At 38.8% G+C, this 217,385-nt stretch overlaps 1 protein-coding gene and 4 pseudogenes across 9 annotated transcripts; 2 read left to right on the top strand and 3 right to left on the bottom strand.

Annotated features, from left to right (window-relative positions):
- Window positions 1-4,800: 4,800 nt before the first annotated feature.
- On the bottom strand, window positions 4,801-202,754 carry FGD4 (FYVE, RhoGEF and PH domain containing 4). 5 transcript variants are annotated; one of them, XM_082851084.1, is made up of 18 exons: window positions 202,284-202,360; window positions 118,591-118,890; window positions 69,253-69,405; window positions 61,156-61,339; window positions 55,827-56,334; window positions 40,166-40,255; window positions 37,820-37,965; window positions 37,206-37,362; window positions 27,892-28,030; window positions 25,628-25,686; window positions 25,168-25,314; window positions 19,245-19,417; window positions 15,970-16,000; window positions 15,659-15,751; window positions 15,196-15,321; window positions 10,574-10,714; window positions 7,704-7,844; window positions 4,801-5,579 (listed from the first exon to the last, which is right to left on the bottom strand). In XM_082851084.1, the coding sequence occupies exons 4-18, from the start codon at window positions 61,245-61,247 to the stop codon at window positions 5,322-5,324; spliced, it is 2,301 nt and encodes a 766-aa protein (XP_082707210.1). In that variant the 5' UTR covers window positions 61,248-61,339; window positions 69,253-69,405; window positions 118,591-118,890; window positions 202,284-202,360; the 3' UTR covers window positions 4,801-5,321. The 5 variants fall into 5 exon arrangements, with proteins under 5 accessions (XP_082707210.1, XP_082707209.1, XP_082707206.1 ...); XM_082851083.1 differs by lacking the exon at window positions 202,284-202,360 and adding an exon at window positions 132,024-132,860; XM_082851080.1 differs by lacking the exon at window positions 118,591-118,890 and having other exon boundaries at window positions 202,284-202,754.
- Window positions 114,977-116,150, top strand: LOC309969343 (14-3-3 protein zeta/delta-like; annotated as a pseudogene). The gene has a single exon. The product of its transcript is annotated as a 14-3-3 protein zeta/delta-like (transcript).
- Window positions 124,102-125,442, bottom strand: LOC309969344 (small nuclear ribonucleoprotein E-like; annotated as a pseudogene). Its single transcript has one exon. The product of its transcript is annotated as a small nuclear ribonucleoprotein E-like (transcript).
- On the top strand, window positions 143,861-144,225 carry LOC309969346 (small ribosomal subunit protein eS12-like; annotated as a pseudogene). Its single transcript has one exon. The product of its transcript is annotated as a small ribosomal subunit protein eS12-like (transcript).
- Window positions 202,755-214,423: 11,669 nt separating the features above from the next.
- LOC309968324 (uroporphyrinogen-III synthase-like) lies at window positions 214,424-215,137 on the bottom strand (annotated as a pseudogene). Its single transcript has one exon. The product of its transcript is annotated as a uroporphyrinogen-III synthase-like (transcript).
- Window positions 215,138-217,385: the final 2,248 nt, after the last annotated feature.

Here is a 217,385-nt window from a genome sequence, read left to right as displayed (position 1 = left end):
GAATTCATTTAAAGATGTATTTATTTACAAGATACAAGTGTTTAATATTTAATAGGAATTAAAGTGCTTAATTTTACAATGTTTCCAATTCTCTGCCTTTATGACCAAATATACATATGTTACACAATATATACACTATCTGCAAGTATTTTACATTCATATAGCTAGAAGAGAAAAATTACTTTTTGTGTATACTTTCTCACATTTGAGTTAATTCTAACATTTTGCTAATATACATTTCAAATTGATCAGTCAACAATTCAAAAACCCAGATAACACATATTCAAGAATATCAGTCAATTGTCACTCATAAAATGAAATGCTAGTTTGGTACAACAAACAAGAACCTCCAAAGTTTTATATACAGACATGATTGCTAATGAAGGGAGACACCCCTCCCCAAGCGATACATTTCAACATCCATATAATGTGTAATATATAATGTAATTCTGTTATCATAATGGTCCCCATAGACTATTATGTCTCTTCCCAAACCCATATATATATATATATATATATATATATATATATATATATATATATATATATCACTCTATGTATTTGGTATTTACTTATTCAAATATGCTACAATATTTCTTGATTTAATTTCTCACTAAATCTACCTAATCACACTAATTCAATCTATAATGAATTTTAGGAAGGGGTAAACATCATGTAACTCTCAGGGACCCCCCAATGAGTTAAAAACTATCTTGTAGAAGCCATGTGCTATTTCATCTCAAAAGACAGAAAAGACACTATTTTCTGCCAAATGTTCAGTCCATAAAGTAGAATACAGACCATGATTGACTTTAGAGGGATTTTTTATGTCAGTAAACAGTGCAGAAGATAGTCCAATAGAATTCTTTTTTTTAGGTCTAAAGAAAAAGTAATGACAATATACTAGTGGTATAATTTAGAGGGCAAGGTGAAAGGCCCAGGTGTAATGGATCCCATCAGTGTGCAATTACATAGATTTACATCTTGTAGTTTATATCCCTCTGCAGTTTAAGTGTTTTTCATTTATCTTAGCATATATTGCTCTGATTTGGAGTCCAAGGGACTCTTTCTGTCCACCTCTCTGTCTGTTCTTGCTTGTTTCAGTTCCTAATCTTATTCCTCTCTACCACATCAGTAAAGAAAGCAAAGTTACCCTTTCATGACAACATGATTACAGGGCATACATAAGAATGAATTATACTAAAAATCCATGTATATAATTTATGTTAAAATATTTAAGTTAAAAAGAATACTTTCTATAAAAATTTCATTCCTATGGAAAAACAGAATTGGAAATCAACATTGCTTTTACATATATACATGTATGCATAAAGTCAGAGAAAGGGTTTTAAAAGTATATCTAGTGGTCTTTTATATATCATACTCCTATTTTCTAAATCTGGAGACTCTATAGTAGATAGTAATATGAAAATAAAAAGCAATTTGATTTTACTAAAATTGGATGAGAATGAAAAAGTAACATGATCCACTACAGATGTCCAGTATAGTCCTAAGAATAAGAACAGGTTAGCCACAGATTTTATATTAATGTATTCTTGAAGAATACAAAAGTTAAGAATGAAGACATTATGACATTCTTGCCTTTTGAATTAATTTTAGCTTATAAATACCATGTGATTAATCTTAGATCTGCTAACAGGAACATTATGTGATGTAGAAAGATTTAATGTATTTTCTACTGTGCATTATAGCAAGGATACCTGGAAAAAAAAAAAAAAAAAAAGAAAAAAAGACCTTTGTTCCCTAGAAGTTTATTTGCTCCTGTTGGTGTCTTTTCCTCAGGATATATCCAGCTCAGGAAAATCATTATTACATATGCTCAGAATGAGAACTTAAGGCTTTGAGTATAACCAGAAATGAGATCTAAAATTTAAAGGGGAATTTAGATCTGTTTCCTGTTTCCACAAAGAAGACAATAAAAAGTGTGGTAATTTAAAAAAACTGTTGTTGTTGTTGTTTTAATTTGGGTAGCTTACCCAGTGAGTGTAAGTACACCGAGCTATATTAAACTTCATGGAAAATGAAATGTGTAGTGCAGATGTGCTTTAACTGTTTTTAACCACCCATACATACCCTTTGCAAAAAAAAAAAAAGGCTTTAAAAAACTTTAAAGTAAAATAAAAAGGATTTTGATGGTTACTTGAATCCAAGGAATAATGTTGTCCCTCCCCCACCCCACCCCCCGCCACACATACGTTCTTTTCCCTGTACTGAGCAATTTGAATCACAGTATCACTCCTAGGAGTTAATTTTCTATACCCTTGTGGCTAGGAACATTCACATTAAAAGTTCAGTGTAAAACCTACCCTGTAGAGTTTTATTGCTTGCATACATGATGGCATTATAGATGCCATTATTACAAAAGTGGCTGGTGGCATTTTTCATTATTGGGTCCCACTTAAAACCTGGAGATAAGTCTGCACTACATTTCATTGGTAGACTTTCAATAAAGCAAAATTTATGTTGAGAAAACTGGAATGTAAAAAATAGCAGTTTTATCAAAGAAGTATTTTGTTAAGTTTAGAGAAAGGGCACTTTAAAAAAAAGATGATTTAGAGAAAATAAAGAATAAGACCAGAATGGAATGTTGGTTTTAATAGTAAAACAACCAATTATTTTTCTAGGTTCAATTTGTCATGACTGCTCAGGTGTCTCAGAAAGCAAAAGACAGATTATTCTTGTAACCAGACAATCACATTTTGAGGTCTTTTGGTTGAGTGTTTCTAAATGGCTAAGAGTATTCCTTTGCCTTTCTCCAAGTAAAAGCATTTGTGATTCTTTAATAAGAAACAGGTAAGGCTGCTTCATTGCTTCTCTTTGTGCTTGGCAAAAGAACATGTGGAATGTGAAGATGGTGACTGGACAAGCAGAAATTCTCTTCTAATACTAATATTTCTATTTTTTAAAACAAATTAAAGATAATGTTAAGAGCATGATAATAAATATTCTCTTAACATGAGTATTCTTTAAATAATCTAAATTAAATAACATTTGATATTTATTGAGCCAAAGTTTGAATGTGTTCATGTTACTTCCATTCCAGAAGAACTTATTTGTAGGGAAAGTGTAATCTTCTTGTTGTTCAAAATAGTTTTCAAAAATAATCTGGCTCGTAAATCTTCTAATTGGCTTTTACATTTCCATTTTTCTATCCACATTTACAGAAGTCACCTTCTCCTGTTAATCATTCTACATTTTTATTGCTTCTCTTTTCTTGAGATTAAGAAAACCAAAGCATCACCTAGAGCCATAGTTCAACCTCAATAACCACCCCCGAACACAAACACACACACGGTTGGCAACTAGAAAAGAGAATCAATGTAAAAAATTAAAAATTTGTCCTTAATTTAATAGGGCCTAAGAAGCTACCTTTATCTTTTTTTGGCTCTAAGTATTTGGTTTAATGTTGATGGATCATGGCTGGTGTTCCTTTTACAGAAGAAGGCAACCTAATCATGCCCACTATAATTAGTTTATCTGCTCCTTAGGGGTGTGGGGGGAAGAAAAGAGATACTTCAAATATTTCTTAAAAAAAAAACAGGGCCTGAATAGATGTGTGGCAATCTCAAATTCTGAGTGAAGCTAATCTACATTTAAGGTGTAATCCTCAAAGGCCGAGGATAGTGGGGCCATTCTTGTCGATTTCTAGCAGACAGATGCATTAAAAAGTGACAATATTTGGAAAATGACAGAGTAAATGAGAAAAACAAAAAAAGAGAGAGAGATCTAATTCTGAGGAAAGGATGAACTTAAATAGCCAACTTAATGTGAGATTTTAATCACAATTACAATATAATAAAAAGCAGCCTTTGTGACAAGGAATCACATTTTGTCTATTAAAATTCCCCAGAGGATAAAAGGGAAAAGAATGCTCAAACTGTCGTCAATCATCTTGTACCCCCCAGAAAAACCTGCCATTAAAATATTGCTTTTTTATATTGTATTTTTCCCCACTCTTCTTTAATGAGGTGGTTTAAAGAGTTGAGGATAAACTTTCTTAATTACCTATCCATCCCCCTCAATCATAGGTTATCCCATGTGAATTTTGTTTCATATCTGACAAACGAATAGGCCCACACAGTTATCTTAAGTGTTAATTATATATAGTCCTCATTTAACCACAATTAACAGTCTTATGGGAAAGAAAAACATAACAATAAATGTAGTTTCCATATGTCCCAGTTCTGTGTAAGGTCAGGTATCTTGTACATGCTGATATTAACTGCTGCAACAATTAGAGGATTGTAAAAGGTAAAATAACCTGTATGACTTGACCATCCCAGTGACCAAAATGCACTTATCTCAGAATAATCAAGACTGAAGCATTTATTAAACGCTCATCTTATATTTAAGTAGGTATTATTAGCACCTTCAAAGAGAGGCACTGTTTTAAATAGGCACAGAACAAAGAAAAATAGTACTTTAAAAATACTGTTGGAATTCACTAATATATCCCATGCCACATAAATTACAGCTTTTTATTATAAAAATATCAAGACCCTTAGATGTCAATCAGTTAAACATAAATCACCAAAAACATTTCTTAAGTTTAGAACACTGGTCAATTCCAAGATAAAACATGCTGTGTATTTAAAAAATAAATTAGAGACAAATATGAACCTAAAGTTGAAGAGAAAAGCATGTATAATGTGTGTGTATATATATATATATATATTTGTATTTAATACTATATATACATAATTGCTATATACTTAAGATATTTTATTCTTAGAAGTATTTCTACAAAAACAAGTATCTTAATAAGTTGAAAGTTTGAATACCAACAATTTGTTTTTTCTTTTGTTTTAAAAGAATGTACATCATTTATGCAGCTTGAGCTTTATAAACTAAATTAAATAAGTTAATAGCCTAAACTGTCCCTGTATTTTTTATTTTTAACGTGGATCTATTTTGGCAACATGGAGGTATATCTTTCAAACTGTTGTAAATCCTACATGTGTAAGTGAAGACATTAAAGGATTTCTTAAATGAAAGTGGCCTTTTCTAACCTGAAGTGATAGAATTGATACCAGTTTTTTCCAAGACAAAAGTACATATTCAAGGAATAGCTCATTAAAAAATGCTCTATTTTTCACATTATTTCAAACTTTATGGGTAGAATGGCTCTACACATTAATTTCAGTAAGAGTACATAAACTTAGGAAAATAGTCCCCCCAAAGATGCATTTATGAGCCTGTATTTTTCAACATAAAGTGCTAAGAGATGAAAAAGGAGAGCTGAGAATGTTTTGAGCTGTAAATCTTGAGACCCCCCTCCATACTGCAGTAGGCCCTGGAACTCAGCATTCTGATTTTCTCTTAGGTTCAGGATGATCGTCCAAAGTGGCTGGATGCTTACTAGGGCCATCTGGCGTCTCACCTGTGACAGCTAAAAGGATGATTTTCAGCCACTTCTGTTTTAGTTCTTCACTGTCTGCAGCAAAGCTGTGCACAGACTTGGACTGAGTCAGTTTGAAACTGTGTGGCAGGTCTGCACTCCTCAGCATATCATCCACAATGTAGCCCAGGAGTGGAATAGTGGCCTGGGCTCTGACATCCTAAGAAAAAAGCATGGTACATAAAGAAAAAACATGGTGAGATGTGATCCGGCGCCCACTAAACCCCCTTTCTTACAACCATTCCAGACTCGCACTGTGAACTCTCCATGGAGAGAGATGGGGATCCAGTGCTTTTAGCACAGTGCTTGTGTATGAGGCCACCCGTAACGTCACCTGAGTGAATTGATGAATGAGTGCTGACACCTAAATCAGCTAGAGTTCATTGACCCCACACCTCTTTCCCTGTGAGGGAGCCCATTCAGTTCTTCATTCAGTGTAAAAGGGAAGAATAGTCATCTTACTGTACAAAACCAGCAAATGTTAATGATGATTTCATTATCAAATGCAGTTCTATTTGGTGTTTCATTCATTCATGCATCAATTTACTTATGGACAGGAAAAGAATGTAGGAAAAACAATGAAACAGAATAAAAAACCAAACAACCCAATCAAAAAATGGGCAGAAGACCTAAACAGACATTTCTTCAAGAAGACATACAGATGGCCAAAAGGCACATGAAAAGATGCTCAACATCGCTAATTATTAAAGAAATGCAAATCAAAATTACAATGAGGTATCACCTCACACTGGTCAGAATGGCCATCATCAAAAAGTCTACAAATAATAAATGCTGGAAAGAGTATGGAGAAATAGGAACCCACCTACACTGTTGGTAGGAATGTAAATTGGTGCAGCCACTATGGAAAACAGTACGGAGAACAGCTCTAAAAATAGAGCTACCATATGATCCAGCAATCCCACTCCTGGGCATGTATCCAGAGAAAACCACAATTCAAAAAGATACATGCACCTCAATGTTCACTGCAGCACTATTTACAGTAGCCAAGACATGGAAGCAACCTAAATGTCCATCAACAGATGAATGGATAAAGAAGATGTGGTATATATACATACAATTGAATATTACTCAGTCATAAAAAAGAATGAAATAATGCCATTTGCAGCAACATGGATGGACCTAGAGATTATCATACTAAGTGAAGTAAGCCATATAAAGACATATATCATAAAATAAATAAATTTTAAAAAAGACATATATCATACAATATCGCTTATGATATATATGGAATCTAAAAGAAAAATAAAAGACACAGATGTACTTATTTCCAAAACAGAAAGAGACTCACAGACAGAAAACAAACTTTGGTTACCAAAGGGGAAAAGGGGGTGGGAGGAGGGATAAATTAGGAGGCTGGGATCAACATATATACACTACTATGTATAAAATAGATAACCAACAAGGATCTGTATAACACAGGGAACTATACTCGATATTATGTAATAACCTATAAGGGAAAAGAATCTAAAAAAGAAATATATATATATATATCTGAATAGCTGTGCTGTATACCTGAAACTTACCCAATATTGTAAATCAACTATATTTCAATCAAAAATACACACACACACACACACACACACACACACACACATATCTCAGCGTTTTTAGTCTATTTCTAAAATAAAGTTTTACTAGCACTTAATGTAGATCTAGGCTAAAACACAAGAGGTACATGAAAATTTTTATATGTTTCCAGGTGAGTGCACAATTGATTTAAGTGTTGTTGGTTTTTTAAGCACAACACAATCCATAGTGCCTGGTGCATGTCCGCTGTTCCCATATATTTATCTCAGATCCATTCACATAAGGTCTCAAAAAATTGTTATTGGATAATGTTAATCCAAGGTTGATTTAAATTCACCTTCTCACATTCCTTTCTTTTTCAAGTATCCTTCCATGCAGGAAAAAAAAAAAGGCTTACTAATATTTCCCATCATTAAAAATGCTCCTTCTTCTTGCCTCTCCCTCTGATTCAACCTCTTCTCCCCATGCCCTTTCCTAATTCAACTCACATTTTCTCAAACCCACTAAATAGGAATGAGAGAAGGGGGCAAATGATTCACAGGCTGAAGAAATTATTGGCTATAGAAGGAATCAGTCTAAATAAACTTGAATTTTAGTTACTTATTATTTTTCAATTTTAATGAAAAATAGTGAAACTGTGTGAATTCTCTTGTTCTATAGAGAAGTAATGGAAGGATTTTAAGTTCAGTGTCTACTGGCCTCCCTCCGTCCCTTCAGAAAGATGAAGTTTAGATACCTGGGGGGCACCATACATGTACAGCACAAGAGGGTCTTGTTTGGGGATCACACACCAAGCTTTCTGCCAAGGTTTTGACTTTTCCATATATTGAAGAAAACTGCACACCACACTGTTTCCAGATACTTCTGCAGATTCGATCTAGAAAATACGATGGAAAGAAACAGTGAGAGAGAGTGAATGAACACAAAATGAACCAGATAGAGAGGTAATTCAACTTAAGGTAACATTCATAAATTACAATGTGTTTATATAAAATGTCTCCTGGGATTGTCTAGAGAAGGTTCATCGCAATTATTATTTAAACATTCATCTAGATCCATGATGAATTAAGTCAATTTTAACTGTATTACCAGACCTGTAATTTAAATAAAATTAAACATTTATTGACTGCTTACTATGAAGGCACTTTTCTTAGCTCACTACTTATATCATTTAATCCTCAGACCAACATCAAAAAGTTATTACTTGCATTATTATGAGGTTTAGAGATGAAATAGCTTTCCTAAGATTTAGGAATTGGTGTGCTCAGATTTGAGTCTGGACCCAGAGTCTGAACTCTTAGCCACAATGCTATACCAACGTCACTATGTAAGAATGCAATAGCAAAAAGGCAAATACTTACCAGCAACCTTTGTTCTATACCTGAGATAATTTTAAAGTTTTTTAAATTGCAATAACTCTTTGTGGAGCCATGTACGGTTTTCTGCTTTGTCTCCAAATACGTAAATCACTGGCTAAAAAGGGAACAAAACCCTTTGACTAAATGATGGTTTCTATTACACATATCATGGAAAGCAACTGGTTTGCATCCATTTTCTATCTCTCAAATCCAGTGTCTTCCACTGAACAGTGCTGGTTTGCAAACTGCTTTGCTACCAGTTCGAGATAAGCACAGAAAGCAAGAGTAAGAATTTAGAAACTTTTATAGCAATCTGACTTGTGATGATATCCAAGCACATAATTGTGTATTTTACAAAAATACTGAGCTGTGATGGTTTAGAAAGTAAAACTGGCCCTTCATCACAGATAGTTTAAGAAGCATTGACTGGCAAACAATGGACTGCTAGCCCACCACCTGTTTTTATATGGCCTGTGAGCTAAGCAGAGTTTTTACAGATGACCATTTAAAATCAATCTGATGATCTAGAATACGAAAACTTTGGACTCCAACTAAGTGAAATGTTATCTCCCCTCCCCCAAAGGAATTCCATACTTCTTATTACCATATTACAAAAATTATACTAAATTATTACTTTTAATTTTGTCAATAAAAATTTGACAAAATTTGTTTTCTCTCGTTTTAGAAGTAATATTCTCAGTTTTGCCTTTCAGCCTGCAAAGACTAAAATAGTTTCTCTCTGCCCTTTTACAGAAAAAATTTGTTGATCCTTGGTCTAGAGGACATAACAAACTAGTTGTCATGAGTAAGTTTCAAATATATATGTATGTGTGTGTGCATATGCACACATCCACACTTATCTTCTACTTATGGACTTCACACTATAAATACATTTGATTAAATGTGTTAACCTAATAAGTAATTGATTAATTTTCCTCTAAGTACAGGTTTTTCTAGAAAACTACCTAGAGATTTTTATTTCATAGATACAGCCTGAAATGCACTTCTTAAAACAAGTTATTTGACTCATTATTCTATGCCAGTCTCATCCATTGCTGCTGTTCAGTCTTTCGAGACTGTGTTTCTGGAAGCTACTGAAGCATGTCTTTCCACCCTCCCTGCCAGAGAAAGTCCACTCTGGTCTGCCATACAAGCAACATCTATATCCTAGAAGAATGCAGAGTTATAGTTTGTGGGCCTGTACTTTAACCTCAAGTGGACCTTGAAGTTTATGATCCTTCTTCAGTTAACAGAAATGACTTTTTGTATGTTTATACAGTGTAGGGTTCAATAAACACTCATTGATTCTTAAATAAATTGTAGAAATTCTTAATAAACCAAGTATGTCTATAATTTTAGATACATAAGAGTTTTTTTTTGATACATAAGAGTTTTGATCATGAGTCTATTCTTCACATAATTCCAGGCTATCTTGAACTTTCTGTCAAAAAGCCCTTATTATGTAGTTTATTACTTATGTTGTTAATATCTTTGGGTGTAAAACTTATTTCAGATACTAGTCGCATTATAGTTCCTAGGTTTGGAAGGTTTGAATTTATCTAAAACATGAATCAAACTTACTTGTGAGACATTTCAGTAATATTTCAACATAGTTCTCAGATTACTGTCACTGGCCATTAAATGATTCTTTTAATGCAATAAGTTGGAAGAGTTTTTCAGGTAATAAGACTTTAATCTAAATTTTAATAATATCATACAGTATTTTCAAAGCCAATATGATGAAACTGAGAGAAAAGCTTTCCTCTTAAAAAAAAATATATAGTAGTAAGTTGGGCATTAGAAGAGATGTCAATTAATACTCTAATATTTGACCACAGCTACCTTCACAAAATCAATACACAATCAGCCCTCCATATGTGTGGATGTAGAACCTAAGGATATGGAGAGCTGGCTGTATCACGCCACTGTATATAAGAGACTTGAGCATCCGCGGATTTTGGTATCTGTAGGGGTCCTGGAACCAATCCCCCGCAGATGCCAAGGAAGGACTGGATTTACTCTCAAATGCACATTGGTTAACATGGCACTGTCCCTCATCTTTCTGTACAACTGAGCATGACCGCAAGAGTCAGCAACAGAACAAAAATATAAATCTTGCTGATCATAGTCCAAATTATTAAATACTAAGAGAAATAACAAAATATATTATTTGTATTCTTCAGAGTTAAAAAAAATTCTGTTTCTAGTATAAAAATCTGAAAGATATCCAATATTTAATATTTCATACCTCTAAAATTCCTTTTCTTTTCTTTTCTTCACTGTCTGTGAATCCACTTATTATCTGATAACAGTCTTTACAAACTTTGCTCAATTTACCACCATCATACTCAAGTTGAGCTTTATAATCAGAACACTTCCAACACACCACCTTAAATTAAGAAAAAATAAAGAAGAGTGAATAATCATATTTTAAAAATAACAAGGTTTAAGCAATAATCAGTTATAGGTAATAATAAATGAGAAAAAGTTAAATGTAAAGGGCAAATTTTTATCAGACTAACAATATCCCCATGAACATTTGGAGTATTTGTCATGTATTATAATGCTGTTTGTGATGGGCTCTGCTTGCTCATCCTTCTCTTCCTGGCCCTAAAGGTAGGAGCTCTTCAAAGGCTTGGTCCAGACCATTACACTTCATACCTCTGGACGTTTTATATCTTCCTCAAGTGAATTCATGGTCTACCTTGCTCCCAGCTTTCTCCTTATCACACTTCGTCCCTCCCAACCTGTTCCCCTCTCAGAGTACTCTCTATCACTGGAAATAGCACAGCCTCCTAACCAGTTATGGCAAGTCAGAAACCTAGGAGTCATCCCGATACCTCTCTCTACCTCACCCCATAGATTCACCATGTTATAAAGTCCTGCTGATTTTATCTCCTAGATATTTTTTCAATCTGTCCATTTTTCTACATCTTCCTTGCAATTACCTGAGTCCAAGCTATCAATGTCCTGGTTTGGACCATTATAGCCTCACGACTGGTCCTTGTAGCATTCCTACTGGACTCCAGGCCACTACTCTAAGATCTCCTCCAAGCTATTTTCCAAATGGCATCAGATGCTTCCTTAAAAATGTTAATCTGATGTATTTCTCTTCTATTTAAATTTCTTTAAAGTCTTCCCTTTGCTCTTGGATAATGAACAAATTCTTAACCATGGCCTATAAAGTCCTGCATGATTTACCTCTTACTCTATCTTCAGTGACACTGGCTTCTTACAGCTCCTAGAGTGCTCTGCTCCCTCCCTCTCTCATCTCTGCTTCAGTGAGTTAACTCTTGCTCATCCTTCAGATACTGACTCAAATTTCACTTCCTCAAGGAAGACTCCTCCAACTTCCAGAGTACAGCCCATCTCTTATCACTGTGCTATTAAAGTTCCATGTGCTTTTATTTTTTTTTTTAGAAGATGTTGGGGGTAGGAGTTTATTAATTTTTATTTATTTATTTTTGCTGTGTTGGGTCTTCGTTTCTGTGCGAGGGCTTTCTCTAGTTGTGGCAAGCAGGGGCCACTCTTCATCGCGGTGCGTGGGCCTCTCACCATCGCGGTCTCTCTTGATGCAGAGCACAGGCTCCAGACGCACAGCTCAGTAGTTGTGGCTCATGGGCCTAGTTGCTCCGCGGCATGTGGGATCCTCCCAGACCAGGGCTCGAACCTGTGTTCCCCCGCATTAGCAGGCAGATTCTCAACCACTGTGCCACCAGGGAAGCCCTCCATGTGCTTTCTGCATGCACTGATCACAATTTGTAATCATATACTTGTGTGATTTTTCGATTAATGTTTGTCACCCTAACTAGGCTGTAAGCTCTATAAGAAATTGTCCTTGTGTATTTTGCTATTTATAGTACCTGTTTAAAAAATAACCTTGCAGTTTAAAAAATTATCTTCTTGGGGACTTCCCTGGTGGTCCAGTGGTTAAGAATCTGCCTTCCAGTGCAGGGGACGTGGGTTCAATCTCTGGTGGGGGAACTACGATTCCACGTGCTGTGGGGTAACTAAGCCTGCGCGCTGCAATTACTGAGCCTGCGCACTCTAGAACCCATGTGCCACAACTAGAGAGCCCATGCACCGCAACTACTGAACCTGCATGCTCTGGAGCCCACATGCCACAACTAGAGAGAAGCCTGCGTCCTGCGATGAAACATCACACATGCCACAACAAGGATCCCGCATGGTGCAACTAAGACCTGACGCAGCCAAATAAATAAATAAATAAAATTATCTTCTTGCTTCTAGAAGAATATTTTCCCTCATTTATAGTGGACAAACTATATTTAAGAAATTAAATATTAGTAAAACTTTCGGTTTAGATTCACATCATGTAAAATTCATAATAAAAAATTGTTCATTGTTTTCTCATACTTCCAATGAAATTACACTAGGATTTAAAATTAGACATGTCTGTATCTGCAAATTCATATCAACTAATATTTATTTTCAAAGTATGTCACAGTACATTCATATTTTTGTTTGTTTACTGAAAGCAAGTATGTCAATATCTGAAATCATTTCAAGCAAACTCAATGAGAGATTTAAAAAAGTCTTACACTGAGGGGGGAAAAAAAAGATGTTTGCTATCAATTTGATTTTGATTATAAAACTGTCTCACTGAGTCAAAACTTAGGTAAAAAGGAAGAATAAATCTGCAATGTAATTGAGAATAATCTGAATGTACTATCAATAAAAACTGTTGCAGAAAAGCATACTAATAATACATTCAGTCATGACACTACAATGCCTACCCTTCTCTATGCTTATGTGTTGCTTTTTAGAAGAAAGTATTAATCTTCAACTTGGTTTACAAGGCCCTCCAAAACCTGCTGCTACTTCTCTCCAACTTCAGGTCATGCTTTGTTCCTTCTCACTCTTTCCATATGAAACAATTCAATCCCTGAAAACCTGTCAACTGCCTTAGCTGGCTTGAGTTGCTGAATCTTGTTAGAGATATTTCATTCCATTAAATGGACTAGTGTGTCCTTTTAAATTTATAACCATAAACCTCTAATAGGCATCTTTGTTTCTTTGGTAGGCTCATTTTTTCCTGCCCAGAGACAACTATTACATACTTAGCTCTCTTTCTCAAATCTCCCCCCTCCCTCTTACTTCCTCCTTCACTTTCAGATGATAACTCTTCCTCATACTTCAATGAATATGTAGATACTATCAGACCTAAATTCCCTCATTTCCCACCACCAAATCAAAAACACACCCACATTTCCACTCATCTTTCCCTTTATCCTTTCCGTTATAATGGAGGGAAGTCTCCCTCTCCCCATCAAAAGTCTGAACTTCTACTTAAGCTATAGGTTCCATCTCATATTTTCTCAAAGTCATTGACTCCTTTGGTTATTATTTATCTTTCTATTTCTTAGGTTGCTCATTATGCTCCAGCTACATGACCTTTTGGCAGTCTCAAGAATAGATCAGGGCTTCCCTGGTGGCGCAGTGGTGGAGAATCTGCCTGCCAATGCAGGGGATATGGGTTTGAGCCCTAGTCCCGCAAGATCCCACATGTTGCACAACAACTAAGCCCGTGTGCCACAACTACTGAGCCTGTGCTCTAGAGCCCGTGGGCCACAACTACTGAGTCCATGTGCCACAACTACTGAAGCCCGCATGCCTAGAGCCCATGCGCTGCAACAAGAGAAGCCACTGCAGAGAGAAGCCCATGCACCACAACGAAGAGTAGCCCCCACTCACTGCAAATAAATAGAAAGCCTGTGTTCAGCAACGAAGACCCTATGCAGCCAAAAATAAATAAATAAAGTTATTTTTAAAAATAAAAAAATTGGGCTTCCCAGGTGGCTCAGTGGTTGAGAGTCCGCCTGCTGATGCAGGGGACATGGGTTCATGCCCAGGTCCAAGGAAGATCCCATATGCCGTGGAGTGGCTGGGCTCATGAGCCATGGCCGCTGAGCCTGCGCATCCAGAGCCTGTGCTCTGCAACGGGAGAGGCCACAACAGTGAGAGGCCCGCGTACCACAAAAAGAAAGGAAGGAAGGAAGGAAGGAAGGAAGGGAGGGAGGGAGGGAGGGAAGGAGGAAAGGAAAGAAAGAAAGGAAAGGAAGGAAGGAAGGAAGGAAGGAAGGAAGGAAAGAAAGAAAGAAAGAAAGAAAGAAAGAAAGAAAGAAAAATTTAAAAATTAAAAAGAATAGATGAAGCTCTATCCTACCTCAGGGCTTTTGACATACAACTCTCACTGCCTGAATGCTCTTCCTGCCTTCTTTCTTTTTTTTTTTTTTTTTTTTGCGGTACGCGGGCTTCTCACTGCTGTGGCCTCTCCCGTTGCGGAGCACAGGCTCCGGATGCGCAGGCTCAGTGGCCATGGCTCACGGGCCCAGCCGATCCGCGGCATGCGGGATCCTCCCGGACCGGGGCACGAACCCGTGTCCCCTGCATCGGCAGGCGGACTCCCAACCACTGCGCCACCAGGGAAGCCCCTGCCTTCTTTCTTATGGTTAGCTCTTTCTCACCTTTTAGGCATCAGCTTAAATATCAAACGCCTCAGATAGGTCTTCATTTTTCTAACTAAAATTGGTTCCAAATCCTCTTCCATTACCGTTATTCCCCATTTTAACTTCTTGATTTCTTATTGCATTTATAGTCATTTGAAATGCTTGTCTGTTAATTTGGTCTGTTTTCTCCATTAGAATGTGAGCTCTGTGAAGCTGGCTACGATTTTGCTTACCAGTTTTTCTCCAGGACCCAGCACAGTGCTTTGCATAAAGTTATCACCAACAAAAGTTTATCAACTAAGTGATTTATTGAATGATTTCTTTGTGTTTTTCCAAGTTAATGATTTTACAACACTTATATAGTGACTAACAACCTTAATGACCAAGAAAGCTCACATACATGTCCACATGCTCGACAATGATGCCTTCTCCTCGTCAGGGCATTAAAAGGCTCCTTGCATTTCATACACATTGTAACTTCATTATCTCGGATCCATCTTGGGGCTCTTTTTCCTAGCTCAGCAGTCTAAAAAGGAAAGAGATTCAATTTTAATGGCAAAACTGTCATTTCCATCCATCCATCCGTTCATTCATTTATTTATTTTAAAAAGAATTTTAACAACATTGCTCATACCATGTTCTGAAACTCAAGATCCAGAAAAAGAGAGAGGAAAAAAAAAAAGTTCAAAGACATTTAAGCAGCATGAAAAGGCACTCTATTGTATTCATCTAAGAAGAAATGAGATCCTGTCCAAATAGCCAGTTTTGGCAATGCAAAGGGAAAAGACTGGGTAACAAAATAACTAGATAGATCTTCTGCAACTGCAAAGAGAAAAGAACTTAAAGAATTTAATTCAACTTACAGAAACCTCTGAGTGAATGTCATTATCCTTGGCAATTGCATTTCTGAAGGTTTCATGCCTCTGATGGAAAGCATCAATAGTCTCTTGAAGTGCCTAAAATATACATGAAATTCAAAGCAGATATTAAAGTATCAGATGCAAATTAATAAAAACACTTTATTAAACAAATATTTAGGATGGAAATCACCTTAAAAATTAAATGACCTTATTCTGATGACTATAATATGTGCATAATACAACAATATGTGCACATCTGGGTACACATACAGAGGTTACCACAAAACAAAAATGAAAATAGAAATCAGGTTTACCTTGATCCATTCTTCTTTGTCTTGCTCAGAACTAAAACAAACAACAACGAAAAATTAAAGTGAATAAAGAGAACATTAATGAGTTATACCTGGTGCATACAACTGTATTTATGTTAGTCCAACTTTCTGGAAAATTCAGGGATGTCCAAGAAGCAGTTATAATAAAAATTAAACAGAATCTCTGGCAATTGAACAAATGAATTCATAAACATAGTTTTATACCATCCACTTACTTTAGTACACATAACTTTTGATGGAGAGAGTTAAGTTTGGCTTCTATTAGTTTAACCACCATCATCTAGTTGTATATATCAGGTATCTGTAGATCTAGCATTATACTAGATACAGGCCTAGTCTTCCAATTCACCTTTATGAAAACACATGAGGCTTTGAAAGGCTGCTAGTCACAACCCATCTTAGAAAAGACTGCAATTATCCTTGAGACTATAAATTATCTGTGTAAAGCCTTAGGGAGCTATGTAACATTTCCTTTGGTAAACAATTTAATTCTATTTTGCTAGGCTTCAGGCAATACCATACCTAATTCATTATAGATAAAACACAATGAAGATTTAAATGCCTGTAGGAAGGAGGTTTCACAGATTAATGAACCCCAGTATTTAATAATTTTCTGTTGGGAAAAAATTTCCCTTTTAGTAGACTTTGTACTCAGTAAGATCTCCAAACTGAGGGATTGTGAAGAGTGGGCTCTATTTGTTTGTATGTATTTGGTAGGCATGGGCTAAGTCTGAGTCCCTGTCCCAGCCTGAATGTCACATGCCACAGTCCCACAGGTATCACATATGTATAAGTCTGTGATCATACCATCCATGTGACACCATCCATCTTTCCCACAAAAACTGAGTATCATGATGTGCCAGGAATACTGCTGGAATCCGTGCATGTCAAATGTAAGATTCTGCTTATATTTCACCTGGGGATCCTGAACCAAGAACCTTGGTGGGGGCAGGGGCTTTAATCTTGCCCCTCAAAAAAGGTTTCTCCCTAATGCTATGCCCCGCCCCCACAAAATCAGCTCTATTGCTCTGGAAGCATAGTTATTTGCTAGCTGCTTTTAGCCTTTTAAATGCAAAGTAACTTGACAAGTCTTTAATGCCTTTTGTTTTACTTTCTCAATCATGGCAGATTTTTAAATTTACTTCTTTAATTTACTCATCACTATATTTTTATATCCATTTAGCAATAGAAAACCATTGAATAAAAACTACATAAAATAATTTTGTTTCAAAAGTTTATATTCTTTTGAATATGGAAGGGGAGGCAGAGTGTGAGAGGTCAGTCTTCAGGCTGACTTATTTAATAAGAAAAGTAGAACATTTTTTTCTGTGTTGGCTTCAGAAGTGAATTCTCTTTAAATATCACCAAATATATACCCAATTTGGGGTTCCAAGTAATCCTTCAGACTTTCTGAGAATTTCAGTGTTTGTCTACATTCTTGAGAGAGTCATTATAGACCAGAAGATAAGTAATCACACTTCATTCAGATCTTCAATTCATCATATAATCATAAATACAACTAAAGCAATGGGATTAGGGGAATAAGAAATTTAAGGAAAAATGAATGTGTTTTCAGTACTAATTGGAATGTATCCAATAGTGCATACTGGAACTCTACAAAATGATAACTGCCTGTACTTAAGAAAAATTTTCATGAATCAGCCCCATCCTGAAGCGAAAACAGCCCAACCTGCTAATGGAGGGGGGCTGGAGTCCGTCTCAACTCAGGCAACCCAAGAATCCTTGATAATCTCTCTTCTGCTGTTCAGACACATCTCTTGGGTTTGCAGATTTGGAACTATGCTGATATTCAGAGCCAGCAGAACCTTCATTCATCGGTAATGAAGACTTCTATGATGATCAGAACAATTGATGAGTCTTCTCTGTGGCCAGGGCCAATCATTCAGGGAGTCAACCACTGAGTGAGGACTTAGGTCAGGGGCTTCCAAGTACAGTAACATAAATTGTTCTCTTGGGTTTGATGGCTGGGGTCCAAATCCCGCCATGATAAAGTAGGAAAACCATAACATCCAAGCCAAGTCCTCCATCATTTGAACTCATGCTTGAAATGCTGCCTCCTAATCCTCAGGGCAGCCTCCTGGCAGCTCCCTAAGTAATGCAGCTTCATTATATATTTTCTGTGGGAAATCAAAGAACTGGCTAGGTATTTCTTCAAACTTTCCTAACCTGCCACATGTTCCATATCTATAATCACCAATTCCCTGGCTCCCTGGGTACAGATTCCTATTAAAATAATTTATTCTCTTTTGAAAATGTGAAGTTTAAGCTCGTACATAGTTACTAAACACAAATATCCAGGATGAGTTCACCTAAGCAGCCAGAACCACATGCTATTGGTGCAAAGGAATAGAAAGGAACAGAAGGGCTCTCTGATTCTCCATGGATTCTAGGGTACGAAAACCATCAGAGCTGGGATCAGTAGTTAACCTCTGATCTGTGAACTTTTGGTGTATCTCAATTTTCACCATGCTAGGTTTTTTTTTTTTAATAGGATAAATGGATGACAGTTTCCTAAAGCAGATATTTTAAAACCTGACAGCACTCTGTCTTCTAGAGGTTCACGCATGAGGTAGCTGTGATCTACTACAGTGGTTCTCATGTTTTGTTTCGTTTTTTTTCTTTCCAAACAGGGTTATACTAGGGGGATGGATGCTAGGCCTCCAGCTCTTTCTCTCCCACTCAATAAACATAAAAGAAGAGCCACCCCTTCCAGAAGTCCTGGTTGCTAGAGGCTACTAGAGCCCCAAATGGCCCCCTTCATGTATCCTCAACTGTGGCAGGAGAATCATCTTTTCCAAAATGCCTCCCAAATGATTGATTTCCAAAATCATTCTCTCCATCAAAGTGCCATTAGGTCCTATAAATGCAGAGTCTCTGAAGGACAGATAGTTAAAGCTTCAACATTTATCATGAAATAATAAACATCAATAAACATTTGTGGACCAAAAGGAAGGATGGCGGAAAAAAGGTTAGAGAACTTTTTCCTAGAAGACTCAAAACTTTGGCTTGAATGCAACAATTTGGTCACTTTAATTTACTGAATGCTTACTGTCTGAAAAACCACTATCCTAGGCACTACAGAGGAACCAAAAGGGAAGACATAATTCTTGACTTTCAAGAGCTTACCTCTTTCCATTTATGTCCAACCAGACATGGAATAGATCCTCAGAATTATTTTGTCCTACGATTTATTCCGATTCTTTTGTAAAGTTGTGAGAGAGGAATGGTTCTCTTACCTGGCTTGCAGTTCCAGTGTTCTCTCTTTCCCAGATACCTGGAAAGTGTGTGGATATTCCTCATTGTGAGTCTCTACAATTTTCATTCCATCAATGCCAACCCTGGTTCGAACTGTGAATTTAGAGCCCACCAAGCTGAATCTTGGCACGCAGTACAGCAACATGTTGTTGAACTGCAAGAAGGCAGAACACATGTCAAAAAAAAGGAAAACAAAGAAAACAGAGGAAAGTGACCAATATTGAAAGTAGCCCTAGACAAAAATTCCAGGGAATACCATAATTTCTATGTGAGAAAAATTACTTAAATACCAGAGAGCTTTTATGCTTGTATCAAAATTGCCATATTTTAAAATTTGTAACATATATTTCCCCCCGTGTTGGTTCATAAATATTTTATTAATATTTAAGTAAACCAATCATCATTTTGTATTAGTAAGGAAATTAGTTAAGGAAATTCAGCTCAGCAACAATTTATTAAGGACCTCTATATACAAGAAACTGAAGTTCTCAACCATGTAAGTTGAAGACAATAAAATTTCTAACTGTTGTGTTAGGCAACAAGTCTACAACAGCTGTTAGAGGAAAAGATTAATATTTAGCAATTATTTTTACCAATGTGTTTAATGTTGTTTAAAAAAGTGGGCAAATTTTTTGCAGTATGCGGGCCTCTCACTGTTGTGCCCTCTCCCGTTGCAGAGCACAGGCTCCGGATGCGCAGGCTCAGCGGCCATGGCTCACAGGCTTAGCCGCTCCGTGGCATGTGGGATCTTCCCAGACCGGGGCACGAACCAATGTCCCCTGCATCGGCAGGCGGACTCTCAACCACTGCACCACCAGGGAAGCCCCTGCCCCACATCTTGCTTAAGAATTCTTCATGTACGAATTAACAGAAAAGTCATTTATTTTAGCAAAAAGCCTTTATTTAAAATGAAGCAACTTATTTTGAAACTGAATCAAATTAGTGCCTCATTTCTAGTCAACCATGAACAGCTCCTGGTCTTCCCTGGTGGTGCAGTGGTTAAGAATCCGCCTGCCAATGCAGGGGACACAGGTTCAAGCCCTGGTCCAGGAAGATCCCACATGCCGCAGAGCAACTGGGCACGTGCGCCACAACTACTGAGCCTGAGCTCTAGAGCCTCTCTAGTGAAGCCTGCATGGCTAGAGCCCACGCTCGCAACAAGAGAAGCTACCGCAGTGAGAAGCCCGTACACCACAACGAAGAGCAGCCCCTGCTCAACGCAACTAGAGATAGCCCGTGCGCAGTAACAAAGGCCCAACGCAGCCCAAAATAAATAAATAAAAAATAAATAAATTTATAACAAAACAAAACAATGAACAGCTCCTGCTAATCAGTACCAAGCAATGATTTGGGGAAGGCAGTTAATTAACTTTTAAATATATTAAAACATGCAAAAGGATGAAACTCTAAATATGGGGGTTAATTTGTAGGCAGATTCCTAAAGAAGGTCCATATTTATCTTTCTACTTCATATTTATTGTTTCTAACACTGTTTCTAGGCTTAAATATATTTTTGTAAGACAAAAGCAACTGGGAACTTAAAACACTTATGTAACCTCTCATGTCTCAGGATCATTATCTGTAAAAGTCACAGGTTGTTGAGAGGATTAAATGAGGAATAATGTCCTGTTTTGTCAGGTCCTCTTTTTAGCTCCAACCATGAAAGAAATGTTGATGGATATTTAAAACATTTCAACATGTTTATGTGACAACGTCCACTGTACTCATTCTGAAAGCAAATTTTTTACCAGTTTGTTCCTCATACATTATTTTGCAACTTCCTATAACCAACATCATAAATTTCATTTCCACACTGGATAATGTAGAAATAAAAGGGCACTAAATACATTTTTTTTTTTTTTCGGTATGCGGGCCTCTCACTGTTGTGGCCTCTCCCGTTGCGGAGCACAGGCTCCGGACGCGCAGGCTCAGCGGCCATGGCTCACGGGCCTAACCGCTCCGCGGCATGTGGGATCTTCCTGGACCGGGGCACGAACCCACATCCCCTGCATAGGCAGGCGGACTCTCAACCACTGCGCCACCAGGGAAGCCCAATACATTTTTATCATACATATCTGAGCACCACATTCCACATTTACATTTCTAGAAGGGAACATAATGCTTCATCATTAATTGTCCACTGTATTCTAAGTATGGCAATCACAGCCTCATTGTAGTACACAGAATTTAAAGATCTGAAAATACTCTTAAAGGTTCTCATCACCATCCCAGCTTGATTAAGGCAACAGCTTGCTAACTGTTCATGTTAGTATTTCTTTCTCTCTTCTATAAGGCCTTCTCAGGAGGGGATTTGGCCATGTCTGAATGGTACTGCAGGAGTTGCAAAGTACCACCAAAATGGACAGGACTAGCCAATAAATACCCTTTTTCTTCTACTTAGAGGTGAAGGTGATAATGCTTACAAAGAAGATGCCATATACGTAAAGGAATTAAGTAGCTAGTCCTGTTCCCTCGGTGAACCTGGCTCCTGTGGGCAAAAGCCACCATCACCTTCTCTGGGTTTTGCTGGTGCTAAAAGAGGGAGTTATAACAACTGTAGCACCAAGTAGACTGACTTTCCCTTTTAGTGAAAGAAACTCCTTTTATTCCATGCCCGCTGCTCAGAAGTAGTTATTGACAAAGCAGTCTCTGGCTGGCGAGCTCTAGAAGTGCTAGGCTGTGCCGAAACCTAGAAGAAAGTCTCAACTTTATTAAAAGTGTAGGGAGGTTCCTGTTTCTTGATCTCCAGGGTTCCTCGACTAGTTAAGTCTCTTTAAAATATATTATTTGATTGAAATAATTCAATTTCATGTCTCACAAGTGACAGTTCATTAAAGTTTTGTTTTAGAAGGTAAAAATACATTGTTGGAGAAAATTTCCAGTGCCCGGCCTGTATTCAAAGTTTAAATAAGTCAAGAGAAAAAAATATATATAACTCTGTCAAAAGGTATAAGGAAATAAGGACTAGAACTCCAAAGAGCCAAGAATAAAACCTCCTATCATTCTATGGGATAATTCAGTGATTTTTTTTTTTTCAGTGATTTTTTTTTTTTAACTTTCAGATGTCAGGTGTGGTTATTTACTTACTCAACAGAGTACCCTACATAACATAAAAAGCATGATGTGGAGGCAAGTAAATATACAAACACATGATGATCATTTGAAAGCTGAAATCAAATTCTAAATATAACTTGGTTTTTCAGATTTACACGTGTAATATCCCCAGAATAGGAAATAGAAAACTATTTTCCTTCTAAAGAGAAAGGAGAAAAAATAAAAGGTACTTCTGAAGTTTCTACATATAAGAAAAAAAAGATGCTCCATGGGAATAAATGTGTGCTGGGGAGAGGAGAGATTCTGTGACAAGTACAGTACTAGAGGGAAAGGACTGAAGGAATGAACACTACAAGAACTGCTTCTAAGATGGTCTTCAAAAGATGAATAAGGCTTTCCTAAAGTTTCTGCTGTATGACTCCATTCTCCTGGAAGGCAATGACACGATATGTTTGATAGCTTATAATAACTGGAACAAGATGGGTACTTTTCTCTAAGTCACTACTGTTGTATTCCCCCAAGGCTCTTTGCCATCTGTCCTCCAAATAGCTGTTTAATTTGGCTCTGAATTAAGGTATTCAATCCAAAACTATTTCCAGAATAATTCTCAAATGTGAAAATTAAACCAAGGCCATTGGTTAGACACAGAGCTGAAAGTTTAACTACAGAAACTGTGACACTGATGTTGAAGAGGGGAAAGGAAAATTACCTAAGCACCTACAGGTAAAGACAAAGGGAAGACACTGACTCCCAGGCATTTTGCCCAGAACAGTATATTAAGCATGTCTTTTTAATCTGGATTTTTGATGCTTTGACATCTTGGGGCCTTGCTGACATTGGAGGACTGCCCCCTCTCAGGACTACTCAATTCTTTGAAGACAGTGAGTGACTCACCTGCAAGCATGACTTCCATATGGAAACCAACAGATCCAGAACTCACACCCCAAGCACCTCCTCTATTGAGCGCTTACACTCCGAACCAGTATTCCCCTTCCGTAAGAACCCTAAGGCTAGGTACCAGTCAACAGTCCCTGTGTGCCAGAGCCTGATGAAATTATTTAAACTAGCAAATTCTAAGCTGGTTTTCTCTGCCTTGCCTATTCCTTCTTGCAGAAACCACAGTACAGGCTCTTGCCCACATGTGCTGCTAGCTTTCTCTGCCTTCTGACCAACTCTGGTGCTTTCTCATGTAGCTCCTTCCATGGTGTGGCATGCCCCCTCCTTTTGGAATCTGCGAGTATAACTATCTTTTCAATGGCAATCATCTCCTGATGTGTTGGCCTCACCATATTTGAATAACAAAACCTACATTTCAAAATAAACAGCCCTCTGGACCCTAACATGACATCACATGTCCCTGATTTACATTTAGGTCTCTGTAAAGCTTCTGAAAGGTGAAGTTCTTCTGTTGAGCTCCAATGAAGATTTTTTTATAGTTAATTTGTAAAATATCTATAAATTTTTAAAGTTATTGAGATATAATTCATATACCCTTTTAAAATGTATAATTCATGGTTTTCTATATAGTTGTAGATTGTGCAGCCATCACGACTATCTAATTTTAGAACATTTCCTGACTCTAAATGGAAATCCTGTATCCATTTCCTCCTCCCCACCAGCCCTAGGCTACCACTACTTACTTCTTGCCTCTATGCATTTGCCTATTCTAGACATTTCATATAAATGGAATCATATCACACAGTGTGGTTTTTTGTGAATGGCTTCTTTCACTTTACACAATGTTTTCAAAGTTCATCCACGTAGCATGTATCAGTATTTTATTCCTTTTTACTGCCGTATAATATTCCAGTGCATGGTTATACCACATTTTGTTTATCCATTCATCAATTGATGGACATTTAGTTTGTTTCCACTTTTTGGCTATAATGAATACTTTTGCTATGAACATTCATGTATAAATTTTGTGTGGACATGTTTTCAATTTTCTTGAGTTATACAAACTTGAAGTAGAAACACTTTCAAGAAAGATACTGAATATCCTTCTGCATGACAATTAGTTCCTGTAAATCTTCCTTTCAAAGGAAGCTGTAACCAGACAACAGAAACCTCTAAGCCCCCAACAACTCATACTAAGGCTAGTGAGGTGACTGCCTTGCAGCAGAAAAGTCAGATGTGAATAACATCCTGAGAATGTGTCATGTGCCAGTTACCGGGCAGCCTCTTTACCAATGTGTCTGTTTCTTTGCCTATAATAACAATCATAGTAATAGCTAACATTTACTGAGCTATTACTCAATGTTAGCTCATTGTTAGCTATTATGATTATTATCATATCATTAGATATAGAAAGGAACTGGAATTAACAGAGACTAAAATATAATGGCCTGGACGCCCCAGGGAGAGCTCCTATATTTTCAATAAGTTCTAGACTAACTGTCATTTCCCAGAAGTTAAGGAAGGGATGGAGATTGATTGCAGTGAAAAGGAACTATGTAGCAAACTCATGTACTTTTACATAGATATTTGAGGCACAAGTTTTACAACTTTGTCTATATATTTCTTCAACTAGAAGAATTAAAAATAGTGGTCCCCACATATACACTGATGGCTACTATCATCATGGAAATGTTAAATCATCTTCACTACGAGTTACTGAAGTAAATTATACACGGTAAGTACACAGAAAAATTATAGAAAAATACTTGTCCTTGAAAGAACAAGTTTCAGTTACTAAGGACATTCCCTGATGTGGAATCCTGACAGTACTGACTAAACCAGGTTAGATATAATTGTTCTGGTGAGAGCAAGCAAGCATCCTACTTTTCCAAGATGCATATAACAATGTTTATGGGTTATTCTTATGTGACTTGCTCATACTACAAAACTCACTAAGAAAAGGTAGCGTTCTTGTGCCGATGTGTTCCGAGCAGCTAGTTTGAGGATCTGTCCTTCTTTTATTAGTTCATTTGAAGGATTTACAATGTCTTCTTCTTCTCCCAACATTTCATAAATCTCTAAGAGTTTCTTTAGGTTCTCCTAGGAAATTAAAACAAAACACAGCAAGATCATATATAAGGAGGTTTCACCTTAGTTCCTTTAATCAATGACCTTAGCTAAAATATACATAATTCAGAAGGGATTGGAACTAAGCATAAATTTTGGTATAAAGTATGTCAGTTATGATCAAATTAAAACCTGGGAGAAGAGGGATAACACTAAACATTTTATAAACAATCTTTTTTGTTCACTTGTATCAACTCATTTGGGTCCAAACCTGTAGATAATATCAGACTATATTATTGGCAATTATCTAACTAGAATATTCCCATTTCCTCTGGAAACCACTTACCATTTTTCTTATTGCACTATTAGAATGACTTGCTGCTGTAGATATAATTTCAAGTGATTCTAAATGGAAAAAAAGAAAAGTAAATACATTTTGTCCTTACTATGTTACTAGATAGCTGAATAATATACGGTACAATAAGAAGAAATCTGAGGCCGAAGATACACGATAAAAGCAGGGGGCAATCTGCATTTATGAGCTGGATACTTTCAAAAGTTCATTTGTAAGCAGGTTATTTGGAACTTGAAGGGTATCTCCTCATTAAAAGTCATATACAGTGAGTAGGCTCTCAGGTACCTTTAATCGATAAGGGACCTTCAAAATAACAAACACCCTGACACTAGCTTGGTACAAGGAACTTTGTCAGGGGCTTTCATATATATTAGGTCAATTCATTCTTATGCAACCTTGAATGGAAAGTATATTAGCTTCATTTGGCAGATGAAAGAAGTAGAGAGTGATGTGACTTGGCTAAGGTCACAAATTATGATACTGAAGGGCTACATTAGAACCGAAGTCTTCTGACTCAAATTTCTACAACATTTCAGCAGTAGTAAGTATTTCACTAGTTTTATGAGCAAATTAACCACCAAGCACAATCATTTTTCCCTGCGAAAACACACTCACATTTCTAGTCTAGGTGAAAGGGAATTTTCTGATGCCAGTGTTGATGGAGGGTTTTGTTGCTAGGGCAGGTGGTAGCGAGAGATGGGATGGGAACTCTGATATGGGCAAGGTAGGAGCTTCGGGACTACTGGTGAAGAGATGTGGAAGCTAAGGCTTCCTGCTGGATTAACCTGAGGGAATGTTCTCAATTCTACATCACGTCCTGCTCTCTTCCTTTCTTTCCTATCTTATGAATACTGGTTGGGTTAATTCTGTTACCACAACAACCTCATTATTCTGAACCAACTTTTCTGTCTTCTTCGTTCTACTGCTGAACAAAATGCACTTTTGTTGCTTTCCCCTCTACTTTTAGGTCTCTAAAAGTACTTCTGTGATTTCCTTACAATTTTAGTGTAAGTAGTAATGGGAAACCAAAAAGAGTAATAAAATACCCTATTACGTTGCTGACTCTCTGATTTTTGACACAGCTACCTTAGCAGGAGTCAAAGTCTTTTGAGTATAGAAGAAGCAGAATTGTTATTTATATTTTAGAGAACTATCCTGATTTTGACAATTCTTTGCATTCCACATAGGATCCAAGGTAGAGGGAGACAAATTAAGATGGGCTGGGGCCACCACCCAAGAGACTAGTTTGAGAAGTAGCAATGGTGATCCAACCTCCAATCCTACCACTACTAAAACCAAGCACTCAGGCCAGGTGAGTGGAAAGTGGAGATGAAGTGGAAAGTGGAAGAAGACAAGTTAGGATAATTCTAAACTTCAGAGGAAGAAAGGGGAGATGAGAAGTTCCTGTGGTCACCAACTCACTTGGATGGTGGGAGAAACATCACAGATAGCCTATGTTCAGAAAAAGACCCAGTCTCTAAGACCAAACATTGTGTTTTGTGTTCATCTCTCAACAAGGTTCACTTATAACAGCAGACAAAAAATTATTAGAGAAAGTAGCAATGCTTTAAGATTGTACACCAGTATTGTTTGTACATGTTGATTACTAATCTAAGTTAAATCTTCTCTTCACAGTTAACTGATTTTTTTTTAAAGTACACAAGAAAACAAAATTCTTATTGAAACTCTTAAGCCCTAAAAAGTCTTCCATTATGATCTAATGTAGCACAGGAGTAGAGCAGGAATAAAGTTTTCTCAGGGAAGATGTTAACTGACACTAAACAGCACCATTGCCTCTTCTGTCTTAGAGTAGAGAAAGGTAGAGAGATATCACTTTGCTTAGGCTATTTTTACATAGTAAATATCATCTTAGTTTTCTTGGTATGTATCAACCTACCTAATTAACCAGCAGCACTAGTAATTCTGAATGGTTGTATTCTTCCTGTGAGAAGGTAATTGTGTATTGCTATTCCAGATGTCTCTAAGACTACAGTTTTATATTTCAGTGTTAATGATTAACGTGAAACCAGCATGAGAAATGTGATTTGCATTGCTCCAAGCCTATGATTTGGGCTCAAAAGTGTTTGCCTAATTGAGGTACTGATGACAATTTCCAGTGAGGTTATTTTCTGGCACCAATATTTTACTAAAGTGGCTATGAGACCTATCTCACTTTGAAATCACAAGCCTACTTGGCCACTAAATTATCCCAAAATGGAAAGCAGGGGTGGGGCCGGGGTGGGGGGAGTATTTACTTTTAGCATCATTCCAGTCCGGAGAACCAGGGGGCAATTTCCTTAGGTAGTCCTTAAGGAGCATCTCATACCGGGGAATCCGCTGAACAGGTTCTAGCATGTGATGCTGCAAAGTCAAGCTCCCACAGATCTTCTGTTTCTGTAATGAGAAAGGTTTTTAAAAAAAGATTTAAAAATTAGGTTAGCCAGTCTAAAAAAGTTCAACGTAACATAGAATTTTCATTAAGGGCAGCATTTCACTACAAAGTGTGGTCTGTGCATCACCTGCATTAGATATACCTGGGATGCTATTAAAAATGGAAATTCTGAACCCCATCGCAATCTATGAAACCATAATTTTGAGACCACAGCCTGGGCATATGCATAAAAACGCCTCCAATTCTTCCATTAAAGTTTGAGGACCACCAATCTAGTGTTAAGAACAGAAAGAAAAATCAAGCAGAATTTAAGCAAGAAATTTCCAGATTGATGGCATCCACTTCAATTAGTCACTACAAGGGTTTGTCAGGTCACATTATTAAATCATACTCCAGAGATTTTCAAAAGAAGCATCTATTTAATGAGGTTCACTAAGTAACACTGCATTAAATGACTCTGGACTCAGCAGAAACTATTTCATAATAAGGCTACCATAAATGTCATTTCCTTTTAACTTAAAAGACTCCACATGTAGAAAAGTGACAAGATGAGAAAATTTTAATTTTTCATTAGGTCATGACATTCTTTTCCATTAGAAACCAAACTCTAAACAGATCTCCTTTGCTTAGGGCAAAACTGAGTCTATAGAACATGCTTTCAGTAAGCTGTCAACATGGAAGGAGAGAAAAAAGATTACTTGAAAAATAAGGTGTGTTCCTGTTCATATTAAACAAAGAAGAAACCCTCTTACTATATTTATTGATGACCATGATCAGGGCACTCCAGGGTAAAAAATGTTGTATTAAGACATGATGTTTGCATTCAAAGCAAACAAGAAACTAAAAGCTTCATAGAGAATGGAATATTTACACATAAACTCAGGTGAAGTCAGGCTTTGGGCAGGGAAATGAGGAATACCAGGGGGTAAGTGCAGGAAGAGGGACCTTGGAGAACAGGCCCAAGACAGTGGGGTATGAAGCATGTTTAGTGAAAGGGGGCAGTTGAGTTCTGCTCGGAAATAAGATATTTATAGGGAAATAGGGGATAAGGAAGAAAATGTAATCTGGGGCAATAATGTCAAGCTGGGTTTAGATTTACTTCATGTAATGCAGGTTTTCATGCAGGGGAGTGATATCATTAGATATGACAGCTATTAAGATTAACCTACAGCAATGTGGCTTTAGGCAGATGTCGGGAAACTAATTTGGAAGTTATTGTAGACCAGGAGAAAAGTAAAAAGAGCCTGAAATTAGCATGGAAGCTGAGGGTTAATGGCTTTCCTTAATGAAGTGTAAGATATTAATATTATAAGTTTAGTTATTGCATTTGATTTTCTCCAGCAAGCCTATGGTATATATATACACACATGCATATATATTTGTGTGTGTGTGTGTGTATATATATATATATATATATATATATATATCTCCAGGAAAATATTACTGATCCCCAAATTTTTACATGAAGAAACTGGCTCAGAAAAGTTAGGGGAGTTTTCTAAGGTCAAGTGGCTCTAAGTGGCAGACTAGAATCCTAAACTAGATTAGTTGATTCTCAATCTACCATTCCTTTCACAACTCCATCCTTTCTTCATAACATGGAGAAGACAGACGTTGCTGAGATAGTTTTAAAATTTGATGAAACAACGATAATGACCACCATCGTGTAGTGAGCACTTACTATGCAAAAAGCTCCATGCTAAGTCCCTTGAAAATACTATCTAACAGGCAAATGAACACATACAGAGAATGAGGAAAAGTGACAAATCAAAGATAAAGCCAAGTGGTCAAATTCTGGTGAATAAAAGAATATTGGTGCTATGTGATAAATCCAATCACATAACCACAAGCTACTCTATGCAAGGCACAAAAGGTCAAGTGGAAAAAATGATTGTAAGCTAAAGACAGGAATGGAACATGTTGACTTTGTATTGACAACAAGATGTTCATACAGAATTGTGTAGCCAGCACTCAGCATTTTGTAACTGGAGTTCAGGGGTAGAGGAATACACTAGAAATAATGACCCTATAAGCATCTGCATGACATGATGGTTAAAGGCTTGGGAAACTATGACAACATTGAGAGTGTGGAGAGAAAGAAGACTATGAAGGACAAAAACCTTGTATTCTGCCCACATTTCAATATTAACAAAAGGGATTAGTGAAAGAACCAAAGAAGGAGCCAGTGTTCAGAAAGGTAGATGAGTGCTTAATCATGAGAGAAAAGAGATGTTCAATAAAAGGAGTGAAGGGGAAGAGCAGGACTTTTGGCTATGGCTGAGTGAGGAGACTGGCAAAATCCTCCCTTTAAAAAGCGACTTTATAATGAGAACCTACTATAGCACTGGGAACTGTACTCAATGCTCTTTGGTGACCTAAACGGGAAGGAAATCCAAAAAAGAGGGGATATATGTATACCTATAGCTGATTCACTTTGCTGCACAGTAGAAACTAACACAATGGTGTAAAGCAACTATATTCCAATAAAAATTAAAAAAAAAAAAAGCAGCTTTAAAGCTGGATAAAATTGATTTTAACAACAACAGCAATCATTTCAGCACTTTGGAAATTGACCAAAGGCACAAAACAATCTGAAAAGTGTTTCTTTTAAAAACTGCTGAACTTTGGGTAAGAACAGCAAGAAGCTGTGGTATTCTGGCCTGGGGCTGCCCCTCTTCCTCTCCCAGCTCAGTCAATGTGAAGATTCTGCAAGGGTGGGGCAGGCTGTGAGGACTGGCAGTTTCTCTGCTGAAGTTGAAGAGGGCTCATTTGATTTACAGCGGTGAACCATATGCCCAGCAACACTGTCAGTGGAAGTGATGTTCTCTGAGGTGGGCAGGTGGGGAAGACCAATGACTTTAATAGCCTGAAGCTGTGTTGTGGTCAGACAATCATTTCCTTGGCTGAGGCTGTGTGAATAACCAGCAGAGACAGAAGAGAGCCCAAGCCAGCAACCTCCTGGCCACTCTGAGGTTGTGGAGATGCAGACAGAAGATACAGATAGGAGATGGGAAAGGACCACAAGGACTTTGGAAATGGCCCGATCTTTAAATAAGTGCGTGCCCCTCCACACACAATTATAGGGCCATCAGCAGAGGAGAGAAGCTAACTGGATCTAGGTAGTTAAGCACCTGTGTTTAACAACTGTTTGATCTTTAACCTACACAGAGGGGCAACCCCTATAAAGCCAAGATCACATACAAACACAAGAACATTCAACAAAAAACTGAATAGAGACATTAGTGGCTGCATACCAGAGGAGAGATAAAGTTCATAGATTTAGTCTAAGCAAGTTAATAAACAAACAAAAAAACAAAAGTAACTGCAGCCACTCTCAGTAGGGAAAATACAAATCTAGAGTTCCCACAAAATAGGTTATCTAAAATGTCCAGGGCTTCCCTGGTGGTGCAGTGGTTAAGAATCTGCCTGCCAATGCAGGGGACACGGGTTTGAGCCCCGGTCCGGGAAGATCCCACATGCCGTGGAGCAACTAAGCCCATGTAACACAACTACTGAAGCCCGCGCGCCTAGAGCCCGTGCTCTGCAACAAGAGAAGGCAGCACAATGAGAAGCCCACGCACCTCAACGAAGAGTAGCTCCCGCTTGCCACAACTAGAGAAAGCCCATGCGCAGCAACAGACTCAACGCAGCCAAAAATTAAAAAATAAATAAACAAACAAATAAATAATAATGTCCAACATTCAGCAAAAACAAAAAGAGATATTCAAATAAACAGTGAAGTATTAACCTACACTGAAGAAAAAAGGCAGTCAAATAAAATTGTCTCTGAGTGAACTTAGATATTGGATATAGCAAAGATTTCAACATAGCTATTATATGTATGTTCAAAGAAATAAAGGTAATCATATTTGAAGAACATGAAAAGTATAACAACAATACATGCATACATAGCAATTTTCAAGGAGGACTCAGACAGTATAAAAAAGAACCAAATGAAAATTCTGGAGTTGAAAAGTACAATAACTGAAATGAAAAATTCACCCCAGAGACTCAATAGAAGAAACAAGATGGCAGAAGAATCAATGAACTTGAAGGAATATTAATTGAAATTATACAGTGTAAAGAACAAAGAGAAAAAAGGAAGAAAATTGAACAGGTCTCAGAAACTCGCATAATGGGACTTCCTTGGTGGAGCAGTGGTTAAGAATCCGCCTGCCAATGCAGGGGACACGGGTTCAAGCCCTGGTCCGGGAAGACCCCACATGCCGTGGAGCAACTAAGCCCGAGTGCCACAACTACTGAGCCCACGCACTGAAGCCTGCTACTGAAGCCTGCGTGCCTAGAGTCCATGCTCCGCAACAAGAGAAGCCACCACAATGAGAAGCCGGCGCACCTCACCGAAGAGTAGCCCCCGCTCGCCACAACTGGAGAAAGCCTGTGCACAGCAACGAAGACCCAGCGCAGCCAAAAATTAATTAATTAATTAATTAATTCAAAAAAGAAACGTGGGTAATGAAAATATGAAATTCAAAGAAACAATGGCTGAAAACTTCTCAGACTGATTTAAAAAAATCTACACAACCAAGAAGCTCAATCTACTCCAAGCAGAATAAATACAAAAGATCCACATCATTTTCAAACTGCTAAAAGCCAAAAACAAAGAGAAAACTTTGAAAGCAGCAAGAGAAAAGTTATTCATTACATACAGGGGACTGTCAATACAATTAAGGGCTAACTCTCATCTGACACAAGGGAGGACAGAAAACAGTGAAATGACATTCAAATTGCTGAAAGAAAAAAGCTATCAGCCAAGAATTCTGTGTCTAGCAATGCTATCATTCAATAGTGAAGAAAAAAATATTTTCCAAATAAACAAAGCCCAAGAAAATTCATTGCTATTCACTCTGCCTCACAAGAAACACATCATTTTCATGCTGAAAGGAACTTATTCCAGAAATGGTAAATATATGGGTTAAAAACATATTTGTAGGGCTTCCCTGGTGGCACAGTCATTGAGAGTCCGCCTGCCGATGCAGGGGACACGGGTTCATGCCCCGGTCTGGGAAGATCCCACATGCTGCGGAGCGGCTGGGCCCGTGAGCCATGGCCGCTGAGCCTGCGCGTCCGGGGGAGGCCACAACAGTGAGAGGCCCGCGCATAGCAAAACACCCCCCCAAAAAAATATTTGTAGACATTTTTCTTCTTTCAAATTGAAGAATAGTTGATTTACAATGTTGTGTTAGTTTCTGGTGTACAGCAAAGTGATTCAGTTACACATATATATTCTCTGTCCATATTCTTTTCTATTATGGTTTATCACAGGATATTGAATATATTTCCTGGTGCTATACAGTAGGACCTTGTTGCTTATCTATTTTACATATAGTAGTTTGTATCTGCTAATCCCAAACTCCTAATTTATCCCTCCTGCACCCCCCTTTCCTCTTTGGTAACCATAAGCTTGTTTTCTATGTCTTTGAGTCTGTTTCTGCTTCATAAATAAGTTCATTTGAGTCATATTTTAGATTCCACATATAAGTGATGTCATATGGTATTTGTCTTTCTCTTTCTGACTTACTTCACTTAGTATGATAATCTCTAGGTCCATCCATGTTGCTACAAATGACATTATTTCATTCACTTTTATGGCTGAGTAGTATTCCACTGTGTATATATACTACATCCTCTTTATCCATTCAACTGTCGATGGAGATTTAAGTTGCTTCCGTGTCTTGGCTATTGTAAATAGTGCTGCTCTGAACATTGGGGTGCATGTATCTTTTCGAATTAGAGTTTTCTCTGGATATATGTCCAGGAGTGGGATTGCTGGATCATATGGTTACTCTAAGTTTTTAAAGGAACCTCCATACTATTCTCCATAGTGGCTGCACCAATTTACATTCCCACCAACAGTGTTGGAGGGTTCCCTTTTTTCCACATCCTCTCCAGCATTTATTTGTAGACTTTTAAATGATGGCCATTCTGACTGGTGTGAGATGATACCTCACTGTAATTTTGACGTGCATTTCTCTAATAATTAGTGATGCTGATCATCTTTTTATGTGCCTTTTGGCCATCTGTATGTCTTCTTTGGAGAAATGTCTATTTAGGTCATCTGCCCATTTCTTGACTGTGTTGTTTGTTTTTTTGTTATGAGTTGTATGAGCCATTTGTATATTTTGGAAATTAAGCCCTTGTTGGTTGTACCACTTGCAAATATTTTCTCCTAGTCCATAGGCTGTCTCTTTGTTTTGCTTACAGTTTCCTTTGCTGTGCAAAAGCTTATAAGTTTGACTAGGTTCCATTTGTTTATTTTTGCTTTTATTTTTATTGCCTCAGGAGACTGACCTAGGAAAACATTGGTACAATTTCTGTCAGACAATGTTTTGCTATATTCTCTTCTAGGAGTTTTATGGTGTCATGTCTTATATTTAAGTCTTTAAGCCATTTTGAATTTATTTTTGTGTATGGTGGGAGGGTATGTTCTAACTTCATTGATTTACATGCAGCCGTTCAGGTTTCCCAACACCAATTACTGAAGAGACTGTTTTTTCTCCATTGTATATTTTTGTCTCCTTTGTCGAAGATTAACTGACCATAGGTGTGTGGGTTTATTTCTGGGCTCTCTATTCTGTTCCACTGATCCACATGTCTGTTTTTATACCAATATCACAGGGTTTTGATTACTGTGGCTTTATAGTATTGTCTGAAGTCTCGGAGGGTTATGCCCCCAGCTTTGTTCTTTTTCCTCAGGATTGCTTTGGCAATTCTGGGTCTTTTATGGTTCCATATAAATTTTAGGATTATTTGTTTTAGCTCTGTAAAAAATGTCATGGGTGTTTTGATAGGGATTGTATTAAACCTGTAGATTACTTCCGGTAGTATGGCTGTTTTAACAATATTAATTCTTCCAATCCAAGAGCATGGGATAGTTTTCCATTTCTTTGAATCATCTTCAATTTCCTTTATCAATGTTTTATAATTCTCAGAATATAAGTCTTTTACCTCCTTTGTCAGGTTTTATTCCTAAGTATTTTTTTGTTTTTGGCTGCAATTTTAAAAGGAATTATTTTTTTACTTTCCCTTCTTGATATTTCATTGTTAGTGTAAAGAAATGCAACAGATTTATGTATGTTAATCTTGTATCCTGCTATGTTGCTGAATTCATTTATCAGTTTCTAGTAGTTTCTGTGTGGAGTCTTTAAGGGTTTTCTATATACAGTATCATGTCATCTGCATATAATGACAATTGTACCACTTCTCTTCCAATTTGGATACCTTTTATTTCTTTTTTCTTGTCTGATTGCTGTGGCTAGGACTTCCAAATACTATGTTGAATAGAAGTGGTGAGAATGGGCATCAGTGTCTTGCTCCAGATTTCAGTGGGAAGGCTTTCAAGCTATTCACCATTGAGTATTATGCTGGCTGTGGGTATTTCATAAATAGTTTTTATTATGTTGAGATATGTTCCTTCAATACCCATTTTGGTAAAAGTTTTTATCATGAATGGATGTTGCATTTTATCAAATGCTTTTTCTGCATCTATTGAGATGATCATGTGGTTTTTGTCTTTTCTTTTGTTGATGTTGTCAGCATCACATTGATCTGCGTATAGATATTTTTTAATATTCTCTTAACTTCTTTAAAAGACATAAAATTGTACAAAACAGTAATCATATCACTATATTAATGAGTTTAAAAAACATAAAAATATTTATGTAACACAGGGGCTTCCCTGGTGGCGCAGTGGTTGGGAGTCTGCCTGCCAATGCAGGGGACACAGGTTCGAGCCCTGGTGCAGGAAGATCCCACATGCCATGGAGCAGCTGGGCCTGGTGCCACAACTGCTGAGCCGGCACTCTAGAGCCCACGAGCCACAACTACTGAAGCCTGTGCTCCTGGAGTCCATGCTCTGCAACAGTAGAAGTCACCACAATGAGAAGCCCACGCACCTCAACGAAGAGTTGCCCCCACTCACTGCAACTAGAGAAAGCCTGCGCACAGCAACGAAGACCCAATGCAGCCAAAAATAAATTTGTAAAAAATAAATATATATATATTTATGTAACACAAAAGAAGTCAAGGAGCAAAAGAATCCCCACCCAGGGGCTTCCCTGGTGGCGCAGTGGTTGAGAATCTGCCTGCTAATGCAGGGGACACTGGTTCGAGCCCTGGTCCGGGAAGATCCCACATGCCACGGAGCAACTAGGCCCGTGAGCCACAACTACTGAGCCTGTGCATCTGGAGCCTGTGCTCCGCAACAAGAGAGGCCACGATAGTGAGAGGCCCGCGCACCGCGATGAAGAGTGGTCCCTGCTTGCCACAACTAGAGAAAGCCCTCGCACAGAAACGAAGACCCAACACAGCAAAAATAAATTAATAAACTCCTACCCCCAACATCTTAAAAAAAAAGAATCCCCACCCAAATAACCTTATGTGATCTAAAGAATTCCTTTTCAATATTTAAACTTCAGCAAAGAAGAAATGATTAAAAGTTTTGACTAGAGAATCAAACAGAAATTACTATGATATTATTAAAATGTATTATCCAGGTTTGATGAAATTTTAAAAGTCAGGACACATATATAAAATGACCAAAAAAACACCCCAAAATGAAATAAAACAGAATACAGTTGATCCTTGAACATGGGTTTGAACTGCACAGGTCAACTTATATGCACATTTTGTTTTCAGTAAACGCGTACTACGGTACTAATCCATGGTTGGTTGAATCCATCAGGCATAACCACAGATATAGAGGGCTGACAGTAAAGTTATACTGGGATTTTCAAACACATGGGGGATCAGCACCCATAACCCTTACGTTGTTCAAGGATCAACTGTAATTATGTTTCTAAAATGTCAGGGTTTATAGCAATCATTCTTTATATTCATTTATAGTCATTCCAACATCTCAACCTCTGAAAGCAAGCAAGAGAGACACAGAGCTGAATGGGAACTTAGTTTGTAAATTAATGTGGACCCTGATAAAGCCAGACTTTCCTTGCCTCAAAAGCAAACGGAGAATTCACTGTTCAGTATATTGCACGTGCTCAATAAATATTTTAACTTTGCAGAGATGATTTCTGCATAATTCAGACCAGAATGGAATTTGACCAGGTGTCTCAAATCTCTCAATCTAAATTTTAGATCTAGAAGACCTTATGATTTGTACAGAAAAAGTAATTATAGCCTTGAACAAAAGAGTCCTATTACCTGAATTTCTTCAATTATTGATTTGAACTGGGGAATACGCTCTGTCATGTTTTTAACCAATTCCATTGCGTTATCAAATCCCTTCACATATTCTCCATACATCTTAAGGAATGGGGCCAATTTCTGAAGGATGTCACCAATTCTAGGGGTAGTTTCCCTGTATAAAACATAGAAACAAATTGTTAAGATTTCTTATAGAATGAATGAATTAACAGGACTCCAAATGAAGTAATCACTTTCTACACGTACCCTGCGCTTTGTCAGATCCACTTTGCTGTGAGATTGAGAGAAAGCGAAAAAGCACCTTTTTACAGGGAGTTTAGGAATAACACAGTAAAGAGAGATGCTTTACTCTTGGAAATCTTGAAGCTCCAAATTACCCTTAATATCTTGTCTCCACTAATCAAACTATAGCTTGGAAAGGAGAGATGAAACCTTTTTCAACTAAAGACAAAAATGTACCACAAGGTCTTTCAGTGATCTTTAACATAAAAATTTTGCATAAATGTTTGTTTACAGCTCTGTGTAGCATTATTATTTCAAGTTAACAGCTGAATAACACAGCTTCTAGTATGACTGCCTTAGATATATTATTTGCTATCTATGCCTCTTACCATTCTTGCATTCTTTTCTCCAGCTCTGGCAATAGGAATTTACTATGGAAGGCATTTATTGATGAAATATTAGAAAAGATTTTATTCACCATCTCTGCTGGAAACGAGCCTCGATTTGCTTCTTCCAGTAGTTTGCAATAAAATACCTGAATAAGAGAATTAATGCAAACATTACTTCAAAGTTATTGGTTAACCATCTAGCACTGTGCTAAGGCACATAGTGGGCTCTTAGTAACTTTTTGTTGAATAAATGGAAAAGTTCGTGATTCAAGAAATCAATCATTTTTGAAATGTAGGAGTGAGTATATGCTTTAAGAAGAACCAGGAATTAGAATTAGGAAGCTTTGACTCTAACCTAGGCTATGCCTCTATCTGTGGGATGTTAATCTTTTCTGTTCCAGAGAATTTCCAGTTGAGGGTAACAGGATTTACCCTTCCTATCCATAGGTAGAGTTAAAAGATGGAAAACTATACAGATGCATAATAACTGTGGTATTTTCCACTCCTCTTTATATTTTGAGTGACTTCTATGGCACATATTACATATTGCCCTTTATTATAATTTGTTGGCAGGTATCTCATTTTCCCTATTAAAACTGTACACTCCTTGGGGAGGTAGAACATTGTGATTTACTTCTCACAGTAGAAAAGGTGCTTAAAAAATACATGGTCAATGCATGAACAAAAGAGTATTTCAGTTCTCACATGTTTTCCTGCTTTAGTAAATAATAATGCATGGTAACTTAAAACTCAGAAATGAGGATAAAAAGATCTTCTCTTATACATAATAACAGGTATCTTAAAGACAGTAAAAAAAATTTTGCGGTCTTAGCTCTACTCTAGTAGGGCTACTATACCTCTTAATTGCCATTCTGTTAAATGTAGGCAGAAGGAGGTCTGTTCTTTCATAATGTCCAGATGGTTGTTTATTTTCTAAATTCACCTCCATTGCATTTTCTTGAGAGGCAAAAAGAATACCAAATTATGTCCTTAGAGACTCCAATAGGATATTTTAGTAATTATGATTAAATTCTAAAAGGTCAGCAACAGTAGCTGACAAGATAATATGGATGGAAAAAAAAAGAAAGAAAAAAAAAGTGCAACTTGGTAAGTGGAAAAAACACATTTCTACTATGGGAATACCTAAAAGTTTCAGGTCTGTAATCACCATGAGGAGAAACATTGTTTCAAAGGCACAAACCAACATGAATTGATTGACTTATGGCGAAATTATTTGGAAAGTGAGTATTTGAGTCACAAACACATTATCTCAGAGAACACAAGTCTTAATCCGGACCCTTAAGGCTCACCCTAACAGGCATGTAGTCTGCTCTAGGAACTGATAAAAAGGTGTGCCCAGGATGGCCTGCTCCCACGAAGTTCCATTTTTCCAACTGCAGTAGCGGGACATCTTCTTGCAACTAATTTACTCAAAGTTGGCAACTTTATCTTTTAATAAGAGGAGTCTGTATCAGCAGACAATCTACCAATTATCTTGATCTTTTATCACTGAAACAGGATTAAGAGGCCATCATGTTTAACAGTTATTCTTAATGATGCTTTTTTTTTTTTTTTTTTTTGTGGTACGCGGGCCTCTCACCGCTGTGGCCTCTCCCGCTGCGGAGCACAGGCTCCGGACGCGCAGGCCCAGCGGCCATGGCTCACGGGCCCAGCCGCTCCGCAGCACGTGGGATCCTCCCGGACCGGGGCACGAACCCGTGTCCCCTGCATCGGCAGGCGGACTCTCAACCACTGCACCACCAGGGAAGCCCCCTTAATGATGCATTTTAAAACTTTCTTTGCAAATGTATATTTGAGATGATTCACAAGCATCTACCATGATGAAAGTACAAAATGTTTTTCACATATTCAACAAATATTTACACCTAGCACTGTTTTGAACGTTTTATGCAAGGCCGAACAAGCGAACTCTCAAAACTCCTTCTGGCCCTATGACTGCAGGAATTCAGATCATTTACAACAGCAAGTGAGACAAGAATCAGTGATGTATTCATGCCAGCATCAGAATCTCCTATTTACTAACACGGCCTTCAGGATCACAGTAAGTGGGCAAGAAACAGAGTAGTGTTTAGGATTGAAAGACACAGATAAATGCATTTTGCGACTCCTACAGAGAGTCCTTCAATCTGTTTTTTATGAATTATGAAAACTTTATACCTAATGAATTCACTGACAGAGCTGAAAATGTTAGAGATCTCCTTGAGGAAGTAGCTTTCACTTGCCAAAAATGGCTAGGTCCTTCTTGCAGTTTCTAAAACACTTAAATTACTAAGTTAAAATGATGTATAATGCCAAAAAATAAAATACTGAAAGGGAAAATATTACCTGATCTAAGAGGTCAAGTCGGCTGACGTAAGCTCTTTCTGTAAGCAAAAGTTCATTGGCTATTTTGTGAAGTTTTTGCTCATTAGTCTCCTGAAAACAGAACAGATATTCACATATCAGGAAATAAAGCTTGTACAGTATTTCTCAAGTAATAAATATTATCAAATGGTTTCATCAAGGACTTCCCTGGTGGCGCAGTGGTTAAGAATCCGACTGCCCGTGCAGGGGACACGGGTTCTAGCCCTGGTCCGGGAAGATCCCACATGCCGCAGAGCAACTAAGCCCGTGTGCCACAACTACTGAGCCTGCTCTCTAGAGCCCGCGAGCCACAACTACTGAAGCCCGTGCACCTAGAGCCTGTGCTCTGCAACAAGAGAAGCCACCACAATGAGAAGCCCGGGCACCGCAATGAAGAGTAGCCCTCACTCACAGCAACTAGAGAAAGCCCACCTGTAGCAATGAAGACCCAATGCAGCCAAAATCAAGCAAATAAATAAAACTTTTAAAAAACTGATTTAAAAAAATGGTTTCATCAAAAGTTTTCCTAAGCTTCTCAGGTACCCAATTCCTTTCAGTCATCAAGGAACATCCAACCAGAAATGAACAAAATTAGAAAACAGCTAGATTTAATCTATGATAACGTCTTTGATCTCTGTATCGATTAACACTATCTTCCACCTTTTCTTTGAAACTTCTTTTATCTTTTTTACTTCCCAGACACTATACTTTCCTCATTTTCCCCCTACCTCTCTCAGGCTACTCTTTGGACATGTTTTTATCACTCTCTCAAAGATCTTGTTTAATTATTAGCTCTATGCACAGAACTTTTTACCTTAAAAAAACTGTTTTTATTATGGAAAATTTCAATCATATATAGAAGTAAAGAAAATAGTAAAACAAACCCCCATGTGTCCATCACCAAGATCCAACATCAACTCATTGTTAATCTTTCACCTATGCTCGCACCCACCTCCCTCTATCTATATTACTTTTAATTAAATCTAGACTTTAATATTTCTTCAGTTTATATTTACTTAACTCTTAAATATCTTTGTATAACCTTGCTAGTGCCATGAGGACAGGAACATTTTTTCGTTGTTAACTGCTCCATCTCTTGTATCTACTGCAGTGCTTCAATGAAACACTGGCACTCAATAAAATATCACTGAATGAATGAATGAGAAGCAGTCTCACATGACTAACTATTGCTGGACATTTATTACCACTTTGACATGTTGTCAGTCTAAGACCAAACTCATCATTTCTGTAAAATCTCCATTCTACCACCACCCTCCAACCTTACCATCCTAGCAATGGTTCCATCCCTTTCCAGTTAGCTGACTTAAATTACTTTAAGCTTAGTTCCCTAACACAAAATCCAGTCAGCCACCAACTCCTATTCATGGCATTTTGTCTTTAGCATCCATCTTTTAAGCTCTCATGACTGCCACCCTGTTTTGCTCATACCTTATCTCAAGCCCAGGCCAATCAATAGTTAGTTGCCCAATTAACTGATTCCATTATTTTTTTTGGCTCTAACCCACCTTGAATACTATCCTATGAGGAATTTTTCTAAAACTCTGCTCTGGGGACTTCCCCGGTGGCACAGCAGTGGTTAAGAATCCACCTGCCAATGCAGGGGACACAGGGTCGATCCCTGGTCCAGGAAGATCCCATGTGCTGCAGAGCAACTAAGCCTGTGCACCACAACTACTGAGCCTGCGCTCTAGAGCCCCCAAGCCACAACTACTGAAGCAAGCATGCCTAGAGCCTGTGCTCCGTAAGAAAGAGTAGCCCCTGCTCGCCACAACTAGAGAAAGCCTGCGCACAGCAACGAAGACCCAACGCAGCCAAAAAATAAATAAAATTAAAAAACAAAACAGAACAAAAACTCTGCTCTGCTCACCTAATGTTAGTTCCCATAGGAAAACCCAAAATTCTTCAATAGAACTCTTCTCACTGACAGGATAAAATCCAGACTCTGCGTACCATCCAGAGTTGTTTCTACCTAGTTACTTTACTGAAATACTTTTCTCATTCTAGGAGACTACGAAATATAATAAGAGTTTAGTAAAAACTTTAGTACCAAAGCAGACCAAAGTGTACTTTAAACCAGTGTCTGATTTGTGTAAATGCTACATTTTAAACTATGTATAAAATGCTATTAAGTTGTATAAATGCTTCATTGTGTTAAACACATATGACATCTATTTTATGCTTTATATGCAATATATGTTCTAACGTGGTAAGTTACCACGTTGCTTCTTACAGAACTGAGGTATTTTTATGTGAAGTCTTTAGGGTAAAGTAACATAATACGTTTAAATAATTTGTGGTCTCAGAAACACTGAAATAAGAACTATGTAGTAATCGGGACTTCCCTGGTGGTCCAGTGGTTAAGACTCCTCGATCTCATTGCAAAGGGCCCAGGTTTGATCCCTGGTTAGGGAACTAGATCCCGCATGCCACAATTAAGAGCCTACCTGCTGCAACTAAAAGATCCCGCATGCAGTAACGAAGATCCTGTGTGCCACAACTAAGACCCGGCGCAGCCAAATAAATATTTTAAAAGAAACAACTATGTAGTAGTCAAATTCCATAATTAGTCAAAGTTTTGGTTTAACTTAAACTCAGAGTAAAGTACTAGCATTGTTGCTTGCCTACCTGGCATCCCTTCCCCGCTATCTCTTAATGGTATCCAGATTTGGTTAGTGCGTCTACCTAACTACTATGTAGCCCTTTCTTTGGGGAAACTGACCTTATCCACAGATCAAAAGGGGAGCCCTGAATGGTGTCACACTCAGGAGTATACAGCGATAGGTTCAGGGGCCAATGAGACACAAGGGAATATGCACTGGCAGCTTTGGAAAAGGAGGCTCCCTACTCTTAGGAAGAACCATGAAAAAAGAGATCTCTCTTTGCTGCTCCACGTAAATGAGGGTACATGTAGTCTTGAGTGCTATAAGCAGCCATCCCATAACCACAGAGATGAAGCCAATAAACTTCCTTATTGTTTAAGCCAGGTCGAGTAATATTGGTGTTATTTGTAGCATCCTGATTAATATAAAAAACTTAAATACTAAGAAACATATGTAGTATATTCCATGAAACTGATAAACTTTCAAGAAATTTTTAGACAATCACTATTTATAGAGAAGTAAAATACTTAATGAACTAAAAATGTGAATTTCAAAGATGTAATTAAGTGTAATAAGTAAATACATAAGAATTACATCAACATTTCAGAAAAAGTGATATGCTGTTCTACACACTCACAGGAAATACTGACCTGCACCAACACTACAGCCATTTGTTTTGGTTTTTTAAGCCAGATTTACTGAGATGAAATTTACAATTAGTAAAAGTCCCCCTTTTGGTGAATAGTTCTAGGAGTTTTGATGAATGGTTACAATCATGTCACCACCACCACAATCAAGATACAGAACATTTCTATCGAAACTTTTCTTAGGTCTCTGCAGTCAACCCCACTCCTCTTCCACCACCAGCTCCTAGTAATTGTTGATCTGGCTTGTTCCAGAGTGTCATGTAAATGGAATCACACAGCATGTGCCTTTTGAGTCTTGCTTTATCAAAATGCATTTGAGATAGATCCAAGTTGTTATTAGTAGTTCATTCTTTTCAAGCCCTTCATTTTATTCTAATAGTGGAGATATCTTTTTGACCCACTATACTCTTTTGTATATTCTAATTCTAGTTCTAGCTAATATCTTTAAAGAAAACAATCCAGCAGATTTTGTGCCATGATAAAATAATACATCTTTTGTAAGTCAGAGAATTCATTAAACAATAAGTCATAATGTCTATTATTGCTATGCAATGAAGTCACCCCTGAGGTCTTCCATATCCTATGAGATCTTAAATAGGAAGCTTCTAAGAAACAATCTTTTTGCTGACCGCAAATTATACTTTAGCTGAACGTGGCAAATTGTGGGTATCCTGGTCATATTTTGCAAAATCCAAGGGTATGCCAGCAGTTATTAGTAAAAGCTATATTTCTTCCACACAGATGGTCTTCTAACATTAGGTCCCTGACCTTGCCAAAGTCAACACAAAGTAAACTTGCTGACATATGGTTTAATCACTCACATATAAGGTTTGTGAAAAGTTACTAGGGATTTTGTGGTGGAAGTGAGGACATCACAGACTCATGGAGCCTTTCTTTAGGTTAATCACAACAATAATAGCATCACCATAATAAGAACAGCTAACAATTATTCACTCATTGCTTGTTATATGCCAGACTGTTAAAAGTATTTTACACAGATTGACTGGTCCTTACAAGTCTATAAAATGGGTGCCATTATTATTCCTATTTTATAGGTAGTATACACACACAACAAAACAAAATTCCAGAGCTTAAAAAAAGACATCCAAGGCTCAAAGAGGCCAGGAAACTTGCCCAAGTTCACACAGAACCCAAATGAATCAGATTTTATTCACATAAGAGAGTATGTGATTTTTGAGTAACTCTTCAGTAAATAGTTGGCTCTCATTCTAACCCTTCTTTGCAACAAAAAAACAAGATTGTATTAAGTGCCTACAAGTGAACAGACTAACAAAATACCAACTATCCACTTAAAAATGGAATGTGCATTTTAATTTATATACTGATTATTTTTCCAACATAAATTTTATTTAAAGCAGACTTTTTAGCATTTAGTAATAATTATCAGGTATAAAAAATTCAGTCATATTTGATGTAACAATATGATGGCTTCCAAATTTTAAAAAATTAGTTTAGTTTCTGAAACTTACCTATAATGTACAGGGTCAACTACTCTATCAGACTTATGCTTAAATAATGCACAAAGTAGTTTTAAAGCTGCTGGTACATTGGGGCTGTAGCCTGATATTTTTTAAAATAGCACTTTACTAAGAAGTCATTTATTTTTGTGATTCTTTGGAAAACAATAATGGTTACACAATACTGATTTGATGAGTAATCCCATTGGATTCTTTTGCAGCTGAATACACAGGCTTGACTTTTCAAAATAATTATAACTATGCTATTTAAAAAGTATCTTACTTTTGATATTCCTCTATAAAATAAAGGGATTGGTTTTCTTTCTTTTTTTACCTGCAAATATATACTCTATTGAAAGCTGATTCTCAGAGTATTGCCTCAAACAAAAATATACTAGAGTATACCTAAACTATCAGAACTGAGAAAGTAAGATACACTCCTCTTACACTAATAGACTACACAATTTATTTTCCCCTGCTCCTCTCTGCTTAATGCATTCCTAGGCTATTACTGTGTACCTTTATACCTCTGAGAATCTTTTCGTAGAGATCTGCTCCATTTTCACTTGGGTTGGGGTCAGCCTAGTTATTAGTCACTGTACCCACTGGCACATGAAGCATTGCAGTGTCAGTTCTGCCTCCTTCCTTGCAGATGTCACCAGCTCCTGCAGGTCTTTTCAGACCTTTTGGCATGACTCTTCCATATGGCGGGAGCCAGGACAAAGAGCAGCTCTCAGAGTTCATTAACTGGATAGGCAGAATATGCTTGTGTGGAGCCAGCAATTCACTCTTCAGAATCTTAGTGCCATACGCCCTGCACATGTCTCAAAACCCCAAGCAGGGGAGTAGATATTTTGAAAAGAATTTCACAAATGCCAGTGAGTAACTGTTTCCTGAAAGATGCTTTAAGGGCAGAATCTTAAACGGTTTAAAAAGGAATCAGATATTGATACTATGCTTTATAACTCTTCAATACATGTTCTCATGTGATTTCATTTTAAGCAGGAAGTTTTTCCCCTAAAAACACTGAATCAAAACTACTAAAAGTTCTTATAGCCTTTTCCATATGTATATTTATAACATATTCCATATGTTATATTTAAAATAATATCTATATAAATTATCATGTTTTATAGGACCAGAATGGATGTTTCTTGCTCGTGCGGAATTTCTATCCAAATCTGTCATCAGTTAACTGTATTCTACCATGCAGAAAGAAGATGTGGTTTTGTATAGGTATGTGTCCCTGCATTCCCTAAAGTCCGTTCTCTCATAGCAAGATGAGTCAACTTAGGAAATAAACACTTGATTTTGTACCACAATTCATGAGATGCATCAACATTTTGATATGTCATTTTTTAATGTATTTACAGACATCAAAATCTTCAGTGTGGTTCCAGGTGATAATTAAAAATTAGATCACAATGATATTTAAATGTCACATAATTAGTCTATCATCTCAAAACACAACTTAAAATCTTTAATTTTGTGTTAGACACCTTCATTCCAGTATTCTTTCTCAGTATACTGAAGAGCAAGGTAATCAAGGGAAGTTATATCATAAGTGAGTGACAGGGGCAACTCCCACTATTTATTGGCACTATTCTACGTTCTTCACATGAATTATCTAATGTAACCCTCTTAATTCTCCCGTGAAGCAGGTAGCGTTATCCCCTCATTTTATAGACGAGGAAGCTGTGTCCTAGTGAGGCTGGCTAACCTGCCCAAAGTCACACAGCTAGTAAGTGACTAAGCTAGGATTCAATGCAGGTCTGTGAAAACATAGTTCGTACTCTGCTACCACCTTTTAACTAAGAGAACTCCCCCTGGATCTGGGGAACAAGAAAATGAAAAGGTAAGGGAACAAAACACAGATTTTGTGTTCTATTAAGATCATGCAATAATGCCATAAGTAAGGTCACGTGGTCTCAGGGAAGAGTTGTAATCAGGAAGAAATTTATCACCAGGTTCACATTACAAGAAAAAGAGAACGCCCACTATGACATGCAGGCATTATTCCTTTCCCTGCTGCATAATATAGTGTCACAAGCATAAACAGTCTGGTACTTTAACATGATCCTTCAGGAAGCTTTGGGAGAAAAATCCAAGCCTAATTGTGACCAGCACCAATATTTTTCAAATCTATGTCCCCTATACTGTTTACCCAATTCGAAAGAGGAGAAGAGGCAAGTGAGAGCTTTTAATCTGAAGGTTTAAATTACATCCTTTTAAGAGAGGGTGGGGAGGAGGGAGAAAGAGCCTGCACTGAGACAGTTTGGTTACTTGCACAAGATCAGACAGGAAGTGACAGCAAAGAGAGAAGGACTTTGCTCTTCTTACACCCAATTTAGTATATATTATTTGGGTTTAGCAGAAATTAAAGATCAGACACCAAGAAAATGTAATATATACTCACAATCAATAACTGAATTAAACTATCCCAAGCCTAGGCAGAATATCAAAGTAATAAGGTCACATAAATATTTCTGGTGATGATTCCCCAGAGTCAAAACTTTGTACACAGTAGTGAGTGCCTCACATGGCATGAGGCATGCAAACTTATCTCTGTGTATCCTGTAAGGGAGCACCTTAGTTTAAAATAGAACTGAGAGAGAGGGGCTGGGATCTTCAGCAGGTAAGCTATGTTGAATTTTGGTCTATTAAGGGATATCTCAGGTCATGAATCTATTCATCTAGATTTACAAATGAGGAAACAGGATTTTTATTTTATGTTTTATTTAAAAAACACAGCTCACATTGTTTCAAGGCACTGTTCTATGTACTTTACAACTATTTAATGATCTATGCCTTGTAAAAATGTTATGAGGTAGGTAATATTACCTCCATTTTACAGATGAGGAAACTGAGATACAGAGATGTTTAAGTGACCTGCTCAAGGCCACATAGCTGGTAAGTAGCTGAGCTGGGATTCAAACATAGAGAGTCTGGCTCTTGAGCCTATCTTCCTGACCACCAGGTTATGCTGTATCACTCTGTTTTGTTTTACTTTTTTTTTTACGCTACATACAACAACCACTGTGTTTTCAAGATCTGACCTTTCCTTTTCTCTCACACCCATACTGAATCTTTGTGTACCCTGTGACCTCCAGGCACCTGACTTTCCAGACTCTGCCTGAGTTCTCCATTTCTGCTAACAACAGGTAATTCATCCTCTCAGCCATGCTCCAAACCTTGGCTTTATCTTTGAGCTCTCCTTTCCCCTTTACCCCATGATATCTTAAGGAATGGTCATTTATTTACCTTAATCCTCCTTCTCGACTGGTAGTTTCCTCTTTGAATTTACTGCAGTGACTTGAACACAGTATGTGCAATATAGATTCACTGTATTTAATCTGAATACCCAGGTTTACTGAGCTACTTAGCTATAATGTGCCAGTAAAGGCCTAGGTCTCCAGGTTAACTTCTAGTTCCACATTCTAAATGATGACCATCCTCACAAGCTCACCAATACCCCCCACCCCCGTCTCCCACCCTCTCAACCCCAGTGGTTCTCATGACACTGCTCTCTCTTCTTCTTTCCCCTCTCAGACAAATCTCTATGTTCCCCTTTCGATTATGCTTGTGCTCTCTAGGGCTCAGTTCTTGGCCTTCTTCTGGTTCCTACACATTCTATTTTGGCAATATTAATCACATGCTTATGTACATCCTTTTACATTCCTACCCTCTTTCCTGAGCTCCAGATCCATATTCCATCTGCCTAATTAATATCTCCAAATGGATGTCTTGCAGGTACCATAAACTGAGTAGCATAAAAGTAACCTAATCAGCAACTCTACTCCCTCCCCTCATTCCAAACACAATCACTTTCCTTCTTGTCTGTCATCTCAACCAAGGCCTGCAGAGTTATACTAAAGTGCAGTGTCTGAGATCACATAGCTGGGAAGTAATGGGGCTGGGATTGGAACTCATCTCTTAATTCTAAAGCTTTCATCCTTAACCAATAACCCATAATGTCTCCAGAATATTCCATTTTTGTTTTAGGTATCTTTATCTGGACATCCCACAAGTCCTTTAAATTCATTATGTCTAAATCCAATTAATTTTTTTGCCCCCCAAATATGTTGTTCTTTCTATTCTCTTGTAGTTCAGTAAATGGTACACTGTCTGCCTCTTCATCCAAGCTCGGAGTTGAACATGACTCATTCTCTACATCCAGCCACGCAGTTCTCAGCAATCTCTCTCCCTTGCCCTAACCCTCTGCTTCGTCCAGGACCTCTTCCTTTCACACCTGGACTACAACAGTTGCTTACTAACCATGTTCCCTGCTCCATCTGTTTTTCCTTTCATCTGAGTCATTTTTCTAAAACCCACAGATGTATAATCATGTCACTTCCATGCTTTAATTAAATGCCTCTTAGGCCAGATAGTATTAGGCTTATGGAAAGTTTGAAATAACATGGGAAAATACCTATGTTTAATCCTACAAAACAGGATGCAGAATGACCATACATTATGCTACTGACATATATTTTTTAAAAATATCAGCTGAGAAAAACAAGCTGGAATGTTAGATATCAAAGCATTTTTCTCTGGGTGGTAGAACTATGAGTGATTTTGTATTCTCTACTCTTTGCTGCATTTTCTTGATTTTCTATAAGGATTATTAATTTTTATTCAGACTTTAAAAAAATCTTTAAAAAAAAGTCTCCATTGTTTTCAGGGGAAAAAGTACAGCTTAGGCACACAAACCCATTGCAATTTATCCTTAGCTTACATTTTCTTTTTAAGCCTATCCTTCTACTCCCACACTCATTTCACTAGCCCTTCTGGCCTCTATTATGAGGCCAGAAAACCCCTAAACACGGCAGCTACCCTCTTGTTTCTACTTCTCACACCTGCTCTCAGCCTAGATGCACTCATCTTCCCTACCTCCCTGTTCCTGCCTATTCTGGACCACCAGCACCTCCCACTCCTCCTTCAAGCCCAATTCTGCTGCTTCTCAGCAGCCTGCCCCTCACCAGCATTCCTCCAGGCACAGCTGTTTTCTCATCTGTGTTTCCCAAGCCCTTTTTGCAACATATCATGCTGATTTACTTATGTCTTCCTCCCCTCAGCAGACTGAGGCTTTGTGGAAAGGGCTTGCCTTGTTCATTTCTGTTTCCAGCACCAAGGAGAGTGAGCCTGCATACTGAATTTTTAAAGTGAACAATAGGTGGTTTTATTCAGGTGCAGGCTCTCTGAAGCACACTTTTTCTCATTTCTTTCTTATATCTTTCCAAAATACTAAACGGAGTCACCACAACATAAAGAAGTTTCTGGGGCTTCCCTGGTGGCGCAGTGGTTGAGAGTCCGCCTGCCAAGTCAGGGGACACGGGTTCGTGCCCCGGTCCGAGAAGATCCCACATGCCGCGGAGCGGCTGGGCCCGTGAGCCATGGCCGCTGAGCCTGCGTGTCTGGAGCCTGTGCTCCGCAACGGGAGAGGCCACAGCAGTGAGAGGCCCGTGTACCGCAAAAAAAAAAAAAAAAAAAAAAAAAAAGAAGTTTCTGAGTTCCCCATCAATTCTAACTGAATAATGAAAAGCTACCCTCAAGGCATTTATGAACTATCCACATGGTTAGTGAGGAAACTTTTCCATTATTCTACACATCATTTTAAAATGCCTACGACTAGCCTACAATACTAGCAACAATGAAAGATCGATTAGTAAAGCTGGATAATTTCTTCGCTTGTGTTGCCTTTCACTTTCTTGGAATTAAAGCTGATTTGGCAAAAGAAGAAACAGAGGTGTAATTTAATACTTGCCTTCAAATCTAACAAGACCTCAACAGTTGTCCCCTTATCTTTCAAGAAATGAACCAAAAGAAATTTAAAGCTTTATGCGGGGGGGGGGGGGGGGGGGTATAAATTGGGAGACTGGGATTGACATGTACACACTACTATATATAAAATAGATAACTAATAAGAACCTACCATACAGCACAGGGAACTCTACTCAATATTCTGTAATGACCTATATGGGAACAGAATCTGAAAAAGAGTGGATATATGTATAACTGATTCACTTTGCTGTACAGCAGAAACTAACACAACATTGTAAATCAACTATACTCCAACAAAAATTAATTAAAAAAATAAAAAGTAAAGCTTTATAAAAAAAGGACTTGTAGCCCATCATAAGAAATGGATAAGCAAAGTAAGCATTATGTTTTACCTCTCAGAAAACTTTGATATCTCATATTACACCCTATAAAATTAATCAACAATTTTAAGAAATAAAATTAAACTTAGTGAGGAGAAATTGAAGGAAAAAGGAAAAGTGAGTTAACTCGTATTACACCACTGGTTTTCTGTTTGCAATTTACTTCTTTTTTTTTTTAATCAAGCCTCACTTTCTTTCTTTTTTAAAAAATAATTAATTAATTAATATATTTTTATTTTTGGCTGCGTTGGATCTTCGTTGCTGCGCGTGGGCTTTCTCTAGTTGCGGCGAGTGGGCGCTACTCTTCATTGCGGTGCGTGGGCTTCTCACTGCGGTGGCTTCTCTTGTGGCAGAGAACAGGCTCTAGGCACGCAGGCTTCAGTAGTTGTGGCACGTGGGCTCAGTAGGTGTGGCATGTGGGTTCAGTAGTTGTGGTCCACAGGCTCTAGAGCACAGGCTCAGTAGTTGTGGTGCACAGGCTTAGTTGCTCTGCGGCATGTGGGATGATCCTGGACCAGGGCTCGAACCCATGTCCCATGCATTGGCAGGCAGATTCTTAACCACTGCACCACCAGGGAAGTCCTGAAACTTACTTCTGAATGTGCTTTTCCGTCATTTTTTTCCCCTAGGAGATAATTATCTTTCTTAACTTTTGAGTATGTTCAAAAGTTATAAACCCTCAAGGCTTATATAAAAACATAATAAGTAAAATAGCAATTAAAAAACCAGAAATAAGCAGGAAATAAACATTTACGTTTTTTAAAAAATATATGTTTCTATAAGTCTCTACATTGTGGACACCACCTTCATCTATCTGCCAACTTCACTACATAATTTCTTTCATTTCTGGTGAAAGGAAAGATTAACTTTTAAAAAATCTGCTTCTTTTACATTCTTGATAAAATTGCTATTATTATAGTTTTAATACATTGCTACTTTGAGCTTATGTTGGCAATAACAGAGATTTGTTATTTATATAAACATTAGTCTTAAAAAGTGCATATCTACACACTGATATTTGGCTTGCTGTATGAAATACAGAGGAAGGAAATACTTTGAATAAATCTCAGAAAAAACTACCAATCAACCCATGGAAATATAACCTGGATATTAAAAGGCTCGTGAAAACTGCGAAGAGAAATTTTCATTTCCACGGCACAAATTGATGAGTGCAGCATTCAACACAGTGCATTTCTACTAAAGCTCACCCACTGAAGCCTACAAATCTGAGAAAAAATAACTATTTTTAATGAAATTCATTCTAACCCATTTACCTGAATCTCCTAATATAGTTTAAGCTATTTATGATAACCCAAATTCATCATGACAAACAAGAATTATAATACTGTTGTTATCCCCTGATGCCCTCAAGTACCATCCCTGAGCGTGCACATGCATACACACTACGATAGTCGTTGACCCCTACCTTTCCTGTACCTTACGGATTTTAGTATGTTTCCTTATAACATTGTATAGATGTTATGGAAAAAACCTAACAAACTTTTTGGCTCACCCAATGACATCTTCCTTTTAGTAGATTTCAATCTGTAATCTGCTGTAATACATGATTAACCTTAATTTAAAGATACTATTAACACATTGTGGCTGAAAACTAAAGGTATCATAAGGTGCTAAAATTTTTCTTTGATTCTGAGATTTTAAAGAATTATCTGATTACTTTGAGGTGTCTGGCTATATTTAGATCACTGGTGCAAAAAGTTTAAACATTGGAAAAGTGTTGCTTTGCTAAAGTATAGTAGAGTCAACAGTTTCAATGAGGTAGGTATTATCTTTTACATGGTAAAAATAACAGTATTCTATATTCACCACTGTAAGTGATTCTTGATCAAAATACATCAGATAATCAGTGAAAGAGTTACACAAGCTGAGACTATTTTCAAGTCTGTATTCAATTATTAATGATGATTGTTCAAGATATATTTTAATATGTATCTACTTTCCTGAACTATCTTTGAAATTCTATTGTACCCCCACTTTCCATCCCCCAATCCCTCATTCTTCCACTCCTGGTGCACAATGTCCGTTAAATTTAATTCTGATTTAAATGAAAGCCAATAAGACTATTCTGATGTAAACCTCTATATCAAGTTATATAAAGACTGAGGTAACTTTTTTTCAGTTGTCTGCATAGTGAAACTCAAATATTCCATGATGTCTTAGAAGTTCAACACATTAGATGGTTTAAGAAGCAGCTGACAATCTGGAGGGCTATGCTAACAAAGGAATATACCTACATACAACAGCACAGAATTATTATATTATTATCACTAAAGAGAGACTTAAGATCAGACTCAGTTTATATTCTTCAACTAAAGAATTTTAGAACCCTTTAATTAGAGGATTTAATTGATTTCTTCAAGGTCATAATGTTGGTTAGTGGATGTACAAGAAGTAGCATCAAGATTTCCTGGTTCCAATTGTTTAGTCTACTATATACTACTAACTTAAAATTTTTTTAAGTTTATTTTTTATTTTTAATTGTGGTAAAATACACTTAACATAAAACTTATCACCTTAACACTGCTAACATTTATGTTTGCATTTTGGAACAAGGAAAGGCAATGTAACAAGCACTAATGCTTGCTACTCTAAAGCAGCAAAAGAGAACACATTGTTACCATGAAGAAATTACATTCTAATACTCGTTTTTGGATGGGAGACTCATGTAGTATTTAGATCAACAGCTCTGCAGAGAAAATTTCCTTTTTCTTCCCACATATAGCATGTGCCAACCACTGCTTAAATGCCCATTAGGAGAAAGACCAGATGTACTATTCCATGTCTCACTAATTTAATAGGAAGCCCTATTAAGTCTCTCCCAAACCAAAGAAGACTCATCTATGAAAATGTATACATAATAATATATGACATGGGAAAAAAAGTAGTACCCAGCAACCACAGGCATCAACACCAATTAAAATATTTCTCTTAATAAAAACAGCTCTTACTGTTTTACAAATACTTGCTGGTGGCATCATCCCAAGTGTAAAAGGACAGATGTGAGTCTTGAGTTCCTTGGTTCTAAACTTCTTTTCCATTCACTGTGATTTAAACACAGAGACACTAAAATCTACTACTATATCAAGATGTAAAGAGATTCACTTTGCAAAGTCCTGTTTCTTTAATGTTTCAGATATTGTTACCAAGTATGATTCACTTTCTCCCACTCACTTCCTTATTTAAACTTTCTCTGCTTGAGTCAGCATTTAAAATTAATTCACTAACTGGAAGAAAATAAGCTACTGGCTCTTTGCCTATTTGTGATTTTTTTCAGGATCACTGTAAATTGAACTATAAGATAGACTTCACTTTAAAGTTCTGAACACATCAGTCAATAATTTTTTACTCTAATATTTTAGTATCAGTCCTTTTGAATTTCTGGCTATGTTAGTGCCACTTAAGATACAGCATCATAAAAAAATTCTAAATAGATTTAGGACTTGGATTTATCCTTTACAAATTTTCCTATAATTGTCCGATTTTCAATTATCAGCTCTCCTACAAAGATTGTTATTTATAATATATAAGAGAGACTAAACAATGGAAACTTTTTTCTTGTCTTCAGAATTATAAACAACTCCCCACTCCAGGGAATGCTATGATAATGCTTATATACCATCTTTGATCCAAGACATTCCAAGTGCTTTGTAAAAGCCATATTTATCAATCTTTCCAAAGCACTATATTGACCTGAATAAAGAATACAAATGCAATCGTCTTGTTACTGAAATTGTATAAAAGTTTCTGCTATAGCCCAGGTAGATTATGAACATATTTCACCAGCAAATGAGCTCTTCGTTAGCTCAGAAATGCCATTCAGGTGGTTCATCAAACTGCTGCTCTGATTAGAAAGGAAATGAACTTCTAGTTTGCCACAGTCTCACCTCTCTCTAGTCTATTCCTCATGGCCACTGCATTCATTGACATTTCCTGCAATTAGGCATTTACACTTGTGACTTCTTGCATCAGGACACAATACCGGCCTGAGAGTCAGGACACAAGGAGTCTGGGCTTTTACTGTGAGCCTGGAAAATCACTTAAGCTTCCTGGGACTGTTTTTTCTTCTATAAATGAGCTATGAACCAAGATGATCTTCAGGATTATATAATTTCCTGTTACTTAGACCATAAATATTAGGGATGCAGCCTTAACATTTGGGCAACAAAGAACATTTTCTTCCAATGTAAGTAAAAACAGTATGTTTGTGGTTTTCCTATATCAAAGTCTTCACACTGTTCTGAATCTTGAAATCATAATAGAGAGATCAACAGAAATTACATAGAAGAAAAAGTGGAATATCTCCTCAGAGTAGGGAAAACATGCATCATCAGCTAGAGCTTGAAAACTATTCAACCAGTGGTGTGGGTGATCTGACTTATTCATCACATAAGTGCTATAAAATAGTTTTCAAACCATAGTGGAATAGTCAGTCAGTGCTTGAGACTTCCCTGGTGGTCCAGTAGGTAAGACTCTGTGCTCCCAGTGCAGGGGGCCTTGGTTCAATCCCTGGTCAGGGAGCTAGATCCCACATGCATGCTGCAACTAAGAGTTCGCATGCCGCAACTAAGTCCGCATGCCACAACTAAAGATCCCGTATGCTGCAACTAAACATACTGCAACGAAGATCCCACGTGCCGCAACTAAGACCCGGTACAGCCTAAATAAAAAAAAAAAAAAAAAAAAAAAGTCAGTGCTTCTTCCTACTTATGCTTTACCTTCATCTCATGGTGCTGGTCCAGCTGTTCCAGTTCTAGGGGGCTTTCTCCATCTTCCCTCTCTTGTACCTTGGCTTCTGTGTCTGCCCTTCCTTCTTCCAGGGGGAGCAGTGGGCCGACATGTAAAGTCCTGCAGCTATTGTCAGAAGCATTTTCATCACAGTCATTTGTTGTGGGGGATGCAGGGTCTGTGGCTGTTTCCTGTCTTTCTCCATTCACTAAGTTTGTATCGGGCAAGGGCTCAGAAGTTTGAATAGGAGTATCTGGGCTAAGAATGGCCGCTTTATCCTCCTCACATTCCATCTGGTTTTGTGCTGCTACCATACCGTTAGCCACACAAGTCTGTGCACCCTGAGACTGATCTGTATCATTTCCCTGCTTCTGTGGTGAGTGTTGGGAGAGGAGTTTTTGCTGAGGTGTGGTTGTCAATCCATGCCTTCTCGGGGTTCTAGGAGCGTTTAGGTTCACAGCAGAATCTTTTTTCAAATCACTGTAATTTGATAATGAGCTAAAAGATAAAATACAAAGGAAGTATGAAAATGTTGGCATGGACAAGTTCTAGAATAAAAACAATTTTATTCTAGCTGTTTAGGGATATTTAGTGAAGACATTTTTTTTCCCTCTGATGGTTTTAGAAACATAGGTAAGAATATTCCAGAGTAACTCTCAGTCTTTTAGGATGCTAAACATTTAAATAAAGATGATAAGCCTGAGCTTTACGTATAGGGTCGAAAACATTTCCTTGGGCTGTTTATTAATATAGCTAGTTAGTAAAGACTTAGATGTGCGAAATATTTAATAAGGCCATCTTATCCCAAGATTTTTACTTTCTTAACATTTTAAAAACAAGTATAGTTAGCCCTCAATTTATGGACAGGTTAGAAACAAAGGTTATTTTTCTTTGGAAAGCAGAGCACATTTCTCAAAAATTTTATTGCACATGTTTCCATAGCCTCCTAACTTGTCTCTCTCTCTGCTTCCACACAGAGCCCCTCCAATCTAGTCTTCCCAAGTTGGCCACAAAGATCAAACTCTCAGGGTTTGCCCAAACACTTGAAGGTAAATCTGGCATCTTGATCATGGCCTATAAGACTCTATATACTATAGCCCCCACTAGCCCTGGCCTCATTAAATGCTATTCTCTCCTCACTCACTGTGCTCTTGTCATACTAGTCACCTGCTGTTCCCATCCCCAATAAGCAAATGTGCATATCTAAGGGTATTTGTAGCTGCCATTCTCTCTGTCCAGGGCAATCTTCCCCAAGTCAATGGTGTGGTTTACTCCTTCCCATCATTCAGGTTTCTGCTCAGACGTCACCTCAAAGAGGCTTAATCCTAATAGTACATTGGAATTTAACTGCCAATATATTACAATGTTCCTATGGAAATATTTATATAGTACTTTAATCTAGGATTCCAGTGAGGACAAACACAAAACTCTGGACTTCAGTCTTGAAGAGATTCTTACGACCTAATGAGGAGAAAAAATTAAAACAGACTAATGCTCTGTGACAGTACAAAATGTGCTCGTCTTGTTCTCTGCTTTATCCCCACCTCTGAGCACAGCACTTGACATGTGACAGTGCTCAATAAATAGCTGAGGAGCAATGAATAACTCATCGTGATAGTGATCATGACAGTAATTCAATAATAGCAGCTAACATTTATTAACTGCCAGAAACTACATTAAGCCCTTTACTTTGATTATCTTGTTTCATACTGATAATAATTCCAAAATAGGGACCCCACAAATAGAGAAATTGAGGCTTAGAAACTTATATAATGGGGCCAATGTAATGTGGCTAACAAATAATAAAGCCCGTGTTCAAACCGTGAAGTCTGACTCTAAATTCTGTAGTCTTAACCCCACATTATAATAATACACTGGAACAGGAAGGATGGAGTGAGAAACAGGTGAGCAGGCCACATACAAAACGTGGGAAGAGGGCTTCCCTGGTGGCGCAGTGGTTGAGAGTCCGCCTGCCGATGCAGGGGACACGGGTTCGTGTCCCGGTCCGGGAGGATCCCACATGCCACGGAGTGGCTGGGCCCCGTGAGCCATGGCCACTGAGCCTGCGTGTCTGGAGCCTGTGCTCCGCAACGGGAGAGGCCACAGCAGTGAGAGGCCCGCGTACCGCAAAAAAAAAAAAAAAAAAAAAAAAAAAATGTGGGAAGAAAGTCCAGGGCTGGCATCTTCCTCAGCACAAGCAGAGGTTATGGGGTGAGGGCTCATGAGGGATGTGGGGAAAGGGCACAGCAGAAAGGTCCATGGACAATGCTGAGATGTGTGTTACGGTCTCCCTTCACTGTACTCCTCCCAGATACTGCTGATCCGGACTGGAGAACGGAACAGGGAATAACAGTAAGAAAGTAAGTAAGAAAGCAATAAGAGAAGAAAAAAGACACAGTAAAGTTTATCAGCACAGGAAGGAAAGGAAAAATCTGGTAGGGGAAAATGTCATATAAAAGTTGGAGGTTGTCAGTATAAGTAAATGTGACACACTCCACCGCTGATATCTGCCTTCTAGGAGCGTATACCTTAGGCCTAATTTCTCCAAAAGTCCTTGAAGATTTGAATCAAACTGCCCTCCTTTTCCTGAACACATCAGTGTCCAGCAACACAGTGGAAAGATCCTTAGCAGATCCTCTGAACCAAACTTTGGACTTACTTAGGATTTTTGGAAAGGACCACTTTGGATGACAAGTAAGAATTTCCTGTAATAAGTGATATCCAGGGGATATGTGTGTGTGTGGAGGGGTGTAGGATACGGTGGGGAGGGAAGGTTTAGTAAAAGCAGTGGATCAGCCAATAAGTAGCAGATTCCTGTAGATGACAAACCATGGGGAGAAACAGTTGGCCTTGCAGTGTCATTGGGAAAAAACAATGTTCAGTTTTGTGAGAAAATGTTATTTACTTCTTCTGAAATCCTAAAGTCTTTCATAGGTCAAAAATCCTAGTTTCTCTTACTCTCAAAAAATGAAAACAAAAACAAAAATGGAATAATAAACCACAGTAAAAAATAAATAAATAAAGTTCACTTGCTCCAAATACATCCTCCAAATCACTCCTATTAATAAACCAGAGGGCTTCCCTGGTGGCGCAGTGGTTGAGAGTCCGCCTGCCGATGCAGTGGACACGGGTTCATGCCCCGGTCCGGGAAGATCCCACATGCCGCGGAGCAGCTAGGCGCGTGAGCCATGGCCACTGAGCCTGCGCGTCCGGAGCCTGTGCTCTGCAACAGGAGAGGCCACAACAGTGAGAGGCCCGCGTACCACACACACACACAAAAAAACAAAAACGAAAGCAATAAACCAGAGCTACTTAGATTATTGCAAAGAGCAAAACTATGACGCATAGGTAAGGTTTTAATAGTGCCATATGGTCTTACATGACCCTAGTGTAACAGACATTGGTTCTTCCTGTCAATTTACTGTGGTAAATCAGAGCCTGCAGAATCTCGCTCTATTCCACCAAGTGCTAGTTTAAGCTGTAATAACTGGGGTAAAATCGGACAGCCACACTGCAGGCACATGGACCTCACTGAACAAGGAATAAAAACTTCCATTCAAGTCCTATAGATCCAATGCAACACTAACCCATACTTTTTAGGGCCTGTTCCTACTGGAAATACCTCATTAAAAACATATAATTATTTTTCGTACTGGCAGTGGACTCTGCCACAGGTAACATCCCTTCAGCAGACTGGCCCAAATGCTCACATTACATCCTATCTGCTCTTAGAACAATTTTGCTTAAAATGCCATACATTACATCTCTCCTTAGAGTCAACCTTCAAGTTTTGCATCAAAAGATGACTTTGAATCTGTTAACGCTGGAAGAGTGAAAGAAAACTGATTTGGAAAAATATATTGAAAAAAGTTGATATGGAAAAACTGCATGTTTTGTGTATGGAGAGGAGGAATACAAACAGTGGGTTACCAAAATAGTGAGGATCAGAGGACTCAGTCTTTGGAATACTGACCCATTCGGGGCTTCCCAAAGCTACCCCCAAATCTGAGGATACAGGCTCTGGCATGCACTATGGATAGGGGTCAGGGCTCCATTCCCTCCTTTTATTATGCAGTCACTGGACATGGCCCTGGGAATCTGCAAACATGCTATTGAATCAACTTGCCATGAGAAACAAAAAAATTTTCAATGGAAATAAATCATTCTAGGAAAGATTACTATAATTTAAGATATCAAAGGTATTAAAAATCCTACTTCTGAGGGGGAGATGTTGAAGTTTAAATATTTATGACTCAAGTTCCCATAATTGATTAAGAACAGAAACTACTTTTCTCTAGAACTTGTTAGTAAATATAGTCTCACAAATGAGGGACACTGCAGTTTTGTACTTGGTCACAATTTCCAGAAGATCTTAAAGTATTTCTAAGCTATGATTCATTACATAAATAATGCACCCTACAAATAACTATTGAAATCACCTAATGGGAAACCATTCCCAAATATTACACTAGAATGAATGGAAATATTTGGCTTCAAGGATGAAAGTGAAGTTATACATACTGTTTAATTATATACAGACTTTTGGTGATACATAAAAAATCCTTCTGATAAAATTTTTTTAAAATTCTATTTAAGTCAGTGATGGGAATTCTAAGAAAAAACAATTGAGTGTCATATAAATAGAAAAGCAACTTATGTGAGCTTTTTTTTATCTTTAAGTGAGAAATATACATTTCGGCTACCTTTGTGAACCATCAGGACTAAAGAATATAAAATTATAGCTAATAAATACGAATGGAAATTTAGCATGAATTTTGTTATTGCCAGTATCTCTTCACAATCCTAGTACAGTACAGGGGTATGGGGAGAGGGGAAACAGGGACTGAATGGATACAGAAGACCCACATTAAATAAAATGGGTCATAAAGAAGAGATGGGACAGGCCCACAGGAGTTAAATTCAAGCATATGAAGTGAGAAGCAAAGAAACAGAGACAACTTCCTGCGTTTCCAACCCAGATATCTAGTGACCAATGGAATGACCCCAAGGAGTAACAATACACAGAGTGACATACGTAGATACGCAGGAAATGAGATCTACACAGCACACAATGTGATGAGAAGGCTGGGGCACAGAGCACTGCACACAGGTAATATATAATATAATATAATATAATATGAATGAGAATTCATATTAGGGCAAGATTAGCATTTTAAAAATTCACTCTTTCTAAAGGCCTACCAAACCTAATGGAATAAAATACTCTATTTTTTATTTTAAAATCTGTAACTATCATACTTTTTTAAAAACCAGCTTTCTTCTCCCCCCTGCCTTCTCCCATTGTAAGTTAGCTCTTACCTGCCTCCTTCAAAGCGACTGATGAGATCTGATATCTTACTGGGTTTTTCTTTTGAGACACAAGAAGCAGAGGCAGGTTTAACTTCCTCCATCCTTGGTTTTGCACTAGATAAAGCTTTATGCCTGGGGGTTTGGTGTATATTGGACGAAGGTGAATTCTGCAGGTGTAGTGGCTTTGGAGGCACTGTAGAAAAAGAATTAATAGAATTCAGTATTTCACTGATATTTGTTCCTTAACAAAAGAATTCTGGTGTCCTGGGTGTAAAAATCTTTACCATTATCAACCTTTTGTAAAGGGGTCTGTCAAATTTGTACTGAACCTTAACCAAGAGACCTTTATCTATCTTGGATATTTACTCTGTGTCCTGTAGAAATCCCATCTCCAAGATTCAAGTGGTTCTTTTAATTTTAAGTGACTTTAAATATGCCTTTATTAAACATCTATGGATCTACATATGGCTATGACATTCCAAACTCTATTAGAGATAACATAGCAGTTATTTATCTACACAGAGAAAGGAAAGCACTAAATTTGAAACTAATTCCTAGACATACATTGCTTGCTATAAAACAGATTTTCTAATAACAGGGTGATAACAGATATAGCAGAAACCAGAGCTAGTAGGTTAGACATAAAAGCCAACAAAAAACCCAACGAACAACAGTAATATAATATTGCACTACTTAGAGCATCTTCCCAGTTAAAAGCACCTTATCTCATTTGACCTTGGATGAAATTTTTTCTTTACAGTCCTCTGAGGTAGATCATTATTTGCCTCCTATGTCTATGAAGTCTTAGAGAGCTTAAGTGATTGGCCTGGCGTAACAAGGTTGATCATATTTCATAACTGGTACCCAGACTCTAGCTCCTTCCATTATTAGCACTGCTCCTCATAATACATCTGCAAAAGGTGGTTATAGAAGTTCTATTACTATTGTCTGCTACATTAATAGTTGCCTAGCATTAATATACCACAAATCATTTGGTTACTAATAAGTCCTCCACTCAATTAATAGAATAGTAACAGATTATTTCCAAAATACTAAAATCTACAGGTTTTCCCTAACAGATGAGAAATTCTGTAGATGAGAAAATATAATATGTCACAAATGTTTAATCAGTACAGGAATTACTTCAATTTTGAAAACCAACACAGTATCATTTTTCTCTTCAATTAACATTCTGGGTAAAAGAATATATAACTATACATGTTTTAACAAATCAAATAGAATCATCTCCTTTTTTCTTTTTTAAACCCTTTTCCTAAATTCTGGAAAAAGGGTGGGGAATCATGTCTTCTTCTAATTACATGCTCCATTTTCCCAGAGCTGTTTACCCTGGTTTTCAGTAATCTCATCTCCTTTATGAACTTAGCTAGCTGACAGCTGCCTGATGCTCACTGGCCCAGATTTCATCATTTCTGTGCCAGTTATCAATTCTTACAGAGAAGGGAGAAAAAAACATATACACACACACATATATACATATGTGTGTGTGTATCTATCTATCTATCTATATATATATATAAACACAATGACCTACAGGTATAACAATTTACCTCTTTCCCTGTCAACACAAACCAGAATAAAATTCTAGTGAAAAAATGAAATGCTTCTTTTTATGAAAATGATACTATTTTCCAAGACGTACTTGGGGGTGGGGGTGGGATGGTTAGTATAGTATCCATTGGAAAGGAAGAGGCTTACCCAAGTGTGACATTTGTTCATTTTAAGGAAAAAGTTCCTGTGTAGAACAAATATATACCAAATAGTAAACCAGGACAATATTCCACCACCCCCCAAATAGTTTTAATATTAGGAATAATTTCAATTTCCTAACTAGAATATTCAAAGAAGTGAATGTGTTCTTTATCATTCTGTGTGTAAAGATTGTTATAAAATAACTCTTCCATCTAGAGTTTACTCAGTGAACATTCCTTCTTTGATACTTGAAAGATGCAAATAAAATGATATGTATCAGCCAGTCAGTTTCTCAGAGATGACTCCACCGACTTTTCCCATCTCAATTATGCCTCTTTTAAACTGCATCATAGCACTGTGTACTTTTTCTCTAAAGTGCTTATAATAAATTATTATATAATTATTAAGTAGTAATAAGCAGCACTAAATAATAGATCAGCAATAAAATATTAAATACATTATAGATATAAAGCTTTCCACAAGTCTGGAGTCCTGTTAGGGTAAGGAATATGTTTGTTTTGATCATAACTATATTCACAGTAACTACCTGCACAGAGCTTGGCAAATTTGTGGACTACATGAAGAAACTAATGTGTCATCAAGGAGCTCATATTCTAATGGGAAGACAGTTTAAAGATGTTGATAAAGCAGAGCATGGGGTACACAGTTAATTTAGAGGCACAGAGGAGGCATCTATTTCAGCAAGAGAGACAATCCAAATGTGTATATTCACTGGTTTATGATACATTTAAAATAAAAGAGCACAAATGCTACATGGTATATGACAAAAATCCCAAGAGGGTCATGAATGGCTAAAGTGTCAGAAACACTGTCTTAGAGGAAAACAATGCGTACTCTGATGAAAAGACATAACTGACAAGTGAAAATGATTCTTTTCTCTTACTCTCATCATTTTTGATTTTTCTTTTACACTATGGAGGTCAACATTTCCAAATGCTCTCTGGACATCTCCTAGGTGTCCTATCAGCACCTCTGGTTCATTATGTCTGAAACTCTACTTACTACTTCTTCCCCCTGCAGCCCAAAGGATGTAAACAGAAAAAAGTGTTCAATCTAACCAATAATCAGAGAAATGCAAATTAAATCCACAATACCACTTCAGCCCCATCAGATTAACCAAAATTTCAAAATCTGACAATACCAAATGTCACTGAGGCTGTGAAGAAATGTGAACTAATACATTTTGAGAGGGATTATAAATTAATACAACAGCTAAGATCTCTCCCTCCCTCCCTTCTCGCTCTCTCATTCTCTCTCTCTCTCTCTACATATATATATATACACACACACACAAACTTACACGCATATATATATATTTCCAAAATATATATCATTGAGAAATTCTTACATAGGGTTTTTAATTTTTTTAAAGTTTTTTTTTGATCCCAACAAATATTTATTGAATACCTATTAAGTTCTGTGCACTTGACCATATCAATGAACAAAGGGAAAGATAAGAAACAAAAAAAATAATAAGTAAACCATGTATCAGAAGGTAGTAAATGCTAAGAGGAAAGGGGAGGGGCTAAAAGAACAACACAGGGGATCTGGAGTGTAGGGAGTGGGGGAAAAGGGCATACTGCAGTATTAAGTAGGGTGTTCAGAGTGGGCCTCTTTGAGAAATTCAGATTTGAACAAAGACTTAAAGAAGTTGAGGGAATTATTTGGGGAAGAGCATTCTACCAGGTGGAGTGAAAGCTAGAGACTAGTGCAGGGCAATGTGACTGGAGCCAAAGGAACAGGCAGAGCAGGTATTGAGGTCAGAGGGAGGGCCTGAGAAGGCAGAACCTGTGGAGTGCTGTAAGGATTTAAATTCCTGTAGAGTTCTGAGCTGAGGGATGATATGATATAGCTTAAATTCCAACAGGACCACACTGGCTGCTAGGTACAGAATGTAGGGAAGTAGGGTAGGATCAGGGTAGGAACAGGGAGAAGGGTTAGTGATGCTGAAAGCTCGGCTTCTGTGCACTGGTGCCGTATTGCATCTCAGAGACAGAGTTTTGGGTGAAGTATAAAAGAATCGCTTTATTGCTGTGCCGGGCAAAGGGGGCACAGAGGGCACCTGCCCCAAAAAGCTGTGTCCCAACCTAGGAGGATTTGACGAGGAGTTTTATAGCAATGGGTCAAGGGTGGGATTGCTGATAAGATTAGGGTGTGTGCAGGGCCTGCACTCCTCTAATCTGGTCTCAGGTAATCTTGATGAGTTTCTCTGGTTCCTTTAATGCAGCCTCAGTTGGAATTCTCTGGTATGAAGAAAGCTGACATCTAAAAAAGCTTAAAGACATAGTTCTGTGTATCCCTTGAGGTGCAACCAGGACTTTTCCCCAAGGCTGCACTGTTGTTTCTTGGCTGCCTCTCCCTTGTCTTTGCATCCCTTCCCTTCCCGGATTAGCAAAGGATTAGCAACGGTTGGAATCTGTCCTTTGGAACACAGAGAAGGTCATGAAGGCTGGAGTCAAGAAATGGGGGACAGAAAGGCTTCAGTGCCCAGGAGCCCCACAGGGTCTTGCTTGGTTTCATTATGAGGTTACTATATAATGGTGTTTAAAATGAGGCAGTGAGAAATAGATTCCAGATATATTTTTAAATTAGTTTTCCCGGAAAAAAAAAAAAAAAAGTAGTTTTCCTGAGAGATTAAACGTGAGGTTTGAGAGAAAGAAAGAAGAATCAAGAATGACTCAGACATTTGGCCTGCCCAACTGGCAGGATGGAACTGTCATCAACTGACACAATAGGTAAAGCAATTTTGGGAGAGATCCGGTAGTCTAGTCAAGGACATGCTAAGTTTGAGATATCTAGATGACTATAAATAAAATGGGCTCTACTATAGCCAATTTTACGGATAGTAAATAAACCAAAAAATTTAACTATTCAGAAATTTCCAAGTATGCAAAATAATTATTGAGAATGAAAAAGAAACTAATTGCCACTGTCTACTGAAAGAAAAATGCATGAGGAAAAGTTATAAATTAAGTTTTATTCAGGGACCTTACTAAGGACTCAAGCCAGGGAGACAGCCTCTCAGCCCTGAAGAACTGCTCCAAAGAGGTAAGGGAAGAACCAAGATATATATGAACTTTTTTTTGCTGGGAAAAACATGTAATCAAGCACAGAATGATTACTGCTCATCACAAAGAATAGACAGACATCTCATGTTAATGATTTTAGTGCTTTTCTATGTAGGGAAGATTCAAGAATCTGGGGTCATTGAAATTTTTCCTTAGATAGGTATCTTAACTTTCTAGGGTATGGTATATCCAAGCAAAGAATGCTTCCTGTTTTTCTCCATCCTAAATTCCCCTCAGGGTGTGCAGTCGGTGGGTTATTAGCTTGATTCCTGTAGAATTGGAATGGCAGTGACACTTTTTTTCTTTATACCAGTTGAAGTTTGGGGACTACCATTTGTAACATATTATACTTTAAGAATGAAACATTACACATAGAATGCTTTACTTTAGAAGCAGATGAAATGAATTACTAAGTTGAGTAAATTGAGTGTATTTACTTAAATTCTTTGAACAATAATGTGGCTTTCAAAGTTGATGAAAATTTTTTAAACATTAAGGCTTAATGATTGAGAAGTGACACTATGTGGACTTTATCAAAATAATTAACTATGGAGAATGTTGTGGATCAAAGCCCCTAAGAGAAAAAGTACAACTATCTTTAATTGCTAAGAAGTTTCAATTATATAATACAGTATTATTGACTATAGCCACTATCTAAATCCTCAGGATTTATTTACTTATTGGTACTTAATAAACACAAAAACGTAAACTTGATGTTGTTCCAGACACATTACTACATAATCACCACTAATAAGTCAGTTCTCTCCTTTTAAACATCACCAAAATAAATTGTAACCATGATATTATCAGCACTCCACATGAGAAGCAAACACATACATAAGATTCAAGTATGAGCCATTTTAGGATCTAGATCAGAGTTTCTCAAAGTACTGACATTTCGGGTCAGATAATTCTTTGTTAGGGCAGTGGAAAAGGCTGGTCTGTGCATTGTAGGATGTTGAGTAGCATCCCTAGCCTCTACCCACCAAATGCCAGTAGCAACTCCCAAATGTTGTCGCAAGCAAAAAAGCCTCCAAGTAATACTCATGGGGTCAAGAGGGGTGCAACAGGCCTGCAAAATTATCTCCAGCTGAGAACTACTGATCTCGAATAACAGTCTTCAACTGAATGAAAATTCCATAATGGACCTTGAAGCCTCAACAGCCTCATCATGCATAACTTATAAGGGAGTTGCAAGGAAGTGGGCAGAAGGGTGTCAGTGCGATAATCCCGAACTCTGAGCAGGAAGTCTCCGCTAGCATCCCCTTCATTTCTCAGCCTCAGTCACCAAAATGGTCCTAAGGATTTGGAGAAATTAAAAGTAGCTTCTCTCTACTAGAGGGTGGGAAATACTATCTGTCAGCAATAAGTAGTGCTCAATCTATTCGGCAGCTGATCTGACAAAACCAAGATGTAGCCTCATTCCAGGACACTGCTCTCTTTATGGCACACAGTCTAAGTTTTAAACAAAGAACAGCCGAAACTAAAAGAGACATGATGATGGAGCAGGATTCATTCAGTAAGTATTACTGAAGGCCTGCTATGCTGTGTGCTAGGCACAGGGGATGTAGTAGTGTAAAAGGCAGAAAAAATAACCAACATGGATAAGTTACATATATACTACACCAATCTGTAATGAATGAGAAAAACCAAAGCAGGGATGATCAAATATGAGATTTAAGGGGTGATGGTGGGGTTAAAATTTTAGCTAGGGAGGCCAGGGAAGGGCCAAACAATGAGTGAGAATATTTTGAAAAAGAAGTATAAAGTACTCTATGTAGTTTATTTACTATCTGGAAATACTCTGTCGTTATGTAAAACTATATATATAAACCCATATTCAAGATAGGAAGTAATTATATATATTTAAATAGCAATACATTGACTTCAATATAACTACAAACAGCAAAGAGCAAGGTCAGTGTTTTCTCCCCTAAAGAATGGGATTATTTGGCACATGGCAGCTCAGAAAGGACACTGCTAGAATTTATCTCAATGAACTAAAAAAACAATGAAGTAATGCAATGCACCTTTCCAAAACAGTCTTTATAAATAATGAAATTCATGCTTTTGATCTGGGCAATTACATAAAATTGAACTGTATTTATTTCTTATATATATTTTTTACCTTATTTGAGGTCAGCTCAGGTCTAATGAGCAATATGGAATTTTGTATTATGCAAATAAAATGGCTTAAATCATGATCAGAAAAATTTCTATTTTCATATTCACAATGTTATAAGGAATATGGCCAAAGATTAAGGTTATAAACTCATGAATGAGCTAGTCATTTGAATCTCCAATTATCTGACCTTGTTTGATAGCCATATCCCATACCACCACCAATAGAGCTAGCAGTGAGAACAAAAAGAAAAATATCCCATAACCTGGAAGACTCCATTTTACCCCCATTAAAGATCTCTTTCAGAAATTCTTAAAACATAAGAACAAGAAAGAGACCAAAGTAAATACAAAATAATCCAAATAAAAATTGATTTTTCCAAAGTATAGTGATTCTGAAAATGTCTAGTATTGTTTCTTGGCTGAATGTTCAGCATTTGATATAAATGAAAATATATTAGAAAGAAACTACACATTAAGCCACAGTGTAGCATAGTTTTGTGTGTGTTACACTTCAAAAGGCCTTGCTCTCAATCATCAAAATTATAATTCTGTGCTTCTTAAAGTTAATACACAGTTTACTAGAAATTTATTTGTAAAAGAAAGTGGTCACTGAACAAAGCATTCAGAGATTTCCACCATATAATTTTTCCCCTTGTTGGATGCTCAACTCCTGGATAGAGGGACTCTTTTAATTTCTGTGGATGACTTTACTAGGAAGCCTGAAAAGCCCCAGTTCCTTAATATTGCAAAATCACATTCTTGCTAAGTATATTAAAGCACTGTTTTAGAACAATCTGTTTCACAGACCCTCTGACATCTAGCAAGTCATGATGACTTTCCGACACACACGTTAATTTGTTACATATGTATTATGCAAACAGTAAGTTAGGCTCTTGTACTATGTCACGCATAATGCATGAAGAGATCACATTTCCATTAAGGGGACATGTAAACAATTTATGTAACATGAAAAGAACCATAATAGAGAAATATATAAGGTGTTTTAGGAGTAGAAACCCCGCCTGAGTAGGTTCACAGACTGACTTTTCTCCTGAAAAAATAAATGCACCCAGTTCCTCCCATTTAGAGCTTAAAACTCTTTCTTAGTGATCATCATTCTTCTGTGTTGCCTTCATCAATGAAGAAAGCATGCAACCTGATCAAAAAAACCCGATCAGCATACCTTGTGGCTTTGGACTTGCAGCTGAGTGTTTTGCTGGAGTTTTCCCATTTATTCCCTGAGCCTCTTCATCAGATACATTCTGATCAATCAGTGTGGTTGTGCTGCTTTTCAAGCAAGGTGAAACTATAGTGATCTTTGGACAGGTACTGCTGCCTGGGAGAGTTCAAAAAGAAAGAACAGGTAAATGCAGAGGTGGAACATAACTACATCTCGGGACTTAATTTCTTCTGACCCCATAAAACAAAAACAGTCACAGTTATAAGAGTATGCATTGAAATAATTTTCCCACGTGTGCTGGCCTTGACAAAGAGTTTTCCTGAGAAAGATCTCATTCCACATGCTTGAGAAACCTTATAATACATGCTGACAGAGACTGCTGACTACTACACACACACACACACACACACACACACACACACTCTCTCTCTCTCTCTCTCTCTCTCTCTCTCCCCCCCCCCCGCCCCCCACCCCCCCCCCCGCCCCTTTCCTTGCAGGGCCATGGAAAGGGCAGAATGCAGCTGCTATGATGCAGGTGAAGGAGAGGACCAGAGGGCCCCAGCACTAATCTGTTAAAAGCGTTCCTTTCCAGCATCCAGTCAGTCACCAGTCATTGAGTGGTTCAAAAGAACAAAGCAGGAAAGCACGAACATGACAGCTGACCTAAAGACTCTAGAAGAATTGTTTGATTAAAAATGAAGAAATCACACACACACACACACACCATGACCCTCTTTCACTAGCTTACTCAGACTCCAAATCAACGTATTATTAATACCCATGTTTTCAAAAAAAAGAAAAGAATGACGAGAGTATGTAGATAATATTCATATTTAGTTACAACTCAAAAATCTTTGAAACACTGCAGTGCTTTAAAAAACTGAAATACATCATGAAGCATAGATGGAGAACAGATCAATTCTTAGTTCAATTTCTGACATAAGAAGTTAAATACTGAATTTCAGAGACTTTTAAAGAAATCATAAGCCAGTGTTTTCTCTTTAAACGCATGCTAAATTTTCCTTTCTTCTAGTTGACATGGTGATATTAACAACAGATTAGACCTGTTTAGGAGAAAATAAAATTTCTACCAGGAAATTCACTATCGTTAAATAAAAGTATGCCATTTAAGAAACTATCATTTGACTAAGAAACAGTTACATTTTTACAGAATCCAAATATTTAAAATGAGAACTATTAGAGATAAAAGGCCTTAATAATTATTCAAAACAAGAAAAGCTAATAAAACCCAATCAACTTTTTGTTGAGTAAAAAAATTCCCTTTTACTCCAATTGATTGGGTAATATTGATTAAAAACTACAATACTGCTTTATTTTCTGTTCTCCTCTTAAGATATATCTAGGTAAAACAAATTTTAGAAGATATTAATAGTTCCAAGTATTGTCTGAGAAGTTATTAGAGACCCAATGTTAAAACACATTAAATGAGTTTCATCAGACACCCTTCTGCTAAAATGGGCTGCCAACTAAATAAAGCATTGTTTAGCCAAATAAAGGCCTTGAATGCAAGATTTAAGGAACATTTGACAGCATATTATAAATTATAAACAGAAGAAATTATAAACAGAAGAAATAAAAGCGCAGTCTTTGAATGTGTGATCCTATCTACCTTCTTAGAAAAACCACATGAAGTAGGCAAAGCATATTCCTAAAATCCACAGTGTACCATCTAACCACTTAGCCTTTTAGGGGCATTAGGATGTTTGTTCCACAATGATCCCAAGAATGGCTTAGTATCTGAAAGGCCACCTGCTGGGGTCTAGTGAAGGATGGCCTTGGGGCAGAAACAGTGAAAAGCCACAGCCCAACTACAAATCAGAGGCAGAAACTGTAACTTGACAGTAAAATGAGACACTGTGAAAGCAAGAATGCAGCTTTAGAGATGATTTATAGCAACAAAAGTATAAAAGGGGGCAGCTAAGGGGTAAATGAGAAAACGAATTAAATTGAATCTTTAAAAAATAGATCACCACTGTAACATATTAAACGATGAAACTACTTTAATAATTAACCTATTTAGAAACAAAACATGTCTTGAATAAATAATAATTTTTAATTGAAAACTAGGCACTTAATTTCTGGATAGCAAGCTTGCAGGATCTGATGGGTTTACAAGATCATATTTATTAGATAACAACTCAGATGAATGTGATGAAATGCCTGCAGTAGGAGATCAAGTACACATCTATTTTCTTTTGAATCCATTAAAGTCATGATTACACATCTTTTGCCAGTGATAATAAATCCACAGCCAGAAACTTCATTTCAGATCATTATTTAAAACCCATCTCCGAACTTCAGCCATTATCACAAGGTATGAAAATATGGTGAAAGACACAGAAAACACATTCTTAAAAGGTTGTTAAAAAAAAAAAAAAGCAAAGACAAATATGCAACAGAGACCATGCAAAGCCCAAAATCTTTACTATTATTTACTATCTGGTCCTTTACAGGAAAAGTTTGCTGACCATGGTCTAGGTCAAACACATAATGGTAAAGGAAGTTTGACTAAAATTAGGCAGCACCATTTCATGAAATCATCTTTTAACATCCTGGATATTAGCAACACAGAGGAATACTTCTTTTTGCTTGTTTATGACTGACTCAGCCTATTCACATTTGGAGACAGTCCTTATTTGGGTACCAGTTGCATAACAGGTACTTGAAACCAAAATTGTAACCAGATGGTCTACCTATTCAAGAAATTTTATATTATAGAGGCTTTCAGATTCCAATTTACCGAGAACCAGTATGAGTGATTAAACACGTATCTCTGGGCACAGATACAACCAGTTACATTATGTTAGCATAGGGAGAGGGGTCCTATTTACTGTCTCTTCTTGAGGATTGGTAGTCTATTTAGGTACTGGTCTTAACCATTTTGCATTTCTCTGTCTTATGCTTGCTGGGTCATATCTCCTGTAAGAACTGCCTAGACAGATGTAACTGCAGGGTATCCTCAGATATTCTCAGTTAATCCAGCCTCATCTTTGACTGCATAAACCTCCCTGTTCCAACTGGAGAGGTTCCCACTATGGCTTAACTTTCATTTACGTGTCTTTTGCATAGTACTTGTGAGTGGCAGATAATCTCTCTGACTGGTTAGGGTAACTCTGTCTTCTATTTGCAACATTTTGTGTTGGGTTTTGCCAACTTATTCTTGAATGGCTCTTTCACAAATTAAGGTTGGATTTACTCCAAAGCAAAGTCCGTTCACTTCTTGATTCTTCAGGCCTGATCTCTTGTCATGGTATCCATGACCTCAGATCACATCTTTATGGCCATGTCTATAGTGCCTCACCCAACCATAATATCTCTCCCAACTGCACCAAGTCTCTAGCCCAGAAGATCTCCATGGACTCCACCCCTCAGGACAAGAGGATCTCTTGATTTAAGAGCACAGAGTAGTTTTCTAAGAGAAACAATCTTCCTAGGTGTATATTGTCCAGAAGAAAAGAGATACTTAAAAAAGAAAAAAAAAAACAACAATATTTTGAAATAATCTTAAATTTACAGAAGAGTTGTGCCCAGGCTCTTAGGTCAGCATCTTATGTAACTACAGTATGTTATCAAAACTAAAAATTTAATATTGGTACAATACTAGGCCACAGATTTCATTCAGATTTCACCATTTTTTTCACTAACATTCTTTTTCTGTCACAGGATCCAAACCAAGATATCATGTTGCATTTAGTTCTCCAATCTGTGAGAGTTACTGAGTCTTTGCTCATCTTTCATGACCCTGGCAGTTTTGAAGAGTACTGGTAAGTATTTTGTAGAATGTCCCTCAAACTGGGTTTCTCTGATGTTTTCTCACGATTAGACTGGGTTTACATGTTTGGGGGAAGAACATCACAGAGGTGATGTACCCATCTCACTGCATTACATCACTGCATGATACCAACATGATTATCATGTGGTATTAACCTTGGTCACTGAGTAAGGTGATGTCTGACAAGTTTCTACACTGGAAAATATTCTATTTATAAGACATTTTTCAACAGTCTTCTCCTATCATCCCTTCAAAGTCTCCCCACCTGTCCCACAGTTCTGGATATGGGTCATATCTCCCATGTGCTATTTAAAATGCCTGGATTAAGAGATCAATTGCACTTTTTAAAAAAGCAATTAAAATTATAAAACTCATGGTTCACAACTCATTTGTCAATGAGGAACAAATCCTGAGCAAGGAAATTTATTTCAGAAAACAACTTCAGTTTCCCAAACTTCAAGACCTCAATAATAAAATCCATACCCACGTCCACTCCACCCTGCCAAATAATAAGCAAACCACAAAGGATCTTAAGAAGAAAATATGATGGACAGTTTAAGAAATTTCCTTGGACCTAGAAAATCTAATTCTAGGAATCTAATCTACAGAAACAATCGTGTGTGTGTAGAAGTATATGCATATGGACAGTCAATGCAACATATGCAGCTGTGAAAAACAGAAAAACAAAAATAAGACTGGGAAGATTTCCAAGATATTATTAAATAAAAGACAAAAAACTAGAAAAATATGTACAATATGATCCCACTTTAAAAAAAGAAATAACATACATACAAACGTGTATAACTGTACTGAAATGAATGTAAGGTAATATGGCAAGGGGACAGGGGTAGGGTGAGAGAATGAATGAGAACGTTTATGTTTTGCTGTCTATACAGCAATATCATTTAAATCTTTTATAATGAAAATGTACTTATTAATTACTTATATAAAAAAGAGAAAAATCGGGCTTCCCTGGTGGCGCAGTGGTTGAGAGTCCGCCTGCCGATGCAGGGGACGTGGGTTCGTGCCCCGGTCTGGGAGGATCCCACATGCCGCGGAGCGGCTGGGCCCGTGAGCCATGGCCGCTGAGCCTGCGCTCCACAACGGGAGAGGCCACAGCAGTGAGAGGCCCGCGTACCGCAAAAAAAAAAAAAAGAGAAAAATTTATGAAAGTCGCCAAGTATATGAACTACAAATTATTATTATTTTTTTGTTTGTTTTTTGTTTTTGCGGTACGCGGGCCTCTCACTGCTGTGGCGTCTCCCATTGCAGAGCACAGGCTCCGGACGGGCAGGCCCAGCGGCCATGGCTCACGGGCCCAGCCGCTCCGTGGCACGTGGGATCCTCCCGGACCGGGGCACGAACCTGTGTCCCCCGCATCGGCAGGCAGACTCTCAACCACTGCGCCACCAGGGAAGCCCTACAAATTATTTTTAAAAGTATATCCTTTACATGTGTACGCCAATGTTCATAGCAGCATTATTCATAATAGATAAGATGTGGAAGCAAACCAAGTATCTGTTGACGGATGAATGGATAAACACAAATATGGCATATACATACAATGGAATATTATTCAGTCTTAAAAAGGAAGGAAATTCTGATACATGCTATAACATGGATGGCCTTGAGGCCATTCTGCTAAGTGAAATAAGCCAGTTGAGAAACACAAATACCTTATGATTCCATTTAAATGAGGTACATAGAGTAGTCAAAATCAGAGACAGAAAGTAGAATAGTGGTTGCCAGGGACTGGAGGGATAGGAGAATGAAGTTATTGTTTTACAAAAGTTAAGTTTTACAAGATCAAAAGAGTTCTGTGGATGGATGATTGTCACAGTAGCACAACAATGTGAATGTACTTAATGCCAATGAACTGTACGCTTAAAATAGTTAAGATGGGGCTTCCCTGGTGGCGCAGTGGTTGAGAGTCCGCCAGGCAATGCAGGGGACGCGGGCTCGTGCCCCAGTCCGGGAGGATCCCACATACCGCGCAGTGGCTGGGCCCGTGAGCCATGGCCGCTGAGCCTGCGCGTCCGGAGCCTGTGCTCCGCAATGGGAGAGGCCACAACAGTGAGAGGCCCGTGTACCGCAAAAAAAAAAAAAAAAGTTAAGATGGTAAACTTTATATTATGCATTTTAACATAAAAATTTTAAGTAAAAAAGCATATCCCTTGCTTAATAAAACAAAAAGAAATACTAATATATTCAATTGCCTACTTAGCATCTCTACTAGTATGTCTAAGAACTAACTCACACCCAAATCTGACACCCTTGTCTCCCAACTCTCACTCAAAATTAACTGCCTTTACCATCCTCTCCATCTCAGTTAATGGCAACCTCATCTGCGCTTAGGACAAAAAGCTTGGAAGTGTCCTAAAGTCCTCTCCTTTTCTCTCAGACCCTACAGCCTATCCATCAAGAAATTCTGTTGACTCTACCGTCTACCACTACCACCTGCTCAGCTACTATTCTGGCCTAAATTACCACAATCTTTGACTGGATTACAGCAAGACCTTCCACCTGGTCTCCCTGTGCCTACCCTTGTCCTCTGTATGTGTTTTCAAACAGGCCACAGAGACCCCTTTTAAAACCCAAGTCAGATCATGTCCCTCCTGTGCTTAAAATTCTTCCATGGCTCCACATTTCACTCACAGTTTAACGACTCAACTCTTCACAGTGGCTGACAGGCTCTACATGATCTGACCTTAGTTCCCTTGCCACTGACCTCATTGCCTAGTATTGCCCCCTTGCTCACTCCATGCTAGTCATACTGGTTCCCTGCTATTCCTCCAACAGGCCAAGCATGCTTTACAGCCTTTGGTCTAGCTGTTTTCTGCTGGAATGCTCTTCCCCCAGATAACTGCTTTCTCCTCACATCTTGGCTCAAATTGCATCTTGTCAACATGGGCTACCCTGACCACTCCATCTAGTATTACTGTTACTCACAGGGTTTCCCGCCCCCCACCCCATAGCCTTTATCACCTTCTAAAAGACTACGTTATTTATTTTCTTAATTGTCTGTCTCCCCTGGTTAGAATGTAAGCCCTGGGAACATCTCAGGAATACCACCTGCCACATAAGTAGAGGCTCAGTAAATAATTGTTGAAGAAATGAATTCTAGATACTTCAGGAAAGTTTCTCTTCATTTGCTTACATTCTCATTTTCTATTTCATGAGAGGTGCTTTCTAAATTCCAACAATAAAGGAGACATGTAGCTGTTTGAGAGCTTAATCTATACAAAATTTCAAACATTTCCATTCTTAGGTAAATTTTTAAACATTCTAGGTTATTTATACACAAATTCTAAATATCGTGGGGGAAAAAAAAACAACAAAAAACTTTACCCAAGTAAACTTCCTCACAACCCAGCAGATTTCTAAACATCTGGAATTGTAGAACTATCCAGATGTTTGTCTCGATAAAAAAAGTAGCAGCCAAAAATCCCAGCAACTGACTGAAATATTTTTATTTATTATAATCTGTAATTTTATTTACATTTATTAGAGTCACTAACTCAAATGCACTATGGCTGCCAATGTTTCAGACTCAGCATCTGATGCTACCTAAAATTATAATATAGTACAGAGTTATACTGTCAGGAAAAGCAGATTGCTTTAGGTCTTTGAAGTTCAAAAGTAATATGAACTCAAAATAAGCCTTGAAGGTAGGTGACTGTAGATATTCATTATTTTTAAAGGTCCCATTGCTGTATGATAAAATAAAATATGTAAAAAGGCAACTGTTACTATTGTATCTAAGGTATATGCAACAACATATGTAATGAGATAAGACAAATGCAGCCTCTAAAAACACAAAAGTCATTTGTTTTTAAACTAGAAATATTTTATTTTCCTGAAACATGCTCCATAATTTTATTGAAATTTTTGCTACTCAAAAGTAGTGAAAAGGATAGTAAAATTTCTAAAGAATGCTACTGTGACTGAAGAATGCTATTGCGACTGATCCTTTCAAAGGTAAAATCTATTAGATGAACTGAAACACATCTCACTAAGATTGTCAAAATTCCAGTTTTGAGTAGGAGCTCACAGATGAGGCCCACAGCCATAGTACCTGTTATGTATTAATATATGTATGTACAGCAGACTATGTATATCACTACAATTCAACCATGGGTTCTAGGGGTCTGAATCCCTGCTCCCCACTTTCAGAGTGACCATTCATTAGGTGCCATGAGTCCCCGCATAGAAAGTGTTGAAAGTGCACATTCCACGATGCCTTCTGGGTTGGTGTTGGGCCTGGTTGGTCAGTGTGTTTTGCTGTGCCTTGGCATGGTGTTATTTTTAGGTAGAGACCAAACTTCCTCTGCATACCCCTGCGCAGGGAAGGGAGCTGGTGGCAGCTCTTCCTCCCCCCAACCATACACCGATGGAGATTCCCCTTTCGGCTATAGTTAACTAAGAATGTTGGTCAAGATTACAGAAAAGTTCTTGCCATTTAAAGCACAAAATATTACTCTATGCCTGCAGCCATGACCAGAAGGGAAGGTGGGAGTAAAGAGAAACCACAATCAATTACATGCTGCTTCTTCTGCCTGCTTGCAAAGGGCGGTTCTAGTTGACACCATCTGAGTTGGAGAGGTTCATAGCCTGCTGTGCTTTACCCGATAAACTGATGCCAATTTATAATAACACCCATTTCTTGGTTCCTTCTTTTTTATAACCAAGTGGAAGAAACTGGGCCCTAGATTTATCAAAAGAACCTGCATTACTGCTGTACTGACAATGAGAAATATCCCTGAGAAGCTGCCCATCCATGTAATCAAGTAAGTGCTGTTTTGAAGTCATCCAACTTTTTGCCAGAGCCTAAGGTTCACAACAGTTTTAAGTTTTGAAATCTATGAACATACATGCTATAAAAGATCTCTAAGTATATTAATGTGCATATGGGCCTGCTAACTGGTGTTAGATTTCCCCAATATGATCATCTGTATCAAAAAGTCAGCTCAGGGACTTCCCTGGTGGTGCAATGGTTAAGAATCCACCTGCCAATGCAGGGGACACAGGTTCAATCCCTGGTCCAGGAGGATCCCACATGCCATGGAGCAACTAAGCCCACGTGCCACAACTACTGAACCTGCACTCTAGAGCCCGTGAGCCACAACTACTGAAAGCCTGCGTGCCTAGAGCCTGTGCTCTGCAACAAGAGGAGCCACTGCAGTGAGAAGCCCATGCACCGTGATGAAGAGTAGCCCCCGTTCGCCACAACTAGAGAAAGCCCACACACAACAACGAAGACCCAACACAGCTAAATAAATAAATAAATAAATAAATACATAAATAAATGTCCGGGGGAGGGGAGTCAGTTCAGATGCTGCACATATGCACACCTAGGCAGCTTTCCTTGATCCCCAGAAGCATAACACTTGGCTGTTTCCAGGTCAGTTGTACTAGTAATTGTATATACTAAATATATCCTTAGGGCAATATAAACATTCTTCAGGGCATGTCGGTCATATAACTCTAATTTGCCTAAATTCAAATCCTGGCTTCACCGTTTAATAGCTGATTGACTTACTTCAATTTCCTGATCTGTAAATGAGAATTCATAGGATTCATAACAGTACCCCTCTCATAAGGCTGTTGTGAGGATTATGATTTAATTAATTCTAGTCAAAGTACTAAAGCAGTAGCTGGCACACGGTAATTGCTATATAACTACTTGCTATTACTGTTACAACTTGTATAATACGCAATGCTGTATAATGCCCAATGCTGTATAATGCCAGGGTAGTGAATCAGGGGACCAGATCTTTACTCTCTCCTCCCTCCAGCCTCTTAAGAACCCTACCTTTTGCCTCCTTCTATGCCCGCCCTATCTGCTTATATTTGCCCTTACCATTGCCTAAATTATGATTTACTACCACCCAGCACTTGCTCATGCTGGTTTACTCTCTTAGCAGCTGCCATTTGCTTCAGTGCCTCTGCTACTTTCAGGGATTCCCAATAGGTCATTTTGGATAAATTCCGGCCAATTAATGACTCTTTTGCAAGTTAATACAATAATGAATTATTTACAAATATGTGGCCTGGTGCATTAAACATGGTAACAGTATTAGTAACGACAATGTGATGTCTGACTTTTTTTTTTTGGCCACACTGCGCGGCTTGTGGGATCTTAGTTTCCTGACCAGGGACTGAACCCGAGTCCTCAGCAGTGAAAGCGCAGGGTCCTAACCACTGGACCGCCAGGGAATTCCCTAATGCCTGCCATTTGACGTGGAGTAGAATTTACTACAGACCATTTTAATCCCAAACAATTTATAATGATTCTTCACCCTTTACCATGATTGTAAATATGTGTCCTGGATTCCATAACTTTTTTCATTTTTCCTCTATTTGACATTTCTTCATTTAATATGAGGCACAATTGCTGGTTTTTAAACAATTAATCATTTTCTGAAAAGCACATTTAAGTGCTTATGACCACTTAAACTCAGTATTTAATAGCTCTCTTCTTTATGCTTCCAAAGTACAAACTGTTTTTGTAAGCTCTGAGAATATCCAATAATCAACTGCAAAATGAGTAAGAAAACTTATCAAGCTTCCACTTTATTCTATTCTTTCTTTTTTTCTTTTTGTTCCTCCTTACATGTACTGAGTGATAACTCCCTAATTAAAAGTGCCAGGTACTCTGCTAATTACTGGGGACAGGAGGACAAATAAAACATAATCCTTACCCTCAGGTAATTCCTAGAGATATGCACAATTCCATAGGTGTCAGTCCCCCTGCCCCCAACCCCTAAGCAACTGCACTATTCACCCTATCAGCAATGGCAGAGGGTGAAGAGGAGAGGAATGGATCTGAGGCTTACTGAGGAAAGAATCAGTAAGGGAGTGGCTTAAGAAGGAAGGGACAAGGAGGAGGAAAGGATAACACTTACTTAGGCTTCTGACTAACATGACAGGGAAACAGTGCCTTTCACTTTAAGAATGCAAGAAGATGGGGCTTCCCTGATGGCACAGTGGTTAAGAATCCACCTGCCAATGCAGGAGACACGGGTTCAAGCCCTGGTCTGGGAAGATCCCACATGCCGCGGAGCAACTAAGCCCGTGCGCCACAACTACTGAGCCTGCACTCTAGAACCCACGTGCCACAACTACTGAAGCCCAGGAGCTTAGAGCCCATGCTCTGCAACAAGAGAAGCTACCGCAATGAGCAGCCCGTGCACCGCAACGGAGTGGCCCCTGCTCACCACAAGTAGAGAAAGCCCACGCGCAGCAACGAAAACCCAACGCAGCCAAAAAAAAAAAAAAAAAAAGAATGCAAGAAGAATAGAGTTTTGAGTTTTGTGTGAGATATTTTAGGAGCCTGTGAGACTGTTCAGGATGAACAGTCTGCCCTGATGTTCGTTAGGTTTGGCCAATCTTAACGCTCCACTTGCCTCATTTTCCAATCTCCTTGTTAAAGTTTTCGGACATAATCCCTTTGATATTTTCTTTAAAATATCATTTTATTGACTATTAAGGGAGGGGGGAAAGCCTATTTGCCCCATGCAGGGCCAGCTGTAAGAGACTCTGACCCATTTTGTTGTTGTTTTTGGTCTCAGTAATTATGGGTTAAATCACCTGTCTTTCCTTCTATAAGAAGAACTGATTTCCTTAATTTTATTAATAACAGTAACAAATATCAGTTTCCCTGGAGGGAGGGAAAAGGCACTTATTGAGAGCACGGACAGGTTTCTGGGTGTTTGTGGGTTCCTTCAGGACTCCATAGGGCTCAGCAGTCCATTAAAGAGCCCAGGTGAAAACGTAAAATAGGTAGCTAGTGGGAAGCAGCTGCATAGCACAGGGAGATCAGCTCGGTGCTTGGTGACCACCTAGAGGGGTGGGATAGGGGGGGTGGGAGACGCAAGAGGGAAGAGATATGGGAACATATGTATATGTATAACTGATTCACTTTGTTATAAAGCATAAACTAACACACCATTGTAAAGCAATTATACTCCAATAAAGATGTAAAAAAAAAAGAGCCCAGGTGAAAAGTCACAGGAGTCTTCACAGCAGGTGTCACATGTGCTAGGACAACTTTCCCCAAAGTGTGTTCTATGAACAGGATTTCTCAATTCCCCCCTCCACCACCCCACCACAACCAACCAACCAACCATGATTCTATATGAAGTATTTGTGACCTGCCAAATTTGACAGTTTTATCTTGTAGACTCATGATGCCAATGGGCATACTAGAGGCCAATGCAGAGCACTACAGTAAAAAACAAAAACAAAAAACTATTTAACTTTGAACCCAGTATACATCCATGAAAGCTTTCCATCATTCATTACAAATTAACATCCCATGGAGCATGGAACACATTTTGGGACAAGTTGCCCCAGGGACTCCTCCCATTCTAACAACTGTTGCTTGGGCTACTTCCCGTATTTTCCCATCTCTACTGCTCCTGACTTCCCGATAATCATCTTGGCTGCCCTCATGACTGTGACTCTCAAATTATGAACTGAAACTCCAACCCGGCCTTGGCTTTTTAGACATGACCCTGCTGTCCCCAGCTTCAATGCTGCCCAATCCCATAATGTACTGACCACAAAAGCAGCATTAGGGGCAGACCCAGGATGCTTGAGTCCCGCACGTGGAGTCTAAAACTGGAGCAGCGCTCAGCTTAAAAAATCAGATGAAATTACATTCTGTAATCCTGCCAGTCTATACTTCCTCTCCATTCTCTCCACCTCCCTCTTCCTCTCACATGCATAATCCCACAGCCTAGCAGACAAACGCATGTAGTTTAGTAAACACAAAAAAATCTCCAAAGGGACTTTTTCTTTTCTTAAAGTGGTTATAAAACAGGATGTAAAGTATTACAATAATTAACAATGCAGAGAACAGTAATATGTAGAATAATGCAGGCAGTTTCATTTCATTGAGTCAAGTATCATAAGACCTCTGAATATAAAAGTACATCACTGGGGCTTCCCTGGTGGCTCAGGGGTTGGGAGTCCGCCTACCAGTGCAGGGGACACGGGTTCAAGCCCTGGTCCAGGAGGATCACACATGCTGCGGAGCAGCTAGGCCTGTGTGCCACAACTACTGAGCCTACGCTCTGGAGCCCGCGCTCCACAACTACTGAGCCCGCATACTGCAATACTGAAGCCTGCGTGCCTAGAGCCTGTGCTCCGCAACAGGAGAGGCCACCGCAATGAAAGGTCCGTGCACTGCAACAAAGAGTAGCCCCCACTCGCCGCAACTAGAGAAAGCCCACGGGCAGCAACAAAGACCCAACTCAGTAAAAAATAAATAAATAAATTTTAAAAAAAACCAAAAGGACATCACTGGCCTTTAATTTGGAGAGTGGCAAGCAGATACAACTGTTCCTTTGTTCTGTGACTTCCCTGTGTGTTTAAACCCCAAGATAAGGCAAAACATTTTATAAGAAGCTTGACTTTTTCCTAAAGACTTATAACCCACATACAACAGGGTATTAGGACAGACTGTGCTCCCTGAAAAAAACAATTTTTCAAAATAGCCTTTTCTTAACTGATTTGTTTTCTAGACATCAAGAGGAGTTTGTATAAATGCAGTGCAATGCATAGCTTCAGACAGGGATGCACTGATGCTAAGATGTCCTTCAGTAACACACACACACAAATATCTATCCTGAATGTCACAAAAAAATTAACCATCATAACTTGGGATTTCATAGTGCTTTAAAACATACACAATATACAACCAGTAAGCTTGCAAATGCTAGTACTGTTCTTACTACTAGTAGTAATAATGGTAGTAATAAAATCGAACAATATTGTTTATTCTGAGCCAAGTATGAGGTACGTGAAGTACTTTATATGCATTATTTCATTTGTTCCTTTCAAGAATCCTATGATAGGATAAAGTAAGGTAGGCATTTTAATGTCCATTATAAAGATGAGTCAACTGAGGTGGTGTTAAGTGACTAGGCTGGTGTTAGATGTCATATCTACATATAGTTTGTAAGTACCTTCGGGGCTGGGACCCTAGCTCATAATCCTTTGGCTTTCACTCAGCAGGTAACAAAGTGATTACATCTCTGTTATAGTATAGCTATCTGCCATGACTCTGTGCCTCTATTTCAGCAAACACTATGCAGCCAGGAGCTTCCAAATATCCAAGACATTAAAAAAAAAAATCATACGAGATTAAAAAAGAAGTATGAGATAAGAATGGGAATCTTATCTGGAGTCACTAAACAGCGTCCCAGACTTCCTTGCCTCCTCCCAGCTTTGAACCTCCTCCTCACTTGCTCTTCAGTTCTTCCAATTTCTGATCTCTTTGCTCTAGGATGAGTCTCTCCATTACAGACTCTTAGACATTCCCTCTGGAAACCAACGGGCATAGTCCCTTAGGTTCACTCCATGCTAGCCTAGTCCTACTTAGCTCTTGGCTACACGGCTGTCGCTTCTGCTAGACCTGACCCGGACCTCTTCAAGGAGAGGTCAGAAAGACCCCATGAGGCACTTTCACATGTCATACCATATTTCACCTTCAGCATCCATAAAAGGTATGTAGGACAGATATCTGCATATTATAGTTGAAGAAAGTAAGGTTGGTAAATAGTGATAAATCCAAGAGTCACACCAGGTTTTTGATTCCAAGGTCAGTGCTCTTTCCACTACAACTGATGGCCCTGTTGTCAGGCTTGTTTGTATTTTGCACTGGAAATGAGCTCATGATCTGGGGCTGTATTTCCAGTATTTCTGGGGCTGTGAGGACTCATCAGTATTTGCTCTGCTTGGCCAAAGACTCCACTCACCAGATACACTATAGTGATCTTAAATCCAAATGAATTGAATTGTTTTGAGAAACTAAACATACTCTTTAAATTGTTAATGACCCGCTAGCTGTCACAAAACCAAGTTTAAGAAATATTTTGAGTTTTTAAATAAAGTCTTAGAATCTACTCTAAGAAATTAAGATAATAATAAATGTCCTCAGGGAATCAGGTCTCTATTCCTTTCAAAAATTCTACTAAACCCAGCAATTACAACCTGCCACAGACCTAAAAGAACTAAAGTGCGTTTCTTCTTCATAGCTGGAATATGTGCCAACTTTTCTCCTACCCGAAGACTGGTTATAAGAGTAGGCTGGAGATAAAAGTAAAAAAGTTAAGAGTTGCATGTATGCATTAATTCAGTAAGCATTTATTTAGCACCTTGCTAAACTGTACAATATGGGGAATATAGCCAATATCTTATAACTATAAATGGAGTATAATCTTTAAAAACTGCAAATCACTATATTGTACACCTATAACTTATAATAATATTGTACTTCAACTATACTTCAATTAAAATGAAGGAAATGAAGAAAAATATTTAGCACCTTGCAAGAATCAGTTAACAGAATCAGTGCCAGGCCCTGTATAGGATCAGTAAAATCTTCAAACCGCTTTCAAGTAGGAAGATAAGAATGCCCTTCAATCAGGGAACTGCAAACTACAGCCTGTGAGTCCCTCAGAGATCTACAGTCCACAGTTCACAGGCCAAATCTGGTCCACCACTTATTTTTGTTAATGAAGTTTTATTGGAATACAGCCACATTCGTTCTCGTACATACTGCATATGATGTTTTTCGCTAGGTTGGCAGTTAAGTAGTTACAACAGAAATCATATGGCCCACAAAGCCTAAAATATTTATCATCTGGCCCTTTACAGAAAAGGTTTGCAGACCCTGACCTAAATAATCAAGGCAACAAACCATGGATTAGTACTATAAATGATACAATGTTATCACACTATTATTATAGCACTCTGTTATAATCCATTTGTACTTTAATTTTCCAGAATCAATCTTGGTTCTGTCGCCAGCTAGCAATGTGACCTTGGGCAAGGAAAACCCTCTAGGTTTCAGGGAACTCACTGGCAGCGTCATAGCACAATTGATCTAGCACAGCTGGGGTTACAGGTGACTCTGGGATGTATTTGGTAAATTAACAATGTTATAGGGTATAACCTTTAGTTTGTTATTGGTCTAAATCCCACATGCCTAGCATGCTAGTGATTCTTTTGTCTTCCAAATATTTTTCACAAGAACTATCTTCCCCAGCTACCTATTGCGTGTGAACAAATAAGCCAACAGGTCATGCTTCTTGGTCAGTGCTGCTCAACCATGAATCCCCTGTGGAGCTTTAAAAAAGAAAACTATAAATGCCTGGGCTGAAACCCAAGCCAATGAAATCACTATCTCTAGGGAGTGGGACCCAGGTATCAGTGTGTTTTAAAGCTTCCCAGGGGATTCCAATGTGCAGTTGAGATTGAGAACTACCATTCCTGGTATCCTGGTAACAGGCTTGGATCAAATTATTTTCAGTAGAAGCCATATAAAATAGATTTCATAATTTTAAGCTGTTAAACTAAAGTTCCACCGAATTTATATCATAAAATGGGGATTCCATGAAGACTCTGAAATTTTAATAGAAATGATTTAGGGTTGCAGCATCAACTGACTCCTGTTTAAGTCACAGCTAATAATTATATGCTGAGCGTGAGGCTCTCTTCAACATCTGGTTGATAAAGTTATCTGATTTTAGAATCTACTACTGAAAAAAAATAGACATCCCCTGGTTCATATGAAAAGCTACTAATTAGGAACCTTGAGAATTCAAAAGAGAGATTATTTCTGGCCGACGGAGAGTATGGCAAGCTTTGCTTTGAAAGAAGAGACTTCTGAAAACAATAAAATTAAAAATTTTATTGCCTTTATAAACTCTGAAAGAAATAAAAACAGATGTAAGAAATGAACTTGAAGGGCAAAAGTTAGTTTTTCTCCTAACAGCTATAGCCAACTCATTTATTCAAGATGTCTGGTTTATAAATTAACCAGAATCTTGGCTTTTGCTCTTCCTTTTACCCACTGCCAAACTATTTTCCATTTATTCACAGTAAATTTATCTGCAGGTCCAGAGAGAAGAAGAAAATCAAACTGGCCAAAATGTTTCATAAGGTTTGACAAGGATGTTGTTAAAACCACATAGAATTGTTTTTCATAATGTCAATCACAGCAACCAAGAATGGACTACTATTGCTCTTCATAAAGGGAAAAATACACCCTTTTCATAAGCAAATCCTTCCTGACCTAGCTCGACTTTCATTAATTTTGTATCTGCTTTTCTGGTTTATTTTTCTGAACTTGATTTCTCTAAACCTGGTTCCCAATGGCCAAAACATTCTAGCTTAACGCTCTCTATAAACTTAAGTTCTATGAGCTTCTGCCTACTTCACATTGCCTGTTTAAAATTACTGGCTGAGTTCTGCTTCTCAGCCCACTTTGTTTTGCAGTTATTGACACAGTTCATTCATTTTTCAAACCTAATTTGGCTTCATGGTAGTAATGGATAAAATGAACTCTACCGAGTAGGAAAATCTCTTTAGGGCCAGCCAGTCCTTCAACCTGAACTGCTATTTCAAATGCACCAATCCTATCACTGTAGTCCAAGGCCCAGATCAGCCAGGCCTGGGAAAGAAGGCTATGTTTATCTGGGAAGTGCATGCCCCCCCTCCCCACCCCCACCAGGAGAAAACAGGGTGGATTAGGAAAACTAGAGGTTGAAAGGTCAAAATTTTGACATGGTTATTTATTTACTTTGTGACCATGAGAAAGTTACTTAAGTTCCTCATAAATTAGAGAAATTTTTACTGCTCTAGTATCATTGCTTAGGCACAGTTCACAGGTAGATGCAGACCTTGATTATTGGTAGTTTTTAAAAAATCTGACAAGGTAGGTGGTTTTAGAAAAAGGACTTGGTGACAATCTCTAATCTATCCCAACTCTCCTTTTTATTTTGATATTAAGACAAACATTAATATAAATCTCATTTTACTAAAATTTAATATTTAACAGCTTACATGGATATTTGCTTTCCTTACTCGTTGCTGTGTAATCAGACCAGCAGGCCTCATATTTTTCCCCTGGCTACATTTCTAGACCAGGAGCACAATAGCATTTGTGTTTAGCTTCTAACAGTGTAGGGGATTGTTTCAAGTCATGCAAAACTTAAAAAGCAAATACTGATCTAGCTTATCGTTTATTTCCTATATATATTTTTTGGCTGACAGAGGAAGGAAATTAGGAAGAAAAATAATCCAATTTATCAAATATAACCATTTTTCTAATTCTGAGTTTTAAAACTGCATTACATAACTCATGTTTAGTTATGTCTAACATGACTGATCCTACAAAGAAAAAGTTTGTTTTATTCACTGAATGATGAAACCAATCTTATTACTCCCTTGCTTAAAATCCTTTAATGGGACTGCAAGATCCATAGGAAAAACTCTAATTTCCATACAGAACCCTTTACCATCAGACATAAGCCTGTAAATGCTTCATATCTATCTTCTCACAGCCATGCACCCCTAACGCTCTAGCCACATTCTGACCTTTGCGGTTCCTGTAATACATTATACTCTTTTCATGCCTGTATGGTTTTGCATATGTTGGTTCCCTTAGCTCAGTAAGGTATCTTTAAACACATTAATCTAGTTCCAATGTCACCTTTTTGAGGAAGTTTCCTTGAGTCAAATAAACAGTCAGTTGCTCCTCTTTTTCTGTTCTCCAAACACGCGTTTTGTACCTATACTATGACATTTGTCATGCAGTCACTGCTTTTACTGGTTTCCTACCCTTTCAAATCAAGTTTTACAAGAACTGTTAAAGAGGAAACATTTCTAGATTGTTACATTTTATTCTGTTTCCTTTCTTTTCCTATCATCCTCATAACAGGAGAGTTTCAAAGAATTAAATGTCTTAAACACAGGAGGGGAAAAAAAAGAAAAACAAAAAAGGGAGGGAGTATACCCTTAGACCAGAACAAAATATCTTAAATATTTTCTCTTCATCTTGCCACAATTTTCTCCATGCAAACTATTCCCCAAATTTCTTGGTCTCCCACTCAGAAACGTCTCCCATCTACTTCCTCTCTCAACACAACCCCGTAATACAAAACCAATTATGGAGCCCTCCACAGGCTGCATCTTCATCACCCATGCCCAGCCCACCCCCAAAACTTTGTCTCAGTTCTTTATAATTGGGATCAACTTGGCCTCTCAGACTTCATGGACAGATCAGAATGAGCAGGGAACACATTGAGGTCAGAGAATTAACAGGGTAGAGGCTGGCATCAGGACAGGCAGGGCCTTGCACGTCACTGAGAGGACACAGGCTTTTCCTCTGAGAGAGATGGGAATCCACTTAAAAGTTCCGAACAGAGGAGAGACAATTTCTGTTTTCCTTTTTTTTTTTGCGGTACACGGGCCTCCCACCGTTGCGGCCTCTCCCGCCGTGGAGCACAGGCTCCAGACGCGCAGGCTCAGCGGCCACGGCTCATGGGCCCAGCCGCTCCGCGGCACATGGGATCCTCCCGGACCGGGACACAAACCCGCATCCCCCGCATCAGCAGGCGGACTCCCAACCACTGCGCCATCAGGGAAGCCCTCTGTTTTCCATTTTTAAAGGAGCACTCAGGCTGCTGGGTGGAGAACAGACTCCAAGAGGCCAAAGGTGGATAGGAAGGTACTGGAATAATCCAAGGAAAAGTTGAGTGTGAACTGAACCAGGGTAGTAGCAATGGAGGCATTAAGACATGCTTAGTTTGATATCTTTCAAAGCAGGACTGATTGACAGATTGGATTGGCAGACTGGTAAGAGAAAAAAGATTCAGGAAAACTAAGGTTTTTGGTCGGAGCATAAGAAATAACTGTTGCTATATTATGACATGGAGACGACCAGGCTACAATGGCTTAGTGGTTTTTTTAAGAGGAGAAAGAGAGGTTTTCTCCAGGCCAAGTTTTAATATAACCATCATGTAGAATGACCAGCTTCCATGACTAACATTATTTTTCTTCTCAGAGGCGCTTTCCTTTGGTCTGCTTCAATATATGACCGACCAACTACAGACCCTGGGTCAATTAGCAGAGGAAAAACCCTTAGAAGGATCTGATCTAAACAGGGCTTAACAGGGATTGTGGGAGGAAATAAGTTTGAGAACATATTTAAATGAGGGTGAAGACCTTACAAATATATTTCAGACCAATAAAAATTAGCTTCCTATTTTATATATAAGAAATAGCACAGAGAGTAAAGATGACTACCAGAGGGTTGATCAGAAAGGTGGTAGCGATGGATAAGCCTATAACCACCTAGGAAAAGGCCTTTTTATTTTTTGAATGAATGGTATATGCCAGTGTCTAAGGAAACCTGTTCAAGTTTAAATCTTAATCTTGAATTAAAATTTAATTTACCTATACTTTGGATGAATATCAAATGAAGACCATGTTATCATCCCTGCAAAGACTTAAGAATACTTCCCACTGAGTCATTCCTCACATTCCATTTTTCTCTTCAATTTTTATGTGAGTTTGTCTACAAGCATAAGTTTTAAAAAGGAAAGTTTCTTCAAGTCATAAAAAAAGATAAAATGTTTACAAATAACATGTACACTAAATGCACATATTTACAAACTTTCTTGGACAACTTAATAGCAATAAAATAACCCAGTAGTGTGTGCAGGAAGTGTTACATTACTGTCTTTTCAGTTTAAAAACCGTAAAAGGAACTTCTAAAGCCTACATTATTGTAGTGGCCACTCACTGTAGGGAGTTGTCCATTAGAGCAGAAAATTCGAGTAGCACTTCTCTCTCCAATTGGGGCTGCCTTTCAGGAAGGAATACTACTTCTCTCCAATCATCCCTAACTATTTAAAGGTGGAATGAGAAGGGACAGAATTGTTCTAGGGAAAGAGAGAACTCACTAAAGGAAAGTGAATTCATCCCTTTTGCAGCTTTTTTAAAAAGTTTCATATTTAGGGGCTTCCCTGGTGGCGCGGTGGTTGGGGGTCCGCCTGCCGATGCAGGGGACACGGGTTCGTGCCCCGGTCCGGGAGGATCCCGCGTGCCGCGGGTCAGCTGGGCCCGTGGGCCATGGCTGCTGGGCCTGCGCACCCGGAGCCTGTGCTCCGCAACTGGAGAGGCCACAGCAGTGAGAGGCCCGCGTACCGAAAAAAAAAAAAAAAAGTTTCATATTTGGAGTGTGATGGTAAACCACACAACACACAAACCTTGGGGAGATCACACAAACCTTGAACTTAGAACCCCTGCGAAGGAACTGAGGCTTCTTCCTGGATAATGGAGGGAGTCAAGGCAGACATGGGCTGGGCTACTCAATCTCTAGCAACTACTGGAACCGGGGAACAGAGCCAGTCAAGGCCTTCTAGCTGGGGGAGGGAGCCTCAGCTTCCCAGCTGCAGTACTGTGACTGGCCCCACCCCTGGCTTCCAAGCTCAGTGCAACTCCCGTCCCGTCTCCCCCCCCCCTGCCCCCCCCCCCCCCCCCCCCCCCGCCACCGTCCGCTGCCCCCCAGGCAAAAAGAAGGAAACAGTGACACCACAAGGAAGAGAATCTTGGTAACTATGAAGACTTGCCTGTTCTAAGTTTCAGTTCATTTTATTTAATTAACAGTGTAGACAGCAGGGTAGACATTCCTCAAGAAGGTTAATATCCATGCACAAACAATGGGAAAATAGCATCACAAAATGAACCCATTTCAGTTTTAAAAAATATTTTTAGCAGAAATTTCCTGTCACATGATTACATTTCTACCACACAGTATTTCATGCCTCTTTGAAAGAATCAACTTCTCATTAATATACTCTCTAGAATATTGTAGGAAAAAAACGGTGTCTTAATACCACTAACAACAACAACAAAATATCCATGCCTGTCTCTACGGTGTTATCTTATATTGAAAAATAAGTAATATTCACTGTTCTGAACTTTGCTGAAACAAGAAGACTGGGATGGTGGGGATGTGTGTGTGTGTTTGCTTGAACAGCACAGTATTCCATGCAGTAGTACTAGAAAAGGATTAGTAGTAAACATTTCTTAGCTTTGTTCACACCAGAAATGGAAGAAAAAACTTTTGCTTTCTTTGTCTGTATTCTCCCGTCAGTGACTAACTTTTCAAACTTCTAATGTTAGTAAGAATGAGTCAGAGAAACAGAACTATTAAATTTGTATTTCGCTAAACCCAGAAACAGCCTCCTGGAAGAAGCAGAAACTATGAATACAGTACATATTTTAACATTAAAGTTGAAAAAGAATGTGAACCTTATTCTTAACTTAAAACCAAACTCTGCAACTTTCATGTCCCTCAGCATGCTGTTATAAATTGACCCACAGAAACCGGGTGAAAAAAAAAAACAAAAACGAGAAAGATACACCAGAAAATGAAACTACTTACCTTGATCAGTGGACATGATTTCACACATACTGATAATTAGTTTACTTTGGTTTGATAAGAAAATATTTGGCTTTACTCTTTAGTTCACGTGATAAAATCTCACTCCTGGCTCTAAAGCCTCTCACAGCTTGCAGACCCACAGGTTAGCCAGGAGCTCTGATGGTGCACTGCTTACTTCAGGACCTTCTTAGACCTTCACTGCTCAAAGACAACCTCATGCATAATATGCCACACCTCCCCAGAGGAGGGCTGCTGCAGTGCTTTTCATGAGACCAACTTTATGAGGATGGAGAGAAAATAAACAACGGAGGCCCATGGAAGCAACAAATGCACTAGAAATACATTTGGGAATAGGACAGTTTATAAACTGAATAATTCCTTAACGATTAGTAATGCTCTAAAAAAGCCAACATGAAAACAGTTTGTTTCCACTTGAACTGGGTCCATGCTCTAGACCAAAGAGGTTACAGATTCAGGATTCACAGGCTTAAGATGTTAAAACGTCACTTTAAATTATTTCAAATGCTTTTTGTGCCACTTAATACTTTCCATTTTACCATAGTTCATTGATCTTAGTGCAGAGTGAATAACTACTACTCATAAATTCCCTAAGGAAGTCAAATCTTATGTTATTTCAGAGCACTGTTTACAATCACAATGAAGTAATGGGCTATAGACATCATGCTCACAGTTGAAAGTAGCCTCTCCAAACCCCTCCTTAGTGTGTCCAGATGCAGTGGTTCTCCCATACCAGATCATCACGATGGCATTTTAAAACACACACCGCCTAGTCCCATCCCAGGAGTTGAATTCAACCAATCTGTGGTACAACCCCAGAATCTGCACTTCTAACAAGCTCCCAGGTGACGCTGACACTGCTGGTCTGGGACTGCACTTCAGGGACCATACAAGGAGAACCACTGGGGCAGAGACTTCACACTCACTGGTGGCCTAAAGCTCTGGCTCAATTGCACCTGCTTAGGAACTGCTTAATGTCAGGGCAGGGGGGCAACACTCAAGATACAGTATTGGGGACTATGTATTATACATTCAGATAAGACACAGTAACATCCAACTGCATATCAGGAAATGGACTTATCAACTTAATTATTAATAAAATAAATTTGCATACTAGGCATGAATAGGTTTTAATCTAAAAAGTATAGACAATTAGAAAATGTAGAAAAGGAGTCAAAGAAAGAGAAGAAACCTGAATTGTCCTTTATGTCTGTCAGGAACTCCACCAGTGTTTAAAATTCACTGTGACAGGAAAACTATTAAAATTTGATTCCAAAGACCACTTAGCCTGGGCAAGTTTCAGTACCATAAAAAGCAGAATGTTTCCCTGTCATAAAAATGCACCAATTCTCTGCTTCCTGAATTTTGATAGCAATGTTTAAATTATAATCTCAGGTTAGGTTTCCAAAGAAATACCTTTTCTTTTTTTTTTTAACATCTTTATTAGAGTATAATTGCTTAATATTGTTGTCTTAGTTGCTGCTGTATAACAAAGTGAATCAGCTATACGATAACATATATCCCCATATCCCCCCTCTCTGGCATCTCCCTCCCACCCTCCCTATCCCACCCCTCTAGGTGGTCACAGAGAACTCAGCTGATCTCCCTGTGCTATATGGCTGCTTCCCACTAGCTACCTATTTTACATTTGGTAGTGTATATATGTCCATGCCACTCTCTCACTTCATCCCAGCTTACCCTTCCCCCTCCCCGTGTCCTGTCCTGCCCCTAGGTTTTTCAGAACCATTTTTTTTTAAGATTCCACATATATGGATTAGCATACAGTATTTGTTTCTCTCTTTCTGACTTACTTCACTCTGTATGACAGACTCTAGGTCCATCCACCTCAATACAAATAACTCAATTTTGTTTCTTTTTATGGCTGAGTAATATTCCATTGTATATACGTGCCACACCTTCTTTATCCATTCATCTGTCAATGGATACTTAGGTGGGTTCCATGTTCTGGCTATTGTAAATAGTGCTGCAATGAACACTGTGGTACATGTCTTTTTGAATGATGCTTTTCCCAGGGTATATGCCCAGTAGTGGGATTACTGTGTCATATGGTAGTTCTATTTTTAGTATTTTAAGGAACCTTCATACTGTTCTCCATAGTGACTGTATCAATTTACATTCCCACCAACAGTCCAAGAGGGTTCCCTTTTCTCCACACCCTCTCCAGCATTTATTGTTTGTAGATTTTTTGATGACAGCCATTCTGACCGGTGTGATGTCATACCTCATTGTAGTTTTGATTTTCATTTCTCTAACGATTAGTGATGTTGAACATCCTTTCATGTGTTTGTTGGCAATCTTCTTTGGTCTTCTTTGGAGAAATGTCTATTTAGGTCTTCTGCCCATTTTTGGATTGGGTTTTTCATTCTTTTGATATTGAGCTGCATGAGCTGCTTATATATTTTGGAGATTAATCCTTTGTCAGTTGCTCCGTTTGCAAATATTTTCAGCCATTCTGAGGGTTGTCTTTTCACCTTGTTTATGGTTGCCTTTGCTGTGCAAAAGCTTTGAAGTTTCATTAGGAGCCATTTGTTTATTTTTGTTTTTATTTCCATTTCTCTAGGAGGTGGGTCAAAAAGGATCCTGCTGTGATTCATGTCGTAGAGTGTTCTTCCTATGTTTTCCTCTCAGAGTTTAATAGTGTCTGGCCTTACATTTAGGTCTTTAATCCATTTTGAGTTTACTTTTGTATACAGTGTTAGGGAGTGTTCTAATTTCATGCTTTTACATGTAGCTGTCCAGTCTTCCCAGCACCACTTATTGAAGAGGCTGTGTCTTCTCCACTGTATATTCTTGCCTTCTTTATCAAAGATAAGGTGACCATATGAGTGTGGGTTTATCTCTCGGGTTTCTACCCTGTTCCACTGATCCATATTTCTGTTTTGATGCCAGTACCAAACTGTCTTGATTACTGTAGCTTTGTAGTATAGTCTGAAGTCAGGGAGCCTGATTCCTCCAGCTCTGTTTTTCTTTCTCAAGTTTGCTTTGGCTATTTGGGGTCTTTTATGTTTCCATACAAATTGTGAAATTTTTTGTTCTGGTTCTGTGAAAAATGACATTGGCAGTTTGACAGGGATTGCATTGAATCTGTAGATTGCTTTGGGTATTATAGTCATTTTCACAATGTTTGTTATTCCAATCGAAGATCATGGTATATCTCTCCATCTGTTTGTATCATCTTTAATTTCTTTCATCAATGTCTTATAGTTTTCTGCATACAGGTCTTTTGGCTCCTTAGGTAGATTTATTCCTAGGCATTTTATTCTTTTTGTTGCAATGGTAAATGGGAGTGTTTCCTTAATTTCTCTTTCAGATTTTCATCATTAGTGTATAGGAATGCAAGAGATTTCTGTGCATTAATTTTGTATCCTGCTACTTTACCAAATTCATTAATTAGTTCCAGTAGTTTTCTGGTAGCATCTTTAGGATTCTCTCTATATACAGTGTATCACGTCATCTGCAAACAGTGACAGTTTTTCTTCTTTTCCGATTTGGATTCCTTTTATTTCTTTTTCTTCTCTGACTGCTGTGGCTAAAACTTCCAAAACTATGTTACATAACAGTGGTGACAGTGGGCAACTTTGTCTTGTTCCTGATCTTAGTGGAAATGGTTTCATTTTTTCACCATTGAGAATGATGTTGGTTGTGGGTTTGTCATACATGGCCTTTATTATGTTGAGGTAAGTTCCCACTATGCCTATTTTCTAGAGGGTTTTTATCATAAGTGAGTGTAAAAAGCTTTTTCTGCATCTATGAGATTATATGATTTTGATCCTTCAATTTGTTAATGTAGTGTATCACATCAATTGGTCTGTGTATATTGAAGAATCCTTGCATTCCTGGGATAAACCCCACATGATCCTTTTAATGTGCTGTTGGATTCTGTTTGCTAGTATTTTGTTGAGGATTTTTGCATCTATGTTCATCAGTGATATGGGCCTGTAGTTTTCTTTTTTTGTAACATCTTTGTCTGATTTTGATATCAGGGTGATGGTGGCCTCGTAGAATGAGTTTGGGAGTGTTCCTCCCTCTGGTATATTTTGGAAGAGTTTGAGAAGGCTACGTGTTAGCTCTTCTCTAAAAGTTTGATAGAATTAGCCTGTGAAGCCATCTGGTCCTGGGCTTTTGTTTGTTGTAAGATTTTTAATCACAGTTTCAATTTCAGTGCTTGTGATTGGTCTGTTTATATTTTCTATTTCTTCCTGGTTCAGTCTTGGAAGGTTGTGCTTTTCTAAGAATTTGTCCATTTCTTCCAGGTTGTCCATTTTATTGTCACATAGTTGCTTTTAGTAATCTCTCATGATCCTTTGTATTTCTGCAGTGTCAGTTGTTACTTCTCCTTTTTCATTTCTAATTCTGTTGATTTGAGTCTTCTCCCTTTTTTTTTTTGATGAGTCTGGCTAATGTTTTATCATTTTTGTTTATCTTCTCAAAGAACCAGCTTTTAGTTTTATTGATCTTTGCTATCATTTCCTTCATTTATTTCTGATCTGATCTTTATGATTTCATTCCTTCTGCTAACTTTGGGAGTTTTTCGTTCTTCTTTCTCTAATTGCTTTAGGTGTGAACTTAGGTTATCTGAGATTCTTCTTGTTTCTTGAGGTAGACTTGTATTGCTATAAACTTCCGTCTTAGAACTGCTTTTGCTGCATTCCATAGGTTTATGGCCATCGTGTTTTCATTGTTATTTGTTTCCAGGTTGTATATATATATATTTTTTTTTGCAGTATGCGGGCCTCTCACTGTTGTGGCCTCTCCCGTTGCGGAGCACAGGCTCCGGACGCACAAGCTCAGCGGCCACGGCTCATGGGCTCAGCCGCTCTGTGCCATGTGGGATCTTCCCGGACCGGGGCACGAACCCGTGTCCCCTACATCGGCAGGCGGACTCTCAACCACAGCACCACCAGGGAAGCCCTCTAGGTATTTTTTGATTTCCTCTTTTATTTCTTCAGTGATCTCTTGGTTACTTAGTAGCATAGTATTTAGCCACCATGTGTTTGAATTTTTTACAGTTTTCTTCCTGTAATTGATATCTAGTCTCATAGCACTGTGGTCGGAAAAGATACTTGATACGATTTTCAATTTTCTTAACTTTACCAAGGCTTCATTTATGACCCAAGATATGATCTATCCTGGAGAATGTTTCATGAGCATTTGAGAGGAAAGTGTATTTTGTTGCTTTTGGATGGAATGTCCTATAAACATCAATTAAGTTCATCTTGTTTAATGTATCATTTAAAGCTTGTGTTTCCTTAATTATTTTCATTTTGGATGATCTGTGCATTGGTGAAATTGGGGTGTTAAATCCCCTACTATTATTGTGTTATTGTCAATTTCCTCTTTTATGGCTATTAGCCTTTTGCCTTATGTACTGAGGTGCTCCCATGTTGGATGCATAAATATTTACAATTGTCATATCTTCTTCTTGGATTGATCCCTTGATCATTATGTAGTGTCCTTCTTTGGCTCTTGTAATAGTCTTTATTTTAAAGTCTATTTTGTCTGATATGAGAATTGCTACTCCAGCTTTCTTTTGATTTCTATTTGCATGGAATATGTTTTTCCATCCCCTCACTTTCAGTCTATATGTGTCCCTAGGTCTGAAGTGGGTCTCTAGTAGAAAGCATATATATAGGTCTTGTTTTCGTATCCATTTAGCCAGTCTATGTCTTTCAGTTGGAGCATTTAATCCATTTACATTTAAGGTAATTATCGATATGTATGTTCCTATTACCATTTTCTTAATTGTTTTGGGTTTGTGATGTAGGTCTTTTCCTTCTCTTGTGTTTCCTGCCTAGAGAAGTTCCTTTAGCATTTGTTGTAAAGCTGGTTTGGTGGTGCTGAATTCTCTTAGCTTTTGCTTGTCTGTAAACGTTTTAATTTCTCCATGGAATCTGAATGAGATCCCTGCTGGGTAGAGTAATCTTGGTTGTAGGTTTTTCCCTTTCATTACTTTAAATATGTCCTGCCACTCCCATGTGCCTTGCAGAGTTTCTGCTGAGAGATCAGCTGTTAACCTTATGGGGATTCCCTTGTATGTTATTTGTTGCTTTTCCCTTCCTGCTTTTAATATGTTTTGTTTTTAATTTTTGATAGTTTGATTAATATGTGTCTTTGCGTGTTTCTCCTTGGATTGATCCTGTTGGGACTCTCTGTGCTTACTGCACTTGACTATTTCCTTTCCCGAAGTTTTCAACTATAATGTCTTCAAATATTTTCTCAGTCCCTTTCTTTTTCTCTTCTTCTGGGACCCCTATAATTCGAACGTTGGTGCATTTAATGTTGTCCCAGAGGTCTCTGAGACTGTCCTCAATTCTTTTTATTCTTTTTTCTTTATTCTGCTCTGCAGTAGTTATTTGCACTACTTTATCTTCCAGGTCACTTATCTGTTCTTCTGCCTCAGTTATTCTGCTATTGATTCTTTCTAGAGAGTTTTTAATTTCATTTGTTGTGTTGTTCATCATTGTTTGTTTGCTCTTTAGTTCTCCTAGGTCCTTTTTAAACGTTTCTTGTATTTCCTCCATTCTATTTCCAAGATTTTGGATCATCTTTACTGTCATTATTCTGAATTCTTTTTCAGGCAGACTATTTCCTCTTCATTTGTTTGGTCTGGTGAGTTTTTACCTTGTTCATTTGCTGCGTATTACTCTGTCTTCTCATTTTGCTTAACTTACTGTGTTTGGGGTCTTCTTTTCACAGGCTGCAGGTTCGTATTTCCCGTTGCTTTTGGTGTCTGCCCCCAGCGGATAAGGTTGGTTCACTGGGTTGTGTAGGCTTCCTGGGGAAGGCGACTGGTACCTGTGTTCTGGTGGATAAGGCTGGATTTTGTCTTTCTGGTGGGCAGGATCGCGTCCTGTGGTGTGTTTTGGGGTACCTGGAACTTAGTATGATTTTAGGCAGCCTCTCTGCTAATGGGTGGGGCTGTGTTCCTGTCTTGCTAGTTGTTTGGCATGGGGTGTCCAGCACTGGAGCTTGCTGGTCATTGAGTGGCGCTGGGTCTTAGCGTTGAGATGGAGATCTCTGGGAGAGCTCTCACCAATTGATATTACGTGGGGCCAGGAGGTCTCTGGTGGTCCAGTGTCCTGAACTTGGCTCTCCCACCTGAGCCTCAGGCCTGACACTCAGCTGGAGCACCAAGTCCCTGTCAGCCACATGGCATCTTGACCCCTAAGAAAGCTGCTCACTGGACGTACCACCACAGTGGGGATCTGAGGGGCTCGCTGGGAACAGGAAATGATGCCACTGCTCAGCCTCAGGCACCTGAGGGATGACCTGGATGCCCCAGGGGCACCGTCTAGGGCAGGGCAAGAAGAGCTCCCACACCAAGGGACGCCCCCCCACCCTCTTTTTTTTTATAGCTAACATTTACTTTGTGCCAGGTGCTCTGGTAAGCACTTTCCATGCAGCATTTCTTTAAATCCTCACTGTGAGGTAATAATTTATCACTATATTACATAAGAGAACACTTTCTTACAAAAGGAATAAATAATACAGGTAAGATAAGGAATAATAATTACCATTTTGTACAAGAGAAAACTAGGTTTAAGATGTTAAAAATCTTGGCCAGTAACACAAGTAAAATGATAACCTTTGAGAAATTCAATTCTCTTTTGCACAATATATTAAGATATAATGGAATCCACATTTGAATCTATATAGTGAAAACCAAAATATGATTTGCAGCTAGGAAGTGATAAGTAAAGTGAGAAATAAAATATCATTGACTCTCATTGTTCACTGTGGATAATCTGAAATTATATTTGGAATCTACCACAAACTTGTGACTAAATTTAAGCTACCCAATAGGAGCCACGGCACTTTATTATAAAGTTAAACAAGCATTTCCATATGACCCAGCAATGACACTCCTAAGTACTTACCCAAATGAAGTGAATACTTACATTCACACAAAAAGCTGTACATGCATGTTTACAGAGGCTTTATTCATAGTTATCAAAAGCTAGAAAATACCCAAATGACTTTCAATCAGTGAATGGATGAGCAAACTGTGGTAACTCCATACAATGGCGTAACACTCAAGAAATGAACTAAGGACACTTGCATGGGCATTAGAAGGAAGCCAATGTAAAAGGCTACATATATAAGATTCCACATGACATTCTGGAAAAGGCAAGCACACCGGGACAGAAAATAGATCCTAGGTTGCAGGGGGCTGGGAGAACTGACTGATTACAAAAGGGTATGATAGAATTTTCAAAGGTAATGGGACTGTTTCTTATCTGCATTGTTGCGGTGGTTATATAAGTGTATGCATTGTCAAAACTCAGAATTGTACCCTAAAGAGGGTGAATTTTACTGTATCCCTTAATTTAAAAAAAATAATGATTTTTGGTACAACTACTGCCTTTCTTGTAATCAACAGTAGAGATAATCACTGGTTCATTGTATCTGTTTCCTGTGATTTTTAAAAAACATTGAAAAATTGAAAAGTGACTTAATTAGCTCCCCACACAAAGTCTATTTGTGAACAATGAAGTTTATGATAGTGTATTTAAAAGCATCTTTCAAATTAATGTTTAGATAATTTAGTTAATTAGATCATTTGTCATAGACATCAGTCCTGAAAAATACCTGAAATCCATGCTAACCAACTCAGTTATTCACAAAATTCCCTGTGCACTGAAGACTTAATGGGCTCTTTCCCTGCTGTTAGGCTTCTCCTCCTTGGAGAGAGATTATTTCTTTACAAATTGTGTTGCGTGAGTAAGGAACATAGAAAGTTCTGCCAAACATTCACACGGTATTTCATAACCACCTGCTTTTTCATTATATTAAACTTAGTTTACTTTTTATTAAAGGCTACCTGTATTATTTTCAATAGCTTACCATTTCTAATGGAAATTATCTAAAACAAAATTTCACCATGTAACCTGTGCTTCCTGAATTAAAATTTATTAATTTGTAAAGCTAAGGGGTGGGGGAGAGACTGAGTTGGTCTGCCCCAGCTTTTTTTTTTTTTTGGCCAAGCCACGTGGCATGTGGGATCTTAGTTCCCTGACCAGGGGTCAAACCCATGCCCCCTGCAGTGGAAGTACGGAGTCTTAACCACTGGACCACCAGGGAAGTCCCTGCCCCAGCATTTTTTTTTTTTTTTTTTTTTGGCGGTACGCGGGCCTCTCACTGTTGTGGCTTCTCCCATTGAAGAGCCCAGGCTCCGGACGCGCAGGCTCAGCGGCCATGGCTCACGGGCCCAGCCTTTCCGCAGCATGCGGGATCTTCCCGGACCGGGGCACAAACCCGTGTCCCCTGCATCGGCAGGTGGACTCTCAACCACTATGCCACCAGGGAAGCCCCCCAGCATTTTTATTTAAAGGTACCTAGCACATCATCTATCATATAATTGAAAACTTCCATGTATCGATACTAATGGCAAAGTTGGCTTAAATAATTATTTACTAATAAATATATCTTGGCAGTATAATAACAGGACAATTATACCAAGTGAATATTCAAACAGAACGAGGAGTAGGAAAAAATAATTGAAGTACTTCTGACTTTCAGTCATCACACCTAAGGAGTAAAATCCTCAGACTGATTCTCCAATGATATTTAACTGGGGGGCAATCTCCATTTTCATAGAATGAAATCTGAATCTTAACCCATTTTGCACACTTTAGTATTCTAATAAAATCAAACAATTTGGTATTAAATTGATTTCCTCAGTGGCTTTAAAAAGCCACATTTTAATTTAAAAATCCAATCAAATGATGTTTAATTTCCATTTTGTATGTCTGTGAGTCTTAATGAAGTAAGGCCTGTAAGTTCTTGAATACATGCCAGGTAAGTCTTGTTTCTTTTTTTAATTTTTGGCCACACCATGCAGCATGTGGGATCTTAGTTCCCCAACCAGGAATCGAACCTGTGCCCCCTGCATTGGAAGCACGGAATCTTAACCACTGGACCAGCAGGGAAGTCACTAAATCCTGTTTCTTGAATATTTCGTTCCAAACTATTTTTATACAGATCTTCAAAGCAAGCTTATTATCCCTGAATCTCTATTCTTTCAAAAAAAATTTTTTTTAATTTAACATATGTTAAAGTTTAACATATGTTAATGTTTTATATTAATTCTTTGGTTAAATGTTCAGTTAAAGTCCCAACCACACAGTACCATTAAAGCAGACAGTGACCCCAAACCAGGGTTTCTGGATAGATGCCAACACAATCCTAGATTAAACTGTTGCCCATTCTGGGTTTTAACTCAATTCTATTACTCTTCTACTTTGGAAGCCCATGATGAGAAGCTATACATGTTTTTAATGACATGTGGATCGGGATAGTTTGTATATTTTAGGTATGCAGTTTAGGAGAAGAAACCTTGTATCTGAAGTGTCATCTCACCTTAATAATTCTCTTCTAGTTAAAAATATTTAATCCTAGAGAATAAAACCACTCCTTCTTAACCTAAATTATGGAATTGATCCTCACCCCAACTTATAGTTTGTCTGACCTTATCTGTACGGATTTCCTGCATCACACCACTCATTTCATCTGTTCACATAAATAGCTCAGCAGTAAACACACTTTTAGGTTGGTGATATTTCAGCATTTCCCCCCATTGTGGTCCACTCTTTAAAATAAAGGCATACTTTTTATCTAATTTTGCTTTTGTACTAATCCTAGGTCATTGATATTACCTAAATTCAAAGCAGGAACAAAGTTAATTGATAAATACGGTGTTTCTTCTTTAATTATGACCTTTTTTTTTTTTTTTGCGGTACGCAGGCCTCTCACTGTTGTGGCCTCTCCCGTTGCGGAGCACAGGCTCCAGACACGCAGGCTCAGTGGCCATGGCTCACAGGCCTAGCCGCTCCGCGGCATGTGGGATCTTCCCAGACCAGGGCACGAACCGTGTCCCCTGCATTGGCAGGCGGACTCTCAACCACTGCGCCACCAGGGAAGCCCCTCTCCAAACTTTTTGATGGCACATCCTCTCAGTATGGAATCTGGGCACTGCACTCCCAAATATGTATGTATGCATACACACACGCGTGAATGTATATACGTTAAATACAAGTATGACGGCACTAAAATGCATACTGTAAAACACAAAAATAGAAACTAAAATAGGATGTGGTAAAGATAATATACTGTTTTTGAGAAAACAGTATGATTCAATCTGCTTTGCTTTTTAAAAATGTCTTGGTTAAATATTTCATGATACAGACATTTGAAAGAGTGGATCTAAGTCAATTTACTTCCATACATGGTTTTAATGATTGCCCCAGCTGAGAAAGATTCACTGTTCTAAAGGGAAGAAGTACATCATCAGCTGCACTTACTAAATCATGTTATACATTTTTCAATCCTATCTACCAATTATGCAAAGGTTTTCCTTGAAATTCTTCTAGTAAACTTCCACCTTCCCAGATGTCTTGAAAGGTGTTACATTTCTTAATTTTGAAAATATGGTCTAAAGTCTACTAAAACTATTTCCAAAATTTTTAAACAAGGTAAAAAAGATCTATATTTAATATATACTACTATATATAAAATAAATAACTAGTAAGAACCTGCTGAATAGCACAGGGAACTCTACTCAATACTCTGTAATGGCCTATATTGGAAAAGAATCTTAAAAAAAAAAAAGAGTGGATATATGTATATGTATAACTGATTCACTTTGCTGTACACCTGAAACTAACACAACATTGTAAATCAAATATACGCCAATAAAAATTAAAACAAAAAAATCTGTATTTAAGTTTTTATGTGTGCACAGAAATGAGTTTGTTTTTTTGTTCCTGTTTTTTCAACTTTAAAAAGGAAAAGATACACATATCAATTTTGGTGGTAAAATGACACAGTAATGGAAACATTTCCAAACAATCATTTAAAAAATGCTCTGTCCATAGAGCATTTTCCCTCTGCTGAATGCAGTTACTTTCTCACTGATTCAAATGTCACCTTTACCTGAAAAAGATAGGTTGTGTTTATTTTTGTCAAATATATCTGTTGGTTAAGAACCTGCTAATTATGTACTGTGCCTACTTCTCTTCACATGAAAGGCTAGTAAATGGGGATCATTTGTGGGTTTTGTTAAAAGAAAAAGATACAATGTCTGACAACTCATTTAAGTACTATGTCATCTATAACTCGCAAATCTCTGGGTGGTACAAAAGATGTTTATGGTCACTTATTACTAAGTATTGCCAGAATTCCACCATCTAAGATAATGTAATCTCAGTCTATTTAACCAGCAATGCCTAAAATGTCACCGGCAGAAAGGAGACAGATGAACCTATCACTGCTCACTCCTCAGTTTTCCCTCAGAATTCCTCACTTGTACCTGAAACACTAGGTGTATTTGACACATGGACTGAATGAAAGTGCAAAAGTAAGTCTCTATATATTTGGAATGTTAAAGTGTTTTTTTTAAACTCCTTAGGCAAAATGTTCTAAGTTCTAGGATCTGCTTCCCACACTGCAATGGTTAATTTTTTTGTACCATGGGGGCACATAACCCTTTATAGACAATTGCTCTGGAGAAGGAAACTTCTGGAAGACAAGTAATATTTATATTCCTAGGTAGTTTTTCACAGAATCTTTCATCTAATAACCCTTCAATCTTCAGGTTATTCCTGAAATTAAGATAAGTCATAACATTGACATAAATGTACTGTACCAATGTTAAAATTATGACTTTAGAAAGTAGGCAGCACAAACAGTAAATGCATTACAGTAAATTTAAAAGTAAATACATGAAAGTAATTTGAAAAAACAAAAATCTCCAGAACAGTTTTAAGTTGAATTCTTCCAAAATTTTAATCATATTCTCTAGATCAGTCTAGGTAATATGAAGACTACCTAACCCTATGGTTTGATTCTAAGGATATTATGATAATGAAAATTCCATGATTATATTTTCATCTAAAAGTAACTGGGAATAATATTGGTAAAGAAATATTTCAAAAAGAATGTCATCACCATAATAAAAAGAAAAAATTTCAAATAGGGCTTTCCTGGTGGCGCAGTGGTTGGGAGTCCGCCTGCTGGTGCAGGGGACACGGGTTCGTGCCCCGGTCCGGGAGGATACCACGTGCCGCGGAGCGGCTGGGCCCGTGAGCCGTGGCCGCTGGGCCTGCGCGTCAGGAGCCTGTGCTCTGCGGCAGGAGGGGCCGCGGCAGTGAGAGGGCCGCGTGCCGCAAAAAAAAAAAAAAAAAATTCAAATAATACAATTTTTTAGCCCTGGATTAGAATAAATGCAATTGAATTATAAGATCCAATCCTAAAGAAACCGTCATCTCAAGCACACCCAGTGGCAGGTAAAATGAAATAGCCATTAAGGAGGCAAAATAGTAATGCATATCAAATGCTAGAAAACTGCACATCACCTAGCTCTGCCACTTTGGGCAAGCTATCCTAAACAATGTATACACATAAAGATGAATGCATATGCTTTGCGATAACCTAGAGAGGTGGGATAGGGAGGGTGGGAGGGAGGCTCAAGAGGGAGGGGATATGGGGGTATATGTATGCATATGGCTGATTCACTTTGTTGTACAACAGAACCTAATACAGTACTGTGAAGCAATTATACTCCAATAAAGACTATTTAAAAAAATAAGAAACAAACTCTATATATAAAAAGAAAAAGATGAATGTATAACATCATTTAGAAAAGGAGAAAATTAGAAGCAATCTAATAGTTTAATAAATTAACGTTATAACTTTAGTCCTTCCCCCAAGACAAGGTCAGTTCAAAGTAGAAAGAGGCCACACAATATTTGCTTATTTGCTACTCTGAATGAGTTAATAAAGAAGTTTACTATGCACTTAAGCACTTTTTGGGGTACTCACTAAAAACATACTAGACCTGAAATTATGGTAATTTCCAGGCCTACTACAGTATTATGTAGTAATATTCCCAATATTGTGTCATAGATACGTATTCATTAGATAAATTACCATCTCAAACCAAAGTGCTAAGTTTCCCATTCTTTTCTTCATTTAAATAATGAATTAAAGTTTTGGTATGCCCAAAACAGTCTATTAGAAAAGAATTTTTACTCTTATCATTTATATATAAATTATTTAATAACTACCCTGGAATTTGAAATGAGAGATTTTATTCTATTAATATAAACTTTATTATATTTTAAATGTAAGAGTTCATGTTAAAAGATCACTTTATAATTTACACATTTCGCAGTTTATGGTATGCATCAATGTAAGCAAGCATTCATGTTTAGAACAGATAACCTTTGTCAGTTTCACCATAATCACTATTAACCAGGATGGTGTCTAAAAGATCTTGCAAATGAAGTGCAAATAGAAAATGCTAACTATATTAACCGCAGCTCTAGATAGGGAAATTAGTTCCACACCCTATAACTTTTCAAAGGGCTTTTTTTCCTGATTACCATTGTTATTTTTCTTCTGGTTTCTGAGAAGAGTTTAGGTTTTGATTTTGACACTTTTAATTATTACATCATATACTAATTTGGGATTAACAGCACGTTATTTATTAAAATCAAGTTGCTGGTTGTAGACACATTTCTTGCCTCAACATTCACACTGCTTTAGTAGTTTATTACTGAAATATACATAACTAATTTCCTGCTTGAATATATTTTAGACATTTTGCATAAACATTGGTTTTTCAAAGTTACACTGTGAACTCAGAAGAATCCTGTGTTAATTTTGGCTTTCACTTCACAGCATGTGTTTAACCACCTGTTGATAGGCAAAAATTAATTTTAAATGGTAGAAAGTGCTAGAATTTGATGTATGATACACGAAGAAAAATTAGGAGCCATTTTAAAACATCTGATTATTTTCCTTTTGCTGTCATAGTTGTAAATTGTAAAAAATATAAAGTTCACCCATAGATTTAAATCAGCTAGACATGTAATGAAGATATCTAATATAGTTCCTGAATCAAAAATAGGATTCAAGCCTGCTTCCCCCGTGGCTAACGATGTAACATCTAGGCAGCTATCCAAGTTGGACACTTCAGAGCTGTCCCTGACACTTCGCACTCCTTCATCCCATCCACACATCCAGTTAATCACCAAGTCCTAACAATTCTACTCCTATATACTTTTCAGTTCCTTATCTCTTCTACATCTTTGTGCCACTGTCTTAATTTAAGAAGCTCATCATCTATTTAGCATCTATTGCAGATGTATTTATTATTGCAGATTGTATTTGCTTTATCAATGTCTTTGCTTTGGTAATCAAAAAATAAAATAAAATAAAATAAAATCTGACAAAAAAAAAAAAAAGCTCATCATCTCTCTCCTGGACCATCTGTTGCCTGTCAAAATGCCACAGCTCCTGCACCTTGCTACACTAGCCCTTCCTCTATAGTGCTATTAAGGTCATTTTTCCAAGATGTATAAAGGACCTCCTGCTTTCCAGTTTAAAAATCCTGAAGAGCTTTCTCCACTGCCAACAGGATAAAGTCCCACCAAGACATGGTTTACACTAACACAATCTAATGCCATTTATCTTACAAATCCTAACCACTCCACTCCTGTACCCAATCCCAATTCCCAATACTCTAGTTACATCAACTTTTTTGTATTCCAAATGTGTATTGTTCTTTTGGTGGGTTGTTTTTTTTTTAAACAGTTGTTAAAGTCGTCGTTGTTCCCTTGATAGGAAATGCCCTTCCTTCTCCACCTGGCAAATCCCACCCTTCACCCTTAAGATGCAGCGCAGAGCTGGCTCCAGAGTGACATCTTTCAGATTCTCTGGCCTGGGCATGAGTCCCTCCTCTCTGTGAAATCACAGCACTTTGCACATACCTTTGTATATAGTCTTAGGACCTTGCATTATACTTAGTTACTCAAGTGAGGTTACTGAGAGCAAGACCATTGCTATACACAAAGAAAAACACTTAAATGTTTATGAAATGAATGCCTGGGAAGCCTGGACCAGGAGATAAACCTATCTAACTTTATCAAAAGGAGATTCCATTTGATCTGTTCTCCACTAGAAATTTTATGCAAATATCATGCCCTTCCCCCTTTCTGCCAGTGTTCACAAACAATAGAATAACTTTTGTGAAAATGTATTATACCTATGGGCAATCAAAAGGGATAGTTCTGGATGGCTGAAAAAATGCAGGAAAAGTAGGGAGCCATTGCATATACTTCAAATCATCCTCCTTTACTCTGTCCTCTTGTCATTTCCACCTGGTCAAAATAACTCAATTTTTACTGATGTTAAAATGTATATGCTCCCTGGGAGGCAAAGAGCTCTCAGTCTTTCACAAAGTCAAACTACTGAATTAGCTAGTGGCTGTTTTACATGATACAGAACTGGTTCTTCTGAAAGAAGAAACAACTATTCTGGTAATTTTCTGTGACAAGAAAGCAGTAACAAACTCTAATACGGAATGGGAGTGCTAATGTGAAAAGAGGAGTCCCAAATATTGTAGCACCAATAGATACCTGAAGGTTGAAGCTAAGTGAGCTTAAACATAAGTATGCCACTCCTTGAGCCCTCAACATGGCCATGACCTTGAGTTTAGGATGTACTCATCAGTATCAGTCTAGAAGCTGTTGATCATCACAGAAGAGACTTAATGTATACAATGATCAGAAAGCAGAAAAATAAATCAAGGAAGAGCTATATTATTGATCATTTTACAGCAATAATTTTATGTCTATTCCAATTTTTTAGAAGAGGGAAAATCAGCTTTACAGAAAATGCTAAACTAAGTTTCAACCCTGAGATCAACTTACTCTTTAAGGAGCTATGCCTTTTTGTAATAAACAGAAAGAATATACCTTTAGTATTACTTTACTTTGGCAAAAAGATGACAACAACACATACACACACACCTCAGTAAAATTAAAAGTCTGACTCCTGTGCAGTTCTTTGTAATTTCAAAGACTTTTAATGTCTGAGAGTTAAACAAGCAGGTTCAATTTATGGAATAGCTGTTAATGTATTACTGCCATAATTTAACATAACCACCAAAAGATAAAAATCATGGCGGCTAATCCTAAAGTTTCTTTTCTAGTATGCAGTTAGGCCCACAAACAAGCAGACTGCCTTGACTTTGCTCTCTTTTTCTAAAGTGTAAGTTTTATACCACTTCACTCACTAGAGGATGAACAAGGAAAATGTTCTCCCATTTGTCAAGTCAGCTTGGGTACTCTCCCTTATCCATAAATGGCCAGTGGAATCGTAATTCTGCCTTAGTGTCAATCACTGTAGACCTTAAAAGAACTTCCATCACATAATCCAATCCCTGCATATCACCTTTTTCAAGATGTGAGAGAAATTCATTTCCTCCTGCTTAATCCCACAGACTCTGGCATCTCCTATGAGAATTTCATATCTCTTTCACAAAAGCTACTTGCTTTGTATACCTTCCCCTAACATCTAATTGAATTTTTTAAAACAAGCACTCCAAAGTAAATCTGTTTTCCTAACAGAACATCGGGGTTGAAAAGGACTTTAGAAGTCATCTAATTCTTCATACCTGATAGATGAAGCTTTTCTACAGTACCTCTTATAAATGCTTGTCTAATTTCTATTTGAACAACACCAGTGATAGGAAAATAGCTCTTGAATAGACCATTCTACTTTTAAAAAGTCTATTAGGAAATCCATCCTTAACTTTTTATTACACGATCTATAACACTAATACATACTAGTTATTGGTTACTATTGGTATTGGTTACTATTACTATTACTTTACCTAGAACAAGTTTATCCTTCCTACCAAATTATAATTTGCTTTTTTGAGTATTTTTTATAAGTATAAAATTACTATATGGGCTTCCCTGGTGGCACAGTGGTTAAGAATCCGCCTGCCAATGCAGGGAACACGGGTTCGAGCCCTGGTCCGGGAAGATCCCACATGCCGCGGAGCAACTAAGTCCATGCACCACAACTACCGAGCCTGCGCTCTAGAGCCCACGAACCACAACTACTGAGCCTGAGCTCTAGAGCCCGCAAGTCACAACTACTGAAGCCAGCACGCCTAGAGCCCGTGCCCCACAACAAGAGAAGCCACTGCAATGAGAAGCCCACGCACCAAAATGAAGAGTAGCCCCCGCTCTCTGCAACTAGAGAAAGCACACGTATAGCAACTGAGACCCAACGCAGCCAAAAATAAATATATAAATTTTGATAAATAAGTAAATAAATAAAATTACTACGTGGCTTTTGTTAATCATTTAAAATCTATAGAAAAATTATAGACAAAAAAGTGATTCTAAAATCTAGTAATAATGTTTGATGTAATTACCTCTAGTATTTTCCTATGTATTATATAAAATGTAACCTAGTACAGCATACATACAATATGTATATACATTTACATTTCATTGTAAGCATCTTCCTATATATTTTGAGAACATGTTTTTAATATTTGCCTAATTTACAATCTCATGAACAGATCATAATTCATTTAGCCATTTTCCTGTTGTTGAACATGTCAGTGTTTTCCCATTTCTTTCCATTCCCACTGGAGCACCTGATGTGATGTGATAAATCATTCACTAGATCACTTAATAACTTACTACTGGTAGATTTCTAAAACTGGAACTGTGAGATCAAAGGACATAAACATCTTTAGCTCTACTGACACATGGAGTAAGTGTGTTCTTCTATTTCCTTGTTTTAATTATTCCCCTTTCAAAGAGTTCCTGTTTCACAGGACATTCTGAGTAGGTAGTTAAGTCAAGTGACCTTGTGTTCCATGGTCACATCTGATGGGACCAAGAGTAAGTGCTGACCAAAGCTTAGTCCATCAGAGTCTAGCTCCAAGGAATCAGTAATTGGAACTTCTGTTTCTGCTAGGCACTGGTACTAAGAACTGGTATAACTGAGATTTGTGGTAGCCATAGTTTTTTTGCCATCCACACAGAGATGCAGAAGAGGCCGGTCTGAAGGACATGGAGTTGTAACTGTCCTGGTTCCAGGCTCCTGTGAGGCCTAGATGAACTTACTGTCCCTTGGCTCCTAGAGACACTTTTTTATTGTTTCTATATATCCCCCTTTTCTCTTGAGTTATAGTGGGATTCTTTTATTCCTTGCAACAAAATGTTCTCTAATTCAAATAATACATATTACTACATTGTTTCCCAAAAAGTTATATCAATTTACACTGTCATCTGAAGTTACATTGTTATCTGACATATATAAGGGTGCCAATCCAAAATATAACCATTCAGGAAATTTTTCCCAATGTAATAAAAGAATATTTTATATATTTCTTTGACTGCCAGTTATATAAAACTTTTTTCTCATTTATTAGGCATTTGTGTTTCTTCCTTTTTGAAATATTTGTTCATGTTCCTGGACAACTACTAACTACCTAAAGGCTTCTTAAAGACAGTAGTTATTAATTCTCTTCCTTCATCTCTTTGGAATCTTGTTTCTATACAACTCTGCTACTATGATGTTTAAGTTTCTTATATTTTTTTGACTAGGTTAATGCAATGGCTTTCTAATTGAAACTGAGCTTTTAAGAATATGAGATTGAAGCAGAATAGATCAGGGTTTTAATCATTTAATTACTAGTGAACTTGAAAATAGTATGTATCTAATAGCAAGTTTTATTTGTTCAATGAGGATAAATTCCAATTATCTCAAATGCTTGTTAAAGATTAAATGAGATGATAAATGTACTTTGCATTGTCTGACATACAGAAAACACTGAAAGTTGGTATCACAATTACAGCAGTTGTGTTTTAAGTGTATTTAAACTGGCTCGAATTGAACTACATATGCTTTGCAAATATAAAACAGCTGCACAAGAGAGCGCACAAACACAGTTGCAATAGTTTAAGTCGTTCAGGCAACAGTGTTCATGTGCTCTGTTGTAGGAGTGAGACCCAGAGATCATGAACTTGCTGCTCCCTCATACTGCATACAGCATGACCCCGAAATACAAAAGAAATTATTTCTTCTGGTGCCAAAGCAAAGAAGCAGCAATCTATTCCAATCCTGAAAAAAACACACATACTGGATTGGTCTTAACGAGAGAGTTGATCTCCAAAGCTATGCCTTCCTAAGGGAATTCTCAAGGACTTTTTGAACTCTTTACAAGTTTTACTTAATGTGCTGACTTTAGAATCTAAATATAAGAATAAGATATGACTTAATTATATTGTGGTGGTAATGATAGAAGAAGAAAAATTCTGGCCTGCTATGGATGAAGATGAAGATGAGAAAAAGAACAACTCAGGCTGCCTCGAGTGTTGTTCTCTCCAACGTTTCCATCATTTTAACTGCCAGTTATCTTTTTAGATGACAAAACTGAAGATCTATTCCTTGAATGTTTAAAACTATTCAAAGGTTCCTCATTCTTTATAGTAAAAATTTCTGTGCAAACCAAGGTCTCCATTCTCAAATCCTGCCCTACCTTAGCTCAACTTCTACTCAGCTACCAGCAGTTCCCAGGCCCATCATGCCTCCTTGCTTTTGCTGCCTCAGACTATAATTCCCAGCCCACTTCACCTGTAGTCAATCACCTGTTCCTGTCTCCTACACCCCTCCACTGTGTCACCAATCATACTGAATGCAACTGAATGGTTAACAGATTGTTAGTCGAGCACCATGTGAGTACAGACCATTCTAATCATGTTCTTTATCCAGAACCTAGCAAAGGCAGATGGACATGCAGAAAGTCTTCTTTTGGAGGTGATGAATATGTTTATGGCATAGATTAGGGTGATGGTTTTACAAGTGTATACTTATCTCCAAAGCTCGTCAAGTTATATACATTAAATATGTTCAGCCTTTTGTATGTCAATCATGCCTCAATAAAGTGTTGTTTTCTTTTAATCACTTGTTGAATAAATGAATGTGAGGAGTGAGAGAGTGAATGGAAATGATCAAAGAAAAATTTATCCTATAGAGAGAAGGCAAGTAGTACTCCCAGGTTTTCACTGCCAACCGTAGAAATTACACTGTTCATTTATTTGTTTAATTGTGTATTATCTGTCTCCCCCTCTGTTATGTAAGTTCACTAAAGACCCTGCACCCATTGTGTTCCATGCCCTGTCCTCCACACCTGCAACACTTCCCAGCATAGAGTACAGGTTCAATAAATATTTGATAAGTGAATGCAAGGTTAACACTGATAATAGTAACACAGCCGAAGAAGCAATGTCTCAATAGGCAGTAGGGTGGTCCTGAGCAAGGTGAAGCAGATGGGTGGGGTGAGCAGAGCAGAGGGAAGGGAGGCTGGATAAGCAAACACAAGTTGTATGTCTCCAGCAATGTCCACAGAAGAAAGTGCATTAACTCACAACAGAAATATACTAACCAGGTGACAAGTGTGCCCTAGAATGGAACTGTATTTGTCCTTCAGGCTGTCCTTCCTCAGTGCTCCACCGCTACCTGCTCTGGGCTCCATAATCACCAAGCAACGTCCTGACCATGATTTTACTTCTATAGATACAGATACAAGGGTGAGACCCTGCAAACTAAAAAACACAAACATCTAGCTGGCTTGGCAGTTACATTTTTAAAAAAAGTTTAGGCAGTTATGAAAAATATGTTTCTTATGGCCTTGGTTACTGAGGGAATCATCTTTCAAAGCTGCCCTCCCCCTGGGCACATTGAAAATTGCATCTGTGAGGCTTTAGGGTGATACCCCCAATGTTCTGTGCCTCATCAAGGTAACAATGTAGGAAGTCAGTTGGCTTTACCCATATCTTTGTATTCCTCATGCAATACTGAACATTAGCTGTTTCTGCAACTCAAGTTCTGTGACCCTGGACAAGCTGCTTAATCTTTATGGACCTCAGATTCTTCTCTGACAGATCCTCCCAATCTCTAAATTATGTGAAAATAAACATCTAGCGATGTATAATAGGGATCTAAAAAATCTCTAATAGATTCCATCTGTTTGCCTTATGGAAATACATCTTTATGGAAATAAATCTGGGTTCAGGATCAGGAAACTGGCAAAAATTTTAAAAGAGCACAGGGTTTAAGCAGACAGGGAGGAAGGAAACAACTGCTTACAGGGGAAGTCAGTAACTCAACACCTTTATTACAATAGAACAATTACAGCCCCCACAGAGTAGGGGTTATTTGTAAAAATATGGAATTTTTCTAAGGATAAGGTATTGCTAGATACCCTCATACAACTCTATCAAGCCATCACTGGGCTTAAAGTGGCGACAACTGAATGAGAAAGGTATGAGTGTGTTACACAAAACTGTTCCAAGGATCTGCTGCTGCCTACATAGACCCATTGCCAATTTATAGAAAGTTTGCCTTTTTATTTACAGAAGCATAGGAGCAGGTATAAAAACAGAAGAAGAAATAGCTCAGAAGAAACTGATGATAATCAAATATATGGCACACTCACAGAAAGAAAATTCCTGCCAAATGCAACCACCTTTGAGCCATAGCTTTTGGGTGAGTTTACAACATTCATGTGCACATTGTATATAGGTGTCACACCCTGTAGCTCTATAACTAACACAGCAATGCAAAATTTTTACTGATGCACAAAATTAACTCATTCTAAGCATTTCTTGAAACCATGGCAATATGGAACTGTAGGAGAGGGCAAAAGAAGGCAATTTTTACTACCTCTATTTTAAAAAGTCACATTTTTATGCAAACAGCTTTAATACCAGGGACATGTGAACAAAGCAGCATCAGCAATGACAGCATCAACAGGCACTCCTTTCCTTCAAATCCCTAGTGTTCCATCGTCTCAGCGCAAGGGCCAAATGGACCACCATGGCCAAAAATAATGAACGGCAAAAATGGATTATAAATCTGTATCCCAAAAGCAAAAAAGACTCAATTTAGAAGTTAGACAGAATGTGGCAATAACAGGAAGAAAAATGTAATAATTTAACTGCTGTTTATGAGCTCTTTGGTCTACTTATTCAAATAGTTAAGTCAGGCAGCATTCCAGCATAATGTGTCAAAGAAGCAGAAAGACTTGACTGTTTGTCCCGAACTAGTGGTGGGTTGACATGCTGTCTACTCAGACTGTTATGGATTTGAATCATTCCAGGCACTTTATTCAGAGTTTCCAATTTGTCATCTATATAATACTTTTATAAGAAATAACTCTAAATAAGGGTTGCTTTACATATTTACAAACATAAAGCTAAACTTGCCATTTAGTAAAATCTTAAGTTGTACTGAAGGACTGAAGAGTGTCATGCCATCGAAGAGTTTGAAGAGTTGGAAGAAGGGTCACAAAGCACTGAAATCTAGCACCTCCCTCCACCCTCAGAGACAAGGACAGTGGGAACCAGGAAGCAGTGCTTCACAGGTGACCTGACATCCTCAACTTGTTACCACAAGACTGTGGACATGGTGGTGGGTCTGACCACTGACAATGTTTGTAAATGGAAGTGAACACATCACCATGAGCAATAAGAGATACCAGGTCCAAAACTCACACCCCCTCGAGGAAACTAACGTCATGGGACTCACTAGTAGGGATCACAGGTGCTTCAGGGACTGTCCCACTGCCCATTCCTCTTCACCAATTTCAGAAAATGTAACCCTAAGCTTCTTGTCTTGTCAGTGGCTGATGGAACAAAGTTTTTCAACACATTTTGAACACCCCTGTGGCTTTATTACTCAGAAAAATCATGCAAGAAACATATTAATAGGAGACTGCTGAGCCCCATCCGTCCTTCGTCACCCACTCCGGACACAGAACGTCCAGTCATGGATAAAAAATGAGCCGGTGTAGAAGGCCAAACTGGATGAGCAGGCTGACCGATATGACGACATGGCGGCCTGCATGAAGTCTGTAACTGAGCAAGGAGCTGAATTATCCAATGAGGAGAGGAATCTTCTCTCAGTTGCTTATAAAAATGTTGTTGGAGCCCGTAGGTCATCTTGGAGGGTCGTCTCAAGTATTGAGCAAAAGACAGAAGGTGCTGAGAAAAAACAGCAGATGGCTCGAGAATACAGAGAGAAAATTGAGACTGAGCTAAGAGATATCTGCAATGATGTGCTGTCTCTTTTGGAAGTTCTTGATCCCCGATGCTTCCCAAGCAGAGAGCAAAGTCTTCTATTTGAAAACGAAAGGAGACTACTACCCCTATTTGGCTGAGGTTGCTGCTGATGACGAGAAAGGGATTGTGGATCAATCACGGCAAGCATACCAAGAAGCTTTTGAAATCAGCAAAAAGGAAATGCAGCCAACACATCCTATCAGATTGGGTCTGGCCCTTAACTTCTCTGTGTTCTATTATGAGATTCTGAACTCCCCTGAGAAAGCCTGCTCTCTTGCACAAGCAGCATTTGATGAAGCCATTGCTGAACTTGATACATTAAGTGAAGAGTCATACAAAGACAGCACACTAATAATAATGCAGTTACCGAGAGACAACTTGACATTGTGGACATCGGATACCCAAGGAGACAAAGCTGAAGAAGGAGAAGGAGGGGAAAATTAAAAGGCCTTCCAACTTTTGTCTGCCTCATTCTAAAATTTATACAGTAGACCATTTGTCATCCATGCTGTCCCACAAATAGTTTTTTGTTTATGATTTATGACAGGTTTATGTTACTTCTATTTGAATTTCTCTATTTCCCATGTGGTTTTTATGTTTAATATTAGGGGAGTAGAGCCAGTTAACATTTAGGGAGTTATCTGTTTTCATCTTGAGGTGGCCAATATGGGGATGTGGAATTTTTATACAAGTTATAAATGCTTGGCATAGTACTTTTGGTACACTGTGGCTTCACAAGGGCCAGTGTTAAAACTGCTTCCATGTCTAAGCAAAGAAAACTGCCTCGTATTGCTTTGTCCTGGTGGGGAATAAAAGGGATAATTGGTTCCAGTCACAGGTGTAGCTGTGGGTACTTTTAGGTTTGGAGCACTTACAAGGCTATAGTAGAAATAGATATCCCATGGATATTACATGTTAAACCATGTGTTATCTGTGGAATACTCAGTCTCAATGTGCACACCACTGACTACAGCTACAGAAGTGCTCCTTTAGTTGTGACCCAATTTACTCTGGATAAGGGCAGAAATGGTTCACATTCCATTATTTGTAAAGTTACCTGCTGTTTGCTTTCATTATTTTTGCTACACTCATTTTATTTGTATTTAAATGTTTTAGGCAACCTAAGAACAAATATACAAGTAAAGATGCAGTAAAAATGAATTGCTTGATATTCATTACTTCACGTATATCAAGCGCAGCAGTAAAACAAAAACCCCATGTATTTAACATTTTTTAGGGTTTTTTTTTGCTTTTGTGGGGTTTTTTTGTTTTGTTTTTGTTTTGTGTTTTTGTGTGTGTGTCTGTGTTTTGATACTTGCCTAACATGCATGTGCTGTAAAAATAGTTAACAGGGAAGTAACTTGAGATGATGGCTAGCTTTGTTTAATGTCTTATGAGATTTTCATGAACAATCCAAGCATAATCGTTAAGAACACGTGTATTAAGTTCATGTAAGTGGAATAAAAGTTTTATGAATGGACTTTTCAAAAAAAAGAAACATTAATAAACATATTTATAAGTGAAAACAAATGATTAAATGTCTGCCAATACCTATAAAATACTGGGATACATTCTGACATAAATACCCACTTAAAAAAACACAATCTTATAACTTTAACTTAATAACAATCAAAATAGTAAAGAAATTCACAAACACTTAGAGAACTTTAGAAGTGTACTGATTTGCCCAGTTCACCTCAACTGCTTGAGTAACCACATCCCAGGCACACAGATGCTCACACACTTCATACCCATTCACTCATAGGCTTTTCAGGTTTCTAAGACACAAGGTAATTAAGGCAACATAAACAGCCTAATGTTCTTAAATTATCTCATTTCCTCCCCAAACTTATATTGCTTATGAACAATTGTTTTATGGGTGAAAATTTCATCTAAATAATACAATATTCACTTAAAATTTTTTACAGATGCTGCCAAGGAAATTTTCAGGCAGATACATATCTATTATTACTGAAAAAGATGCTTTTTTAGAGCCAGTATGCACCTAATCTAATTTTGCATATTAAAAAACTTTAGAATACTAAGAATAATATAATGTATTAATTAGACCAGTAAGCACAAAAGAAAGTAAGAATTTTAGCTACAATAAGTCAACTACAATAAATACCAAGAACCCACAATTAGCAGTCAGGCCTGAAAACCTGTTCTTGAAGTAAGAACATGAGTCCTTGACCAATTCAAGGTTATCTAATTTTATATTATAATAAAAAAAAAATCAAACAAGTAGGGCCTGTTGGCAATGACCCTTTCTAGCTCTCTGGGCAGCCACTGACCCACTGGCATGAATGTCCAAGATGACAGCAGAACAGCAGAATTAGAGGAACTAAAGCTGCATTAGCAAATCCTCTCCTTGCAACCCCTTCCTATATCAAATAAAAATGGCAGACCCAGCTAGACTCACAGATCCCTGGCGCTACGGTTTAAATGATAGGAAAACTTACACAAAAGAAGTATCCAGAGTACAGACAGCACTCTTTTTGTTTTTCACTTTCATGTTTTAGGGCTCAGTTTTGGGGAAGGGGATACAATGCTGCTTTACAAAGGACATAGAAGTCCCTTGTTTGAGCTACCAACCTCTTAGCCACACAGAAAAATGTCAGTCATCCATTTGTTAGCACCAAAATCTCCTTCTACTGCTTACAATATGCACCACACATTTTAAGGGGCTGTTCAAACAGAAAAACAAAGGCAGCCCTTGAAATAGAAGCGGATCTTCCTAGCTTTGCCCGTTCCTTTATCACTTATGCCTACATGCCTGCCGTTAAAGCACTGTCACATTGTTTCCACATGCTCAGGCCCTTGAAACTTGTGCAAAAGCATTGCAAAATAAAACTGCAGAAACATCACATTACAAAACATGAGCTAGTAATAAACAGTAGGTCAGTCATGTGGGCCAGAATAATGATTAATAAAATCATAACTTACAAATGTCCCTGACCTGAGACATTTTTTTTACTTGAAGAAGACATTGAACACGTTGTGGTCATGGGTGTATTTCAAAAAGCATATTGGCACAATTCACTCTGAGAAACCATTTAAAATGATTGTCTTTTTGCCAATTTCAGTGGTCATAATACAATTTCACAGGCATGAAAAATTTTTAAAGATTAGAGAATAATTCTTTCATTTTTCCAACATCAACTTGTAATTGTATAGGTATAACTGAGCTGCTTAAAATCAATCAACAGAAGTGTGTAATGCTGGAGGTTCCTTCCAGAAAAGCTTATAGCTCCCTTTCCTTGGACCACATAGAGATAATGCCCCACACCAAATGTAGTACAAACTGGATACACAGTACTAGGAATACTTACCTTATAAAAGCTGAATTTATTCCTCTTGGTTAGAAGTCACAAATGGTTAAGAAGTAAAACTCCCTTCATTTGTTCTTCTAGTGAGCCAAATCTAGCCTCCCATTAACCCAGTCCATTGCAGATAATTTCACACAGCACACGCTCCCGGTTTCCAGCCCAGCAAGGATAATCACATTCCGGCGGGGAGTGAACAGATGGTGGATTCCATGGTAACCAGCCCTCCTAAGGCGATTGGTAGAAGTGTGTGACTACTGCTTATTGGGTAACAATCGCTGTCTTTGTGCTCCAGCCTTGCAAATCCTAAAGGAAAGAACGAACATATAGCCACTCACATGCGCAGGGGCTTGCCTAGCAGGTGTTTGGCTATTTAAACAAGGCAATACAGGCCAATTAAAAGCTGTCCTGTAAATCTACCCTTGAAGGTACAAAGTCCTAACATGTCAGATAGCGTCCACTGCTCATTCAGGGAGAAAGGTCACTTGAGGCTTAACTTGACAAACAGAAAATAAAAGTTGAAAGTTAACTTGAAAATTCAAGATAACGCATTCCAGAAATCTAAGCTGCATCAGTAAGTTCTTTTCCGATTTACAATCCACATCAGAAGTGAAACTGGTTTTACATTTAGATCTTCTTAAATAAAATTTTGAAATTTGCAAAACTTAGTTTGAAAATAAAAGTTTTCAAAATCAATTATAAATGTACACGTAATAATTTTTTTAAACTTACATAAATTCATTTTTACTGTTTTTGTTGATTTGGAAGGAGAGGGAGAGGCTACTAAACTTCAAATTTTCATAAGGGGCTTATGCAATTATAGGATTGAAATCTCTTGGTTACATACTCTCTACTGGGTTTAATTTGTTTCTGCATCCATGAAAGTTAAATGTCAATTCAGCAGGAAAAGAGCTTTCCCCCAATCCGTGGTGCTCAAGGAATCAGAGAATACGTCCTTGGAAGAGCAAAATGGCTGAAAACCAAATATATACCACACCTAAACCAACTACTGGAAATAATGCATAAATCTAAAACAGATAAACTCTAAGCACTCAAAATAAATCCATCAGAAATAAATTTTTTAAAGGCAAGGAAAAGAAATAATTAGGTTATAAGCTTAAAGCAAAAACTAAATAAAACAAAAATTGTGAGCTGTGACTAGACCTTTACGTCTTAATTACCTCATTACTCTATGGTTACCCACTATCCTAAATTTAGGACTTCTTTTCTTGGCATGAACAGAAATGAGACACAAATGTTGAAAGGAAAAAGACAAAATTATTATTTGCAAATGATACAATTCTACTGTAGAAAAATAAATTCAAAGAAATCAAGGATATTATTTATAATACCCGAAATTTAGTGATGTGGCCAAACATATCAATATAATTCCTTTATAAGGCAAAAACTATCAGAATACTGGTGAAATTTACTAACAAGGGCACACAACACTTGGGAATAATATCAAGAACTGTGTATGAACTATTTGGGGAACAAAGAAATGAACTCTTATCAGAAGAAATAAAACTAAATGGAGAGAAATAATGCACTGCTAGATACAAAGATCCATTTTAAAGATGCCAATTCTTCTCAAATTACCAGATAGTCAGTCTTCTAGTAAATTTATATATATATAACATATATATATGTATATATGTGTGTGTATTTCAGTAAAATTTCCAACATACTTTAGGAAATAAATTTAACAAAGTGACTCTAAACTTTATGTGGATTAAAAAAATGAAAATACCAATGAAAATTCTATGAGAGGAGTAATAATGGGTAAAATAACTATACCAAGTTTTTTAAACATGTTAAAAATACTATAAACATACAGCTATCTCCCAAATTTATAACTCCAGGACAAATCTCTTTCCCCGTGAATTGCAGATTCCTACATCTAACTACTTACTGAACATCTCTGCCTGATTAATGTTTAATAAATATCTCCAACATAACATCCCAAAACTCAACTCCCAATTTCTCACCCAAACCTGCTCCTCCTGAATCCTTCCTTGTTTTTGGAAACAGCAACTCCAACATTCCAATCACTCGAGCTGAAAGCCTGAGAGCCCATCTTTGACTTCTCTCTTTCACTGACATCTTCACATACAACCTGACAGCTCATGACATGGGCTATTTCTTCCAATACGGCCACTTCTAATATGGCCCCTCCACCACTTCCACCTGGTCTAGGCCATACCACCTCTCACCTGGATTCCTTAATAATTTCCTAATTAAACTCTCTGCTTCCACTTTGCCCTGTACAGGCTATAAAACCTAAGCAGATAATGAGAATTCTCTTCTCAAAACTGACTTTCCCCTTGCACTGAGGATGAAAGTTCCATTCTGTATGAGGGCTTAAAAAGCCCTTAATAGGGCTTCCCTGGTGGCACAGTGGTTGAGAGTCCGCCTGCCGATGCAGGGGACACGGGTTCTTGCCCCAGTCCGGGAAGATCCCACATGCTGCGGAGCGGCTGGGCCCGTGAGCCATGGCCACTAAGCCTGTGCGTCTGGAGCCTGTGCTCCGCAACGGGAGAGGCCACAGCAGTGAGAGGCCCGTGTACCGCCAAAAAAAAAAAAAAAAAAAAAAAAAGCCCTTAATAACCTGCACCTCACCCCCATTAACTCACTTGATTCGTCTCCCACAACCCTCTCCTCCCTTCTGTGAGCTCTCCAGGCAGAGTCTGACATTGTCTCTTCTCAGCACCTTTTCAGTAACTTGGACAGTGACAGTGTTTACTACAGGCCAGAGGTCTCTGCACACATCTCCATTTACAAACCGATAGCCCCTCAAAGCCAGGGACTGTGCCAATCTGATCTTTGTGCTCCTGGTGTCAAGCAAAGGTCCTTATACACAGTGAGTACTCACTGAATCTGCTGAATGAATAACAGCTTGCTGAAGAATTTTTTATTCTAGGGAAAATTTAGAGGCAACTTAAGAATCTTATAATAGATGAATGGTTATGCAAATAAGAATGTATTCAACTTGATAGAATATCATGCAGTTATTAAAAATACGGTCATGGACTTCCCCGGTGGTCCAGTGGTTAAGACTCCGCCTTCCAGTGCAGGGGGAGTGGGTTTGATCCCTGGTCGAGGAATTAAGGTCCTACCTGCTGCAGGGTGCAGCCAAAAATTTTTTTAAATAAAATTAAAATATGGTCACAAAGACTATATGGCATAAGGGAAATGTGAATGGTAAAATATTAACAATGGGGACTTCCCTGGTGGTGCAGTGGTTAAGAATCCACCTGCCAGTGCAGGGGACATGGGTTCGAGCCCTGGTCGGGGAAGATCCCACGTGCCGCGGAACAACTAAGCCCGTGCGCCACAACTACTAAGCCTGTGCTCTAGAGCCCACGAGCCACAACTACTGAAGCCTGCGCGCCTAGAGCCCGTGCTCCGCAACAAGAGAAGCCACCCTAATGAAAAGTCTGCGCACTGCAATGAAGAGTAGCCCCTGCTCACCGCAACTAGAGAAAGCCTGCACGCAGCCAACGAAGACCCAGCGCAGCCAAAAATAAATAAATTTATAAAAAAATAATAAATGTTCTGTTTACTGAGTCCCTAGTATGTGCTAGGAACATTAATAAGCACTTTACAAATATTTTATTTAAACCTCACAGAGATTATGAAGTAGGTATTACTATCCTCATTTTTCAGTTATGGAAACAGACTCAGAAACTAAGTTCTTTGCCCTACATCTCACTGCTGAGACTAGAACCTCATGTAAGACCAAAGCTTGGGTCTGATCATTAAGCCACACTACCTCCTGGAAGTGTAGGGGAAAAAAATACATAACTGAGTACTAACTATGAACAACTACATAAAAAAGAAAAGATTCTTAGGAAGAAAAGTCTAAGCCTCTGTATCTCAAAATTATAAGAGCAGCTGTGAGGAAGAAATATTGGTGATGTTTTCCTTTCTCTGTTTTCCAAAATTTTTAATGTCATAAATAATAATTTTCTAAAAATAATATTTATTCTTCCTACACATATTTTTCAATGTTCACCCCACTATGTTCTTGGGTGGATCTACTAACTATCAAGACAATAAAAAAAAACTAAAAAGGGGCTTCCTTGGTGGCGCAGTGGTTGAGAGTCTGCCTGCCGATGCAGGGGATACAGGTTCGTGCCCCGGTCCGGGAAGATCCCACATGCCGCGGAGCGGCTAGGCCCGTGAGCCATGGCCGCTGAGCCTGCGCGTCCGGAGCCTGTGCTCCGCAACGGGAGAGGCCACAACAGTGAGAGGCCCGCATACCGCGAAAAAATTAAAAAAAAACTAAAAAGAATCTGGCTTATAGTTTCTAGGAAATTGATTCTGTCAGAATTACTCAGAAAGAAAAAAAAGGCAGATCTAAGAAAGGCAAATTAGTAGTGTCCTCTTTAGCTCCAGGTTCACCTCTGGCTGTTCTAACATTGTCTCCACAACAGCACCTCAAGCCACTCTGCTCAGAATCTAATAATAGGGTCCCCAAACTTAAGCTGTAGGACACGTGTCAAATAGTCAATAATCCCCATAAAGGTTCTTGAGATAAAAAGGTGTTGGAAGCAGAGACGCCTGATAATTTATCTTCTTCAAATACTGGGCAGCCTGCAGTGTTGCCTAGAACTTGTTATAAGTAGCCACTGTGCCAGCTGAGCAGTGATCAAATAACCTTGAGAGTATTGTTCTATCTCCCTTCACTATTGAATCTATACCTAGGCACATATTTTTGGAATGTTTTTAAGCCCTTAGCTTTTACAAAGCTCAATAATAGAAAGACTCCCTAATTAGAAATGCAGAAACCTGGACTCTAGTCCCTGCTTAACCACTGGTATGATATGGCAAGCCATTGCCCTCTCTGGTCCTGTGCACTGCAGTCACAGAATGAGAGCACTAGGTTAGATCATCTTCAAAGATCTCTTCTATTCTAAACTAATGAGAACGAATGTTGGAGGAAGGAGGATCCCTCCTCATTCTTACTGGTTTCAGCAGAAAAGGAGAAAGGGGCTAGAGCAACAAGGACAAGAATAAATATTTATTTGTTTTCCAAAATGAAATGGCATACTAAAAATTTCTGGGTACAACCCTTAGGTGTATTATGACTGAAAGGTCTGAGCAGGAGGTATTACTGAAGTACCAGGTGAGATGGCAATTGTACCCACAACAAAGATGCCCTGTGCAGGTGCACTTCGAGTAACATTACCACCAGCTCAGTTCTCACCACATTCTCTTTTTCTTGCTGAAACTCCTTCTTGACAAATAGTTCATATTATGAAGTGACTGGATATTGTTAGGGTTTTGTCTGTGAATATGAAACAGACTCAAGTTACCTATCCTAATTGGAGATAAATTTATCATGTAAGCCTAAGAAGCACCAGGTTAAACAACAGAGTTAACCAGCCACAGACACTGAAACACAAAATGCAACGTCTGAAAAAGGTGACATTTTCTTAGATATTTTCAGTGTGTACCAAGAATTTTGTATTTTTGCTTAACATTCTATGTAAGAGTTTTTTTATTTGACTGTTTTGCAATTAGTTCTATGAAGATGATTTAGAGCAAAAATATATTTGCAAGGTACGAAGTACCTGACAAGCAAAAGAAAACATTGAAATAAATGGAACTTCTCTGCCCAGTTTGCAAAGTGTTAACAACGATGGAGTAACAAATTCCCTGGCGGTCCAGTGGTTAGGACTTGGCTCTTTCACTGCTGTGGCCTGGATTCAATCCCAGGTGGGGAACTAATATCCCTCAAGCCACATGGTGCGGCCAAAAACAAAAAACAAAACAAAACAAAAACAAAAAACAATGATGGAGTAAAAAGTCTATCCTGATTTGGTGGAAGCATTTTTTTTTAAAGGAAACAATGTAAATATTTTAATAAAAACAATCCCACAGCATTTATTGTCATCTGGTAACAACATAAAGGTGAGCAAAACAATATGAATAAATGCTTCAGAACTACACTTCTAACAAAGGACACCTAAAAAAACTGTATTGCCTTCTCAACAATTTCTCACTTCATTGATCATTTCTAGTTGGAGACACTCTGGAGCAGAGTAATGTAATCTCCTTTTAGCATGATCCGACCCAGTTGTTTTCTTGACTTTGTTTTAGAATGAATCTCTTCTGCATCATCTAATACGAGGTTCATATACTCATCAAAACCAATAATACAGCCCTCTATCCGCATATTCACTTGCTCATAAAGCCACACCTGAATCTGAGATTTTGCAAGAATCTGAAGATGAGATTGACTGGCTGCACCATCACCTTCTGCACCTTCTGGCCCTGGCCCCAGTATGCCATGGTGGAAGCTCACGAAGACCACACTATCCCGCACACTACCTCAAAAAGCAACTTCCGGAATCAGAAGCATTTCTTTTTAATTGCCCATCATTCCTCTGATATGGTTAGCATATCAGAGACGTACTTTCCTTTCCCAGCTACCACACTGCAAAGAAAACAAGTGTTGAAGATAAGTCTATGTCAGAGGGTCTCCAGCCCTTTTGCGTCAAAGTCCAACCATTGGGACTTGAACCCAGATCTACCAATGCCCCAGGGATATTTTTTTATTAAAATCAGAAGGATAATATATCTTAGTCAAATGAGAATAATGGGATCCAATTCTTCACATCATGAGATCATTGCTATCTTCATTACGGAAATATTCCCTCTCTTTCCATATATTTAACGTTGACTCTAGAACAGAGGCTGGAGGAAAGTATACAAATATCTGGGTCCTAGTCTGTTGCCTTCCCCATTCTTCATTCTTATCCACATTCTTTTAAGAAGTGATGCATCTAAATCGGAATCTAGATGTTTTAATTCTTTTTTCTTTGTCTAAGAAATTTTCTGAAATATATGAAAGTGAAGACTCTCTTTGGGGAGTACATATATATAATATAATAAATATTTATGTTAATACATTAATTATATCAGTAACTATATTTTTACAAATATTTGTGACAAGTGGAAAAAGGATTAAGAACAAAGAATGTTCTATAAACAAGACTTATTGGGGATCTACAATTTGCAAAGTTCCAACCTAAACTTTACAGACAAAACAAGGAGACACTGGTTCCTTTCTCTTGATGAGTTTTTAATATGTTCACACAACAAAGACTTTCACCTCTTTGAGAGGTGAGGGGTGGAAACGTGTTAACAACTGTTATAGATGTCTAGCACTAGGTAAGTGAAAAAGATATACCACACAAACATCACTCTGTAAAAATTATCAAAATATCAACATTATGAACCTTCTTTTTTATACTTTAGGTGCTGAGATCACGCCACAATGAAAATTATGTCAATCCCAGTTTTGTGCTCATAAAATCCAACGCTGAACAGTTAATCCCCGCAACTCAAAAATTATCCTGAAGGACCAAAGCATACAAACATCTATTGCTCTAGATCAAAGCTATGCAAAAACTGTTTAGCATAAGTTCTACAGGGTCTCCTTTGGGAACGAAAGCAAATTCAGCAAAAACTGAATGATCAACTGAACTCTTAATGTTGAAACCTAGGGATTTATAGGCATGCCTCTGAGATAGTGCAGGTTTGGCTCCAGACCACCATAATAAAGCAAATATTGCAATAAAGCAAGTCACATGAATTTTTTGGTTTCCCAATGTATATAAAAGTTATGGTTACACTATAGTGTAGTCTGTTAAGTGTGCAATAGCATTATGTCTTAAAGAAACAATGTACATACCTTAATTAAGAAATACTTTATTGCTAAAAACTGTTAACCATCATCTGGCAACGCAGGGCTGCCACAAACGTTCAGTTTGTAAAAAATGCAATATCTGCAAAACTCAATAAAGTGAAGCACAAGAAAACAAGGTATGCCTATATTTATAGTCTCTCATCTGATCTCATAAAATCAATTCTTTCTAACCTAACTTTACCTTTTTATCCCAAATCCAACCCCAGAAAGAGGAAAGTAGTCTAGTTTTGTGGGTAAGGGTCCTTTGAGACTAGGACTAAGGTGTATCCAACTGTGAACATTTGAGGCTGTGTGTGTGGCAGAGATATGTATGCGGGATGAGTGGTGTGTGTGTATATATGAGGGTGCACAGGTGGGTGAGAAGGGTGTGTGTGCAGGGGGATTTGGGAAAGCTTCTTAGTTTGCCTTATGAATTATATCTAAACACCCTGGATTTACTTTTGGGGTAACCAGAGGATAACCACTTGAATACGGGGCATATCATGGTCAGTTAATGCTGCAAATACAGATTCCCAAACTCTGGGCAAGATAGGGTATACTTAAAAATTTCTTGCCCCACAACTTATCAGTGGGGAATGACTTCTCAGCTACAACTTCTGAGCTTTGAGGCTTTCATCTAAGAAACAGGTAGATTAATATTTGGTACCTCCCTCTCAAGAAGATCAGTTAGACCACATAGGTGAACCCCCTATGAATACCTAGAAAACTACATAGTTGTAAGAAGTTTTAAACATGTTTAAAGGGGCAGGGGGGAAGGGAGACACAACTGTCGACTCTGAGACAAGAAGAGCAAAGGATGACTTCCTGTTACAGGAAAAAAAAAAAACCTTAAGTCTCTTTCAAACCCCCCCTTCCCCCAAAACCCAAAATATCAATAAAACAAAAAAGTCCTTTCTTGGCTCCATTTATATTCTTGTCAAGCTATCTAATCGCATCGCTTTTCTTGTTGACAGTTCTCAAAAAGTGGGAACTCCAAGGTCACTGCCTCCACTTTCTCACCAGTTAGTTGCTCCTTAGCCTACCAGTCTAACATGCACCTGATCCTACTCCCACCAAGGCCAGTGGGACATTGCAATCAGCAAACCCACAGGTCACCATTCAGGTTTTCGTTTTTGTTTTTCTTTTTAATTTATGTATTTATTTTTGGCTGCGTTGGGTCTTCGTTGCTGCGCGTGGGCTTTCTCTAGTTGTGGCGAGCGGGGACTACTCTTCGTTGCGGTGCGCGGGCTTCTCTAGTTGTGGCGAGCGGGGACTACTCTTCGTTGCGGTGCGCGGGCTTCTCACTGTGGTGGCTTCTTTTGTTGCAGAGCACGGGCTCTAGGCGCGTGGGCTTCAGTAGTTGTGGCACGTGGACTCTAGAGCACAGGCTCAGTAGTTGTGCCGCACGGGCTTAGTTGCTTCGTGGCATGTGGGATCTTCCCGGACCAGGGCTTGAACCCGTGTACCCTGCATTGGCAGGCGGATTCTTAACCACTGTGCCACCAGGGAAGTCCCACCATTCAGTTCTTGAACCCCTACACTTCTCTGGGAGCACCTGACAGTGATGACCTCGTTCTCCTTCTTGACATTCTTTCCTCCTGGGCCGCCTCACAACCAACTCTCCTGGTTCCCTAGGACTCTCTCCAGTAACTCCTTTCTTCTTTGCTTTAATCAGCAACTCTTTCTCCACCTTCTCCCTCCTCCATACATCCAATCAATCAGGTCTGTCCAATAAATGTTCACTGAATAAACATTCATAAAACATCACCAGTAAATGTGTTTAGATATTATACAGCAATTAGTTGGCCAAATATGAAGTTATTAGTTCAAACATGGAACCCCACTGACGGAATAAGCGCCTTTGATCTTTATAAACAAGAAAAAAAACCAAATAATATCTTACTGAGTGTATGGTTGGAGGTGGGTAAAAGTAAAGACCTTCCCTTCCCTCAAAAACTGAACAGTTGTGTAGGAATTTAAATACTTACTTCCCTGCCAAGTTCTTACTGCCAAACCTCATTCCTGCCTCAAGTCCCTTGCACTTGCAGTTCCCTCTGCCTAGAACGTTTCATCTAGATTTTCCTCTTGCTTCTGTAACACAATTCATGCAAATCTGCACTTCGATGCCACTTTCTCAGGTAGGTCTTTCCTTCCTCACAAGCCCATCTGTCCGTTTCTATCGATCCTAGTACCTTGTTCTTTGTTATTTAATAGCACTTATCGCTGCCCAACTTTATATTAAATGTTTCTTTTTCACTCTTTTTACTTTCGGCTCCCACCCTATTTTTTAATGGACAAAAGCTTCGATTGGGAACCTCACAAAAGGTCTCCAATAAGCATATAAAAATCATTAATCAGAGATGTGCAAATTAAAATCACAAAATGATACCACTAGATACCTGCCACATGGCTAAAATTTTTTTAGACAAGCAAAGTATTGGCTAGGAAGGGGAACTAGAATATTCACACCCTAAAATCACTATGGAAAACCTTTAGGCAATGTCTCCTAAAGCTGAACATACGCATAACACAATAATTCCACTAAAAGATGTAATGTTCATAGAACCTTTCATTACATAATAATTGATGGTCATCAACAGCAAAATGGAAATAAAATACTATTCATACACACAAAAAATGGCTGTACAGTGTTAATGGATAGGCTACAATCTTTGGGAACAGATGATCTTGGACTTGAATTCCAGTTCTGCTAGTTACCATGTAATACTGAATATGTAGATATGGGTATATAACCTCATTGAGTCTGCTTTCTCCACCTGAAAAATATGGTCATATCAGCTATCTTACAAGATTATTCTAAGGATTCGAAATAATGTGCATATAACACCAAGCACTGTGTCTAACAGGGACTCAGTAAACAATAAGACTAGGATTTAGGAGATATATCACTCAGTATCAATTACCAATATTTTTTATACATAAACTTTCTTCCTGTAAAATAAAGATGATGTTTCACCTGACCTGCCAAACATATCTGCAGCATTTCTGAGTTACCAACACAGTCATCATTGAAACTATACAAGAAGCAGGTCATAGCATTTTATTATTCAGCTACTTTACGGACCCCATGTGCAACTGCAGCTGTTGGTCCTAATGCCAGAGGAGCAAATGAGTTGGAAAGATGAAAACAAATGTGCAGGAGAAATGCCAAGAAGTGTGTAAACGGCTGGACAGGAGTCCAATTGGTTCAGTGACAAAGCTGATCCTGAGAACACTGTGTGCACTGTCTGCACGCTCTGAAGAAGCATACACAGGTCGGCATGCCTAAAAAACAATGGGGGCCAAAAAAACCCCCCTTGAACTACTGTGGTTTTCAGCCTAATTCTGAGTCCCCTTTTGTCTTATAAATAACTCTATTTATACTTGTTATTAGAGAATAAAACCTACAGGTCCTACAATAAATCCTACTTTGACTTTTTTTTAAATATAAAATATATATGTATACATATAATCTGGTGTTTAGTAGCAACCAGATCCTAAATTTTAAAGTTACAATAAAAATTAGGAGAAATGACTATTTCTAAGTATAATACATGTTCAATAAAATTTTACTCATCATAATAAAGAAAAGTCGGATAGTAACTTATATTACCATCTAAACTAGTGAGGAGGAAGCAGAGCAGGGCAAAGAAAAAATAAATCCCCTAAAATCCTGAAATCAAATTTTCCAATCCAAAATAATTACTTGAAGAATAAGACTCCAAACTTCCATATTTTGACTGTATATTCACATTACTCTAGCTATTTGTATTCTATTAAAATTTATCATCATGCCTATAAAGTTTTAAATGCAAGACACATTTAAGAATTTATAAGTAACTCAAAGTACTCTAAACTCAGTTCCATTCATTCCACAAGGTAGGTCAGTACTCCACGTTGGTGCAAGTCTGTGACATAGGGGCCTCTATACAATGGGAATGAAGAACAACAAGCTTTTTCTTTCTTTTGTGGCTGAATTATTGGGAGAAACTCAGGCCATTTCTAACCTAGTGAAACAAAGAAAAACTAAAGGCTTTGGCTAAGGTCTTGTGAATCTGTGTTTTTCCCAGCACCAGTATTTTCATAGCCCATGCTTTTATGCATAGATCTAGTTTTCCATTCACATGAGGCTTGTGGCATAGAAGAACCTGCCTTAGTTAGGGAAGTTCTCTTTCAATGTTCCTCAGTGATCACCTATCTGCAAATATTCTATAGAAACCACTCCAGTTTTTCTCTATGAAGAAAGCAATGTCATCTACATTTGAAAAATAGCTAGCACATAGGCTCCCTGCCACACAGAAGTAAAAGTTTTTAAAATGTGTGATTCGTAAGTTTAAACCAACATGGAACCTAACACGTTTGTTTAAAATCCTAATTCAATGTCCTTAAAATTCTAAGGTATAGCTATTATTAATATCTTAAATCAAGAATACAAACACAGGGCTTCCCTGGTGGCGCAGTGGTTGAGAGTCCGCCTGCCGATGCAGGGGACATGGGTTCATGCCCCGGTCCGGGAAGATCCCACATGCCGCGGAGCGGCTGGGCCCGTGAGCCATGGCTGCTAAGCCTGCGCATCTGGAGCCTGTGCTCCGCAACGGGAGAGGCCACAACAGTGAGAGGCCCGCATAACGCAAAAAAAAAAAAAAAAAAAAAGAATACAAACACAATGGGATTTTTCCTCCCCAAGGCACCTTGCAAAGACAGTCTTTAAAAAATGGTGGTGTTCTCTCAGTTATTTATAATCCAAAAACTTGAAAGATGTTAAATATCTAACAATGGAGGATATATTAACTAAATTAAAGTACTACTTTTTAACAGAATATCATACAGCTATTGAATTTTTACTAAGAAGTTTTGTAATGTGAAACATCTAATGTTATGTGGGAAGGGGAAAGCATGATTTTAAAAATCCATGTAAATTATGACCTCAGCTTTGCCAAACAACAGATACAAAGAGGAAAAACACATCAAAATGTTATCAGTAGTTACACCTAAATGTTTATTTTCTTTCTCCTTACTACAAATCAAAAATCTGTTTAAAAATGTTTTTCTGAACAAAACATTCATCTAACGTTGTTTTTCAGTTAAATAGAAAAAGACCATGAGAACATTAAAGCTACAACGCTAGGAGGATCTAGGCAAGTCAACTGACTTCAGAGTCCAATAAATCATATGTAATTTCAAGAAATCCTTAACCTTGTGCGTTACCAATGTACCTTGCTGATGTTTTAGAAGTAGAGGGAATCTTTCCCCAAATAACTGATGAATGAGAGAATATTAAGTGCACAAATAAGTTCTAAGAAACTTGAAGTGTAGCTTTTACATATTAGAAACAGAAGGAAGGAGGAGAAATAGAAACAGAAGGAATGAGGTTATAATAAAAAGGCTCAGCTAAGAAAAGTCAACAGCGATTGCACTTAAAGCACAGTTCACTTTCACTGCTCTCAGGGAACACTGCTATGCTATGAATCCTCAGGAAGAAATGCCATTATCTCAAGTAATCGTACTTGGGCCATGAAAATAAGAAAAAGTGTACCTTTGTGCTAAAATCACAGTATGAAACCATTCTAGACAAGAGCCAGGATAATTTTTCAATAATGATACAAATTACTTATAATTTAGTAGTAAACAAAGAGATAAATACCAGTTACTTCATCTACTCATATACTTTGCATACTCAAAAATTTCAAATGTTTTTAACCTAAGATATTTCAAAAATGGAAACTGCAATAACAATACTCACAGCCCCCCATAAAGGATTCCTTTCAAACAACATCCAGCAGTGCCTTTTATTCTTCTGATTAATCATACTTATTTCCTGCTTGTGGAGGAATTCGTCGGATATACAACTTGTAGGTACAATCTATAGGCATTCTGTATTTAGACACCAGACACGCACACATCTTCTGTTCAACATGGTGAAGAACTAACTAAGGGGAAGTGCACAGCTATGTTTCATAACTCCTCTTCTAGCACTGATGCAGCCTCAAAGAACTACGCAAGTAACGAATTTCAAAATTCCGCGAAGGTATTTCAAAATGTGGTGAGAGAACTCTAGAATACTGTGGTAAAATGGGAAGGATGGGGCCAACTACCTGTGATTTTATTGTAGTTAGAGTCTTTAAATTTATAACAAACTATCCTTTAAAACTAGGTCATAAAGAATCTTAGCATATTTTTTCATGGTCATAAGAAAGTCATAAGAAATGCTGAATAGCAAAACCAAGGTCCCCCCAAGCAAAGGGACCTTGTTTCCTTCCCAGGTTACTAGCAATCCCAAATGACTTCTTCATTTAAAAAAAAAAAAAAAATCAGGATTTTAAAGGAGAGGCACCAATGAGCAAACTTTCCATCCCTGCCATGCTTGTAAGAGAAAATTACTAATTAAAGTCAATGTCTTAGATAATGTATCACATAACATAGACGTCTCAAAACATCTAAGGTTTATCACCACATGGATTTAACATTTACATAATAACCCAAATTCTAATTTCCCTTTCCTGTGATATTTAGATGGTGTAGTCAGAATCAAACTATAATATCTAGACTCAGTACAACTTTGCAACAGCACTTCTTCAAATTATTCTGTTTCTGAAAGAATAACAAACTGAAAATAGTGTATTACCTTAAAGTACTTGAGGAAATTTTGACAGGTAGAATAAAATAAACATTAATATAGCTTATGAACCAAGAAGTGGAAACATGGAGAAAACTACTTGGAGAAACACATGCTAAAATCACAAAGCCTTAGAAATTTAGAAATCCTCCCTTTGTATGGATAAGAAAACTGAGGCCAGGAGTGTTAAGGTAGGATAGATACGGACATACTGATATTAGAGAGACAAGATATATACATTTCAGATATTCTGATAGATTTTTTTCAGTTCAATTTCCATAGCATTATATTTCTAAATTAGCTCTTTCTTAAACATGCTGTCATCCAGTATACTACTTTCACAGGGTGGTGGTCTTGAGAGCTACTAACTGGCCTGTAACAATCACTTACTATCAATGAATATTGTTATTATAAGCTTTGAAAGCTTATCTCTATGAAATGAAAGGCATAGTAATGAGACATGGCATGTTCATACAGTGTGAGGTATCCAACCGAGGGCTAATGCTTTCCAAACTTCACCAACCCAAGCCAGCATCCCCACCCAGATCAGCTGAGGGCTGAGAGTGTCCTCTGCAGAGTCAGGGTAGGTTTTGCACAGGAAGTGTTGGTGTATGTGCTCAGGCATGAGTGATGAAGTCAAATGAGGACGTCAGCATTTTTGGTTCCTTCTCTTTAGTTTAGAGGAATACAGCAGGAAACTTCAAACTGACCACATGCCAGTGAACGACTGGCTGAAACTGGAACTGTTCTGCTCTGCTACAGTGCACCAGGGCTGGAAGGATCCAAATAAGTATGTTGGCTCTGGTTCTTGACCTCTTTTTCAATGGTTTAGCAGTTTAGCAGGCAAAGAAAAAGAAAATTCATATGGAACATTTTCTGATAATTTGACATTGTACATTGTAGATTTTTAATATATCTTTATAATTAAGTAACCCCTTTCTTTTTTTTCTTTTTTTTTTTTTTGCGGTACGCGGGCCTCTCCCTGTTGTGGCCTCTCCCGTTGCAGAGCGCAGGCTCAGCGGCCATGGCTCATGGGCCCAGCCGCTCTGCGGCATGTGGGATCTTCCCAGACCGGGGTACGAACCCATTTCCCCTGCAACAGCAGGCGGACTCTCAACCACCGCGCCACCAGGGAAGTGGTGCCACCACTTCCGCGCCACCCTAAGTAAACCCTTTCACTGTTCATTCAGATATTATGTGAATATAGCTGTAGAAACATGTTACAGGTATTGCACTGAAATAAAATTTCATAAATGTGTGCTTTTATTTGTCTTAGTTTTCTGCTTATACTTTGGTCTGCTAGATTTTACAAAAACAGATTTATCCCTCTTGGCTTTAAATAAAGTGATTTTGATCAATTTAGCCACACATTAAGAACAGCTTTAGGAACCACAATATCAACCAATTTGTTATAAAGCCAAAATTAGTACTCCCCCAAGAAAACCATTATTATGTGGCTAAAAATAAATCTTCATAAAAGAGTAAACAAAGCTATTTGTTTGCTCCTAACACCACCGTCATTCCATTCCATGTCTTGATAAAATTAATATTATGATCAGTAATTACAGCTCTGTATTATTATATACCCTTCTCATAACAACCCTAACAAAAAGGCATTAATTAGCCCCATTGTATAGATGGTAAAACTGAGAACTAAAGTTAAATAACTTAGACAGTAACTGGCAGAGCTGCAATTCAAACCCTGGACTTTTTAACTTCAAAACCTGATATCTAAAATGAAAACTACCTGCCATTCTCCCAAAGTTTTCCCAAAATTACTAACCTGTTAAAGGATAAGAAAAACTTTTACCCTATGTCTGAGTTTTCTTGACTTTAACCCCCAAACTCAAATACTAAAACTGTTCATGCCTGCTAAAACAAACTTCCTCTTTCTACTTCATGTGACTCTTGCCATAAGTAAGTTCCTCAAAACTTTGTATTTAATCTACTTGTAAGTGAAGAGTTTTATACATAGCCTAAAACATTAGAATAATTTTAGAATAACATCCTATAGTCCACCAGAGCAATAGTCAGTTTTATCTTAATTTGCTTATTAGTTATGAGAATGAGAAGAGTCACTTCCCTCAAGGTCACTTTGAACCAGAAATAGAATTCTGGTTTAAGGTCTGGTCGCTAAACCATGCTTCCTCTGCAATAGTAAGCTACCATTGGTAAACTGGTCACTAAGAAACAGAAAATAACAAAAAATATGGGATGTTTAAAGTATTTTTCCTGCTGATACCTCTTTCCCCTACCTGTCCACCCCTTCTATTTTGCCCATTGCCTATATATTCTATATTGTGATTATGGAAAGAAAGTGCAACTGCCTTGGCAGATAAGGAAAAAAACCTATTCCTATTTCAAACATGAAGCAAATGTTTCATTCCCTTTTCTTATTAAAATATGGGGTATAGCCTCAAAAATCATAGTAGCTTTTAAAAGCATCACATTAAATCCATTTTTTTCTATTTAAATTTTGCTGGTACATACTAATGTCTTTTGATTTATAAATTTAAGATAGTTCACTAAGAAATGTGTAGGTGCCCACACGTATGGCAAATGGCATTATTGATTTGTCTAAAGCAGTTGTGCCAATTGAACTTTCTGTGTTGATGGAAATGTTCTTTATTTGTGCTATAGTATAAGGTAGCCACATGAGCATTTGAAACATGACTTGTGTGATCAAGGAACTAAAATTTTATTTTAGTTAATTTTAATTTTAAAAGCAACTTGGGGCTAGTGGACCACACATGGCTAAGTCTGGGTATACGTATATATATTTTGAATAAAATATATAAAGTACATAAGTGTATTTTGAAATAATTATTGACTCATGGGAAGTTGCAAAAATACTACAGAGAGGCCCAGTTTCCCCTAATCATTATGTCATATTATATAACCATAAATACAATACCAAAACCAAGAAACTGACATTTGTACAATGTGTATGTTTAGTTCTATGCCATTTTATCACTTGAATAGACTTGTGTAACCTCCGCCACAATCAAGATACTGAACATTCTATCATCATGAAGAGCTCCCTCATGCCACCCCTTTCTAGTCATACCCAACACCCTTCTCCTCACCGTCCCTAACCCCTGGCAGCCACTAATCTGTTCTCCATATCATGCTGTCATTTACAGAATGCTTTGTAAGTGGAATCATACAGTATGTGACTTTTTGAGATTGGCTTTTTTCACTCAACCTAATGCCCTTGAGATCCATTCAAGTTCTTATATGCATCAATAGTGTGTTCCTTTTTATTGGTGTGTTGAATTCCATAATGTGGATGTTCCACAGTTTAGCCATTCATGTTAATGAACATGAGTTTGTTCACAACTTCGGGCTATTACAAATAAAACTGCCATGAACATTTCGCACAGGTTTTAGTGTGGATCTAAGTTTTCATTTCCCTGGGATAAATGCTCCAAAGTGCAAATGCTAGATTATATGATGAGTGTCCATATGTGCTTATTTTCATTTGTCATCTGTATATCTTTTCTTAGTAAAATGTGTCTTCATGTTGTTTGCCCATTTTCTAATTAGACTGTTTGAGTTGTTTCTGTTGAGTTTTTTTTGTTTGTTTTGTTTTGTTTTTGCAGTATGCGGGCCTCTCACTGTTGTGGCCTCTCCCGTTGCGGAGCACAGGCTCCGGATGCGCAGGCTCAGTGGCCATGGCTCACGGGTCCAGCCACTTCGCAGCATGTGGGACCTTCCCGGACCGGGGCACGAACCCGTGTCCCCTGCATCGGCAGGCGGACTCTCAACCACTGCGCCACCAGGGAAGCCCTCTGTTGAGTTTTGACAGTTCTTTATATATTTTAGATAGGAGTCCTTTGTCAAATATAGGGTTTCCAAATATTTTTCTAGTCTATAGCTTTTCTTTTCACCCTTTTAACAGGCAAAAGTTTTAAATTTTGATGAATTTTTTCTTTGGCTGCATTGGGTCTTCGTTGCTGCGCGCAAGCTTTCTCTAGTTGTGGCAAGCGGGGACTACATTTCGTTGCAGCACACGGACTTCTCACTGTGGTGGCTTCTTCTCTTGTCGTGGAGCGCAGGCTTCAGTAGTCGTGGCATGCGGGCCCTAGAGCACACGGGCTTCAGTAGTTGAGGCGCGCAAGCTCTAGGGCACGTGGGCTTCAGTATTTGCACTGCATGGGCTCAGTAGCTGTGGTGCGTGGGCTAAGCAGTTGTGGCTCGAGGGCTCTAGAGTGCAGGCTCACTAGTTGTGACACATGGGCTCAGCTGCTCCGCAGCATGTGCAATCTTCCCAGACCAGGGTTCGAACCCGAGTCCCCTGTGTTGGCAGGCAGATTCTCAACCACTGTGCCACCAGAGAAGTCCCTTGATGAAATTTTATTTATCAGTCTTTTTTTTTATATTCATGCTTTTGGTCACATGGCTAATAACTTTTTTTAAAATTTTTTACTGGAGTATAGTTGATTTACAATGTTGTTAGTTTCAGGTGTACAGCAAAGTGAACCAGTTATACATATACATATATCCACTCTTTTTAAATTTTTTTTAATTTTTTTTAATTTTTATTTTTTGCAGTACGCGGGACTCTCATGGTTGTGGCCTCTCCCTTTGCGGGGCACAGCCTCCGGACACGCAGGCTCAGAGGCCATGGCTCACGGGCCCAGCCGCTCTGCGGCATGTGGGATCTTCCTGGGCCGGGGCACGAACCCGTGTCCCCTGCATCGGCAGGCGGACTCTCAACCACTGAGCCACCAGGGAAGCCCTCCACTCTTTTTTTAGATTCTTTTTCCATATAGGCCATTACTGAGTATTGAGTAGAGTTCCCTGTGCTATACAGTAGGTTCTTATTAGTTATCTATTTTATATGTAATAGTGTGTATACGTCAATCCCAATCTCCCAGTTTATCCCTCCCGCCTTATTCCCCAGTAACCATAAGTTTGTTTTCTACATCTGTGACTCTACTTCTGTTTTTTTTTTAACTTTTTATTTTATATTGGAGTATAGTTGATTAAAAATGTTGTGATAGTTTGAGGTGTACAGCAAAGTGATTCGGTTATACATATACATGTATCCTTTTTCAAATTCTTTTCCCATTTAGGTCGTTCATAGTTCCTGTACTATACAGTAGGTCCTTGTTCGTTATCCATTTTTATTTTCTTTTAATTTTATTTAATTTTGGTCATGCCACACGGCATGTGGTATCTTAGTTCCCTAACCAGGTATCGAACCTATGCCCCCTGCTATGGAAGCGTGGAGTCTTAACCACTGGACCGCCAGGGAAGTCCCGGTTATCCATTTTAAATATAGCAGTGTGTACATGTCAGTCCCAAACTCCCTATCAATCCCTTCCCCCCTGGTAACCATAAGTTCATTCACGAGTCTGTTTCTGTTTTGTAAATAAGTTCATTTGTACCCTTTTTTAAAATTCCACATATAAGTGAGATCATATGATATTTGTCTTTCTGTGTCTGACTTACTTCACTCAGTATGACAATCTCTAGGTCCATCCATGTTGCTGCAAACGGCATTATTTTGTTCTTTTTTATGGCTGAGTAATATTCCATTGTATATATGTACCACACTTTCTTTATCCATTCCTCTGTTGATGGACATTTAGGTTGCTTCCATGTCCTGGCTATTGTAAATAGTGCTGCAATGAACACTGGGGTGCACTTATCTTTTCAAATTATGTTTTTTTCTGGGTATATATGGCTAATAACTTTTTGCCAAGCCCTAAAGATTTTCTCCTATGCTGTCTTTTAAAAGTTTTGCAGTTTTATGTTTTACTTTTTTTTTTTAAGATTTAACTTTTTTTTTTCTTTTTTTTGCGGTACGCGGGTCTCTCACTGTTGTGGCCTCTCCCGTTGCGGAGCACAGGCTCCGGACGCGCAGGCTCAGCGGCCATGGCTCACGGGCCCGGCCGCTCCACGGCATGTGGGATCCTCCCAGACCGGGGCATGAACCCGTGTCCCCAGCATCAGCAGGCGGACTCTCAACCACTGCGCCACCAGGGAAGCCCTATGTTTTACATTTAAATTGATAACCTATTTTGAGTTAATTTATGGATATATTCTAAGGTTTAGGGTTTGGGGGTTTTCTTTTTTTTTTTTTTTGGTCTATAGATATCCAATTGCTCTAGCACCATTTGTTGAAGAGACAAACTGTATTACTCTTGCAGCTTTGTCAAAAATCAGCTGGCTCTACCTGTGTGAGGCTACTTCTTAGTTCTCTATTCTGTGGCATTTATCTATTCGTCTATCCCTCTGGCAATACCATAGTCTTGATTGCTGTAGCCACATGTTTTAAAACTGGATAGAGTGATTCTCCCAACATTGTTCTTCTTTCTCAAAACTCTTTTAGCTATTCTAGTTACTCTGTCTTTCTATGTAAATTTTAGAATAATCTTATCCACACCTATAAAAATTTTCCTAGAATTTTGATAAGAATTGTGTTAAACCTTTATATTAATTGGGGAGATCATCTTTACTATATTGAGAGTTTTCTAATCCAGGAACACAGTATGTCTCTCCATTTATTTAGATCTTTGATTTCATTCATCAGCACTTTATAGATTTCATGGGTATATTTTTTAAAAGCAACCCAAATGAAGAACTAGAAATAGCTTGTAAATGCTACCAAAATAAAAAGTGGTAGTTCAAACAAGTTCTGGGAGTCAAAATGATCTTGGTTAACTAGAGTTAAAAATCAAGAATACCACAAGCACAACAAATATACCCATTGGGGCAAATAAGCAGATTTTGTTGAAAGACTGGCTTTATATAATTTACAAAGAAATGAAAGGGCACCATAGGGCATTTTGCAATTAAAACAATAAACAAGGCAGATTAAAGGTATAAAACAGATAAAGTATCCTCCAATTACATGCAGCACTGTCTTCCTCCCTTTTTTGATTATATTAATTCTATGTATCAAACCTGTGCATTACTTATGCAACAACAGAAGAGAAGGGCTCTAAATCACATAATTTCAAAGGTCCCTTCCAAGTCCTACATTAAATTATTTTACGAATTATATTTTTAAAGAGTTCATGGTTAAAAAGGTTTTATGAATTTTGCTGCTTAGGTATCTATGGAGGGCAGGTCAAGTGGAAAAATAATTCTGTTGAATGTAAATATATGTAACTATTTGGACAATTTACTAAAGCTATGGGGAAAAGCGGGATATGAGAAGATCTGAAGGGGATTAAAATTAGTTAGTCCAGAAATGAGTATTCTATGAAAATACCTGGAAGGTAATCAGGAACTACCCAAGGGAAATAAAGGACAATTTTTAAATACATACAAAAATACATTCTTAACAACTGGAGTTCAAAACAGTGAGACTGTAGGCTGTATAAACCCTGAAATAAGTAAGATCCTATTTAATGACTAGTGAAGTACAGTTGTGAAGACAGGAGAGTACCAAAATAACTCAGCAACCTCACCCCCACCCCCCACCAACATTCTACAGGTGTCTAATCCAAGCCTTCAGAAAACCATGCCAAGCTTTCAAATCTGACTGGGAAGGAAGAATTTGAAGACTGGAGAGTAAGAAGCAAATAACAGTGACCATTTCCTATTCACCTAAGTGTCCCCAGAATGCTTTACTAGTTCTCACACTCACACTAATTGCTTGATGGATTGATGAGTACCTAAGACACCCCAAAACAAGTGGAGCTTTAATTTGTAAAGAAACAGAAGATGATATTTTCTGACAACGAAGAGCATAGGCATCATTTTCCAAACTGTTGGTAATGATATCATGCCAGGGAAGTTTGACGCTGAAGAGTATCAAGAAGCTAGGGGCTTCCCTGATGGCCCAGTGGTTAAGAATCCACCTGCCAATGCAGGGGACACGGGTTCGAGCCCTGGTCTGGGAAGATCCCACGTGCCACAGAGCAACTGAGCCCGTGTGCCACAACTACTGAGCCTGCACACTAGAGCCCGCGAGCCACAACTACTAAGCCCACGTGCTGCAACTACTGAAGCCCGCGCACCTAGAGCCCATGCTCCACAACAAGAGAAGCCACAGCAATAAGAAGCCTGTGCACCGCAATGAAGAGTAGCGCCCGCTTGCCACAACTAGAGAAAACCCGCACGCAGCAAAGAAGACCCAATGCAGCCAAAAATAAATAAATTTTAAAAAGAAAAAATGAATGGTGGACCTTCTGGGCTGGAAAAAAAATTAAGAAAAAAAGAAGAAGCAGCTAGAAGGATCCCTCATACAGAATCATAAATACATGTATAATAATCATCTAATCCACACCATCCATTATCTCATTCCTGAATATATCATTGCACCAGACTTCATAGGGTAGTAGGAGAATAAAGAAGAAAAACATAAAAAGAAGAACGAAGGAGAGACAGAAAGAGGAAGCAAATTATTAGTCACACTTGACAACTACTGTGGAAGAGTAAAACTAAAAGCAAGTGAGGGAAACCAATATTGCCCCAAACATTTTTATAAATAATCAAATTAAAGAAAACATGCTCAAATTATTTCAATATTTAACAACTTATCAGTGCTATCAAGACAACGTATAACGAAACCCCAAAGCATGAAATCAAAGCTAAAAAAGGAACTAAAGTTAAAGGTCAAAGATTTAATACCAGTCAGATTATATGAATTTTAAAGCTACAAGATATATTTAAACTCTTTTGAATCACTATTGTAATAGAGCATTAATTTGATTTTAAGAGCTTCAAATTGGATAGCAAAAAATTTACTAATGTAAGTGTTTAACAAATTCAGGAAGTCATTTACTAGCCTGTATGACCTTACCTAATAGATGATTTGGGTGAATAAGCAAAAGCTTGGGCAACCATCGTCTGTTTTGTCCTCTCTTGCCAATCTGGAAAGAGCTGCACACAAAAGCTCCAAATGATAGAAAACCTTGGGATCCTTTCATCCCATTATTCATCCTCTGCTTTACCACAATCACTTCAACAAAGCATCCAGAGTCCCCCTTTCATTGCACACAACTCTTAAACAGCATTTTGTCCCTATTTCAAGAAGGGTAATCTTTGGAAGGGGACTATTTCTCTACATGTGGTAACACAGAAGGCAACTTTTACTAAAAATAAACAGGTCAGTGTTAGGACCAAATAAGATACATAAGTGCATTCAGACATCCTTGTCGCATACAAATCTTGATACCAGAGGTGCTTAAGAGTAAATAAATAAATAAATATTGGCTACCCAATGCTTAGTGCAGTGCCTGGCACAGAGTTCATAATTAATAAACATTTGTTAAATGAAAAAAAAAAGTATTATTCTGATGAGAAGGAATTTTTTTTTAAACATCATTATTGGAGCATAATTGCTTTACAATGGTGTGTTAGTTTCTGCTGTATAACAAAGTGAATAAGCTATATGTATACATATATCCCCATATCCCCTCCCTCTTGCGTCTCCCTCCCACCCTCCCTATCTCACCCCTCTAGGTAATCACAAAGCACCAAGCTGATCTCCCTGTGGATGAGAAGGAATTTAAAAATTAATGCTACCCCCCCAAAATGACTTTTGTCCACCAGTAAAATATAACATTTAAAATTTTCACAGATATTGAAATGCTCTTTATATATAAAAGTTTTCTTTTAACCTTCTTCCAGAGCTCACGACTTTACTTCAAATAATAAACAATTATTTTTCACCATCTCATAACTTGAGCCAAGAGTGCCTTTTCAATACTGTCAAAAAAAAAAAAACCCGTTCGAGCTCCGGTCCGGGAAGATCCCACATGCCACGGAGCGGCTGGGCCCGTGAGCCATGGCCGCTGAGCCTGCGCGTCCGGAGCCTGTGCTCCGCAACAGGAGAGGCCACAGCAGTGAGAGGCCCGCGTACCTCAAAAAAAAAAAAAAAAAAAGAAAAAAAAAAAAAAAAAAAAAAAAAAAACCCCTAACAGAGTAGAGTGGACTCATGACAGCCACATATTCTCTGTCACTACTCCCACCAAGAGGTGGGGTCTATTTTGCCACCTCCTTGATTCTGGATTGGGCCTATGACTGTCCAAAGGAAAAAGGACAGAAATGACATTGTGCCAATCCTGGGCTAAATCTTTAAGAGGCCTGGCAACTTCTGCCTCCTTCTTTTTGGAGTCCAACTGCCATGCTGTGAGCAGGTCCAAACAGCCACATGAAATGAGAAAAGCCCACATGGAAAAGAAGAAATACCCAGCTGACAGCACCTACTTGCCAGGCATGAAAATGAGCTATCTTGAAAATAAATCCTACAGCCCTAATCAAGTTGTCTCAGCTGACAGCACACAGACTGTGAGATACAGTGAGCTGTCCTTATCAAACCCTACCAAATCCCAAAATCGTGAGCAAAAACACCATTGTTGTTTTAAGCCACTAAATTTGGAGGTGATTTGTTATGCAGCAATAGATAACTGAAACAAAATTTGGTACCAAAAGTGGGGTTCTGCTGCAACAAAAACCTAAAATATGTACTGGCTTTGGATCCACGTGGTGGGTGGAAGCTGGAAGAGTTTTGAGGAGATTGCTAATAAAGATTTGAAAAAGTGAAGAAATGTATCAGTGCCTGAAGAAAAGGGACCCAAGTTATGTACTGTGAGAACAATTAGCAAACCATTGCATGCAGTTATGTGGAAGGTGGAAAGGGTACCTAATGAACTCAATGATCTGACTAAGGAAAATTCAAGGAAGAAAGTTGAAAGTATCAACTGATTCATTTTAACTGCCTATATAGTGAGATGAACTAAAAAAGGCACTGTTTGGTTCCTTTTCAAACAGAATTTAGAGGAAATATAAAGGGGTCAGATTTGACCAGTTCAAAAATAAAACCATTGCTCATTTCAGCATCTTAGCAAAAAATAAGCTCAAAGTAAGAAATGGCTCCAGGTAGCTCTTTCCCTGCTGTGGCAGAGTCCCGCGGAGGTGGAGGCTCGGGTGCATTCAAGATTCAGCTCCACCCGTAAGCCACTGCCATAGCCACCACCGTAGCCGAAAAAAGCACTGCTGCCAGAGGTATAATGGATGTTAATACTGCTCTGCAAGAGGTGCTTAAGACCGCACTCATCCACGATGGCCTAGCATGTGGAATTCGTGAAGCTGCCAAAGCCTTAGACAAGCTCCAAGCCCATCTTTGTGTGTTTGAATCCAACTGTGATGAGCCTATGTAAGTCAAGTTGGTGGAGGCCCTTTGCGCTGAGCACCAAATCAACCTGATTAAGGTTGATGACAACAAGAAACTACGGGAATGAGTAGGTCTCTGTAAAATTGACAGGGAAAACCCTGTAAAGTGGTTGGTTGTGTGGTGGTTAAGGACTATGGCAAACAGTCTCAGGCCAAGGATGTCATCGAGGAGCACTTCATATGCAAGAAATGATCAAATAAAAAAAACGGGCTCTTGGGACTTTCCTGGTGGTCCAGTGGTAAAGGATCTGCCTTACAATGCAGGGCACATGGGTTCGATCCCTGGTCACGGAACTAAGATCTCACATGCCGTGGGGCAACTGAGCCAGCGCACCACAACTACTGAGCTCGCAGGGCTCAACTATAGAACCCGTGTACCGCAACAAAAGATCCCGTATGCCTCAACGAAGATCCCGTGTTCCACAACACCAATGCAGCCAAAAAGACCCGATTCAGCCAAAAATACAAAAATAAAATAAATAATTAAATAATCTTAAAATAACACAACTGGGCTCTTGTGGAAGGGAGGGAGGGAGGGAGGGAGGGAGGAATGGCTCAGGGCAAAGATCAAATCCTGCATTGCCAGTAAAATGTGGCCTTGAGGATGTGGCTGTACAACCCTTTGTTGACCCCTCATAAAGATTTTAGGTTCCTCATAGACTTTTTCCTTTAGACCAGTGGTTCTAAAATTTTGTGTACACACTTCTAGGTACTCATGTCCTTGTAGAGTCCCTTCCCACATTGACTCTGGGCTGAGCCTATTACTGCTTAGACGATTAGAATAGGACAGAAATGATGCAGTACCAATTCTGGGCCCAGACCTTATTTGGTTGGGCAGCATCTATTTTTTCCATTTTGGAACCCAGACACCTCAGGTGACCTAAGCAGCCACTGGGTCCTAGCTGAGCTCCTATCCAAACCTCAGAGGATCACAGCCTTTCTAGCAACCAGCTGACAGGACATGAAAACAGAACTGCCTGGTCAACCCACTGAACCACAAAATAACAAACTGCTGCTTTAAGCTACTAACAAGTTTTAGAGTGGTTTATTACACTACAATAAATAACCGAAACACAGGTCCCTTTTAGTGGTATTTTAAACTTCACTTCTCTCTAGTCATGATAGACTAGATAATTATGAAGAAATGTAATGGAAACTTTTTGTTCTAAAAATTTAATGTCCAGCATGGATAGATCTAGAGATTATCATACTAAGTGAAATAAGCCAGACAAAGACAAATATCATATGGTATCATTTATATGAAGAATTAAAAAAAAAAAGAAAAAGATACAAGTGAACTTATATACAAAACAGAAGTAGACCCACAGACATAGAAAACAAACTTATGGTTACCAAAGGAGAAAGGGGGGAGATGATAAATTAGGAGTTTGGGATTAACATATGCACACTACTATATATAAAATAGATAACCAACAAGGACTTACTATATGGCACAGGGAACTATACTCAATATTTTGTAATAACCTATAAGGGAAATGAATCTGAAAAAGAACATATATATATATATATATATATATATATATATATATATATATATGTGTGTGTGTATATATATATATATGTATAACTGAATCACTTCGCTGTACATCTTAAAATAACACATTGTAAATCAACTATATTTCAATTTAAAAAATATATATATTATACCTAAGATCAATTTAACCATCATTTAAGCAAATGAAACATACCTTCTAAGTCTCAGGAAACTTTTTTTAGAGGCTATCTTACAGACAGATCTTAGAGTCTAAGCCACTAATAATAACAAAAACTTAACAGCTTCCATTTTCAGTAGAAAACAATAAGCACCTACACAGGCCATCAGGGAGGACTGACCAGGGAAGGAGATCTTAGCAAGGCATACCAGGGGTACAGACAAAACTGAAGAAGGCCCTGTGTATCAGATAAATTCACAATAGGAATTTGGAAGTCAGCAGGGGATACACAGACACCAAACAATCTGTGGTAACAGCCAGGGAATCCTCAAGGCACAGTCACAAGAGTGAAGATGGCAGGTCTTCCAAAGCCTGTTGTTATGGCAACCAGCAAAGATTTTTAACATCCGAAACTCCAATAAGAATTTGTAAGCTCTGCTTTCTCTTGTGTTGATGCAGTTGCTACCCATCTGCTTAGCTCCTTTGGATTTAAAGAGCCCTAAATGTCTGAGCCATCACCCCTCTTTCAGTCCATCCTATGGATGACCATGATGGCACATAGGGAGCCTGGAGGCTTTCTGCATCTTGAGAATAGGGACAATAATAGTAAATCCCTCATAAGATGGTAGCATTATTCTTCTAATTTTCACAGAACAGTGCTTAGAAGAGTTCTAGGCACATAGTAAACTCTCAATATGTTACACTATCAACAAATTACATTTGGTAAATTTGTTCAATTACAAGTGCATCTGCTCTAAAAACAATAACTTTCAAAGAAAAAAAATTAAAAGAATATCAACTCATAAGCCTATTAATAGGGAACTGGTTTAAACAAATTGTAGTACAGCTATAAAGTGAAACACTATGCTGCCTTAAAAGAGATAATAAATAAAATAAAGGAAGAGGATTTTAAAAGATTCGATGTGGGAAACTTCTAATATAAGTGAAAAACCAAGTTGAAAAAAACATAAAATTCCACTTTTAAAGTAAGTATATACTGTTGTATATGCATAGAAAAGAATCTGTTAGAAGCCACCAGGCTAAACAGACACCACAATCTGGGTGGGAATTCCACTTTCTACATAATATACCACTATAACATTTGTTGCTGTTGCTGTCTTTTAACAGTAAGAACAAATGACTCTTATAATCAGAAAAACATTAATGTGAAGGCACACAGATCCTTCTTAAAACAAAGCATGCTTTTACCTGAGTTTGTTCACAAGTTTTCAGTGCTCATTCTTATTCAGCACACAAGCAGCTCAGGTCTGTTTTTAGAACAGTGTCAGAAGCTGCTATATGAGCTGTTTCCTGTACTGGGCAGCTATTTTTAATTAATGAACATTTTGTTGTTAAGAGTTCACTGGAAAAATAGAAACACCACCATTGCTGCAAGTTAAACTAAAGAAAGGCTTATTCTCTAAAATAAAATGAAAGGTTTAAGTTATAAAAAAAGTATTCCACTTTAAAAAGTATTAAGGTATATAGTATTTAGTATTAAATATTTCCACTATGATATTGAGATAAATTAGTTTCATTTAAAAATTCCTGAAGGAGATCTAATTCTATTTACTTAGTTTCTCCTAAAAAATAATACAGCATTCTTTATATAGTGGGGACTCAAAGGTGAGCTGTGGAAAAATCAGAGGTAAGAGAAAAGAGGATAAATACAGAAACAGAATAAGATTTCTTTCAAACAAAATATTTATTAAGCAACAATGTGCAAAATGCTGCCCTATACTGACTAGAGAAAGTAAAATTGTGGTTACTCTGTCGGTATGAACAGCAACAAAATCACCCTGTCCATTTTATTATTTTCTCCCAAGGTTTATATGAGATAATATGGCTCAAAAGATAGCTGCTATGTAAACAAATAATACTTTTCATCTATTCAGTTGTTCAACCCATGGGTCACATAGTACCACAAGGAGTCCTGGAGAACCAGCAGCAGTGAGAGTTGGTGAGAATTCAATAGCTGGGTAGCAGAACAAGAATTCCCAGGTCCCACCCAAGCCATCCTCCCATAGAATGAAGATGGGATTTTCCTGTAAACCTAAGAGAAGGTTCTAAGAAGGCCTCACTGCACTGGGTATGATTATGTGCAGTCCAGTCACAAAAAGAAAGGTTTATTGTTCTCTTGCCAACCTATAATCCTCACGACAGGTGGCAATCCACCCAATTATGCTAAACTCTACTCACACCCTCTTCACTCACCACATCCCTAAATTCCGTGCATTTGTAAACTGCTTCACAATTTTTTTAAGTGCTTTCTTATCCATTAATTTGATTCAGAAAGGTTATAAGATTTCTTCCCAGTGTGTTTAGTTAAAATTGTTTGCATTTGAGAGAAGTTTTGAGAATGGGATAGGATGAACATCTGGCTCCCAAGGGGTGGTGAGGGCTCCCAATATCCACTAAGGAGGCCTTGCTTTAGCATGTCCCATGGCGGGGTGTGAGGGGGAGGTATTAACACTATGCATCAACTTGGAGGGTGTTTTGGACAACATAAACATTTAAACCAGTGAACTGTGAGTAAGCAGACTGACTTCCATAATGTGGGTGGGCCTCATCCAATCAGCTGACAGCCCGAATAGAACAAAAAGACTGGCCTCCCTGAGCAAAAGAGAATTCTTCAGCAGACTGCCTATGGACTCCATCTGCACCACTGGCTCTCCTGGGTCTCTGCCTGTTGGTCTTTGGACTGGAGCTGCACCACCAGCTCTTCTGGGTCTCAAGACTGCCAACCGACACCGCAGACTTGGACTTGTCAGCCTCCATAAACACATGAGCCAATTCCTTATAATATATATATGTATACACACAACCTATTAGTCCTGTCTTTCTAAAGACTCCTGACTAATACAGAGGGCCCTGCAGTTTAATAACTACACAGGAAGAGTCACTAAATGAGGGACAAGTGGCTTCTCCTGACTAGGGGATGCCTGACCTTTCTCCCTACCATGGTGCTCTCCAGAAAACCATACTGTTTAGAGATGCATGAATATGCCTGGAATGGATACACACATTATTATTCCTTACTTACTAGATTCCTGAGAAATGAGTCCTGAAAGCAGTTCACACTCTGCTCAAAGCTTAAAAACACAAATATAATATAAAAATCACATAATTAGGGCTTCCCTGGTGGCGCAGTGGTTGAGAGTCCGCCTGCTGATGCATGGGACACGGGTTCATGCCCCAGTCCGGGAAGATCCCACATACCACGGGATCCATGAGCCATGATCCCATGAGCCATGGCCGCTAAGCCTGCGCATCCGGAGCCTGTGCTCCGCAACGGGAGAGGCCACAACAGTGAGAGGCCCGCGTACTGGGAAAAAAAAAAAAAAAATCACATAATTAGCTAGACAAGTCTCAGTAATGACCTGCTGAGGTCATTGTGGAAATGAGAGTAAAAGAAAAAAGGTAAAGGTGACAGTGTAGGAAGCACAGTGACGTCTGTTTCGGGGCATCACACACATTATTCTCCCTTATAAGGACTGAATTATTCATGCCTGCCTCAAAACACCTCAATATTATCAAATATGTACCTAAATAGTTATGGAACTTCTCTACCCAGTTCTCAAACCTTCACCAACATTTACCATGGGTCACTTGCTTAACTAGACAAATGTACCACTGTGGTTACGCTTCATCCTAACTTCCCGGATCCTCTTGAGGCTGTCTAGTCTGGCCCACCCTCTGCAGGCAGCAGCACGACAGGGGAGCCCTTTACTTCAGTCCTCTGATCTCTGACAGATCTACTTCTACTTCTGGAGCTCTACTTCTGGCCCCTCCCACTCATCATCCCATGAAGGTAGTTCTTACAGCCTACCCTGACAATTTACGTATTTGCACTTATTCTTCCCTCATCAAGCCAATATTTTGAAATATTTTTGCATATAAGCTTTTAAAAAATATACTTTCTTTCACTTTCTATTGTCTTTACCTCCTTGCCTTTGCCTCTCGTTTCACAATGTATCCTTCCCCATGGCCACTATACCTCTCCAGCTTTAATTCCCTCCACAAAGTAGAGTTGTAGGTAGAACAGATACTATCACACAATTTAGAGGTGAAGACATAGGCAAAAAGAGATGAAATGACTTGTACAAGTTCAGACTGTAAATTAATGGTAAAACTACAGTCAGGACTCATTTTCTATTAACTCTTAGCTTAATGTCTGTTACACAGGATGGCAATACAACAGTTATTAAAAGCACCGGATCTCAAGTCAGATTATACCTGCTCCACTACTTATCAAACTGTGACCCTCACTATTAAGCTAAACTATTAGTGGTTTGGTTTCCTCACCTACAAAAACTGAAATAATAATGTTACTACCTTCACTGGGGTTTTGAGAAGATTTCATGACATAAAATGGGTAAAATACTTTGAACACTGCCTAGCACACAGGAAACTCTCAGTACACTTTATCCATTCTTATTTAATCACCTTTTCAATGGGTATATAAAATTAATGCTCTCAAAATTGTCCTTTTTCTTTAATCTTTTGTAGAATCATGAATTTCAGCTGGATGAGACCAAACACACATAAAAACCAAGGCTAATCCACTGTTTATTTACATAGCATGTTTCACTGGGTCACATGCAAAATTTTAAGTGTTTAGCAAAAACTTTAAAAGAAACTTGGGGGGGCTTCCCTGGTGGTGCAGTGGTTGAGAGTCCGCCTGCCGATTCAGGGGACACGGGTTTGTGCCCCGGTCCGGGAGGATCCCACATGCCGCAGAGCGGCTGGGCCCGTGAGCCATGGCCGCTGAGCCTGCACGCCCGGAGCCTGTGCTCTGCAACGGGAGAGGCCACAACAGTGAGAGGCCCGCGTACCGCAAAAAAAAAAAAGAAACTTGGGGTAGAAAGGAAAATCACAACTTAAAAAATATTCCTATCTGTTATTGGCTATGTGAAATAGCTGGTAAGTGCAGAACTTTGACCTTTCCCTCATGGGATTACTTTATTGAACACTGACAGAACAGTCTTGACACGGCTACATTCTAAACCCAAGTAACAAATGCAATGTGAGGTCCTCTTCCTCTGTCATTTTTAACCTTGGGTCTTTACCCAAAACACTCAATTACTCTGCCCACATGGATTAATGCCTCTGCAAAGAAGTGGGCAGGCCGTCAGAAGACCAGAGTTCTTATTTAAATTCCCACACAATCTTTTCAGATCTTAGTGTTGCCAACAATATCATCACCACATGTCCCCTTACCTCACAGGCTTTTCAGAACAAAAACGGGAAATACGACAAACCATAAAACATGAGCATTTACCACAGGTTTCCAGGTTTGCTGCACAGAGGAAAAAAAATGTATTTATGGGGATAGTATCAACGTTCCTCCAAATGGAAGGCAACTTGAATATCTGAAGTACAAAGTTGAGAAGAATGGTTATTTACCTTTAAACAATGATAGTTGAATAATTCTTTCTTGTGCTATACTCTTTTAACTAATTTGTCTCCCAAAGAGTTAGTATTTTAATTAGTACTTAATACACAACAAAGGTACTCCTGACATTAACATTTTTAATTATGAAGGGTTTTGGTATCAAGGTTTTTAGTAATAAGGCAGACCTGGTTGAAGCTTTACTCTCCCCTATAGCTATGTGACTTTGAACAAGCTAGCTAACCTCTTGAATCCTTGGATTTTATTTGCTTGCTTGTTTTTCAGTGGTGATGGTGGTTTTGAATAAAGAAGACGATTTCATCTCTTCTCTCACAGGGCTATGGGGAGCAAATGAGATCACACACCCCAGGGTATGAACAAGAAGGCACCAGTCAGGGGCTTCCCAAGTGGCGCAAGTGGTTGAGAGTCCGCCTGCCAATGCAGGGGACGCGGGTTCGATCCCTGGTCCGAGAGGATCCCACATGCCGCGGAGCAACTAGGCTCGTGTGCCACAGCTGCTGAGCCTGTGCTCTGGAGCCCGTGAGCCACAACTACTGAGCCCGTGTGCCACAACTACTGAAGCCCACGCGCCTAGAGCCCGTGCTCCACAATGAGAGAGGCCACTGCAATGGGAGGCCTGCGCACCGCAACAAGGAGTGGCCCCCGCTCACCGCAACTGGAGAGGGCCCACGCGCAGCAACGAAGACCCAACACAGACATAAATAAATAAATAAAATAAATTTAAAAAAAAAAAAAAAAAAAGAAGGCACCAGTCAACACTGCTGCCCTAGTCCATCAGCAGCTGAGGCAGCAATCTGTTTTATTCAACAGTTTATACCTTAGAGCACAGGGAACTATATTCAATATCCTAGGATAAACCATAATAGAAAAGAATACTAAAAACAATGTATATATGTGTATAACTGAGTCATTCTGCTGGATAGCAGAAATTAACACAACATTGTAAATCAACTACACTTCAATTAAAAAATTTAAAAAAAAACCCAACAATTCACACCTGAATTTCCTAAGCTGTCTCAAGTGGGTTTGATAGGTGATATGAGTTAACACAAGCCCATTGATCCAAAAACTGAAAGAAATAAGGTTAAAATCGACCCATGAAAGAAAAACAGGGTGAATAAAAGTTTTAGCAGAAATGTTGGCTGTGATTCACAGTACCTACATTGCATTTTCTTTCTGTTCTCACTGCCTTTAATCATGGCTATGGCACAACTAAGTGTGAGGTGAGCTAATGGAAATGTCAATACCCCTCAAGTACTACTGGAAGCACCAAGGTCTAGGATCCAAACTTACATGTTCTAAGAGGTATAACCTTCTCATTTTGAACTTGACCCTGGATTTGCCAACCTGAAAGGTCTTTAGTTAAGATAGAAAAACAAGCCCAAAACGAATGTTTTCTTATCTTTCTTTAAGGCAGAAGATTTTTTAAACTGTGGTCACATCTCCTTAGTGGATCTGATAGAAAATAGCAGGGTATATAAACACACAGAAAGGATTAAGTTTTATTTCAGACACAAATACACATGTACATGGACACACAGAGTTTTGTACTGGGTTGTGGTTAAAATGTTTGAAAGCAACTATTAAGAAGCATAGTTATGGACTGTTCTCCTTCTGAAAACAAGTAGGAAAGCATTATGTATTCAGTTTCCACAGTAACACTACTTTTTTCAAAGTCCATTGATGTGACAAAGAAAAGGAAGACAATTTAAAAGCCTGGACTCTTGAAAAGAAAGTTTTTCCCCTGACTTCAGCATGTTGGTTCCAACTAATCATTAATATGCCCAGATAACTAATATATTTTCAAAACAAGAGACAAACATGGGGGGAGAGGCAACTACAGAGGGAAAAACATTTTATTAAATTCAGGTATTATGCTAGGTTATACGCCAGGCACACGTATAGGCTTCCTCCCTCAATCTTCACAATTCTGTAAGCGTCACAATGTGGTAGCTGCTATGACTTCATAGGTTTGCATTTTAAGTGACAATCTAATGAAGGTTGTTTTCTTATAGTCACAGGACTGGCAACTTTGGTCATTACTACCTGCCAGGTTTGGGTTGCATCAGGGCGTACATTCAGAACTATGGAAAAGCAGAAGGTAGAATCCAGAACGTCTTCTAGTCTCTACTTTTTCCCATAAATAGATTGCACTTAAAAGAATAGCTTAACTGGCACAGAACTGTAATTCAAAGAACAAGACCAGCCAGTGACTTACTGTGAGATCTTGTAAAAACCAACTTCTATGGACATCTATTTGTGCATCTATAAAATAGGGATAACACACACGCACTTAAACTTCGGTTGGTGTATGTCGAAGAAACGTGACTACGACCTGAGGAGACCAGTGAAGAGGGACCACTGAGCCTCGCGAAAGGTCCACTGAGTGGGCTCCCATCCAGAGCTACTCCAGGCTGCCGCATACCCAGTGGAGCCCACGTCTGGCACAGGTGTGGGACCCCAACCTTACTGTCTTCGCAGAGGAGTCCTCACGTAAAACAAAATTTCTGCAAAGAAGATACACAGATTGCCAACAAACACATGAAAGGATGCTCAACATCACTAATTAGAGAAATGCAAATCAAAACTACAATGAGGTATCACCTCACACCAGTTAAAATGGCCATCATCGGGCTTCCCTGGTGGCGCAGTGGTTGACAGTCCGCCTGCCAATGCAGGCGACGTGGGTTCGTGCCCCGGTCCGGGAGGATCCCACATGCTGCGGAGAGGCTCAGCCCGTAAGCCATGGCCACTGAGCCTGCGCATCCAGAGCCTGTGCTCCGCAATGGGAAAGGCCACAAGAGTGAGAGGCCCGCGTACCATCAAAAAAAAAAAAAAAAAAAGGCCATCATCAAAAAATCTACAAACAATAAATGCTGTAGAGGGTGTGGAGAAAAGGGAACCCTCTTGTACTGTTGGTGGGAAAGTAAATTGATACAGTCACTATGGAGAACAGCATGGAGGCTCTTAAAAACCTAAAAGAAAAAAAAAGAAAAAGAAAAAAACCTAAAACTAGAACTACCATACAACCCAACAATCCCACTACTGAGAAAACCATAATTCAAAAAGAGTCATGTACCACAATGTTCACTGCAGCTCTACAGAATATGGAAGCAACCTAAGTGTCCATTGACAGATGAATGGATAAAGATGTGGCACATATATACAATGGAATATTACTCAGCCATAAAAAGAAACGAAATTGAGTTATTTGTAGTGAGGTAGATGGACCTAGAGTCTGTCATACAGAGTGAGGTAAGTCAGAAAAAGAAAAACAAATATTGTATGCTAACACATACATAAGAAACCTAAAAAAAAAAAGGTTCTGAAGAACACAGGGGACTTGAGGACACAAGGAAGGGGAAGGGGAAGCTGGGACAAAGTGAGAGAGTGGCATGGACATATATACACTACCAAATGTAAAATAGCTAGTGGGAAGCAGCGCATAGCACAGAGAGATCAGCTCAGTGCTTTGTGACCACCTAGCGGTGTGGGAAAGGGAGGATGGGAGGGAGATGCAAGAGGGAGGAGATATGGGGATATATGTACACGTATAGCTGATTCACTTCGTTATAAAGCAGAAACTAACACACCATTGTAAAGCAATTATACTCCAATAAAGATGTTAAAAATAAATTAATTAAATTTAAAAAATAGGGATAACAGTGCCTTACCAACCTGATGGTAGAGCTTTTTTTTTTTTTTTTTTTTTTTTTTTTGCGGTACACGGGCCTCTCACTGTTGTGGCCTCTCCCCTTGCAGAACACAGGTTCCAGACGTGCAGGCTCAACGGCCATGGCTCACGGGCCTAGCCGCTCCGTGGCATCTGGTATCTTCCCGGACCGGGGCACAAACCCGTTTTTCCTTGCATCGGCAGGCGGACTCTCAACCACTGCGCCACCAGGGAAGCCCTGATGGTAGAGCTTTGCAAAGTTTCTAAAAACTAAGATTTTATGATTTATGCTTTTTTAAAAATTAATTAACTAATTTATTATTTGTCTGCGTTGGGTCTTAGCTGCGGCAAGTGGGATCTTTGTTGTGGCACGCGGGCTCAGTAGCTGCGGTGCGCAGGCTTAGTCTCCCCACAGCACGTGGGATCTTAGTTGCCCAACTAGGGATCGAACCCACATCCCTCACACTGGAAGGGGGATTCTTAACCACTGGATTACCAGGGAAGTCCTGTGATTCATGCTTTTAAGATGACACATTCTATACTCTAAACTCCATCACCAGAAACTTCATTACCAGGGGTAGAATTAAAATTAGTAGTAGAGAAATAAACTCTAGGGCACAAGTTCTTTCCCTGTGGCACCCTGACTGGCCACACCCTACCTCCAAAGCCTGAAGTATGTCTAACCAGGCTTCCTAATCTTATAAATCTGCCTGGAATTTTTGCCTCTATCTTGCCACCTAGTGGCAGCAGGATTCACACCACTATAACCAAATGTTGATTCCTGGTGCTCAAGAGGAAGAAGGATTTGGGCCATTCTCTGAGCCAAGAAATTCTTTCCTCAGTCACCAGGCAGGAGCCACAAGCCTGGAAGCCCTGCTCTCCCGGCTGGAGTCTAGCCTTCAGATGCCTCCACCTTCCAAAGCTTGTCTTCATTAACAGAAACTTCATTGTTAGATAGCCTCATCCACCAGAGGGCAGAGAGCAGAAGCAAGAAGAACTACAATCCAGCAGTCTGTGGAACAAAAACCACATGCAAAGAAAGACAAAATGAAATGGCAGAGGGCTATGTACCAGATGAAGGAACAACATAAAACCCCAGAAGAACAACTAACTGAAGTGGACATAGGCAAACTTCCAGAAAAAGAATTCAGAATAATGATAGTGAAGATGCTACAGGACCTCGGAAAAAGAATGGAGGCAAAGATCAAGAAGATGCAAGAAATGTTTAACAAAGACTTAGAAGAATTAAAGAACAAATAAATAGAGATGAACAATACAATAACTGAAATGAAAACTACACTAGAAGGAATCAATAGCAGTATAACTGAGGCAGAAGAACGGATAAGTGACCTGGAAGACAGAATGGTGGAATTCACTGCTGTGGAACAGAACCAAGAAAAAAGAATGAAAAGAAATGAAGACAGCCTAAGAGACCTCTGGGACAACATTAAAAGCAACAACATTTGCATTATAGGGGTCCCAGAAGGAGAAGAGAGAAAGGACCAGAGAAAATATTTGAAGAGATTATAATCGAAAACTTCCCTAACATGGGAATGGAAATAGCCACCCAAGTCCAGGAAGCACAGCAACTCCCATACAGGATAAACCCAAGGAGAAACACGCCGAGACACATAGTAATCAAACTGGCAAAAATTAAAGACAAAGAAAAATTATTGAAAGCAGCAAGGGAAAAATGACAAATAACATACCAGGGAAGTCCCATAAGGTTAACAGCTGATTTCTCAGTAGAAACTCACAAGCCAGAAGGGAGTGGCATGATATAATTAAAGTGATGAAAGGGAAGAACCTACAGCCAAGATTACTCTACCCAGCAAGGATCTCATTCAGATTCAATGGAGAAATCAAAAGTTTTACAGACAAGCAAAAGCTAAGAGAATCCAGCACCACAAAACCAGCTCTACAACAAATGCTAAAGGAACTTCTCTAAGTGCGAAACACAAGAGAAGAAAAGGGTCTACAAAAACAAACGCGAAACAATTAAGAAAATAGTCATAGGAACATACATATTGATAATTACCTTAAACGTGAATGGATTAAATGCTCCAACCGAAAGATACAGGCTTGCTCAATGGATACAAAAACAAGACCCATATATATGCTGTCTACAAGAGACCCACTTCAGACCTAGGGACACATACAGACTGAAAGTGAGGAGATGGAAACAGATATTCCATGCAAATGGAAATGTTGGAGTAGCAATACTCATATCAGATAAAATAGACTTTAAAATAAAGAATGTTACAAGAGACAAGGAAGGACACAACATAATGATCAAGGGATCAATCCAAGAAGAAGATATAACAATTATAAATATATATGCACCCAATATAGGAGCACTTCAATACATAAGGCAACTGCTAACAGCTATAAAACTGGAAATCGACAGTAACACAATAATAGTGGGGGACTTTAACACCTCACACCAATGGACAGATCATCCAAAATGAAAATAAATAAGGAAACAGAAGCTTTAAATGACACAACAGACCAGATAGATTTAATCGATATTTATAGGACATTCCATCCAAAAACAGCAGATTACACATTCTTCTCAAGTGCACATGGAACGTTCTCCAGGATAGATCACATCTTGGGTCACAAATCAAGCCTCAGTAAATTTAAGAAAATTGGAACCATATCAAGCATTTTTTCTGACCACAACGCTATGAGATTAGAAATGAATTACAAGGAAAAAAACGTAAAAAACACAAAAACATGGAGGCTAAACAACACATTGCTAAATAACCAAGAAATCACTGAAGAAATCAAAGAAGAAATCAAAAAATACCTAGAGACAAATGACAATGAAAACACGACGATCCAAAACCTATGGGATGCAACAAAAGCAGTTCTAAGAGGGAAGTTTATAGCTATACAAGCCTAGGTCAAGAAACAAGAAAAATCTCAAATAAACAATCTAACCTTACACCTAAAGGAACTAGAGGAAGAAGAACAAACAAAACCCAAAGTTAGCAGAAGGAAAGAAATCATAAAGATCAGAGCAGAGATAAATGAAATAGAAACAAAGAAAACAATAGCAAAGATCAATAAAACTAAAAGTTGGTTCTTTGAGAAGATAAAATTGATAAACCATTAGCCAGAATCAACAAGAAAAAGAGGGAGAGGACTCAAATCAATAAAATTAGAAATGAAAAAGGAGAAGTTACAACAGACAACACAGAAATACAAAGCATCCTAAGAGACTACTACAAGAAACTCTATGCCAATAAAATGAACAACCTGGAGGAAGTGGACAAATTCTTAGAAAGGTATAACTTTCCAAGACTGAACCAGGAAGAAATAGAAAATGTGAACAGACCAATCACAAGTAACGAAATTGAAACTGTGATGAAAAATCTTCCAACAAACAAAAGTCCAGGACCAGATGGCTTCACAGGTGAATTCTATCAAACATTTAGCGAAGCGCTAACACCCAGTCTTCTAAAACTCTTCCAAAAAATTGCAGAGGAAGGAACACTCCCAAACTCATTCTATGAGGCCACCAACCCCTGATACTAAAACCAGACAAGGATACTACAAAAACAGAAAATTACAGACCAATATCACTTATGAATATAGATGCAAAAATCCTCAACAAAATACTAGCACACAGAATCCAACAACACATTAAAAGGATCATACACCACGATCAAGTGGGATTTATCGAAGGGATGCAAGGATTCTTCAATATACGCAAATCATTCAATGTGATACACCATATTAACAAATTGAAGAGGAAAAACCATATGATCATCTCAATAGATGCAGAAAAAGCTTTTGACAAAATTCAACACCCATATATGATAAAACCTCTCCAGAAAGTGGGTATAGAGGGAACCTACCTCAACAAAATAAAGGCCATATATGACAAACCCACGGCAAACATCAATCTCAATGGTGAAAAACTGAGAGCATTTCCTCTAAGATCAAGAACAAGACAAGGATGTCCACTCTCACCACTATTATTCAACATAGTTTTGGAAGTCCTAGCCATGGCAATCAGAGAAGAAAAAGAAATATATGGAATACAAATTGGAAAAGAAGAAGTAAAGCTGTCACTGTTTGCCGATGACATGAAACTATACATAGAGAAGCCTAAAAATGCCACCAGAAAACTACTAGAGCTAATCAATGAATTTGATAAAGTTGCAGGATACAAAATTAATGCACAGAAATCTCTTGCATTCCTATACACTAATGATGAAAAATCTGAAAGTGAAATTAAGGAAATACTCCCATTTACCACTGCAACAAGAAGAATAAAATACCTAGGAATAAACCTACCTAGAGAGACAAAAGACCTGTATGCAGAAAACTATAAGACACTGATGAAAGAAATTAAATATGAAACCAACAGATGGAGAGATATACCATGTTCTTGGATTGGAAGAATCAATATTGTGAAAATGACTATACTACCCAAAGCAATCTACAGATTCAATTCAATCCTATCAAATTAACAATGGCATTTTTTCCAGAACTAGAACAAAAAATCTTAAAATTTGTATGGAGACACAAAAGACCCCGAATAGCCAAAGCAGTCTTTTGGGAAAAAAACAGAGCTGGAGGAATCAGACTCCCTGACTTCAGACTATACTACAAAGCTACAGTAATCAAGACAACATGGTACTGGCACAAAAACAGAAACATAGATCAATGGAACAAGATAGAAATCCCAGAGATAAACCCATGCACCTATGGTCAACTAATCTATGACAAAGAAGGCAAGGATATACAATGGAGAAAAGACAGTCTCTTCAGTAAGTGGTGCTGGGAAAACTGGACAGCTACATGTAAAAGAATGAAATTAGAACACTCCCTAACACCATACACGAAAATAAACTCAAAACAGATTAGAGACCTAAATGTAAGACCAGACACTATAAAACTCTTAGAGGAAAACATAGGAAGAACACTCTTTGACATAAATCACAGCGAGATCTTTTTTGATCCACCTCCTAGAGCAATGGAAATAAAAACAAAAATAAATAAATGGGACCTAATGAAACTTCAAAGCTTTTGCACAGCAAAGGAAACCATAAACAAGACGAAAAGACAACCCTCAGAATGGGAGAAAATATTTGCAAACGAATCAATGGATAAAGGATTAATCTCCAAAATATATAAATAGCTCATGCAGCTCAATATTAAAAAAAAAGAAACCCAATCCAAAAATGGGCAGAAGACCTAAATAGACATTTATCCAAAGAAGACATACAGATGGTCAAGAAGGACATGAAAAGCTGCTCAACATCACTTATTATTAGAGAAATGCAAATCAAAACTACAATGAGGTATCACCTCACACCAGTTAGAATGGGCATCAACAGAAAATCTACAAACAACAAATGCTTGAGAGGGTGTGGAGAAAAGGGAACCCTCTTGCACTGTTGGTGGGAATGTAAATTGATATAGCCACTATAGAGAACAGTATGGAGGTTCCTTAGAAAACTAAAAATAGAATTACCATATGATCCAGCAATCCCACTACTGGGCATATACTCAGAGAAAACCATAATTCAAAAAGACACATGCGGGCTTCCCTGGTGGCGCAGTGGTTGAGAGTCTGCCTGCCGATGCAGGGGACACGGGTTCGTGCCCCGGTCCGGGAGGATCCCACATGCCGCGGAGCAGCTGGTCCCATGGGCCATGGCCACTGAGCCTGCGCATCCGGAGCCTGTGCTCCGCAACGGGAGGGGCCACAGCAGTGAGAGGCCCGCGTACCTCAAAAAAAAAAAAAGACACATGCACCCCAATGTTCATTGCAGCACTGTTTACAATAGCCAGTTCATGGAAGCAACCTAAATGCCCATAGACAGATGAATGGATAAAGAAGATGTGGCACATATATACAATGGAATATTACTCAGCCATGAAAAGGAACGAAATTCGGTCATTTGTTGAGATGTGGATGGATCTAGAGACTGTCATACAGGGTGAAGTAAGTCAGAAAGAGAGAAACAAATATCGTATATTAACGCATATATGTGGAACCTAGAAAAATGGTACAGATGAACCAGTTTGCAGGGCAGAAACTGAGACACAGATGTAGAGAACAAACATATGGACACCAAGGGGTCAAAGCAGCGGCAGTGGGGGTGGTGGTGGTGTGATGAATTGGGCGATTGGGGTTAACATGTATACATTGATGTGTATAAAATTGATGAATAAAAAAATAAAATTAAATTAAAAAATTAAAAAAATAAATGTATAAGACACAGTTACAAGAGCTTACAGTTCCTTGATAAAATATATGTATATATGCATATATACACATATGTATATACATACTTATAAAAGAAAAAAGGAGAAACTTCATTATCCAAGAAGCCATCAATTTGCAAAGTTTTTTTAATGGTAAAATATAACATATAGATGGGGTCTTAAAGAGACTTAAAGACCCGTACAACTAGAAAGTGAACTCTTCTTAGAATTTATCCATCTATTAGACTCAAGGCCACTGTGCTACACAACTCTGGGGGACATGATGCGGCATTCATACTTAGTTTATGTGAATGGCACCCCACCCTGATGAGACTCGCTACTACTCAATACATCTCTGCATTTACTAAGCAAAACCTGTCAGGGCTCCCCCTTAACTGCTTTCTTTGTATTAGGAGCCTCCTTGCCTTAAAAGCTAATATCTAGAAATGCTTGATTAAAAAAAAAAAAATTCTTCAAACAAACTTCTAACAGAACCCTTGTTACTAAAGTGTCAAATTGGCTCTAGCTTTCTACAGCTCTCAGTTGGCTCCCACTTAACACTCAAAATAGAAAAGCTCTCTGTGAGCGGTCCCCCCATGGTTAGCCAAAAACGGATAAAGCAGCATAGGGTTATGTAGGACACTTCATTTCCTCAAGTTGCCCCTTCTCCCAAAGGAGGAAAGGAAACACAGCAGCTATCCCCTTTGCATCTTTTTAAATTAACTGCTTCACTGAGAGGCAGAAAAGTTCAGAAAAAGAGAAAGAGAGGAAAAGGGAATCTACTATTATTAAGAATCTATATCAACTATATTTCAATTTAAAAAGCCAACTACATTAAAAAAAAAAGAATCTAATATATGACAGACACCAAGCTAAGGCTTTTTTATATTGTATATAGGTTACCTTTTTCAAGAAAAAGTACAGCAATGGTACCAGAGTCAAGAGATCAATCCCCTCTTTGTCAGTAACTAGGGGTACAACCTTGAAAAGCCTGTTATTTATATTCTCTGAAGCCTAGCTTTCGCCAGTGTAAAATAGGGATTAATACATTCTATTTTTACTAAACAGCAAAGCACTGTGCCAGGGAAGTGTTGACTGCATTCTCTCCCTTACTACCGCCCTGCTTCTACTTAAAACAATGGGGAAGGGGTGGGGGTTGGAGAGTCCCAAGCATTTTTGCACTGATAAACTGCCTCCAGCCTTTTGTCTAGTTTTAGAAATATTTGGAATTAAGTTTCATTTAAAATAAAAGTACATAGTAGCTTCCTCAAAGATCAAAAAGAAGGCAAATGTTAGTGCACGGTAGGAGTTCAATGGCATTGATTTAAAAGGTAAGCAAACCCTGGAGAGAAAGTATAAGCAAATAGTGAAAATTAATGGCCTTCAACCAGAAAAGGGAGAGAGTCAAATACAGGAGAAAACAATGTAATAATAGCAATTAATTACTGAGCACTTAAAAGTTTTGCATGCAAAAAAAAAAAAAAAAAAAGTTTTGCATGCACACTGTATTTGATACTCACCAGAAAAGGCCAACCATGGAACAAGCTGTGAAGGCTTTTAAAGCTGCCACATTGGAAATGGAAAAGCAACTTATCTACCAATTTTCCTATGACAAATATGTAGTGTTTACTTGTTATTAACCACCTGATATAATGCAGAAACCAAACCAAATCCATAACTAAAAAAGTCACAGTGAAAACCTTTAAAAAGCCCAAAAGGAAGGATAACAGTCACAGGGCAAAGGGCAAAAACTGGAAACAAGAAAAGCAGATACTTCCATTTTAAATGCACAACATTCTTGAAATTGCCCCAGGAAGGTGTCTGTTTCCCTTATAGCATCTCTCAGTGCTCTGTGCAAATATGTGGATTCAAATTCCACTCTGCTAGTTGTATAAATTTACAGCAGATAAATAAACTACCTGGCAAAAAGACATCAGAAGAATCAGAGAAACAGATGAATAAATCGAATTATTACTATTAAACTCAACAGGTAAAAGCCTCTTATGCATTGTGGCATTTTTCTGCATCTTGTTAGCTTCTAAGACTGAAGAAAGAAAATCTTTTGAAAGTTTTTGTTACAAGCCTGGAGATATATGAATCATAAATGGGCATGAAAATCTTTACCTGAAAAGGGCAAAAAAAAAAAATCAGTAAATTTGTATTAATATAAGTTTTAATTGCTTGAAAGTTATAGTTTTTCCCACATGATCCTGATTCAAAATATGATAATTTACCAAGAGAAAAATATTTTTTCCTAACTGAATATTTTATTATCAAACACAAACTTAGAAGAATCAGTATTAACTTTGAACATGATGAATAAGTTATGGACCCTCAGACACAGAAACAACACACATCCTGTATGGATTAGATGTCTCATCTAATAGGTAGAGTAATATGATAGGTAGGGTTACTATACATATAACTTCATTAAAAATTCACTAGTAATCTACTGGAGAAAATGAGTTATTTATATTCTTTATCTCAGCTAATAGCACTTTCAAATGCCCAGTTATTCAATAGAAACAATATGTAGAAAGAGTGTGGGGATTTTTTTAGTTATTTTTTTATTCAAGTATAGTTGACTTACAATATTACATTAGTTTCAGGTGTACAACATAGTAATTTGATATTTTTATAGATTATATTCTGATAGAATAATTTTTCACACATTGAGGTTAGAGAAGTCATTCTGACTTATACATGATTTAACTTAAACTTTATGCTAATTGGTACAGCCTGTTTTGGAGCATGGGTTGTTTTTGTTTTTTGGTTTTTTTTGCGGTACGCGGGCCTCTCCCTGTTGGGGCCTCTCCCTGTTGTGGTCTATCCCGTTGCAGAGCACAGGCTCTGGACGCGCAGGCCCAGCACCCATGGCTCACAGGCCCAGCTGCTCCGCGGCATATGGGATCCCCCCAGACCGGGGCACGAACACGTGTCCCCTGCATCGGCAGGCGGACTCTCAACCACTGCGCCACCAGGGAAGCCCGGAGCATGGGTTTTAAAGTAAGAGACCTAGGCTGAAATACTGAATCTGAAACACAGTAATTGTGATCTTGGGCAAGGTATTGAACTTCTCTGAGCCTCAGTTTTGCCATCTATAAAATGGCAATATCTACTTCACAGGAAAACCGTTATCATTATATCACATGATATATGCAAAAAAAACTACATAGTCTATTAATACCTAGTGGAATCTAAATAGATACTTACATGACCTCTTTGCCTTAGTTTTTCAGCATCTTTCTCTAAGCCACTCATCTCAAATTTTTTTCATCACACAACCCATTAAAACTTTTGGCTCTGCACCCCAGGAATGTACATTTATAAATTCTGTACTATGTACTATTGTGCTATTACAAAATACACAAAAATAGAACTTTTAACAAGATGATACAGAGACAACATGAAAAGCAGTTTTAAATATTGGCCTCATAGTATTACTTAATACTATCTCAAGGCATGATAAAACTTAAGCCAAAATTTATACTTAACAAAAGCAGATGTAAATTCAGACTTCAAAGAATCTTCATGGTAATTCTGATTTTTTGTTTTTTTGGGGGTCACCTTCTTGTCCTATTTGGTTAGACGGTCTGATTGTTTTTACATCATAATATGACTCAGAGTTACCAGAAGTATAAACTGTACTGTTTACTTACTGTTCATGTGTCTTGTATTCTTAGGCTTATCTTCAAACTGTGGTTTCTTTACGAGAGGCTTTGAATTTGATATCATGTATCATTTTATGAGAGTTTAGTTAAAGCTAAACAATATATCCTGTAATCCTGTAAGTCCACTAAACCAAGCACATATAAACTACAATGTTTAGCAAAATGCTAAAAAGAAAGGGCAAAAAAGGCCTGCCATCCCTCTGAGTCATGCAATTGCCATTCTCCTTTCAGGAAGCCTTCCCTACCATATGGGATGTGACATGTGGCACTGTGACATTCAGACTAGGAAGTCACCATCAACATATAAAATTATGATTTTTCAACATGTATAACAGCTGTTAGTAAGGCTTATTTTTTAAACAATATACAGAAGTTCTAATATTTTCTCCTAACACCTGGATTGTCTAACATACATTGTGTATATACATCCTACACCCCACTTGGCCTTCAAATCTTAAAACAGCCTCCTGACCAATGTCAGCCTCTCCCCTCCTCCAGTCTATCTTCTACACTGCTTACAACTGTTCCTTTCTAAATTATAAATCTGATCATTACCCGCTCCCTCTCAGAAATCCCCAATGGCACTACTCTTTAGCATGGCATAAAACGTCTAGCTCCTAACTCATGTACATACAGCTTCATCTCTTATCATCTCTTCATCTTACAGCTCACACTATGCCTTATTCTGGAGCCCCACCAAAAGGTTAGATGTTTTTCCCAAGCATGGTCTCACACACCTTCCTTCATTCAGCAAGCATTTATTGGCTACCTACTATATACCAAGCACTGGGGAAGATAAGACTACTCGTTGCCCTTGAAGGCACCAGTCTCCCAACACGACAATCAAGTAAATAAAATTGCAGCATAATGCGAAAAGTACTCTGATGGAGATTTATACCAAGTACGTACTGTGGAAGTCTGGGGTCAGGAACGCTTCTTGGTGTTGCCAGAGCTGTGCCAGGTCTTTGCTCAAAACCTGCCAACACCCACCTTTAGCAGAAGTTAACACAAATCTTTAAGTCAAAGGATCCAGAGATTCAAAAAAGGAAGCTACAAACAAAAAAACAGACAGAGCCATCTGGAACCAAGAAGGTGAGGAACCTGACGTGCAACAGACCCCAAGTCTCCTTATATGCTGATTTTACTACCGGCAGCCATGACAGGCCATTAAGGACCAAAAAAAGGTAAAAAGGGGGTGGCACCCTACTCCCTCAAAAAGCCCTGCCCCTTCCCCTGGTAGACTAAAGCATAATGTCTCCCCATCATTAGCCTCACTCCACTTCCCTTTGTCTTTACTCTTTACAATTAAATCCCTCTCGCCTAGTAGGTTGATCTGTGAACAGTTCCCGCTTCTCTGTTCTTTGGTCACTGAACAAAGCTTGTGCTGCATCAATCTCAGCTTCAGTTTTGTTATTCGGCTGCTCGAACCCAATCCAAAAAAGAACCATCCCCTGCCGCCTCAGCTGCGGAGACATTTGCTCCTTGTATCATGTAGGTGCTATTCCTTCACCCGGAGTATACTTACCTACCTTATTCCTTGTATGATAACCTCTTACTAATCCTTCAAAAATGTAAATTTTTACTTCATAAACTGCCCTGGAAAGATGTGGTCTCTTCTTCCCAGAAGCTCCTGTATCACTCTGTCATGCTGTTATAACACCTACTGCTATTTCATAATGACATCTTCAAAACAAGTTTTGTACAAAGGAAATCTTCAAATGTTAGGGGAAACCTGCGAAATAATAACTCCACTTCATGACAATTATCAAATTTTTAAAGATAAGATTAACCATTCAAGAAATATACTTGCTCCTCAGGGGTTTTACGTTTCCAACCTTCAATGAAAGTATAATATACACAGAGAAAAGTGCTCATATAATGCTCAATGGATTTTCACACACTGAACACACTCCACCAGCCTTGCACCCATCCTTAGGTCTTTATGAGTCCCAGCAACTATCTGACCATCCATTTTTAGACACTATGAAACCGATAATCTAGTTTTTAACCATTGGAGCTTCTTTAAAATAAGAACTCTTTTCGGCCTTAGCGCCATCTTCGGAGAAACCTCCGCGCCATGAGAGCGAAGTGGAGGAAGAAGTGAATGCACAGGCTGAAGCGCAAAAGAAGAAAGATGAGGCAGAGGTCCAAGTAAACTTGTACACCCATGGAAGCCACAGGAGCAGAAACAAGGGAAGCCAGAGGCCAGGGACGCTGGTACAAATTGTTGGACTGCTTGCCTACTGTCTAGAACTTGTCTCACTGGATCTGGAACATCGATGGCCATTTTGATTGCCCCGACCACCTTTGAGAGACCCACCTTGCTCGTATCAAAATGGTCCCTTTTGGTCCTTTGCCCTAGACCTTTGATATACTGGACTAGTTCTATTCTCAGTTGTGGCTGAATGTAACATGTAACAATAAATTATCTCTTTTGCTGTCTTAGCTGAAGAAGAAAAAAAAAAAAACTCTTTCTTTTAAATATTAAATTGAGAATTCAAAGAACAGAAAAATTATAGCAGGAAAATATTTTGTGAATAAATATGACACTTTAAGTAAGCTGCATAATCAATGTTTTCATTTCTCATATTCATCTAAGATAGTGTAATTTATTTCAAAACAAATATCTTTTTTCTCGAAAATACTTTGATTTTTAAATCCATATGCTTCCTTTTTCAATTTTTTACTTTTGTTGAAGGAGATAAATCTAAATGTAGAAGTGTCTTTAAGTGCCTTAAAAATATTTTTTATGATCCTTATAATAGCAATAGTCAAACATTCTCAAATAACCAACCAAACTGATAACCTCTTTCAAATAACCATCTGCTGGCCCAGCTCTTCCTGCCATCTAAATCCTTGAAATTTTTTAATTTTAGTAAGTTGGTGACTCAAGAGATTTCTGAAAGTATCACTCCTGTTGATAATTTCTAGCCAATTATATGAAGAAAGGAAAAGCAATTTCAGTACAAGACCTGACTTCTTTAACTAGCAGAGAAACTTTAGCAAACTCAAGCAAATCCCTTAAACTCTATGAGCCTGTTTCATTGTAAAAATGAAAATTACATTAGTGAAGAATAAGTAAATGCTTCTCAAACAAAAATGCTCCCTCCAAATTCAGTTATACTGTCTGTGAAGTATTGCTGTTAAATCTAGAACAATGAATATAAAGTTAGAAGCGGTATGATAGCACCATTGATTTTTTGGGTGACCTTAAATCGAGTCATTAAATCTCTCTGGGCCTCATTGCTAAGTAAGAACACTGGACCAGATCACCAGTTGTAGTTAACTATTGGGTAATGGAGACTTGAAATTCATGATGCTCTTTGCAGAACATGTTCTTGTAAAGTATTGATTTACCAGCTAAGTTCAGTTTTATCACACACAAGGGACTTATTAGCAGAAAATATAATTATACCTATTAGAAATTTTAAAAATTACAGCCACAGCAAACAAGGTCACAAAAAATAAGCTGTTTGAATACAAATTAATTTTCCCATTAATTGGTATTCATTTGTACAAGTACAAACTTCACGTTGAATTCAGTTAGTGCTCCCAAGCAGACTGATAAAAACGGCAGAAAATGATTAAAAAAAAAAAAATTGAGTGAAAAAAATGTAAATGAAGAAATTTTATTAATTATCTAATTAACAGAAAGGAAAGCAATCCTGTCATTATTTAATTATTAAACATTTAGTTATTTAATTTCAATAGCAGAACTCCTGACTCCAGCTCCTGGGAACAGAGCTAGAGGAAGGAAGCACCAGAGGCTCTCCAAGGTCCCTTTCAGCCCTAGGACTCTGGTTTCCACTGAAATTTGCATGCTATTTGTACATGCTACATGCTGTTCTGGGTGCAAATAACGATATAATACTTTTTTTTTTTTTTTTTTTTTTGCGGTACGCGGGCCTCTCACTGTTGTGGCCTCTCCCGTTGCGGAGCACAGGCTCCGGACGCGCAGGCTCAGCGGCCATGGCTCACGGGCCTAGCCGCTCCGCGGCATGTGGGATCTTCCTAGACCGGGGCGCGAACCGGTGTCCCCTGCATCGGCAGGCGGACTCTCAACCACTGCACCACTAGGGAAGCCCCGATATAATACTTTTAATAGTGCCTAATAAGCTGATTATTTTTAAGGAAATAGCCCAGCACACTCATACATAAACACATACCCACAAAACTCAACCCTTGAGTACTGGGTCCACTGAAGACATCTTGAAGTTCAGTGAATACTGTACCAGTGCATATTATTCCATATTAATTTGACAGACCAAGTAAGACTGTCTTTTCTTGCAAAAGACCCTAGCGATTAGATGTTAGAAATTTCCCTCCACAATCTATGCACACTATGGCATATTTGTGATGTATGCTTGTGGCACTGGATAGACTAGTTCCAAAATGAGGACAGTTTTTTGTAGGGGGGGGTGCGGGGGGGCGCTGTGAAGCATGCAGAATCTTAGTTCCCTGACCAGGTATCGAATCTGTGCCCCCTGCGTTGGAAGCATGGAGTCCTAACCACTGGACTACCAAGGAATTCCCAAGGGCTACCGGAAGTTGATTTTTTTTTTTTTTTTGGCTGCGTCACATGGCATTCGGGATCTAGTTCCCTGACCAGGGACCAAGGATGGAACCTGTGCCCCCTGCAATGGAAGTGCAGAGTCTTAACAACTGGACTACCAGGGACATCCCGAGGACAGTTTTAAGTGGTAAGAAAAGTAATCTAGTTACTGCAGTTCCCCATCTTAAGATGATCGTGACACCTTTAGGCATTATTATTTCAGTGGTAGTGGTCCTGAATTAAGTTAATGGACAAAAATAACCCTAGACACACTTTGGCTAAAATATAAAATATTTCACAATAATTCTCCTTCACGTAACTCTGATTTCTAGTTAAAAACAGAAAACTTATGGTTATCCAAGGGGAGAGGGAGAGTGGGAGGGACAAATTAAGAGGATGGTATTGACAGATACAAACTACTATACATAAAATATATAAGCAACAAAGATTTACTGTATAGTACAGGGAATTATATTCACTGTCTTGTAATAACCTATAATGGAATATAATCTGAAAAAAAATAACTGAATCACTACACTGTACACTTGAAACTAACACAATATTGTAAATCAACTACACTTCAATTTAAAAAATCTAAAAACAAACCAAAAAAATTATAAATATTGGAATAGAATACTTCTTTAAATTACAGTTTTTCTTGTTAGAAATTACATGTTTACCCAAAAGTAACCTTCTAATGACATAATGTAGAATACATGAGAAGTAGAGAATAGAAACCCTGTTTTGCTTTTTAAAATCCAAAGGTTTCCAAATAATTTAATTCCTTCATCAAGTACATGCCTACTCATTACAGAATTCAGAACAGGTTATACCAGTTCATGTTCTCCATTTCCATTTTGTCCCAAATATCACCCAGTCAATATAGAAACAATGAACATTTATTTATTTATTTATTTTAAAGCAAAAGCAGCCCAGCTCATTAGCTGACTGAAGACCTTTGTGTCTCAAATTCTAAAGGGGAGGCGGAAGTCTCAGACCATTCAAACAAGAAAATGTCAGATTATTTGTTCACAGAGACTTCCATTTTACAGCACCCCATCCTTTTTTGGAAACAGAAGTAGTGAACTTCTTTAGAATATATGGCACTCTAATTTTTCTTAACATTTATCACTTCTTTCAGTATAACTTTTTATTACTTTGGTTAATTCTTTCTGCATTAAGCATATTCAAAGGTAAAAGAGCACGCTGAACTTTATGAGGTTTTGGTTGAAAAAAGATCTAAAATTAAATTAATGATAAAAACAATATCAATCTCATAAATACGGTTATAAATAAATCCTCCCACCAGTGCCTTTGCCTTCTGAATACCTTTGAATTTTGAGCAGAACAAATTCTTCTAAAAGTGGTAATTCCAGGAGAACCAAGGGGCATTATCCTTTTACTACAATACTCTCAGCCAAGTCACTAAATAGCCATTATTCAGGTGTTGTGAAAACAGGAAAAGGAAGGAAAATAGACTAAAGGACTACTGCTCTCACATTGTCCTCATACAACACATGCACAATCCCTGTTCTCCTGAAGCCAGCAAGTCACATGTCACAGTATATTTTGATCACATGCAAAAGTATCTAATTACAATGAAGAAATTGGCATAATGTATCTCCTGAATTTCAACCAATGTTAGATAGCTTTTAATAATAGCTGTAGAACTACACTTGCTAATGTAGGAGAGCTATAACATTTGCTAATTTAAATATGATTATCCAAATTTTATACAGGGGACTGCCCTGGTGGCTCAGTGGTTAGACACCACGCTCCCAATGCAGGGGGCCTGGGTTTGATCCCTGGTCGGGCAACTAGATCCCACAGACATGCTGCAACTGAGAGTTCGCATGTCGTAACTAAGGAGCCCACAAGCTGCAACTGAGCAGCCCGCCTGCCCCAACTAAGACCTGATGCAAATGAATAAATATTTTTAAAAAATAAAACAAATTATATTTAAATCAACACTTAACATAGTACTTTAGCAAAAACACCAGCTAGAAATGAGAGCCCTGAACTGTTAATGACAGTAATGCTCATAGAGCATTTACACAAGAGAACTGTGGTCTGCAAATGGAAAAGTACCTATCCATTAAAATTATTAATTCCTTTACTTTCTCAATCATTAGGCTACTGCTATGGCAGTCACAGTAATTCCTTTTCAAGTAATCACAAAGTGAATGACATACTCACCAAATCTCCTTCTCTAGGACTCTATCAGCTGTTATTTTATTCATTCCCAGTGTAACGGTATGATTCAGAGGGCAAATAATTTCATACAGGAAAATTCTTCAAATGACAAAAGACCAAGTTTCCTTATTCAGGATCCAGAAGTTTTACACTGGATCATGCTGCCTCCTAGAGGCCAAGGTACATAAAAACACCTCTACATTCATCATATTGTCTTAACAAACATCACATATCTTTGAAATCAAATCTTGATGATGACCAAAGGGAACATGCCCCACTTATTTTATTATTTTAAGTGACTCTTTTTCTAATTTCTATATCTACTTGCATTTAAAACCTTGAAACGATTAGGAAAAAAGTCTACTGGAAATGACCCAACCCTAAAGAAAGCATATGACATAGATATTCTGTCAATCAAAACATCAAATATTAATAAGTACAAACATTTAAAAATGTATACAGTATACATTTTTAAACGTATACTGTAAGTTAAATACAATTATCTTGATAGTTTATCTTTAAATATCTAAAAGGACTAACTGCTATATTCTTTAAAATGGCAATTTTAGGCACAGAGCCATATGCCTAAAAAAGATCTAAGTACAAAGTAAAATTTTCTCTATATGCATAATGTCCTATTAAACAAAATGCATAAAGATGTTTCTCAAAACAGCAATCATATTGAGATGGAACACATGTAAGCAACTGCTGCTGTGAAATCCTCGTTCAAAATATTATTGTTAGAATCTGTAGAACTGAGATGAATAAAACTTCTTAATTTAAGGAAGTCAAGTACAATGCAATCTTCCTCACTTCTTTTTGGCTGCATGAAGCTTCATTGTGTTTGTGTAATAAAAAGACTTTGCAAAGTGGGAAGTTTCAATGCATTCACACGGGGCAATTCTGTAGCAGTTACCCTGGGGATAAACATGCTCTCCAACACAAAGAACCATTCTAAGTAGGTCAAAGCACCCCCAAAGAGTATTGAGATCACCAGGACCTTCATAAAAGACTTTAATACTCTGTTACTTCACCCAGAAAGGAAGAAAATTACAAAGAATCACAAAATACATTGTTAGAAACAAGAACATTGAGGAATTAAAAAAAAAAAGGCACCTATTAAAAGAATTTTCTGAGATTCTAAATTGGAGTCTAGTGAATTTAAGACATTAACCAGCAAAATATTTGGTCAAAAGCATGCTTATGATCTTATCGAATTAAATAAAAGGTTTGTTTTTTTCTTAACTATTAGGTTAGAGATACAGACAAACAGCAATCAAAACTTGTTTAAGGGCTTCCCTGCTGGCACAGTGGTTAAGAATATGCCTGCCAATGCAGGAGACACGGGTTCGAGCCCTGGTCCGGGAAGATCCCACATGCCGCGGAGCAACTAAGCCTGTGTGCTACAACTACTGTGCCTGTACTCCAGAGCCCGCGAGCCACAACTACTGAGCCCACATGCCACAACTACTGAAGCCCACGTGCCTAGAACCTGTGCTCCGCAACAAGAGAAGCCACCGCAATGAGAAGCCCATGTTGTTGCACCACAACAAAAAGTAGCCCCCACTCGCCGCAACTAGAGAAAGCCTGCGTGCAGCAATGAAGACTCAACGCAGCCAAAAATAAATAAATAAATTTAAAAAAACTTGTTTAAAACAGGGACTTCGCTGGTGGTCCTGTGGGTAAGGCTCCACGCTCCCAATGCAGGGAGTCCAGGTTCGACCCCTGGTGGGGGAACTAGCTCCCACATGCCGCAACTAAACAAGATCCTGCACGGGGCAATGAAGATCCCGCAATCCACAACTAAGACCCGGCGCAGCCAAATAAATAAATATTAAAAAAACAAAAAACAAACGAGTGATTTTAAAAGGATTAAAAAGGCTTATAAAAGACTAGTGATTAATGAAAAGGCAAAATCAAAGATGCTATCTAATAACAATCAAAACATAGGGCATTTTGTAGAGAATGCTAGAAAAGCAAATAGTGCATATACAAAACCCTAATTTTTCTGGTACACTCACACCAACGTTGACATTGAGGCACTTGCCACTGTTTTCCTCATTTCTTCAACAATTTCTGGCTGCCTGGGCACTCTAGATAGTGAGAAAAGGAACTAACTTTAAAAGCTATAGCATCTTTTTCCTCTATGACTTAACAGAAACCCAAGGCCTTAAAGTTCCCTAAGAAAACATGTTGAGTATCCCAAAGATGATGGGCCTAGAACGGCTAAATACTCACAATTGACTATTATTTCTGTTCTTATGTCTAGATTTGACAACCTCATCATTTATATTTACCCTAAAATAAACAAAAAAGAAAATTTGGAACTTTTTTTTTTGGTGACAAGTTCCAAGAACATGTAGAGCTAGCTTAAAAACAGCTAAGTCTACTCTAAAGATGAAATGGTTTTCTCACAGAAACCAAATGTAGGGCTGCAACTCAGTCTCAGGAAAGACTATAACAGGAAATTGGAAGACCTCCAGAAACCAAGGGAGGTTTTCTGGCGTCACCTTTGTATCTCATTTCACGGACTAGTCTTCCTCTGCTCACAACCAACCTTCTGTCGTTCAGTCCCCTTGGCTTAAATGTAGGCCCCAATTTCATACAGTAATATGATTTTCTCAGTCCAAGTTCCTCATTCCTAGAAACACATTCTGAATGACCAAGCTAAGGTCTGCCTGTTTATGACCAAATCATCTCTGCCCAATCAAACAGGGAACCTGAAAGCCCATCCATTTGGTGATGAATTCTTTAGGCTTTTGTATGTCTGAAAATGTCTAAAATATGTCCTTATTTCACCTTTATTTTTGAAAAATATTTTCAATGGGTATAGAATTATGAGTTAATAGTTTTTTTCTTTGAGTACTTCAAAGATGTTGCTCCTTTGTTTTCTTGCTTTGTTGTTTCAGAGGAGAAATCTGCTGCCAAAGATCCTTATCTCTATTACTGTATATGTAATACATCTTTTTTTCTCTGGCTGCTTACTTCTACTTATGATAAAAACTCTCAACAAACTGGGCATAGAGGGAATATACCTCAACATAATAAAGGCCATATAACAAGCACACAGCTAACATCATACTCAACCATGAAAAGCTGAAAGCATTTCCTCTAAGATCAGGAAGGAACAAGACAAGGATGCCCACTCTCACCACTTTTATTCAACATAGTATTCGAAGTCCTAGCCATGGCAACCAGACAAGGAAAAGCAATAAAAGGAATCCAAATTGGAAAGGAAAAAGTAAAACTGTCACTGCTTGTTGATATGATGCTATACACAGAAAATCCTACAGACACCACCAAAAAAATACTAGGTAGGACTCATCGATAAAATCGGTTAAGTTACAGGACACAAAATTAATATACAGAAATCTGTCGAATTTCTATACACTAACAACAAACCATGAGAAAGAGAAATTAAGAAAACAATCCCACTTACAATCACATGGAAGAGAATAAAATACCTAGGAATGAATCTAACTAAGGAGGTAAAAGACCCATACCTGGAAAACTATAATACACTAATGAAAGAAAATGAAGACAACACAAAGAGATGGAAAGACAGTGTTCTTAGATTGGAAGAATTATCATTGAAATGACCATACTCCCCAAGGCAATCTACAGATTTGATGCAATCCCTATGAAAATACCAATGGCATTTTTCACAGAACTAGAAAGAATACTTCTAAAATTTGTATGGAAACACAAAAGACATCAAATAGCCAAGACAATCTTAAGAAAGAGGAACAAAACTAGAGGTATTATGCTCCCTGATTTCACACTATATTACAAAGCTACAGTCATCAAAACAGTATGGTGGTGGCACAAGAACAGACACATAGACCAAAGGAACAAAATAGAGAGCCCAGAAATGAATCTACAGTTATATGGTCAATTAATCTATGACAAAGGAGGCAAGAATATACAGTGGGGAAAACTTAGCCACTTCAGTAAATGGTGTTCAAACTGGACAGCTACATGCAAAAGAATCAAACTGGACTACTTTCTCACACCATGCACAAAAATAAATTCAAAATGAATTAAAGACTTAAATATAAGACCTGAAACCATAAAGCTTCTAGAAGAAAACAGAGGCAGTATGCTCTTTAGCATCAGTCTTAGCAGTATTTTTTGGATATGTCTCCTCAGCCAGGGGAAGCAAAAGCAAAAGCAAAACAAGTGGGACTATATCAAACTAAAAAACTTTTGAAAGCTTTCAACAAAACAAAAAGGCCGCTTACTGAATGGTAAAAGATATTTGTAAACGATATACCCAACAATAGCATTATGAAGACTAAATTACATAAAAATATAATACTTAGTGTACTTTTGGGGAGAAATATAACATAAAATATATTAATTTATAATCCTACTTTAGAAATATTCTGTCTCAGGAGACGTCTTATGGTTTCAGGTTTTCCCCAGTTTTTCTTCATATCCTTCTTGCACATCCTCTCCTATAATTCAGCCTACAGGAGGTGATCAGTCTGCTCCTATGTCCCCCATGATCTGCCATTCTCTTCCTTTCAACTTCCTTCCCTTCCCCTTGCTGAATACACATTAATATTTCAAGACCAAGCTCAAGACACTCATTTTTCTGAGCCTATCCGACTCTGCTCCATCTGCTCAGACAGAAATGAGGTCTCTCTTATTTGTATTCCTACTATACCTTCTACATACATTCATCACAATACTTCTAACACCATATAGCGCTGTGATCTGCTTCTATTCACTGTTCTACTACGATGATGGCATGAGCCCAAATTCATCATGCTTAAACCAGGGCTTGGCACCTATAGGTGCTCAATAAGTGAATTCTGACTGAATGAATCAACCAAAGTGAATGAGCAAGTGAGGGCAAAACGAAAGGCGCCAAGGTTACAATTTGAGGAACCTGAAGATCTGAGGACAGATCAGGCAGGCATTCACTTCTCATTTTTGCCAAACAGTTTTTCGTCTTATACCTGTGTTATTTCCCTCTTAATGAGTGGTTTGGTGGGGAGGGGTTGTTTGTTTTTGGTTTTGTTTTTTCCCTCTCCTAACACCACAGGGGGTAAAAAACGATTTCTCTTCTACATTGATTTTAACCAACAAATATCTGAGTGCCTGTTATGTGTGAAGATTCCACAGTGAACATATCAGACAGTGTCCTGGGGGAAGGGACAGCATTTTTGTTTGTGTATTCCAAACCTTGCCTTATTAAGTATTTAGCCAGGTTACATTCTATTTAACAGGTGAAAAACAAAGCAAGTCATTCAAGGTAAGTGATATGCCCTGTCACTGGGCAAGTTAATGGATAACCCAGGACTAGAATGTTAAGCCTTTCACTGTAGATTTAATTATTAGTTGTGTCAGATATCTCTCGTATTTCAAATGGACAGTCTCATTTAATACAGCACAACTGTGTACATATAATAGTGTCACCTTAAATCAAAAATCTAATGCTTAAAGGACAATAAACTTTAACTCTGGGAAGGTGAAAGAATAACTTTAATAGCCTTTATTTGAGTCATTCCAACCATACCCCAGAGACTACTCCTTGAGAAACATAAAGGTAATTCTAAATCATGAAAATATAGTGAAGGAAAACAAATTTTAAGAGAACAAAGACTTAAATTCTTCTAGTACTGAGCCAATATCTTCTTTACTTAAAGATGTGTGAAGGTTTTATTTTCAGTCCAGTGACTCCTCAGATGAAAACTGGGTGACTACTTATAGAACAGTAGACCAAATAGCAGCTCCCCGATAGAAAAGTGCATGATTCATCTGGGGAGGTTTTGGGGGGTTTTTTGCTTTTGTTTTTGCTTTTGGTGGGAGAGGCGGCTTATGCAGATTATGGGAAGGGCTTTGCTTTATCCTTTACTTGGAATATCTCTATAGCCCAGGGCTGGTGGCTAACTAAACTAACTGCACTCACCATAACCAGCCTGTGCTTTCCCACTCTAGGCAGGGCGAACTTCCCTCACTGATCCAAGGCTAAATCCCACCTTCAGGGGTGGAACTGGTGCCCCCCCTCCTCTGTGGACTGTTCCTTATGGCCCCTGCTGCAGATTTTTGGCACCTCTACGCACTCTAAGTTGATCACTTTCTAGTTTGTGTAACAGGTATTGATGTTCTCTCCATTGAGGGCAGAATCATGCCCCACACTGCCTAGGCTAGGGAGTGCACATGAGCAAGACAAAACAACATTTTAAAATTAATTGCGGGCTTCCCTGGTGGCGCAGTGGTTGAGAGTCTGCCTGCCGATGCAGGGGACACGGGTTCGTGCCCCAGTCCAGTAAGATCCCACATGCCGCGGAGCGGCTGGGCCCGTGAGCCATGGCCGCTGAGCCTGCGCGTCCGGAGCCTGTGCTCCGCAACGGGAGAGGCCACAACAGTGAGAGGCCCGCGTACCGCAAAAAAAACAAAAAACAAACAAACAAAAATTAGTTGAAACCACTAAAAAAATTTTACATAGCCTTTAGGCTTCCCTAGAAAAATTGTAAGTTCTACAAGCAGGAAGTCCTTACAGAAGCTGTTTGAAACTGTGTTTGACAGATAAATTTTAGACTCTTGGAAATAATATGTATCTTATTCACAACTCAAATTATGCCTCATTCTCCAAATGATTGTTTGCATGAAATGTGTAAGTTCATTTCCAAAATAACCAATGCATAAAGATCTATTGATGGAATGCAATAAATATGTTTTCCGCCTGCCATTTTCAGCACTCACAGAAACAACAGTTTTTATTCAGTATCCTAGCATGGGATGTTTCCTTCAGTTCTTACCCATATAAAAAGCCATTGTACTATAGGCACCCCCCAATCTGCAATCTAATCATTCCTAAGCAATGGTCAAAGGGTAAGAATTATGTAAGTCAAAGTCAGATTTCCTAAATACCTATTTTATACCACAGAAATAGCAAAATAAAAAGAAAAAAACTTCAACATGGGCTTTTACAAATATTAAGCATGTAAAAACTTATGTTTAACGAGCCATATTATAAATATTGTATATTTTTAAAGGATTTTTTTCTTGTAACAACTAGACAAGACTGAGTTTTACTAAAAACTTCACTGAGGACCAACTTCTTTTTCTAACAGATCTTATTATAGCAACTGCAGGCTTTCTTATCTCTTAAAGGACGTCTGAATCATCTTTCCACTTCATTCACCTCACATTTTTTCATGGCCAACTATGAACACACCCAAAAGTCTTCAACTGGTAAATGTTAGAGGAAGGTACATATTTCCATAGGTGCTTACTCATCAGTGACCCTTGCTCTTCTATCCCACTTTGCTAAGCTTCTGTGCAAGATACCACAGTAAGTCAACGTATCTATTTACATTATCAATCACCATTTCAATGTTACACAATTTGGTAGAAAGCATTAAATGGTTACAAATTTGAGACAGAGTGTCTTCTTAAAGGTTGCCAAACCTTTCTGAATTCTGAAGAAATGCCCCCCATCCTTTGTTTGATCTTTACCTCAGTTCTTACCTTCCCAGGATTAAGCACCTTTGAAGAGAAGAAATTCCTCTGTCAAAAATCATCGCCTAATTCAGAGTTCTATGGGACAGTATTAAAACAATTCAAAGTTTTTCCATCTCAGAAGTCAGTCTGTCTACTTTATTTTTTATTTATTTATTTATTTTTTTTTTTGGCTGTGTTGGGTCTTTTTTTTTTTTTTGCAGTACGCGGGCCTCTCACTGCTGTGGCCTCTCCTGTTGCGGAGCACAGGCTCTGGACGCGCAGGCTCAGCGGCCATGGCTCATGGGCCCAGCCACTCTGCGGCATGTGGGATCTTCCCGGACTGGGACACGAACCCGTGTCCCCTGCATCGGCAGGCGGACTCTCAACAACTGCGCCACCAGGGAAGCCCTGCTTTGGGTCTTTGTTGCTGTGCACAGGCTTTCTCTAGTTGCCGCGAGAGGGGTCTACTCTTCATTGCAGTGCACGGGCTTCTCATTGTGATAGCTTCTTTTGTTGCCCAGCGGGGGCTCTAGGTACGCAGGCTTCGGTAGTTGTGCCTCGTAAGCTCTAGAGCGCAGCCTCAGTATTTGTGGCACAGGGGCTTAGTTGCTCTGCAGCTTGTGGGATCTTCCTGGACCAGGGCTCGAACCCACATCCCCTGAATTGGCAGGGAGATTCTTAACCACTGCGCCACCAGGGAAGACCCAGCTTATCTACTTTATTTATTTATTATTTTTTTGGTATATCTCTGTTGGCTTTTTTTTTTTTTTGATTGATTGATTGATTGGCTGTGTTGGGTCTTCGTTGATGTGCACGGGCTTTCTCTAGTTGCCGCGAGCGGGGGCTTTCTCTAGTTGCCGCGAGCGGGGGCTACTCTTTATTGCGGTGCGCGGGCTTCTCACTGCAGTGGCTTCTCTTGTTGTGGAGCTCGGGTTCTAGGCGCACGGGCTTCAGTAGTTGTGCAGCCTGTCTACTTTAAATGGCTAAACTGTATAGTATCTGAACTCTACCTCAAAAAACGTTTTTTTTTTTTTAAAGTCAGCCTGTCAACTTTTTTTTTTGATCACAATGTATTACTTTAATTTTTTTAGGTCCTTTTTAAATACTGTTCCTTCTTCAAAACTGTCATCACAGTCAAATGCAAAAAAACTGAACTTGAAAGCTGTATCATTCATTTTCACCTGGTCTTTTGATCACTATCAGTACTATGCTCTCCTAGGATAAAAGATTTTCTTGACTTGACATTCTGTTTCTCACAAACTCTTTTCTTAGTCATAAAGAAAAGGAAAAATTTTTGAGGAATGTGACAATTTACAAACAAGAGCTTTAAAGATAAAACTTTTTTATTAGGAATAGTTGGGGACAGGAATGAGCTGAGCCACTGTGACCAGATCCCAGGGCTGATGGTTCAGTGAACTTTGCTTAACTAGAGGGACAGAGGAATTTATTTATCATAAAACATACCATAAAACCAGAGGGCTACTAGCCTATTGTTCATAAATTGGGATCACCTGAAGTAATTCTCTAAGAATGATGCAGAGATTTTATTTAAGCAGATGACAGTGGGCAGGAACAATGGTCTGAGATATATCTAGATGATTTATACATTTATCTTATCATAAATCAACAGTTAACAGTGCATGTAATCTCCTTTCTAGCCTTAAAAATATCTAACCAAAAATATTTTTAAATCTACCTAAATATCCACCTAAATTAACAAGCTACCAACCCAAACCAGGAAGCCACGTACACACACACAAGGAGGAAAGGAGTAAGAGTGGTATTCTGCTAGAAGACATGGGCTCTCACAAGGCCAGGGAGCACTCTATTTCTCTTCTCAGTGGTCTGATAAATGGAATATTGCCTGCCTTATCAGTAAACAAAGGATGTCACAGTCATCAGTGACTGCAACCACTGCCATAGGTGAGCTGCCATAGGTGAGCCCTGAGGGAACTCAGGAAGGAAAAGAACACTTACCATCTAGCAGTCAGCAGACTGCAGCCACTCCCCACAGTGAGCCCTGAGGAAACTCAGGATATGAAAATACAGGATACAGGCCCGAGATAGCTGAGATGCATATCAAAGGAATGATTTCAGTGAGCCCAGACTCTTGCATGAACCATACATAGAAAAGTGCTAAGCTTGAGACTTCTAGTTTTCTTTAACTAACAGTAATCTTTTGTTCCTACTACCTGCACTTTGTTGTAAAACTCCTATATATCCTAGCTCCCCCCTTGGCCTGTTTGGAGCAGTTCTCTCAGGGTTACTTGAGATGCTGCCTACCGTAAAAATTCCCACTGAATAAAACATAACTCTTGGGGCTTCCCTGGTGGTGCAGTGGTTAAGAATCCTCCTGCCAATGCAGGGGACACAGGTTCGAGCCCTGGTCCAGGAAGACCCCACATGCAACAAAAGAGCAGCCCCCGCTCGCCACAACTAAAGAAAGCCTGCATGCAGCAACGAAGACCTAACGTAGCCAAAAATAAAAATTAATTAATTAAAAAAAAAACACCGTAACTCTCAACTTCTAGGTTGCACATATTTTTTAAGTTGACAGGTCCAAATTATTTTAGTTTCTTTTTATTTAATTAGAATAAAAGATAAGTTTCCACTATTTGTGTCTCTAAATCTCACAAACTAGAAATGTAGTATCTAGCAGCATATTAACTGAATCTGTGGTTACGACTGCAGGCTTCATACCTGGACCAGCCTGGATGTGTCCTGGTTCTACCACTTAGTAGCTGTGAGCCTTTGGGCCAGTCAATCACCCTTCTGAGGCCTTGGCCTCCTCATCTGTTAAATAAATATAACAGTACATGCCTCAGAAAATTGGTGGGAGGACTAAATGAAGCTGTGTATATAAAGCTCTTTGCTTAGCACCTGGCATGTAGAAGGCCTTCAAATATGAATATGAATAAAATGTCCACTCTATAGCAACATCTCAAATCCCCTCTCATCGCCCGTGCACTTCTCACATTCTGCCATTATTTCTGGGCCTATTTAAAACTCCCTCAAAGCATTCCCATAGCTCTAGCCTCCTCTGGTGCTTTTGTGCATCCCTTTATCTGGTTCATGCTACTGCAAAACCAATATGGAAATGATAAAACTCTTGATGGAATGAGAAAGAGGAGAAAATGAGATAGCAAGACCAGCAGCACCCTCTCTGGCCAGGGCAACAAAGGCTGGCAACATTCATCTCTCTCATAGATTCTCTGGTGCTCTCTCCTGCTGCGTTCAGCATATCCAGAGACTGAATTCAAGAGCACCAGCTATTTTAGGGCACCAGGTAAAATTAGGCAAGTTGCAAGTGCTCTCCCCTTCAACCAGCACTTGGCACTCTACTAGGAATTATATGGCCCACCAAAAAGTCTAGAAGCTCCTATAATGTGAAGTTAAAACAATGATGTACACTTCCCTGTGAGTCATAGAAATCTTTTTCAGTACTTTCACGTTACAATATGGAAAATGTAAGAAACACAGGCAGTTCTCTCCTCCATTCAACAACAAAAAAAGTGAGACCAGAAGGTACCCAAAATGACCAACCAGAAATGATGGTAACTGGATGTTCTGCATAGCTAAAATGACTAATGATGCATTTGGTTCATACCTAATTTATTTTTTTTAATACTTATTCATTTTTATTTATTTATTTTGGCAGCGCCGGGTCTTAGTTGCAGCACACGGGATCTTCATTGCAGCATGGGGGCTTCTTAGTTGCGGCATGCATGCAGGATCTAGTTCCCTGAAGGGATCAAACCCGGGCCCCCTGCATTGGGAGCACAGAGTCTTACCCACTGGACCACCAGGGAAGTCCCTGGTTCGTACCTAATTTAAATTTAATTTAAATTTAAGTTCACACCCAACTTAAACGCATTTACACTAAACCAATAGTTCTCAACCTGGGGCAATTTAGGCTCTCTAGGTATATTTGGCAATGTCTAGAGCTACTGGTATCTAGTGAATTGAGGCCAGGGATGCTGCTAAACATCCCTCAATACACAGAAGAGCCCCTCACAACAAAGAATTATCGAGCCCAAAACGTTAACAGTGCTGACTTGAGAAATCCTGCACTAACCAAATACCTTATTGATGGTCATCTGAAACATCATAATCAGTATCAAAAAAGAAAATTCTTTGTTAACCAACCACATTCATTTGTAGAGAATTTTAAGACCCTTTAATTAAACACTCTTTTGATCTCACAAAGACTTAAGAGGTGGGGCCAATGGAAACCAAAGAAGAAAAAAGATGCCTGGTTGTGATATAATGGTCAGAATGCTATTTCTAATTATGTTACACTCTATGTGTAGTCTGCTATATGAAGGTAAAATTGAAAATATTTCAGCTGAAATTTCTAGGAAATTATATACTATCTTGCTTTCTACAATGCTGAATATTCTTTAACATTTTTTTGATGACAAGGATATAATTATGACTGTCCATTACTGATATGTTGGGTGGTATTCTGAGTTTTTTCTACTCTTGATATCAGATTGTCAGACAATTTCCACTGTCATGTCTAAAAGCATACTCCTGTAGCCACTTCCCATCAGATCAACTCTCATCCCTTTCCTCATTTGTGGCATTTTATTTGCCATGCATGAGCAGTGAAAAATTAAAACCAAGCTTATTAAAGAATTTGCTGAGTGAAGGCTAACATGAATAAAGTACAGAGCTTTCAACATTATTTTAAGAGCAGATACTTTTTCCTTTTTCAAGTTGGGCTGATGTTCTAGGGGTTAATACTGTTATGCCAAGAATGACCTATGGAAGTGCAGTGTTATTAGATACTATAATTTCCAAACCATTTCTATAACAAGTGAGATATTAATGTTTTCTAAGATGTGAAGAAATGGTTCAAGGACACATTCCTACCTGCCACAATAGAGAACAATAACATTGTGAAAAGTAATTTTTACAGTGACAAAGGGTACATATGTGGTATACAGAATGTATATGTGGTAGGGTGAAATAATGTGCGATAGTAGGGTTGTGTGTCTAGAAAAGATATTTCACTTTTATCAAAAATAAAAAGACTCTGGTCAAATGGGAAATATCCAAAAGGGTAAAGGGGAATTCATACGACATGTAAATGTAACTTCACTTTGTAAGATTTTAGGAGCAAATAAAGACATCTGCTAATGTGAAATCAGCTGATTGTACTTACTTAAATAACATGGGTATCTGCCTAGAAGTTTTGCTACATTAGTTTTATGAGACATCTTCAAAAGGGCCTGGCCCAATTCCAGTATACATACCACACATACACAAAATATATATATAATTTATAGTTAGCATTTATTGCATACTGATTATGGAAATGTATCAAGCTTTACATGCATTACTTCATTTAATCCTTCACAACCTTATGAAATAAATACTTTCATTATCCCAGTTTTATAAAGGAATGGCCTTAGGGAGGTTATGCAGCCCTCCCAAAGCTGTAAAGTGGCAGAGGCAGGCTTTAAGCTAAGGCCAGCCTGATTACTGAGCCAGATCTCTCAACCACTTTTACCCCAGTTTCAAGGAACGAAGTTACTCCTCTCAGAACAGAAATTTCTATCATTCACCATTATATTTGATTTTTTTTATCTTGTGCATATTCCATGACTTACATACAGTGCATGAAATTCAGTCAAACACTATATTGTACCTCATCATACTGTGCAGATTTTTGCATTAGAATAAAGTTGAACCTTGTTCACAAGTTTAATCATTTTAAATGTCAATACCTACAAAAGTTTAAAATAGTTCCCATTTTCCTATCATAAAGCACTGAGAAGGCAATTAAGTTAATTATACCCATAAAGAAACCACAGAGTGGACCCAGATGCAAAAATATCCTAATTTACATGAAGGAAGTGACCTTTTGTAAGGAAGACAGTATGATTAAAGCTTTCTTTTTTGAAAAGGCCAGACTATTTCAAAGGAGCTAAGAAATGAATTTAACCTACAAATTTAAAATTATTTTCATGTGCATGAAGTTTACCCATGGAGGGAGGGAACAAAACTATTTTAAATATTCCAGCTGTAAAAAGTTATTTGTATTTAAACTATTACTGCTCACCTGAACCTCATATTTTAGTTACAGGATAACCAACTTTTCTGTGGCTAAGGAATATCTAATGCAAGCTAATAACACAGAACATATTACTGTGGTTTAAGGTTCTCCTCCATCTTGTAAGTGTAGACATAAAGTCTGAGAATATAGCATTAATTAAAAGAGCTGAAAAGGAACAGAGTGTGTGAAGAACCTTAGAAAACCAAGGGAAAAGGCTCAGCTTGTTATGCAGTTCAGGTTAAATTTACAATGAGAGAGCCAGTCCCTTTGCTTTGCCAAAGAATTTTTTTTAGTTGCACCCCACCCCCAACCCATGAGAGAGATCCTCACAGATGTAACTTTGTCTCAAAGAAACAATTAACAGTAATGTTAACTCCAACAGCTATAATTAGAGAATACTTTGTTACATAAAACATATAGTTTTGAAAGTTATATAGTTAATGCACTTTTAAATTGAATCATCTCTCAAATATACCAAGGAAACTTATTTAAAGGAATGCTATGTTGGAAAAATAAAGAAACTGAGTAAAGAAAAAATTGAGATAAGATGGTGATAAAGCTTGCATATTAACTAGATTTTTATATATCAGGCATAAAATATGCACTTTGAATTTTCTTTTTAACTGAAGTATAGTTCATTTACAATGTTTGTGTTAGTTTCTGGCGTACAGCAAAGTGATTCAGATATATATACATATATATTTTTTTCATATCCTTTTTCATTATAGGTTATTACAAGATACTGAATATAGGGCTTCCCTGGTGGTGCAGTGGTTGAGAGTCCGCCTGCCGATGCAGGGGACGCGGGTTCATGCCCCGGTCTGGGAAGATCCCATATGCCGCGGAGCAGCTAGGCCCGTGAGCCATGGCCGCTGAGCCTGCGCGTCCAGAGCCTGTGCTCCGCAACGGGAGAGGCCACAACAGTGAGCGGCCCACGTACCGCAACAACAAAAAAAGATACTGAATATAGTTCCCTGTGCTATACAGTAAGACTTTGTTGTTTATCTATCTTATTTTTTTTTATTGGAGTACAGCTGCTTTACAATATTGTGTTAGTTTATACTGTACAGCAAAGTGAATCAGCTATACGTATACATATATCCCCTCTTTTTCGGATTTCCTTCTCATTTAGGTCACCACAGGGCACTGAGTAGAGTTCCCTATGCTATACAATAGGTTTCCATTAGTTATCTATTTTATAAATAGTATCAATAGTGTACATATGTCAATCCCAATCTCCCAATTCATCCCACCTCCCTCTATTTTATATATAATAGTTTGTATCTGCTAATCCCAAACTCCTAATTTACCCCTCCCAGCCCTTTTCCCCTTTGATAACCATAAGTTTTCTATGTCTGTGAGTCTGTTTCTGTTTTGTAAATGAGCTCATCTGTACCATATTTTATATTCCACAAATAAGTGATATCATATGATATTTGTCTTTGACTTACTTCACTTAGTACGATAATCTCTAGGTCCATCCATGTTGCTGCAAATGGCATTATTCCATTCTTTTTTATGGTTCAGTAATATTCCATTGTATACATATACCACATCTTCTTTATCCATTCATCTGTCAATAGACATTTAGCTACTTCCATGTCTTGGCTATTATAAATAGTGCTGCTACGAACATTGGGGTGTGTGTATCTTTTTGAATTAGAGTCTTTGTCTTTTCTGGATATATGCCCAGGAGTGTTGGATCATATGGTAACTCTGCTTTTAGAGAAACCTCCATATTCTTCTCCATAGTGGCTGCACCAATTTATATTCCCACCAACAATGTAGGAGGGTTCCTTCTCTCTACCCCCTTTCCCGCATAAAATATGCACTTTGAAATGTTGCACTCAACGTGGGATTTCATTCACTCACTCACTCAATTAGAATTTCACAAACACCTAACATGAACCAGAACTCTGCTAAGTGCTGGACAAACAGCAGGGAACAAGAAAAGTATGGCTACTGCTCTCATGATGCTAATGGAAAGTTTCATCTTCATGTTAAAATTATTCAACAAATTACTAAAAGAGGTGATGAAAAAATCTCCTCTGTATACACAGCTCAACTTGATGAACTGAAGGCCTCCTATGTCTACCTTATTCTCAGCTCGGTTTGATCCCACACTGACTTCACCTATTCCCGTTAAAACACCAGCCCATGGTGTCTCTGTTGCTGTGACTGCTGGTGCTTTGGTGCAAAGGGCCCAGACCTGGCACTTTACCTCTAAGATGTGTCAAATGCTCACCTTCACCCCAAACACAAACACCTGCCACCTCCTTCCCTGTCTCACAGACCAGCTGCTGAGAACAAGTCCTTAGGCCCAAGCTTGGCAGCATCCATATTGAGCTTCCTGACTGTACCCTGCCTTTGGAAAAGAGAATGCAACAGACAAAAACCCCTGCTCTCACGGGATTTAGTGTATATTGGGGTGGAGATGGAGGGACAGAAAATAAGATTTAAAAAAATTAAGAGTTAGTGGTAAGTGTTGTAGAGAAAAATAAAACAAGTAAAGGAGTACAGGAGCGGGGCTTCCAATTTTAAATAAGATGGCCAAGGAAAGGCTTCAGTGAAGTGTACTTAAAGATGTGAAGCAGATGAACTCAATACTTTTTAAACATTGCAAGTAAGGTTTCAATTGACTGAAATTTTGTATTAGTCAAGCCTTTCAGGTCTACAATAAAAAGTTGTGTCATTTAACACATGAGCAAAAGGAAAATATTAAAAGAAAAAATGTAATAAAGAGAAATTATTCTCTTTTAATCTATTCTGAGGGGGGCAGTTTCTGGATAAAGGAAAATAAGCAGACACAAACTATTCAACTTTTCCAAATGTCCATAACAAAGCCTATTTTCTCAATGAGCCAATATAGCATCTGCAGGAACTAATGGTAAGGAGCTAACTTTGAGACCCAAAATAAGGAGATTAAAAATCCCTTTTCTAGATGCAAAAGTATAAACTGTAGTGACCCAGGAATCTATGCCAGAAATGAACAATTAACAAAAGATATGCAGGAATGACTATTCTGAAATAAGTACATTTACTGCAGCAGTGATAGATGGAATTGGCAGTACAATTTTTTTAAGTTTACAGAAATGAGCCACAATCAAGACCATGAGGGAAAGAAGCACCTCCACCATCCCTGCCAGCTGCTTCATCAGAGGCCTCCAGACATTGTATGATGACAGCTGCCCACTGAAGGTGGGGATTATGTGAATATCTTTTAATTTTCTATTTCTTTTTTCTACCTCCCCAATGCCCACAATGTGGTTAAGCAAATCTCCCAGGTTAACAAAAACATACAAGTCGGTCATTCAGTTCCAAAACTCAGAAACGGGCATTAGTTCTCAATGAGAATGAGCTTATACTGGGCACCACACCGACTTCAGAACAGTGACTGCCATCATTGGCAGTTTCCTCCCTGCTTCCTCCTGAATCCTCTTCCCTTCTTTTCACTGTTTTCATAACCAGTGGCATGAGTTTACCGCTTTCTGTAAAAGGACTATAAAGGGTTCTAATTAGCACCCTAGTCAGTTCCCTAGTTCTTCCATGGAGGACAGCCTGTCTGAGTGTAACTACTCACATCCAAGTTTTTATTACACTAAGATGTTAAAAGAGTGAAAAAAGCTATGCATAATTCTCTTAATTAGAAAAATTAAAGTTGTTTGCCAACATATACCAATAGGATCATGGTATTGAAATATTAATACTATATATACATATGTACCTGTATATATAATAGTATTAATATATATTATGTTAATATATATATTCTATATTATTCTATGCACTGTTATATAGCTATCCATTTTCGTTTTTTTAATGGAATAAAAGAGGAGAAAGGCAGTTTTGCCTGTTTTTTCAGAACATCTCAAATTTAACAGGATTCTTGAAAATTAATACTATTTACATAATTTCAAAGTTTAGTAAATAACCATCACCCTGCTAATGAGATATGACAATAAAGCAGTAGAAGCCTGAATTAGGTGAGTATTCCCAAGAGGTCTGGTTGCACAGCAAAGGCCAAAAAGCTACTTTTTGTTTCCATCTTCAGAATCTTTTTTAAGAATATTGGGCTTCCCTGGTGGCACAGTGGTTGAGAGTCCGCCTGCCGATGCAGAGGACACGGGTTCGTGCCCTGGTCCGGGAAGAGCCCACATACCGCGAAGCGGCTGGGCCCGTGGGCCATGGCCTCTGAGCCTGCGCGTCCGGAGCCTGTGCTCCGCAACAAGAGAGGCCACAACAGTGAGAGGCCCGTGTACCGCAAAAAAAAAAGAAAAAAGAATATGTTTCTCCTTTTCCTTGAAATGTCTCTTTTTCCTCTTCCTCACTAGCTGCAGTTGACCAGAGTTACTTTTTAATACTCTGGATAAACTAGACAAAAATATCAGAGACAGTATCTTCCCCGTTACTAAAGATCAATAATTACTATCCTTATATTCAGAGATGTTAAAAAAACTGGCAATAAGGGACTTCCCTGGTAGCGCAGTGGTTAAGAATCCACCTGCCAATGCAGGGAACATGAGTTCGAACCCTGGTCCAGGAAGATCCCACGTGCCGCGGAGCAACTAAGCCTGTGTGCCACAACTACTGAGCCTGCGCCCTAGAGCCCACGAGCCACAACTACTGAAGCCCGCTGCCTAGCTCTGCAATGAGAGAAGCCACCGCAATGAGAAGTCAGCGCACCACAACAAAGAGAAGCCAGCGCACTGCAACAAAGAGTAACAATGCTTGCGGCAACTGGAGAAAGCCTGTGTGCAGAACAAAGACCCAATGCAGCCAAAAAAAAAAAAAAAAAAAAAAAACTGGCAATAAGAAATTTATGGGAGGTAGGAAAGTACATGGGTTAAGACCCTGAGTTTAAAATCCTGGCTCCCCAGCCAGGTAAACTTGGACAAATTATTTAATCTGTCTGGACTTCTGGTTCCTCTTCTGTATAATGTGGATCACAGATCTTACTAGTGATGATTGAGTTTATGCATGTAAAGCACTTAGGACGTCTGACCAAAAAAGTAATTGCTCAATAAATGATAGCTATTATTGTTTTGACTCTTATGATTGTTAATTATAATTAAGAGGCTGAAGGAGTAGTCACAGATATAGAAGATATAATCACACATAGTATGTTTGGGTTTAGAGAAGGGGGGTGGGGATGTTAGTCAATGTTTTCAGTTATATATTCCACAAATTCATAATCTTTGCTACTATTCAGAGGCAGTAAATATTTTACAGTTATGTTTTAAAATTTAGGCCAGTCTATATTTCAATGTCTCACAATTTTTTAACCAGCACCAACTGAAAAAAGCATCCCAATTTCAGAGAAGTTAAAATGTTAAAAAGACTTGATAAAATATTTTAGATTTTATGAAATACATTAAGAGACAGAAAACAATACAGTGATGCTTCAGGTCTCAGATGTTCTACAATCTCATCTTTTTGTATGAGAGCTGGAAATTAAAATCTTGCTTCTGATCATGCCTAGTTTCTACATGTCAGATTGCTTTTTAAAGTATGCCCTTTTAGAGATGGGCAGAAGAAAGGAGCACTATTAGAAGTTTTGACCTTAAAAGCCAAGTCCTAATACTGAGAAATAACAGGCAAAGAAAAAAAAAGACTGTTCAAGGAGAGGACACCTGGAATGGTAAGTGATAGGTATAAGATAATGAAACTCCTGACAACATGACGAAGCATTCTGAGGCCTTTCAGTGGAGGAGCAACCCAGGGCCTACAAACTCCAGTATACTCTCGAATCAAGACATATAACAGCATCAGAAAAGATGCCAGGAATAATAAGAACTGTTACACTAAAAGGGATATCTAGTCCATGAAATCTCAAGGAGAACAAAGTATACTATTCCCACGCCTTTCCTCATAATACACCCCTGCACAAAACTAGCACATATTGCTGATAGGAGAACATGAATGGTGCAGACACAAGACAGCTGAGACCACTGACAGAATAATTTAGTGTGCAGGCTGGGATTACTGGTCAGAAAAGGTTACATCTGACATTCTGTCTCCTCTATAGCCACGAAGGCATCTTGCCTCTCCTTGAATATCCTCATTAATAAGGAACTCACAACCACCAAAGGAAACCAATTCCATATTCTTTCAGCGTTGTCAGAAAATTCTTATGTTGAAGCAAGATATGCCAAGCTAGTTTGGGGTTCTTCTGTTGACAATATTTACTGAGCCCTTGAGTGGACTCTGAGGGGCCCTTGAGGAGCAATGGCAATGGATGACTCAAGTTAGGGACTGGTGGGACAGGCACAGGAAAAACAAGGAGAAATTTAGTGAAGAAGTTGAGGTGGCTGGCAAGAGTGAATGCAGGAGGATTTTTTTCCAGGAGGGTAGAAGACAAATATCAGGAAAAGCTAAGAGAGAGCTGACCACAGGTCCTGACCAGCAGCTATGTGGACTGTGGAAGATCAACTGCCACTTGAGTCACCAGGGAACCAGCATTAAAGGTGAGAGCCAGGCTTCAGTCAGGAAAGAGAGGCAGGGTGTGGTTCTGTGATGCAATTAAGGCTTTAAGGAAGTCTGACATAAAAGTGGGGCTCAAGACAGCACAGGAGGAAATACTGAGGAGAGAGGCCAGCAGTAAAAGGCAGTTCTGGCAGGAACTAAGGGGAGGAAAAGACTAGGCAGGAAGTGGATAAAAGGGGGTGGGAAAATATGTGCCTAAAAGAGCTTGTACCTTGGGCAGTAACTTGTACTCAGGAGGTACAAGTGTAAACAACCAATCACAATCCAGAGAGACAGCGCTAGATCAGAGATACACATAAGATGCAGAAAGAAACCGGAAATGTGAGAGTAGTATTTGTGTTAATCCTAACAAAAACACCGAAAAAGTTATTATTTGAACATTTCCCAAGCACTGTTCTAAGCCCTTTAAAAACAATAACATTTTTATTCTTCCGACAACTCCACAATGTAGGTAATATATCATGTTATCATTTTATAGATGAGGAAACTGAGTCAAAGAGTTCCAAGTCACCCAGTTAATTACTAGAGAAGAATTCAAACCCAGCCAGTCCAACTCCAGAGCCCACAGTCTAAACCACTAGCGTGTATTCTTCTCACCTTGATTTCTAGGCCCCAACACAACTGCCTGGGTCCATAGTAAACACTGAAACACTTGTTGAAGGACTGAAAGATCCAGCTTTAGTGGGGTCTTAGGAAGGAAAATTTATAATGAAGGATATAAGGGTCTGAAAAGAGAACACAGAGATACTGATGGAATTAATTGGCTAATGGCTCTGAATGGAACCTGTGGGTAGATTTGTTTTTCCAGCCTGCCATGGATGTTCAGCTTGTGTCAGCAGGAAGGTGCTCCAATCAGATGCATGAACCAGCACACGGGCTCATGGGTAACTCCAAAGGCACGAGTCAGATGTGCAGTCTTCCTCAAAGTGAAGACGCAGCACAGTTAAAAACGTGCCTTCCGGGCTTCCCTGGTGGCACAGTGGTTGAGAGTCCACCCGCCGATGCAGGGGACACGGGTTCGTGCCCCGGTCCGGGAAGATCCCACATGCCGCGGAGCAGCTGGGCCCGTGAGCCGTGGCCGCTGAGCCTGCGCGTCTGGAGCCTGTGCTCCGCAACGGGAGAGGCCACAACAGTGAGAGGCTCGCATACTGCAAAAAAAACAAAAGAAAAAAGTGCCTTCCTCTGAAATATGATCACTCTGATCACTGTTCTTACACCCAATGTGACCTTATACCCTGGTGTTTATTATACATCATATCCCCCTTCTAGGATGGAAATTTGTTCCATTCATCTTTGGATTCCCAACATCACTTATCAATATTGGTTCATCATCAATATGACACCATTAAGGTAAGGTAGCAATGTTTTAGGAAAAGAAATGTTACATGTTAGTCAATTTTCTGCAGAGGAAATAAAGATGACTTTGTTTAAAAGTTGTATTTTTCTACAAGTGGTGTTTAGTAATTAATTTTAACTGAATTCGTCTATAATTTGATAACTTCCCATACATTATACTACACTGCACTTGAAACTATAAGCGTATTCTTCAGCTGGGGTATCTTATAATTTATTTGGCTCTACATACTGACTTTTCACCTCCTAAATATACTCACTAGCATATATTTTAAAAATACAAATAACATATGGTAAAGTCATGGCACTTTTAAAGGCTACTTATTAACACGTGTCCTAACACAAAATTCTGCCAGAGGCCCCAGTGAACAACCCAGCCTTGCAGAGCAGACTAGATACCTGTCTGCAGCAAGGCTTCACTGCAGCTCAGTGCAGTCCCCAGAATGGAAGCAGCTCCCTGGTTTCTGCAAATGCAGCAGTTGGTGAAGTTGACAGTTTAATTCCAGTGAGTGGGTATGTGTATGAGAGGGGCACAGAGGTTGGGTTTGTATTCACTCTATTCCTGCATAAGTGAGGCAATAATACAAAACAGATTATGGGCTCTAAGAGTACTTACTGGTGCTAATGTTCACCCACTATTAACTGCATTCCAAGGACAGATGACTAATTCTGGACCATGCTCTATAAACAATGCCAAATTTATTCCCGAAAACACACACACACACACACACACACACACACACACACACACACACACCCCTCCTAAAGCATGACTAATGCATGATTATTCTAGGTTTAATATTGAATAGTTCAAATAAGATTAAATGTTTGTATGAATTTTGAAAGGTCCATTTCTATACTGAAGGGTTACTGGTAAAGGTTTAACCAAAGTCACTAAAGTGGATATAGAGTACTCCATTATAAACATCAATAACAGGCAGTTAGGAGCCATAGAAAGCTTTGACCATGGGAAGGAGATGAACAATACCCAGATTTAAGAAAATTAATTGGGGGAGGGGGGCGATGTAACGTGGATAGCTGGTGGGAGAAGTGCCCTGAAATAAGACAAAGGCCACCATCATGAAATGAAGAAAAATCAATAACTGGGTGGCTAACTCGGTAGCAAGTAGATAAGAGGGAAGAGCAGATTTAAAATAAACTTTGAAGTCTAACAAAAGCAAGGTTAATAATTCCTCCAAAAAAGTCAGGAGGATGGGCTAGATTGCAGCAGAAAAAGGAGCTGCAATTTGGTACCCTTAGGACATTTACATTTATTCAGCAGTAAAGAGAAAGAGAAAGAAGCCCAGAGGGTGGATGACACCACCAAGTAAGAGGTGGCAGGAAATAATGGGAATGCCGGAGGAGAGAAAGGAGAAAAATGACCTAGTCAAAGGAAAAAACTTGGAGATCCAGTTGAAGTATGAAAATCAGGACCAAGAAAAGAGCTTTAAAAAGAAGCAAGTACCGGGAATTCCCTGGCGGTCCAGTGGTTAGGACTCTGCCCTTTCACTGCCAACATCGCGGGTTCGACCCCTGGTTGGGGAGCTAAGATCCCACAAGTCACATGGCATGGCCAAAGAAAGAAAAAAGAAGGAAATACCACCCAGAAATTATGAATAAGGACCGCAGAATTCCCTGGCGGTCCAGTGGTTAGGACTCGGCGCTTTCACTGGTCAGGGAAGCCTCGCCGCACGGCCAAAAACCAAAAAAACAATAAGGACTACAAACAGGCTACTGGTCGATATGTAGGAATTCACTGCTGACTTAGAACACTGATCAAGTTTAGAACAGAAGCCAGCCTAGACCAAGAAAAGGAAGTAGGGAGAAGGATGGGATGAGGGGATGAAGAAGCGGAGGCAGCAATGGAAGTATATGCAGCAGTTTAAGGAAGAAAGCTCCAGAGAATATCAAAGTTTAAAGTCTTGCAAGACCTCATTTGGAGAGAAGTGGAGGTGTAGGACAAGGAGCCTGTGAAATGAGGAGTGGATTCATCCTCCAGATTAGGAAAGAAAGAGAGGGCAGCAATAAAGGACATAAGAAACCAAGACTGAAATGAAAGGTCACTTGTGTTCACGTCAGATACTCCAGTCGTACATAAATTGTCTATCAGCATAAATTAAAGTCTAATTCAACTTAACGGGTTAAGTCGAGAAAAAAGAACCAAGCAAAATAGTATACCAAATGTAAAAAATACAATTAGAAACCAACCGGAAATGGGCAAAAAGTTTGCCAAAAATACAGAGGGCCAATATGATGTGTTAGTTGAGGGACAATCTGTATCATTCTCTGCCTTGCACCTAAAAAATATTGGTTGTCTGGGCTCAGGACCAAAGGTGGGGTTTACCCTAGCTTGGAAATGCACAGTAGTTGATGAAGTTGGTTGCACATCAGAATCATCTGGGGCTCTTGTCAAAAATACAGCTAACCCTACCCCCCGGAGATTCTGACTCATTCTATCTAAGGTACTGCTGGTTTTTAATTAGCACTCCAAGTAATTTTGATGCAGTTGGTAGGATGGCATTTGGAAACCAAGCTGATTATCAGAATTATCTGATATACTTTTAAAAAATACAGATTCATGAGCTTGTGTCTAAACCTACTGAATCTCACACACAATACTCACATCCATAAAATTAAATGCATTATGTTTAAATCCTTTTTCAATCAACTTTCCAGCAAATGCATGTAGAAAAGAATTTTCAGGCAAACCTTGGAGATATTGAGGTTCAGTTCCAGGTCACTGCACTAAAGTGAATATTGTAATAAAGCAAGTCACAATTTTTTGGTTTTCCAGTACATAAAAACTATGCCTACAGTACACTATAGTCTATTAAGTGTGCAACAGTATTACATTTCCAAACACTGTACATACCTTACTTTAAAAATACGTTATTGGACTTCCCTGGTGGTGCAGTGGTTAAGAATCCGCCTGCCAATGCAGGGGACACGGGTTCGAGCCCTGGTCCGGGAAGATCCCACATGCTGTGGAGCAACTAAGCCCATGTGCCACAACTACTGAGACTGCACTCTAGAGCTCGTGAGCCACAACTGCTGAAGCCCACTCGCCCGAGCCCACGTGCCCCAACTATTGAGCCCACGCACCACAACTACTGAAGTCCGTGTGCTCTAGGGCCCACATGACGCAACTACTGACCGCATGCTGCAACTACTGAAGCCCATGCACCTAGAGCCTGCGCTCCACAACGAGAAGCCACCACAATGAGAAGCCTGCGCACCGCAGCAAAGAGTAGCCCCCGCTCACTGCAACTAGAGAAAGCCAGCACGGAGCAACAAAGACCCAACGCAGCCAAAAAATAAATAAAAAATTTAAAAATACTTTATTTCTAAAAAATGCTAACCATCATCTGAGCCTTCAGCAAGTCGTAATCATTTTGCAAGGTGGAGGGTCTTGCCTCGATGCTGATGGCCTCTGACTGATCAGGGTGAGGCTGGAGTGCCTGTGACAATTTCTTAAAGATAAGACAATGAAGTTTGCTGACTTCAATTGACTCTTCCTTTCATAAACGATTTCTCCGTAGCATGCAATGCTGTTTGATAGCATTTTACCCACAGTGGAACTTCTTTCAAAATCGGAGTCAATCTCAAACCCTACCACTGCTTTATCAACTCAGTCTATGTATTGATCATATTCTAACTCTTTGTTGTCATTTCAACAACCTTCACAGCATCTTCACTGGGAGTAGAGTCCATCTCAAGAAACCAGTTTCTTTAGTCATCCATAAGAAGTGATTCTTCATCCATTCAAGTTTTACTATGAGACTGCAGCAACTCAGTCACATCTCCAGGCTCAATTTCCACTCTAATTCTCTTGTTACTTCCACTGAAGACTTGAACCCCTCAAAGTCATCCATGAGCGCTGGAATCAAGTTCTCCCAAATTGCTGTGAATGTTGGTATTCTGACCTCTTCTCATGAATCACAAATGTTCTTAATGGCATCTAAAATGGTGAATCCTTTCCAGAAGATTTTCAATTGACTTTACCCAGATCCATCAGAGGAATCACTATCTATGATAGCCTTATAAAATGCATTTCTTAAATAATAAGACTTGAAAGTTGACATGACTCCTTGGGGAATTCCCTGGTGGTCCAGTGGTTAGGACTCTGCACTTTCACTGCTGAGGGTGCAGGTTCAATCCCTGGTCGGGGAACTAAGATCCCACAAGCCACACTGCACAGCCAATTAATTAAATTTAATTAATTAATTTAAAAAGAAGAAGAAATGACTCCTTGATCCATGGGCTGCAGAATGGATGTTGTGGCAGCAGGCATGAAAACATTAATCTGGTTGTACATCTCCATCAGAGCTCTTGCGTGACCAGGTGCATTGTCAATGAGCAGTGATATTTTGAAAGGAATATTTTTTTTGGAGCAGTAGGGCTTAAAATATTCAGTAAACCATGTTGTAAACAAACGTACTGTCACCAGGCTCTGTTGTTCCATTTATAGAGCACAAACAGTAGATTTAGCATAATTCTAAAGGGCCTTAGGATTTACAGAATGGTAAATGAGCACTGGCTTCAACTTCAAATCACCAGGTGAATTAATCCCTAACAAGAGGGTCACCCTGACTACACCAAGATTGAATCCACGTGCCCTTTAAGTACAGAGGTAATGGCCTTGGGCCAACCCCTAATTCCTACCCCAATAAGTCCAGGTCCTCTTCTCTGTCACCAGTTAGATCCATGACCCTGAGTTTTTCTCAGTAGAGGAAAGGAATGCAAGCAAATAGGTGATTGTGGATTAAAAGTCTCTCAATGTTCCTAGGTTCACAAGTTTACATGGCTATTCATTGAAAGACGACTGACTACTCTTTAAACTGCTCTTGGCCTTCCAAGAAATAAGAAAACTTCCTGGTTCCTGATTCTCTGAAGGACTTTCCTATTTCAAAGTCCATCTTAAACAGCTTCTAAGAATCACTGATGAAATTAACATCACCATTTTATTATAAATCTTTAGATAAATTGTGTTTAGATCACTGTTTCAAATATAATATGCATTCATTAATGTTACAAACAATATTAGCCCTAACGTATATGAAACACATATATGTTATATGGAGGCTTTGCCTCCAAAGCCCTGGGAAACCTTAAGAACTAGTATTATAAGCATGTGAGTACTGAAGCCAGAGAGACCTGGTTCAAATCCTATCTCCGAAGCTTAGGCTGGTTGTAGAGCACTGCAACTAGGTTTTTCTTTTTCTCTAAAATGATAATACCATCTATCTTGCAGCGTTGTCATAAGAATAAGCAATATACATACAGTCCTGGTTCAGAATCAGCATTCAATAAACAGTAATTACTCTTATTGGTATAACCCAAATCTTCATCCCTCCTCCTCCAACAAAGGTAAAATTAGTCCTCAAAAAGTGCTCAGGGGGCTTCCCTGGTGGCGCAGTGGTTGGGGGTCCGCCTGCCGATGCAGGGGACACAGGTTCGTGCCCCGAGCCGGGAAGATCCCACATGCCGCGGAGCGGCTGGGCCCGTGAGCCATGGCCGTTGGGCCTGCGCATCCAGAGCCTGTGCTGGGGGGAGGCCACAACAGTGAGAGGCCTGCGTACCGCAAAAAAAAAAAAAAAAAAGTGCTCAGGATATTGGAGTATGTGTTGAAAATCGAGTATTCTAACCATGGTGAGAATTGGAAAAAGGAATTCTACTTATAGAAAGTCTGCATAAATAGTGTAAAAAGTCCTTCACCACGAAGCACCCAGATGCTGAATAAATTACAACAGATATACTTTTAAATGTACTGCTGAAATCATAAGAAAATAAAGGAGATTCCCAAGGACAAGAGAAAAAAAGAAAAAGAACAATAAACCTAAACTCTAGTGGGGGAACCTAGAGCCCAGGAACTGCAGCTCTTGCAGTGGAAGGGGAGACATGGGCCTTGAGCTTGTGAAATGGGAAAGGACTGAACCTGGGACCCACACTGAAGAGGCTACACCTTGGATAAAAGGATGGTGTAGGAAAAATCTGCCTTCCATCCAAGCCAACTGATAAGAAAGTCTGCAGACCTACACTAATCCAAAGTGGAAAAATTAATGACAATAATGCTGATCTCCCCTTAGCAAACCTGAACTAAATTTACACCTTCTTCAAGTCAAAGAAATGCTTGGCTAATCAAAGTGGCCATGGGTTGGAAGTAGAAACAAACATATTTTATAAAGAAAGGCATCTTCAATAAAGATCCTTCAGGATTCCCATAAAACGAAGGAATAACTGAGGAAATAAGATAACTTCAGTGATATTCAATAGACAAACTCTCCCCCCGCCAAGGGTTTCAGATATTCAGACTATAGAAAAGAAAAAAGGGAAAGGCACAGAAAAAAGCTGGACCCCCCCCCCAAAAAAAAAACCACACACACATACACAAAGTAACAAAATTTTCATCCTGTGTATGTATAAAAGATCCCTTTAAATGTATGTTCTTACCATAATGGAATTATATGCTTTATGTGATGTGTGGTAAGAGCACTGCCTTTAATGCCAGGCACACTTGAATTTGAATCTAGCTAAACAAGTACCAGTTTACGATTCCAAGCAAGTTAGTAAAACTTTCTGTGCCTCAATTTCTTTAGCTGGAAAATGGGCATAATACTACCTACCTATTAAAATTGTTGTGAAATAAATTCATGCACAAACATATTCAGGTGTGTATGTATCACAAAGCACAGTTCTTAAATATAGAAAATGCACTCAATAAACAGTAGCTATTATGAACACCATAGGGGAAGGATTTTCATTCATCCAACAAGTATTTACAGTGTCTCTTACGTGCCAGTCCTAGTGCCAGACATTCTGGGAAACAGAAACGGATAATGACTCCTTGTTATGATTCTAACCTGCATACTTGTTTTGTGCCAGCCATTTATCTATATAATCTTACTTTATTCTCCCCACAATCTTATAAAGTACTGTTATCTCCATTGTCCAGATGAAGAAATTGAGAAATTAAGAGACTTGATTCAATTCATAAAACTGGTAGTATAAGGACTTGAACTTGGGCACTATATGACCCCAAAGCCTATGTCTTAATTTAATTACCTCACCTAGACGAGGACATTGCCATTCAGATATATATGGAGGATGTGGTTGGTAGACTTTTTTCTTTGTCTTTCCCTTTCTTTTCTTTTTTTTTTTCTTTTTTTTTTTTTTTTGAGAAAAAGCAAAGAACTCTAAAAATAACGGATTTCACAGTCATGGAATATAACACACCACTAAACTGAACTCTTAGTTTTTGTTCCTTCTTCAAGAGGGAAAGTAACACTTGGATTATGAGTAACATCCACTATACATGTGATGGGTCTAAATGTTGTAGTTTCCATATATAAATACTTTTCTAGGTACTACAGAGTAAATTGGCACTTCTTGGGAATTTAAAACTGGTTTACTTTTTGATGAGGGGAGGATCCTACTTATATAATGATAAACAGTTGGATGAAACTTAATAGGCAGGCAGATTAGATTCAAAGAAGGAAGCAATTTCTAAACTGTTTTTACCTCACTAAATTGAATGGGGTGTGGTCACTCAATAGTGTCAGACTACTTTTCAAAACATTAGGTCACTCTCCAACACATACTATAGATTACATCATGGTAAAGAGGAATAATCATACCTAGGAAGATTGAGTAATTAATTTTCAACCCTGAAAATAATGGCAACAAGAACTTTGAGTTCTTTTAAACAATACTGAGACACCCTAACAGATTAGAAAAGTTATTGCTAGGTCCTCCATCTTGTCAAAAAAAAAAAAAAGTGTTCTGGATCTTCTCTGTAGAAAAAAGAGAATAGAAAAGAAAAAAGGACTCTTCCATAAGCACAGCTGCCTTGTAGAAATGATTTATACTGCTCGCTCCTACTTCTAGGAGGCAATTCATCTTTTGCTCACCTACTCAATGAGTTTGAAACTAAGCACGAGATTTTCAGTAAAATAATGACGTAAAGAAATTGGATCCCTTTACCTTCCAACTGAAAACTGTTGATGATTAAGAAATCGAGTAGGGCTTCCCTGGTGGCGCAGTGGTTGAGAGTCCGCCTGCCGATGCAGGGGACACGGGTTCATGCCCTGGTCTGGGAAGATCCCACATGCCGCGGAGCGGCTGGGCCCGTGGGCCATGGCCGCTGAGCCTGCGCATCCGGAGCCTGTGCTCCGCAACGGGAGAGGCCACAACAGTGAGAGGCCCGCGTACCACAAAAAAATAAAAAAGAAAGAAATCGAGTAGCTCAAACAATTAAAAACTTCATAAATAAGTAACTTCAAAACAAAGTAACGAATTTTCACTTAAAAGGAAGAAAACACCCCTCTACTCATTTTAGAGTGAATCTGGGAAGAGATTTTAGAGATTATTTCACCAGAGTCTTCATTTCGAAGATGAGGAAATTGAGACCTAAAGCATTGTGATTCGATTACTTGTTTATATATTTTCTCACATCACTATTTCTGCTCTTACCTAATGTGGCTATAAATTTGTAATTCATCACCCACCATGCTTTTCTGTCCTATGAGTAAATACTAAAGCTTCAGGACGGAACAGAAAAAATTTTAAAGCTCCAAGACTTCACAGTTAAACCATCATAACAGCTTTGCTTAATGAATAAAATGAGTGTAAGTGAATAAAAGCATTTGTATTTCTGCTACTCAAATAAGGTTTCTACCTCATAACTGGTCTATACACAAGCCACCTCTGCTTATGGCACAAAAGGAGCTCAAAAGCCGTGGGTGGGGGTTAAAGAAAAGTTTTGCAATTCAAGAAAAAAAATCCCTAATGTGTTCTACGTAGCTTCAAGCCCGCCTAGGGAGAACAGAATGCCTTTAAAGAGCGAAGTTGTTGTGGGCTGCAACAGATCATTCTGAGGATTTCTTCCAAGACTAAGAGTCGATGGAGAATTCAGAATTCAAAATACCGCATTACTGATATCTTAATTTATCAATACAAAACCACAATAAAAACTGAATTTCTTGAGAGTAGGAACATGTTTCCTTCTGAGAGACCTACAGCTTTTCATACTCAAGCGTCTTTTTCAAAAGGGAAAACCGGAGCACTCAGGATTACTGGTGCGAGGTCACTCAACAGGTAGGCGGCCGGACCAGGACGAACATTGGCCTCCCGCATTTATGGTACTAGTCCTTCACAAGGTCTGCCGAAAGCAACTTAGCGAAAAACCTTAAACTTCAGTATCTAGAAAACAGGTTATTAATTCCTAATCAAACTTAAAAAAAGAGTTATCCTTTACTTCCGGAATTCCCTGGTAAGTGACCTCCAGGACTGATAAGTTCAGCCTCAGGCGCGCTCCCGCCAAGGACCTTTGGGGGAAAGGACAAAATAGGTAAAGTGGGTGGGCGGCCCGGCGCAGCCCTCTTGGGAAGGTTTCCGAACTGGCTCACACCGCTGCGGTGGACGGGGCGCACCTGCAGGGCGCTCGGCTGTCCATCAACTGCGACAACACCCCCGCCCACCCCTTACCTCCCGAGGCGCTTACCTGGGGCGTCTGCGGGGGCCTGGCCCCTGAACGTGGCCGTCTCGGCCCATTCCAGGTGCGACGAGGGCCGACTCCACGGCCGGGGGGTCCCAGGCGGCAGGTAGGAGGGGTTGGACTTCCGCCGGATCGCCACCCGTCTGAAGTTGTAGTCGCCCTCGCCGCTCATTTTGCTGCGTTCGCTCGCGGCTCGGCACCCTCGCCCGCCCTCGTCCGGCCGCAAGCGCGCGCTCGGCGGGTTCCTGAGGGGCGACCGGGCCCCCGGGGGCGTCGTTTGCATGCCCAGGCTCGGCGCGACTCGACAGAGACAACTTCGGGGCTGCTCAGCGCCGGCGCCCTTCTGCTCCGGCGTCTCCTCTGCAAGTGCTTCCTCGTCCCTTCCTCCCGGGACTCCCAGGGCCGCGCCGTGAGTTTGGCTCCGACTCCCTGTGCGGCAGCCGCCACGCCCGGTCTCTGCGGCTCGCGCTCTCACCTGACGCCGCCACTGCAGCGGCTGACTTGGGCTGCCACCACCCCCTCCTCTCTGGACCAATCGCCAGCCAGCGCCCGAGAGCGCCGAGAGTTCGGCCTGTGGTCGCCGCTGCCGCTACAGCAGCCGCCGCCTCCTGGTCCCGCCGGGGCAGCAGCCTAGCACGCTCGCGCGGTGCCGCCGGGAGCGTGCGCGCCGGGCCGCCGGGAGCGTTCCGGGCAGCTCCTCCCTTCCCTCTCCCCTCCCCCTCTCCTCCCTCTCTCCTCCCCTCCCCCTCTCGTCTCCTGCCTCTTCCCTCTCTCCTCCCCCGCCTCTTCCCTCTCTCCTCCTCCATCCCCAGCGAGCCCCGGCTCGCCCTCGGGTCTCGACCGGAGCCACGAGGGCGAGGGCGCTCACCTGCGGACGCATACCTGGGGTGCTCCGAAGGTCAGCCGCGCTCACCTGTGGGCCACGCCCTGGACTCGGGGAGAAAGAAGAGATTATTACAGCTACTCCGGACTCTGTACAGGGCCTGCCATTCTCGCAGAGCCACACGGCAAGGGTCACACGTATGTCTCAAGCTGCTTCTGAGCCCTTGATAATGATCTTACCAGTGAAGTATTTCAGATAAAGAAACCGAGGTGCGGAACCTACACAGAGTCACACAGTACTGCAGAGCTAGAATGCTTACCCGAGACTCTGCCCCAAAGTCTGTCCTTATCTCACTGAACTAAAAAATCTTGTCAGGAGCTTCGAGCCAGAGAAAGATGAAGAGGTGCGTGGAAGTAAAAGAGAAGGTGGAGCTGACCGTCCACAGGTTTCCTGCAGAGCATCACCACTAACACTTTAGGGACTTCATTAGTAATGCACTTTAGAGTCCTTTAATTTGTCAAGTCATTTTTTTTTTAACATCAGCTAAATACTAAGTTGAAAAAATTTTAAACTGGTTTGCTCACCTGCATTTTAAAACTCATTACTCTAATAATGAAGAGGCTGTGTTCCAAAACCACAGAGGTAGGAGGGGAAAGAGCAGCGTTCCGAGTATACCAGCTGAAGCAGAAAGAATTCCCCAGCCATCGCTCCCACCTTAGAAGCCACCCCACATTTTTTCAGATGGACTTTCATCCAGGTAACTTCTTCTCCAGCTCCCTGAAGTGTATCCCATAACCCAGTCCTCAAGAAACCTTTCAGAAGGCAGTTCAACTGTCTCAGTCTCCTTGGCTGTTACTCCAATAAATGTACGCCTTAGGAGAAGGAACTGCCCCCATAATTTCTAATGCATCCATTCAGACCTTGTTAAAAGGAGCTTTTGCTCCCTTTGAATTTCTTATCCCTGTATCACTATATTGTACCTAATTATTGTTTCTCTGTACTTGTGGTGTTATCTACTATGCTATATAGTATCAGAAATAATTTAAACAAGTGGTTTCAAATATAAATTAATAATGAAAGGCGTTTTACCTCCATATGCTAAGACAACTATAATTTAAGTGCAGGTTTTTGACATAATTTATTTGGTTCAATAAAAAGGTGGTGTTGCAATCAAAAACACCATACTAGCAACCTAGCTCAGACCTATCTATTTTTTTAATTAATTAATTAATTTTTTACATCTTTGTTGGAGTAGAATTGCTTTACAATGGTGTGTTAGTTTCTGCTTTATAACAAAGTGAATCAGTTATACATATACATATGTTCCCATATCTCTTCCCGTTTGCGTCTCCCTCCCTCCCACCCTCCCTATCCCACCCCTCCAGGTGGTCACAAAGCAACGAGCTGATCTCCCTGTGTTATGCGGCTATCTATTTTACGTTTGGTAGTGTATATATGTCCATGCCACTCTCTCTCTTTGTCACAACTTACCCTTCCCCCTCCCCATATCCTCAAGTCCATTCTCTAGTAGGTCTGCGTCTTCATTCCTGTCTTACCCCTAGGTTCTTCATGACATTTTGGTTTTTTTCTTAAATTCCATATATATGTGTTAGCATATGGTATTTGTCTTTCTCTTTCTGACTTACTTCACTCTGTATAACAGACTCTAGGTCCATCCATCTCATTACAAATAGCTCAATTTCGTTACTTTTTATGGCTGAGTAATATTCCATTTGTATATATGTGCCACATCTTCTTTATCCATTCATCCGATTATGGACACTTAGGTTGTTTCCATCTCCTGGCTATTGTAAATACAGCTGCAATGAACATTTTGGTACATGACTCTTTTTGAATTATGGTTTTCTCAGGGTATATGCCTAGTAGTGAGATTGCTGGGTCATATGGTAGTTCTATTTGTAGTTTTTTAAGGAACCTCCATACTGTTCTCCATAGTGGCTGTACCAATTCACATTCCCACCAGCAGTGCAAGAGTGTTCCCTTTTCTCCACATCCTCTCCAGCATTTATTGTTTGTAGATTTCTTGATGATGGCCTTTCTGACTGGTGTGAGATGATATCTCATTGTAGTTTTGATTTGCATTTCTCTAATAATTAATGATGTTGAGCATTCTTTCATGTGTTTGTTGGCAGCCTGTATATCTTCTTTGGAGAAATGTCTATTTAGGTCTTCTACCCATTTTTGGATTGGGTTGTTTGTTTTTTTGTTATTGAGCTGCATGAGCTGCTTGTAAATTTTGGAGATTAATCCTTTGTCAGTTGCTTCATTTGCAAATATTTTCTCCCATTCTGAGGGTTGTCTTTTGGTCTTCCTTATGGTTTCCTTTGCTGTGCAAAAGCTTTGCAGTTTCATTAGGTCCCATTTGTTTATTTTTGTTTTTATTTCCATTTCTCTAGGAGGTGGGTCAAAAAGGCTCTTGCTGTGATTTATGTCATAGAGTGTTCTGCCTATGTTTTCCTCTAAGAGTTTGATAGTTTCTGGCCTTACATTTAGGTCTTTAATCCATTTTGATCTTCTTTCTGTGTATGGTGTTAGGGAGTGACCTAATCTCATACTTTTACATGTACCTGTCCAGTTTTCCCAGCACCACTTTTTTTTTTTTTTTTTTTTGGCGGTACACGGGCCTCTCACTGTTGTGGCCTCCCCTGTTGCAGAGCACAGGCTCCGGACACGCAGGCTCAGCGGCCATGGCTCACAGCCCCAGCCACTCCGCAGCATGTGGGATCTTCCCGGACCAGGGCACGAACCCGTGTCCCCTGCATCGGCAGGCAGACTCTCAACCACTGCACCACCAGGGAAGCCCCCCAGCACCACTTATTGAAGAGGCTGTCCTTTCTCCACTGTACATTTCTGCCTCCTTTATCAAAGATAAGGTGACCATATGTGTGTGGGTTTATCTCTGGGCTTTCTATCCTGTACCATTAATCTATATTTCTGTTTTTGTGCCAGTACCATACTGTCTTCATTACTGTAGCTTTGTAGTATAGTCAGAAGTCAGGGAGCCTGATTCCTCCAGCTCCGTTTTTCATTCTCAAGATTGCTTTGGCTATTCGGGGCCTTTTGTGCTTCCATACAAATTGTGAAATTTTTTGTTCTAGTTCTGTGAAAAATGCCAGTGGTAGTTTGTTAGGGATTGCATTCAATCTGTAGATTGCTGTGGGTAGTAGAGTCATTTTCACAATGTTGATTCTTCCAATACAAAAACATGGTATATCTCTCCATCTATTTGTATCATCTTTAATTTCTTTCATCAGTGTCTTATAATTTTCTGCATACAAGTCTTTTGTTTCCTTAGGTAGGTTTATTCCTAGATATTTTGCTCTTTTTGTTGCAGTGGTTAATGGGAGTGTTTTCTTGATTTCATTTTCAGATTTTTCATCCTTAGTGTATAGGAATGCCAGAGATTTCTGTGCATTAATTTTGTATCCTGCTACTTTACCGAATTCATTGATTAGCTCTAGTAGTTTTCTGGTAGCATCTTTAGGATTCTCTATATATAGTATCATGTCATCTGCAAACAGTGACAGCTTTACTTCTTCTTTTCCGATTTGGATTCCTTTTATTTCTTTTTCTTCTCTGATTGCTGTGGCTAAAACTTCCAAAACTCTGTTGAATAGGAGTGGTGAGAGTGGGCAACCTTGTCTTATTCCTGATCTTAGTGGAAATGCTTTCAGTTTTTCACCATTGAGGACGAGGCTGTGGGTCTGTCATATATGGCCTTTATTCTGTTGAGGAAATTTCCCTGTATGCCTACTTTCTGGAGGGTTTTTTTATCATAAATGGATGTTGAATTTTGTCGAAAGCTTTCTCTCCATCTATTGAGATGACCATATGGTTTTTCTCCTTCAATTTGTTAATATGGTGTATCACATTGATTTATTTGTGTATATTGAAGAATCCTTGCATTCCTGGAATAAACCCCACTTGATCATGGTGTATGATCCTCTTAATGTGCTGTTGGATTCTGTTTGCTAGTATTTTGTTGAGGATTTTTGCATCTATGTTCATCAGTGATATTGGCCTATAGTTTTCTCTCTTTGTGACATCTTTGTCTGGTTTTGGTATCAGGGTGATGGTGACCTCGTAGAATGAGTTTGGGAGTGTTCCTCCCTCTGCTGTATTTTGGAAGAGTTTAAGAAGGATAGGTGTTAGCTCTTCTCTAAATATTTGATAGAATTCGCCTGTAAAGCCGTCTGGTCCTGGGCTTTTGTTTGTTGGAAGATTTTTAATCACAGTTTCAACTTCAGTGCTTGTGATTGGTCTGTTCATATTTTCTGTTTCTTCCTGATTCAGGCTTGGCAGGTTGTGCATTTCTAAGAATTTGTCCATTTCTTCCAGATTGTCCATTTTATTGGCATAGAGTTGCTTGTAGTAATCTATCATGATCTTTTGTATTTTTGCAGTGTCAGTTGTTACTTCTCCTTTTTCATTTCTAATTCTATTGATTTGAGTCTTCTCCCTTTTTTTCTTGATGAGTCTGGCTAATGGTTTATCAGTTTTGTTTATCTTCTCAAAGAACCAGCTTTTAGTTTTGTTGATCTTTGCTATCGTTTCCTTCATTTCTTTTTCATTTATTTCTGATCTGATCTTTATGATTTCTTTCCTTCTGCTAACTTTGGGGTTTTTTTGTTCTTCTTTCTCTAATTGCTTTAGGTGCAAGTTTAGCTTGTTTATTCGAGATGTTTCCTGTTTCTTAAGATAGGATTGTATTGCTATAAACTTACCTCTTAGAACTGCTTTTGCTGCATCCCATAGATTTTGGGTCATCGTGTCTCCATTGTCATTTGTTTCTAGGTATTTTTTGATTTCCTCTTTGATTTCTTCAGTGATCACTTCGTTATTAAGTAGTGTATTGTTTAGCCTCCATGTGTTTGTATTTTTTACAGCTCTTTTTCTGTAATTGATATCTAGTCTCATAGTGTTGTGATCCGAAAAGATACTTGATACAATTTCAATTTTCTTAAATTTACCAAGGCTTGATTTGTGACCCAAGATATGATCTATCCTGGAGAATGTTCCATGAGCACTTGAGAAAAATGTGTATTCTGTTGTTTTTGGATGGAATGTCCTATAAATATCAATTAAGTCCATCTTGTTTAATGTATCATTTAAAGCTTGTGTTTCCTTATTTATTTTCATATTGGATGATCTGTCCATTGGTGAAAGTGGGGTGTTAAAGTCCCCTACTATGAATGTGTTACTGTCGATTTCCCCTGTTAGTATTTGCCTTATGTATTGAGGTGCTCCTATGTTGGGTGCATAAATATTTACAATTGTTATATCTTCTTCTTGGATCAATCCCTTGACCATTATGTAGTGTCCTTCTTTGTCTCTTCTAATAGTCTTTATTTTAAAGTCTATTTTGTCTGATATGAGAATTACTACTCCAGCTTTCTTTTGGTTTCCATTTGCATGAAATATCTTTTTCCATCCCCCCACTTTCAGTCTGTATGTGTCTCTAGGTCTGAAGTGGGTCTCTTGTAGACAGCATATATATGATTCTTGTTCTTGTATCCATTCAGCCAGTCTGTGTCTTTTGGAGGGAGCATTTAATCCATTTACATTTAAGGTAATTATCGATATGTATGTTCCTATTCCCATTTTCTTAATTGTGTTTTGGGTTTGTTATTGTAAGTCTTTTCCTTCTCTTGTGTTTCTTGCCTAGAGAAGGTCCTTTAGCATTTGTTGTAAAGCTAGTTTGGTGGTGCTGAACTCTCTCAGCTTTTTCTTGTCTGTAAAGGTTTTAATTTCTCCATGAAATGTGAATGCGATCCTTGCTGGGTTGAGTAATCTTGGTTGTAGGTTTTTCTCCTTCATAACTTTAAATATGTCCTACCAGTCCCTTCTGGCTTGCAGAGTTTGTGCTGAAAGATCAGCTGTTAACCTTATGGGGATTCCCTTATGTGTTATTTGTTGTTTTTCCCTTGCTGCCTTTAATTTGTTTTCTTTGTATTTAATTTTTGACAGTTTGATTAATATGTGTCTTGGCGTGTTTTTCCTTGGATTTATCCTGTATGGGACTCTCTGTGCTTCCTGGACTTGATTAACTATTTCCTTTCCCATATTAGGGAAGTTTTCAACTATAATCTCTCTTTTTTTTATTATTTTTTTATTATTTTATTAGTATTATTATTATTTTGCGGTACACGGGCCTCTCACTGCTGTGGCCTCTCCTGTTGTGGAGCACAGGCTCCGGACGCGCAGGCTCAGTGGCCATGGCTCATGGGCCCAGCTGCTCCGCAGCATGTGGTATCTTCCCGGACCAGGGCACGAACCCGTGTCCCCTACATCAGCAGGTGGAAACTATAATCTCTTCAGATATTTTCTCAGTCCCTTTCTTTTTCTCTTCTTCTTCTGGAACCCCTATAATTCGAATGTTTGTGTTTTTAATGTTGTCCCAGAGGTCTCTGAGACTGTCCTCAGTTCTCTTCATTCTTTCTTCTTAAGTCTGCTCTGCAGTAGTTATTTCCACTATTTTGTCTTCCAGGTCACATATCCGTTCTTCTGTTTCAGTTATTCTGCTATTGATCCCATCTAGAGTATTTTTAATTTCATTTATTGTGTTGTTCATCATTGCTTGTTTCATCTTTAGTTCTTCTAGTTCCTTGTTAAATGTTTCTTGCATTTTCTCTATTCTATTTCCAAGATTTTAGATCATCTTTACTATCATTATTCTGAATTCTTTTTCAGGTAGATTGCCTATTTCTTCTTCATTTGTTAGGTCTGGTGGGTTTTTATCTTGCTCCTTCATCTGCTGTGTGTTTTTCTGTCTTCTCATTTTGGTTATCTTACTGTGTTTGGGGTCTCCTTTTTGCAGGCTGCAGGTTCGTAGTTCCCATTGTTTTTGGTGTCTTTCGCCAGTGGCTAAGTTTGGTTCAGTGGGTTGTGTAGGCTTCCTGGTGGAGGGGACTAGTGCCTGTGTTCTGGTGGATGAGGCTGGATCTTGTCTTTCTGGTGGGCAGGTCCACGTCTGGTGGTGTGTTTTGGAGTGTCTGTGGACTTATTATGATTTTAGGCAGCCTCTCTGCTAATGGGTGGGGTTGTGTTCCTGTTTTGCTAGTTGTTTGGCATAGGGTGTCCAGCACTGTAGCTTGCTGGTCATTGAGTGAAGCTGGCTGCTAGTGTTGTGATGGAGATCTCTGAGAGATTTTCGCCCTTTGATTTTACACGGAGCTGGGAGGTCTCTTGTAGACCAGTGTCCTGAAGTTGGCTCTCCCACCTCAGAGGCACAGCACTGACTCCGGGCTGCAGCACCAAGAGCCTTTCATCCACACGGCTCAGAATAAAAGGGAGAAAAAGTAGAAAGAAAGAAAGAAAGAAAGAGGATAAAAGAAAATGAAATAAGGTAAAAAAAAATAAATTTATTAAAGTAAAATAATAATTATTAAGGAAAAAAATTTTTTTAAACTAAAACAAACAAACAAAAAAACGGACGGATAGAACCCTAGGACAAATGGTGAAAGCAAAGCTATACAGACAAAATCTCACACAGATGCATACATATACACACTCACAAAAAGAGGAAAAGGGGAAAAAATAATCTTGCTCTCAAAGTCCACCTCCTCCATTTGGGATGATTCGTTGTCTCTTCAGGTATTCCACAGATGCAGGGTACATCAAGTTGATTGTGGAGATTTAATCCGCTGCTCCTGAGGCTGCTGGGAGAGATTTCCCTTTCTCTTCTTTGCTCGCACAGCTCCCGGGGTTCAGCTTTGGATTTGGCCCTGCCTCTGCATGTAGGTCGCTGGAGGGCGTCTGTTCGTCGCTCAGACAGGACGGGGTTAAAGGAGCCGCTGATTCGGGGGCTCTGGCGCACTCAGGCCGGCGGGGAGGGAGGGGTACAGAGTGCGGGGCGAGCCTGCAGCGGCAGAGGCCAGCATCACGTTGCACCAGCCTGAGGCGCACCGTGCGTTCTCCCAGGGAAGTTGTCCCTGGATCCCGGGACTCTGGCAGTGGCGGGCTGCACAGGCTCCCCGGAAAGGAGGTGTGGAGAGTGCCCTGTGCTCGCACACAGGCTTCTTGGTGGTGGCAGCAGCAGCCTTAGCATCTCATGCCTGTCTCTGGGGTCCGCGCTGTTAGCTGCGGCTCATGCCCGTCTCTGGAGCTCCTTTAAGCAGCGCTCTTAATACCCTCTCCTTGCGCACCAGGAAACAAAGAGGGAAGAAAAAGTCTCGTGCCTCTTCAGCAGCTCCAGACTTTTCCCCGGACTCCCTCCCAGCTAGCCGTGGCGCACTAACCCCTTCAGGCTGTGTTCACGCCACCAACCCCAGTCCTCTCCCTGCGCTCTGACCGAAGCCCGAGCCTCAGCTCCCAGCCCCGCCCGCCCCGGTGGGTGAGCAGACAAGCCTCTCGGACTGGTGAGTGCCGGTCAGCCCTGACACTCTGTGCAGGAATCTCTCTGCTTTGCCCTCCACACCCCTGTTGCTGTGCTCTCCTCTGCGGCTTCGAAGCTCCCCCCCTCTGCCACCCGCAGTCTCCGCCAGCAAAGGGGCTTCCTAGTGTGTGGAAACCTTTCCTCCTTCACAGCTCCCTCCCACTGGTGCAGGTCCAGTCCCTATTCTTTTGTCTCTGTTTATTCTTTTTTCTTTTGCCCTACCCAGGTGCGTGGGGTGTTTCTTGCCTTTTGGGAGGTCTGAGGTCTTCCGCCAGCGTTCAGTAAGTGTTCTGTAGGAGTTGTTCCATGTGTAGATGTATTTTTGATGTATCTGTGGGGAGGAAGGTGATCTCCGCGTCTTACTCTTCCACCATCTTCCCCCTCTCCCCCGAGAGCTACCTATTTTTAAGTAAGAAGATGATGGCAATCTTCTCTTTTAGAGAACTGGTTACTCAATGAATCTTAAAGGTACTCCCCTACTGCCCCCTCTGCCACTACCTCAGTAGATACTTAATCTTTCTGTAGAGAACTGCAGTAAACATACTTGTATGGGGCAAAAAGGTATCTTACCCCAAGTATTTGCAGCAGCAGTTTAATGCTTCCTCATTTGGATATTTTGACTTGTTTACAGTATATGTATTTCTATTTCTTTCATGGCTCAAGTTGTTCACATTACCTAATGTAATGTTAGTTCACATCAGTGGATGTCTGTATTTTCAGACATCATCTGACATTTCCTCTCTTAATGTTATGATGCTTAATATTTTCTGATAGAAACCATTTCTCAGGGACTTTGCATTTGATGACTATGTTTTTGCAACACTAAATGAATGGATCAACGGAAATTTATTTGATCTCAATTTACCATAGGTTAGAGCAGAACAAATTTTTTGTGTATCATCTTATACATATAGTCCTTATATAATATTTTATTTGCTTATATAGCTAATAGAAAGTTTGGTAGTAACTCACTTAACACATATTGAATGAGAACTGTGCTGGGTCCTGAAATACAGAGATGCATGCAATACACAGGTGCTTATACCCATGTCTCTGTGACTGAAACAATGCTGAATGCTGACTAAATCAGGTATCATTTTCCTTGGGCACACAAGGAGACATTTAAACCTTCCCTTGCAGTTAGGTGAAGCCATGTAACTGGATTCTTCAAAATTTTGTGGGCAGAAGTAATAATGTGTCACCTCCAGGCCTGGCCATAAAACTCTGCTCCTCTTCTCCAACTACCAGTTAGAATGCAGAGGGGCCAGTGGAAGGACCTGAGCCCTAGACCATGTGGAGCCACTGTATGGAGAGGAGCTGACAGTCCAGAATCACCCCTTTCCTATGAATTAACATACAAGATCAGACTAGCAAAATGCATAGCAAGGCTATGAACTAATTCATATTCCTTAAATTTTGTTTTTATATTTTCCAGTGTAGAAAAAATTATATACATTGATATCTTTTTATTCTAATTAAAATGTTTTAAACAAACATTCAATTTAATTTTAACAACATAACCAGTCTCAGATTGATCTAGTCCCTAATAAATAAGATAAAACCAAAAAAGAATACTCAGGTGAAAAATTATGAATCAATAAACTGCTTCAACTGCTGACAGAACATCACTTCCAAAACTAGAGTTTAAGAGAAATCAAGGGGCTTCCCTGGTGGTGCAGTGGTTAAGAATCCGCCTGCCAATGCAGGGGACACGGGTTCAAACCCTGGTCCGGGAAGATCCCACATGCTGTGGAGCAACTAAGCCCATGCGCCACAACTACTGAGCCTGCGCGCTAGAGCCTGCGAGCCACAACTACTGAGCCCGCGTGCCACAACTACTGAAGCCCGAGTGCCTAGAACTCGTGCACTGCAACAAGAGAAACCACTGCATTGAGAAGCCCATGCACCGCAATGAAGAGTAGCCCCCACTCACCACAACTAGAGAAATCCCGCGTGCAACATCACAGACCCAATGCAGCCAAAAATAAATAAATAAATTATATATATATATATATATATATATATATAAAAGAGAAATCAACACTTTGCAGCAGATTCACTCATTTTAATCTCACTAGAGAAAGAAAAAATTTCTTGTGCTTTAAAATAGTGTTATTTCCTCAGTAAATGAATTATAAATTTATTAATTACTTTGATGCTGTCACTGGGTAGGAATTTATATATCATTAAAGTAGTAAAGGCCACTAAAAGGCATGAATTACACTGACTTTATGTAGTAGTATTAGGGGCTGACAAACTTTTGACTTAAAGTAGAACGCACAACATGAGTGTTAAGAGTTTTAAGTTTTATTCAGCGTCTTGCTGAGGACTATAGCCAGGAGCAGCCTCTCAGCAGCACTGAAGAAACTGGTCTGAAGAGGTAGAGAGGAGTCAGCCAGAATTTTTTGCCTAGGAAATACGTGTAGTCATGCATACATCCTGGCAAAAGATTACTACTACAGTAGTCACAGTGAACAGATATCTTTTTTTTTTATGTATAGCTGATTCACTCTATTATACAGCAGAAACCAACACAACAATGTAAAGCAATTATACTCCAATAAAGATGTTTTTTAAAAAAAAGCAAAAAAAGAAAGAAAGAAACTCCCTGAGATTGGGAACCAGCAAACAGCAGACATAATTTCAGGAGAAGCAGTTTGGTCACAAGATAACTTTTCCCCGTGAGCCTTTTATTCCCTCTGAAATCGTCTGGTCACAGGAGAGAGGGCGTCTGGAGAGCTCCGCTCTCGGACTCACCACCACGGGCCTGGCCGGGCCAATGGAGCCTTCCTGCAGGGCTGGACCCAGGCTGCACACAGTGTCCCAGAGCAGTGCCCCGGACAGCCCAGTGCTGATGCCCGTGCTCCGTCCCTGGGCACCGACCAGAGTGAGCGTGCCAACTGGGGTGGAGGGAGGGGCCGTAAGTGTCTATACAACTGAGACAGTCCTGACCCCCCAGGGGTGCTGTGAGCCGCACCTTAATCTGGTCAATGTTGTCACCAGATAACTCTTGAATATGCTTGAGACTGTGTGTCACGCCAGAGGGTCTGAAAAACGTGATGCTGGCTGGAATGCCCTGCTGGGAATAGTAGCTGTTGAGGTTCCCCTGGATTCCTGGGTGTGGGATCGTCTGGTAGACGGTTAAGCTCTCCCCGGGAATCCCTTTGTCCTTGAGCATTTTTGGCAGGATTTCTCTTTTGAGGTTTCCACAGGGAAACAGAAGAGGCAGTGCTGACGACTCCCTAGAACAAATGCACTCTGCAAGCTTTTCTGCATTTCCACAGTTTTCTCCTTCTGTATGCAGGCCAATTTTATTCACTAGAGAAGCAGTAGCATTTCCCACCACATACACTGACTTAGCATTCCATTTTTCTTTCAGAGACTTTCTCCAGACCTCGGTTTTATTGTCTTTCTCCAAACACAGTTACACTGCTTCCACTGCTCTGGGGCTGGTAAAAATGAGGCCCCCGTAACCTTCAGGGTGAGACAGCTTCTCCGAAAAACTGGGAAGAGACAAAAACTCAAATGATAAAACAGGGATCAAAGTGGCTTCAAGTCCATATAATCCTAATTCCCTGATGTAGGGATCCTGGCCACAGTCATCCTCCTTAGGGTCTTCCAGTAAAAGAACCTTCATTATTGCCTGGCAGTCTTTACAGGGTGCTCATCTGGCTGGTGAGGCACTTGGCAGGCGCCCAGTCGGGGGCGAAATCTCAAGGTTCCTACCAGCAGGCAGCGAGGCTGCGGGAGCGACCAGCAGGGAGGGCGGCCCCCTCACCGCGTGGCTGGCGCTGCCATGGCGATGGCCCTCCCTGGGCCCCAAGCACCAGCACTTGCGCCGGGGGTCGCAGAGCCCCAGCCACGCTCAGCTGGAGCTCACGCATGTGCACCAACACCCCGAACAGATAAGATTACTACTACAGTAGTCACAGTAAACAGATATCTTAAGTTAATGATTTTAGGGCTTTTCTATGTATGGGAAGACGCAAGAATCTGGGGTAATTTAAATTCTTCCTGAGATATACATCTAACTATCTAAGGGCCTGTTTAGCCAAAGAACAGAGTGCCTTATCCTGTTTCTTCATCCTGAATACATCTCAAGGTGTACTGTCAGTGGGCAACTGCAGTGGGTTGTGACTTAACCCTTGTATAACTGGTTGGTGAATGATGCTTTTTGTATTTTGTTTTTGTTGTTCACAATACAGAAGATAACCTCCCGAAGACCTAATTGAAGAAGATGATACATTTATTTTAACAGAAACTTAGTAAATAGTATTATATTTTGAGTTGGTACAAGTTGAGATTCCAATTGTTTTATGTATATATAAAGTGCATAATTTATAACATGTTAATTTAATTTCTATGTCTATATTTTGACCAGGTATTGCATATATTAATGACCTTTGTAAGGAAGTATATATACACACCTCTTAGAAGATTTGCATAAATTTGAGGTGTCACCTGAAAGTGTCATGGTACAAGTTTGGCCTTGTACTTAAATTGACTATTATTGCTTCTTAAAGGGAAGTGATCAGTCAATATCTTTTTTTAATCATTTGGAAACTGGAAAGAAAGCAGTTACTTTCTAAAAAACACAGTACGTGACATAATGGAGCCTGGAGTTTCATGAGATTAGGAGAGAGGCACCCAACTTGAACCTGGCCTACCAGGAGAAGTTTCCCAAAGGACTTGAAATTAAAAGAGACCTGATGAGAGTCCGCCTGCCGATGCAGGGGACGTGGGTTCGTGCCCCGGTCCAGGAAGATCCCACATGCCGCGGAGCGGCTGGGCCCGTGAGCCATGGCCGCTGAACCTGAGCGTCCGGAGCCTGTGCTCTGCAACGGGAGAGGCCACAACAGTGAGAGGCCCACGTACCGCAAAAAAAAAAAAAAAAAAGTTTATAAAAGAGACCTGAAAGTGAGGAGTTGGCCTGGTGGAGGAGATAAATAGTTACCCTAGTGTAAGAAGCAGGACACACAAGGAAGAAAGGCAGAAGGGGCAGGGTTCAGGGGAGAGAGAGAGAAAGTTGCATTTACAGGGCATGGGAAGAGAGAAATGAAGCTGGAGAAAAAGTAGGGTCAGATCATAAGAACCATGTATGTCATGGTAAAGAGTTAGGACTTTAAACGAAATAATACCATTTGCAGCAACATGGATGCAATGAGAGATTATCATACTAAGTGAAGTAAGTCAGAAGGAGAAAGACAAATACCATATGATATCACTTATATGTGGAATCTAAAATATGACACAAGTGAACCTATTGACAAAGCATAAACAGTCTCACAGACATAGAGAACAGACTTGTGATTCCCAAGGAGCAGGAGGAGGGGAGGGATGGACTGGGAGTTTGGGGTTAGTAGAAGCAAACTATTACATATAGAATGGATGGACAACAAGGTCCTACTGTATAGCACAGGGAACGATATTCACTGTCCCGGGATAAACCATAATGAAAAAGAATATAAAAAATATAACTGAGTCACTTTGCTGTACGGCAGGAATTAACACAACATTGTAAATCAACTACACTTCGTTAAAAAAAAAAAAAAAAAAAAAAGAGGACTTTATTCTGATGCCAGGGGAATGATATTTAACTTTTAAGCAAGAAGTGATGTTATCAGATTTGCATTTTAGCAATCACTTTAGCTGTCCACATCCCTCATTTTTAGCCCATTAGATAAAAAAATACTGATCAATACTGAAATGTTTCATCTCAAATGATATACCACCTCCAAGAATGAATGAATGAAATATTGGGGAAATTTACTTAAATCTGGCACATATAGGAAGTTTTTTTTTCTTTTAATTTTGATGAAGTTTATTTATTTATTTTTCTTTTTTTTTTTTTTTGCGGTTACGCGGGCCTCTCACTGTTGTGGCCTCTCCC

Source organism: Leucopleurus acutus (genome assembly GCF_964270905.1).
Source record: "Leucopleurus acutus genome assembly, chromosome: 11".
Lineage (NCBI taxonomy): Eukaryota > Metazoa > Chordata > Mammalia > Artiodactyla > Delphinidae > Leucopleurus > Leucopleurus acutus.
This window is presented reverse-complemented; position numbering and strand designations above follow the sequence as displayed.

Excerpts from the sequence above, each read along its gene's own strand:
- FGD4 (XM_082851080.1), bottom strand. The coding sequence starts at position 202,560 with ATGCAAACGACGCCCCCGGGGGCCCGGTCGCCCCTCAGGAACCCGCCG. Across the intron at positions 25,687-27,891 it reads GGACTGGAATGATGCTAAAA|AATCACTTGAAATTATATCT; the intron begins GTAAATACTCCC and ends TTTTCCATTTAG. Across the intron at positions 7,845-10,573 it reads AAAGAAAAGGAATTTTAGAG|ATCGAATCTGCAGAAGTATC; the intron begins GTATGAAATATT and ends CGTATTTTCTAG.